The following is a 261,568-nucleotide window of genomic DNA, read 5'->3' on the forward strand; positions in this document are numbered from 1 at the left end:
TAGTTGCGGAGTCTCTAATTGTGCAGTCTCTAGTTTTGGAGTCTCTAGTTTTGGAGTTTCTGGTTGTGGAGTTTATAAATGTGGAATTTCTAGCTGTGGAGATTCTAGTTGCGGAGTTTCTAGTTGCAGAGTTTCTAATTGTAGAGTTTCTAGTTGTGGAGTTTTAGTTGTGGAGTTTAAAGTTTTGGAATTTATAGGTGTGGAGTTTCTAGTTGTGGAGTTTCTAGTTTTTGGGTTTCTAGTTACGGAGTTTCTAGTTGTGGAGTTTCTAGTTGTGGAGCTTTTAGTTGAGGAGTCTCTAGTTGTTGAGTTTCTAGTTGTGGAAGTTCTAGTTGTGGAGTTTCTAGTTTCGGAGTTTCTGGCTGTGGAGTTTCTAGTTGCGGAGTTTCTAGTTGTGGAGTTTCTAGTGGTGAGGTTCGTAGTTGTGGAGTTTCTAGTTGTCGAGTTTCTAGTTGTGGAGTCTCTAGTTGTGGAGTTTCTAGTTGTGGAGTTTCTAGTTGCGAAGTCTAAAGTTATGGAGTTTCTAGTTGTGGGGTTCGTAGTTGTGGGGTTCGTAGTTGTGGAGTTTCTAGTTGCGGAGTTTCTCGTTGTGAAGTCTCAAGTTGTGGAGTTTCTAGTTGTGGAGTTTCTAGTTGTGGAGCTTCTAGTTGTGGGGTTCGTAGTTGTGGGGTTCGTAGTTGTGGAGTTTTTAGTTGCGGAGTTTCTCGTTGTGAAGTTTGTAGTTAAGGAGTTTCTAGTTGTGGAGTTTCTAGTTGTGGAGCTTCTAGTTGTGGGGTTCGTAGTTGGGGGGTTCGTAGTTGTCCCGTTTCTAGTTGCGGAGTTTGAAGTTGTGGAGTTTCTAGCTGTAGAGTTTCTAGTTGCAGGGTTTCTAGTTGCGGAGTTTTCTAGTTGTGGAGTTTCTAGTTGCGGAGTTTCTAGTAGCGGAGTTTCAAGTTGTGGAGTTTCTGGTTGTGGAGTTTCAAGTTGTGGAATTTATAGGTGTGGAGTTTCTAGTTGTGGAGTTTCTGGTTTTCGGGTTTCTAGTTACGGAGTTTCTAGTAGTGGAGTTTCTAGTTGTGGAGCTTTTAGTTGAGGAGTCTCAAGTTGTAGAGTCTCTAGTTGTTGAGCCTCTAGTTGTGGAAGTTCTAGTTGTGGAGTTTCTTGTCGGAGTTTCTAGTTGCAGAGTTTCTAGTTGCGGAGTTTTCTAGTTGTGGAGATTCTAGTGGCGGAGTTTCTAGTTGCGGAGTTTCAAGTTGTGGAGTTTCTCGTTGTGGAGTTTCTAGTTGTGGAGCTTCTAGTTGCGAAGTCTCAAGTTGTGGAGTTTCTAGTTGTGGAGTTTTTTGTTGTGGAGCTTCTAGTTGTGGGGTTCGTAGTTGTGGGGCTCGTAGTTGTGGAGTTTCTAATTGCGGAGTTTCTCGTTGTGAAGTCTCAAGTTGTGGATTTTCTAGTTGTGGAGTTTCTAGGTGTGGAGCTTCTAGTTGTGGGGTTCGTAGTTGTGGGGTTCGTAGTTGTGGAGTTGCTAGTTCCGGAGTTTCTCATTGTGAAGTTTCTAGTTGTTGAGTTTCTAGTTGTGGAGTTTCTAGTAGTTGAGTTTCTAGTTGCCGAGTTTCTAGTTGCGAAGTCTCAAGTCGTGGAGTTTTTAGCTGTGGAGTTTCTAGTTGCAGAGCTTCTAGTTGCAGAGTTTCTAGTTGCGGAGTTTCTAGTTGTGGAATTTGTAGTTGTGGAGTATATAGTTGTGGTGTTTCAGGTTGTGGAGTTTCTAGTGGCGGAGTTTCTAGTTGCAGAGTTTCTAGTTGCGGAGTTTTCTAATTGTGGAGTTTCTAGTTATGGAGTTTCTAGTTGTGGAGCTTCAAGTTGTGGAGTTTCTAGTTGTGGAGTTTCTAGTTGTGGAGTTTGTAGTTGTGGAGTATCTAGTTGTGGGCTTTCAAGTTGTGGGGTTTCTAGTTGTGGAGTTTCTAGTTGCGGAGTTTTCTAGTTGCGGAGTCTGTAGTTGTGGAGTTTCTAGTTGTGGAATTTCTAGTTACGGAGTTTCTAGTTGTGGAGCTTTTAGTTGAGGAGTCTCTAGTTGTTGAGTCTCTAGTTGTGGAATTTCTAGTTGTGGAGTGTCTAGTTGCAGAGTTTCAAGTTGCGGAGTTTCTAGTTGCAGAGTTTCTAGTTGCGGAGTTTTCTAGTTGTGGAGATTCTAGTGGCGGAGTTTGTAGTTGCGGAGTTTCAAGTTGTGGAGTTTCTCGTTGTGGAGTTTCTAAATGTGGAGTTTCTAGTTGCGGAGTTTCTAGTTGTGGAGTTTCTAGTTGTAGAGTTTCTAGTAGTTGAGTTTCTAGTTGTCGAGTTTCTAGTTGCGAAGTCTAAAGTCGTGGAGTTTCTAGCTGTGGAGTTTCTAGTTGCGGAGCTTCTAGTTAGGGAGTTTCTAGTTGCGGAGTTTCTAGATGTGGATTTTGTAGTTGTGGGGTATATAGTTGTGGTGTTTCAAGTTGTGGAGTTTCTAGTTGCGGAGTTTCTAGTTGCAGAGTTTCTAGTTCCGGAGTTTTCTAGTTGTGGAGTTTCTAGTTGCGGAGTTTCTAGTCGTGGAGCTTCAAGTTGTGGAGTTTCTCGTTGTGGAGTTTCTAGTTGTGGAGTTTGTAGTTGTGGAGTATCTATTTGTGGACTTTCAAGTTGTGGAGTTTCTAGTTGTGGAGTTTCTAGTTGTGGAGTTTGTAGTTGTGGAGTATCTAGTTGTGGACTTTCAAGTTGTGGAGTTTCTAGTTGTGGAGTTTCTAGTTGTGGAATTTCTAGTTGTGGAGTCTCTAGTTGTGGAGTGAGTTTCTAGTTGCGGAGTTTCTGGTTGTGGAGTTTCTAGTTGCGGAGTCAGTAGTTGTGGGGTTTCTAGTTGTGGAGTTTCTAGTTGTGAATTTTCTAGCTGTGGAGTTTCTATTTGCGGAGTTTCTAGTTGCAGAGTTTCTAGTTGTGGATTTTCTAGCTGTGGAATTTCTGGTTGCAGAGTTTTTAGTTGCGGTGTTTCTAGTTGTGGAGTTTCTAGTTGTTGAGTTTCTAGTGGCCGAGTTCTTTAGTTGCGAAGTCTCAAGTTGTAGAGTTTCTAGTTGCGGAGTTTCTAGTTGCAGAGTTTCTAGTTGTAGAGTTTCTAGTTGTGGAGTTTTAGTTGTGGAGTTTAAAATTGTGGAATTTATAGGTGTGGAGTTTCTAGTTGTGGAGTTTCTAGTTTTCGGGTTTCTAGTTACGGAGTTTCTAGTTGTGGAGTGTCTACTTGTGGAGTTTCTAGTTGTGGAGTTTCTATTTGTAGTTTTTAGTTTTCGAGTTTGTAGTTGTAGATTTTCTAGTTGCAGAGTTCCTAGTTTTGGAGTATCTACTTGCGGAGTCTCAAATTGTGCAGTCTCTAGTTTTGGAGTCTCTAGTTGTGGAGTTTCTGGTTGTGGAGTTTATAAATGTGGAATTTCTAGCTGTGGAGATTCTAGTAGGGAGTTTCTAGTTGCAGAGTTTCTAGTTGCAGAGTTTCTAGTTGTAGAGCTTCTAGTAGTGGAGTTTCTAGTTGCGGAGTTTCTAGTTGTGGAGTTTCTAGTTGTGAGGTTCGTAGTTGTGGAGTTTCTAGTTGTCGAGTTTCTAGTTGTGGAGTCTCTAGTTGTGGAGTTTCTAGTTGTGGAGTTTCTAGTTGCGAAGTCTCAAGTTGTGGAGTTTCTAGTTGTGGAGTTTCTAGTTGTGGAGCTTCTAGTTGTGGGGTTCGTAGTTGTGGGGTTCGTAGTTGTGGAGTTTCTAGTTGCGGAGTTTCTCGTTGCGAAGTCTCAAGTTGTGGAGTTTCTAGTTGTGGAGTTTCTAGTTGTGGAGCTTCTAGTTGAAGGGTTCGTAGTTGTGGGGTTCGTAGTTGTGGAGTTTCTAGTTGCGGAGTTTCTCGTCGTGAAGTTTGTAGTTGCGGAGTCTGTAGTTGTGGAGTTTCTAGTTGTGGAATTTCTAGTTACGGAGTTTCTAGTTGTGGAGCTTTTAGTTGAGGAACCTCTAGTTGTTGAGTCTCTAGTTGTGGAATTTCTAGTTGTGAAGTGTCTAGTTGCAGAGTTTCAAGTTGTGGAGTTTCTAGTTGCGGAGTCTCTAATTGTGCAGTCTCTAGTTTTGGAGTCTCTAGTTTTGGAGTTTCTGGTTGTGGAGTTTATAAATGTGGAATTTCTAGCTGTGGAGATTCTAGTTGCGGAGTTTCTAGTTGCAGAGTTTCTAATTGTAGAGTTTCTAGTTGTGGAGTTTTAGTTGTGGAGTTTAAAGTTTTGGAATTTATAGGTGTGGAGTTTCTAGTTGTGGAGTTTCTAGTTTTTGGGTTTCTAGTTACGGAGTTTCTAGTTGTGGAGTTTCTAGTTGTGGAGCTTTTAGTTGAGGAGTCTCTAGTTGTTGAGTTTCTAGTTGTGGAAGTTCTAGTTGTGGAGTTTCTAGTTTCGGAGTTTCTGGCTGTGGAGTTTCTAGTTGCGGAGTTTCTAGTTGTGGAGTTTCTAGTGGTGAGGTTCGTAGTTGTGGAGTTTCTAGTTGTCGAGTTTCTAGTTGTGGAGTCTCTAGTTGTGGAGTTTCTAGTTGTGGAGTTTCTAGTTGCGAAGTCTAAAGTTATGGAGTTTCTAGTTGTGGGGTTCGTAGTTGTGGGGTTCGTAGTTGTGGAGTTTCTAGTTGCGGAGTTTCTCGTTGTGAAGTCTCAAGTTGTGGAGTTTCTAGTTGTGGAGTTTCTAGTTGTGGAGCTTCTAGTTGTGGGGTTCGTAGTTGTGGGGTTCGTAGTTGTGGAGTTTTTAGTTGCGGAGTTTCTCGTTGTGAAGTTTGTAGTTAAGGAGTTTCTAGTTGTGGAGTTTCTAGTTGTGGAGCTTCTAGTTGTGGGGTTCGTAGTTGGGGGGTTCGTAGTTGTCCCGTTTCTAGTTGCGGAGTTTGAAGTTGTGGAGTTTCTAGCTGTAGAGTTTCTAGTTGCAGGGTTTCTAGTTGCGGAGTTTTCTAGTTGTGGAGTTTCTAGTTGCGGAGTTTCTAGTAGCGGAGTTTCAAGTTGTGGAGTTTCTGGTTGTGGAGTTTCAAGTTGTGGAATTTATAGGTGTGGAGTTTCTAGTTGTGGAGTTTCTGGTTTTCGGGTTTCTAGTTACGGAGTTTCTAGTAGTGGAGTTTCTAGTTGTGGAGCTTTTAGTTGAGGAGTCTCAAGTTGTAGAGTCTCTAGTTGTTGAGCCTCTAGTTGTGGAAGTTCTAGTTGTGGAGTTTCTTGTTGCGGAGTTTCTAGTTGCAGAGTTTCTAGTTGCGGAGTTTTCTAGTTGTGGAGATTCTAGTGGCGGAGTTTCTAGTTGCGGAGTTTCAAGTTGTGGAGTTTCTCGTTGTGGAGTTTCTAGTTGTGGAGCTTCTAGTTGCGAAGTCTCAAGTTGTGGAGTTTCTAGTTGTGGAGTTTTTTGTTGTGGAGCTTCTAGTTGTGGGGTTCGTAGTTGTGGGGCTCGTAGTTGTGGAGTTTCTAATTGCGGAGTTTCTCGTTGTGAAGTCTCAAGTTGTGGATTTTCTAGTTGTGGAGTTTCTAGGTGTGGAGCTTCTAGTTGTGGGGTTCGTAGTTGTGGGGTTCGTAGTTGTGGAGTTGCTAGTTCCGGAGTTTCTCATTGTGAAGTTTCTAGTTGTTGAGTTTCTAGTTGTGGAGTTTCTAGTAGTTGAGTTTCTAGTTGCCGAGTTTCTAGTTGCGAAGTCTCAAGTCGTGGAGTTTTTAGCTGTGGAGTTTCTAGTTGCAGAGCTTCTAGTTGCAGAGTTTCTAGTTGCGGAGTTTCTAGTTGTGGAATTTGTAGTTGTGGAGTATATAGTTGTGGTGTTTCAGGTTGTGGAGTTTCTAGTGGCGGAGTTTCTAGTTGCAGAGTTTCTAGTTGCGGAGTTTTCTAATTGTGGAGTTTCTAGCTATGGAGTTTCTAGTTGTGGAGCTTCAAGTTGTGGAGTTTCTAGTTGTGGAGTTTCTAGTTGTGGAGTTTGTAGTTGTGGAGTATCTAGTTGTGGGCTTTCAAGTTGTGGGGTTTCTAGTTGTGGAGTTTCTAGTTGCGGAGTTTTCTAGTTGCGGAGTCTGTAGTTGTGGAGTTTCTAGTTGTGGAATTTCTAGTTACGGAGTTTCTAGTTGTGGAGCTTTTAGTTGAGGAGTCTCTAGTTGTTGAGTCTCTAGTTGTGGAATTTCTAGTTGTGGAGTGTCTAGTTGCAGAGTTTCAAGTTGCGGAGTTTCTAGTTGCAGAGTTTCTAGTTGCGGAGTTTTCTAGTTGTGGAGATTCTAGTGGCGGAGTTTGTAGTTGCGGAGTTTCAAGTTGTGGAGTTTCTCGTTGTGGAGTTTCTAGTTGTGGAGTTTCTAGTTGCGGAGTTTCTAGTTGTGGAGTTTCTAGTTGTAGAGTTTCTAGTAGTTGAGTTTCTAGTTGTCGAGTTTCTAGTTGCGAAGTCTAAAGTCGTGGAGTTTCTAGCTGTGGAGTTTCTAGTTGCGGAGCTTCTAGTTGTGGAGTTTCTAGTGGTGAGGTTCGTAGTTGTGGAGTTTCTAGTTGTCGAGTTTCTAGTTGTGGAGTCTCTAGTTGTGGAGTTTCTAGTTGTGGAGTTTCTAGTTGCGAAGTCTAAAGTTATGGAGTTTCTAGTTGTGGGGTTCGTAGTTGTGGGGTTCGTAGTTGTGGAGTTTCTAGTTGCGGAGTTTCTCGTTGTGAAGTCTCAAGTTGTGGAGTTTCTAGTTGTGGAGTTTCTAGTTGTGGAGCTTCTAGTTGTGGGGTTCGTAGTTGTGGGGTTCGTAGTTGTGGAGTTTTTAGTTGCGGAGTTTCTCGTTGTGAAGTTTGTAGTTAAGGAGTTTCTAGTTGTGGAGTTTCTAGTTGTGGAGCTTCTAGTTGTGGGGTTCGTAGTTGGGGGGTTCGTAGTTGTCCCGTTTCTAGTTGCGGAGTTTGAAGTTGTGGAGTTTCTAGCTGTAGAGTTTCTAGTTGCAGGGTTTCTAGTTGCGGAGTTTTCTAGTTGTGGAGTTTCTAGTTGCGGAGTTTCTAGTAGCGGAGTTTCAAGTTGTGGAGTTTCTGGTTGTGGAGTTTCAAGTTGTGGAATTTATAGGTGTGGAGTTTCTAGTTGTGGAGTTTCTGGTTTTCGGGTTTCTAGTTACGGAGTTTCTAGTAGTGGAGTTTCTAGTTGTGGAGCTTTTAGTTGAGGAGTCTCAAGTTGTAGAGTCTCTAGTTGTTGAGCCTCTAGTTGTGGAAGTTCTAGTTGTGGAGTTTCTTGTTGCGGAGTTTCTAGTTGCAGAGTTTCTAGTTGCGGAGTTTTCTAGTTGTGGAGATTCTAGTGGCGGAGTTTCTAGTTGCGGAGTTTCAAGTTGTGGAGTTTCTCGTTGTGGAGTTTCTAGTTGTGGAGCTTCTAGTTGCGAAGTCTCAAGTTGTGGAGTTTCTAGTTGTGGAGTTTTTTGTTGTGGAGCTTCTAGTTGTGGGGTTCGTAGTTGTGGGGCTCGTAGTTGTGGAGTTTCTAATTGCGGAGTTTCTCGTTGTGAAGTCTCAAGTTGTGGATTTTCTAGTTGTGGAGTTTCTAGGTGTGGAGCTTCTAGTTGTGGGGTTCGTAGTTGTGGGGTTCGTAGTTGTGGAGTTGCTAGTTCCGGAGTTTCTCATTGTGAAGTTTCTAGTTGTTGAGTTTCTAGTTGTGGAGTTTCTAGTAGTTGAGTTTCTAGTTGCCGAGTTTCTAGTTGCGAAGTCTCAAGTCGTGGAGTTTTTAGCTGTGGAGTTTCTAGTTGCAGAGCTTCTAGTTGCAGAGTTTCTAGTTGCGGAGTTTCTAGTTGTGGAATTTGTAGTTGTGGAGTATATAGTTGTGGTGTTTCAGGTTGTGGAGTTTCTAGTGGCGGAGTTTCTAGTTGCAGAGTTTCTAGTTGCGGAGTTTTCTAATTGTGGAGTTTCTAGCTATGGAGTTTCTAGTTGTGGAGCTTCAAGTTGTGGAGTTTCTAGTTGTGGAGTTTCTAGTTGTGGAGTTTGTAGTTGTGGAGTATCTAGTTGTGGGCTTTCAAGTTGTGGGGTTTCTAGTTGTGGAGTTTCTAGTTGCGGAGTTTTCTAGTTGCGGAGTCTGTAGTTGTGGAGTTTCTAGTTGTGGAATTTCTAGTTACGGAGTTTCTAGTTGTGGAGCTTTTAGTTGAGGAGTCTCTAGTTGTTGAGTCTCTAGTTGTGGAATTTCTAGTTGTGGAGTGTCTAGTTGCAGAGTTTCAAGTTGCGGAGTTTCTAGTTGCAGAGTTTCTAGTTGCGGAGTTTTCTAGTTGTGGAGATTCTAGTGGCGGAGTTTGTAGTTGCGGAGTTTCAAGTTGTGGAGTTTCTCGTTGTGGAGTTTCTAGTTGTGGAGTTTCTAGTTGCGGAGTTTCTAGTTGTGGAGTTTCTAGTTGTAGAGTTTCTAGTAGTTGAGTTTCTAGTTGTCGAGTTTCTAGTTGCGAAGTCTAAAGTCGTGGAGTTTCTAGCTGTGGAGTTTCTAGTTGCGGAGCTTCTAGTTAGGGAGTTTCTAGTTGCGGAGTTTCTAGATGTGGATTTTGTAGTTGTGGGGTATATAGTTGTGGTGTTTCAAGTTGTGGAGTTTCTAGTTGCGGAGTTTCTAGTTGCAGAGTTTCTAGTTCCGGAGTTTTCTAGTTGTGGAGTTTCTAGTTGCGGAGTTTCTAGTTGTGGAGCTTCAAGTTGTGGAGTTTCTCGTTGTGGAGTTTCTAGTTGTGGAGTTTGTAGTTGTGGAGTATCTATTTGTGGACTTTCAAGTTGTGGAGTTTCTAGTTGTGGAGTTTCTAGTTGTGGAGTTTGTAGTTGTGGAGTATCTAGTTGTGGACTTTCAAGTTGTGGAGTTTCTAGTTGTGGAGTTTCTAGTTGTGGAATTTCTAGTTGTGGAGTCTCTAGTTGTGGAGTGAGTTTCTAGTTGCGGAGTTTCTGGTTGTGGAGTTTCTAGTTGCGGAGTCAGTAGTTGTGGGGTTTCTAGTTGTGGAGTTTCTAGTTGTGAATTTTCTAGCTGTGGAGTTTCTATTTGCGGAGTTTCTAGTTGCAGAGTTTCTAGTTGTGGATTTTCTAGCTGTGGAATTTCTGGTTGCAGAGTTTTTAGTTGCGGTGTTTCTAGTTGTGGAGTTTCTAGTTGTTGAGTTTCTAGTGGCCGAGTTCTTTAGTTGCGAAGTCTCAAGTTGTAGAGTTTCTAGTTGCGGAGTTTCTAGTTGCAGAGTTTCTAGTTGAAGAGTTTCTAGTTGTGGAGTTTTAGTTGTGGAGTTTAAAGTTGTGGAATTTATAGGTGTGGAGTTTCTAGTTGTGGAGTTTCTAGTTTTCGGGTTTCTAGTTACGGAGTTTCTAGTTGTGGAGTGTCTACTTGTGGAGTTTCTAGTTGTGGAGTTTCTATTTGTAGTTTTTAGTTTTCGAGTTTGTAGTTGTAGATTTTCTAGTTGCAGAGTTCCTAGTTTTGGAGTATCTACTTGCGGAGTCTCAAATTGTGCAGTCTCTAGTTTTGGAGTCTCTAGTTGTGGAGTTTCTGGTTGTGGAGTTTATAAATGTGGAATTTCTAGCTGTGGAGATTCTAGTAGGGAGTTTCTAGTTGCAGAGTTTCTAGTTGCAGAGTTTCTAGTTGTGGAGCTTCTAGTAGTGGAGTTTCTAGTTGCGGAGTTTCTAGTTGTGGAGTTTCTAGTTGTGAGGTTCGTAGTTGTGGAGTTTCTAGTTGTCGAGTTTCTAGTTGTGGAGTCTCTAGTTGTGGAGTTTCTAGTTGTGGAGTTTCTAGTTGCGAAGTCTCAAGTTGTGGAGTTTCTAGTTGTGGAGTTTCTAGTTGTGGAGCTTCTAGTTGTGGGGTTCGTAGTTGTGGGGTTCGTAGTTGTGGAGTTTCTAGTTGCGGAGTTTCTCGTTGCGAAGTCTCAAGTTGTGGAGTTTCTAGTTGTGGAGTTTCTAGTTGTGGAGCTTCTAGTTGAAGGGTTCGTAGTTGTGGGGTTCGTAGTTGTGGAGTTTCTAGTTGCGGAGTTTCTCGTCGTGAAGTTTGTAGTTGCGGAGTCTGTAGTTGTGGAGTTTCTAGTTGTGGAATTTCTAGTTACGGAGTTTCTAGTTGTGGAGCTTTTAGTTGAGGAACCTCTAGTTGTTGAGTCTCCAGTTGTGGAATTTCTAGTTGTGAAGTGTCTAGTTGCAGAGTTTCAAGTTGTGGAGTTTCTAGTTGCGGAGTCTCTAATTGTGCAGTCTCTAGTTTTGGAGTCTCTAGTTTTGGAGTTTCTGGTTGTGGAGTTTATAAATGTGGAATTTCTAGCTGTGGAGATTCTAGTTGCGGAGTTTCTAGTTGCAGAGTTTCTAATTGTAGAGTTTCTAGTTGTGGAGTTTTAGTTGTGGAGTTTAAAGTTTTGGAATTTATAGGTGTGGAGTTTCTAGTTGTGGAGTTTCTAGTTTTTGGGTTTCTAGTTACGGAGTTTCTAGTTGTGGAGTTTCTAGTTGTGGAGCTTTTAGTTGAGGAGTCTCTAGTTGTTGAGTTTCTAGTTGTGGAAGTTCTAGTTGTGGAGTTTCTAGTTTCGGAGTTTCTGGCTGTGGAGTTTCTAGTTGCGGAGTTTCTAGTTGTGGAGTTTCTAGTGGTGAGGTTCGTAGTTGTGGAGTTTCTAGTTGTCGAGTTTCTAGTTGTGGAGTCTCTAGTTGTGGAGTTTCTAGTTGTGGAGTTTCTAGTTGCGAAGTCTAAAGTTATGGAGTTTCTAGTTGTGGGGTTCGTAGTTGTGGGGTTCGTAGTTGTGGAGTTTCTAGTTGCGGAGTTTCTCGTTGTGAAGTCTCAAGTTGTGGAGTTTCTAGTTGTGGAGTTTCTAGTTGTGGAGCTTCTAGTTGTGGGGTTCGTAGTTGTGGGGTTCGTAGTTGTGGAGTTTTTAGTTGCGGAGTTTCTCGTTGTGAAGTTTGTAGTTAAGGAGTTTCTAGTTGTGGAGTTTCTAGTTGTGGAGCTTCTAGTTGTGGGGTTCGTAGTTGGGGGGTTCGTAGTTGTCCCGTTTCTAGTTGCGGAGTTTGAAGTTGTGGAGTTTCTAGCTGTAGAGTTTCTAGTTGCAGGGTTTCTAGTTGCGGAGTTTTCTAGTTGTGGAGTTTCTAGTTGCGGAGTTTCTAGTAGCAGAGTTTCAAGTTGTGGAGTTTCTGGTTGTGGAGTTTCAAGTTGTGGAATTTATAGGTGTGGAGTTTCTAGTTGTGGAGTTTCTGGTTTTCGGGTTTCTAGTTACGGAGTTTCTAGTAGTGGAGTTTCTAGTTGTGGAGCTTTTAGTTGAGGAGTCTCAAGTTGTAGAGTCTCTAGTTGTTGAGCCTCTAGTTGTGGAAGTTCTAGTTGTGGAGTTTCTTGTTGCGGAGTTTCTAGTTGCAGAGTTTCTAGTTGCGGAGTTTTCTAGTTGTGGAGATTCTAGTGGCGGAGTTTCTAGTTGCGGAGTTTCAAGTTGTGGAGTTTCTCGTTGTGGAGTTTCTAGTTGTGGAGCTTCTAGTTGCGAAGTCTCAAGTTGTGGAGTTTCTAGTTGTGGAGTTTCTAGTTGTGGAGCTTCTAGTTGTGGGGTTCGTAGTTGTGGGGCTCGTAGTTGTGGAGTTTCTAATTGCGGAGTTTCTCGTTGTGAAGTCTCAAGTTGTGGATTTTCTAGTTGTGGAGTTTCTAGGTGTGGAGCTTCTAGTTGTGGGGTTCGTAGTTGTGGGGTTCGTAGTTGTGGAGTTGCTAGTTCCGGAGTTTCTCATTGTGAAGTTTCTAGTTGTTCAGTTTCTAGTTGTGGAGTTTCTAGTAGTTGTGTTTCTAGTTGCCGAGTTTCTAGTTGCGAAGTCTCAAGTCGTGGAGTTTTTAGCTGTGGAGTTTCTAGTTGCAGAGCTTCTAGTTGCAGAGTTTCTAGTTGCGGAGTTTCTAGTTGTGGAATTTGTAGTTGTGGAGTATATAGTTGTGGTGTTTCAGGTTGTGGAGTTTCTAGTGGCGGAGTTTCTAGTTGCAGAGTTTCTAGTTGCGGAGTTTTCTAATTGTGGAGTTTCTAGTTATGGAGTTTCTAGTTGTGGAGCTTCAAGTTGTGGAGTTTCTAGTTGTGGAGTTTCTAGTTGTGGAGTTTGTAGTTGTGGAGTATCTAGTTGTGGGCTTTCAAGTTGTGGGGTTTCTAGTTGTGGAGTTTCTAGTTGCGGAGTTTTCTAGTTGCGGAGTCTGTAGTTGTGGAGTTTCTAGTTGTGGAGCTTTTAGTTGAGGAGTCTCTAGTTGTTGAGTCTCTAGTTGTGGAATTTCTAGTTGTGGAGTGTCTAGTTGCAGAGTTTCAAGTTGTGGAGTTTCTAGTTGCGGAGTCTCTAGTTGTAGAGTTTCTAGTTGCGGAGTTTCTAGCTGTGGAGATTCTAGTGGCGGAGTCTCTAGTTGTGCAGTCTCTAGTTGTGGAGTCTGTAGTTGTGGAGTTTCTAGTTGCGGAGTTTGAAGTTGTGGAGTTTCTAGCTGTGGAGTTTCTAGTTGCAGGGTTTCTAGTTGCGGAGTTTTCTAGTTGTGGAGTTTCTAGTTGCGGAGTTTCTAGTTGCGGAGTTTCAAGTTGTGGAGTTTCTGGTTGTGAAGTTTCAAGTTGTGGAATTTATAGGTGTGGAGTTTCTAGTTGTGGAGTTTCTAGTTTTCGGGTTTCTAGTTACGGAGTTTCCAGTAGTGGAGTTTCTAGTTGTGGAGCTTTTAGTTGAGGAGTCTCTAGTTGTTGAGTCTCTAGTTGTTGAGTCTCTAGTTGTGGAAGTTCTAGTTGTGGAGTTTCTAGTTGCGGAGTTTCTAGTTGCAGAGTTTCTAGTTGCGGAGTTTTCTAGTTGTGGAGATTCTAGTGGCGGAGTTTGTAGTTGCGGAGTTTCAAGTTGTGGAGTTTCTCGTTGTGGAGTTTCTAGTTGTGGAGTTTCTAGTTGCGGAGTTTCTAGTTGTGGAGTTTCTAGTTGTAGAGTTTCTAGTAGTTGAGTTTCTAGTTGTCGAGTTTCTAGTTGCGAAGTCTAAAGTCGTGGAGTTTCTAGCTGTGGAGTTTCTAGTTGCGGAGCTTCTAGTTAGGGAGTTTCTAGTTGCGGAGTTTCTAGATGTGGATTTTGTAGTTGTGGGGTATATAGTTGTAGTGTTTCAAGTTGTGGAGTTTCTAGTTGCGGAGTTTCTAGTTGCAGAGTTTCTAGTTCCGGAGTTTTCTAGTTGTGGAGTTTCTAGTTGCGGAGTTTCTAGTTGTGGAGCTTCAAGTTGTGGAGTTTCTCGTTGTGGAGTTTCTAGTTGTGGAGTTTGTAGTTGTGGAGTATCTATTTGTGGACTTTCAAGTTGTGGAGTTTCTAGTTGTGGAGTTTCTAGTTGTGGAGTTTGTAGTTGTGGAGTATCTAGTTGTGGACTTTCAAGTTGTGGAGTTTCTAGTTGTGGAGTTTCTAGTTGTGGAATTTCTAGTTGTGGAGTCTCTAGTTGTGGAGTGAGTTTCTAGTTGCGGAGTTTCTGGTTGTGGAGTTTCTAGTTGCGGAGTCAGTAGTTGTGGGGTTTCTAGTTGTGGAGTTTCTAGTTGTGAATTTTCTAGCTGTGGAGTTTCTATTTGCGGAGTTTCTAGTTGCAGAGTTTCTAGTTGTGGATTTTCTAGCTGTGGAATTTCTGGTTGCAGAGTTTTTAGTTGCGGTGTTTCTAGTTGTGGAGTTTCTAGTTGTTGAGTTTCTAGTGGCCGAGTTCTTTAGTTGCGAAGTCTCAAGTTGTAGAGTTTCTAGCTGTGGAGTTTCTAGTTGCGGAGTTTCTAGTTGCGGAGTTTCTAGTTGTGGAGTTTTTAGTTGTGGAGTCTCTAGTTGAGGAGTTTCTAGTTGCGGAGTTTCTAGTTGCAGAGTTTCTAGTTGTAGAGTTTCTAGTTGTGGAGTTTTAGTTGTGGAGTTTAAAGTTGTGGAATTTATAGGTGTGGAGTTTCTAGTTGTGGAGTTTCTAGTTTTCGGGTTTCTAGTTACGGAGTTTCTAGTTGTGGAGTGTCTACTTGTGGAGTTTCTAGTTGTGGAGTTTCTATTTGTAGTTTTTAGTTTTCGAGTTTGTAGTTGTAGATTTTCTAGTTGCAGAGTTCCTAGTTTTGGAGTATTTAGTTGCGGAGTCTCTAATTGTGCAGTCTCTAGTTTTGGAGTCTCTAGTTGTGGAGTTTCTGTTTGTGGAGTTTATAAATGTGGAATTTCTAGCTGTGGAGATTCTAGTTGCGGAGTTTCTAGTTGCAGAGTTTCTAGTTGTAGAGCTTCTAGTAGTGGAGTTTCTAGTTGCGGAGTTTCAAGTTGTGGAGTTTCTAGTTGTGAGGTTCGTAGTTGTCGAGTTTCTAGTTGTCGAGTTTCTAGTTGTGGAGTCTCTAGTTGTGGAGTTTCTAGTTGTGGAGTTTCTAGTTGCGAAGTCTCAAGTTGTGGAGTTTCTAGTTGTGGAGTTTCTAGTTGTGGAGCTTCTAGTTGTGGGGTTCGTAGTTGTGGGGTTCGTAGTTGTGGAGTTTCTACTTGCGGAGTTTCTCGTTGCGAAGTCTCAAGTTGTGGAGTTTCTAGTTGTGGAGTTTCTAGTTGTGGAGCTTCTAGTTGAAGGGTTCGTAGTTGTGGGGTTCGTAGTTGTGGAGTTTCTAGTTGCGGAGTTTCTCGTCGTGAAGTTTGTAGTTGCGGAGTCTGTAGTTGTGGAGTTTCTAGTTGTGGAATTTCTAGTTACGGAGTTTCTAGTTGTGGAGCTTTTAGTTGAGGAGCCTCTAGTTGTTGAGTCTCTAGTTGTGGAATTTCTAGTTGTGAAGTGTCTAGTTGCAGAGTTTCAAGTTGTGGAGTTTCTAGTTGCGGAGTCTCTAATTGTGCAGTCTCTAGTTTTGGAGTCTCTAGTTTTGGAGTTTCTGGTTGTGGAGTTTATAAATGTGGAATTTCTAGCTGTGGAGATTCTAGTTGCGGAGTTTCTAGTTGCAGAGTTTCTAATTGTAGAGTTTCTAGTTGTGGAGTTTTAGTTGTGGAGTTTAAAGTTGTGGAATTTATAGGTGTGGAGTTTCTAGTTGTGGAGTTTCTAGTTTTTGGGTTTCTAGTTACGGAGTTTCTAGTTGTGGAGTTTCTAGTTGTGGAGCTTTTAGTTGAGGAGTCTCTAGTTGTTGAGTTTCTAGTTGTGGAAGTTCTAGTTGTGGAGTTTCTAGTTTCGGAGTTTCTGGCTGTGGAGTTTCTAGTTGCGGAGTTTCTAGTTGTGGAGTTTCTAGTGGTGAGGTTCGTAGTTGTGGAGTTTCTAGTTGTCGAGTTTCTAGTTGTGGAGTCTCTAGTTGTGGAGTTTCTAGTTGTGGAGTTTCTAGTTGCGAAGTCTCAAGTTCTGGAGTTTCTAGTTGTGGGGTTCGTAGTTGTGGGGTTCGTAGTTGTGGAGTTTCTAGTTGCGGAGTTTCTCGTTGTGAAGTCTCAAGTTGTGGAGTTTCTAGTTGTGGAGTTTCTAGTTGTGGAGCTTCTAGTTGTGGGGTTCGTAGTTGTGGGGTTCGTAGTTGTGGAGTTTTTAGTTGCGGAGTTTCTCGTTGTGAAGTTTGTAGTTGTGGAGTTTCTAGTTGTGGAGTTTCTAGTTGTGGAGCTTCTAGTTGTGGGGTTCGTAGTTGGGGGGTTCGTAGTTGTCCCGTTTCTAGTTGCGGAGTTTGAAGTTGTGGAGTTTCTAGCTGTAGAGTTTCTAGTTGCAGGGTTTCTAGTTGCGGAGTTTTCTAGTTGTGGAGTTTCTAGTTGCGGAGTTTCTAGTAGCGGAGTTTCAAGTTGTGGAGTTTCTGGTTGTGGAGTTTCAAGTTGTGGAATTTATAGGTGTGGAGTTTCTAGTAGTGGAGTTTCTAGTTGTGGAGCTTTTAGTTGAGGAGTCTCTAGTTGTAGAGTCTCTAGTTGTTGAGCCTCTAGTTGTGGAAGTTCTAGTTGTGGAGTTTCTTGTTGCGGAGTTTCTAGTTGCAGAGTTTCTAGTTGCGGAGTTTTCTAGTTGTGGAGATTCTAGTGGCGGAATTTCTAGTTGCGGAGTTTCAAGTTGTGGAGTTTCTCGTTGTGGAGTTTCTAGTTGTAGAGCTTCTAGTTGCGAAGTCTCAAGTTGTGGAGTTTCTAGTTGTGGAGCTTCTAGTTGTGGGGTTCGTAGTTGTGGGGTTCGTAGTTGTGGAGTTTCTAGTTGCGGAGTTTCTCGTTGTGAAGTCTCAAGTTGTGGATTTTCTAGTTGTGGAGTTTCTAGTTGTGGAGCTTCTAGTTGTGGGGTTTGTAGTCTTGGGGTTCGTAGTTGTGGAGTTGCTAGTTCCGGAGTTTCTCATTGTGAAGTTTCTAGTTGTTGAGTTTCTAGTTGTGGAGTTTCTAGTAGTTGAGTTTCTAGTTGCCGAGTTTCTAGTTCCGAAGTCTCAAGTCGTGGAGTTTTTAGCTGTGGAGTTTCTAGTTGCAGAGCTTCTAGTTGCAGAGTTTCTAGTTGCGGAGTTTCTAGTTGTGGAATTTGTAGTTGTGGAGTATATAGTTGTGGTGTTTCAGGTTGTGGAGTTTCTAGTGGCGGAGTTTCTAGTTGCAGAGTTTCTAGTTGCGGAGTTTTCTAATTGTGGAGTTTCTAGTTGTGGAGTTTCTAGTTGTGGAGCTTCAAGTTGTGGAGTTTCTAGTTGTGGAGTTTCTAGTTGTGGAGTTTGTAGTTGTGGAGTATCTAGTTGTGGGCTTTCAAGTTGTGGGGTTTCTAGTTGTGGAGTTTCTAGTTGCGGAGTTTTCTAGTTGCGGAGTCTGTAGTTGTGGAGTTTCTAGTTGTGGAATTTCTAGTTACGGAGTTTCTAGTTGTGGAGCTTTTAGTTGAGGAGTCTCTAGTTGTTGAGTCTCTAGTTGTGGAGTGTCTAGTTGCAGAGTTTCAAGTTGTGGAGTTTCTAGTTGCGGAGTCTCTAGTTGTAGAGTTTCTAGTTGCGGAGTTTCTAGCTGTGGAGATTCTAGTGGCGGAGTCTCTAGTTGTGCAGTTTCTAGTTGTGGAGTCTGTAGTTGTGGAGTTTCTAGTTGCGGAGTTTGAAGTTGTGGAGTTTCTAGCTGTGGAGTTTCTAGTTGCAGGGTTTCTAGTTGCGGAGTTTTCTAGTTGTGGAGTTTCTAGTTGCGGAGTTTCTAGTTGCGGAGTTTCAAGCTGTGGAGTTTCTGGTTGTGAAGTTTCAAGTTGTGGAATTTATAGGTGTGGAGTTTCTAGTTGTGGAGTTTCTAGTTTTCGGGTTTCTAGTTACGGAGTTTCCAGTAGTGGAGTTTCTAGTTGTGGAGCTTTTAGTTGAGGAGTCTCTAGTTGTTGAGTCTCTAGTTGTTGAGTCTCTAGTTGTGGAAGTTCTAGTTGTGGAGTTTCTAGTTGCGGAGTTTCTAGTTGCAGAGTTTCTAGTTGCGGAGTTTTCTAGTTGTGGAGATTCTAGTGGCGGAGTTTGTAGTTGCGGAGTTTCAAGTTGTGGAGTTTCTCGTTGTGGAGTTTCTAGTTGTGGAGTTTCTAGTTGCGGAGTTTCTAGTTGTGGAGTTTCTAGTTGTGGAGTTTCTAGTTTTTGAGTTTCTAGTTGCCGAGTTCTTTAGTTGCGAAGTCTCAAGTTGTAGAGTTTCTAGCTGTGGAGTTTCTAGTTGCGGAGTTTCTAGTTGCGGAGTTTCTAGTTGTGGAGTTTTTAGTTGTGGAGTCTCTAGTTGAGGAGTTTCTAGTTGCGGAGTTTCTAGTTGCAGAGTTTCTAGTTGTAGAGTTTCTAGTTGTGGAGTTTTAGTTGTGGAGTTTAAAGTTGTGGAATTTATAGGTGTGGAGTTTCTAGTTGTGGAGTTTCTAGTTTTCGGGTTTCTAGTTACGGAGTTTCTAGTTGTGGAGTGTCTACTTGTGGAGTTTCTAGTTGTGGAGTTTCTATTTGTAGTTTTTAGTTTTCGAGTTTGTAGTTGTAGATTTTCTAGTTGCAGAGTTCCTAGTTTTGGAGTATCTAGTTGCGGAGTCTCTAATTGTGCAGTCTCTAGTTTTGGAGTCTCTAGTTGTGGAGTTTCTGGTTGTGGAGTTTATAAATGTGGAATTTCTAGCTGTGGAGATTCTAGTTGCGGAGTTTCTAGTTGCAGAGTTTCTAGTTGTAGAGCTTCTAGTTGTGGAGTTTCTAGTTGCGGAGTTTCTAGTTGTGGAGTTTCTAGTTGTGAGGTTCGTAGTTGTGGAGTTTCTAGTTGTCGAGTTTCTAGTTGTGAAGTCTCTAGTTGTGGAGTTTCTAGTTGTGGAGTTTCTAGTTGCGAAGTCTCAAGTTGTGGAGTTTCTAGTTGTGGAGTTTCTAGTTGTGGAGCTTCTAGTTGTGGGGTTCGTAGTTGTGGGGTTCGTTGTTGTGGAGTTTCTAGTTGCGGAGTTTCTCGTTGTGAAGTCTCAAGTTGTGGAGTTTCTAGTTGTGGAGTTTCTAGTTGTGGAGCTTCTAGTTGAGGGGTTCGTAGTTGTGGGGTTCGTAGTTGTGGAGTTTCTAGTTGCGGAGTTTCTCGTCGTGAATTTTGTAGTTGTGGAGTTTCTAGTTGTGGAGTTTCTAGTAGTTGAGTTTCTAGTTGCCGAGTTTCTAGTTGCGACGTCTCAAGTCGTGGAGTTGTTAGCTGTGGAGTTTCTAGTTGCGGAGCTTCTAGTTGCGCAGTTTCTAGTTGAGGAGTTTCTAGTTGCGGAGTTTCTAGTTGTGGAGCTTCAAGTTGTGGAGTTTCTAGTTGTGGAGTTTCTAGTTGTGGAGTTTGTAGTTGTGGAGTATCTAGTTGTGGGCTTTCAAGTTGTGGAGTTTCTAGTTGTGGAGTTTCTAGTTGCGGAGTTTTCTAGTTGCGGAGTCTGAAGTTGTGGAGTTTCTAGTTGTGGAATTTCTAGTTACGGAGTTTCTAGTTGTGGAGCTTTTAGTTGAGGAGCCTCTAGTTGTTGAGTCTCTAGTTGTGGAATTTCTAGTTGTGGAGTGTCTAGTTGCAAAGTTCCAAGTTGTGGAGTTTCTAGTTGCGGAGTCTCTAGTTGTAGAGTTTCTAGTTGCGGAGTTTCTAGCTGTGGAGATTCTAGTGGCGGAGTCTCTAGTTGTGCAGTCTCTAGTTGTGGAGTCTGTAGTTGTCCCGTTTCTAGTTGCGGAGTTTGAAGTTGTGGAGTTTCTAGCTGTAGAGTTTCTAGTTTCAGGGTTTCTAGTTGCGGAGTTTTCTAGTTGTGGAGTTTCTAGTTGCGGAGTTTCTAGTTGCGGAGTTTCAAGCTGTGGAGTTTCTGGTTTTGGAGTTTCAAGTTGTGGAATTTATAGGTGTGGAGTTTCCAGTTGTGGAGTTTCTGGTTTTCGGGTTTCTAGTTGCGGAGTTTCTAGTAGTGGAGTTTCTAGTTGTGGAGCTTTTAGTTGAGGAGTCTCTAGTTGTAGAGTCTCTAGTTGTTGAGCCTCTAGTTGTGGAAGTTCTAGTGGTGGAGTTTCTAGTTGCGGAGTTTCTAGTTGCAGAGTTTCTAGTTGCGGAGTTTTCTAGTTGTGGAGATTCTAGTGGCGGAGTTCTAGTTGCGGAGTTTCAAGTTGTGGAGTTTCTCGTTGTGGAGTTTCTAGTTGTGGAGTTTCTAGTTGCGGAGGTTCTAGTTGTGGAGTTTCTAGTAGTTGAGTTTCTAGTTGTCGAGTTTCTAGTTGCGAAGTCTAAAGTCGTGGAGTTTCTAGCCGTGGAGTTTCTAGTTGCGGAGCTTCTAGTTAGGGAGTTTCTAGTTGCGGAGTTTCTAGTTGTGGATTTTGTAGTTGTGGGGTATATAGTTGTGGTGTTTCAAGTTGTGGAGTTTCTAGTTGTGGAGTGAGTTTCTAGTTGCGGAGTTTCTGGTTGTGGAGTTTCTAGTTGCGGAGTCAGTAGTTGTGGGGTTTCTAGTTGTGGATTTTCTAGCTGTGGAGTTTCTATTAGTGGAGTTTCTAGTTGCAGCGTTTCTAGTTGTGGATTTTCTAGCTGTGGAATTTTTGGTTGCAGAGTTTTTAGTTGCGGTGTTTCTAGTTGTGGAGTTTCTAGTTGTTGAGTTTCTAGTTTCCGAGTTCTTTAGTTGCGGAGTCTCAAGTTGTAGAGTTTCTAGCTGTGGAGTTTCTAGTTGCGGAGTTTCTAGTTGCGGAGTTTCTAGTTGTGGAGTTTTAGTTGTTGAGTCTCTAGTTGTGGAGTTTCTAGTTGTGGAGTGTCTACTTGTGGAGTTTCTAGTTGTGGAGTTTCTATTTGTAGTTTTTAGTTTTCGAGTTTGTAGTTGTAGATTTTCTAGTTGCAGAGTTCCTAGTTTTGGAGTATCTAGTTGCGGAGTCTCTAATTGTGCAGAAGAAGAATGGCGATTTGGGCTAGTTGGTTTGAATTCATAGTAATAAGGGCTGCAGCGCGAGCACGAATGTGCTAGAAGAAACAGACAAAGTCGAGGTACGGAAGGTAAAAGAGGACAACACAAGCGCTGTGTTGTCCTCTAATTGTGCAGTCTCTAGTTTTGGAGTCTCTAGTTTTGGAGTTTCTGGTTGTGGAGTTTATAAATGTGGAATTTCTAGCTGTGGAGATTCTAGTTGCGGAGTTTCTAGTTGCAGAGTTTCTAGTTGTAGAGTTTCTAGTTGTGGAGTTTTATTGTGGAGTTTAAAGTTGTGGAACTTATAGGTGTGGAGTTTCTAGTTGTGGAGTTTATAGTTTTTGGGTTTCTAGTTACGGAGTTTCTAGTTGTGGAGTTTCTAGTTGTGGAGTTTCTAGTTGTGGAGCTTTTAGTTGAGGAGTCTCTAGTTGTTGAGTTTCTGGTTGTGGAAGTTCTAGTTGTGGAGTTTCTAGTTTCGGAGTTTCTGGCTGTGGAGTTTCTAGTTGCGGAGTTTCTAGTTGTGGAGTTTCTAGTTGTGAGGTTCGTAGTTGTGGAGTTTCTAGTTGTCGAGTTTCTAGTTGTGGAGTCTCTAGTTGTGGAGTTTCTAGTTGTGGAGTTTCTAGTTGCGAAGTCTCAAGTTGTGGAGTTTCTAGTTGTGGAGTTACTAGTTGTGGAGCTTCTAGTTGTGGGGTTCGTAGTTGTGGGGTTCGTAGTTGTGGAGTTTCTAGTTGCGGAGTTTCTCGTTGTGAAGTCTCAAGTTGTGGAGTTTCTAGTTGTGGAGTTTCTAGTTGTGGAGCTTCTAGTTGAGGGGTTCGTAGTTGTGGGGTTCGTAGTTGTGGAGTTTCTAGTTGCGGAGTTTCTCGTCGTGAAGTTTGTAGTTGTGGAGTTTCTAGTTGTGGAGTTTCTAGTAGTTGAGTTTCTAGTTGCCGAGTTTCTAGTTGCGACGTCTCAAGTCGTGGAGTTTTTAGCTGTGGAGTTTCTAGTTGCGGAGCTTCTAGTTGCGCAGTTTCTAGTGGTGGAATTGGTAGTTGTGGAGTATATAGTTGTGGTGTTTCAGGTTGTGGAGTTTCTAGTGGCGGAGTTTCTAGTTGCAGACTTTCTAGTTGCGGAGTTTTCTAGTTGTGGAGTTTCTAGTTGCGGAGTTTCTAGTTGTGGAGCTTCAACTTGTGGAGTTTCTAGTTGTGGAGTTTCTAATTGTGGAGTTTGTAGTTGTGGAGTATCTAGTTGTGGGCTTTCAAGTTGTGGAGTTTCTAGTTGTGGAGTTTCTAGTTGCGGAGTTTTCTAGTTGCGGAGTCTGTAGTTGTGGAGTTTCTAGTTGTGGAATTTCTAGTTACGGAGTTTCTAGTTGTGGAGCTTTTAGTTGAGGAGCCTCTAGTTGTTGAGTCTCTAGTTGTGGAATTTCTAGTTGTGGAGTGTCTAGTTGCAGAGTTTCAAGTTGTGTAGTTTCTAGTTGCGGAGTCTCTAATTGTGCAGTCTGTAGTTTTGGAGTCTCTAGTTTTGGAGTTTCTGGTTGTGGAGTTTATAAATGTGGAATTTCTAGCTGTGGAGATTCTAGTTGCGGAGTTTCTAGTTGCAGAGTTTCTAGTTGTAGAGTTTCTAGTTGTGGAGTTTTAGTTGTGGAGTTTAAAGTTGTGGAATTTATAGGTGTGGAGTTTCTAGCTGTGGAGTTTCTAGTTTTTGGGTTTCTAGTTACGGAGTTTCTAGTTGTGGAGTTTTTAGTTGTGGAGTTTCTAGTTGTGGAGCTTTTAGTTGAGGAGTCTCTAGTTGTTGAGTTTCTAGTTGTGGAAGTTCTAGTTGTGGAGTTTCTAGTTTCGGAGTTTCTGGCTGTGGAGTTTCTAGTTGCGGAGTTTCTAGTTGTGGAGTTTCTAGTTGTGAGGTTCGTAGTTGTGGAGTTTCTAGTTAAGTAGTCTCTAGTTGTGGAGTTTCTAGTTGTGGAGTTTCTAGTTGCGAAGTCTCAAGTTGTGGAGTTTCTAGTTGTGGAGTTTCTAGTTGTGGAGCTTCTAGTTGTGGGGTTCGTAGTTGTGGGGTTCGTAGTTGTGGAGTTTCTAGTTGCGGAGTTTCTCGTTTTGAAGTCTCAAGTTGTGGAGTTTCTAGTTGTGGAGTTTCTAGTTGCGGAGTTTCTCGTTGTGAAGTTTGTAGTTGTGGAGTTTCTAGTTGTGGAGTTTCTAGTTGTGGAGTTTCTAGTAGTTGAGTTTCTAGTTGCCGAGTTTCTAGTTGCGACGTCTCAAGTCGTGGAGTTTTTAGCTGTGGAGCTTTTAGTTGAGGAGTCTCTAGTTGTAGAGTCTCTAGTTGTTGAGCCTCTAGTTGTGGAAGTTCTAGTTGTGGAGTTTCTAGTTGCGGAGTTTCTAGTTGCAGAGTTTCTAGTTGTGGAGTTTTCTAGTTGTGGAGATTCTAGTGGCGGAGTTTCTAGTTGCGGAGTTTCAAGTTGTGGAGTTTCTCGTTGTGGAGTTTCTAGTTGTGGAGTTTCTAGTTGCGGAGGTTCTAGTTGTGGAGTTTCTAGTAGTTGAGTTTCTAGTTGTCGAGTTTCTAGTTGCGAAGTCTAAAGTCGTGGAGTTTCTAGCCGTGGAGTTTCTAGTTGCGGAGCTTCTAGTTAGGGAGTTTCTAGTTGCGGAGTTTCTAGTTGTGGATTTTGTAGTTGTGGGGTATATAGTTGTGGTGTTTCAAGTTGTGGAGTTTCTAGTTGTGGAGTGAGTTTCTAGTTGCGGAGTTTCTGGTTGTGGAGTTTCTAGTTGCGGAGTCAGTAGTTGTGGGGTTTCTAGTTGTGGATTTTCTAGCTGTGGAGTTTCTATTAGTGGAGTTTCTAGTTGCAGCGTTTCTAGTTGTGGATTTTCTAGCTGTGGAATTTTTGGTTGCAGAGTTTTTAGTTGCGGTGTTTCTAGTTGTGGAGTTTCTAGTTGTTGAGTTTCTAGTTTCCGAGTTCTTTAGTTGCGGAGTCTCAAGTTGTAGAGTTTCTAGCTGTGGAGTTTCTAGTTGCGGAGTTTCTAGTTGCGGAGTTTCTAGTTGTGGAGTTTTAGTTGTTGAGTCTCTAGTTGTGGAGTTTCTAGTTGTGGAGTGTCTACTTGTGGAGTTTCTAGTTGTGGAATTTCTATTTGTAGTTTTTAGTTTTCGAGTTTGTAGTTGTAGATTTTCTAGTTGCAGAGTTCCTAGTTTTGGAGTATCTAGTTGCGGAGTCTCTAATTGTGCAGTCTCTAGTTTTGGAGTCTCTAGTTTTGGAGTTTCTGGTTGTGGAGTTTATAAATGTGGAATTTCTAGCTGTGGAGATTCTAGTTGCGGAGTTTCTAGTTGCAGAGTTTCTAGTTGTAGAGTTTCTAGTTGTGGAGTTTTAGTTGTGGAGTTTAAAGTTGTGGAACTTATAGGTGTGGAGTTTCTAGTTGTGGAGTTTATAGTTTTTGGGTTTCTAGTTACGGAGTTTCTAGTTGTGGAGTTTCTAGTTGTGGAGTTTCTAGTTGTGGAGCTTTTAGTTGAGGAGTCTCTAGTTGTTGAGTTTCTGGTTGTGGAAGTTCTAGTTGTGGAGTTTCTAGTTTCGGAGTTTCTGGCTGTGGAGTTTCTAGTTGCGGAGTTTCTAGTTGTGGAGTTTCTAGTTGTGAGGTTCGTAGTTGTGGAGTTTCTAGTTGTCGAGTTTCTAGTTGTGGAGTCTCTAGTTGTGGAGTTTCTAGTTGTGGAGTTTCTAGTTGCGAAGTCTCAAGTTGTGGAGTTTCTAGTTGTGGAGTTTCTAGTTGTGGAGCTTCTAGTTGTGGGGTTCGTAGTTGTGGGGTTCGTAGTTGTGGAGTTTCTAGTTGCGGAGTTTCTCGTTGTGAAGTCTCAAGTTGTGGAGTTTCTAGTTGTGGAGTTTCTAGTTGTGGAGCTTCTAGTTGAGGGGTTCGTAGTTGTGGGGTTCGTAGTTGTGGAGTTTCTAGTTGCGGAGTTTCTCGTCGTGAAGTTTGTAGTTGTGGAGTTTCTAGTTGTGGAGTTTCTAGTAGTTGAGTTTCTAGTTGCCGAGTTTCTAGTTGCGACGTCTCAAGTCGTGGAGTTTTTAGCTGTGGAGTTTCTAGTTGCGGAGCTTCTAGTTGCGCAGTTTCTAGTGGTGGAATTGGTAGTTGTGGAGTATATAGTTGTGGTGTTTCAGGTTGTGGAGTTTCTAGTGGCGGAGTTTCTAGTTGCAGACTTTCTAGTTGCGGAGTTTTCTAGTTGTGGAGTTTCTAGTTGCGGAGTTTCTAGTTGTGGAGCTTCAACTTGTGGAGTTTCTAGTTGTGGAGTTTCTAATTGTGGAGTTTGTAGTTGTGGAGTATCTAGTTGTGGGCTTTCAAGTTGTGGAGTTTCTAGTTGTGGAGTTTCTAGTTGCGGAGTTTTCTAGTTGCGGAGTCTGTAGTTGTGGAGTTTCTAGTTGTGGAATTTCTAGTTACGGAGTTTCTAGTTGTGGAGCTTTTAGTTGAGGAGCCTCTAGTTGTTGAGTCTCTAGTTGTGGAATTTCTAGTTGTGGAGTGTCTAGTTGCAGAGTTTCAAGTTGTGTAGTTTCTAGTTGCGGAGTCTCTAATTGTGCAGTCTCTAGTTTTGGAGTCTCTAGTTTTGGAGTTTCTGGTTGTGGAGTTTATAAATGTGGAATTTCTAGCTGTGGAGATTCTAGTTGCGGAGTTTCTAGTTGCAGAGTTTCTAGTTGTAGAGTTTCTAGTTGTGGAGTTTTAGTTGTGGAGTTTAAAGTTGTGGAATTTATAGGTGTGGAGTTTCTAGTTGTGGAGTTTCTAGTTTTTGGGTTTCTAGTTACGGAGTTTCTAGTTGTGGAGTTTTTAGTTGTGGAGTTTCTAGTTGTGGAGCTTTTAGTTGAGGAGTCTCTAGTTGTTGAGTTTCTAGTTGTGGAAGTTCTAGTTGTGGAGTTTCTAGTTTCGGAGTTTCTGGCTGTGGAGTTTCTAGTTGCGGAGTTTCTAGTTGTGGAGTTTCTAGTTGTGAGGTTCGTAGTTGTGGAGTTTCTAGTTAAGTAGTCTCTAGTTGTGGAGTTTCTAGTTGTGGAGTTTCTAGTTGCGAAGTCTCAAGTTGTGGAGTTTCTAGTTGTGGAGTTTCTAGTTGTGGAGCTTCTAGTTGTGGGGTTCGTAGTTGTGGGGTTCGTAGTTGTGGAGTTTCTAGTTGCGGAGTTTCTCGTTTTGAAGTCTCAAGTTGTGGAGTTTCTAGTTGCGGAGTTTCTAGTTGCGGAGTTTCTCGTTGTGAAGTTTGTAGTTGTGGAGTTTCTAGTTGTGGAGTTTCTAGTTGTGGAGTTTCTAGTAGTTGAGTTTCTAGTTGCCGAGTTTCTAGTTGCGACGTCTCAAGTCGTGGAGTTTTTAGCTGTGGAGTTTCTAGTTGCGGAGCTTCTAGTTGCGGAGTTTCTAGTTGCGGAGTTTCTAGTTGTGGAATTTGTAGTTGTGGAGTATATAGTTGTGGTGTTTCAGGTTGTGGAGTTTCTAGTGGCGGAGTTTCTAGTTGCAGAGTTTCTAGTTGCGGAGTTTTCTAATTGAGGAGTTTCTAGTTGCGGAGTTTCTAGTTGTGGAGCTTCAAGTTGTGGAGTTTCTAGTTGTGGAGTTTCTAGTTGTGGAGTTTGTAGTTGTGGAGTATCTAGTTGTGGGCTTTCAAGTTGTGGAGTTTCTAGTTGTGGAGTTTCTAGTTGCGGAGTTTTCTAGTTGCGGAGTCTGTAGTTGTGGAGTTTCTAGTTGTGGAATTTCTAGTTACAGAGTTTCTAGTTGTGGAGCTTTTAGTTGAGGAGCCTCTAGTTGTTGAGTCTCTAGTAGTTGAGTTTCTAGTTGTCGAGTTTCTAGTTGCGAAGTCTAAAGTCGTGGAGTTTCTAGCCGTGGAGTTTCTAGTTGCGGAGCTTCTAGTTAGGGAGTTTCTAGTTGCGGAGTTTTCTAGTTGCGGAGTCTGTAGTTGTGGAGTTTCTAGTTGTGGAATTTCTAGTTACGGAGTTTCTAGTTGTGGAGCTTTTAGTTGAGGAGCCTCTAGTTGTTGAGTCTCTAGTTGTGGAATTTCTAGTTGTGGAGTGTCTAGTTGCAGAGTTTCAAGTTGTGTAGTTTCTAGTTGCGGAGTCTCTAATTGTGCAGTCTGTAGTTTTGGAGTCTCTAGTTTTGGAGTTTCTGGTTGTGGAGTTTATAAATGTGGAATTTATAGGTGTGGAGTTTCTAGTTGTGGAGTTTCTAGTTTTTGGGTTTCTAGTTACGGAGTTTCTAGTTGTGGAGTTTTAGTTGTGGAGTTTAAAGTTGTGGAATTTATAGGTGTGGAGTTTCTAGCTGTGGAGTTTCTAGTTTTTGGGTTTCTAGTTACGGAGTTTCTAGTTGTGGAGTTTTTAGTTGTGGAGTTTCTAGTTGTGGAGCTTTTAGTTGAGGAGTCTCTAGTTGTTGAGTTTCTAGTTGTGGAAGTTCTAGTTGTGGAGTTTCTAGTTTCGGAGTTTCTAGTTGTGGAGTTTCTAGTTGCGAAGTCTCAAGTTGTGGAGTTTCTAGTTGTGGAGTTTCTAGTTGTGGAGCTTCTAGTTGTGGGGTTCGTAGTTGTGGGGTTCGTAGTTGTGGAGTTTCTAGTTGCGGAGTTTCTCGTTTTGAAGTCTCAAGTTGTGGAGTTTCTAGTTGTGGAGTTTCTAGTTGCGGAGTTTCTCGTTGTGAAGTTTGTAGTTGTGGAGTTTCTAGTTGTGGAGTTTCTAGTTGTGGAGTTTCTAGTAGTTGAGTTTCTAGTTGCCGAGTTTCTAGTTGCGACGTCTCAAGTCGTGGAGTTTTTAGCTGTGGAGCTTTTAGTTGAGGAGTCTCTAGTTGTAGAGTCTCTAGTTGTTGAGCCTCTAGTTGTGGAAGTTCTAGTTGTGGAGTTTCTAGTTGCGGAGTTTCTAGTTGCAGAGTTTCTAGTTGTGGAGTTTTCTAGTTGTGGAGATTCTAGTGGCGGAGTTTCTAGTTGCGGAGTTTCAAGTTGTGGAGTTTCTCGTTGTGGAGTTTCTAGTTGTGGAGTTTCTAGTTGCGGAGGTTCTAGTTGTGGAGTTTCTAGTAGTTGAGTTTCTAGTTGTCGAGTTTCTAGTTGCGAAGTCTAAAGTCGTGGAGTTTCTAGCCGTGGAGTTTCTAGTTGCGGAGCTTCTAGTTAGGGAGTTTCTAGTTGCGGAGTTTCTAGTTGTGGATTTTGTAGTTGTGGGGTATATAGTTGTGGTGTTTCAAGTTGTGGAGTTTCTAGTTGTGGAGTGAGTTTCTAGTTGCGGAGTTTCTGGTTGTGGAGTTTCTAGTTGCGGAGTCAGTAGTTGTGGGGTTTCTAGTTGTGGATTTTCTAGCTGTGGAGTTTCTATTAGTGGAGTTTCTAGTTGCAGCGTTTCTAGTTGTGAATTTTCTAGCTGTGGAATTTTTGGTTGCAGAGTTTTTAGTTGCGGTGTTTCTAGTTGTGGAGTTTTTAGTTGTTGAGTTTCTAGTTTCCGAGTTCTTTAGTTGCGGAGTCTCAAGTTGTAGAGTTTCTAGCTGTGGAGTTTCTAGTTGCGGAGTTTCTAGTTGCGGAGTTTCTAGTTGTGGAGTTTTAGTTGTTGAGTCTCTAGTTGTGGAGTTTCTAGTTGTGGAGTGTCTACTTGTGGAGTTTCTAGTTGTGGAATTTCTATTTGTAGTTTTTAGTTTTCGAGTTTGTAGTTGTAGATTTTCTAGTTGCAGAGTTCCTAGTTTTGGAGTATCTAGTTGCGGAGTCTCTAATTGTGCAGTCTCTAGTTTTGGAGTCTCTAGTTTTGGAGTTTCTGGTTGTGGAGTTTATAAATGTGGAATTTCTAGCTGTGGAGATTCTAGTTGCGGAGTTTCTAGTTGCAGAGTTTCTAGTTGTAGAGTTTCTAGTTGTGGAGTTTTAGTTGTGGAGTTTAAAGTTGTGGAACTTATAGGTGTGGAGTTTCTAGTTGTGGAGTTTATAGTTTTTGGGTTTCTAGTTACGGAGTTTCTAGTTGTGGAGTTTCTAGTTGTGGAGTTTCTAGTTGTGGAGCTTTTAGTTGAGGAGTCTCTAGTTGTTGAGTTTCTGGTTGTGGAAGTTCTAGTTGTGGAGTTTCTAGTTTCGGAGTTTCTGGCTGTGGAGTTTCTAGTTGCGGAGTTTCTAGTTGTGGAGTTTCTAGTTGTGAGGTTCGTAGTTGTGGAGTTTCTAGTTGTCAAGTTTCTAGTTGTGGAGTCTCTAGTTGTGGAGTTTCTAGTTGTGGAGTTTCTAGTTGCGAAGTCTCAAGTTGTGGAGTTTCTAGTTGTGGAGCTTCTAGTTGTGGGGTTCGTAGTTGTGGGGTTCGTAGTTGTGGAGTTTCTAGTTGCGGAGTTTCTCGTTGTGAAGTCTCAAGTTGTGGAGTTTCTAGTTGTGGAGTTTCTAGTTGTGGAGCTTCTAGTTGAGGGGTTCGTAGTTGTGGGGTTCGTAGTTGTGGAGTTTCTAGTTGCGGAGTTTCTCGTCGTGAAGTTTGTAGTTGTGGAGTTTCTAGTTGTGGAGTTTCTAGTAGTTGAGTTTCTAGTTGCCGAGTTTCTAGTTGCGACGTCTCAAGTCGTGGAGTTTTTAGCTGTGGAGTTTCTAGTTGCGGAGCTTCTAGTTGCGCAGTTTCTAGTGGTGGAATTGGTAGTTGTGGAGTATATAGTTGTGGTGTTTCAGGTTGTGGAGTTTCTAGTGGCGGAGTTTCTAGTTGCAGACTTTCTAGTTGCGGAGTTTTCTAGTTGTGGAGTTTCTAGTTGCGGAGTTTCTAGTTGTGGAGCTTCAACTTGTGGAGTTTCTAGTTGTGGAGTTTCTAATTGTGGAGTTTGTAGTTGTGGAGTATCTAGTTGTGGGCTTTCAAGTTGTGGAGTTTCTAGTTGTGGAGTTTCTAGTTGCGGAGTTTTCTAGTTGCGGAGTCTGTAGTTGTGGAGTTTCTAGTTGTGGAATTTCTAGTTACGGAGTTTCTAGTTGTGGAGCTTTTAGTTGAGGAGCCTCTAGTTGTTGAGTCTCTAGTTGTGGAATTTCTAGTTGTGGAGTGTCTAGTTGCAGAGTTTCAAGTTGTGTAGTTTCTAGTTGCGGAGTCTCTAATTGTGCAGTCTCTAGTTTTGGAGTCTCTAGTTTTGGAGTTTCTGGTTGTGGAGTTTATAAATGTGGAATTTCTAGCTGTGGAGATTCTAGTTGCGGAGTTTCTAGTTGCAGAGTTTCTAGTTGTAGAGTTTCTAGTTGTGGAGTTTTAGTTGTGGAATTTAAAGTTGTGGAATTTATAGGTGTGGAGTTTCTAGTTGTGGAGTTTCTAGTTTTTGGGTTTCTAGTTACGGAGTTTCTAGTTGTGGAGTTTTTAGTTGTGGAGTTTCTAGTTGTGGAGCTTTTAGTTGAGGAGTCTCTAGTTGTTGAGTTTCTAGTTGTGGAAGTTCTAGTTGTGGAGTTTCTAGTTTCGGAGTTTCTGGCTGTGGAGTTTCTAGTTGCGGAGTTTCTAGTTTTGGAGTTTCTAGTTGTGAGGTTCGTAGTTGTGGAGTTTCTAGTTAAGTAGTCTCTAGTTGTGGAGTTTCTAGTTGTGGAGTTTCTAGTTGCGAAGTCTCAAGTTGTGGAGTTTCTAGTTGTGGAGTTTCTAGTTGTGGAGCTTCTAGTTGTGGGGTTCGTAGTTGTGGGGTTCGTAGTTGTGGAGTTTCTAGTTGCGGAGTTTCTCGTTTTGAAGTCTCAAGTTGTGGAGTTTCTAGTTGCGGAGTTTCTAGTTGCGGAGTTTCTCGTTGTGAAGTTTGTAGTTGTGGAGTTTCTAGTTGTGGAGTTTGTAGTTGTGGAGTTTCTAGTAGTTGAGTTTCTAGTTGCCGAGTTTCTAGTTGCGACGTCTCAAGTCGTGGAGTTTTTAGCTGTGGAGTTTCTAGTTGCGGAGCTTCTAGTTGCGGAGTTTCTAGTTGCGGAGTTTCTAGTTGTGGAATTTGTAGTTGTGGAGTATATAGTTGTGGTGTTTCAGGTTGTGGAGTTTCTAGTGGCGGAGTTTCTAGTTGCAGAGTTTCTAGTTGCGGAGTTTTCTAATTGAGGAGTTTCTAGTTGCGGAGTTTCTAGTTGTGGAGCTTCAAGTTGTGGAGTTTCTAGTTGTGGAGTTTCTAGTTGTGGAGTTTGTAGTTGTGGAGTATCTAGTTGTGGGCTTTCAAGTTGTGGAGTTTCTAGTTGTGGAGTTTCTAGTTGCGGAGTTTTCTAGTTGCGGAGTCTGTAGTTGTGGAGTTTCTAGTTGTGGAATTTCTAGTTACGGAGTTTCTAGTTGTGGAGCTTTTAGTTGAGGAGCCTCTAGTTGTTGAGTCTCTAGTAGTTGAGTTTCTAGTTGTCGAGTTTCTAGTTGCGAAGTCTAAAGTCGTGGAGTTTCTAGCCGTGGAGTTTCTAGTTGCGGAGCTTCTAGTTAGGGAGTTTCTAGTTGCGGAGTTTCTAGTTGTGGATTTTGTAGTTGTGGGGTATATAGTTGTGGTGTTTCAAGTTGTGGAGTTTCTAGTTGTGGAGTGAGTTTCTAGTTGCGGAGTTTCTGGTTGTGGAGTTTCTAGTTGCGGAGTCAGTAGTTGTGGGGTTTCTAGTTGTGGATTTTCTAGCTGTGGAGTTTCTATTAGTGGAGTTTCTAGTTGCAGCGTTTCTAGTTGTGGATTTTCTAGCTGTGGAATTTTTGGTTGCAGAGTTTTTAGTTGCGGTGTTTCTAGTTGTGGAGTTTCTAGTTGTGGAGTGTCTACTTGTGGAGTTTCTAGTTGTGGAGTTTCTATTTGTAGTTTTTAGTTTTCGAGTTTGTAGTTGTAGATTTTCTAGTTGCAGAGTTCCTAGTTTTGGAGTATCTAGTTGCGGAGTCTCTAATTGTGCAGTCTCTAGTTTTGGAGTCTCTAGTTTTGGAGTTTCTGGTTGTGGAGTTTATAAATGTGGAATTTCTAGCTGTGGAGATTCTAGTTGCGGAGTTTCTAGTTGCAGAGTTTCTAGTTGTAGAGTTTCTAGTTGTGGAGTTTTAGTTGTGGAGTTTAAAGTTGTGGAACTTATAGGTGTGGAGTTTCTAGTTGTGGAGTTTATAGTTTTTGGGTTTCTAGTTACGGAGTTTCTAGTTGTGGAGTTTCTAGTTGTGGAGTTTCTAGTTGTGGAGCTTTTAGTTGAGGAGTCTCTAGTTGTTCAGTTTCTGGTTGTGGAAGTTCTAGTTGTGGAGTTTCTAGTTTCGGAGTTTCTGGCTGTGGAGTTTCTAGTTGCGGAGTTTCTAGTTGTGGAGTTTCTAGTTGTGAGGTTCGTAGTTGTGGAGTTTCTAGTTGTCGAGTTTCTAGTTGTGGAGTCTCTAGTTGTGGAGTTTCTAGTTGTGGAGTTTCTAGTTGCGAAGTCTCAAGTTGTGGAGTTTCTAGTTGTGGAGTTTCTAGTTGTGGAGCTTCTAGTTGTGGGGTTCGTAGTTGTGGGGTTCGTAGTTGTGGAGTTTCTAGTTGCGGAGTTTCTCGTTGTAAAGTCTCAAGTTGTGGAGTTTCTAGTTGTGGAGTTTCTAGTTGTGGAGCTTCTAGTTGAGGGGTTCGTAGTTGTGGGGTTCGTAGTTGTGGAGTTTCTAGTTGCGGAGTTTCTCGTCGTGAAGTTTGTAGTTGTGGAGTTTCTAGTTGTGGAGTTTCTAGTAGTTGAGTTTCTAGTTGCCGAGTTTCTAGTTGCGACGTCTCAAGTCGTGGAGTTTTTAGCTGTGGAGTTTCTAGTTGCGGAGCTTCTACTTGCGCAGTTTCTAGTGGTGGAATTTGTAGTTGTGGAGTATATAGTTGTGGTGTTTCAGGTTGTGGAGTTTCTAGTGGCGGAGTTTCTAGTTGCAGACTTTCTAGTTGCGGAGTTTTCTAGTTGTGGAGTTTCTAGTTGCGGAGTTTCTAGTTGTGGAGCTTCAACTTGTGGAGTTTCTAGTTGTGGAGTTTCTAATTGTGGAGTTTGTAGTTGTGGAGTATCTAGTTGTGGGCTTTCAAGTTGTGGAGTTTCTAGTTGTGGAGTTTCTAGTTGCGGAGTTTTCTAGTTGCGGAGTCTGTAGTTGTGGAGTTTCTAGTTGTGGAATTTCTAGTTACGGAGTTTCTAGTTGTGGAGCTTTTAGTTGAGGAGCCTCTAGTTGTTGAGTCTCTAGTTGTGGAATTTCTAGTTGTGGAGTGTCTAGTTGCAGAGTTTCAAGTTGTGTAGTTTCTAGTTGCGGAGTCTCTAATTGTGCAGTCTCTAGTTTTGGAGTCTCTAGTTTTGGAGTTTCTGGTTGTGGAGTTTATAAATGTGGAATTTCTAGCTGTGGAGATTCTAGTTGCGGAGTTTCTAGTTGCAGAGTTTCTAGTTGTAGAGTTTCTAGTTGTGGAGTTTTAGTTGTGGAGTTTAAAGTTGTGGAATTTATAGGTGTGGAGTTTCTAGTTGTGTAGTTTCTAGTTTTTGGGTTTCTAGTTACGGAGTTTCTAGTTGTGGAGTTTTTAGTTGTGGAGTTTCTAGTTGTGGAGCTTTTAGTTGAGGAGTCTCTAGTTGTTGAGTTTCTAGTTGTGGAAGTTCTAGTTGTGGAGTTTCTAGTTTCGGAGTTTCTGGCTGTGGAGTTTCTAGTTGCGGAGTTTCTAGTTGTGGAGTTTCTAGTTGTGAGGTTCGTAGTTGTGGAGTTTCTAGTTAAGGAGTCTCTAGTTGTGGAGTTTCTAGTTGTGGAGATTCTAGTTGCGAAGTCTCAAGTTGTGGAGTTTCTAGTTGTGGAGTTTCTAGTTGTGGAGCTTCTAGTTGTGGGGTTCGTAGTTGTGGGGTTCGTAGTTGTGGAGTTTCTAGTTGCGGAGTTTCTCGTTGTGAAGTCTCAAGTTGTGGAGTTTCTAGTTGTGGAGTTTCTAGTTGCGGAGTTTCTCGTTGTGAAGTTTGTAGTTGTGGAGTTTGTAGTTGTGGAGTTTCTAGTAGTTGAGTTTCTAGTTGCCGAGTTTCTAGTTGCGACGTCTCAAGTCGTGGAGTTTTTAGCTGTGGAGTTTCTAGTTGCGGAGTTTTCTAGTTGAGGAGTTTCTAGTTGCGGAGTTTCTAGTTGTGGAGCTTCAAGTTGTGGAGTTTCTAGTTGTGGAGTTTCTAGTTGTGGAGTTTGTAGTTGTGGAGTATCTAGTTGTGGGCTTTCAAGTTGTGGAGTTTCTAGTTGTGGAGTTTCTAGTTGCGGAGTTTTCTAGTTGCGGAGTCTGTAGTTGTGGAGTTTCTAGTTGTGGAATTTCTAGTTACGGAGTTTCTAGTTGTGGAGCTTTTAGTTGAGGAGCCTCTAGTTGTTGAGTCTCTAGTTGTGGAATTTCTAGTTGTGGAGTGTCTAGTTGCAAAGTTCCAAGTTGTGGAGTTTCTAGTTGCGGAGTCTCTAGTTGTAGAGTTTCTAGTTGCGGAGTTTCTAGCTGTGGAGATTCTAGTGGCGGTTTCTCTACTCGTGCAGTCTCTAGTTGTGGAGTCTGTAGTTGTCCCGTTTCTAGTTGCGGAGTTTGAAGTTGTGGAGTTTCTAGCTGTAGAGTTTCTAGTTGCAGGGTTTCTAGTTGCGGAGTTTTCTAGTTGTGGAGTTTCTAGTTGCGGAGTTTCTAGTTGCGGAGTTTCAAGTTGTGGAGTTTCTGGTTGTGGAGTTTCAAGTTGTGGAATTTATAGGTGTGGAGTTTCCAGTTGTGGAGTTTCTGGTTTTCGGGTTTCTAGTTGCGGAGTTTCTAGTAGTGGAGTTTCTAGTTGTGGAGCTTTTAGTTGAGGAGTCTCTAGTTGTAGAGTCTCTAGTTGTTGAGCCTCTAGTTGTGGAAGTTCTAGTTGTGGAGTTTCTAGTTGCGGAGTTTCTAGTTGCAGAGTTTCTAGTTGCGGAGTTTTCTTGTTGTGGAGATTCTAGTGGCGGAATTTCTAGTTGCGGAGTTTCAAGTTGTGGAGTTTCTCGTTGTGGAGTTTCTAGTTGTGGAGTTTCTAGTTGCGGAGGTTCTAGTTGTGGAGTTTCTAGTAGTTGAGTTTCTAGTTGTCGAGTTTCTAGTTGCGAAGTCTAAAGTCGTGGAGTTTCTAGCCGTGGAGTTTCTAGTTGCGGAGCTTCTAGTTAGGGAGTTTCTAGTTGCGGAGTTTCTAGTTGTGGATTTTGTAGTTGTGGGGTATATAGTTGTGGTGTTTCAAGTTGTGGAGTTTCTAGTTGTGGAGTGAGTTTCTAGTTGCGGAGTTTCTGGTTGTGGAGTTTCTAGTTGCGGAGTCAGTAGTTGTGGGGTTTTTAGTTGTGGATTTTCTAGCTGTGGAGTTTCTATTAGTGGAGTTTCTAGTTGCAGCGTTTCTAGTTGTGGATTTTCTAGCTGTGGAATTTTTGGTTGCAGAGTTTTTACTTGCGGTGTTTCTATAGTTGTGGAGTTTCTAGTTGTTGAGTTTCTAGTTGCCGAGTTCTTTAGTTGCGGAGTCTCAAGTTGTAGAGTTTCTAGCTGTGGAGTTTCTAGTTGCGGAGTTTCTAGTTGCGGAGTTTCTAGTTGTGGAGTTTTAGTTGTGGAGTCTCTAGTTGTGGAGTTTCTAGTTGTGGAGTGTCTACTTGTGGAGTTTCTAGTTGTGGAGTTTCTATTTGTAGTTTTTAGTTTTCGAGTTTGTAGTTGTAGATTTTCTAGTTGCAGAGTTCCTAGTTTTGGAGTATCTAGTTGCGGAGTCTCTAATTGTGCAGTCTCTAGTTTTGGAGTCTCTAGTTGTGGAGTTTCTGGTTATGGAGTTTATAAATGTGGAATTTCTAGCTGTGGAGATTCTAGTTGCGGAGTTTCTAGTTGCAGAGTTTCTAGTTGTGGAGTTTCTAGTTGTGGAGTTTTAGTTGTGGAGTTTAAAGTTGTGGAATTTATAGGTGTGGAGTTTCTAGTTGTGGAAGTTCTAGTTGTGGAGTTTCTAGTTGCGGAGTTTCTGGCTGTGGAGTTTCTAGTTGCGGAGTTTCTAGTTGTGGAGTTTCTAGTTGTGAGGTTCGTAGTTGTGGAGTTTCTAGTTGTCGAGTTTCTAGTTGTGGAGTCTCCAGTTGTGGAGTTTCTAGTTGTGGAGTTTCTAGTTGCGAAGTCTCAAGTTGTGGAGTTTCTAGTTGTGGAGTTTCTAGTTGTGGAGCTTCTAGTTGTGGGGTTCGTAGTTGTGGGGTTCGTAGTTGTGGAGTTTCTAGTTGCGGAGTTTCTCGTTGTGAAGTCTCAAGTTGTGGAGTTTCTCGTTGTGAAGTTTCTAGTTGTGGAGTTTCTAGTTGTGGAGTTTCTAGTAGTTGAGTTTCAAGTTGCCGAGTTTCCAGTTGCGAAGTCTCAAGTCGTGGAGGTTTTAGCTGTGGAGTTTCTAGTTGCGGAGCTTCTAGTTGTGGATTTTGTAGTTGTGGGGTATATAGTTGTGGTGTTTCAAGTTGCGGAGTTTCTAGTTGCGGAGTTTCTAGTTGCAGAGTTTCTAGTTCCGGAGTTTTCTAGTTGTGGAGTTTCTAGTTGCGGAGTTTCTAGTTGTGCAGCTTCAAGTTGTGGAGTTTCTCGTTGTGGAGTTTCTAGTTGTGGAGTTTGTAGTTGTGGAGTATCTAGTTGTGGACTTTCAAGTTGTGGAGTTTCTAGTTGTGGAGTGTCTACTTGTGGAGTTTCTAGTTGTGGAGTTTCTATTTGTAGTTTTTAGTTTTCGAGTTTGTAGTTGTAGATTTTCTAGTTGCAGAGTTCCTAGTTTTGGAGTATCTAGTTGCGGAGTCTCTAATTGTGCAGTCTCTAGTTTTGGAGTCTCTAGTTGTGGAGTTTCTGGTTGTGGAGTTTATAAATGTGGAATTTCTAGCTGTGGAGATTCTAGTTGCGGAGTTTCTAGTTGCAGAGTTTCTAGTTGTAGAGCTTCTAGTTGTGGAGTTTCTAGTTGCGGAGTTTCTAGTTGTGGAGTTTCTAGTTGTGAGGTTCGTAGTTGTGGAGTTTCTAGTTGTCGAGTTTCTAGTTGTGGAGTCTCTAGTTGTGGAGTTTCTAGTTGTGGAGTTTCTAGTTGCGAAGTCTCAAGTTGTGGAGTTTCTAGTTGTGGAGTTTCTAGTTGTGGAGCTTCTAGTTGTGGGGTTCGTAGTTGTGGGGTTCGTAGTTGTGGAGTTTCTAGTTGCGGAGTTTCTCGTTGTGAAGTCTCAAGTTGTGGAGTTTCTAGTTGTGGAGTTTCTAGTTGTGGAGCTTCTAGTTGAGGGGTTCGTAGTTGTGGGGTTCGTAGTTGTGGAGTTTCTAGTTGCGGAGTTTCTCGTCGTGAAGTTTGTAGTTGCGGAGTCTGTAGTTGTGGAGTTTCTAGTCGTGGAATTTCTAGTTACGGAGTTTCTAGTTGTGGAGCTTTTAGTTGAGGAGCCTCTAGTTGTTGAGTCTCTAGCTGTGGAATTTCTAGTTGTGGAGTGTCTAGTTGCAGAGTTTCAAGTTGTGGAGTTTCTAGTTGCGGAGTCTCTAATTGTGCAGTCTCTAGTTTTGGAGTGTCTAGTTTTGGAGTTTCTGGTTGTGGAGTTTATAAATGTGGAATTTCTAGCTGTGGAGATTCTAGTTGCGGAGTTTCTAGTTGCAGAGTTTCTAGTTGTAGAGTTTCTAGTTGTGGAGTTTTAGTTGTGGAGTTTAAAGTTGTGGAATTTATAGGTGTGGAGTTTCTAGTTGTGGAGTTTCTAGTTTTTGGGTTTCTAGTTACGGAGTTTCTAGTTGTGGAGTTTCTAGTTGTGGAGCTTTTAGTTGAGGAGTCTCTAGTTGTTGAGTTTCTAGTTGTAGAAGTTCTAGTTGTGGAGTTTCTAGTTTCGGAGTTTCTGGCTGTGGAGTTTCTAGTTGCGGAGTTTCTAGTTGTGGAGTTTCTAGTTGTGAGGTTCGTAGTTGTGGAGTTTCTAGTTGTCGAGTTTCTAGTTGTGGAGTCTCTAGTTGTGGAGTTTCTAGTTGTGGAGTTTCTAGTTGCGAAGTCTCAAGTTGTGGAGTTTTTAGAGTTGGGGTTCGTAGTTGTGGGGTTCGTAGTTGTGGAGTTTCTAGTTGCGGAGCTTCTCGTTATGAAGTCTCAAGTTGTGGAGTTTCTAGTTGTGGAGTTTCTAGTTGTGGAGCTTCTAGTTGTGGGGTTCGTAGTTGAGGGGTTCGTAATTGTGGAGTTTCTAGTTGCGGAGTTTGTCGTTGTGAAGTTTGTAGTTGTGGAGTTTCTAGTTGTGGAGTTTCTAGTTGTGGAGCTTCTAGTTGTGGGGTTCGTAGTTGTGGGGTTCGTAGTTGTGGAGTTTCTAGTTGCAGAGTTTCAAGTTGTGGAGTTTCTAGTTGCGGAGTCTCTAGTTGTAGAGTTTCTAGTTGCGGAGTTTCTAGCTGTGGAGATTCTAGTGGCGGAGTCTCTAGTTGTGAAGTCTCTAGTTGTGGAGTCTGTAGTTGTCCCGTTTCTAGTTGCGGAGTTTCTAGTTGCAGAGTTTCTAGTTGCGGAGTTTTCTAGTTGTGGAGATTCTAGTGGCGGAGTTTCTAGTTGCGGAGTTTCAAGTTGTGGAATTTCTCGTTGTGGAGTTTCTAGTTGTGGAGCTTCTAGTTGCGAAGTCTCAAGTTGTGGAGTTTCTAGTTGTGGAGTTTCTAGTTGTGGAGCTTCTAGTTGTGGGGTTCGTAGTTGTGGGGTTCGTAGTTGTGGAGTTTCTAGTTGCGGAGTTTCTCATTGTGAAGTTTCTAGTTGTTGAATTTCTAGTTGTGGAGTTTCTAGTAGTTGAGTTTCTAGTTGCCGAGTTTCTAGTTGCGAAGTCTCAAGTCGTGGAGTTTTTAGCTGTGGAGTTTCTAGTTGCAGAGCTTCTAGTTGCAGAGTTTCTAGTTGCGGAGTTTCTAGTTGTGGAATTTGTAGTTGTGGAGTATATAGTTGTGTTTCAGGTTGTGGAGTTTCTAGTGGCTGAGTTTCTAGTTGCAGAGTTTCTAGTTGCGGAGTTTTCTAATTGTGGAGTTTCTAGTTGTGGAGTTTCTAGTTGTGGAGCTTCAAGTTGTGGAGTTTCTAGTTGTGGAGTTTCTAGTTGTGGAGTTTGTAGTTGTGGAGTATCTAGTTGTGGGCTTTCAAGTTGTGGGGTTTCTAGTTGTGGAGTTTCTAGTTGCGGAGTTTTCTAGTTGCGGAGTCTGTAGTTGTGGAGTTTCTAGTTGTGGAATTTCTAGTTACGGAGTTTCTAGTTGTGGAGCTTTTAGTTGAGGAGTCTCTAGTTGTTGAGTCTCTAGTTGTGGAATTTCTAGTTGTGGAGTGTCTAGTTGCAGAGTTTCAAGTTGTGGAGTTTCTAGTTGCGGAGTCTCTAGTTGTAGAGTTTCTAGTTGCGGAGTTTCTAGCTGTGGAGATTCTAGTGGCGGGGTCTCTAGTTGTGCAATCTCTAGTTGTGGAGTCTGTAGTTGTGGAGTTTCTAGTTGCGGAGTTTGAAGTTGTGGAGTTTCTAGCTGTGGAGTTTCTAGTTGCAGGGTTTCTAGTTGCGGAGTTTTCTAGTTGTGGAGTTTCTAGTTGCAGAGTTTCTAGTTGCGGAGTTTCAAGTTGTGGAGTTTCTGGTTGTGAAGTTTCAAGTTGTGGAATTTATAGGTGTGGAGTTTCTAGTTGTGGAGTTTCTAGTTTTCGGGTTTCTAGTTACGGAGTTTCCAGTAGTGGAGTTTCTAGTTGTGGAGCTTTTAGTTGAGGATTCTCTAGTTGTTGAGTCTCTAGTTGTTGAGTCTCTAGTTGTTGAGTCTCTAGTTGTGGAAGTTCTAGTTGTGGAGTTTCTAGTTGCGGAGTTTCTAGTTGCAGAGTTTCTAGTTGCGGAGTTTTCTTGTTGTGGAGATTCTAGTGGCGGAATTTCTAGTTGCGGAGTTTCAAGTTGTGGAGTTTCTCGTTGTGGAGTTTCTAGTTGTGGAGTTTCTAGTTGCGGAGGTTCTAGTTGTGGAGTTTCTAGTAGTTGAGTTTCTAGTTGTCGAGTTTCTAGTTGCGAAGTCTAAAGTCGTGGAGTTTCTAGCCGTGGAGTTTCTAGTTGCGGAGCTTCTAGTTAGGGAGTTTCTAGTTGCGGAGTTTCTAGTTGTGGATTTTGTAGTTGTGGGGTATATAGTTGTGGTGTTTCAAGTTGTGGAGTTTCTAGTTGTGGAGTGAGTTTCTAGTTGCGGAGTTTCAAGTTGTGGAGTTTCTAGTTGCGGAGTCTCTAGTTGTAGAGTTTCTAGTGGCGGAGTTTCTAGCTGTGGAGATTCTAGTGGCGGAGTCTCTAGTTGTGCAATCTCTAGTTGTGGAGTCTGTAGTTGTGGAGTTTCTAGTTGCGGAGTTTGAAGTTGTGGAGTTTCTAGCTGTGGAGTTTCTAGTTGCAGGGTTTCTAGTTGCGGAGTTTTCTAGTTGTGGAGTTTCTAGTTGCGGAGTTTCTAGTTGTGGAGTTTCTAGTTGTGGAGTTTCTAGTAGTTGTGTTTCTAGTTGTCGAGTTTCTAGTTGCGAAGTCTAAAGTCGTGGAGTTTCTAGCTGTGGAGTTTCTAGTTGCGGAGCTTCTAGTTAGGGAGTTTCTAGTTGCGGAGTTTCTAGTTGTGGATTTTGTAGTTGTGGGGTATATAGTTGTGGTGTTTCAAGTTGTGGAGTTTCTAGTTGCGGAGTTTCTAGTTGCAGAGTTTCTAGTTCCGGAGTTTTCTAGTTGTGGAGTTTCTAGTTGCGGAGTTTCTAGTTGTGGAGCTTCAAGTTGTGGAGTTTCTCGTTGTGGAGTTTCTAGTTGTGGAGTTTGTAGTTGTGGAGTATCTAGTTGTAGACTTTCAAGTTGTGGAGTTTCTAGTTGTGGAGTTTCTAGTTGTGGAGTTTGTAGTTGTGGAGTATCTAGTTGTGGACTTTCAAGTTGTGGAGTTTCTAGTTGTGGAGTTTCTAGTTGTGGAATTTCTAGTTGTGGAGTCACTAGTTGTGGAGTGAGTTTCTAGTTGCGGAGTTTCTGGTTGTGGAGTTTCTAGTTGCGGAGTCAGTAGTTGTGGGGTTTCTAGTTGTGGAGTTTCTAGTTGTGAATTTTCTAGCTGTGGAGTTTCTATTTGCGGAGTTTCTAGTTGCAGAGTTTCTAGTTGTGGATTTTCTAGCTGTGGAATTTCTGGTTGCAGAGTTTTTAGTTGCGGTGTTTCTAGTTGTGGAGTTTCTAGTTGTTGAGTTTCTAGTTGCCGAGTTCTTTAGTTGCGAAGTCTCAAGTTGTAGAGTTTCTAGCAGTGGAGTTTCTAGTTGCGGAGTTTCTAGTTGCGGAGTTTCTAGTTGTGGAGTTTTTAGTTGTGGAGTCTCTAGTTGAGGAGTTTCTAGTTGCGGAGTTTCTAGTTGCAGAGTTTCTAGTTGTAGAGTTTCAAGTTGTGGAGTTTTAGTTGTGGAGTTTAAAGTTGTGGAATTTCGAGGTGTGGAGTTTCTAGTTGTGGAGTTTCTAGTTTTTGGGTTTCTAGTTACGAAGTTTCTAGTTGTGGAGTTTCTAGTTGTGGAGTTTCTAGTTGTGGAGCTTTTAGTTGAGGAGTCTCTAGTTGTTGAGTTTCTAGTTGTGGAAGTTCTAGTTGTGGAGTTTCTAGTTTCGGAGTTTCTGGCTGTGGAGTTTCTAGTTGCGGAGTTTCTAGTTGTGGAGTTTCTAGTTGTGAGGTTCGTAGTTGTGGAGTTTCTAGTTGTCGAGTTTCTAGTTGTGGAGTCTCTAATTGTGGAGTTTCTAGTTGTGGAGTTTCTAGTTGAGGGGTTCGTAGTTGTGGGGTTCGTAGTTGTGGAGTTTCCAGTTGCGGAGTTTCTCGTCGTGAAGTTTGTAGTTGTGGAGTTTCTAGTTGTGGAGTTTCTAGTAGTTGAGTTTCTAGTTGCCGAGTTTCTAGTTGCGACGTCTCAAGTCGTGGAGTTTTTAGCTGTGGAGTTTCTAGTTGCGGAGCTTCTAGTTGCTGAGTTTCGAGTTGCGGAGTTTCTAGTTGTGGAATTTGTAGTTGTGGAGTATATAGTTGTGGTGTTTCAGGTTGTGGAGTTTCTAGTGGCGGAGTTTCTAGTTGCAGAGTTTCTAGTTCCGGAGTTTTCTAGTTGTGGAGTTTCTAGTTGCGGAGTTTCTAGTTGTGGAGCTTCAAGTTGTGGAGTTTCTCGTTGTGGAGTTTCTAGATGTGGAGTTTATGGTTGTGGAGTATCTAGTTGTGGACTTTCAAGTTGTGGAGTTTCTAGTTGTGGAGTGTCTACTTGTGGAGTTTCTAGTTGTGGAGTTTATATTTGTAGTTCTTAGTTTTCGAGTTTGTAGTTGTAGATTTTCTAGTTGCAGAGTTCCTAGTTTTGGAGTATCTAGTTGCGGAGTCTCTAATTGTGCAGTCTCTAGTTTTGGAGTCTCTAGTTGTGGAGTTTCTGGTTGTAGAGTTTATAAATGTGGAATTTCTAGCTGTGGAGATTCTAGTTGCGGAGTTTCTAGTTGCAGAGTCTCTAGTTGTGGAGTTTCTAGTTGTGGAGTTTCTAGTTGCGAAGTCTCAAGTTGTGGAGTTTCTAGTTGTGGAGTTTCTAGTTGTGGAGCTTCTAGTTGTGGGGTTCGTAGTTTTGGGGTTCGTAGTTGTGGAGTTTCTAGTTGCGGAGTTTCTCGTTGTGAAGTCTCAAGTTGTGGAGTTTCTAGTTGTGGAGCTTCTAGTTGAGGGGTTCGTAGTTGTGGGGTTCGTAGTTGTGGAGTTTCTAGTTGCGGAGTTTCTCGTCGTGAAGTTTGTAGTTGCGGAGTCTGTAGTTGTGGAGTTTCTAGTTGTGGAATTTCTAGTTACGGAGTTTCTAGTTGTGGAGCTTTTAGTTGAGGAGCCTCTAGTTGTTGAGTCTCTAGCTGTGGAATTTCTAGTTGTTGAGTGTCTAGTTGCAGAGTTTCTAGTTGTGGAGTTTCTAGTTGTGGAGCTTTTAGTTGAGGAGTCTCTAGTTGTTGAGTTTCTAGTTGTGGAAGTTCTAGTTGTGGAGTTTCTAGTTTCGGAGTTTCTGGCTGTGGAGTTTCTAGTTGCGGAGTTTCTAGTTGTGGAGTTTCTAGTTGTGAGGTTCGTAGTTCTGGAGTTTCTAGTTGTCGAGTTTCTAGTTTTGGAGTCTCTAGTTGTGGAGTTTCTAGTTGTGGAGTTTCTAGTTGCGAAGTCTCAAGTTGTGGAGTTTCTAGTTGTGGGGTTCGTAGTTGTGGGGTTCGTAGTTGTGGAGTTTCTAGTTGCGAAGTTTCTCGTTGTGAAGTCTCAAGTTGTGGAGTTTCTAGTTGTGGAGTTTCTAGTTGTGGAGCTTCTAGTTGTGGGGTTCGTAGTTGTGGGGTTCGTAGTTGTGGAGTTTCTAGTTGCGGAGTTTCTCGTTGTGAAGTTTGTAGTTGTGGAGTTTCTAGTTGTGGAGTTTCTAGTTGTGGAGCTTCTAGTTGTGGGGTTCGTAGTTGTGGGGTTCGTAGTTGTGGAGTTTCTAGTTGCAGAGTTTCAAGTTGTGGAGTTTCTAGTTGCGGAATCTCTAGTTGTAGAGTTTCTAGTTGCGGAGTTTCTAGCTGTGGAGATTCTAGTGGCGGAGTCTCTAGTTGTGCAGTCTCTAGTTGTGGAGTCTGTAGTTGTCCCGTTTCTAGTTGCGGAGTTTGAAGTTGTGGAGTTTCTAGCTGTAGAGTTTCTAGTTGCAGGGTTTCTAGTTGCGGAGTTTTCTAGTTGTGGAGTTTCTAGTTGCGGAGTTTCTAGTTGCGGAGTTTCAAGTTGTGGAGTTTCTGGTTGTGGAGTTTCAAGTTGTGGAATTTATAGGTGTGGAGTTTCTAGTTGTGAAGTTTCTGGTTTTCGGGTTTCTAGTTACGGAGTTTCTAGTAGTGGAGTTTCTAGTTGTGGAGCTTTTAGTTGAGGAGTCTCTAGTTGTAGAGTGTCTAGTTGTTGAGCCTCTAGTTGTGGAAGTTCTAGTTGTGGAGTTTCTAGTTGCGGAGTTTCTAGTTGCAGAGTTTCTAGTTGCGGAGTTTTCTAGTTGTGGAGATTCTAGTGGCGGAGTTTCTAGTTGCGGAGTTTCAAGTTGTGGAGTTTCTAGTTGTGGAGCTTCTAGTTGCGAAGTCTCAAGTTGTGGAGTTTCTAGTTGTGGAGTTTCTAGTTGTGGAGCTTCTAGTTGTGGGGTTCGTAGTTGTGGGGTTCGTAGTTGTGGAGTTGCTAGTTCCGGAGTTTCTCATTGTGAAGTTTCTAGTTGTTGAGTTTCTAGTTGTGGAGTTTCTAGTAGTTGAGTTTCTAGTTGCCGAGTTTCTAGTTGCGAAGTCTCAAGTCGTGGAGTTTTTAGCTGTGGAGTTTCTAGTTGCAGAGCTTCTAGTTGCAGAGTTTCTAGTTGCGGAGTTTCTAGTTGTGGAATTTGTAGTTGTGGAGTATATAGTTGTGTTTCAGGTTGTGGAGTTTCTAGTGGCGTAGTTTCTAGTTGCAGAGTTTCTAGTTGCGGAGTTTTCTAATTGTGGAGTTTCTAGTTGTGGAGTTTCTAGTTGTGGAGCTTCAAGTTGTGGAGTTTCAAGTTGTGGAGTTTCAAGTTGTGGAGTTTGTAGTTGTGGAGTATCTAGTTGTGGGCTTTCATGTTGTGGGGTTTCTAGTTGTTGAGTTTCTAGTAGTTGAGTTTCTAGTTGCCGAGTTTCTAGTTGTGGAGCTTTTAGTTGAGGAGCCTCTAGTTGTTGAGTCTCTAGTTGTGGAATTTCTAGTTGTGGAGTGTCTAGTTGCAGAGTTTCAAGTTGTGGAGTTTCTAGTTGCGGAGTCTCTAATTGTGGAGTCTCTAGTTGTGGAGTTTCTAGTTGTGGAGTTTCTAGTTGCGAAGTCTTAAGTTGTGGAGTTTCTAGTTGTGGAGTTTCTAGTTGTGGAGCTTCTAGTTGTGGGGTTCGTAGTTGTGGGGTTCGTAGTTGCGGAGTTTCTAGTTGCGGAGTTTCTCGTTGTGAAGTCTCAAGTTGTGGAGTTTCTAGTTGTGGAGTTTCTAGTTGTGGAGCTTCCAGTTGAGGGTTTCGTAGTTGTGGGGTTCGTAGTTGTGGAGTTTCTAGTTGCGGAGTTTCTCGTCTTGAAGTTTGTAGTTGTGGAGTTTCTAGTTGTGGAGTTTCTAGTAGTTGAGTTTCTAGTTGTGGAGTTTTTAGTTGTGGAGTCTCTAGTTGAGGAATTTCTAGTTGCGGAGTTTCTACTTGCAGAGTTTCTAGTTGTAGAGTTTCTAGTTGTGGAGTTTTAGTTGTGGAGTTTAAAGTTGTGGAATTTATAGGTGTGGAGTTTCTAGTTGTGGAGTTTCTAGTTTTCGGGTTTCTAGTTACGGAGTTTTAGTTGTGGAGTGTCTACTTGTGGAGTTTCTAGTTGTGGAGTTTCTATTTGTAGTTTTTAGTTTTCGAGTTTGTAGTTGTAGATTTTCTAGTTGCAGAGTTCCTAGTTTTGGAGTATCTAGTTGCGGAGTCTCTAATTGTGCAGTCTCTAGTTTTGGAGTCTCTAGTTGTGGAGTTTCTGGTTGTGGAGTTTATAAATGTGGAATTTCTAGCTGTGGAGATTCTAGTTGTGGAGTTTCTAGTTGTGAGGTTCGTAGTTGTGCAGTTTCTAGTTGTCGAGTTTCTACTTGTGGAGTCTCTAGTTGTGGAGTTTCTAGTTGTGGAGTTTCTAGTTGCGAAGTCTCAATTTGTGGAGTTTCTAGTTGTGGAGTTTCTAGTTGTGGAGCTTCTAGTTGTGGGGTTCGTAGTTGTGGGGTTCGTAGTTGTGGAGTTTCTAGTTGCGGAGTTTCTCGTTGTGAAGTCTCAAGTTGTGGAGTTTCTAGTTGTGGAGTTTCTAGTTGTGGAGCTTCTAGTTGTGGGGTTCGTAGTTGTGGGGTTCGTAGTTGTGGAGTTTCTAGTTGCGGAGTTTCTCGTTGTGAAGTTTCTAGTTGTGGAGTTTCTAGTTGTGGAGTTTCTAGTAGTTGAGTTTCAAGTTGCCGAGTTTCTAGATGCGAAGTCTCAAGTCGTGGAGTTTTTAGCTGTGGAGTTTCTAGTTGCGGAGCTTCTAGTTAGGGAGTTTCTAGTTGCGGAGTTTCTAGTTGTGGATTTTGTAGTTGTGGGGTATATAGTTGTGGTGTTTCAAGTTGCGGAGTTTCTAGTTGCGGAGTTTCTAGTTGCAGAGTTTCTAGTTCCGGAGTTTTCTAGTTGTGGAGTTTCTAGTTGCGGAGTTTTTAGTTGTGGAGCTTCAAGTTGTGGAGTTTCTCGTTGTGGAGTTTCTAGTTGTGGAGTTTGTAGTTGTGGAGTATCTAGTTGTGGACTTTCAAGTTGTGGAGTTTCTAGTTGTGGAGTGTCTACTTGTGGAGTTTCTAGTTGTGGAGTTTCTATTTGTAGTTTTTAGTTTTCGAGTTTGTAGTTGTAGATTTTCTAGTTGCAGAGTTCCTAGTTTTGGAGTATCTAGTTGCGGAGTCTCTAATTGTGCAGTCTCTAGTTTTGGAGTCTCTAGTTGTGGAGTTTCTGGTTGTGGAGTTTATAAATGTGGAATTTCTAGCTGTGGAGATTCTAGTTGCGGAGTTTCTAGTTGCAGAGTTTCTAGTTGTGGAGTTTCTAGTTGTGGAGTTTTAGTTGTGGAGTTTAAAGTTGTGGAATTTATAGGTGTGGAGTTTCTAGTTGTGGAAGTTCTAGTTGTGGAGTTTCTAGTTGTGAATTTTCTAGCTGTGGAGTTTCTATTTGCGGAGTTTCTAGTTGCAGAGTTTCTAGTTGTGGATTTTCTAGCTGTGGAATTTCTGGTTGCAGAGTTTTTAGTTGCGGTGTTTCTAGTTGTGGAGTTTCTAGTTGTTGAGTTTCTAGTTGCCGAGTTCTTTAGTTGCGAAGTCTCAAGTTGTAGAGTTTCTAGCTGTGGAGTTTCTAGTTGCGGAGTTTCTAGTTGCGGAGTTTCTAGTTGTGGAGTTTTTAGTTGTGGAGTCTCTAGTTGAGGAATTTCTAGTTGCGGAGTTTCTACTTGCAGAGTTTCTAGTTGTAGAGTTTCTAGTTGTGGAGTTTTAGTTGTGGAGTTTAAAGTTGTGGAATTTATAGGTGTGGAGTTTCTAGTTGTGGAGTTTCTAGTTTTCGGGTTTCTAGTTACGGAGTTTCTAGTTGTGGAGTGTCTACTTGTGGAGTTTCTAGTTGTGGAGTTTCTATTTGTAGTTTTTAGTTTTCGAGTTTGTAGTTGTAGATTTTCTAGTTGCAGAGTTCCTAGTTTTGGAGTATCTAGTTGCGGAGTCTCTAATTGTGCAGTCTCTAGTTTTGGAGTCTCTAGTTGTGGAGTTTCTGGTTGTGGAGTTTCTAGTTGTGAATTTTCTAGCTGTGGAGTTTCTATTTGCGGAGTTTCTAGTTGCAGAGTTTCTAGTTGTGGATTTTCTAGCTGTGGAATTTCTGGTTGCAGAGTTTTTAGTTGCGGTGTTTCTAGTTGTGGAGTTTCTAGTTGTTGAGTTTCTAGTTGCCGAGTTCTTTAGTTGCGAAGTCTCAAGTTGTAGAGTTTCTAGCTGTGGAGTTTCTAGTTGCGGAGTTTCTAGTTGCGGAGTTTCTAGTTGTGGAGTTTTTAGTTGTGGAGTCTCTAGTTGAGGAATTTCTAGTTGCGGAGTTTCTACTTGCAGAGTTTCTAGTTGTAGAGTTTCTAGTTGTGGAGTTTTAGTTGTGGAGTTTAAAGTTGTGGAATTTATAGGTGTGGAGTTTCTAGTTGTGGAGTTTCTAGTTTTCGGGTTTCTAGTTACGGAGTTTCTAGTTGTGGAGTGTCTACTTGTGGAGTTTCTAGTTGTGGAGTTTCTATTTGTAGTTTTTAGTTTTCGAGTTTGTAGTTGTAGATTTTCTAGTTGCAGAGTTCCTAGTTTTGGAGTATCTAGTTGCGGAGTCTCTAATTGTGCAGTCTCTAGTTTTGGAGTCTCTAGTTGTGGAGTTTCTGGTTGTGGAGTTTATAAATGTGGAATTTCTAGCTGTGGAGATTCTAGTTGCGGAGTTTCTAGTTGCAGAGTTTCTAGTTGTAGAGCTTCTAGTTGTGGAGTTTCTAGTTGCGGAGTTTCTAGTTGTGGAGTTTCTAGTTGTGAGGTTCGTAGTTGTGGAGTTTCTAGTTGTCGAGTTTCTAGTTGTGGAGTCTCCAGTTGTGGAGTTTCTAGTTGTGGAGTTTCTAGTTGCGAAGTCTTAAGTTGTGGAGTTTCTAGTTGTGGAGTTTCTAGTTGTGGAGCTTCTAGTTGTGGGGTTCGTAGTTGTGGGGTTCGTAGTTGCGGAGTTTCTAGTTGCGGAGTTTCTCGTTGTGAAGTCTCAAGTTGCGGAGTTTCTAGTTGTGGAGTTTCTAGTTGTGGAGCTTCCAGTTGAGGGTTTCGTAGTTGTGGGGTTCGTAGTTGTGGAGTTTCTAGTTGCGGAGTTTCTCGTCGTGAAGTTTGTAGTTGTGGAGTTTCTAGTTGTGAAGTTTCTAGTAGTTGAGTTTCTAGTTGCCGAGTTTCTAGTTGTGGAGCTTTTAGTTGAGGAGGCTCTAGTTGTTGAGTCTCAAGTTGTGGAGTTTCTAGTTGTGGAGTTTCTAGTTGTGGAGCTTCTAGTTGAGGGGTTCGTAGTTGTGGGGTTCGTAGTTGTGGAGTTTCTAGTTGCGGAGTTTCTCGTCGTGAAGTTTGTAGTTGCGGAGTCTGTAGTTGTGGAGTTTCTAGTTGTGGAATTTCTAGTTACGGAGTTTCTAGTTGTGGAGCTTTTAGTTGAGGAGCCTCTAGTTGTTGAGTCTCTAGCTGTGGAATTTCTAGTTGTGGAGTGTCTAGTTGCAGAGTTTCAAGTTGTGGAGTTTCTAGTTGCGGAGTCTCTAATTGTGCAGTCTCTAGTTTTGGAGCCTCTAGTTTTGGAGTTTCTGGTTGTGGAGTTTATAAATGTGGAATTTCTAGCTGTGGAGATTCTAGTTGCGGAGTTTCTAGTTGCAGAGTTTCTAGTTGTAGAGTTTCTAGTTGTGGAGTTTTAGTTGTGGAGTTTAAAGTTGTGGAATTTATAGGTGTGGAGTTTCTAGTTGTGGAGTTTCTAGTTTTTGGGTCTCTAGTTACGGAGTTTCTAGTTGTGGAGTTTCTAGTTGTGGAGCTTTTAGTTGAGGAGTCTCTAGTTGTTGAGTTTTTAGTTGTGGAAGTTCTAGTTGTGGAGTTTCTAGCTTCGGAGTTTCTGGCTGTGGAGTTTCTAGTTGCGGAGTTTCTAGTTGTGGAGTTTCTAGTTGTGAGGTTCGTAGTTGTGGAGTTTCTAGTTGTCGAGTTTCTAGTTGTGGAGTCTCTAGTTGTGGAGTTTCTAGTTGTGGAGTTTCTAGTTGCGAAGTCTCAAGTTGTGGAGTTTCTAGTTGTGGGGTTCGTAGTTGTGGGGTTCGTAGTTGTGGAGTTTCTAGTTGCGAAGTTTCTCGTTGTGAAGTCTCAAGTTGTGGAGTTTCTAGTTGTGGAGTTTCTAGTTGTGGAGCTTCTAGTTGTGGGGTTCGTAGTTGTGGGGTTCATAGTTGTGGAGTTTCTTGTTGCAGAGTTTCAAGTTGTGGAGTTTCTAGTTGCGGAGTCTCTAGTTGTAGAGTTTCTAGTTGCGGAGTTTCTAGCTGTGGAGATTCTAGTGGCGGAGTCTCTAGTTGTGCAGTCTCTAGTTGTGGAGTCTGTAGTTGTCCCGTTTCTAGTTGCGGAGTTTGAAGTTGTGGAGTTTCTAGCTGTAGAGTTTCTAGTTGCAGGGTTTCTAGTTGCGGAGTTTTCTAGTTGTGGAGTTTCTAGTTGCGGAGTTTCAAGTTGTGGAGTTTCTGGTTGTGGAGTTTCAAGTTGTGGAATTTATAGGTGTGGAGTTTCTAGTTGTGGAGTTTCTGGTTTTCGGGTTTCTAGTTACGGAGTTTCTAGTTGTGGAGTTTCTAGTTGTGGAGCTTTTTAGTTGAGGAGTCTCTAGTTGTAGAGTCTCTAGTTGTTGAGCCTCTAGTTGTGGAAGTTCTAGTTGTGGAGTTTCTAGTTGCGGAGTTTCTAGTTGCAGAGTTTCTAGTTGCGGAGTTTTCTAGTTGTGGAGATTCTAGTGGCGGAGTTTCTAGTTGCGGAGTTTCAAGTTGTGGAGTTTCTCGTTGTTGAGTTTCTAGTTGTGGAGCTTCTAGTTGCGAAGTCTCAAGTTGTGGAGTTTCTAGTTGTGGAGTTTCTAGTTGTGGAGCTTCTAGTTGTGGGGTTCGTAGTTGTGGGGTTCGTAGTTGTGGAGTTTCTAGTTGCGGAGTTTCTCGTTGTGAAGTCTCTAGTTGTGGATTTTCTAGTTGTGGAGTTTCTAGTTGTGGAGCTTCTAGTTGTGGGGTTCGTAGTTGTGGGGTTCGTAGTTGTGGAGTTGCTAGTTCCGGAGTTTCTCATTGTGAAGTTTCTAGTTGTAGAGTTTCTAGTTGTGGAGTTTCTAGTAGTTGAGTTTCTAGTTGCCGAGTTTCTAGTTGCGAAGTCTCAAGTCGTGGAGTTTTTAGCTGTGGAGTTTCTAGTTGCAGAGCTTCTAGTTGCAGAGTTTCTAGTTGCGGAGTTTCTAGTTGTGGAATTTGTAGTTGTGGAGTATATAGTTGTGTTTCAGGTTGTGGAGTTTCTAGTGGCGGAGTTTCTAGTTGCAGAGTTTCTAGTTGCGGAGTTTTCTAATTGTGGAGTTTCTAGTTGTGGAGTTTCTAGTTGTGGGCTTTCATGTTGTGGGGTTTCTAGTTGTGGAGTTTCTAGTAGTTGAGTTTCTAGTTGCCGAGTTTCTAGTTGTGGAGCTTTTAGTTGAGGAGCCTCTAGTTGTTGAGTCTCTAGTTGTGGAATTTCTAGTTGTGGAGTGTCTAGTTGCAGAGTTTCAAGTTGTGGAGTTTCTAGTTGCGGAGTCTCTAATTGTGGAGTCTCTAGTTGTGGAGTTTCTAGTTGTGGAGTTTCTAGTTGCGAAGTCTCAAGTTGTGGAGTTTCTAGTTGAGGAGTTTCTAGTTGTGGAGCTTCTAGTTGTGGGGTTCGTAGTTGTGGGGTTCGTAGTTGTGGAGTTTCTAGTTGCGGAGTTTCTCGTTGTGAAGTCTCAAGTTGTGGAGTTTCTAGTTGTGGAGTTTCTAGTTGCGGAGTTTCTCGTTGTGAAGTTCGTAGTTGTGGAGTTTCTAGTTGTGGAGTTTCTAGTAGTTTAGTTTCTAGTTGCCGAGTTTCTAGTTGCGACGTCTCAAGTCGTGGAGTTTTTAGCTGTGGAGTTTCTAGTTGCGGAGCTTCTAGTTGCGGAGTTTCGAGTTGCGGAGTTTCTAGTTGTGGAATTTGTAGTTGTGGAGTATATAGTTGTGGTGTTTCAGGTTGTGGAGTTTCTAGTGGCGGAGTTTCTAGTTGCAGAGTTTCTAGTTGCGGAGTTTTCTAGTTGAGGAGTTTCTAGTTGCGGAGCTTCAAGTTGTGGAGTTTCGAGTTGTGGAGTTTCTAGTTGTGGAGTTTGTAGTTGGGGAGTATCTAGTTGTGGGCTTTCAAGTTGTGGAGTTTCTTGTTGTGGAGTTTCTAGTTGCAGAGTTTTCTAGTTGCGGAGTCTGTAGTTGTGGAGTTTCTAGTTGTGGAATTTCTAGTTACGGAGTTTCTAGTTGTGGAGCTTTTAGTTGAGGAGTCTCTAGTTGTTGAGTCTCTAGTTGTGGAATTTCTAGTTGTGGAGTGTCTAGTTGCAGAGTTTCAAGTTGTGGAGTTTCTAGTTGCGGAGTCTCTAGTTGTAGAGTTTCTAGTTGCGGAGGTTCTAGCTGTGGAGATTCTAGTGGCGGAGTCTCTAGTTGTGCAATCTCTAGTTGTGGAGTCTGTTGTTTTGGAGTTTCTAGTTGCGGAGTTTGAAGTTGTGGAGTTTCTAGCTGTGGAGTTTCTAGTTGCAGGGTTTCTACTTGCGGAGTTTTCTAGTTGTGGAGTTTCTAGTTGTGGAGTTTCTAGTTGCGGAGTTTCAAGTTGTGGAGTTTCTGGTTGTGAAGTTTCAAGTTGTGGAGTTTATAGGTGTGGAGTTTCTAGTTGTGGAGTTTCTAGTTTTCGGGTTTCTAGTTACGGAGTTTTCAGTAGTGGAGTTTCTAGTTGTGGAGCTTTTAGTTGAGCAGTCTCTAGTTGTTGAGTCTCTAGTTGTTGAGTCTCTAGTTGTGGAAGTTCTAGTTGTGGAGTTTCTAGTTGCGGAGTTTCTAGTTGCAGAGTTTCTAGTTGCGGAGTTTTCTAGTTGTGGAGATTCTAGTGGCGGAGTTTGTAGTTGCGGAGTTTCAAGTTGCGGAGTTTCTCGTTGTGGAGTTTCTAGTTGTGGAGTTTCTAGTTGCGGAGTTTCTAGTTGTGGAGTTGCTAGTTGTGGTGTTTCTAGTAGTTGAGTTTCTAGTTGTCGAGTTTCTAGTTGCGAAGTCTAAAGTCGTGGAGTTTCTAACTGTGGAGTTTCTAGTTGCGGAGCTTCTAGTTAGGGAGTTTCTAGTTGCGGAGTTTCTAGTTGTGGATTTTGTAGTTGTGGGGTATATAGTTGTGGTGTTTCAAGTTGTGGAGTTTCTAGTTGCGGAGTTTCTAGTTGCAGAGTTTCTAGTTCCGGAGTTTTCTAGTTGTGGAGTTTCTAGTTGCGGAGTTTCTAGTTGTGGAGCTTCAAGTTGTGGAGTTTCTCGTTGTGGAGTTTCTAGTTGTGGAGTTTGTAGTTGTGGAGTATCTAGTTGTAGACTTTCAAGTTGTGGAGTTTCTAGTTGTGGAGTTTGTAGTTGTGGAGTATCTAGTTGTGGACTTTCAAGTTGTGGAGTTTCTAGTCGTGGAGTTTCTAGTTGTGGAATTTCTAGTTGTGGAGTCTCTAGTTGTGGAGTGAGTTTCTAGTTGCGGAGTTTCTGGTTGTGGAGTTTCTAGTTGCGGAGTCAGTAGTTGTGGGGTTTCTAGTTGTGGAGTTTCTAGTTGTGAATTTTCTAGCTGTGGAGTTTCTATTTGCGGAGTTTCTAGTTGCAGAGGTTCTAGTTGTGGATTTTCTAGCTGTGGAATTTCTGGTTGCAGAGTTTTTAGTTGCGGTGTTTCTAGTTGTGGAGTTTCTAGTTGTTGAGTTTCTAGTTGCCGAGTTCTTTAGTTGCGAAGTCTCAAGTTGTAGAGTTTCTAGCTGTGGAGTTTCTAGTTGCGGAGTTTCTAGTTGCGGAGTTTCTAGTTGTGGAGTTTTTAGTTGTGGAGTCTCTAGTTGAGGAGTTTCTAGTTGCGGAGTTTCTAGTTGCAGAGTTTCTAGTTGTAGAGTTTCTAGTTGTGGAGTTTTAGTTGTGGAATTTAAAGTTGTGGAATTTATAGGTGTGGAGTTTCTAGTTGTGGAGTTTCTAGTTTTCGGGTTTCTAGTTACGGAGTTTCTAGTTTTGGAGTGTCTACTTGTGGAGTTTCTAGTTGTGGAGTTTCTATTTGTAGTTTTTAGTTTTCGAGTTTGTAGTTGTAGATTTTCTAGTTGCAGAGTTCCTAGTTTTGGAGTATCTAGCTGCGCAGTCTCTAATTGTGCAGTCTCTAGTTTTGGAGTCTCTAGTTGTGGAGTTTCTGGTTGTGGAGTTTATAAATGTGGTATTTCTAGCTGTGGAGATTCTAGTTGCGGAGTTTCTAGTTGCAGAGTTTCTAGTTGTAGAGCTTCTAGTTGTGGAGTTTCTAGTTGCGGAGTTTCTAGTTGTGGAGTTTCTAGTTGTGAGGTTCGTAGTTGTGGAGTTTCTAGTTGTCGAGTTTCTAGTTGTGGAGTCTCTAGTTGTGGAGTTTCTAGTTGTGGAGTTTCTAGTTGCGAAGTCTCAAGTTGTGGAGTTTCTAGTTGTGGAGTTTCTAGTTGTGGAGCTTCTAGTTGTGGGGTTCGTAGTTGTGGGGTTCGTAGTTGTGGAGTTTCTAGTTGCGGAGTTTCTCGTTGTGAAGTCTCAAGCTGTGGAGTTTCTAGTTGTGGAGTTTCTAGTTTTGGAGCTTCTAGTTGAGGGGTTCGTAGTTGTGGGGTTCGTAGTTGTGGAGTTTCTAGTTGCGGAGTTTCTCGTCGTGAAGTTTGTAGTTGTGGAGTTTCTAGTTGTGGAGTTTCTAGTAGTTGAGTTTCTAGTTGCCGAGTTTCTAGTTGTGGAGCTTTTAGTTGAGGAGCCTCTAGTTGTTGAGTCTCTAGTTGTGGAATTTCAAGTTGTGGAGTGTCTAGTTGCAGAGTTTCAAGTTGTGGAGTTTCTAGTTGCGGAGTCTCTAATTGTGCAGTCTCTAGTTTTGGAGTCTCTAGTTTTGGAGTTTCTGGGTGTGGAGTTTATAAATGTGGAATTTCTAGCTGTGGAGATTCTAGTTGCGGAGTTTCCAGTTGCAGAGTTTCTAGTTGTAGAGTTTCTAGTGGTGGAGTTTTAGTTGTGGAGTTTAAAGTTGTGGAATTTCTAGGTGTGGAGTTTCTAGTTGTGGAGTTTCTAGTTTTTGGGTTTCTAGTTACGGAGTTTCTAGTTGTGGAGCTTTTAGTTGAGGAGTCTCTAGTTGTTGAGTTTCTAGTTGTGGAAGTTCTAGTTGTGGAGTTTCTAGTTTCGGAGTTTCTGGCTGTGGAGTTTCTAGTTGCGGAGTTTCTAGTTGTGGAGTTTCTAGTTGTGAGGTTCGTAGTTGTGGAGTTTCTAGTTGTCGAGTTTCTAGTTGTGGAGTCTCTAGTTGTGGAGTTTCTAGTTGTGGAGTTTCTAGTTGCGAAGTCTCAAGTTGTGGAGTTTCTAGTTGTGGAGTTTCTAGTTGTGGAGCTTCTAGTTGTGGGGTTCGTAGTTGTGGGGTTCCTAGTTGTGGAGTTTCTAGTTGCGGAGTTTCTCGTTGTGAAGTCTCAAGTTGTGGAGTTTCTAGTTGTGGAGTTTCTAGTTGTGGAGCTTCTAGTTGAGGGGTTCGTAGTTGTGGGGTTCGTAGTTGTGGAGTTTCTAGTTGCGGAGTTTCTCGTTGTGAAGTTCGTAGTTGTGGAGTTTCTAGTTGTGGAGTTTCTAGTAGTTGAGTTTCTAGTTGCCGAGTTTCTAGTTGCGACGTCTCAAGTCGTGGAGTTTTTAGCTGTGGAGTTTCTAGTTGCGGAGCTTCTAGTTGCGGAGTTTCTAGTTTTGGAGTATCTAGTTGCGGAGTCTCTAATTGTGCAGTCTCTAGTTTTGGAGTCTCTAGTTGTGGAGTTTCTGGTTATGGAGTTTATAAATGTGGAATTTCTAGCTGTGGAGATTCTAGTTGCGGAGTTTCTAGTTGCAGAGTTTCTAGTTGTGGAGTTTCTAGTTGTGGAGTTTTAGTTGTGGAGTTTAAAGTTGTGGAATTTATAGGTGTGGAGTTTCTAGTTGTGGAAGTTCTAGTTGTGGAGTTTCTAGTTGCGGAGTTTCTGGCTGTGGAGTTTCTAGTTGCGGAGTTTCTAGTTGTGGAGTTTCTAGTTGTGAGGTTCGTAGTTGTGGAGTTTCTAGTTGTCGAGTTTCTAGTTGTGGAGTCTCTAGTTGTGGAGTTTCTAGTTGTGGAGTTTCTAGTTGCGAAGTCTCAAGTTGTGGAGTTTCTAGTTGTGGAGTTTCTAGTTGTGGAGCTTCTAGTTGTGGGGTTCGTAGTTGTGGAGTTTCTAGTTGCGGAGTTTCTCGTTGTGAAGTCTCAAGTTGTGGAGTTTCTAGTTGTGGAGTTTCTAGTCGTGGAGCTTCTAGTTGTGGGGTTCGTAGTTGTGGGGTTCGTAGTTGTGGAGTTTTTAGTTGCGGAGTTTCTCGTTGTGAAGTTTCTAGTTGTGGAGTTTCTAGTTGTGGAGTTTCTAGTAGTTGAGTTTCAAGTTGCCGAGTTTCTAGTTGCGAAGTCTCAAGTCGTGGAGTTTTTAGCTGTGGAGTTTCTAGTTGCGGAGCTTCTAGTTAGGGAGTTTCTAGTTGCGGAGTTTCTAGTTGTGGATTTTGTAGTTGTGGGGTATATAGTTGTGGTGTTTCAAGTTGCGGAGTTTCTAGTTGCGGAGTTTCTAGTTGCAGAGTTTCTAGTTCCGGAGTTTTCTAGTTGTGGAGTTTCTAGTTGCGGAGTTTCTAGTTGTGGAGCTTCAAGTTGTGGAGTTTCTCGTTGTGGAGTTTCTAGTTGTGGAGTTTGTAGTTGTGGAGTATCTAGTTGTGGACTTTCAAGTTGTGGAGTTTCTAGTTGTGGAGTGTCTACTTGTGGAGTTTCTAGTTGTGGAGTTTCTATTTGTAGTTTTTAGTTTTCGAGTTTGTAGTTGTAGATTTTCTAGTTGCAGAGTTCCTAGTTTTGGAGTATCTAGTTGCGGAGTCTCTAATTGTGCAGTCTCTAGTTTTGGAGTCTCTAGTTGTGGAGTTTCTGGTTGTGGAGTTTATAAATGTGGAATTTCTAGCTGTGGAGATTCTAGTTGCGGAGTTTCTAGTTGCAGAGTCTCTAGTTGTGGAGTTTCTAGTTGTGGAGTTTCTAGTTGCGAAGTCTCAAGTTGTGGAGTTTCTAGTTGTGGAGTTTCTAGTTGTGGAGCTTCTAGTTGTGGGGTTCGTAGTTGTGGGGTTCGTAGTTGTGGAGTTTCTAGTTGCGGAGTTTCTCGTTGTGAAGTCTCAAGTTGTGGAGTTTCTAGTTGGGGAGTTTCTAGTTTTGGAGCTTCTAGTTGAGGGGTTCGTAGTTGTGGGGTTCGTAGTTGTGGAGTTTCTAGTTGCGGAGTTTCTCGTCGTGAAGTTTGTAGTTGTGGAGTTTCTAGTTGTGGAGTTTCTAGTAGTTGAGTTTCTAGTTGCCGAATTTCTAGTTGTGGAGCTTTTAGTTGAGGAGCCTCTAGTTGTTGAGTCTCTAGTTGTGGAATTTCAAGTTGTGGAGTGTCTAGTTGCAGAGTTTCAAGTTGTGGAGTTTCTAGTTGCGGAGTCTCTAATTGTGCAGTCTCTAGTTTTGGAGTCTCTAGTTTTGGAGTTTCTGGGTGTGGAGTTTATAAATGTGGATTTTCTAGCTGTGGAGATTCTAGTTGCGGAGTTTCCAGTTGCAGAGTTTCTAGTTGTAGAGTTTCTGGTGGTGGAGTTTTATATGTGGAGTTTAAAGTTGTGGAATTTCTAGGTGTGGAGTTTCTAGTTGTGGAGTTTCTAGTTTTTGGGTTTCTAGTTACGGAGTTTCTAGTTGTGGAGATTCTAGTTGTGGACTTTCTAGTTGTGGAGCTTTTAGTTGAGGAGTCTCTAGTTGTTGAGTTTCTAGTTGTGGAAGTTCTAGTTGTGGAGTTTCTAGTTTCGGAGTTTCTGGCTGTGGAGTTTCTAGTTGCGGAGTTTCTAGTTGTGGAGTTTCTAGTTGTGAGGTTCGTAGTTGTGGAGCTTCTAGTTGCGGAGTTTCTAGTTGCGGAGTTTCTAGTTGTGGAATTTGTAGTTGTGAAGTATATAGTTGTGGTGTTTCAGGTTGTGGAGTTTCTAGTGGCGGAGTTTCTAGTTGCAGAGTTTCTAGTTGCCGAGTTTCTAGTTGTGGAGCTTTTAGTTGAGGAGCCTCTAGTTGTTGAGTCTCTAGTTGTGGAATTTCAAGTTGTGGAGTGTCTAGTTGCAGAGTTTCAAGTTGTGGAGTTTCTAGTTGCGGAGTCTCTAATTGTGCAGTCTCTAGTTTTGGAGTCTCTAGTTTTGGAGTTTCTGGGTGTGGAGTTTATAAATGTGGAATTTCTAGCTGTGGAGATTCTAGTTGCGGAGTTTCCAGTTGCAGAGTTTCTAGTTGTAGAGTTTCTAGTGGTGGAGTTTTAGTTGTGGAGTTTAAAGTTGTGGAATTTCTAGGTGTGGAGTTTCTAGTTGTGGAGTTTCTAGTTTTTGGGTTTCTAGTTACGGAGTTTCTAGTTGTGGAGCTTTTAGTTGAGGAGTCTCTAGTTGTTGAGTTTCTAGTTGTGGAAGTTCTAGTTGTGGAGTTTCTAGTTTCGGAGTTTCTGGCTGTGGAGTTTCTAGTTGCGGAGTTTCTAGTTGTGGAGTTTCTAGTTGTGAGGTTCGTAGTTGTGGAGTTTCTAGTTGTCGAGTTTCTAGTTGTGGAGTCTCTAGTTGTGGAGTTTCTAGTTGTGGAGTTTCTAGTTGCGAAGTCTCAAGTTGTGGAGTTTCTAGTTGTGGAGTTTCTAGTTGTGGAGCTTCTAGTTGTGGGGTTCGTAGTTGTGGGGTTCCTAGTTGTGGAGTTTCTAGTTGCGGAGTTTCTCGTTGTGAAGTCTCAAGTTGTGGAGTTTCTAGTTGTGGAGTTTCTAGTTGTGGAGCTTCTAGTTGAGGGGTTCGTAGTTGTGGGGTTCGTAGTTGTGGAGTTTCTAGTTGCGGAGTTTCTCGTTGTGAAGTTCGTAGTTGTGGAGTTTCTAGTTGTGGAGTTTCTAGTAGTTGAGTTTCTAGTTGCCGAGTTTCTAGTTGCGACGTCTCAAGTCGTGGAGTTTTTAGCTGTGGAGTTTCTAGTTGCGGAGCTTCTAGTTGCGGAGTTTCTAGTTTTGGAGTATCTAGTTGCGGAGTCTCTAATTGTGCAGTCTCTAGTTTTGGAGTCTCTAGTTGTGGAGTTTCTGGTTATGGAGTTTATAAATGTGGAATTTCTAGCTGTGGAGATTCTAGTTGCGGAGTTTCTAGTTGCAGAGTTTCTAGTTGTGGAGTTTCTAGTTGTGGAGTTTTAGTTGTGGAGTTTAAAGTTGTGGAATTTATAGGTGTGGAGTTTCTAGTTGTGGAAGTTCTAGTTGTGGAGTTTCTAGTTGCGGAGTTTCTGGCTGTGGAGTTTCTAGTTGCGGAGTTTCTAGTTGTGGAGTTTCTAGTTGTGAGGTTCGTAGTTGTGGAGTTTCTAGTTGTCGAGTTTCTAGTTGTGGAGTCTCTAGTTGTGGAGTTTCTAGTTGTGGAGTTTCTAGTTGCGAAGTCTCAAGTTGTGGAGTTTCTAGTTGTGGAGTTTCTAGTTGTGGAGCTTCTAGTTGTGGGGTTCGTAGTTGTGGAGTTTCTAGTTGCGGAGTTTCTCGTTGTGAAGTCTCAAGTTGTGGAGTTTCTAGTTGTGGAGTTTCTAGTCGTGGAGCTTCTAGTTGTGGGGTTCGTAGTTGTGGGGTTCGTAGTTGTGGAGTTTTTAGTTGCGGAGTTTCTCGTTGTGAAGTTTCTAGTTGTGGAGTTTCTAGTTGTGGAGTTTCTAGTAGTTGAGTTTCAAGTTGCCGAGTTTCTAGTTGCGAAGTCTCAAGTCGTGGAGTTTTTAGCTGTGGAGTTTCTAGTTGCGGAGCTTCTAGTTAGGGAGTTTCTAGTTGCGGAGTTTCTAGTTGTGGATTTTGTAGTTGTGGGGTATATAGTTGTGGTGTTTCAAGTTGCGGAGTTTCTAGTTGCGGAGTTTCTAGTTGCAGAGTTTCTAGTTCCGGAGTTTTCTAGTTGTGGAGTTTCTAGTTGCGGAGTTTCTAGTTGTGGAGCTTCAAGTTGTGGAGTTTCTCGTTGTGGAGTTTCTAGTTGTGGAGTTTGTAGTTGTGGAGTATCTAGTTGTGGACTTTCAAGTTGTGGAGTTTCTAGTTGTGGAGTGTCTACTTGTGGAGTTTCTAGTTGTGGAGTTTCTATTTGTAGTTTTTAGTTTTCGAGTTTGTAGTTGTAGATTTTCTAGTTGCAGAGTTCCTAGTTTTGGAGTATCTAGTTGCGGAGTCTCTAATTGTGCAGTCTCTAGTTTTGGAGTCTCTAGTTGTGGAGTTTCTGGTTGTGGAGTTTATAAATGTGGAATTTCTAGCTGTGGAGATTCTAGTTGCGGAGTTTCTAGTTGCAGAGTCTCTAGTTGTGGAGTTTCTAGTTGTGGAGTTTCTAGTTGCGAAGTCTCAAGTTGTGGAGTTTCTAGTTGTGGAGTTTCTAGTTGTGGAGCTTCTAGTTGTGGGGTTCGTAGTTGTGGGGTTCGTAGTTGTGGAGTTTCTAGTTGCGGAGTTTCTCGTTGTGAAGTCTCAAGTTGTGGAGTTTCTAGTTGGGGAGTTTCTAGTTTTGGAGCTTCTAGTTGAGGGGTTCGTAGTTGTGGGGTTCGTAGTTGTGGAGTTTCTAGTTGCGGAGTTTCTCGTCGTGAAGTTTGTAGTTGTGGAGTTTCTAGTTGTGGAGTTTCTAGTAGTTGAGTTTCTAGTTGCCGAATTTCTAGTTGTGGAGCTTTTAGTTGAGGAGCCTCTAGTTGTTGAGTCTCTAGTTGTGGAATTTCAAGTTGTGGAGTGTCTAGTTGCAGAGTTTCAAGTTGTGGAGTTTCTAGTTGCGGAGTCTCTAATTGTGCAGTCTCTAGTTTTGGAGTCTCTAGTTTTGGAGTTTCTGGGTGTGGAGTTTATAAATGTGGATTTTCTAGCTGTGGAGATTCTAGTTGCGGAGTTTCCAGTTGCAGAGTTTCTAGTTGTAGAGTTTCTGGTGGTGGAGTTTTATATGTGGAGTTTAAAGTTGTGGAATTTCTAGGTGTGGAGTTTCTAGTTGTGGAGTTTCTAGTTTTTGGGTTTCTAGTTACGGAGTTTCTAGTTGTGGAGATTCTAGTTGTGGACTTTCTAGTTGTGGAGCTTTTAGTTGAGGAGTCTCTAGTTGTTGAGTTTCTAGTTGTGGAAGTTCTAGTTGTGGAGTTTCTAGTTTCGGAGTTTCTGGCTGTGGAGTTTCTAGTTGCGGAGTTTCTAGTTGTGGAGTTTCTAGTTGTGAGGTTCGTAGTTGTGGAGCTTCTAGTTGCGGAGTTTCTAGTTGCGGAGTTTCTAGTTGTGGAATTTGTAGTTGTGAAGTATATAGTTGTGGTGTTTCAGGTTGTGGAGTTTCTAGTGGCGGAGTTTCTAGTTGCAGAGTTTCTAGTTGCGGAGTTTTCTAGTTGTGGAGTTTCTAGTTGCGGAGTTTCTAGTTGTGGAGCTTCATGTTGTGGAGTTCCTAGTTGTGGAGTTTCTAGTTGTGGAGTTTGTAGTTGTGGAGTATCTAGTTGTGGGCTTTCAAGTTGTGGAGTTTCTAGTTGTGGAGTTTCTAGTTGCGGAGTTTTCTAGTTGCGGAATCTGTAGTTGTGGAGTTTCTAGTTGTGGAAGTTCTAGTTACGGAGTTTCTAGTTGTGGAGCTTTTAGTTGAGGAGCCTCTAGTTGTTGAGTCTCTAGTTGTGGAATTTCTAGTTGTGGAGTGTCTAGTTGCAGAGTTTCAAGTTGTGGAGTTTCTAGTTGCGGAGTCTCTAATTGTGCAGTCTCTAGTTTTGGAGTTTCTAGTTGTGGAGTTTCTGGTTGTGGAGTTTATAAATGTGGAATTTCTAGCTGTGGAGATTCTAGTTGGGGAGTTTCTAGTTGCAGAGTTTCTAGTTGTAGAGTTTCTAGTTGTGGAGTTTTAGTTGTGGAGTTTAAAGTTGTGGAATTTATAGGTGTGGAGTTTCTAGTTGTGGAGTTTCTAGTTTTTGGGTTTCTAGTTACGGAGTTTCTAGTTGTGGAGTTTCTAGTTGTGGAATTTCTAGTTGTGGAGCTTTTAGTTGAGGAGTCTCTAGTTGTTGAGTTTCTAGTTGTGGAAGTTCTAGTTGTGGAGTTTCTAGTTGCGGAGTTTCTGGCTGTGGAGTTTCTAGTTGCGGAGTTTCTAGTTGTGGAGTTTCTAGTTGTGAGGTTCGTAGTTGTGGAGTTTCTAGTTGTCGAGTTTCTAGTTGTGAAGTCTCTAGTTGTGGAGTTTCTAGTTGTGGAGTTTCTAGTTGCGAAGTCTCAAGTTGTGGAGTTTCTAGTTGTGGAGTTTCTAGTTGTGGAGCTTCTAGTTGTGGGGTTCGTAGTTGTGGGGTTCGTAGTTGTGGAGTTTCTAGTTGCGGAGTTTCTCGTTGTGAAGTCTCAAGTTGTGGAGTTTCTAGTTGTGGAGTTTCTAGTTGCGGAGTTTCTCGTTGTGAAGTTTGTAGTTGTGGAGTTTCTAGTTGTGGAGTTTCTAGTAGTTGAGTTTCTAGTTGCCGAGTTTCTAGTTGCGACGTCTCAAGTCGTGGAGTTTTTAGCTGTGGAGTTTCTAGTTGCGGAGCTTCTAGTTGCGGAGTTTCTAGTTGCGGAGTTTCTAGTTGTGGAATTTGTAGTTGTGGACTATATAGTTGTGGTGTTTCAGGTTGTGGAGTTTCTAGACGCGGAGTTTCTAGTTGCAGAGTTTCTAGTTGCGGAGTTTTCTAGTTGAGGAGTTTCTAGTTGCGGAGTTTCTAGTTGTGGAGCTTCAAGTTGTGGAGTTTCTAGTTGTGGAGTTTCTAGTTGTGGAGTTTGTAGTTGTGGAGTATCTAGTTGTGGGCTTTCAAGTTGTGGAGTTTCTAGTAGTTGAGTTTCAAGTTGCCGAGTTTCTAGTTGCGAAGTCTCAAGTCGTGGAGTTTTTAGCTGTGGAGTTTCTAGTTGCGGAGCTTCTAGTTAGGGAGTTTCTAGTTGCGGAGTTTCTAGTTGTGGATTTTGTAGTTGTGGGGTATATAGTTGTGGTGTTTCAAGTTGCGGAGTTTCTAGTTGCGGAGTTTCTAGTTGCAGAGTTTCTAGTTCCGGAGTTTTCTAGTTGTGGAGTTTCTAGTTGCGGAGTTTCTAGTTGTGGAGCTTCAAGTTGTGGAGTTTCTCGTTGTGGAGTTTCTAGTTGTGGAGTTTGTAGTTGTGGAGTATCTAGTTGTGGACTTTCAAGTTGTGGAGTTTCTAGTTGTGGAGTGTCTACTTGTGGAGTTTCTAGTTGTGGAGTTTCTATTTGTAGTTTTTAGTTTTCGAGTTTGTAGTTGTAGATTTTCTAGTTGCAGAGTTCCTAGTTTTGGAGTATCTAGTTGCGGAGTCTCTAATTGTGCAGTCTCTAGTTTTGGAGTCTCTAGTTGTGGAGTTTCTGGTTGTGGAGTTTATAAATGTGGAATTTCTAGCTGTGGAGATTCTAGTTGCGGAGTTTCTAGTTGCAGAGTCTCTAGTTGTGGAGTTTCTAGTTGTGGAGTTTCTAGTTGCGAAGTCTCAAGTTGTGGAGTTTCTAGTTGTGGAGTTTCTAGTTGTGGAGCTTCTAGTTGTGGGGTTCGTAGTTGTGGGGTTCGTAGTTGTGGAGTTTCTAGTTGCGGAGTTTCTCGTTGTGAAGTCTCAAGTTGTGGAGTTTCTAGTTGGGGAGTTTCTAGTTTTGGAGCTTCTAGTTGAGGGGTTCGTAGTTGTGGGGTTCGTAGTTGTGGAGTTTCTAGTTGCGGAGTTTCTCGTCGTGAAGTTTGTAGTTGTGGAGTTTCTAGTTGTGGAGTTTCTAGTAGTTGAGTTTCTAGTTGCCGAATTTCTAGTTGTGGAGCTTTTAGTTGAGGAGCCTCTAGTTGTTGAGTCTCTAGTTGTGGAATTTCAAGTTGTGGAGTGTCTAGTTGCAGAGTTTCAAGTTGTGGAGTTTCTAGTTGCGGAGTCTCTAATTGTGCAGTCTCTAGTTTTGGAGTCTCTAGTTTTGGAGTTTCTGGGTGTGGAGTTTATAAATGTGGATTTTCTAGCTGTGGAGATTCTAGTTGCGGAGTTTCCAGTTGCAGAGTTTCTAGTTGTAGAGTTTCTGGTGGTGGAGTTTTATATGTGGAGTTTAAAGTTGTGGAATTTCTAGGTGTGGAGTTTCTAGTTGTGGAGTTTCTAGTTTTTGGGTTTCTAGTTACGGAGTTTCTAGTTGTGGAGATTCTAGTTGTGGACTTTCTAGTTGTGGAGCTTTTAGTTGAGGAGTCTCTAGTTGTTGAGTTTCTAGTTGTGGAAGTTCTAGTTGTGGAGTTTCTAGTTTCGGAGTTTCTGGCTGTGGAGTTTCTAGTTGCGGAGTTTCTAGTTGTGGAGTTTCTAGTTGTGAGGTTCGTAGTTGTGGAGCTTCTAGTTGCGGAGTTTCTAGTTGCGGAGTTTCTAGTTGTGGAATTTGTAGTTGTGAAGTATATAGTTGTGGTGTTTCAGGTTGTGGAGTTTCTAGTGGCGGAGTTTCTAGTTGCAGAGTTTCTAGTTGCGGAGTTTTCTAGTTGTGGAGTTTCTAGTTGCGGAGTTTCTAGTTGTGGAGCTTCATGTTGTGGAGTTCCTAGTTGTGGAGTTTCTAGTTGTGGAGTTTGTAGTTGTGGAGTATCTAGTTGTGGGCTTTCAAGTTGTGGAGTTTCTAGTTGTGGAGTTTCTAGTTGCGGAGTTTTCTAGTTGCGGAATCTGTAGTTGTGGAGTTTCTAGTTGTGGAAGTTCTAGTTACGGAGTTTCTAGTTGTGGAGCTTTTAGTTGAGGAGCCTCTAGTTGTTGAGTCTCTAGTTGTGGAATTTCTAGTTGTGGAGTGTCTAGTTGCAGAGTTTCAAGTTGTGGAGTTTCTAGTTGCGGAGTCTCTAATTGTGCAGTCTCTAGTTTTGGAGTTTCTGGTTGTGGAGTTTATAAATGTGGAATTTCTAGCTGTGGAGATTCTAGTTGGGGAGTTTCTAGTTGCAGAGTTTCTAGTTGTAGAGTTTCTAGTTGTGGAGTTTTAGTTGTGGAGTTTAAAGTTGTGGAATTTATAGGTGTGGAGTTTCTAGTTGTGGAGTTTCTAGTTTTTGGGTTTCTAGTTACGGAGTTTCTAGTTGTGGAGTTTCTAGTTGTGGAATTTCTAGTTGTGGAGCTTTTAGTTGAGGAGTCTCTAGTTGTTGAGTTTCTAGTTGTGGAAGTTCTAGTTGTGGAGTTTCTAGTTGCGGAGTTTCTGGCTGTGGAGTTTCTAGTTGCGGAGTTTCTAGTTGTGGAGTTTCTAGTTGTGAGGTTCGTAGTTGTGGAGTTTCTAGTTGTCGAGTTTCTAGTTGTGAAGTCTCTAGTTGTGGAGTTTCTAGTTGTGGAGTTTCTAGTTGCGAAGTCTCAAGTTGTGGAGTTTCTAGTTGTGGAGTTTCTAGTTGTGGAGCTTCTAGTTGTGGGGTTCGTAGTTGTGGGGTTCGTAGTTGTGGAGTTTCTAGTTGCGGAGTTTCTCGTTGTGAAGTCTCAAGTTGTGGAGTTTCTAGTTGTGGAGTTTCTAGTTGCGGAGTTTCTCGTTGTGAAGTTTGTAGTTGTGGAGTTTCTAGTTGTGGAGTTTCTAGTAGTTGAGTTTCTAGTTGCCGAGTTTCTAGTTGCGACGTCTCAAGTCGTGGAGTTTTTAGCTGTGGAGTTTCTAGTTGCGGAGCTTCTAGTTGCGGAGTTTCTAGTTGCGGAGTTTCTAGTTGTGGAATTTGTAGTTGTGGACTATATAGTTGTGGTGTTTCAGGTTGTGGAGTTTCTAGACGCGGAGTTTCTAGTTGCAGAGTTTCTAGTTGCGGAGTTTTCTAGTTGAGGAGTTTCTAGTTGCGGAGTTTCTAGTTGTGGAGCTTCAAGTTGTGGAGTTTCTAGTTGTGGAGTTTCTAGTTGTGGAGTTTGTAGTTGTGGAGTATCTAGTTGTGGGCTTTCAAGTTGTGGAGTTTCTAGTTGTGGAGTTTCTAGTTGCGGAGTTTTCTAGTTGCGGAGTCTGTAGTTGTGGAGTTTCTAGTTGTGGAATTTCTAGTTACGGAGTTTCTAGTTGTGGAGCTTTTAGTTGAGGAGCCTCTAGTTGTTGAGTCTCTAGTTGTGGAATTTCTAGTTGTGGAGTGTCTAGTTGCAAAGTTCCAAGTTGTGGAGTTTCTAGTTGCGGAGTCTCTAGTTGAGGAGTCTCTAGTTGTTGAGTTTCTAGTTGTGGAGTTTCTAGTTGTCGAGTTTCTAGTTGTTGAGTCTCCAGTTGTGGAGTTTCTAGTTGTGGAGTTTCTAGTTGCGAAGTCTCAAGTTGTGGAGTTTCTAGTTGTGGAGTTTCTAGTTGTGGAGCTTCTAGTTGTGGGGTTCGTAGTTGTGGAGTTTCTAGTTGTGGAGTTTCTAGTTGCGAAGTCTCAAGTTGTGGAGTTTCTAGTTGTGGAGTTTCTAGTTGTGGAGCTTCTAGTTGTGGGGTTCGTAGTTGTGGGGTTCCTAGTTGTGGAGTTTCTAGTTGCGGAGTTTCTCGTTGTGAAGTCTCAAGTTGTGGAGTTTCTAGTTGTGGAGTTTCTAGTTGTGGAGCTTCTAGTTGAGGGGTTCGTAGTTGTGGGGTTCGTAGTTGTGGAGTTTCTAGTTGCGGAGTTTCTCGTCGTGAAGTTTGTAGTTGTGGAGTTTCTAGTTGTGGAGTTTCTAGTAGTTGAGTTTCTAGTTGCCGAGTTTCTAGTTGTGGAGCTTTTAGTTGAGGAACCTCTAGTTGTTGAGTCTCTAGTTGTGGAATTTCTAGTTGTGGAGTGTCTAGTTGCAGAGTTTCAAGTTGTGGAGTTTCTAGTTGCGGAGTCTCTAATTGTGCAGTCTCTACTTTTGGAGTCTCTAGTTTTGGAGTTTCTGGGTGTGGAGTTTATAAATGTGGAATTTCTAGCTGTGGAGATTCTAGTTGCGGAGTTTCCAGTTGCAGAGTTTCTAGTTGTAGAGTTTCTAGTGGTGGAGTTTTAGTTGTGGAGTTTAAAGTTGTGGAATTTCTAGGTGTGGAGTTTCTAGTTGTGGAGTTTCTAGTTTTTGGGTTTCTAGTTACGGAGTTTCTAGTTGTGGAGTTTCTAGTTGTGGAGTTTCTAGTTGTGGAGCTTTTAGTTGAGGAGTCTCTAGTTGTTGAGTTTCTAGTTGTGGAAGTTCTAGTTGTGGAGTTTCTAGTTTCGGAGTTTCTGGCTGTGGAGTTTCTAGTTGCGGAGTTTCTAGTTGTGGAGTTTCTAGTTGTGAGGTTCGTAGTTGTGGAGTTTCTAGTTGTCGAGTTTCTAGTTGTGGAGTCTCTAATTGTGGAGTTTCTAGTTGTGGAGTTTCTAGTTGCGAAGTCTCAAGTTGTGGAGTTTCTAGTTGTGGAGTTTCTAGTTGTGGAGCTTCTAGTTGTGGGGTTCGTAGTTGTGGGGTTCCTAGTTGTGGAGTTTCTAGTTGCGGAGTTTCTCGTTGTGAAGTCTCAAGTTGTGGAGTTTCTAGTTGTGGAGTTTCTAGTTGTGGAGCTTCTAGTTGAGGGGTTCGTAGTTGTGGGGTTCGTAGTTGTGGAGTTTCTAGTTGCGGAGTTTCTCGTCGTGAAGTTTGTAGTTGTGGAGTTTCTAGTTGTGGAGTTTCTAGTAGTTGAGTTTCTAGTTGCCGAGTTTCTAGTTGCGACGTCTCAAGTCGTGGAGTTTTTAGCTGTGGAGTTTCTAGTTGCGGAGCTTCTAGTTGCGGAGTTTCTAGTTGCGGAGTTTCTAGTTGTGGAATTTGTAGTTGTGGACTATATAGTTGTGGTGTTTCAGGTTGTGGAGTTTCTAGACGCGGAGTTTCTAGTTGCAGAGTTTCTAGTTGCGGAGTTTTCTAGTTGAGGAGTTTCTAGTTGCGGAGTTTCTAGTTGTGGAGCTTCAAGTTGTGGAGTTTCTAGTTGTGGAGTTTCTAGTTGTGGAGTATCTAGTTGTGGGCTTTCAAGTTGTGGAGTTTCTAGTTGTGGAGTTTCTAGTTGCGGAGTTTTCTAGTTGCGGAGTCTGTAGTTGTGGAGTTTCTAGTTGTGGAATTTCTAGTTACGGAGTTTCTAGTTGTGGAGCTTTTAGTTGAGGAGCCTCTAGTTGTTGAGTCTCTAGTTGTGGAATTTCTAGTTGTGGAGTGTCTAGTTGCAAAGTTCCAAGTTGTGGAGTTTCTAGTTGCGGAGTCTCTAGTTGAGGAGTCTCTAGTTGTTGAGTTTCTAGTTGTGGAGTTTCTAGTTGTCGAGTTTCTAGTTGTTGAGTCTCCAGTTGTGGAGTTTCTAGTTGTGGAGTTTCTAGTTGCGAAGTCTCAAGTTGTGGAGTTTCTAGTTGTGGAGTTTCTAGTTGTGGAGCTTCTAGTTGTGGGGTTCGTAGTTGTGGAGTTTCTAGTTGTGGAGTTTCTAGTTGCGAAGTCTCAAGTTGTGGAGTTTCTAGTTGTGGAGTTTCTAGTTGTGGAGCTTCTAGTTGTGGGGTTCGTAGTTGTGGGGTTCCTAGTTGTGGAGTTTCTAGTTGCGGAGTTTCTCGTTGTGAAGTCTCAAGTTGTGGAGTTTCTACTTGTGGAGTTTCTAGTTGTGGAGCTTCTAGTTGAGGGGTTCGTAGTTGTGGGGTTCGTAGTTGTGGAGTTTCTAGTTGCGGAGTTTCTCGTCGTGAAGTTTGTAGTTGTGGAGTTTCTAGTTGTGGAGTTTCTAGTAGTTGAGTTTCTAGTTGCCGAGTTTCTAGTTGTGGAGCTTTTAGTTGAGGAACCTCTAGTTGTTGAGTCTCTAGTTGTGGAATTTCTAGTTGTGGAGTGTCTAGTTGCAGAGTTTCAAGTTGTGGAGTTTCTAGTTGCGGAGTCTCTAATTGTGCAGTCTCCACTTTTGGAGTCTCTAGTTTTGGAGTTTCTGGGTGTGGAGTTTATAAATGTGGAATTTCTAGCTGTGGAGATTCTAGTTGCGGAGTTTCCAGTTGCAGAGTTTCTAGTTGTAGAGTTTCTAGTGGTGGAGTTTTAGTTGTGGAGTTTAAAGTTGTGGAATTTCTAGGTGTGGAGTTTCTAGTTGTGGAGTTTCTAGTTTTTGGGTTTCTAGTTACGGAGTTTCTAGTTGTGGAGTTTCTAGTTGTGGAGTTTCTAGTTGTGGAGCTTTTAGTTGAGGAGTCTCTAGTTGTTGAGTTTCTAGTTGCGGAAGTTCTAGTTGTGGAGTTTCTAGTTTCGGAGTTTCTGGCTGTGGAGTTTCTAGTTGCGGAGTTTCTAGTTGTGGAGTTTCTAGTTGTGAGGTTCGTAGTTGTGGAGTTTCTAGTTCTCGAGTTTCTAGTTGTGGAGTCTCTAGTTGTGGAGTTTCTAGTTGTGGAGTTTCTAGTTGCGAAGTCTCAAGTTGTGGAGTTTCTAGTTGTGGAGTTTCTAGTTGTGGAGCTTCTAGTTGTGGGGTTCGTAGTTGTGGGGTTCCTAGTTGTGGAGTTTCTAGTTGCGGAGTTTCTCGTTGTGAAGTCTCAAGTTGTGGAGTTTCTAGTTGTGGAGTTTCTAGTTGTGGAGCTTCTAGTTGAGGGGTTCGTAGTTGTGGGGTTCATAGTTGTGGAGTTTCTAGTTGCGGAGTTTCTCGTCGTGAAGTTTGTAGTTGTGGAGTTTCTAGTTGTGGAGTTTCTAGTAGTTGAGTTTCTAGTTGCCGAGTTTCTAGTTGCGACGTCTCAAGTCGTGGAGTTTTTAGCTGTGGAGTTTCTAGTTGCGGAGCTTCTAGTTGCGCAGTTTCTAGTTGTGGAATTTGTAGTTGTGGAGTATATAGTTGTGGTGTTTCAGGTTGTGGAGTTTCTAGTGGCGGAGTTTCTAGTTGCAGACTTTCTAGTTGCAGAGTTTCAAGTTGTGGAGTTTCTAGTTGCGGAGTCTCTAATTGTGCAGTCTCTAGTTTTGGAGTCTCTAGTTTTGGAGTTTCTGGGTGTGGAGTTTATAAATGTGGAATTTCTAGCTGTGGAGATTCTAGTTGCGGAGTTTCCAGTTGCAGAGTTTCTAGTTGTAGAGTTTCTAGTGGTGGAGTTTTAGTTGTGGAGTTTAAAGTTGTGGAATTTCTAGGTGTGGAGTTTCTAGTTGTGGAGTTTCTAGTTTTTGGGTTTCTAGTTACGGAGTTTCTAGTTGTGGAGTTTCTAGTTGTGGAGTTTCTAGTTGTGGAGCTTTTAGTTGAGGAGTCTCTAGTTGTTGAGTTTCTAGTTGTGGAAGTTCTAGTTGTGGAGTTTCTAGTTTCGGAGTTTCTGGCTGTGGAGTTTCTAGTTGCGGAGTTTCTAGTTTTGGAGTTTCTAGTTGTGAGGTTCGTAGTTGTGGAGTTTCTAGTTGCCGAGTTTCTAGTTGTGGAGCTTTTAGTTGAGGAGCCTCTAGTTGTTGAGTCTCTAGTTGTGGAATTTCAAGTTGTGGAGTGTCTAGTTGCAGAGTTTCAAGTTGTGGAGTTTCTAGTTGCGGAGTCTCTACTTGTGCAGTCTCTAGTTTTGGAGTCTCTAGTTTTGGAGTTTCTGGGTGTGGAGTTTATAAATGTGGAATTTCTAGCTGTGGAGATTCTAGTTGCGGAGTTTCCAGTTGCAGAGTTTCTAGTTGTAGAGTTTCTAGTGGTGGAGTTTTAGTTGTGGAGTTTAAAGTTGTGGAATTTCTAGGTGTGGAGTTTCTAGTTGTGGAGTTTCTAGTTTTTGGGTTTCTAGTTACGGAGTTTCTAGTTGTGGAGATTCTAGTTGTGGACTTTCTAGTTGTGGAGCTTTTAGTTGAGGAGTCTCTAGTTGTTGAGTTTCTAGTTGTGGAAGTTCTAGTTGTGGAGTTTCTAGTTTCGGAGTTTCTGGCTGTGGAGTTTCTAGTTGCGGAGTTTCTAGTTGTGGAGTTTCTAGTTGTCAGGTTCGTAGTTGTGGAGCTTCTAGTTGCGGAGTTTCTAGTTGCGGAGTTTCTAGTTGTGGAATTTGTAGTTGTGAAGTATATAGTTGTGGTGTTTCAGGTTGTGGAGTTTCTAGTGGCGGAGTTTCTAGTTGCAGAGTTTCTAGTTGCGGAGTTTTCTAGTTGTGGAGTTTCTAGTTGCGGAGTTTCTAGTTGTGGAGCTTCATGTTGTGGAGTTCCTAGTTGTGGAGTTTCTAGTTGTGGAGTTTGTAGTTGTGGAGTATCTAGTTGTGGGCTTTCAAGTTGTGGAGTTTCTAGTTGTGGAGTTTCTAGTTGCGGAGTTTTCTAGTTGCGTAGTCTGTAGTTGTGGAGTTTCTAGTTGTGGAAGTTCTAGTTACGGAGTTTCTAGTTGTGGAGCTTTTAGTTGAGGAGCCTCTAGTTGTTGAGTCTCTAGTTGTGGAATTTCTAGTTGTGGAGTGTCTAGTTGCAGAGTTTCAAGTTGTGGAGTTTCTAGTTGCGGAGTCTCTAATTGTGCAGTCTCTAGTTTTGGAGTTTCTAGTTGTGGAGTTTCTGGTTGTGGAGTTTATAAATGTGGAATTTCTAGCTGTGGAGATTCTAGTTGCGGAGTTTCTAGTTGCAGAGTTTCTAGTTGTAGAGTTTCTAGTTGTGGAGTTTTAGTTGTGGAGTTTAAAGTTGTGGAATTTATAGGTGTGGAGTTTCTAGTTGTGGAGTTTCTAGTTTTTGGGTTTCTAGTTACGGAGTTTCTAGTTGTGGAGTTTCTAGTTGTGGAGTTTCTAGTTGTGGAGCTTTTAGTTGAGGAGTCTCTAGTTGTTGAGTTTCTAGTTGTGGAAGTTCTAGTTGTGGAGTTTCTAGTTGCGGAGTTTCTGGCTGTGGAGTTTCTAGTTGCGGAGTTTCTAGTTGTGGAGTTTCTAGTTGTGAGGTTCGTAGTTGTGGAGTTTCTAGTTGACGAGTTTCTAGTTGTGAAGTCTCTAGTTGTGGAGTTTCTAGTTGTGGAGTTTCTAGTTGCGAAGTCTCAAGTTGTGGAGTTTCTAGTTGTGGAGTTTCTAGTTGTGGAGCTTCTAGTTGTGGGGTTCGTAGTTGTGGGGTTCGTAGTTGTGGAGTTTCTAGTTGCGGAGTTTCTCGTTGTGAAGTCTCAAGTTGTGGAGTTTCTAGTTGTGGAGTTTCTAGTTGCGGAGTTTCTCGTTGTGAAGTTTGTAGTTGTGGAGTTTCTAGTTGTGGAGTTTCTAGTAGTTGAGTTTCTAGTTGCCGAGTTTCTAGTTGCGACGTCTCAAGTCGTGGAGTTTTTAGCTGTGGAGTTTCTAGTTGCGGAGCTTCTAGTTGCGGAGTTTCTAGTTGCGGAGTTTCTAGTTGTGGAATTTGTAGTTGTGGACTATATAGTTGTGGTGTTTCAGGTTGTGGAGTTTCTAGACGCGGAGTTTCTAGTTGCAGAGTTTCTAGTTCCGGAGTTTTCTAGTTGAGGAGTTTCTAGTTGCGGAGTTTCTAGTTGTGGAGCTTCAAGTTGTGGAGTTTCTAGTTGTGGAGTTTCTAGTTGTGGAGTTTGTAGTTGTGGAGTATCTAGTTGTGGGCTTTCAAGTTGTGGAGTTTCTAGTTGTGGTGTTTCTAGTTGCGGAGTTTTCTAGTTGCGGAGTCTGTAGTTGTGGAGTTTCTAGTTGTGGAATTTCTAGTTACGGAGTTTCTAGTTGTGGAGCTTTTAGTTGAGGAGCCTCTAGTTGTTGAGTCTCTAGTTGTGGAATTTCTAGTTGTGGAGTGTCTAGTTGCAAAGTTCCAAGTTGTGGAGTTTCTAGTTGCGGAGTCTCTAGTTGAGGAGTCTCTAGTTGTTGAGTTTCTAGTTGTGGAGTTTCTAGTTGTCGAGTTTCTAGTTGTTGAGTCTCCAGTTGTGGAGTTTCTAGTTGTGGAGTTTCTAGTTGCGAAGTCTCAAGTTGTGGAGTTTCTAGTTGTGGAGTTTCTAGTTGTGGAGCTTCTAGTTGTGGGGTTCGTAGTTGTGGAGTTTCTAGTTGTGGAGTTTCTAGTTGCGAAGTCTCAAGTTGTGGAGTTTCTAGTTGTGGAGTTTCTAGTTGTGGAGCTTCTAGTTGTGGGGTTCGTAGTTGTGGGGTTGCTAGTTGTGGAGTTTCTAGTTGCGGAGTTTCTCGTTGTGAAGTCTCAAGTTGTGGAGTTTCTAGTTGTGGAGTTTCTAGTTGTGGAGCTTCTAGTTGAGGGGTTCGTAGTTGTGGGGTTCGTAGTTGTGGAGTTTCTAGTTGCGGAGTTTCTCGTCGTGAAGTTTGTAGTTGTGGAGTTTCTAGTTGTGGAGTTTCTAGTAGTTGAGTTTCTAGTTGCCGAGTTTCTAGTTGTGGAGCTTTTAGTTGAGGAACCTCTAGTTGTTGAGTCTCTAGTTGTGGAATTTCTAGTTGTGGAGTGTCTAGTTGCAGAGTTTCAAGTTGTGGAGTTTCTAGTTGCGGAGTCTCTAATTGTGCAGTCTCTACTTTTGGAGTCTCTAGTTTTGGAGTTTCTGGGTGTGGAGTTTATAAATGTGGAATTTCTAGCTGTGGAGATTCTAGTTGCGGAGTTTCCAGTTGCAGAGTTTCTAGTTGTAGAGTTTCTAGTGGTGGAGTTTTTGTTGTGGAGTTTAAAGTTGTGGAATTTCTAGGTGTGGAGTTTCTAGTTGTGGAGTTTCTAGTTTTTGGGTTTCTAGTTACGGAGTTTCTAGTTGTGGAGTTTCTAGTTGTGGAGTTTCTAGTTGTGGAGCTTTTAGTTGAGGAGTCTCTAGTTGTTGAGTTTCTAGTTGTGGAAGTTCTAGTTGTGGAGTTTCTAGTTTCGGAGTTTCTGGCTGTGGAGTTTCTAGTTGCGGAGTTTCTAGTTGTGGAGTTTCTAGTTGTGAGGTTCGTAGTTGTGGAGTTTCTAGTTGTCGAGTTTCTAGTTGTGGAGTCTCTAGTTGTGGAGTTTCTAGTTGTGGAGTTTCTAGTTGCGAAGTCTCAAGTTGTGGAGTTTCTAGTTGTGGAGTTTCTAGTTGTGGAGCTTCTAGTTGTGGGGTTCGTAGTTGTGGGGTTCCTAGTTGTGGAGTTTCTAGTTGCGGAGTTTCTCGTTGTGAAGTCTCAAGTTGTGGAGTTTCTAGTTGTGGAGTTTCTAGTTGTGGAGCTTCTAGTTGAGGGGTTCGTAGTTGTGGGGTTCGTAGTTGTGGAGTTTCTAGTTGCGGAGTTTCTCGTCGTGAAGTTTGTAGTTGTGGAGTTTCTAGTTGTGGAGTTTCTAGTAGTTGAGTTTCTAGTTGCCGAGTTTCTAGTTGCGACGTCTCAAGTCGTGGAGTTTTTAGCTGTGGAGTTTCTAGTTGCGGAGCTTCTAGTTGCGGAGTTTCTAGTTGCGGAGTTTCTAGTTGTGGAATTTGTAGTTGTGGACTATATAGTTGTGGTGTTTCAGGTTGTGGAGTTTCTAGACGCGGAGTTTCTAGTTGCAGAGTTTCTAGTTGCGGAGTTTTCTAGTTGAGGAGTTTCTAGTTGCGGAGTTTCTAGTTGTGGAGCTTCAAGTTGTGGAGTTTCTAGTTGTGGAGTTTCTAGTTGTGGAGTTTGTAGTTGTGGAGTATCTAGTTGTGGGCTTTCAAGTTGTGGAGTTTCTAGTTGTGGAGTTTCTAGTTGCGGAGTTTTCTAGTTGCGGAGTCTGTAGTTGTGGAGTTTCTAGTTGTGGAATTTCTAGTTACGGAGTTTCTAGTTGTGGAGCTTTTAGTTGAGGAGCCTCTAGTTGTTGAGTCTCTAGTTGTGGAATTTCTAGTTGTGGAGTGTCTAGTTGCAAAGTTCCAAGTTGTGGAGTTTCTAGTTGCGGAGTCTCTAGTTGAGGAGTCTCTAGTTGTTGAGTTTCTAGTTGTGGAGATTCTAGTTGTCGAGTTTCTAGTTGTTGAGTCTCCAGTTGTGGAGTTTCTAGTTGTGGAGTTTCTAGTTGCGAAGTCTCAAGTTGTGAAGTTTCTAGTTGTGGAGTTTCTAGTTGTGGAGCTTCTAGTTGTGGGGTTCGTAGTTGTGGAGTTTCTAGTTGTGGAGTTTCTAGTTGCGAAGTCTCAAGTTGTGGAGTTTCTAGTTGTGGAGTTTCTAGTTGTGGAGCTTCTAGTTGTGGGGTTCGTAGTTGTGGGGTTCCTAGTTGTGGAGTTTCTAGTTGCGGAGTTTCTCGTTGTGAAGTCTCAAGTTGTGGAGTTTCTAGTTGTGGAGTTTCTAGTTGTGGAGCTTCTAGTTGAGGGGTTCGTAGTTGTGGGGTTCGTAGTTGTGGAGTTTCTAGTTGCGGAGTTTCTCGTCGTGAAGTTTGTAGTTGTGGAGTTTCTAGTTGTGGAGTTTCTAGTAGTTGAGTTTCTAGTTGCCGAGTTTCTGGTTGTGGAGCTTTTAGTTGAGGAACCTCTAGTTGTTGAGTCTCTAGTTGTGGAATTTCTAGTTGTGGAGTGTCTAGTTGCAGAGTTTCAAGTTGTGGAGTTTCTAGTTGCGGAGTCTCTAATTGTGCAGTCTCTACTTTTGGAGTCTCTAGTTTTGGAGTTTCTGGGTGTGGAGTTTATAAATGTGGAATTTCTAGCTGTGGAGATTCTAGTTGCGGAGTTTCCAGTTGCAGAGTTTCTAGTTGTAGAGTTTCTAGTGGTGGAGTTTTAGTTGTGGAGTTTAAAGTTGTGGAATTTCTAGGTGTGGAGTTTCTAGTTGTGGAGTTTCTAGTTTTTGGGTTTCTAGTTACGGAGTTTCTAGTTGTGGAGTTTCTAGTTGTGGAGTTTCTAGTTGTGGAGCTTTTAGTTGAGGAGTCTCTAGTTGTTGAGTTTCTAGTTGCGGAAGTTCTAGTTGTGGAGTTTCTAGTTTCGGAGTTTCTGGCTGTGGAGTTTCTAGTTGCGGAGTTTCTAGTTGTGGAGTTTCTAGTTGTGAGGTTCGTAGTTGTGGAGTTTCTAGTTGTCGAGTTTCTAGTTGTGGAGTCTCTAGTTGTGGAGTTTCTAGTTGTGGAGTTTCTAGTTGCGAAGTCTCAAGTTGTGGAGTTTCTAGTTGTGGGGTTCGTAGTTGTGGGGTTCCTAGTTGTGGAGTTTCTAGTTGCGGAGTTTCTCGTTGTGAAGTCTCAAGTTGTGGAGTTTCTAGTTGTGGAGTTTCTAGTTGTGGAGCTTCTAGTTGAGGGGTTCGTAGTTGTGGGGTTCGTAGTTGTGGAGTTTCTAGTTGCGGAGTTTCTCGTCGTGAAGTTTGTAGTTGTGGAGTTTCTAGTTGTGGAGTTTCTAGTAGTTGAGTTTCTAGTTGCCGAGTTTCTAGTTGCGACGTCTCAAGTCGTGGAGTTTTTAGCTGTGGAGTTTCTAGTTGCGGAGCTTCTAGTTGCGCAGTTTCTAGTTGTGGAATTTGTAGTTGTGGAGTATATAGTTGTGGTGTTTCAGGTTGTGGAGTTTCTAGTGGCGGAGTTTCTAGTTGCAGACTTTCTAGTTGCGGAGTTTTCTAGTTGTGGAGTTTCTAGTTGCGGAGTTTCTAGTTGTGGAGCTTCAACTTGTGGAGTTTCTAGTTGTGGAGTTTCTAATTGTGGAGTTTGTAGTTGTGGAGTATCTAGTTGTGGGCTTTCAAGTTGTGGAGTTTCTAGTTGTGGAGTTTCTAGTTGCGGAGTCTGTAGTTGTGGAGTTTCTAGTTGTGGAATTTCTAGTTACGGAGTTTCTAGTTGTGGAGCTTTTAGTTGAGGAGCCTCTAGTTGTTGAGTCTCTAGTTGTGGAATTTCTAGTTGTGGAGTGTCTAGTTGCAGAGTTTCAAGTTGTGGAGTTTCTAGTTGCGGAGTCTCTAATTGTGCTGTCTCTAGTTTTGGAGTCTCTAGTTTTGGAGTTTCTGGTTGTGGAGCTTATAAATGTGGAATTTCTAGCTGTGGAGATTCTAGTTGCGGAGTTTCTAGTTGCAGAGTTTCTAGTTGTAGAGTTTCTAGTAGTGGAGTTTTAGTTGTGGAGTTTAAAGTTGTGGAATTTATAGGTGTGGAGTTTCTAGTTGTGGAGTTTCTAGTTTTTGGGTTTCTAGTTACGGAGTTTCTAGTTGTGGAGTTTCTAGTTGTGGAGTTTCTAGTTGTGGAGCTTTTAGTTGAGGAGTCTCTAGTTGTTGAGTTTCTAGTTGTGGAAGTTCTAGTTGTGGAGTTTCTAGTTTCGGAGTTTCTGGCTGTGGAGTTTCTAGTTGCGGAGTTTCTAGTTGTGGAGTTTCTAGTTGTGAGGTTCGTAGTTGTGGAGTTTCTAGTTGTCGAGTTTCTAGTTGTGGAGTCTCTAGTTGTGAAGTCTCAAGTTGTGGAGTTTCTAGTTGTGGAGTTTCTAGTTGTGGAGCTTCTAGTTGTGGGGTTCGTAGTTGTGGGGTTCGTAGTTGTGGAGTTTCTAGTTGCGGAGTTTCTCTTTGTGAAGATTGTAGTTGTGGAGTTTCTAGTTGTGGAGTTTCTAGTAGTTGAGTTTCAAGTTGCCGAGTTTCTAGTTGCGAAGTCTCAAGTCGTGGAGTTTTTAGCTGTGGAGTTTCTAGTTGCGGAGTTTCTAGTTGCGGAGTTTCTAGTGTTGGAATTTGTAGTTGTGGAGTATATAGTTGTGGTGTTTCAGGTTGTGGAGTTTCTAGTGGCGGAGTTTCTAGTTGCAGAGTTTCTAGTTGCGGAGTTTTCTAGTTGTGGAGTTTCTAGTTGCGGAGTTTCTAGTTGTGGAGCTTCATGTTGTGGAGTTTCTAGTTGTGGAGTTTCTAGTTGTGGAGTTTGTAGTTGTGGAGTATCTAGTTGTGGGCTTTCAAGTTGTGGAGTTTCTAGTTGTGGAGTTTCTAGTTGCGGAGTTTTCTAGTTGCGGAGTCTGTAGTTGTGGAGTTTCTAGTTGTGGAAGTTCTAGTTACGGAGTTTCTAGTTGTGGAGCTTTTAGTTGAGGAGCCTCTAGTTGTTGAGTCTCTAGTTGTGGAATTTCTAGTTGTGGAGTGTCTAGTTGCAGAGTTTCAAGTTGTGGAGTTTCTAGTTGCGGAGTCTCTAATTGTGCAGTCTCTAGTTTTGGAGTTTCTAGTTGTGGAGTTTCTGGTTGTGGAGTTTATAAATGTGGAATTTCTAGCTGTGGAGATTCTAGTTTGGGAGTTTCTAGTTGCAGAGTTTCTAGTTGTAGAGTTTCTAGTTGTGGAGTTTTAGTTGTGGAGTTTAAAGTTGTGGAATTTATAGGTGTGGAGTTTCTAGTTGTGGAGTTTCTAGTTTTTGGGTTTCTAGTTACAGAGTTTCTAGCTGTGGAGTTTCTAGTTGTGGAGTTTCTAGTTGTGAAGCTTTTAGTTGAGGAGTCTCTAGTTGTTGAGTTTCTAGTTGTGGAAGTTCTAGTTGTGGGGTTTCTAGTTGCGGAGTTTCTGGCTGTGGAGCTTCTAGTTGCGGAGTTTCTAGTTGTGGAGTTTCTAGTTGTGAGGTTCGTAGTTGTGGAGTTTCTAGTTGTCGAGTTTCTAGTTGTGGAGTCTCTAGTTGTGGAGTTTCTAGTTGTGGAGTTTCTAGTTGCGAAGTCTCAAGTTGTGGAGTTTCTAGTTGTGGAGTTTCTAGTTGTGGAGCTTCTAGTTGTGGGGTTCGTAGTTGTGTGGTTCGTAGTTGTGGAGTTTCTAGTTGCGGAGTTTCTCGTTGTGAAGTCTCAAGTTGTGGAGTTTCTAGTTGTGGAGTTTCTAGTTGCGGAGTTTCTCGTTGTGAAGTTTGTAGTTGTGGAGTTTCTAGTTGTGGAGTTTTTAGTAGTTGAGTTTCTAGTTGCCGAGTTTCTAGTTGCGACGTCTCAAGTCGTGGAGTTTTTAGCTGTGGAGTTTCTAGTTGCGGAGCTTCTAGTTGCGGAGTTTCTAGTTGCGGAGTTTCTAGTTGTGGAATTTGTAGTTGTGGAGTATATAGTTGTGGTGTTTCAGGTTGTGGAGTTTCTAGTGGTGGAGTTTCTAGTTGCAGAGTTTCTAGTTGCGGAGTTTCTAGTTGTGGAGCTTCAAGTTGTTGAGTTTCTAGTTGTGGAGTTTCTAGTTGTGGAGTTTGTAGTTGTGGAGTATCTAGTTGTGGGCTTTCAAGTGGTGGAGTTTCTAGTTGCAGAGTTTCTAGTTGCGGAGTTTTCTAGTTGAGGAGTTTCTAGTTGCGGAGTTTCTAGTTGTGGAGCTTCAAGTTGTTGAGTTTCTAGTTGTGGAGTTTCTAGTTGTGGAGTTTGTAGTTGTGGAGTATCTAGTTGTGGGCTTTCAAGTTGTGGAGTTTCTAGTTGCGGAGTTTTCTAGTTGCGGAGTCTGTAGTTGTGGAGTTTCTAGTTGTGGAATTTCTAGTTACGGAGTTTCTAGTTGTGGAGCTTTTAGTTGAGGAGCCTCTAGTTGTTGAGTCTCTAGTTGTGGAATTTCTAGTTGTGGAGTGTCTAGTTGCAAAGTTCCAAGTTGTGGAGTTTCTAGTTGCGGAGTCTCTAGTTGTAGAGTTTCTAGTTGCGGAGTTTCTAGCTGTGGAGATTCTAGTGGCGGAGTCTCTAGTTGTGCAGTCTCTAGTTGTGGAGTCTGTAGTTGTCGCGTTTCTAGTTGCGGAGTTTGAAGTTGTGGAGTTTCTAGCTGTAGAGTTTCTAGTTGCAGGGTTTCTAGTTGCGGAGTTTTCTAGTTGTGGAGTTTCTAGTTGCGGAGTTTCTAGTTGCGGAGTTTCAAGTTGTGGAGTTTCTGGTTGTGGAGTTTCAAGTTGTGGAATTTATAGGTGTGGAGTTTCCAGTTGTGGAGTTTCTGGTTTTCGGGTTTCTAGTTACGGAGATTCTAGTAGTGGAGTTTCTAGTTGTGGAGCTTTTAGTTGAGGAGTCTCTAGTTGTAGAGTCTCTAGTTGTTGAGCCTCTAGTTGTGGAAGTTCTAGTTGTGGAGTTTCTAGCTGCGGAGTTTCTAGTTGCAGAGTTTCTAGTTGCGGAGTTTTCTAGTTGTGGAGATTCTAGGGGCGGAGTTTCTAGTTGCGGAGTTTCAAGTTGTGGAGTTTCTCGTTGTGGAGTTTCTAGTTGTGGAGTTTCTAGTTGCGGAGGTTCTAGTTGTGGAGTTTCTAGTAGTTGAGTTTCTAGTTGTCGAGTTTCTAGTTGCGAAGTCTAAAGTCGTGGAGTTTCTAGTTGCGGAGCTTCTAGTTAGGGAGTTTCTAGTTGCGGAGTTTTTTGTAGTTGTGGGGTATATAGTTGTGGTGTTTCAAGTTGTGGAGTTTCTAGTTGTGGAGTGAGTTTCTAGTTGCGGAGTTTCTGGTTGTGGAGTTTCTAGTTGCGGAGTCAGTAGTTGTGGGGTTTCTAGTTGTGGAGTTTCTAGTTGTGGATTTTCTAGCTGTGGAGTTTCTATTACCGGAGTTTCTAGTTGCAGCGTTTCGAGTTGTGGATTTTCTAGCTGTGGAATTTTTGGTTGCAGAGTTTTTAGTTGCGGTGTTTCTAGTTGTGGAGTTTCTAGTTGTTGAGTTTCTAGTTGCCGAGTTCTTTAGTTGCGGAGTCTCAAGTTGTAGAGTTTCTAGCTGTGGAGTTTCTAGTTGCGGAGTTTCTAGTTGCGGAGTTTCTAGTTGTGGAGTGTCTACTTGTGGAGTTTCTAGTTGTGGAGTTTCTATTTGTAGTTTTTAGTTTTCGAGTTTGTAGTTGTAGATTTTCTAGTTGCAGAGTTCCTAGTTTTGGAGTATGTAGTTGCAGAGTCTCTAATTGTGCAGTCTCTAGTTTTGGAGTCTCTAGTTGTGGAGTTTCTGGTTATGGAGTTTATAAATGTGGAATTTCTAGCTGTGGAGATTCTAGTTGCGGAGTTTCTAGTTGCAGAGTTTCTAGTTGTGGAGTTTCTAGTTGTGGAGTTTTAGTTGTGGAGTTTAAAGTTGTGGAATTTATAGGTGTGGAGTATGTAGTTGTGGAAGTTCTAGTTGTGGAGTTTCTAGTTGCGGAGTTTCTGGCTGTGGAGTTTCTAGTTGCGGAGTTTCTAGTTGTGGAGTTTCTAGTTGTGAGGTTCGTAGTTGTGGAGTTTCTAGTTATCGAGTTTCTAGTTGTGGAGTCTCTAGTTGTGGAGTTTCTAGTTGTGGAGTTTCTAGTTGCGAAGTCTCAAGATGTGGAGTTTCTAGTTGTGGAGTTTCTAGTTGTGGAGCTTCTAGTTGTGGGGTTTGTAGTTGTGGGGTTCGTAGTTGTGGAGTTTCTAGTTGCGGAGTTTCTCGTTGTGAAGTCTCAAGTTGTGGAGTTTCTAGTTTTGGAGTTTCTAGTTGTGGAGCTTCTAGTTGTGGGGTTCGTAGTTGTGGGGTTCGTAGTTGTGGAGTTTCTAGTTGCGGAGTTTCTCGTTGTGAAGTTTCTAGTTGTGGAGTTTCTAGTTGTGGAGTTTCTAGTAGTTGAGTTTCAAGTTGCCGAGTTTCTAGTTGCGAAGTCTCAAGTCGTGGAGTTTTTAGCTGTGGAGTTTCTAGTTGCGGAGCTTCTAGTTGCGGAGTTTGTAGTTGCGTATTTTCTAGTTGTGGAATTTGTAGTTGTGGAGTATATAGTTGTGGTGTTTCAGGTTGTGGAGTTTCTAGTGGCGGAGTTTCTAGTTGCAGAGTTTCTAGTTGCGGAGTTTTCTAGTTGTGGAGTTTCTAGTTGCGGAGTTTCTAGTTGTGGAGCTTCAGGTTGTGGAGTTTCTAGTTGTGGAGTTTCTAGTTGTGGAGTGTCTAGTTGTGGGCTTTCAAGTTGTGGAGTTTCTAGTTGTGGAGTTTCTAGTTGCGGAGTTTTCTAGTTGCGGAGTCTGTAGTTGTGGAGTTTCTAGTTGTGGAATTTCTAGTTACGGAGTTTCTAGTTGTGGGGTTCGTAGTTGTGGGGTTCGTAGTTGTGGAGTTTCTAGTTGCGGAGTTTTTCGTTGTGAAGTTTCTAGTTGTGGAGTTTCTAGTTGTGGAGTTTCGAGTAGTTGACTTTCTAGTTGCCGAGTTTCTAGTTGCGAAGTCTCAAGTCGTGGAGTTTCAGCTGTGGAGTTTCTAGTTGCGGAGCTTCTAGTTGCGGAGTTTCTAGTTGCGGAGTTTCTAGTTGTGGAATTTGTAGTTGTGGAGTATATAGTTGTGGTGTTTCAGGTTGTGGAGTTTCTAGTGGCGAAGTTTCTAGTTGCAGAGTTTCTAGTTGCGGAGTTTTCTAGTTGTGGAGTTTCTAGTTGCGGAGTTTCTAGTTGTGGAGCTTCAAGTTGTGGAGTTTCTAGTTGCGGAGTTTCTCGTTGTGAAGTTTCTAGTTGTGGAGTTTCTAGTTGTGGAGTTTCTAGTAGTTGAGTTTCCAGTTGCCGAGTTTCTAGTTGCGAAGTCTCAAGTCGTGGAGTTTTTAGCTGTGGAGTTTCTAGTTGCGGAGCTTCTAGTTGCGGAGTTTCTAGTTGCGTAGTTTCTAGTTGTGGAATTTGTAGTTGTGGAGTATATAGTTGTGGTGTTTCAGGTTGTGGAGTTTCTAGTGGCGGAGTTTCTAGTTGCAGAGTTTCTAGTTGCGGAGTTTTCTAGTTGTGGAGTTTCTAGTTGCGGAGTTTCTAGTTGTGGAGCTTCAAGTTGTGGAGTTTCTAGTTGTGGAGTTTCTAGTTGTGGAGTTTCTAGTTGTGGAGTGTCTAGTTGTGGGCTTTCAAGTTGTGGAGTTTCTAGTTGTGGAGTTTCTAGTTGCGGAGTTTTCTAGTTGCGGAGTCTGTAGTTGTGGAGTTTCTAGTTGTGGAATTTCTAGTTACGAAGTTTCTAGTTGTGGGGTTCGTAGTTGTGGGGTTCGTAGTTGTGGAGTTTCTATTTGCGGAGTTTCTCGTTGTGAAGTTTCGAGTTGTGGAGTTTCTAGTTGTGGAGTTTCGAGTAGTTGAGTTTCTAGTTGCCGAGTTTCTAGTTGCGAAGTCTCAAGTCGTGGAGTTTTAGCTGTGGAGTTTCTAGTTGCGGAGCTTCTAGTTGCGGAGTTTCTAGTTGTGGAGTTTCTAGTTGTGGAGTTTGTAGTTGTGGAGTATCTAGTTGTGGGCTTTCAAGTTGTGGAGTTTCTAGTTGTGGAGTTTCTAGTTGCGGAGTTTTCTAGTTGCGGAGTCTGTAGTTGTGGAGTTTCTAGTTGTGGAATTTCTAGTTACGGAGTTTCTAGTTGTGGAGCTTTTAGTTGAGGAGTCTCTAGTTGTTGAGTTTCTAGTTGTGGAAGTTCTAGTTGTGGAGTTTCTAGTTGCGGAGTTTCTGGCTGTGGAGTTTCTAGTTGCGGAGTTTCTAGTTGTGGATTTTTTAGTTGTGAGGTTCGTAGTTGTGGAGTTTCTAGTGGTCGAGTTTCTAGTTGTAGAGTCTCTAGTTGTGGAGTTTCTAGTTGTGGAGTTTCTAGTTGCAAAGTCTCAAGTTGTGGAGTTTCTAGTTGTGGAGTTTCTAGTTGTGGAGCTTCTAGTTGTGGGGTTCGTAGTTGTGGGGTTCGTAGTTGTGGAGTTTCTAGTTGCGGAGTTTCTCGTTGTGAAGTCTCAAGTTGTGGATATCTAGTTGTGGAGTTTCTAGTTGTGGAGCTTCTAGTTGTGGGGTTCGTAGTGTTGGGGTTCGTAGTTGTGGAGTTTCTAGTTGCGGAGTTTCTCGTTGTGAAGTTTGTAGTTGTGGAGTTTCTAGTTGTGGAGTTTCTAGTAGTTGAGTTTCTAGTTGCCGAGTTTCTAGTTGCGACGTCTCAAGTCGTGGAGTTTTTAGCTGTGGTGTTTCAGGTTGTGGAGTTTCTAGTGGCGGAGTTTCTAGTTGCAGAGTTTCTAGTTGCGGAGTTTTCTATTTGGGGAGTTTCTAGTGGCGGAGTTTCTAGTTGTGGAGCTTCAAGTTGTGGAGTTTCTAGTTGTGGAGTTTCTAGTTGTGGAGTTTGTAGTTGTGGAGTATCTAGTTGTGGGCTTTCAAGTTGTGGAGTTTCTAGTTGTGGAGTTTCTAGTTGCGGAGTTTTCTAGTTGCGGAGTCTGTAGTTGTGGAGTTTCTAGTTGTGGAATTTCTAGTTACGGAGTTTCTAGTTGTGGAGCTTTTAGTTGAGGAGCCTCTAGTTGTTGAGTCTCTAGTTGTGGAATTTCTAGTTGTGGAGTGTCTAGTTGCAGAGATTCAAGTTGTGGAGTTTCTAGTTGCGGAGTCTCTAGTTGTAGATTTTCTAGTTGCGGAGTTTCTAGCTGTGGAGATTCTAGTGGTGGAGTCTCTAGTTGTGCAGTCTCTAGTTGTGGAGTCTGTAGTTGTCCCGTTTCTAGTTGCGGAGTTTGAAGTTGTGGAGTTTCTAGCTGTAGAGTTTCTAGTTGCAGGGTTTCTAGTTGCGGAGTTTTCTAGTTGTGGAGTTTCTAGTTGCGGAGTTTCTAGTTGCGGAGTTTCAAGTTGTGGAGTTTCTGGTTGTGGAGTTTCAAGTTGTGGAATTTATAGGTGTGGAGTTTCTAGTTGTGGAGTTTCTGGTTTTCGGGTTTCTAGTTACGCAGTTTCAAGTAGTGGAGTTTCTAGTTGTGGAGCTTTTAGTTGAGGAGTCTCTAGTTGTAGAGTCTCTAGTTGTTGAGCCTCTAGTTGTGGAAGTTCTAGTTGTGGAGTTTCTAGTTGCGGAGGTTCTAGTTGGAGAGTTTCTAGTTGCGGAGTTTTCTAGTTGTGGAGATTCTAGTGGCGGAGTTTCTAGTTGCGGAGTTTCAAGTTGTGGAGTTTCTCGTTGTGGAGTTTCTAGTTGTGGAGTTTCTAGTTGCGGAGTTTTAGTTGTGGAGTTTCTAGTTGTGGAGTTTCTAGTAGTTTAGTTTCTAGTTGTCGAGTTTCTAGTTGCGAAGTCTAAAGTCGTGGAGTTTCTAGCTGTGGAGTTTCTAGTTGCGGAGCTTCTAGTTAGGGAGCTTCTAAATGCGGAGTTTCTAGTTGTGGATTTTGTAGTTGTGGGGTATATAGTTGTGGTGTTTCAAGTTGTGGAGTTTCTAGTTGCAGAGATTCTAGTTCCGGAGTTTTCTAGTTGTGGAGTTTCTAGTTTCGGAGTTTCTAGTTGTGGAGCTTCAAGTTGTGGAGTTTCTCGTTGTGGAGTTTCTAGTTGTGGAGTTTGTAGTTGTGGAGTAACTAGTTGTGGACTTTCAAGTTGTGGAGTTTCTAGTTGTGGAGTTTCTAGATGTGGAGTTTCTAGTTGCGGAGCTTCTAGTTGCGGAGTTTCTAGTTGCGGAGTTTCTAGTTGTGGAATTTGTAGTTGTGGAGTATATAGTTGTGGTGTTTCAGGTTGTGGAGTTTCTAGTGGCGGAGTTTCTAGTTGCAGAGTTTCTAGTTGCGGAGTTTTCTAGTTGTGGAGTTTCTAGTTGCTGAGTTTCTAGTTGTGGAGCTTCAAGTTGTGGAGTTTCTAGTTGTGGAGTTTCTAGTTGTGGAGCTTGTAGTTGTGGAGTATCTAGTTGTGGGCTTTCAAGTTGTGGAGTTTCTAGTTGTGGAGTTTCTAGTTGCGGAGTTTTCTAGTTGCGGAGTCTGTAGTTGTGGAGTTTCTAGTTGTGGAATTTCTAGTTACGGAATTTCTAGTTGTGGAGCTTTTAGTTGAGGAGCTTCTAGTTGTTGAGTCTCTAGTTGTGGAATTTCTAGTTGTGGAGTGTCTAGTTTCAGAGTTTCAAGTTGTGGAGTTTCTAGTTGCGGAGTCTCTAGTTGTAGAGTTTCTAGTTGCGGAGTTTCTAGCTGTGGAGATTCTAGTGGCGGAGTCTCTAGTTGTGGAGTCTGTAGTTGTGCCGTTTCTAGTTGCGGAGTTTGAAGTTGTGGAGTTTCTAGCTGTAGAGTTTCTAGTGGCAGGGTTTCTAGTTGCGAATTTTTCTAGTTGTGGAGTTTCTAGTTGCGGAGTTTCAAGTTGTGGAATTTATAGGTGTGGAGTTTCTAGTTGTGGAGTTTCTGGTTTTCGGGTTTCTAGTTACGGAGTTTCTAGCAGTGGAGTTTCTAGTTGTGGAGCTTTTAGTTGAGGAGTCTCCAGTTGTAGAGTCTCTAGTTGTTGAGCCTCTAGTTGTGGAAGTTCTAGTTGTGGAGTTTCTAGTTGCGGAGTTTCTAGTTGCAGAGTTTCTAGTTGCGGAATTTTCTAGTTGTGGAGATTCTAGTGGCGGAGTTTCTAGTTGCGGAGTTTCAAGTTGTGGAGTTTCTCGTTGTGGAGTTTCTAGTTGTGGAGTTTCTAGTTGCGGAGTTTCTAGTTGCGGAGTTTCTAGTTGTGGAGTTTCTAGTAGTTGAGTTTCTAGTTGTCAAGTTTCTAGTTGTGGAGTGAGTTTCTAGTTGCGGAGTTTCTGGTTGTGGAGTTTCTAGTTGCGGAGTCAGTAGTTGTGGGGTTTCTAGTTGCAGCGTTTCTAGTTGTGGATTTTCTAGCTGTGGAATTTTTGGTTGCAGAGTTTAGAGTTGTGGAATTTATAGGTGTGGAGTTTCTAGTGTTGGAGTTTCTAGTTTTCGGGTTTCTAGTTACGGAGTTTCTAGTTGTGGAGTTTCTAGTTGTGGAGCTTTTAGTTGAGGAATCTCTAGTTGTTGAGTTTCTAGTTGTGGAAGTTCTAGTTGTGGAGTTTCTAGTTGCGGAGTTTCTGGCTGTGGAGTTTCTAGTTGCGGAGTTTCTAGTAGTGGAGTCTCTAGTTGTGGAGTTTCTAGTTGAGGAGTTTCTAGTTGCGAAGTCTCAAGTTGTGGAGTTTCTAGTTGTGAGGTTCGTAGTTGTGGAGTTTCTAGTTGCCGAGTTTCTAGTAGTGGAGTCTCTAGTTGTGGAGTTTCTAGTTGAGGAGTTTCTAGTTGCGAAGTCTCAAGTTGTGGATTTTCTAGTTGTGGAGTTTCTAGTTCTGGAGCTTCTAGTTGTGGGGTTCGTAGTTGTGGGGTTCATAGTTGTGGAGTTTCTAGTTGCGGAGTTTCTCGTTGTGAAGTCTCAAGTTGTGGAGTTTCTAGTTGTGGAGCTTCTAGTTGTGGGGTTCGTAGTTGTGGGGTTCGTAGTTGTGGAGTTTCTAGTTGCGGAGTTTCTCGTTGTGAAGTTTCTTGTTGTGGAGTTTCTAGTTGTGGAGTTTCTAGTTACGGAGTTTCTGGCTCTTGAGTTTCTAGTTGCGGAGTTTCTAGTTGTGGACTTTCTAGTTGTGAGGTTCGTAGTTGTGGAGTTTCTAGTTGTCGAGTTTCTAGTTGTGGAGTCTCTAGTTGTGAAGTCTCAAGTTGTGGAGTTTCTAGTTGTGGAGTTTCTAGTTGTGGAGCTTCTAGTTGTGGGGTTCGTAGTTGGGGTTCGTAGTTGTGGAGTTTCTAGTTGCGGAGTTTCTCGTTGTGAAGTTTGTAGTTGTGGAGTTTCTAGTTGTGGAGTTTCTAGTAGTTGAGTTTCAAGTTGCCGAGTTTCTAGTTGCGAAGTCTCAAGTCGTGGAGTTTTTAGCTGTGGAGTTTCTAGTTGCGGAGCTTCTAGTTGCGGAGTTTCTAGTTGCGGAGTTTCTAGTTGTGGAATTTGTAGTTGTGGAGTATATAGTTGTGGTGTTTCAGGTTGTGGAGTTTCTAGTGGCGGAGTTTCTAGTTGCAGAGTTTCTAGTTGCGGAGTTTTCTAGTTGTGGAGTTTCTAGTTGCGGAGTTTCTAGTTGTGTAGCTTCATGTTGTGGAGTTTCTAGTTGTGGAGTTTCTAGTTGTGGAGTTTCTAGTTGTGGAGTGTCTAGTTGTGGGCTTTCAAGTTGTGGAGTTTCTAGTTGTGGAGTTTCTAGTTGCGGAGTTTTCTAGTTGCGGAGTCTGTAGTTGTGGAGTTTCTAGTTGTGGAATTTCTAGTTACGAAGTTTCTAGTTGTGGGGTTCGTAGTTGTGGGGTTCGTAGTTGTGGAGTTTCTATTTGCGGAGTTTCTCGTTGTGAAGTTTCGAGTTGTGGAGTTTCTAGTTGTGGAGTTTCGAGTAGTTGAGTTTCTAGTTGCCGAGTTTCTAGTTGCGAAGTCTCAAGTCGTGGAGTTTTAGCTGTGGAGTTTCTAGTTGCGGAGCTTCTAGTTGCGGAGTTTCTAGTTGTGGAGTTTCTAGTTGTGGAGTTTGTAGTTGTGGAGTATCTAGTTGTGGGCTTTCAAGTTGTGGAGTTTCTAGTTGTGGAGTTTCTAGTTGCGGAGTTTTCTAGTTGCGGAGTCTGTAGTTGTGGAGTTTCTAGTTGTGGAATTTCTAGTTACGGAGTTTCTAGTTGTGGAGCTTTTAGTTGAGGAGTCTCTAGTTGTTGAGTTTCTAGTTGTGGAAGTTCTAGTTGTGGAGTTTCTAGTTGCGGAGTTTCTGGCTGTGGAGTTTCTAGTTGCGGAGTTTCTAGTTGTGGATTTTTTAGTTGTGAGGTTCGTAGTTGTGGAGTTTCTAGTGGTCGAGTTTCTAGTTGTAGAGTCTCTAGTTGTGGAGTTTCTAGTTGTGGAGTTTCTAGTTGCAAAGTCTCAAGTTGTGGAGTTTCTAGTTGTGGAGTTTCTAGTTGTGGAGCTTCTAGTTGTGGGGTTCGTAGTTGTGGGGTTCGTAGTTGTGGAGTTTCTAGTTGCGGAGTTTCTCGTTGTGAAGTCTCAAGTTGTGGATATCTAGTTGTGGAGTTTCTAGTTGTGGAGCTTCTAGTTGTGGGGTTCGTAGTGTTGGGGTTCGTAGTTGTGGAGTTTCTAGTTGCGGAGTTTCTCGTTGTGAAGTTTGTAGTTGTGGAGTTTCTAGTTGTGGAGTTTCTAGTAGTTGAGTTTCTAGTTGCCGAGTTTCTAGTTGCGACGTCTCAAGTCGTGGAGTTTTTAGCTGTGGTGTTTCAGGTTGTGGAGTTTCTAGTGGCGGAGTTTCTAGTTGCAGAGTTTCTAGTTGCGGAGTTTTCTATTTGGGGAGTTTCTAGTGGCGGAGTTTCTAGTTGTGGAGCTTCAAGTTGTGGAGTTTCTAGTTGTGGAGTTTCTAGTTGTGGAGTTTGTAGTTGTGGAGTATCTAGTTGTGGGCTTTCAAGTTGTGGAGTTTCTAGTTGTGGAGTTTCTAGTTGCGGAGTTTTCTAGTTGCGGAGTCTGTAGTTGTGGAGTTTCTAGTTGTGGAATTTCTAGTTACGGAGTTTCTAGTTGTGGAGCTTTTAGTTGAGGAGCCTCTAGTTGTTGAGTCTCTAGTTGTGGAATTTCTAGTTGTGGAGTGTCTAGTTGCAGAGATTCAAGTTGTGGAGTTTCTAGTTGCGGAGTCTCTAGTTGTAGATTTTCTAGTTGCGGAGTTTCTAGCTGTGGAGATTCTAGTGGTGGAGTCTCTAGTTGTGCAGTCTCTAGTTGTGGAGTCTGTAGTTGTCCCGTTTCTAGTTGCGGAGTTTGAAGTTGTGGAGTTTCTAGCTGTAGAGTTTCTAGTTGCAGGGTTTCTAGTTGCGGAGTTTTCTAGTTGTGGAGTTTCTAGTTGCGGAGTTTCTAGTTGCGGAGTTTCAAGTTGTGGAGTTTCTGGTTGTGGAGTTTCAAGTTGTGGAATTTATAGGTGTGGAGTTTCTAGTTGTGGAGTTTCTGGTTTTCGGGTTTCTAGTTACGCAGTTTCAAGTAGTGGAGTTTCTAGTTGTGGAGCTTTTAGTTGAGGAGTCTCTAGTTGTAGAGTCTCTAGTTGTTGAGCCTCTAGTTGTGGAAGTTCTAGTTGTGGAGTTTCTAGTTGCGGAGGTTCTAGTTGGAGAGTTTCTAGTTGCGGAGTTTTCTAGTTGTGGAGATTCTAGTGGCGGAGTTTCTAGTTGCGGAGTTTCAAGTTGTGGAGTTTCTCGTTGTGGAGTTTCTAGTTGTGGAGTTTCTAGTTGCGGAGTTTTAGTTGTGGAGTTTCTAGTTGTGGAGTTTCTAGTAGTTTAGTTTCTAGTTGTCGAGTTTCTAGTTGCGAAGTCTAAAGTCGTGGAGTTTCTAGCTGTGGAGTTTCTAGTTGCGGAGCTTCTAGTTAGGGAGCTTCTAAATGCGGAGTTTCTAGTTGTGGATTTTGTAGTTGTGGGGTATATAGTTGTGGTGTTTCAAGTTGTGGAGTTTCTAGTTGCAGAGATTCTAGTTCCGGAGTTTTCTAGTTGTGGAGTTTCTAGTTTCGGAGTTTCTAGTTGTGGAGCTTCAAGTTGTGGAGTTTCTCGTTGTGGAGTTTCTAGTTGTGGAGTTTGTAGTTGTGGAGTAACTAGTTGTGGACTTTCAAGTTGTGGAGTTTCTAGTTGTGGAGTTTCTAGATGTGGAGTTTCTAGTTGCGGAGCTTCTAGTTGCGGAGTTTCTAGTTGCGGAGTTTCTAGTTGTGGAATTTGTAGTTGTGGAGTATATAGTTGTGGTGTTTCAGGTTGTGGAGTTTCTAGTGGCGGAGTTTCTAGTTGCAGAGTTTCTAGTTGCGGAGTTTTCTAGTTGTGGAGTTTCTAGTTGCTGAGTTTCTAGTTGTGGAGCTTCAAGTTGTGGAGTTTCTAGTTGTGGAGTTTCTAGTTGTGGAGCTTGTAGTTGTGGAGTATCTAGTTGTGGGCTTTCAAGTTGTGGAGTTTCTAGTTGTGGAGTTTCTAGTTGCGGAGTTTTCTAGTTGCGGAGTCTGTAGTTGTGGAGTTTCTAGTTGTGGAATTTCTAGTTACGGAATTTCTAGTTGTGGAGCTTTTAGTTGAGGAGCTTCTAGTTGTTGAGTCTCTAGTTGTGGAATTTCTAGTTGTGGAGTGTCTAGTTTCAGAGTTTCAAGTTGTGGAGTTTCTAGTTGCGGAGTCTCTAGTTGTAGAGTTTCTAGTTGCGGAGTTTCTAGCTGTGGAGATTCTAGTGGCGGAGTCTCTAGTTGTGGAGTCTGTAGTTGTGCCGTTTCTAGTTGCGGAGTTTGAAGTTGTGGAGTTTCTAGCTGTAGAGTTTCTAGTGGCAGGGTTTCTAGTTGCGAATTTTTCTAGTTGTGGAGTTTCTAGTTGCGGAGTTTCAAGTTGTGGAATTTATAGGTGTGGAGTTTCTAGTTGTGGAGTTTCTGGTTTTCGGGTTTCTAGTTACGGAGTTTCTAGCAGTGGAGTTTCTAGTTGTGGAGCTTTTAGTTGAGGAGTCTCCAGTTGTAGAGTCTCTAGTTGTTGAGCCTCTAGTTGTGGAAGTTCTAGTTGTGGAGTTTCTAGTTGCGGAGTTTCTAGTTGCAGAGTTTCTAGTTGCGGAATTTTCTAGTTGTGGAGATTCTAGTGGCGGAGTTTCTAGTTGCGGAGTTTCAAGTTGTGGAGTTTCTCGTTGTGGAGTTTCTAGTTGTGGAGTTTCTAGTTGCGGAGTTTCTAGTTGCGGAGTTTCTAGTTGTGGAGTTTCTAGTAGTTGAGTTTCTAGTTGTCAAGTTTCTAGTTGTGGAGTGAGTTTCTAGTTGCGGAGTTTCTGGTTGTGGAGTTTCTAGTTGCGGAGTCAGTAGTTGTGGGGTTTCTAGTTGCAGCGTTTCTAGTTGTGGATTTTCTAGCTGTGGAATTTTTGGTTGCAGAGTTTAGAGTTGTGGAATTTATAGGTGTGGAGTTTCTAGTGTTGGAGTTTCTAGTTTTCGGGTTTCTAGTTACGGAGTTTCTAGTTGTGGAGTTTCTAGTTGTGGAGCTTTTAGTTGAGGAATCTCTAGTTGTTGAGTTTCTAGTTGTGGAAGTTCTAGTTGTGGAGTTTCTAGTTGCGGAGTTTCTGGCTGTGGAGTTTCTAGTTGCGGAGTTTCTAGTAGTGGAGTCTCTAGTTGTGGAGTTTCTAGTTGAGGAGTTTCTAGTTGCGAAGTCTCAAGTTGTGGAGTTTCTAGTTGTGAGGTTCGTAGTTGTGGAGTTTCTAGTTGCCGAGTTTCTAGTAGTGGAGTCTCTAGTTGTGGAGTTTCTAGTTGAGGAGTTTCTAGTTGCGAAGTCTCAAGTTGTGGATTTTCTAGTTGTGGAGTTTCTAGTTCTGGAGCTTCTAGTTGTGGGGTTCGTAGTTGTGGGGTTCATAGTTGTGGAGTTTCTAGTTGCGGAGTTTCTCGTTGTGAAGTCTCAAGTTGTGGAGTTTCTAGTTGTGGAGCTTCTAGTTGTGGGGTTCGTAGTTGTGGGGTTCGTAGTTGTGGAGTTTCTAGTTGCGGAGTTTCTCGTTGTGAAGTTTCTTGTTGTGGAGTTTCTAGTTGTGGAGTTTCTAGTTACGGAGTTTCTGGCTCTTGAGTTTCTAGTTGCGGAGTTTCTAGTTGTGGACTTTCTAGTTGTGAGGTTCGTAGTTGTGGAGTTTCTAGTTGTCGAGTTTCTAGTTGTGGAGTCTCTAGTTGTGAAGTCTCAAGTTGTGGAGTTTCTAGTTGTGGAGTTTCTAGTTGTGGAGCTTCTAGTTGTGGGGTTCGTAGTTGGGGTTCGTAGTTGTGGAGTTTCTAGTTGCGGAGTTTCTCGTTGTGAAGTTTGTAGTTGTGGAGTTTCTAGTTGTGGAGTTTCTAGTAGTTGAGTTTCAAGTTGCCGAGTTTCTAGTTGCGAAGTCTCAAGTCGTGGAGTTTTTAGCTGTGGAGTTTCTAGTTGCGGAGCTTCTAGTTGCGGAGTTTCTAGTTGCGGAGTTTCTAGTTGTGGAATTTGTAGTTGTGGAGTATATAGTTGTGGTGTTTCAGGTTGTGGAGTTTCTAGTGGCGGAGTTTCTAGTTGCAGAGTTTCTAGTTGCGGAGTTTTCTAGTTGTGGAGTTTCTAGTTGCGGAGTTTCTAGTTGTGTAGCTTCATGTTGTGGAGTTTCTAGTTGTGGAGTTTCTAGTTGTGGAGTTTCTAGTTGTGGAGTATCTAGTTGTGGGCTTTCAAGTTGTGGAGTTTCTAGTTGTGGAGTTTCTAGTTGCGGAGTTTTCTAGTTGCGGAGTCTGTAGTTGTGGAGTTTCTAGTTGTGGAAGTTCTAGTTACGAAGTTTCTAGTTGTGGAGCTTTTAGTTGAGGAGCCTCTAGTTGTTGAGTCTCTAGTGTTGGAATTTCTAGTTGTGGAGTGTCTAGTTGCAGAGTTTCAAGTAGTGGAGTTTCTAGTTGCGGAGTCTCTAATTGTGCAGTCTCTAGTTTTGGAGTTTCTAGTTGTGGAGTTTCTGGTTGTGGAGTTTATAAATGTGGAATTTCTAGCTGTGGAGATTCTAGTTGCGGAGTTTCTAGTTGCAGAGTTTCTAGTTGTAGAGTTTCTAGTTGTGGAGTTTTAGTTGTGGAGTTTAAAGTTGTGGAATTTATAGGTGTGGAGTTTCTAGTTGTGGAGTTTCTAGTTTTTGGGTTTCTAGTTACGGAGTTTCTAGTTGTGGAGTTTCTAGTTGTGGAGTTTCTAGTTGTGGAGCTTTTAGTTGAGGAGTCTCTAGTTGTTGAGTTTCTAGTTGTGGAAGTTCTAGTTGTGGAGTTTCTAGTTGCGGAGTTTCTGGCTGTGGAGTTTCTAGTTGCGGAGTTTCTAGTTGTGGAGTTTCTAGTTGTGAGGTTCGTAGTTGTGGAGTTTCTAGTTGTCGAGTTTCTAGTTGTGGAGTCTCTAGTTGTGGAGTTTCTAGTTGTGGAGTTTCTAGTTGCGAAGTCTCAAGTTGTGGAGTTTCTAGTTGTGGAGCTTCTAGTTGTGGGGTTCGTAGTTGTGGGGTTCGTAGTTGTGGAGTTTCTAGTTGCGGAGTTTCTCGTTGTGAAGTCTCAAGTTGTGGAGTTTCTAGTTGTGGAGTTTCTAGTTGCGGAGTTTCTCGTTGTGAAGTTTGTAGTTGTGGAGTTTCTAGTTGTGGAGTTTCTAGTAGTTGAGTTTCTAGTTGCCGAGTTTCTAGTTGCGACGTCTCAAGTCGTGGAGTTTTTAGCTGTGGAGTTTCTAGTTGCGGAGCTTCTAGTTGCGGAGTTTCTAGTTGCGGAGTTTCTAGTTGTGGAATTTGTAGTTGTGGAGTATATAGTTGTGGTGTTTCAGGTTGTGGAGTTTCTAGTGGCGGAGTTTCAGGTTGCAGAGTTTCTAGTTGCGGAGTTTTCTAGTTGAGGAGTTTCTAGTTGCGGAGTTTCTAGTTGTGGAGCTTCAAGTTGTTGAGTTTCTAGTTGTGGAGTTTCTAGTTGTGGAGTTTGTAGTTGTGGAGTATCTAGTTGTGGGCTTTCAAGTTGTGGAGTTTCTAGTTGTGGAGTTTCTAGTTGCGGAGTTTTCTAGTTGCGGAGTCTGTAGTTGTGGAGTTTCTAGTTGTGGAATTTCTAGTTACGGAGTTTCTAGTTGTGGAGCTTTTAGTTGAGGAGCCTCTAGTTGTTGAGTCTCTAGTTGTGGAATTTCTAGTTGTGGAGTGTCTAGTTGCAAAGTTCCAAGTTGTGGAGTTTCTAGTTGCGGAGTCTCTAGTTGTAGAGTTTCTAGTTGCAGAGTTTCTAGTTGTGGAGATTCTAGTGGCGGAGTCTCTAGTTGTGCAGTCTCTAGTTGTGGAGTCTGTAGTTGTCCCGTTTCTAGTTGCGGAGTTTGAAGTTGTGGAGTTTCTAGCTGTAGAGTTTCTAGTTGCAGGGTTTCTAGTTGCGGAGTTTTCTAGTTGTGGAGTTTCTAGTTGCGGAGTTTCTAGTTGCGGAGTTTCAAGTTGTGGAGTTTCTGGTTGTGGAGTTTCAAGTTGTGGAATTTATAGGTGTGGAGTTTCCAGTTGTGGAGTTTCTGGTTTTCGGGTTTCTAGTTACGGACTTTCTAGTAGTGGAGTTTCTAGTTGTGGAGCTTTTAGTTGAGGAGTCTCTAGTTGTAGAGTCTCTAGTTGTTGAGCCTCTAGTTGTGGAAGTTCTAGTTGTGGAGTTTCTAGCTGCGGAGTTTCTAGTTGCAGAGTTTCTAGTTGCGGAGTTTTCTAGTTGTGGAGGTTCTAGTGGCGGAGTTTCTAGTTGCGGAGTTTCAAGTTGTGGAGTTTCTCGTTGTGGAGTTTCTAGTTGTGGAGTTTCTAGTTGCGGAGGTTCTAGTGGTGGAGTTTCTAGTTGTGGATTTTGTAGTTGTGGGGTATATAGTTGTGGTGTTTCAAGTTGTGGAGTTTCTAGTTGTGGAGTGAGTTTCTAGTTGCGGAGTTTCTGGTTGTGGAGTTTCTAGTTGCGGAGTCAGTAGTTGTGGGATTTCTAGTTGTGGAGTTTCTAGTTGTGGATTTTCTAGCTGTGGAGTTTCTATTAGCGGAGTTTCTAGTTGCAGCGTTTCTAGTTGTGGATTTTCTAGCTGTGGAATTTTTGGTTGCAGAGTTTTTAGTTGCGGAGTCTCAAGTTGTAGAGTTTCTAGCTGTGGAGTTTCTAGTTGCGGAGTTTCTAGTTGCGGAGTTTCTAGTTGTGGAGTTTTTAGTTGCGGAGTCTCTAGTTGTGGAGTTTCTAGTTGTGGAGTGTCTACTTGTGGAGTTTCTAGTTGTGGAGTTTCTATTTGTAGTTTTTAGTTTTCGAGTTTGTAGTTGTAGATTTTCTAGTTGCAGAGTTCCTAGTTTTGAAGTATCTAGTTGCGGATTCTCTAATTGTGCAGTCTCTAGTTTTGGAGTCTCTAGTTGTGGAGTTTCTGGTTATGGAGTTTATAAATGTGGAATTTCTAGCTGTGGAGATTCTAGTTGCGGAGTTTCTATTTGCAGAGTTTCTAGTTGTGGAGTTTCTAGTTGTGGAGTTTTAGTTGTGGAGTTTAAAGTTGTGGAATTAATAGGTGTGGAGTTTCTAGCTGTGGAAGTTCTAGTTGTGGAGTTTCTAGTTGCGGAGTTTCTGGCTGTGGAGTTTCTAGTTGCGGAGTTTCTAGTTGTGGAGTTTCTAGTTGTGAGGTTCGTAGTTGTGGAGTTTCTAGTTGTCGAGTTTCTAGTTGTGGAGTCTCTAGTTGTGGAGTTTCTAGTTGTGGAGTTTCTAGTTGCGAAGTCTCAAGTTGTGGAGTTTCTAGTTGTGGAGTTTCTAGTTGTGGAGCTTCTAGTTGTGGGGTTTGTAGTTGTGGGGTTCGTAGTTGTGGAGTTTCTAGTTGCGGAGTTTCTCGTTGTGAAGTCTCAAGTTGTGGAGTTTCTAGTTGTGGAGTTTCTAGTTGTGGAGCTTCTAGTTGTGGGGTTCGTAGTTGTGGAGTTTCTAGTTGCGGAGTTTCTCGTTGTGAAGTTTCTAGTTGTGGAGTTTCTAGTTGTGGAGTTTCTAGTTGTGGATTTTCTAGTTGTGGAGTGTCTAGTTGTGGGCTTTCAAGTTGTGGAGTTTCTAGTTGTGGAGTTTCTAGTTGCGGAGTTTTCTAGTTGCGGAGTCTGTAGTTGTGGAGTTTCTAGTTGTGGAATTTCTAGTTACGGAGTTTCTAGTTGTGGGGTTCGTAGTTGTGGGGTTCGTAGTTGTGGAGTTTCTAGTTGCGGAGTTTCTCGTTGTGAAGTTTCTAGCTGTGGAGTTTCTAGTTGTGGAGTTTCGAGTAGTTGAGTTTCTAGTTGCCGAGTTTCTAGTTGCGAAGTCTCAAGTCGTGGAGTTCTAGCTGTGGAGTTTCAGGTTGTGGAGTTTCTAGTGGCGGAGTTTCTAGTTGCAGGGTTTCTAGTTGCGGAGTTTTCTAGTTGTGGAGTTTCTAGTTGCGGAGTTTCTAGTTGCGGAGTTTCTAGTTGCGGAGTTTCAAGTTGTGGAGTTTCTGGTTGTGGAGTTTCAAGTTGTGGAATTTATAGGTGTGGAGTTTCTAGTTGTGGAGTTTCTGGTTTTCGGGTTTCTAGTTACGGAGTTTCTAGTAGTGGAATTTCTAGTTGTGGAGCTTTTAGTTGAGGAGTCTCTAGTTGTAGAGTCTCTAGTTGTTGAGCCTCTAGTTGTGGAAGTTCTAGTTGTGGAGTTTCTAGTTGCGGAGTTTCTAGTTGCAGAGTTTCTAGTTGCGGAGTTTTCTAGTTGTGGAGATTCTAGTGGCGGAGTTTCTAGTTGCGGAGTTTCAAGTTGTGGAGTTTCTCGTTGTGGAGTTTCTAGTTGTGGAGTTTCTAGTTGCGGAGTTTTTAGTTGCGGAGTTTCTAGTTGTGGAGTTTCTAGTTGTGGAGTTTCTAGTTGTCGAGTTTCTAGTTGCGAAGTCTAAAGTCGTGGAGTTTCTGGCTGTGGAGTTTCTAGTTGCGGAGCTTCTAGTTAGGGAGCTTCTAAATGCGGAGTTTCTAGTTGTGGATTTTGTAGTTGTGGGGTATACAGTTGTGGTGTTTCAAGTTGTGGAGTTTCTAGTTGCGGAGTTTCTAGTTGCAGAGATTCTAGTTCCGGAGTTTTCTAGTTGTGGAGTTTCTAGTTGCGGAGTTTCTAGTTGTGGAGCTTCAAGTTGTGGAGTTTCTCGTTGTGGAGTTTCTAGTTGTGGAGTTTGTAGTTGTGGAGTAACTAGTTGTGGACTTTCAAGTTGTGGAGTTTCTAGTTGTGGAGTTTCTAGATGCGGAGTATCTAGTTGCGGAGCTTCTAGTTGCGGAGTTTCTAGTTGCGGAGTTTCTAGTTGTGGAATTTGTAGTTGTGGAGTATATAGTTGTGGTGTTTCAGGTTGTGGAGTTTCTAGTGGCGGAGTTTCTAGTTGCAGAGTTTCTAGTTGCGGAGTTTTCTAGTTGTGGAGATTCTAGTTGCTGAGTTTCTAGTTGTGGAGCTTCAAGTTGTGGAGTTTCTAGTTGTGGAGTTTCTAGTTGTGGAGCTTGTAGTTGTGGAGTATCTAGTTGTGGGCTTTCAAGTTGTGGAGTTTGTAGTTGTGGAGTTTCTAGTTGCGGAGTTTTCTAGTTGCGGAGTCTGTAGTTGTGGAGTTTCTAGTTGTGGAATTTCTAGTTACGGGATTTCTAGCTGTGGAGCTTTTAGTTGAGGAGCTTCTAGTTGTTGAGTCTCTAGTTGTGGAATTTCTAGTTGTGGAGTGTCTAGTTGCAGAGTTTCAAGTTGTGGAGTTTCTAGTTGCGGAGTCTCTAGTTGTAGAGTTTCTAGTTGCGGAGTTTCTAGCTGTGGAGATTCTAGTGGCGGAGTCTCTAGTTGTGGAGTCTGTAGTTGTCCCGTTTCTAGTTGCGGAGTTTGAAGTTGTGGAGTTTCTAGCTGTAGAGTTTCTAGTTGCAGGGTTTCTAGTTGCGGATTTTTCTAGTTGTGGAGTTTCTAGTTGCGGAGTTTCAAGTTGTGGAATTTATAGGTGTGGAGTTTCTAGTTGTGGAGTTTCTGGTTTTCGGGTTTCTAGTTACGGAGTTTCTAGCAGTGGAGTTTCTAGTTGTGGAGCTTTTAGTTGAGGAGTCTCTAGTTGTAGAGTCTCTAGTTGTTGAGCCTCTAGTTGTGGAAGTTCTAGTTGTGGAGTTTCTAGTTGCGGAGTTTCTAGTTGCAGAGTTTCTAGTTGCGGAATTTTCTAGTTGTGGAGATTCTAGTGGCGGAGTTTCTAGTTGCGGAGTTTCAAGTTGTGGAGTTTCTCGTTGTGGAGTTTCTAGTTGTGGAGTTTCTAGTTGCGGAGTTTCTAGTTGCGGAGTTTCTAGTTGTGGAGTTTCTAGTAGTTGAGTTTCTAGTTGCCAAGTTTCTAGTTGCGAAGTCTAAAGTCGTGGAGTTTCTAGCTGTGGAGTTTCTAGTTGCGGAGCTTCTAGTTAGGGAGTTTCTAGTTGCAAGTTTCTAGTTGTGGATTTTGTAGTTTTGGGGTATATAGTTGTGGTGTTTCAAGTTGTGGAGTTTCTAGTTGCGGAGTTTCTAGTTGCAGAGATTCTAGTTCCGGAGTTTTCTAGTTGTGGAGTTTCTAGTGGCGGAGTTTCTAGTTGTGGAGCTTCAAGTTGTGGAGTTTCTCGTTGTGGAGTTTCTAGTTTTGGAGTTTGTAGTTGTGGAGTATCTAGTTGTGGACTTTCAAGTTGTGGAGTTTCTAGTTGTGGAGTTTCTAGATGCGGAGTTTTCTAGTTGGGGAGTCTGTAGTTGTAGAGTTTCTAGTTGTGGAATTTCTAGTTGCGGAGTCTCTAGTTGTGGAGTGAGTTTCTAGTTGCGGAGTTTCTGGTTGTGGAGTTTCTAGTTGCGGAGTCAGTAGTTGTGGGGTTTCTAGTTGTGGAGTTTCTAGTTGTGGATTTTCTAGCTGTGGAGTTTCTATTTGCGGAGTTTCTAGTTGCAGCGTTTCTAGTTGTGGATTTTCTAGCTGTGGAATTTTTGGTTGCAGAGTTTAGAGTTGTGGAATTTATAGGTGTGGAGTTTCTAGTGTTGGAGTTTCTAGTTTTCGGGTTTCTAGTTACGGAGTTTCTAGTTGTGGAGTTTCTAGTTGTGGAGTTTCTAGTTGTGGAGCTTTTAGTTGAGGAATCTCTAGTTGTTGAGTTTCTAGTTGTGGAAGTTCTAGTTGTGGAGTTTCTAGTTGCGGAGTTTCTGGCTGTGGAGTTTCTAGTTGCGGAGTTTCTAGTTGTGGAGTTTCTAGTTGTGAGGTTCGTAGTTGTGAAGTTTCTAGTTGCCGAGTTTCTAGTTGCGGAGTTTCTCGTTGTGAAGTTTCTAGTTGTGGAGTTTCTAGTTGTGGAGTTTCGAGTAGTTGAGTTTCTAGTTGCCGAGTTTCTAGTTGCGAAGTCTCAAGTCGTGGAGTTTTTAGCTGTGGAGTTTCTAGTTGCGGAGCTTCTAGTTGCGGAGTTTCTAGTTGCGTAGTTTCTAGTTGTGGAATTTGTAGTTGTGGAGTATATAGTTGTGGTGTTTCAGGTTGTGGAGTTTCTAGTGGCGGAGTTTCTAGTTGCAGAGTTTCTAGTTGCGGAGTTTTCTAGTTGCGGAGTCTGTAGTTGTGGAGTTTGTAGTTGTGAAATTTCTAGTTACGGAGTTTCTAGTTGTGGAGCTTTGTGTTGAGGAGTCTCTAGTTGTTGAGTCTCTAGTTGTGGAATTTCTAGTAGTGGAGTGTCTAGTTGCAGAGTTTCAAGTTGTGGAGTTTCTAGTTGCAGAGTCTCTAGTTGTAGAGTTTCTAGTTGCGGAGTTTCTAGCTGTGGAGATTCCAGTGGCGGAGTCTCTAGTTGTGCAGTCTCTAGTTGTGGAGTCTGTAGTTGTGGAGTTTCTAGTTGCGGAGTTTGAAGTTGTGGAGTTTCTAGCTGTGGAGTTTCTAGTTGCAGGGTTTCTAGTTGCGGAGTTTTCTAGTTGTGGAGTTTCTAGTTGCGGAGTTTCTAGTTGCGGAGTTTCAAGTTGTGGGGTTTCTGGTTGTGGAGTTTCAAGTTGTGGAATTTAGAGGTGTGGAGTGTCTAGTGTTAGAGTTTCTAGTTTTCGGGTTTCTAGTTACGGAGTTTCAAGTTATGGAGTTTCTAGTTGTGGAGTTTCTAGTTGTGAAGCTTTTAATTGAGGAATCTCTAGTTGTTGAGTTTCTAGTTGTGGAAGTTCTAGTTGTGGAGTTTCTAGTTGCGGAGTTTCTGGCTGTGGAGTTTCTAGTTGCAGGGTTTCTAGTTGCGGAGTTTTCTAGTTGTGGAGTTTCTAGTTGCGGAGTTTCTAGTTGCGGAGTTTCAAGTTGTGGGGTTTCTGGTTGTGGAGTTTCAAGTTGTGGAATTTATAGGTGTGGAGTTTCTAGTGTTAGAGTTTCTAGTTTTCGGGTTTCTAGTTACGGAGTTTCTAGTTATGGAGTTTCTAGTTGTGGAGTTTCTAGTTGTGGAGCTTTTAGTTGTGGAGTTTCTAGTTGTCGAGTTTCTAGTTGTGGAGTCTCTAGTTGTGGAGTTTCTAGTTGTGGAGTTTCTAGTTGCGAAGTCTCAAGTTGTGGAGTTACTAGTTGTGGAGCTTCTAGTTCTGGGGTTCGTAGTTGTGGGGTTCGTAGTTGTGGAGTTTCTAGTTGCGGAGTTTCTCGTTGTGAAGTCTCAAGTTGTGGAGTTTCTAATTGTGGAGTTTCTAGTTGTGGAGCTTCTAGTTGTGGGGTTCGTAGTTGTGGGGTTCGTAGTTGCGGAGTTTCTAGTTGCGGAGTTTCTTGTTGTGAAGTTTCTAGTTGTGGAGTTTCTAGTTGTGGAGTTTCTAGTAGTTGAGTTTCAAGTTGCCGTGTTTCTAGTTGCGAAGTCTCAAGTCGTGGAGTTTTTAGCTGTGGAGTTTGTAGTTGCGGAGCTTCTAGTTGCGGAGTTTCTAGTTGCGGAGTTTCTAGTTGTGAAATTTGTAGTTGTGGAGTATATAGTTGTGGTGTTTCTAGTTGTGGAGCTTCAAGTTGTGGAGTTTCTAGTTGTGGAGTTCCTAGTTGTGGAGTTTGTAGTTGTGGAGTGTCTAGTTGTGGGCTTTCAAGTTGTGGAGTTTCTAGTTGTGGAGTTTCTAGTTGCGGAGTTTTCTAGTTGCGGAGTCTGTAGTTGTGGAGTTTCTAGTTGTGGAATTTCAAGTTACGGAGTTTCCAGTTGTGGAGCTTTTAGTTGAGGAGTCTCTAGTTGTTGAGTCTCTAGTTGTGGAATTTCTAGTTGTGGATTGTTTAGTTGCAGAGTTTCCAGTTGTGGAGTTTCTAGTTGCGGAGTCTCTAGTTGTAGAGTTTCTAGTTACGGAGTTTCTAGCTGTGGAGATTCTAGTGGCGGAGTCTCTAGTTGTGCAGTCTCTAGTTGTGGAGTCTGTAGTTGTGGAGTTTCTAGTTGCGGAGTTTGAAGTTGTGGAGTTTCTAGCTGTGGAGTTTCTAGTTGCAGGGTTTCTAGTTGCGGAGTTTTCTAGTTGTGGTGTTTCTAGTTGTGGAGTTTCTAGTTGCGGAGTTTCAAGTTGTGGAGTTTCTGGTTGTGGAGTTTCAAGTTGTGGAATTTATAGGTGTGGAGTTTCTAGTTGTGGAGTTTCTGGTTTCCGAGTTTCTAGTTACGGAGATTCTAGTAGTGGAGTTTCTAGTTGTGGAGCTTTTAGTTGAGGAGTCTCTAGTTGTTGAGTCTCTAGTTGTTGAGTCTCTAGTTGTGGAAGTTCTAGTTGTGGAGTTTCTAGTTGCGGAGCTTCTAGTTGCGGAGTTTCTAGTTGCGTAGTTTCTAGTTGTGGAATTTGTAGTTGTGGAGTATATAGTTGTGGTGTTTCAGGTTGTGGAGTTTCTAGTGGCGGAGTTTCTAGTTGCAGAGTTTCTAGTTGCGGAGTTTTCTAGTTGTGGAGTTTCTAGTGGCAGAGTTTCTAGTTGTGGAGCTTCAAGTTGTGGAGTTTCTAGTTGTGGAGTTTCTAGCTGTGGAGTTTGTAGTTGTGGAGTGTCTAGTTGTGGGCTTTCAAGTTGTGGAGTTTCTAGTTGTGGAGTTTCTAGTTGCGGAGCTTTCTAGTTGCGGAGTCTGTAGTTGTGGAGTTTCTAGTTGTGGAATTTCTAGTTACGGAGTTTCTAGTTGTAGGGTTCGTAGTTGTGGGGTTCGTAGTTGTGGAGTTTCTAGTTGCGGAGTTTCTCGTTGTGAAGTTTCTAGTTGTGGAGTTTCTAGTTGTGGAGTTTCGAGTAGTTGAGTTTCTAGTTGCCGAGTTTCTAGTTGCGAAGTCTCAAGTCGTGGAGTTTTAGCTGTGGAGTTTCTAGTAGCGGAGCTTCTAGTTGCCGAGTTTCTAGTTGCAGAGTTTCTAGTTGTGGAATTTGTAGTTGTGGAGTATATAGTTGTGGTGTTTCAGGTTTGGGAGTTTCTAGCGGCGGATTTTCTAGTTGCAGAGTTTCTAGTTGCGGAGTTTTCTAGTTGTGGAGTTTCTAGTTGCGGAGTTTCCAGTTGTGGAGCTTCAAGTTGTGGAGTTTCTAGTTGTGGAGTTTCTAGTTGTGGAGTTTGTAGTTGTGGAGTATCTAGTTGTGGGCTTTCAAGTTGTGGAGTTTCTAGTTGTGGAGTTTCTAGTTGCGGAGTTTTCTAGTTGCGGAGTCTGTAGTTGTGGAGTTTGTAGTTGTGAAATTTCTAGTTACGGAGTTTCTAGTTGTGGAGCTTTGTGTTGAGGAGTCTCTAGTTGTTGAGTCTCTAGTTGTGGAATTTCTAGTTGTGGAGTGTCTAGTTGCAGAGTTTCAAGTTGTGGAGTTTCTAGTTGCAGAGTCTCTAGTTGTAGAGTTTCTAGTTGCGGAGTTTCTAGCTGTGGAGATTCCAGTGGCGGAGTCTCTAGTTGTGCAGTCTCTAGTTGTGGAGTCTGTAGTTGTGGAGTTTCTAGTTGCGGAGTTTGAAGTTGTGGAGTTTCTAGCTGTGGAGTTTCTAGTTGCAGGGTTTCTAGTTGCGGAGTTTTCTAGTTGTGGAGTTTCTAGTTGCGGAGTTTCTAGTTGCGGAGTTTCAAGTTGTGGGGTTTCTGGTTGTGGAGTTTCAAGTTGTGGAATTTAGAGGTGTGGAGTTTCTAGTGTTAGAGTTTCTAGTTTTCGGGTTTCTAGTTACGGAGTTTCAAGTTATGGAGTTTCTAGTTGTGGAGTTTCTAGTTGTGAAGCTTTTAATTGAGGAATCTCTAGTTGTTGAGTTTCTAGTTGTGGAAGTTCTAGTTGTGGAGTTTCTAGTTGCGGAGTTTCTGGCTGTGGAGTTTCTAGTTGCAGGGTTTCTAGTTGCGGAGTTTTCTAGTTGTGGAGTTTCTAGTTGCGGAGTTTCTAGTTGCGGAGTTTCAAGTTGTGGGGTTTCTGGTTGTGGAGTTTCAAGTTGTGGAATTTATAGGTGTGGAGTTTCTAGTGTTAGAGTTTCTAGTTTTCGGGTTTCTAGTTACGGAGTTTCTAGTTATGGAGTTTCTAGTTGTGGAGTTTCTAGTTGTGGAGCTTTTAGTTGTGGAGTTTCTAGTTGTCGAGTTTCTAGTTGTGGAGTCTCTAGTTGTGGAGTTTCTAGTTGTGGAGTTTCTAGTTGCGAAGTCTCAAGTTGTGGAGTTTCTAGTTGTGGAGCTTCTAGTTCTGGGGTTCGTAGTTGTGGGGTTCGTAGTTGTGGAGTTTCTAGTTGCGGAGTTTCTCGTTGTGAAGTCTCAAGTTGTGGAGTTTCTAATTGTGGAGTTTCTAGTTGTGGAGCTTCTAGTTGTGGGGTTCGTAGTTGTGGGGTTCGTAGTTGCGGAGTTTCTAGTTGCGGAGTTTCTTGTTGTGAAGTTTCTAGTTGTGGAGTTTCTAGTTGTGGAGTTTCTAGTAGTTGAGTTTCAAGTTGCCGTGTTTCTAGTTGCGAAGTCTCAAGTCGTGGAGTTTTTAGCTGTGGAGTTTCTAGTTGCGGAGCTTCTAGTTGCGGAGTTTCTAGTTGCGGAGTTTCTAGTTGTGGAATTTGTAGTTGTGGAGTATATAGTTGTGGTGTTTCAGGTTGTGGAGTTTCTAGTGGCGGAGTTTCTAGTTGCAGAGTTTCTAGTTGCGGAGTTTTCTAGTTGTGGAGTTTCTAGTTGCGGAGTTTCTAGTTGTGGAGCTTCAAGTTGTGGAGTTTCTAGTTGTGGAGTTTCTAGTTGTGGAGTTTGTAGTTGTGGAGTGTCTAGTTGTGGGCTCTCAAGTTGTGGAGTTTCTAGTTGTGGAGTTTCTAGTTGCGGAGTTTTCTAGTTGCGGAGTCTGTAGTTGTGGAGTTTCTAGTTGTGGAATTTCTAGTTACGGAGTTTCTAGTTGTGGAGCTTTTAGTTGTTGAGTCTCTAGTTGTGGAATTTCTAGTTGTGGAGTGTTTAGTTGCAGAGTTTCCAGTTGTGGAGTTTCTAGTTGCGGAGTCTCTAGTTGTAGAGTTTCTAGTTACGGAGTTTCTAGCTGTGGAGATTCTAGTGGCGGAGTCTCTAGTTGTGCAGTCTCTAGTTGTGGAGTCTGTAGTTGTGGAGTTTCTAGTTGCGGAGTTTGAAGTTGTGGAGTTTCTAGCTGTGGAGTTTCTAGTTGCAGGGTTTCTAGTTGCGGAGTTTTCTAGTTGTGGAGTTTCTAGTTGTGGAGTTTCTAGTTGCGGAGTTTCAAGTTGTGGAGTTTCTGGTTGTGGAGTTTCAAGTTGTGGAATTTATAGGTGTGGAGTTTCTAGTTGTGGAGTTTCTGGTTTCCGAGTTTCTAGTTACGGAGTTTCTAGTAGTGGAGTTTCTAGTTGTGGAGCTTTTAGTTGAGGAGTCTCTAGTTGTTGAGTCTCTAGTTGTTGAGTCTCTAGTTGTGGAAGTTCTAGTTGTGGAGTTTCTAGTTCCGGAGTTTCTAGTTGCAGAGTTTCTAGTTGCGGAGTTTTCTAGTTGTGGAGATTCTAGTGGCGGAGTTTCTAGTTGCGGAAATTAAGTTGTTGAGTTTCTCGTTGTGGAGTTTCTAGTTGTGGAGTTTCTAGTTGCGGAGTTTTTAGTTGTGGAGTTTCTAGTTGTGGAGTTTCTAGTAGTTGAGTTTCTAGTTGTCGAGTTTCTAGTTGCGAAGTCTGAAGTCGTGGAGTTTCTAGCTGTGGAGTTTGTAGTTGCGGAGCTTCTAGTTAGGGAGTTTCTAGTTGCGGAGTTTCTAGTTGTGGATTTTGTTGTTGTGGGGTATATAGTTGTGGTGTTTCAAGTTGTGGAGTTTCTAGTTGCGGAGTTTCTAGTTGCAGAGTTTCTAGTTCCGGAGTTTTCTAGTTGTGGAGTTTCTAGTTGTGGAATTTGTAGTTGTGGAGTATCTAGTTGTGGACTTTCAAGTTGTACAGTTTCTAGTTGTGAAGCTTCTAGTTGCGGAGTTTTCTAGTTGCGGAGTCTGTAGTTGTGGAGTTTCTAGTTGTGGAATTTCAAGTTGTGGAGTCTCTAGTGGCGGAGTGAGTTTCTAGTTGCGGAGTTTCTGGTTGTGGAGTTTCTAGTTGCGGAGCCGGTAGTTGTGGAGTTTTTAGTTGTGGAGTTTCTAGTTGTGGAGGTTTTGTGTTTGAATTTCTAGTTGCCGAGTTCTTTAGTTGCGAAGTCTCAAGTTGTGGAAATTCTAGGTGTGAAGTTTCAAGTTGCGGAGTTTCTAGTTGCGGAGTTTCTAGTTGTGGAGTTTTTAGTTGAGGAGTCTCTAGTTGTGAAGTCTCTAGTTGTGGAGTTCCTAGTTGTGGAGTGTCTACTTGTGGAGTTTCTAGTTGTGGAGTTTCTAGTTGCAGAGTTTCTAGTTGCGGAGTTTCTTGTTGCAGTTTCTAGTTGTGGAGTTTCTAGTTGTGAAGTTTTAGTTGTGGAGTTTCAAGTTGTGGAATTCATAGGTGTGGTGTTTCTAGTTGTGGAGTTTCTAGTTTTCGAGTTTCTAGTTACGGAGTTTCTAGTTGTGGAGTTTTTAGTTGTGGAGCTTTTAGTTGAGGAGTCTCTAGTTGTTGAGTCTCTAGTTGTGGAAGTTCTAGTTGTGGAGTTTCTAGTTGCGGAGTTTCTTGTTGCGGAGTTTCTAGATGTGGAGTTTCTAGTTGTGGAGTTTCTGGCTGTGGAGTTTATAGTTGCGGAGTTTCTAGTATCGGAGTTTCTAGTTGTGGAGTTTCTAGTTGTGGAGTTTCTAGTTGTAGAGTTTCTAGTTGCGAAGCCTCAAGTTGTGGAGTTTCTAATTGTGGAGTTTCTAGTTGTGGAGTTTCTAGTTGTGGGGTTTGTAGTTGTGGGGTTCGTAGTTGTGCATTCTAGTTGTGGAGTCTCTAGTTGAGGAGTTTCCATTTGTGTTGTTTCTAGCTGTGGAGTTTCTAGTTGCGGAGTTTCTAGATGCAGAGTTTCTAGTTGCGGAGTTTACTAGTTGTGGAGATTGTAGTGGTGGAGTTTCCAGTTGCGGGGTTCCAAGTTGTGGAGTTTCTAGTTGTGGAGCTTCTAGTTCTGGGGTTCGTAGTTGTCGGATTCGTAGTTGTGCAGTTTCTAGTTTTGGAGTCTCTAGTTGTGGAGTTTCCAGTTGTGGAATTTCTAGCTGTGGAGTTTCTAGTTGCGGAGTTTCGAGTTGCAGAGTTTCTAGTTGTGGAGTTTTCTAGTTGTGGAGATTCTAGTGGCGAAGTTTCTAGTTGCGGAGTTTCAAGTTGTGGAGTTTCTCGTTGTGGAGTTTCTAGTTGTGGATTTTCTAGCTGTGGAGTTTCTAGTTGCGAAGTTTTTAGTTGCGGAGTTTCTGGTTGTGGAGTCTGTAGTTGTGGAGTATCTATTTGTTGGGTTTCAAGTTGTGGAGTTTCTAGTTGTGGAGTTTCTAGTTGTTGAGTTTCTAGTAGTTAAGTTTCTAGTTGCCGAGTTTCTAGTTGCGAAATCTCAAGTCGTGGAGTTTCTAGCTGTGGAGTTTCTAGTTGCGGAGCTTCTAGTTGCGGAGTTTCTAGTTGTGGAGCTTCTAGTTCTGGGGTTCGTTGTTGTGGGATTCGTAGTTGTGCAGTTTCTAGTTTTGGAGTCTCTAGTTGTGGAGTTTCCAGTTGCGGAGTTTCTAGTTGCAGAGTTTCTAGTTGTGGATTTTGTAGTTGTGGAGTATATAGTTGTGGTGTTTCAAGTTGTGGAGTTTCTAGTTGCGGAGTTTCTAGTTGCAGAGTTTCTAGTTCCGGAGTTTTCTAGTTGTAGAGTTTCTAGTTGCGAAGTTTCTAGTTGTGGAGCTTCAAGTTGTGGAGTTTCTAGTTGTGGAGTTTCTAGTTGTGGAGTTTGTAGTTGTGGAGTATCTAGTTGTGGACTTTCAAGTTGTGAAGTTTCTAGTTGTGGAGTTTCTAGTTGCGGAGTTTTCTAGTTGCGGAGTCTGTAGTTGTGGAGTTTCTAGTTGTGGAGTTTCTAGTTGTGGATTTTCTAGCTGTGGAGTTTCTAGTTGCGGAGTTTCTAGTTGTGGGGTTCGTAGTTGTGGAGTTCGTAGTTGTGGAGTTTCTAGTTGTGGAGTCTCTAGTTGGGGAGTTTCCAGTTGTGGAGTTTCTAGTTGTGGGGTTTGTAGTTGTGGAGTTTCTAGTTGTGGAGTCTCTAGTTGGGGAGTTTCCAGTTGTGGAGTTTCTAGCTGTGGAGTTTTTCGTCGCGGAGTTTCTAGTTGCAGAGTTTCTAGTAGCGGAGTTTTCTAGTTGTGGAGGTTCCAGTGGCGGAGTTTCTAGTGGCGGAGTTTCAAGTTGTGGAGTTTCTAGTTGCGGAGTTTTCAGTTGCGGAGTTTCTGGTTGTGGAGTTTCTAGTTCTGGAGTCTGTAGTTGTTTAGTATCTATTTGTTGGGTTTCAAGTTGTGGAGTTTCTAGTTGTGGAGTTTCTAGTTGCCGAGTTTCTAGTTGCGAAATCTCAAGTCGTGGAGTTTCTAGCTGTGGAGTTTCTAGTTGCGGAGTTTCTAGTTGCGGAGTTTCTAGTTGCGGAGTTTCTAGTTGTGGATTTTGTAGTTGTGGAGTATATAGTTGTGGTGTTTCAAGTTGGGGAGTTTCTAGTTGCAGAGTTTCTAGTTGCAGAGTTTCTAGTTCCGGAGTTTTCTAGTTGTGGAGTTTCTAGTGACGGATTTCCTAGCTGTGGAGTTTCTCGTTGTGGAGTTTCTAGTTGTGGAGTTTGTAGTTGTGGAGTATCTAGTTGTGGACTTTCAAGTTGTGGAGTTTCTAGTTGTGGAGTTTCTAGTTGTTAATTTTCTAGCTGTGGAGTTTCTATTTGCGGAGTTTATAGTTGCAGAGTTTATAGTTGTGGATTTTCTAGCTGTGGAATTTCTGCTTGCAGAGTTTTTAGTTGCGGTGTTTCTAGTTGTGGAGTTTCTAGTTGTTGAGTTTCTAGTTGCCGAGTTCTTTAGTTGCGAAGTCTCAAGTTGTAGAGTTTCTAGCTGTGGAGTTTCTAGTTGCGGAGTTTCTAGTTGCGGAGTTTCTAGTTGTGGATTTTTTAGTTGTGGAGTCTCTAGTTGTGGAGTTTCTAGTTGTGGAGTGTCTACTTGTGGAGTTTCTAGTTGTGGAGTTTCTATTTGTAGTTTTTAGTTTTCGAGTTTGTAGTTGTAGATTTTCTAGTTGCAAAGTTCCTAGTTTTGGAGTATCTAGTTGCGGAGTCTCTAATTGTGCAGTCTCTAGTTTTGGAGTCTCTAGTTGTGGAGTTTCTGGTTGTGGAGTTTATAGTTGTGGAATTTCTAACTGTGGAGATTCTAGTTGCGGAGTTTCTAGTTGCAGAGTTTCTAGTTGTGGAGTTTCTAGTTGTGGAGTTTTAGTTGTGGAGTTTAAAGTTGTGGAATTTATAGGTGTGGAGTTTCTAGTGTTGGAGTTTCTAGTTTTCGGGTTTCTAGTTACGGAGTTTCTAGTTGTGGAGTTTCTAGTTTTGGAGCTTTTAGTTGAGGAATCTCTAGTTGTTGAGTTTCTAGTTGTGGAAGTTCTAGTTGTGGAGTTTCTAGTTGCGTAGTTTCTGGCTGTGGAGTTTCCAGTTGCGGAGTTTCTAGTTTTCAAGCTGTGGAGTTTCTAGTTGCGGAGTTTCTAGTTGTGGGGTTCGTAGTTGTGGAGTTCGTAGTTGTGGAGTTTCTAGTTGTGGAGTCTCTAGTTGGGGAGTTTCCAGTTGTGGAGTTTCTAGTTGTGGGGTGCGTAGTTGTGGAGTTTCTAGTTGTGGAGTCTCTAGTTGGGGAGTTTCCAGTTGTGGAGTTTCTAGCTGTGGAGTTTTTCGTCGCGGAGTTTCTAGTAGCGGAGTTTTCTAGTTGTGGAGGTTCTAGTGGCGGAGTTTCTAGTCTCGGAGTTTCAAGTTGTGGAGTTTCTAGTTGTGGATTTTCTAGCTGTGGAGTTTCTATTTGCGGAGTTTATAGTTGCAGAGTTTCTAGTTGTGGATTTTCTAGCTGTGGAATTTCTGCTTGCAGAGTTTTTAGTTGCGGTGTTTCTAGTTGTGGAGTTTCTAGTTGTTGAGTTTCTAGTTGCCGAGTTCTTTAGTTGCGAAGTCTCAAGTTGTAGAGTTTCTAGCTGTGGAGTTTCTAGTTGCGGAGTTTCTAGTTGCGGAGTTTCTAGTTGTGGATTTTTTAGTTGTGGAGTCTCTAGTTGTGGAGTTTCTAGTTGTGGAGTGTCTACTTGTGGAGTTTCTAGTTGTGGAGTTTCTATTTGTAGTTTTTAGTTTTCGAGTTTGTAGTTGTAGATTTTCTAGTTGCAAAGTTCCTAGTTTTGGAGTATCTAGTTGCGGAGTCTCTAATTGTGCAGTCTCTAGTTTTGGAGTCTCTAGTTGTGGAGTTTCTGGTTGTGGAGTTTATAGTTGTGGAATTTCTAACTGTGGAGATTCTAGTTGCGGAGTTTCTAGTTGCAGAGTTTCTAGTTGTGGAGTTTCTAGTTGTGCAGTTTTAGTTGTGGAGTTTAAAGTTGTGGAATTTATAGGTGTGGAGTTTCTAGTGTTGGAGTTTCTAGTTTTCGGGTTTCTAGTTACGGAGTTTCAAGTTGTGGAGTTTCTAGTTGTGGAGTTTCTAGTTGTGGAGCTTTTAGTTGAGGAATCTTTAGTTGTTGAGTTTCTAGTTGTGGAAGTTCTAGTTGTGGAGTTTCTAGTTGCGGAGTTTCTGGCTGTGGAGTTTCTAGTTGCGGAGTTTCTAGTTTTAGAGTTTCTAGTTGTGAGGTTCGTAGTTGTGGAGTTTCTAGTTGTCGAGTTTCTAGTTGTGGAGTCTCTAGTTGTGGAGTTTCTAGTTGTGGAGTTTCTAGTTGCGAAGTCTCAAGTTGTGGAGTTTCTAGTTGTGGAGTTTATAGTTGTGGAGCTTCTAGTTGTGGGGTTCGTAGTTGTGGGGTTCGTAGTTGCGGAGTTTCTAGTTGCGGAGTTTCTCGTTGTGAAGTTTCTAGTTGTGGAGTTTCTAGTTGTGGAGTTTCTAGTAGTTGAGTTTCAAGTTGCCGAGTTTCTAGTTGCGAAGTCTCAAGTCGTGGAGTTTTTAGCTGTGGAGTTTCTAGTCGCGGAGCTTCTAGTTGCGGAGTTTCTAGTTGTGGAATTTGTAGTTGTGGAGTATATAGTTGTGGTGTTTCAGGTTGTGGAGTTTCTAGTGGCGGAGTTTCTAGTTGCAGAGTTTCTAGTTGCGGAGTTTTCTAGTTGTGGAGTTTCTAGTTGCGGAGTTTCTAGTTGTGGAGCTTCAAGTTGTGGAGTTTCTAGTTGTGGAGTTTCTAGTTGTGGAGTTTGTAGTTGTGGAGTGTCTAGTTGTGGGCTTGCAAGTTGTGGAGTTTCTAGTTGTGGAGTTTCTAGTTGCGGAGTTTTCTAGTTGCGGAGTCTGTAGTTGTGGAGTTTCTAGTTGTGGAATTTCTAGTTACGGAGTTTCTAGTTGTGGAGCTTTTAGTTGAGGAGTCTCTAGTTGTTGAGTCTCTAGTTGTGGAATTTCTAGTTGTGGAGTGTTTAGTTGCAGAGTTTCCAGTTGTGGAGTTTCTAGTTGCGGAGTCTCTAGTTGTAGAGTTTCTATTTACGGAGTTTCTAGCTGTGGAGATTCTAGTGGCGGAGTCTCTAGTTGTGCAGTCTCTAGTTGTGGAGTCTGTAGTTGTGGAGTTTCTAGTTGCGGAGTTTGAAGTTGTGGAGTTTCTAGCTGTGGAGTTTCTAGTTGCAGGGTTTCTAGTTGCGGAGTTTTCTAGTTGTGGAGTTTCTAGTTGCGGAGTTTCTAGTTGCGGAGTTGCCAGTTGTGGAGTTTCTGGTTGTGGAGTTTCAAGTTGTGGAATTTATAGGTGTGGAGTTTCTAGTTGTGGAGTTTCTGGTTTCAGGGTTTCTAGTTACGGAGTTTCTAGTAGTGGAGTTTCTAGTTGTGGAGCTTTTAGTTGAGGAGTCTCTAGTTTTTGAGTCTCTGGTTGTTGAGTCTCTAGTTGTGGAAGTTCTAGTTGTGAAGTTTCTAGTTCCGGAGTTTCTAGTTGCAGAGTTTCTAGTTGCGGAGTTTTCTAGTTGTGGAGATTCTAGTGGCGGAGTTTCTAGTTGCGGAAATTAAGTTGTGGAGTTTCTCGTTGTGGAGTTTCTAGTTGTGGAGTTTCTAGTGGCGGAGTTTCTAGTTGTGGAGTTTCTAGTTCTGGAGTTTCTAGTAGTTGAGTTTCTAGTTGTCGAGTTTCTAGTTGCGAAGTCTAAAGTCGTGGAATTTCTAGCTGTGGAGTTTCTAGTTGCAGAGCTTCTAGTTAGGGAGTTTCTAGTTGCGGAGTTTCTAGTTGTGGATTTTGTAGTTGTGGGGTATATAGTTGTGGTGTTTCAAGTTGTGGAGTTTCTAGTTGCGGAGTTTTCTAGTTGTGGATTTTCTAGCTGTGGAGTTTCTAGTTGCGGAGTTTCTAGTTGTGGGGTTCGTAGTTGTGGAGTTCGTAGTTGTGGAGTTTCTAGTTGTGGAGTCTCTAGTTGGGGAGTTTCCAGTTGTGGAGTTTCTAGTTGTGGGGTTCGTAGTTGTGGAGTTTCTAGTTGTGGAGTCTCTAGTTGGGGAGTTTCCAGTTGTGGAGTTTCTAGCTGTGGAGTTTTTCGTCGCGGAGTTTCTAGTTGCAGAGTTTCTAGTAGCGGAGTTTTCTAGTTGTGGAGGTTCTAGTGGCGGAGTTTCTAGTTGCGGAGTTTCAAGTTGTGGAGTTTCTAGTTGTGGATTTTCTAGCTGTGGAGTTTCTAGTTGCGGAGTTTTTAGTTGCGGAGTTTCTGGTTGTGGAGTTTCTAGTTCTGGAGTCTGTAGTTGTTTAGTATCTATTTGTTGGGTTTAAAGTTGTGGAGTTTCTAGTTGAGGAGTTTCTAGTTGTTGAGTTTCTAGTTGTTGAGTTTCTAGTAGTTGAGTTTCTAGTTGCGAAATCTCAAGTCGTGGAGTTTCTAGCTGTGGAGTTTCTAGTTGCGGAGTTTCTAGTTGCGGAGTTTCTAGTTGTGGATTTTGTAGTTGTGGAGTATATAGTTGTGGTGTTTCAAGTTGGGGAGTTTCTAGTTGCGGAGTTTCTAGTTGCGGAGTTTCTAGTTCCGGAGTTTTCTAGTTGTGGAGTTTCTAGTGGCGGAGTTCCTAGCTGTGGAGTTTCTCGTTGTGGAGTTTCTAGTTGTGGAGTTTGTAGTTGTGGAGTATCTAGTTGTGGACTTTTAAGTTGTGGAGTTTCTAGTTGTTAATTTTCTAGCTGTGGAGTTTCTATTTGCGGAGTTTATAGTTGCAGAGTTTCTAGTTGTGGATTTTCTAGCTGTGGAATTTCTGCTTGCAGAGTTTTTAGTTGCGGTGTTTCTAGTTGTGGAGTTTCTAGTTGTTGAGTTTCTAGTTGCCGAGTTCTTTAGTTGCGAAGTCTCAAGTTGTAGAGTTTCTAGCTGTGGAGTTTCTAGTTGCGGAGTTTCTAGTTGCGGAGTTTCTAGTTGTGGATTTTTTAGTTGTGGAGTCTCTAGTTGTGGAGTTTCTAGTTGTGGAGTGTCTACTTGTGGAGTTTCTAGTTGTGAAGTTTCTATTTGTAGTTTTTAGTTTTCGAGTTTGTAGTTGTAGATTTTCTAGTTGCAAAGTTCCTAGTTTTGGAGTATCTAGTTGCGGAGTCTCTAATTGTGCAGCCTCTAGTTTTGGAGTCTCTAGTTGTGGAGTTTCTGGTTGTGGAGTTTATAGTTGTGGAATTTCTAACTGTGGAGATTCTAGTTGCGGAGTTTCTAGTTGCAGAGTTTCTAGTTGTGGAGTTTCTAGTTGTGGAGTTTTAGTTGTGGAGTTTAAAGTTGTGGAATTTATAGGTGTGGAGTTTCTAGTGTTGGAGTTTCTAGTTTTCGGGTTTCTAGTTACGGAGTTTCTAGTTGTGGAGTTTCTAGTTGTGGAGCTTTTAGTTGAGGAATCTCTAGTTGTTGAGTTTCTAGTTGTGGAAGTTCTAGTTGTGGAGTTTCTAGTTGCGGAGTTTCTGGCTGTGGAGTTTCCAGTTGCGGAGTTTCTAGTTTTCTAGCTGTGGAGTTTCTAGTTGCGGAGTTTCTAGTTGTGGGGTTCGTAGTTGTGGAGTTCGTAGTTGTGGAGTTTCTAGTTGTGGAGCCTCTAGTTGGGGAGTTTCCAGTTGTGGAGTTTCTAGTTGTGGGGTTCGTAGTTGTGGAGTTTCTAGTTGTGGAGTCTCTAGTTGGGGAGTTTCCAGTTGTGGAGTTTCTAGCTGTGGAGTTTTTCGTCGCGGAGTTTCTAGTAGCGGAGTTTTCTAGTTGTGGAGGTTCTAGTGGCGGAGTTTCTAGTTGCGGAGTTTCAAGTTGTGGAGTTTCTAGTTGTGGATTTTCTAGCTGTGGAGTTTCTAGTTGCGGAGTTTTTAGTTGCGGAGTTTCTGGTTGTGGAGTTTCTAGTTCTGGAGTCTGTAGTTGTTTAGTATCTATTTGTTGGGTTTCAAGTTGTGGAGTTTCTAGTTGTGGAGTTTCTAGTTGTTGAGTTTCTAGTAGTTGAGTTTCTAGTTGCCGAGTTTCTAGTTGCGAAATCTCAATTCGTGGAGTTTCTAGCTGTGGAGTTTCTAGTTGCCGAGTTTCTAGTTGCGGAGTTTCTAGTGGCGGAGTTTCTAGTTGTGGATTTTGTAGTTGTGGAGTATATAGTTGTGGTGTTTCAAGTTGGGGAGTTACTAGTTGCGGAGTTTCTAGTTGCAGAGTTTCTAGTTCCGGAGTTTTCTAGTTGTGGAGTTTCTAGTGGCGGAGTTCCTAGCTGTGGAGCTTCAAGTTGTGGAGTTTCTCGTTGTGGAGTTTCTAGTTGTGGAGTTTGTAGTTGTGGAGTATCTAGTTGTGGACTTTCAAGTTGTGGAGTTTCTAGTTGTGGAGTTTCTAGTTGTTAATTTTCTAGCTGTGGCGTTTCTATTTGCGGAGTTTATAGTTGCAGAGTTTCTAGTTGTGGATTTTCTAGCTGTGGAATTTCTGCTTGCAGAGTTTTTAGTTGCGGTGTTTCTAGTTGTGGAGTTTCTAGTTGTTGAGTTTCTAGTTGCCGAGTTCTTTAGTTGCGAAGTCTCAAGTTGTAGAGTTTCTAGCTGTGGAGTTTCTAGTTTCGGAGTTTCTAGTTGCGGAGTTTCTAGTTGTGGATTTTTTAGTTGTGGAGTCTCTAGTTGTAGAGTTTCTAGTTGTGGAGTGTCTACTCGTGGAGTTTCTAGTTGTGGAGTTTCTATTTGTAGTTTTTAGTTTTCGAGTTTGTAGTTGTAGATTTTCTAGTTGCAAAGTTCCTAGTTTTGGAGTATCTAGTTGCGGAGTCTCTAATTGTGCAGTCTCTAGTTTTGGAGTCTCTAGTTGTGGAGTTTCTGGTTGTGGAGTTTATAGTTGTGGAATTTCTAACTGTGGAGATTCTAGTTGCGGAGTTTCTAGTTGCAGAGTTTCTAGTTGTGGAGTTTCTAGTTGTGGAGTTTTAGTTGTGGAGTTTAAAGTTGTGGAATTTATAGGTGTGGAGTTTCTAGTGTCGGAGTTTCTAGTTTTCGGGTTTCTAGTTACGGAGTTTCTAGTTGTGGAGTTTCTAGTTGTGGAGTTTCTAGTTGTGGAGCTTTTAGTTGAGGAATCTTCAGTTGTTGAGTTTCTAGTTGTGGAAGTTCTAGTTGTAGAGTTTCTAGTTGCGGAGTTTCTGGCTGTGGAGTTTCTAGTTGCGGAGTTTCTAGTTTTAGAGTTTCTAGTTGTGAGGTTCGTAGTTGTGGAGTTTCTAGTTGTCGAGTTTCTAGTTGTGGAGTGACTAGTTGTGGAGTTTCTAGTTGTGGAGTTTCTAGTTGCGAAGTCTCAAGTTGTGGAGTTTCTAGTTGTGGAGTTTCTAGTTGTGGAGCTTCTAGTTGTGGGGTTCGTAGTTGTGGGGTTCGTAGTTGTTGAGTTTCTAGTTGCGGAGTTTCTCGTTGTGAAGTCTCAAGTTGTGGAGTTTCTAGTTGTGGAGTTTATAGTTGTGGAGCTTCTAGTTGTGGGGTTAGTAGTTGTGGGGTTCGTAGTTGCGGAGTTTCTAGTTGCGGAGTTTCTCGTTGTGAAGTTTCTAGTTGTGGAGTTTCTAGTTGTGGAGTTTCTAGTAGTTGAGTTTCAAGTTGCCGAGTTTCTAGTTGCGAAGTCTCAAGTCGTGGAGTTTTTAGCTGTGGAGTTTCTAGTTGCGGAGCTTCTAGTTGCGGAGTTTCTAGTTGCGGAGTTTCTAGTTGTGGAATTTGTAGTTGTGGAGTATATAGTTGTGGTGTTTCAGGTTGTGGAGTTTCTAGTGGCGGAGTTTCTAGTTGCAGAGTTTCTAGTTGCGGAGTTTTCTAGTTGTGGAGTTTCTAGTTGCGGAGTTTCTAGTTGTGGAGCTTCAAGTTGTGGAGTTTCTAGTTGTGGAGTTTCTAGTTGTGGAGTTTGTAGTTGTGGAGTGTCTAGTTGTGCGCTTGCAAGTTGTGGAGTTTCTAGTTGTGGAGTTTCTAGTTGCGGAGTTTTCTAGTTGCGGAGTCTGTAGTTGTGGAGTTTCTAGTTGTGGAATTTCTAGTTACGGAGTTTCTAGTTGTGGAGCTTTTAGTTGAGGAGTCTCTAGTTGTTGAGTCTCTAGTTGTGGAATTTCTAGTTGTGGAGTGTTTAGTTGCAGAGTTTCCAGTTGTGGAGTTTCTAGTTGCGGAGTCTCTAGTTGTAGAGTTTCTAGTTACGGAATTTCTAGCTGTGGAGATTCTAGTGGCGGAGTCTCTAGTTGTGCAGTCTCTAGTTGTGGAGTCTGTAGTTGTGGAGTTTCTAGTTGCGGAGTTTGAAGTTGTGGAGTTTCTAGCTGTGGAGTTTCTAGTTGCAGGGTTTCTAGTGCGGAGTTTTCTAGTTGTGGAGTTTCTAGTTGCGGAGTTTCTAGTTGCGGAGTTTCAAGTTGTGGAGTTTCTGGTTGTGGAGTTTCAAGTTGTGGAATTTATAGGTGTGGAGTTTCTAGTTGTGGAGTTTCTGGTTTCCGGGTTTCTAGTTACGAAGTTTCTAGTAGTGGAGTTTCTAGTTGTGGAGCTTTTAGTTGAGGAGTCTCTAGTTGTTGAGTCTCTAGTTGTTGAGTCTCTAGTTGTGGAAGTTCTAGTTGTGAAGTTTCTAGTTCCGGAGTTTCTAGTTGCAGAGTTTCTAGTTGCGGAGTTTTCTAGTTGTGGAGATTCTAGTGGCGGAGTTTCTAGTTGCGGAAATTAAGTTGTGGAGTTTCTCGTTGTGGAGTTTCTAGTTGTGGAGTTTCTAGTGGCGGAGTTTCTAGTTGTGGAGTTTCTAGTTGTGGAGTTTCTAGTAGTTGAGTTTCTAGTTGTCGAGTTTCTAGTTGCGAAGTCTAAAGTCGTGGAGTTTCTAGCTATGGAGTTTCTAGTTGCAGAGCTTCTAGTTAGGGAGTTTCTAGTTGTGGATTTTGTAGTTGTGGGGTATATAGTTGTGGTGTTTCAAGTTGTGGAGTTTCTAGTTGCGGAGTTTTCTAGTTGCGGAGTCTGTAGTTGTGGAGTTTCTAGTTGTGGAGTTTCTAGTTGTGGATTTTCTAGCTGTGGAGTTTCTAGTTGCGGATTTTCTAGTTGTGGGGTTCGTAGTTGTGGAGTTCGTAGTTGTGGAGTTTCTAGTTGTGGAGTCTCTAGTTGGGGAGTTTCCAGTTGTGGAGTTTCTAGCTGTGGAGTTTTTCGTCGCGGAGTTTCTAGTTGCAGAGTTTCTAGTAGCGGAGTTTTCTAGTTGTGGAGGTTCTAGTGGCGAAGTTTCTAGTTGCAGAGTTTCAAGTTGTGGAGCTTCTAGTTGTGGATTTTCTAGCTGTGGAGTTTCTAGTTGCGGAGTTTTTAGTTGCGGAGTTTCTGTTTGTGGAGTTTCTAGTTCTGGAGTCTGTAGTTGTTTAGTATCTATTTGTTGGGTTTCAAGTTGTGGAGTTTCTAGTTGTGGAGTTTCTAGTTGTTGAGTTTCTAGTAGTTGAGTTTGTAGTTGCCGAGTTTCTAGTTGCGAAATCTCATGTCGTGGAGTTTCTAGCTGTGGAGTTTCTAGTTGCGGCGTTTCTAGTTGCGGAGTTTCTAGTTGTGGATTTTGTAGTTGTGGAGTATATAGTTGTGGTGTTTCAAGTTGAGGAGTTTCTAGTTGCGGAGTTTCTAGTTGCAGAGTTTCTAGTTCCGGAGTTTTCTAGTTGTGGAGTTTCTAGTGGCGGAGTTTCTAGCTGTGGAGCTTCAAGTTGTGGAGTTTCTCGTTGTGGAGTTTCTAGTTGTGGAGTTTGTAGTTGTGGAGTGTCTAGTTGTGGACTTTCAAGTTGTGGAGTTTCTAGTTGTGGAGTTTCTAGTTGTTAATTTTCTAGCTGTGGAGTTTCTATTTGCGGAGTTTATAGTTGCAGAGTTTCTAGTTGTGGATTTTCTAGCTGTGGAATTTCTGCTTGCAGAGTTTTTAGATGCGGTGTTTCTAGTTGTGGAGTTTCTAGTTGTTGAGTTTCTAGTTGCCGAGTTCTTTAGTTGCGAAGTCTCAAGTTGTAGAGTTTCTAGCTGTGGAGTTTCTAGTTGCGGAGTTTCTAGTTGCGGAGTTTCTAGTTGTGGATTTTTAGTTGTGGAGTCTCTAGTTGTGGAGTTTCTAGTTGTGGAGTGTCTACTTGTGGAGTTTCTAGTTGTGGAGTTTCTATTTGTAGTTTTTAGTTTTCGAGTTTGTAGTTGTAGATTTTCTAGTTGCAAAGTTCCTAGTTTTGGAGTATCTAGTTGCGGAGTCTCTAATTGTGCAGTCTCTAGTTTTGGAGTCTCTAGTTGTGGAGTTTCTGGTTGTGGAGTTTATAGTTGTGGAATTTCTAACTGTGGAGATTCTAGTTGCGGAGTTTCTAGTTGCAGAGTTTCTAGTTGTGGAGTTTCTAGTTGTGGAGTTTTAGTTGTGAAGTTTAAAGTTGTGGAATTTATAGGTGTGGAGTTTCTAGTGTTGGAGTTTCTAGTTTTCGGGTTTCTAGTTACGGAGTTTCTAGTTGTGGAGTTTCTAGTTGTGGAGTTTCTAGTTGTGGAGCTTTTAGTTGAGGAATCTCTAGTTGTTGAGTTTCTAGTTGTGGAAGTTCTAGTTGTGGAGTTTCTAGTTGCGGAGTTTCTGGCTGTGGAGTTTCTAGTTGCGGAGTTTCTAGTTTTAGAGTTTCTAGGTGTGAGGTTCGTAGTTGTGGAGTTTCTAGTTGTCGAGTTTCTAGTTGTGGAGTCTCTAGTTGTGGAGTTTCTAGTTGTGGAGTTTCTAGTTGCGAAGTCTCAAGTTGTGGAGTTTCTAGTTGTGGAGTTTCTAGTTGTGGAGCTTCTAGTTGTGGTGTTCGCAGTTGTGGGGTTCGTAGTTGTTGAGTTTCTAGTTGCGGAGTTTCTCGTTGTGAAGTCTCAAGTTGTGGAGTTTCTAGTTGTGGAGTTTATAGTTGTGGAGCTTCTAGTTGTGGGGTTCGTAGTTGTGGGGTTCGTAGTTGCGGAGTTTCTAGTTGCGCAGTTTCTCGTTGTGAAGTTTCTAGTTGTGGAGTTTCTAGTTGTGGAGTTTCTAGTAGTTGAGTTTCAAGTTGCCGAGTTTCTAGTTGCGAAGTCTCAAGTCGTGGAGTTTTTAGCTGTGGAGTTTCTAGTTGCGGAGCTTCTAGTTGCGGAGTTTCTAGTTGCGGAGTTTCTAGTTGTGGAATTTGTAGTTGTGGAGTATATAGTTGTGGTGTTTCAGGTTGCGGAGTTTCTAGTGGCGGAGTTTCTAGTTGCAGAGTTTCTAGTTGCGGAGTTTTCTAGTTGTGGAGTTTCTAGTTGCGGAGTTTCTAGTTGTGGAGCTTCAAGTTGTGGAGTTTCTAGTTGTGGAGTTTCTAGTTGTGGAGTTTGTAGTTGTGGAGTGTCTAGCTGTGGGCTTGTAAGTTGTGGAGTTTCTAGTTGTGGAGTTTCTAGTTGCGGAGTTTTCTAGTTGCGGAGTCTGTAGTTGTGGAGTTTCTAGTTGTGGAATTTCTAGTTACGGAGTTTCTAGTTGTGGAGCTTTTAGTTGAGCAGTCTCTAGTTGTTGAGTCTCTAGTTGTGGAATTTCTAGTTGTGGAGTGTTTAGTTGCAGAGTTTCCAGTTGTGGAGTTTCTAGTTGCGGAGTCTCTAGTTGTAGAGTTTCTAGTTACGGAGTTTCTAGCTGTGGAGATTCTAGTGGCGGAGTCTCTAGTTGTGCAGTCTCTAGTTGTGGAGTCTGTAGTTGTGGAGTTTCTAGTTGCGGAGTTTGAAGTTGTTGTGTATAGCAGTGGTTGTGTATAGGCCACCTCTTGGAAAGGAAGTAAACTTTCTTCATTTTTTCGAGACGCTACTGTGTGATAATTCTTTCACTTTGGGTTCATTTGTTATTATGGGTGACATAAACATTGATCTGAAATCATCACACACGTACTCTAGGGAATTCACTACCATGTTGGACACGTATGCCTGTAAAAATTACGTAGATATACCCACTAGAATCACAACACACAGTGCCACGTTACTGGACGTCTGCATTACAAACCTTTGCACAGACTACATAAAAACGGGCGTTTTCTCTTCCGATATTAGTGACCACCTGCCGGTATTTTTACTGGCCACCTTATATGAAAATAAGCCTCAAGAGCAAATGTGTTCTCGACGTAACCTAAATGACATCTCGCGCGAAGTATTTAGAAACTTAGTCCAAGGACTTGACTGGAGCATTATATTAGACCAGGCAGACGCCAACACTGCCTATGACATGTTTTTCGAGATGATCCATAAATGTTTTGACAATGCATTTCCGCTCAAGAAAATCATGGTGCAGCGAAACAAAAAATATAGGAAACCATGGATAAACAAAGGTCTATATCAACGCATAAAGGCTAAGAATAAATTATACCACGAATTCATTAGTTGTCGGGACCCTGAAGTGTTTTGTAGATACAAAAAAATTCGAAATACTCTGAATGCTGATTTAAGAAAAGCCAAGAAAAATTACTACACAGCAAAGTTTGAGAGCATTTACGATAACCCAAAGAAGGTATGGCAAATGGTAAATGCTCTAACTAATAGAATGGAACAGTGCAGTGATATAAAAGAAATGACTATAAACGGTACAACTATATGTGGTGAAGATTTGGCTAACTCAATAAATGCACATTTCATAAATGCCGGTTGTTATGAAGAGCCAAATGACATTGACCGTGATACTAATATCCCGGATACACCTATGATAGAACACACAATATTCTTACAACCAACATCTCCTGCTGAAGTGGAGGCATCAATAAGGCTACTGAAAAGTAATGTCGCACCAGGCATTGATGAGATTGGTGCGAAAGAATTAAAACAAGTATCCCACCTTATTTCGGAGGCAGTTGCTCACATTGTTAATCTCATGTTGTCAACTGGTGTTTTTCCACAAAAACTCAAAGTAGCACGGGTGACAGCTATATTTAAAGGTGGCCTTAGAAATAATTTATCAAATTACCGACCGATATCGGTCCTCCCCATTATGTCGAAAATATTTGAAAGTGTGATTAACCAAAGACTGGTTTCTTTCTTTGACAAACACAAAATTCTTTCTAATAGCCAATATGGTTTTCGGAAAAACAGATCAACTGAAAAAGCATTGTGCTACATCAAAGATAGTATACTTACGAACATAGATAGCAAAAATTTCACACTTGGTTTATTTCTAGATTTGAAGAAAGCTTTCGATTCCATAAAATATAATATTTTATACGACAAACTATCTAGGTATGGGGTGCGGGGAGTAGCATTAGAGCTCATTAAAAACTATCTGAGTCACCGTTCTCAAATTGTGCAAATACAAAACGCAAAATCATCGAAACTAAAGCTAACACAAGGAGTTCCTCAGGGGTCCATACTGGGGCCATTTTTATTTCTTGTTTATATTAACGATATTGTAACTATAGCAAACTCTCCTGAAATTATTATGTATGCCGATGACACTAATGTTTTTTTTAAATCCACAGACTTAACTGATTTGGAAACTAAGGCCAACGAGTACCTTGCGTTGCTCTCGACTTGGCTAGGCCAAAATAGACTGCAGCTTAATATAGCAAAGACAAACTATGTCATATTTCGTGCTCTGAACAAACAACTTAGCCGGGAAATAGTTCTAACTTTCCAAGGGCATGAGTTAACCAGGGTTAAAGAGCAAAAGTTTCTTGGTGTCTGGTTCCAAGAGCATCTTTCGTGGAACGTTCATGTTAATAATTTAGTTGTTGAACTCTCCCGAGCTGTTGGCTGCTTGTATAAAATTGCATCCTTGATACCTATCTGGTTGAAGCAAAACCTATATAATTCATTGTTCTACTCTAGACTATGCTACGGAATACTGGTCTGGGGTACCACTACAAAAACCAACTACAATAGGATTATTCGTCTACAAAAAATGATATTACGCATTTATGAAAGTTATCAGGGGCCATGGTACCAATTAAGCACGTCACCGTTATTTTTAAAATATCAAATGCTTCAAGCAAACAAAGTTTATGACTTCAAACTACTGCAGTATATACATTCCAATGCACTATATCTAGACGACAGCAGCAGTAATGAAGTCCCATACGACATGAGACTGAAGAGAAGACGAACATTAAAAACCAGGACTAACTATGGTACACAAACAACCAGCCACCAAGTACTAATGATCCTGAATAAGCTAGAAGGTCATATTGAATTCTTCACGACTAGAAATGCATTTAAAAATAAGGTGAAGGAACTGTTACTTGCACAGGCTTTGAGAGAATGACTATTGCAACACATGTGTGTGTGGGTATATGTGTGTGTATGTGTGTATATATGTGTATGTGTATATATGTGTATGTATGTGTGTGTATATATATGTGTGTATACATGTGTGTGTAGGCGTATATATGTGTGTATATATGTGTGTGTATGTGTGTGTGTATGTATATATATGTGTGTATGTATATATGTGTGTATGTGTATATATGTGTGTATGTATATATGTATGTATATATATATATGTATATATATATGGATGTATGTGTATGTATCTATGTATACTATTGCATTCCATGCGTTTGATTGAGCTTGATTGTGTGCTGATATCAATACTCCTTTTGTTATCTTATACCTCTGTCTATTAAAAGGAAAAAATAGCACAGTAACTATGTGGACGTACGAATGCGAAAGACTTTGTATTCCTAACGCATTGTATATCAAATGTGTAACGATTTTTTTTTATATTTTTGTTTACTGCCAATGAACTACTATTATGCCATGTAATATGATGTTGTAACATGTTACGGGTACCGGGGCCCCTGTCAGGCGTTGCTCGCCTTTAGCTCCTGTACCTTTCTTGAAGTTGTCAAGATCAAATAAAATCTTATTATTTATTATTTATAAGTTGTGGAGTTTCTAGCTGTGGAGTTTCTAGTTGCAGGGTTTCTAGTTGCGGAGTTTTCTAGTTGTGGAGTTTCTAGTTGCGGACTTTCTAGTTGCGGAGTTTCGAGTTGTGGAGTTTCTGGTTGTGGAGTTTCAAGTTGTGGAATTTATAGGTGTGGAGTTTCTAGTTGTGGAGTTTCTGGTTTCCGGGTTTCTAGTTACGGAGTTTCTAGTAGTGGAGTTTCTAGTTGTGGAGCTTTTAGTTGAGGAGTCTCTAGTTGTTGAGTCTCTAGTTGTTTAGTCTCTAGTTGTGGAAGTTCTAGTTGTGAAGTTTCTAGTTCCGGAGTTTCTAGTTGCAGAGTTTCTAGTTGCGGAGTTTTCTAGTTGTGGAGATTCTAGTGGCGGAGTTTCTAGTTGCGGAAATTAAGTTGTGGAGTTTCTCGTTGTGGAGTTTCTAGTTGTGGAGTTTCTAGTGGCGGAGTTTCTAGTTGTGGAGTTTCTAGTTGTGGAGTTTCTAGTAGTTGAGTTTCTAGTTGTCGAGTTTCTAGTTGCGAAGTCTAAAGTCGTGGAGTTTCTAGCTGTGGAGTTTCTAGTTGCAGAGCTTCTAGTTAGAGAGTTTCTAGTTGCGGAGTTTCTAGTTGTGGATTTTGTAGTTGTGGGGTATATAGTTGTGGTGTTTCAAGTTGTGGAGTTTCTAGTTGCGGAGTTTTCTAGTTGCGGAGTCTGTAGTTGTGGAGTTTCTAGTTGTGGAGTTTCTAGTTGTGGATTTTCTAGCTGTGGAGTTTCTAGTTGCGGATTTTCTAGTTGTGGGGTTCGTAGTTGTGGAGTTCGTAGTTGTGGAGTTTCTAGTTGTGGAGTCTCTAGTTGGGGAGTTTCCAGTTGTGGAGTTTCTAGCTGTGGAGTTTTTCGTCGCGGAGTTTCTAGTTGCAGAGTTTCTAGTAGCGGAGTTTTCTAGTTGTGGAGGTTCTAGTGGCGGAGTTTCTAGTTGCAGAGTTTCAAGTTGTGGAGCTTCTAGTTGTGGATTTTCTAGCTGTGGAGTTTCTAGTTGCGGAGTTTTTAGTTGCGGAGTTTCTGGTTGTGGAGTTTCTAGTTCTGGAGTCTGTAGTTGTTTAGTATCTATTTGTTGGGTTTCAAGTTGTGGAGTTTCTAGTTGTGGAGTTTCTAGTTGTTGAGTTTCTAGTAGTTGAGTTTGTAGTTGCCGAGTTTCTAGTTGCGAAATCTCATGTCGTGGAGTTTCTAGCTGTGGAGTTTCTAGTTGCGGCGTTTCTAGTTGCGGAGTTTCTAGTTGTGGATTTTGTAGTTGTGGAGTATATAGTTGTGGTGTTTCAAGTTGAGGAGTTTCTAGTTGCGGAGTTTCTAGTTGCAGAGTTTCTAGTTCCAGAGTTTTCTAGTTGTGGAGTTTCTAGTGGCGGAGTTTCTAGCTGTGGAGCTTCAAGTTGTGGAGTTTCTCGTTGTGGAGTTTCTAGTTGTGGAGTTTGTAGTTGTGGAGTGTCTAGTTGTGGACTTTCAAGTTGTGGAGTTTCTAGTTGTGGAGTTTCTATTTGTAATTTTCTAGCTGTGGAGTTTCTATTTGCGGAGTTTATAGTTGCAGAGTTTCTAGTTGTGGATTTTCTAGCTGTGGAATTTCTGCTTGCAGAGTTTTTAGTTGCGGTGTTTCTAGTTGTGGAGTTTCTAGTTGTTGAGTTTCTAGTTGCCGAGTTCTTTAGTTGCGAAGTCTCAAGTTGTAGAGTTTCTAGCTGTGGAGTTTCTAGTTGCGGAGTTTCTAGTTGTGGAGTTTCTAGTTGTGGATTTTTAGTTGTGGAGTCTCTAGTTGTGGAGTTTCTAGTTGTGGAGTGTCTACTTGTGGAGTTTCTAGTTGTGGAGTTTCTATTTGTAGTTTTTAGTTTTCGAGTTTGTAGTTGTAGATTTTCTAGTTGCAAAGTTCCTAGTTTTGGAGTATCTAGTTGCGAAGTCTCTAATTGTGCAGTCTCTAGTTTTGGAGTCTCTAGTTGTGGAGTTTCTGGTTGTGGAGTTTATAGTTGTGGAATTTCTAACTGTGGAGATTCTAGTTGCGGAGTTTCTAGTTGCAGAGTTTCTAGTTGTGGAGTTTCTAGTTGTGGAGTTTTAGTTGTGAAGTTTAAAGTTGTGGAATTTATAGGTGTGGAGTTTCTAGTGTTGGAGTTTCTAGTTTTCGGGTTTCTAGTTACGGAGTTTCTAGTTGTGGAGTTTCTAGTTGTGGAGTTTCTAGTTGTGGAGCTTTTAGTTGAGGAATCTCTAGTTGTTGAGTTTCTAGTTGTGGAAGTTCTAGTTGTGGAGTTTCTAGTTGCGGAGTTTCTGGCTGTGGAGTTTCTAGTTGCGGAGTTTCTAGTTTTAGAGTTTCTAGTTGTGAGGTTCGTAGTTGTGGAGTTTCTAGTTGTCGAGTTTCTAGTTGTGGAGTCTCTAGTTGTGGAGTTTCTAGTTGTGGAGTTTCTAGTTGCGAAGTCTCAAGTTGTGGAGTTTCTAGTTGTGGAGTTTCTAGTTGTGGAGCTTCTAGTTGTGGTGTTCGTAGTTGTGGGGTTCGTAGTTGTTGAGTTTCTAGTTGCGGAGTTTCTCGTTGTGAAGTCTCAAGTTGTGGAGTTTCTAGTTGTGGAGTTTATAGTTGTGGAGCTTCTAGTTGTGGGGTTCGTAGTTGTGGGGTTCGTAGTTGCGGAGTTTCTAGTTGCGGAGTTTCTCGTTGTGAAGTTTCTAGTTGTGGAGTTTCTAGTTGTGGAGTTTCTAGTAGTTGAGTTTCAAGTTGCCGAGTTTCTAGTTGCGAAGTCTCAAGTCGTGGAGTTTTTAGCTGTGGAGTTTCTAGTTGCGGAGCTTCTAGTTGCGGAGTTTCTAGTTGCGGAGTTTCTAGTTGTGGAATTTGTAGTTGTGGAGTATATAGTTGTGGTGTTTCAGGTTGTGGAGTTTCTAGTGGCGGAGTTTCTAGTTGCAGAGTTTCTAGTTGCGGAGTTTTCTAGTTGTGGAGTTTCTAGTTGCGGAGTTTCTAGTTGTGGAGCTTCAAGTTGTGGAGTTTCTAGTTGTGGAGTTTCTAGTTGTGGAGTTTGTAGTTGTGGAGTGTCTAGCTGTGGGCTTGCAAGTTGTGGAGTTTCTAGTTGTGGAGTTTCTAGTTGCGGAGTTTTCTAGTTGCGGAGTCTGTAGTTGTGGAGTTTCTAGTTGTGGAATTTCTAGTTACGGAGTTTCTAGTTGTGGAGCTTTTAGTTGAGCAGTCTCTAGTTGTTGAGTCTCTAGTTGTGGAATTTCTAGTTGTGGAGTGTTTAGTTGCAGAGTTTCCAGTTGTGGAGTTTCTAGTTGCGGAGTCTCTAGTTGTAGAGTTTCTAGTTACGGAGTTTCTAGCTGTGGAGATTCTAGTGGCGGAGTCTCTAGTTGTGCAGTCTCTAGTTGTGGAGTCTGTAGTTGTGGAGTTTCTAGTAGCGGAGTTTGAAGTTGTGGAGTTTCTAGCTGTGGAGTTTCTAGTTGCAGGGTTTCTAGTTGCGGAGTTTTCTAGTTGTGGAGTTTCTAGTTGCGGAGTTTCTAGTTGCGGAGTTTCAAGTTGTGGAGTTTCTGGTTGTGGAGTTTCAAGTTGTGGAATTTATAGGTGTGGAGTTTCTAGTTGTGGAGTTTCTGGTTTCCGGGTTTCTAGTTACGGAGTTTCTAGTAGTGGAGTTTCTAGTTGTGGAGCTTTTAGTTGAGGAGTCTCTAGTTGTTGAGTCTCTAGTTGTTGAGTCTCTAGTTGTGGAAGTTCTAGTTGTGAAGTTTCTAGTTCCGGAGTTTCTAGTTGCAGAGTTTCTAGTTGCGGAGTTTTCTAGTTGTGGAGATTCTAGTGGCGGAGTTTCTAGTTGCGGAAATTAAGTTGTGGAGTTTCTCGTTGTGGAGTTTCTAGTTGTGGAGTTTCTAGTGGCGGAGTTTCTAGTTGTGGAGTTTCTAGTTGTGGAGTTTCTAGTAGTTGAGTTTCTAGTTGTCGAGTTTCTAGTTGCGAAGTCTAAAGTCGTGGAGTTTCTAGCTGTGGGGTTTCTAGTTGCAGAGCTTCTAGTTAGGGAGTTTCTAGTTGCGGAGTTTCTAGTTGTGGATTTTGTAGTTGTGGGGTATATAGTTGTGGTGTTTCAAGTTGTGGAGTTTCTAGTTGCGGAGTTTTCTAGTTGCGGAGTCTGTAGTTGTGGAGTTTCTAGTTGTGGAGTTTCTAGTTGTGGATTTTCTAGCTGTGGAGTTTCTAGTTGCGGATTTTCTAGTTGTGGGGTTCGTAGTTGTGGAGTTCGTAGTTGTGGAGTTCCTAGTTGTGGAGTCTCTAGTTGGGGAATTTCCAGTTGTGGAGTTTCTAGCTGTGGAGTTTTTCGTCGCGGAGTTTTTAGTTGCAGAGTTTCTAGTAGCGGAGTTTTCTAGTTGTGGAGGTTCTAGTGGCGGAGTTTCTAGTTGCAGAGTTTCAAGTTGTGGAGCTTCTAGTTGTGGATTTTCTAGCTGTGGAGTTTCTAGTTGCGGAGTTTTTAGTTGCGGAGTTTCTGGTTGTGGAGTTTCTAGTTCTGGAGTCTGTAGTTGTTTAGTATCTATTTGTTGGGTTTCAAGTTGTGGAGTTTCTAGTTGTGGAGTTTCTAGTTGTTGATTTTCTAGTAGTTGAGTTTGTAGTTGCCGAGTTTCTAGTTGCGAAATCTCAAGTCGTGGAGTTTCTAGCTGTGGAGTTTCTAGTTGCGGAGTTTCTAGTTGCGGAGTTTCTAGTTGCGGAGTTTCTAGTTGTGGATTTTGTAGTTGTGGAGTATATAGTTGTGGTGTTTCAAGTTGTGGAGTTTCTAGTTGCGGAGTTTCTAGTTGCAGAGTTTCTAGTTAAGGAGTTTTCTAGTTGTGGAGTTTCTAGTGGCGGAGTTTTTAGCTGTGGAGCTTCAAGTTGTGGAGTTTCTCGTTGTGGAGTTTCTAGTTGTGGAGTTTGTAGTTGTGGAGTATCTAGTTGTGGACTTTCAAGTTGTGGAGTTTCTAGTTGTGGAGTTTCTAGTTGTTAATTTTCTAGCAGTGGAGTTTCTATTTGCGGAGTTTATAGTTGCAGAGTTTCTAGTTGTGGATTTTCTAGCTGTGGAATTTCTGCTTGCAGAGTTTTTAGTTGCGGTGTTTCTAGTTGTGGAGTTTCTAGTTGTTGAGTTTCTAGTTGCCGAGTTCTTTAGTTGCGAAGTCTCAAGTTGTAGAGTGTCTAGCTGTGGAGTTTCTAGTTGCTGAGTTTCTAGTTGCGGAGTTTCTAGTTGTGGATTTTTAGTTGTGGAGTCTCTAGTTGTGGAGTTTCTAGTTGTGGAGTGTCTACTTGTGGAGTTTCTAGTTGTGGAGTTTCTATTTGTAGTTTTTAGTTTTCGAGTTTGTAGTTGTAGATTTTCTAGTTGCAAAGTTCCTAGTTTTGGAGTATCTAGTTGCGGAGTCTCTAATTGTGCAGTCTCTAGTTTTGGAGTCTCTAGTTGTGGAGTTTCTGGTTGTGGAGTTTATAGTTGTGGAATTTCTAACTGTGGAGATTCTAGTTGCGGAGTTTCTAGTTGCAGAGTTTCTAGTTGTGGAGTTTCTAGTTGTGGAGTTTTAGTTGTGGAGTTTAAAGTTGTGGAATTTATAGGTGTGGAGTTTCTAGTTGTGGAAGTTCTAGTTGTGGAGTTTCTAGTTGCGGAGTTTCTAGTTGTGGAGTTTCTAGTTGTGGAGCTTTTAGTTGAGGAATCTTCAGTTGTTGAGTTTCTAGTTGTGGAAGTTCTAGTTGTAGAGTTTCTAGTTGCGGAGTTTCTGGCTGTGGAGTTTCTAGTTGCGGAGTTTCTAGTTTTAGAGTTTCTAGTTGTGAGGTTCGTAGTTGTGGAGTTTCTAGTTGTCGAGTTTCTAGTTGTGGAGTGACTAGTTGTGGAGTTTCTAGTTGTGGAGTTTCTAGTTGCGAAGTCTCAAGTTGTGGAGTTTCTAGTTGTGGAGTTTCTAGTTGTGGAGCTTCTAGTTGTGGGGTTCGTAGTTGTGGGGTTCGTAGTTGTTGAGTTTCTAGTTGCGGAGTTTCTCGTTGTGAAGTCTCAAGTTGTGGAGTTTCTAGTTGTGGAGTTTATAGTTGTGGAGCTTCTAGTTGTGGGGTTAGTAGTTGTGGGGTTCGTAGTTGCGGAGTTTCTAGTTGCGGAGTTTCTCGTTGTGAAGTTTCTAGTTGTGGAGTTTCTAGTTGTGGAGTTTCTAGTAGTTGAGTTTCAAGTTGCCGAGTTTCTAGTTGCGAAGTCTCAAGTCGTGGAGTTTTTAGCTGTGGAGTTTCTAGTTGCGGAGCTTCTAGTTGCGGAGTTTCTAGTTGCGGAGTTTCTAGTTGTGGAATTTGTAGTTGTGGAGTATATAGTTGTGGTGTTTCAGGTTGTGGAGTTTCTAGTGGCGGAGTTTCTAGTTGCAGAGTTTCTAGTTGCGGAGTTTTCTAGTTGTGGAGTTTCTAGTTGCGGAGTTTCTAGTTGTGGAGCTTCAAGTTGTGGAGTTTCTAGTTGTGGAGTTTCTAGTTGTGGAGTTTGTAGTTGTGGAGTGTCTAGTTGTGCGCTTGCAAATTGTGGAGTTTCTAGTTGTGGAGTTTCTAGTTGCGGAGTTTTCTAGTTGCGGAGTCTGTAGTTGTGGAGTTTCTAGTTGTGGAATTTCTAGTTACGGAGTTTCTAGTTGTGGAGCTTTTAGTTGAGGAGTCTCTAGTTGTTGAGTCTCTAGTTGTGGAATTTCTAGTTGTGGAGTGTTTAGTTGCAGAGTTTCCAGTTGTGGAGTTTCTAGTTGCGGAGTCTCTAGTTGTAGAGTTTCTAGTTACGGAATTTCTAGCTGTGGAGATTCTAGTGGCGGAGTCTCTAGTTGTGCAGTCTCTAGTTGTGGAGTCTGTAGTTGTGGAGTTTCTAGTTGCGGAGTTTGAAGTTGTGGAGTTTCTAGCTGTGGAGTTTCTAGTTGCAGGGTTTCTAGTTGCGGAGTTTTCTAGTTGTGGAGTTTCTAGTTGCGGAGTTTCTAGTTGCGGAGTTTCAAGTTGTGGAGTTTCTGGTTGTGGAGTTTCAAGTTGTGGAATTTATAGGTGTGGAGTTTCTAGTTGTGGAGTTTCTGGTTTCCGGGTTTCTAGTTACGAAGTTTCTAGTAGTGGAGTTTCTAGTTGTGGAGCTTTTAGTTGAGGAGTCTCTAGTTGTTGAGTCTCTAGTTGTTGAGTCTCTAGTTGTGGAAGTTCTAGTTGTGAAGTTTCTAGTTCCGGAGTTTCTAGTTGCAGAGTTTCTAGTTGCGGAGTTTTCTAGTTGTGGAGATTCTAGTGGCGGAGTTTCTAGTTGCGGAAATTAAGTTGTGGAGTTTCTCGTTGTGGAGTTTCTAGTTGTGGAGTTTCTAGTGGCGGAGTTTCTAGTTGTGGAGTTTCTAGTTGTGGAGTTTCTAGTAGTTGAGTTTCTAGTTGTCGAGTTTCTAGTTGCGAAGTCTAAAGTCGTGGAGTTTCTAGCTGTGGAGTTTCTAGTTGCAGAGCTTCTAGTTAGGGAGTTTCTAGTTGTGGATTTTGTAGTTGTGGGGTATATAGTTGTGGTGTTTCAAGTTGTGGAGTTTCTAGTTGCGGAGTTTTCTAGTTGCGGAGTCTGTAGTTGTGGAGTTTCTAGTTGTGGAGTTTCTAGTTGTGGATTTTCTAGCTGTGGAGTTTCTAGTTGCGGATTTTCTAGTTGTGGGGTTCGTAGTTGTGGAGTTCGTAGTTGTGGAGTTTCTAGTTGTGGAGTCTCTAGTTGGGGAGTTTCCAGTTGTGGAGTTTCTAGCTGTGGAGTTTTTCGTCGCGGAGTTTCTAGTTGCAGAGTTTCTAGTAGCGGAGTTTTCTAGTTGTGGAGGTTCTAGTGGCGAAGTTTCTAGTTGCAGAGTTTCAAGTTGTGGAGCTTCTAGTTGTGGATTTTCTAGCTGTGGAGTTTCTAGTTGCGGAGTTTTTAGTTGCGGAGTTTCTGGTTGTGGAGTTTCTAGTTCTGGAGTCTGTAGTTGTTTAGTATCTATTTGTTGGGTTTCAAGTTGTGGAGTTTCTAGTTGTGGAGTTTCTAGTTGTTGAGTTTCTAGTAGTTGAGTTTGTAGTTGCCGAGTTTCTAGTTGCGAAATCTCATGTCGTGGAGTTTCTAGCTGTGGAGTTTCTAGTTGCGGCGTTTCTAGTTGCGGAGTTTCTAGTTGTGGATTTTGTAGTTGTGGAGTATATAGTTGTGGTGTTTCAAGTTGAGGAGTTTCTAGTTGCGGAGTTTCTAGTTGCAGAGTTTCTAGTTCCGGAGTTTTCTAGTTGTGGAGTTTCTAGTGGCGGAGTTTCTAGCTGTGGAGCTTCAAGTTGTGGAGTTTCTCGTTGTGGAGTTTCTAGTTGTGGAGTTTGTAGTTGTGGAGTGTCTAGTTGTGGACTTTCAAGTTGTGGAGTTTCTAGTTGTGGAGTTTCTAGTTGTTAATTTTCTAGCTGTGGAGTTTCTATTTGCGGAGTTTATAGTTGCAGAGTTTCTAGTTGTGGATTTTCTAGCTGTGGAATTTCTGCTTGCAGAGTTTTTAGTTGCGGTGTTTCTAGTTGTGGAGTTTCTAGTTGTTGAGTTTCTAGTTGCCGAGTTCTTTAGTTGCGAAGTCTCAAGTTGTAGAGTTTCTAGCTGTGGAGTTTCTAGTTGCGGAGTTTCTAGTTGCGGAGTTTCTAGTTGTGGATTTTTAGTGGTGGAGTCTCTAGTTGTGGAGTTTCTAGTTGTGGAGTGTCTACTTGTGGAGTTTCTAGTTGTGGAGTTTCTATTTGTAGTTTTTAGTTTTCGAGTTTGTAGTTGTAGATTTTCTAGTTGCAAAGTTCCTAGTTTTGGAGTATCTAGTTGCGGAGTCTCTAATTGTGCAGTCTCTAGTTTTGGAGTCTCTAGTTGTGGAGTTTCTGGTTGTGGAGTTTATAGTTGTGGAATTTCTAACTGTGGAGATTCTAGTTGCGGAGTTTCTAGTTGCAGAGTTTCTAGTTGTGGAGTTTCTAGTTGTGGAGTTTTAGTTGTGAAGTTTAAAGTTGTGGAATTTATAGGTGTGGAGTTTCTAGTGTTGGAGTTTCTAGTTTTCGGGTTTCTAGTTACGGAGTTTCTAGTTGTGGAGTTTCTAGTTGTGGAGTTTCTAGTTGTGGAGCTTTTAGTTGAGGAATCTCTAGTTGTTGAGTTTCTAGTTGTGGAAGTTCTAGTTGTGGAGTTTCTAGTTGCGGAGTTTCTGGCTGTGGAGTTTCTAGTTGCGGAGTTTCTAGTTTTAGAGTTTCTAGTTGTGAGGTTCGTAGTTGTGGAGTTTCTAGTTGTCGAGTTTCTAGTTGTGGAGTCTCTAGTTGTGGAGTTTCTAGTTGTGGAGTTTCTAGTTGCGAAGTCTCAAGTTGTGTAGTTTCTAGTTGTGGAGTTTCTAGTTGTGGAGCTTCTAGTTGTGGTGTTCGTAGTTGTGGGGTTCGTAGTTGTTGAGTTTCTAGTTGCGGAGTTTCTCGTTGTGAAGTCTCAAGTTGTGGAGTTTCTAGTTGTGGAGTTTATAGTTGTGGAGCTTCTGGTTGTGGGGTTCGTAGTTGTGGGGTTCGTAGTTGCGGAGTTTCTAGTTGCGGAGTTTCTCGTTGTGAAGTTTCTAGTTGTGGAGTTTCTAGTTGTGGAGTTTCTAGTAGTTGAGTTTCAAGTTGCCGAGTTTCTAGTTGCGAAGTCTCAAGTCGTGGAGTTTTTAGCTGTGGAGTTTCTAGTTGCGGAGCTTCTAGTTGCGGAGTTTCTAGTTGCGGAGTTTCTAGTTGTGGAATTTGTAGTTGTGGAGTATATAGTTGTGGTGTTTCAGGTTGTGGAGTTTCTAGTGGCGGAGTTTCTAGTTGCAGAGTTTCTAGTTGCGGAGTTTTCTAGTTGTGGAGTTTCTAGTTGCGGAGTTTCTAGTTGTGGAGCTTCAAGTTGTGGAGTTTCTAGTTGTGGAGTTTCTAGTTGTGGAGTTTGTAGTTGTGGAGTGTCTAGCTGTGGGCTTGCAAGTTGTGGAGTTTCTAGTTGTGGAGTTTCTAGTTGCGGAGTTTTCTAGTTGCGGAGTCTGTAGTTGTGGAGTTTCTAGTTGTGGAATTTCTAGTTACGGAGTTTCTAGTTGTGGAGCTTTTAGTTGAGCAGTCTCTAGTTGTTGAGTCTCTAGTTGTGGAATTTCTAGTTGTGGAGTGTTTAGTTGCAGAGTTTCCAGTTGTGGAGTTTCTAGTTGCGGAGTCTCTAGTTGTAGAGTTTCTAGTTACGGAGTTTCTAGCTGTGGAGATTCTAGTGGCGGAGTCTCTAGTTGTGCAGTCTCTAGTTGTGGAGTCTGTAGTTGTGGAGTTTCTAGTAGCGGAGTTTGAAGTTGTGGAGTTTCTAGCTGTGGAGTTTCTAGTTGCAGGGTTTCTAGTTGCGGAGTTTTCTAGTTGTGGAGTTTCTAGTTGCGGAGTTTCTAGTTGCGGAGTTTCAAGTTGTGGAGTTTCTGGTTGTGGAGTTTCAAGTTGTGGAATTTATAGGTGTGGAGTTTCTAGTTGTGGAGTTTCTGGTTTCCGGGTTTCTAGTTACGGAGTTTCTAGTAGTGGAGTTTCTAGTTGTGGAGCTTTTAGTTGAGGAGTCTCTAGTTGTTGAGTCTCTAGTTGTTGAGTCTCTAGTTGTGGAAGTTCTAGTTGTGAAGTTTCTAGTTCCGGAGTTTCTAGTTGCAGAGTTTCTAGTTGCGGAGTTTTCTAGTTGTGGAGATTCTAGTGGCGGAGTTTCTAGTTGCGGAAATTAAGTTGTGGAGTTTCTCGTTGTGGAGTTTCTAGTTGTGGAGTTTCTAGTGGCGGAGTTTCTAGTTGTGGAGTTTCTAGTTGTGGAGTTTCTAGTAGTTGAGTTTCTAGTTGTCGAGTTTCTAGTTGCGAAGTCTAAAGTCGTGGAGTTTCTAGCTGTGGGGTTTCTAGTTGCAGAGCTTCTAGTTAGGGAGTTTCTAGTTGCGGAGTTTCTAGTTGTGGATTTTGTAGTTGTGGGGTATATAGTTGTGGTGTTTCAAGTTGTGGAGTTTCTAGTTGCGGAGTTTTCTAGTTGCGGAGTCTGTAGTTGTGGAGTTTCTAGTTGTGGAGTTTCTAGTTGTGGATTTTCTAGCTGTGGAGTTTCTAGTTGCGGATTTTCTAGTTGTGGGGTTCGTAGTTGTGGAGTTCGTAGTTGTGGAGTTCCTAGTTGTGGAGTCTCTAGTTGGGGAATTTCCAGTTGTGGAGTTTCTAGCTGTGGAGTTTTTCGTCGCGGAGTTTTTAGTTGCAGAGTTTCTAGTAGCGGAGTTTTCTAGTTGTGGAGGTTCTAGTGGCGGAGTTTCTAGTTGCAGAGTTTCAAGTTGTGGAGCTTCTAGTTGTGGATTTTCTAGCTGTGGAGTTTCTAGTTGCGGAGTTTTTAGTTGCGGAGTTTCTGGTTGTGGAGTTTCTAGTTCTGGAGTCTGTAGTTGTTTAGTATCTATTTGTTGGGTTTCAAGTTGTGGAGTTTCTAGTTGTGGAGTTTCTAGTTGTTGATTTTCTAGTAGTTGAGTTTGTAGTTGCCGAGTTTCTAGTTGCGAAATCTCAAGTCGTGGAGTTTCTAGCTGTGGAGTTTCTAGTTGCGGAGTTTCTAGTTGCGGAGTTTCTAGTTGCGGAGTTTCTAGTTGTGGATTTTGTAGTTGTGGAGTATATAGTTGTGGTGTTTCAAGTTGTGGAGTTTCTAGTTGTGGAGTTTCTAGTTGCAGAGTTTCTAGTTAAGGAGTTTTCTAGTTGTGGAGTTTCTAGTGGCGGAGTTTTTAGCTGTGGAGCTTCAAGTTGTGGACTTTCTCGTTGTGGAGTTTCTAGTTGTGGAGTTTGTAGTTGTGGAGTATCTAGTTGTGGACTTTCAAGTTGTGGAGTTTCTAGTTGTGGAGTTTCTAGTTGTTAATTTTCTAGCAGTGGAGTTTCTATTTGCGGAGTTTATAGTTGCAGAGTTTCTAGTTGTGGATTTTCTAGCTGTGGAATTTCTGCTTGCAGAGTTTTTAGTTGCGGTGTTTCTAGTTGTGGAGTTTCTAGTTGTTGAGTTTCTAGTTGCCGAGTTCTTTAGTTGCGAAGTCTCAAGTTGTAGAGTGTCTAGCTGTGGAGTTTCTAGTTGCTGAGTTTCTAGTTGCGGAGTTTCTAGTTGTGGATTTTTAGTTGTGGAGTCTCTAGTTGTGGAGTTTCTAGTTGTGGAGTGTCTACTTGTGGAGTTTCTAGTTGTGGAGTTTCTATTTGTAGTTTTTAGTTTTCGAGTTTGTAGTTGTAGATTTTCTAGTTGCAAAGTTCCTAGTTTTGGAGTATCTAGTTGCGGAGTCTCTAATTGTGCAGTCTCTAGTTTTGGAGTCTCTAGTTGTGGAGGTTCTGGTTGTGGAGTTTATAGTTGTGGAATTTCTAACTGTGGAGATTCTAGTTGCGGAGTTTCTAGTTGCAGAGTTTCTAGTTGTGGAGTTTCTAGTTGTGGAGTTTTAGTTGTGAAGTTTAAAGTTGTGGAATTTATAGGTGTGGAGTTTCTAGTGTTGGAGTTTCTAGTTTTCGGGTTTCTAGTTACGGAGTTTCTAGTTGTGGAGTTTCTAGTTGTGGAGCTTTTAGTTGAGGAATCTCTAGTTGTTGAGTTTCTAGTTGTGGAAGTTCTAGTTGTGGAGTTTCTAGTTGTGGATTTTGTAGTTGTGGAGTATATAGTTGTGGTGTTTCAAGTTGTGGAGTTTCTAGTTGCGGAGTTTCTAGTTGCAGAGTTTCTAGTTCCGGAGTTTTCTAGTTGTGGAGTTTCTAGTGGCGGAGTTCCTAGCTGTGGAGCTTCAAGTTGTGGAGTTTCTCGTTGTGGAGTTTCTAGTTGTGGAGTTTGTAGTTGTGGAGTATCTAGTTGTGGACTTTCAAGTTGTGGAGTTTCTAGTTGTGGAGTTTCTAGTTGTTAATTTTCTAGCTGTGGCGTTTCTATTTGCGGAGTTTATAGTTGCAGAGTTTCTAGTTGTGGATTTTCTAGCTGTGGAATTTCTGCTTGCAGAGTTTTTAGTTGCGGTGTTTCTAGTTGTGGAGTTTCTAGTTGTTGAGTTTCTAGTTGCCGAGTTCTTTAGTTGCGAAGTCTCAAGTTGTAGAGTTTCTAGCTGTGGAGTTTCTAGTTTCGGAGTTTCTAGTTGCGGAGTTTCTAGTTGTGGATTTTTTAGTTGTGGAGTCTCTAGTTGTAGAGTTTCTAGTTGTGGAGTGTCTACTCGTGGAGTTTCTAGTTGTGGAGTTTCTATTTGTAGTTTTTAGTTTTCGAGTTTGTAGTTGTAGATTTTCTAGTTGCAAAGTTCCTAGTTTTGGAGTATCTAGTTGCGGAGTCTCTAATTGTGCAGTCTCTAGTTTTGGAGTCTCTAGTTGTGGAGTTTCTGGTTGTGGAGTTTATAGTTGTGGAATTTCTAACTGTGGAGATTCTAGTTGCGGAGTTTCTAGTTGCAGAGTTTCTAGTTGTGGAGTTTCTAGTTGTGGAGTTTTAGTTGTGGAGTTTAAAGTTGTGGAATTTATAGGTGTGGAGTTTCTAGTGTCGGAGTTTCTAGTTTTCGGGTTTCTAGTTACGGAGTTTCTAGTTGTGGAGTTTCTAGTTGTGGAGTTTCTAGTTGTGGAGCTTTTAGTTGAGGAATCTTCAGTTGTTGAGTTTCTAGTTGTGGAAGTTCTAGTTGTAGAGTTTCTAGTTGCGGAGTTTCTGGCTGTGGAGTTTCTAGTTGCGGAGTTTCTAGTTTTAGAGTTTCTAGTTGTGAGGTTCGTAGTTGTGGAGTTTCTAGTTGTCGAGTTTCTAGTTGTGGAGTGACTAGTTGTGGAGTTTCTAGTTGTGGAGTTTCTAGTTGCGAAGTCTCAAGTTGTGGAGTTTCTAGTTGTGGAGTTTCTAGTTGTGGAGCTTCTAGTTGTGGGGTTCGTAGTTGTGGGGTTCGTAGTTGTTGAGTTTCTAGTTGCGGAGTTTCTCGTTGTGAAGTCTCAAGTTGTGGAGTTTCTAGTTGTGGAGTTTATAGTTGTGGAGCTTCTAGTTGTGGGGTTAGTAGTTGTGGGGTTCGTAGTTGCGGAGTTTCTAGTTGCGGAGTCTCAAGTCGTGGAGTTTTTAGCTGTGGAGTTTCTAGTTGCGGAGCTTCTAGTTGCGGAGTTTCTAGTTGCGGAGTTTCTAGTTGTGGAATTTGTAGTTGTGGAGTATATAGTTGTGGTGTTTCAGGTTGTGGAGTTTCTAGTGGCGGAGTTTCTAGTTGCAGAGTTTCTAGTTGCGGAGTTTTCTAGTTGTGGAGTTTCTAGTTGCGGAGTTTCTAGTTGTGGAGCTTCAAGTTGTGGAGTTTCTAGTTGTGGAGTTTCTAGTTGTGGAGTTTGTAGTTGTGGAGTGTCTAGTTGTGCGCTTGCAAGTTGTGGAGTTTCTAGTTGTGGAGTTTCTAGTTGCGGAGTTTTCTAGTTGCGGAGTCTGTAGTTGTGGAGTTTCTAGTTGTGGAATTTCTAGTTACGGAGTTTCTAGTTGTGGAGCTTTTAGTTGAGGAGTCTCTAGTTGTTGAGTCTCTAGTTGTGGAATTTCTAGTTGTGGAGTGTTTAGTTGCAGAGTTTCCAGTTGTGGAGTTTCTAGTTGCGGAGTCTCTAGTTGTAGAGTTTCTAGTTACGGAATTTCTAGCTGTGGAGATTCTAGTGGCGGAGTCTCTAGTTGTGCAGTTTCTAGTAGTGGAGTTTCTAGTTGTGGAGCTTTTAGTTGAGGAGTCTCTAGTTGTTGAGTCTCTAGTTGTTGAGTCTCTAGTTGTGGAAGTTCTAGTTGTGAAGTTTCTAGTTCCGGAGTTTCTAGTTGCAGAGTTTCTAGTTGCGGAGTTTTCTAGTTGTGGAGATTCTAGTGGCGGAGTTTCTAGTTGCGGAAATTAAGTTGTGGAGTTTCTCGTTGTGGAGTTTCTAGTTGTGGAGTTTCTAGTGGCGGAGTTTCTAGTTGTGGAGTTTCTAGTTGTGGAGTTTCTAGTAGTTGAGTTTCTAGTTGTCGAGTTTCTAGTTGCGAAGTCTAAAGTCGTGGAGTTTCTAGCTGTGGAGTTTCTAGTTGCAGAGCTTCTAGTTAGGGAGTTTCTAGTTGTGGATTTTGTAGTTGTGGGGTATATAGTTGTGGTGTTTCAAGTTGTGGAGTTTCTAGTTGCGGAGTTTTCTAGTTGCGGAGTCTGTAGTTGTGGAGTTTCTAGTTGTGGAGTTTCTAGTTGTGGATTTTCTAGCTGTGGAGTTTCTAGTTGCGGATTTTCTAGTTGTGGGGTTCGTAGTTGTGGAGTTCGTAGTTGTGGAGTTTCTAGTTGTGGAGTCTCTAGTTGGGGAGTTTCCAGTTGTGGAGTTTCTAGCTGTGGAGTTTTTCGTCGCGGAGTTTCTAGTTGCAGAGTTTCTAGTAGCGGAGTTTTCTAGTTGTGGAGGTTCTAGTGGCGAAGTTTCTAGTTGCAGAGTTTCAAGTTGTGGAGCTTCTAGTTGTGGATTTTCTAGCTGTGGAGTTTCTAGTTGCGGAGTTTTTAGTTGCGGAGTTTCTGGTTGTGGAGTTTCTAGTTCTGGAGTCTGTAGTTGTTTAGTATCTATTTGTTGGGTTTCAAGTTGTGGAGTTTCTAGTTGTGGAGTTTCTAGTTGTTGAGTTTCTAGTAGTTGAGTTTGTAGTTGCCGAGTTTCTAGTTGCGAAATCTCATGTCGTGGAGTTTCTAGCTGTGGAGTTTCTAGTTGCGGCGTTTCTAGTTGCGGAGTTTCTAGTTGTGGATTTTGTAGTTGTGGAGTATATAGTTGTGGTGTTTCAAGTTGAGGAGTTTCTAGTTGCGGAGTTTCTAGTTGCAGAGTTTCTAGTTCCGGAGTTTTCTAGTTGTGGAGTTTCTAGTGGCGGAGTTTCTAGCTGTGGAGCTTCAAGTTGTGGAGTTTCTCGTTGTGGAGTTTCTAGTTGTGGAGTTTGTAGTTGTGGAGTGTCTAGTTGTGGACTTTCAAGTTGTGGAGTTTCTAGTTGTGGAGTTTCTAGTTGTTAATTTTCTAGCTGTGGAGTTTCTATTTGCGGAGTTTATAGTTGCAGAGTTTCTAGTTGTGGATTTTCTAGCTGTGGAATTTCTGCTTGCAGAGTTTTTAGTTGCGGTGTTTCTAGTTGTGGAGTTTCTAGTTGTTGAGTTTCTAGTTGCCGAGTTCTTTAGTTGCGAAGTCTCAAGTTGTAGAGTTTCTAGCTGTGGAGTTTCTAGTTGCGGAGTTTCTAGTTGCGGAGTTTCTAGTTGTGGATTTTTAGTTGTGGAGTCTCTAGTTGTGGAGTTTCTAGTTGTGGAGTGTCTACTTGTGGAGTTTCTAGTTGTGGAGTTTCTATTTGTAGTTTTTAGTTTTCGAGTTTGTAGTTGTAGATTTTCTAGTTGCAAAGTTCCTAGTTTTGGAGTATCTAGTTGCGGAGTCTCTAATTGTGCAGTCTCTAGTTTTGGAGTCTCTAGTTGTGGAGTTTCTGGTTGTGGAGTTTATAGTTGTGGAATTTCTAACTGTGGAGATTCTAGTTGCGGAGTTTCTAGTTGCAGAGTTTCTAGTTGTGGAGTTTCTAGTTGTGGAGTTTTAGTTGTGAAGTTTAAAGTTGTGGAATTTATAGGTGTGGAGTTTCTAGTGTTGGAGTTTCTAGTTTTCGGGTTTCTAGTTACGGAGTTTCTAGTTGTGGAGTTTCTAGTTGTGGAGTTTCTAGTTGTGGAGCTTTTAGTTGAGGAATCTCTAGTTGTTGAGTTTCTAGTTGTGGAAGTTCTAGTTGTGGAGTTTCTAGTTGCGGAGTTTCTGGCTGTGGAGTTTCTAGTTGCGGAGTTTCTAGTTTTAGAGTTTCTAGGTGTGAGGTTCGTAGTTGTGGAGTTTCTAGTTGTCGAGTTTCTAGTTGTGGAGTCTCTAGTTGTGGAGTTTCTAGTTGTGGAGTTTCTAGTTGCGAAGTCTCAAGTTGTGGAGTTTCTAGTTGTGGAGTTTCTAGTTGTGGAGCTTCTAGTTGTGGTGTTCGCAGTTGTGGGGTTCGTAGTTGTTGAGTTTCTAGTTGCGGAGTTTCTCGTTGTGAAGTCTCAAGTTGTGGAGTTTCTAGTTGTGGAGTTTATAGTTGTGGAGCTTCTAGTTGTGGGGTTCGTAGTTGTGGGGTTCGTAGTTGCGGAGTTTCTAGTTGCGCAGTTTCTCGTTGTGAAGTTTCTAGTTGTGGAGTTTCTAGTTGTGGAGTTTCTAGTAGTTGAGTTTCAAGTTGCCGAGTTTCTAGTTGCGAAGTCTCAAGTCGTGGAGTTTTTAGCTGTGGAGTTTCTAGTTGCGGAGCTTCTAGTTGCGGAGTTTCTAGTTGCGGAGTTTCTAGTTGTGGAATTTGTAGTTGTGGAGTATATAGTTGTGGTGTTTCAGGTTGTGGAGTTTCTAGTGGCGGAGTTTCTAGTTGCAGAGTTTCTAGTTGCGGAGTTTTCTAGTTGTGGAGTTTCTAGTTGCGGAGTTTCTAGTTGTGGAGCTTCAAGTTGTGGAGTTTCTAGTTGTGGAGTTTCTAGTTGTGGAGTTTGTAGTTGTGGAGTGTCTAGCTGTGGGCTTGCAAGTTGTGGAGTTTCTAGTTGTGGAGTTTCTAGTTGCGGAGTTTTCTAGTTGCGGAGTCTGTAGTTGTGGAGTTTCTAGTTGTGGAATTTCTAGTTACGGAGTTTCTAGTTGTGGAGCTTTTAGTTGAGCAGTCTCTAGTTGTTGAGTCTCTAGTTGTGGAATTTCTAGTTGTGGAGTGTTTAGTTGCAGAGTTTCTAGTTACGGAGTTTCTAGCTGTGGAGATTCTAGTGGCGGAGTCTCTAGTTGTGCAGTCTCTAGTTGTGGAGTCTGTAGTTGTGGAGTTTCTAGTTGCGGAGTTTGAAGTTGTGGAGTTTCTAGCTGTGGAGTTTCTAGTTGCAGGGTTTCTAGTTGCGGAGTTTTCTAGTTGTGGAGTTTCTAGTTGCGGACTTTCTAGTTGCGGAGTTTCAAGTTGTGGAGTTTCTGGTTGTGGAGTTTCAAGTTGTGGAATTTATAGGTGTGGAGTTTCTAGTTGTGGAGTTTCTGGTTTCCGGGTTTCTAGTTACGGAGTTTCTAGTAGTGGAGTTTCTAGTTGTGGAGCTTTTAGTTGAGGAGTCTCTAGTTGTTGAGTCTCTAGTTGTTTAGTCTCTAGTTGTGGAAGTTCTAGTTGTGAAGTTTCTAGTTCCGGAGTTTCTAGTTGCAGAGTTTCTAGTTGCGGAGTTTTCTAGTTGTGGAGATTCTAGTGGCGGAGTTTCTAGTTGCGGAAATTAAGTTGTGGAGTTTCTCGTTGTGGAGTTTCTAGTTGTGGAGTTTCTAGTGGCGGAGTTTCTAGTTGTGGAGTTTCTAGTTGTGGAGTTTCTAGTAGTTGAGTTTCTAGTTGTCGAGTTTCTAGTTGCGAAGTCTAAAGTCGTGGAGTTTCTAGCTGTGGAGTTTCTAGTTGCAGAGCTTCTAGTTAGAGAGTTTCTAGTTGCGGAGTTTCTAGTTGTGGATTTTGTAGTTGTGGGGTATATAGTTGTGGTGTTTCAAGTTGTGGAGTTTCTAGTTGCGGAGTTTTCTAGTTGCGGAGTCTGTAGTTGTGGAGTTTCTAGTTGTGGAGTTTCTAGTTGTGGATTTTCTAGCTGTGGAGTTTCTAGTTGCGGATTTTCTAGTTGTGGGGTTCGTAGTTGTGGAGTTCGTAGTTGTGGAGTTTCTAGTTGTGGAGTCTCTAGTTGGGGAGTTTCCAGTTGTGGAGTTTCTAGCTGTGGAGTTTTTCGTCGCGGAGTTTCTAGTTGCAGAGTTTCTAGTAGCGGAGTTTTCTAGTTGTGGAGGTTCTAGTGGCGGAGTTTCTAGTTGCAGAGTTTCAAGTTGTGGAGCTTCTAGTTGTGGATTTTCTAGCTGTGGAGTTTCTAGTTGCGGAGTTTTTAGTTGCGGAGTTTCTGGTTGTGGAGTTTCTAGTTCTGGAGTCTGTAGTTGTTTAGTATCTATTTGTTGGGTTTCAAGTTGTGGAGTTTCTAGTTGTGGAGTTTCTAGTTGTTGATTTTCTAGTAGTTGAGTTTGTAGTTGCCGAGTTTCTAGTTGCGAAATCTCAAGTCGTGGAGTTTCTAGCTGTGGAGTTTCTAGTTGCGGAGTTTCTAGTTGCGGAGTTTCTAGTTGCGGAGTTTCTAGTTGTGGATTTTGTAGTTGTGGAGTATATAGTTGTGGTGTTTCAAGTTGTGGAGTTTCTAGTTGCGGAGTTTCTAGTTGCAGAGTTTCTAGTTAAGGAGTTTTCTAGTTGTGGAGTTTCTAGTGGCGGAGTTTTTAGCTGTGGAGCTTCAAGTTGTGGAGTTTCTCGTTGTGGAGTTTCTAGTTGTGGAGTTTGTAGTTGTGGAGTATCTAGTTGTGGACTTTCAAGTTGTGGAGTTTCTAGTTGTGGAGTTTCTAGTTGTTAATTTTCTAGCAGTGGAGTTTCTATTTGCGGAGTTTATAGTTGCAGAGTTTCTAGTTGTGGATTTTCTAGCTGTGGAATTTCTGCTTGCAGAGTTTTTAGTTGCGGTGTTTCTAGTTGTGGAGTTTCTAGTTGTTGAGTTTCTAGTTGCCGAGTTCTTTAGTTGCGAAGTCTCAAGTTGTAGAGTGTCTAGCTGTGGAGTTTCTAGTTGCTGAGTTTCTAGTTGCGGAGTTTCTAGTTGTGGATTTTTAGTTGTGGAGTCTCTAGTTGTGGAGTTTCTAGTTGTGGAGTGTCTACTTGTGGAGTTTCTAGTTGTGGAGTTTCTATTTGTAGTTTTTAGTTTTCGAGTTTGTAGTTGTAGATTTTCTAGTTGCAAAGTTCCTAGTTTTGGAGTATCTAGTTGCGGAGTCTCTAATTGTGCAGTCTCTAGTTTTGGAGTCTCTAGTTGTGGAGGTTCTGGTTGTGGAGTTTATAGTTGTGGAATTTCTAACTGTGGAGATTCTAGTTGCGGAGTTTCTAGTTGCAGAGTTTCTAGTTGTGGAGTTTCTAGTTGTGGAGTTTTAGTTGTGAAGTTTAAAGTTGTGGAATTTATAGGTGTGGAGTTTCTAGTGTTGGAGTTTCTAGTTTTCGGGTTTCTAGTTACGGAGTTTCTAGTTGTGGAGTTTCTAGTTGTGGAGCTTTTAGTTGAGGAATCTCTAGTTGTTGAGTTTCTAGTTGTGGAAGTTCTAGTTGTGGAGTTTCTAGTTGTGGATTTTGTAGTTGTGGAGTATATAGTTGTGGTGTTTCAAGTTGTGGAGTTTCTAGTTGCGGAGTTTCTAGTTGCAGAGTTTCTAGTTCCGGAGTTTTCTAGTTGTGGAGTTTCTAGTGGCGGAGTTTCTAGCTGTGGAGCTTCAAGTTGTGGAGTTTCTCGTTGTGGAGTTTCTAGTTGTGGAGTTTGTAGTTGTGGAGTATCTAGTTGTGGACTTTCAAGTTGTGGAGTTTCTAGTTGTGGAGTTTCTAGTTGTTAATTTTCTAGCTGTGGAGTTTCTATTTGCAGAGTTTATAGTTGCAGAGTTTCTAGTTGTGGATTTTCTAGCTGTGGAATTTCTGCTTGCAGAGTTTTTAGTTGCGGTGTTTCTAGTTGTGGAGTTTCTAGTTGTTGAGTTTCTAGTTGCCGAGTTCTTTAGTTGCGAAGTCTCAAGTTGTAGAGTTTCTAGCTGTGGAGTTTCTAGTTGCGGAGTTTCTAGTTGCGGAGTTTCTAGTTGTGGATTTTTAGTTGTGGAGTCTCTAGTTGGGGAGTTTCTAGTTGTGGAGTGTCTACTTGTGGAGTTCCTAGTTGTGGAGTTTCTATTTGTAGTTTTTAGTTTTCGAGTTTGTAGTTGTAGATTTTCTAGTTGCAAAGTTCCTAGTTTTGGAGTATCTAGTTGCGGAGTCTCTAATTGTGCAGTCTCTAGTTTTGGAGTCTCTAGTTGTGGAGTTTCTGGTTGTGGAGTTTATAGTTGTGGAATTTCTAACTGTGGAGATTCTAGTTGCGGAGTTTCTAGTTGCAGAGTTTCTAGTTGTGGAGTTTCTAGTTGTGGAGTTTTAGTTGTGAAGTTTAAAGTTGTGGAATTTATAGGTGTGGAGTTTCTAGTGTTGGAGTTTCTAGTTTTCGGGTTTCTAGTTACGGAGTTTCTAGTTGTGGAGTTTCTAGTTGTGGAGTTTCTAGTATTGGAGCTTTTAGTTGAGGAATCTCTAGTTGTTGAGTTTCTAGTTGTGGAAGTTCTAGTTGTGGAGTTTCTAGTTGCGGAGTTTCTGGCTGTGGAGTTTCTAGTTGCGGAGTTTCTAGTTTTAGAGTTTCTAGTTGTGAGGTTCGTAGTTGTGGAGTTTCTAGTTGTCGAGTTTCTAGTTGTGGAGTCTCTAGTTGTGGAGTTTCTAGTTGTGGAGTTTCTAGTTGCGAAGCCTCAAGTTGTGGAGTTTCTAGTTGTGGAGTTTCTAGTTGTGGAGCTTCTAGTTGTGGGGTTCGTAGTTGTGGGGTTCGTAGTTGTACAGTTTCTAGTTGTGGAGCTTCGATTTGCGGAGTTTTCTAGTTGCGGAGTCTGTAGTTGTGGAGTTTATAGTTGTGGAATTTCAAGTTGTGGAGTCTCTAGTGGCGGAGTGAGTTTCTAGTTGCGGAGTTTCTGGTTGTGGAGTTTCTAGTTGCGGAGCCGGTAGTTGTGGAGTTTTTAGTTGTGGAGTTTCTAGTTGTGGAGTTTCTAGTGTTTGAATTTCTAGTTGCCGAGTTCTTTAGTTGCGAAGTCTCAAGTTGTGGAAAGTCTAGGTGTGAAGTTTCAAGTTGCGGAGTTTCTAGTTGTGGGGTTCGTAGTTGTGGAGTTCGTAGTTGTGGAGTTTCTAGTTGTGGAGTCTCTAGTTGGGGAGTTTCCAGTTGTGGAGTTTCTAGCTGTGGAGTTTTTCGTCGCGGAGTTTCTAGTTGCAGAGTTTCTAGTAGCGGAGTTTTCTAGTTGTGGAGGTTCTAGTGGCGGAGTTTCTAGTTGCAGAGTTTCAAGTTGTGGAGTTTCTAGTTGTGGATTTTCTAGCTGTGGAGTGTCTAGTTGCGGAGTTTTTAGTTGCGGAGTTTCTGGTTGTGGAGTTTCTAGTTCTGGAGTCTGTAGTTGTTTAGTATCTATTTGTTGGGTTTCAAGTTGTGGAGTTTCTAGTTGTGGAGTTTCTAGTTGTTGAGTTTCTAGTAGTTGAGTTTGTAGTTGCCGAGTTTCTAGTTGCGAAATCTCAAGTCGTGGAGTTTCTAGCTGTGGAGTTTCTAGTTGCGGAGTTTCTAGTTGCGGAGTTTCTAGTTGCGGAGTTTCTAGTTGTGGATTTTGTAGTTGTGGAGTATATAGTTGTGGTGTTTCAAGTTGTGGAGTTTCTAGTTGCGGAGTTTCTAGTTGCAGAGTTTCTAGTTCCGGAGTTTTCTAGTTGTGGAGTTTCTAGTGGCGGAGTTTCTAGCTGTGGAGCTTCAAGTTGTGGAGTTTCTCGTTGTGGAATTTCTAGTTGTGGAGTTTGTAGTTGTGGAGTATCTAGTTGTGGACTTTCAAGTTGTGGAGTTTCTAGTTGTGGAGTTTCTAGTTGTTAATTTTCTAGCTGTGGAGTTTCTATTTGCGGAGTTTATAGTTGCAGAGTTTCTAGTTGTGGATTTTCTAGCTGTGGAATTTCTGCTTGCAGAGTTTTTAGTTGCGGTGTTTCTAGTTGTGGAGTTTCTAGTTGTTGAATTTCTAGTTGCCGAGTTCTTTAGTTGCGAAGTCTCAAGTTGTAGAGTTTCTAGCTGTGGAGTTTCTAGTTGCGGAGTTTCTAGTTGCGGAGTTTCTAGTTGTGGATTTTTTAGTTGTTGAGTCTCTAGTTGTGGAGTTTCTAGTTGTGGAGTGTCTACTTGTGGAGTTTCTAGTTGTGGAGTTTCTATTTGTAGTTTTTAGTTTTCGAGTTTGTAGTTGTAGATTTTCTAGTTGCAGAGTTCCTAGTTTTGGAGCATCTAGTTGCGGAGTCTCTAATTGTGCAGTCTCTAGTTTTGGAGTCTCTAGGGTTGGAGTTTCTGGTTGTGAAGTTTATAGTTGTGGAATTTCTAACTGTGGAGATTCTAGTTGCGGAGTTTCTAGTTGCAGAGTTTCTAGTTGTGGAGTTTCTAGTTGTGCAGTTTTAGTTGTGGAGTTTAAAGTTGTGGAATTTATAGGTGTGGAGTTTCTAGTGTTGGAGTTTCTAGTTGTGGAGTTTCTAGTTGTGGAGTTTCTAGTTGTGGAGCTTTTAGTTGAGGAATCTCTAGTTGTTGAGTTTCTAGTTGTGGAATTTATAGGTGTGGAGTTTCTAGTGTTGGAGTTCCTAGTTTTCGGGTTTCTAGTTACGGAGTTTCTAGTTGTGGAGTTTCTAGTTGTGGAGTTTCTAGTTGTGGAGCTTTTAGTTGAGGAATCTCTAGTTGTTGAGTTTCTAGTTGTGGAGTTTCTAGTTGCGAAGTCTCAAGTTGTGGAGTTTCTAGTTGTGGAGTTTCTAGTTGTGGAGCTTCTAGTTGTGGGGTTCGTAGTTGTGCGGTTCGTAGTTGTGGAGTTTCTAGTTGCGGAGTTTCTCGTTGTGAAGTCTCAAGTTGTGGAGTTTCTAGTAGCGGAGTTTCTGGCTGTGGAGTTTCTAGTTGGGGAGTTTCTAGTTTTGCAGTTTCTAGTTGTGAGGTTCGTAGTTGTGGAGTTTCTAGTTGTCGAGTTTCTAGTTGTGGAGTCTCTAGTTGTGGAGTTTCTAGTTGTGGAGTTTCTAGTTGCGAAGTCTCAAGTTGTGGAGTTTCTAGTTGTGGAGTTTCTAGTTGTGGAGCTTCTAGTTGTGGGGTTCGTAGTTGTGCGGTTCGTAGTTGTGGAGTTTCTAGTTGCGGAGTTTCTCGTTGTGAAGTCTCAAGTTGTGGAGTTTCTAGTTGTGGAGTTTCTAGTTGTGGAGCTTCTAGTTGTGGGGTTCGTAGTTGTGGGGTTCGTAGTGTCGGAGTTTCTAGTTGCGGAGTTTCTCGTTGTGAAGTTTCTAGTTGTGGAGTTTCTAGTTGTGGAGTTTCTAGTAGTTGAGTTTCAAGTTGCCGAGTTTCTAGTTGCGAAGTCTCAAGACGTGGAGTTTTTAGCTGTGGAGGTTCTAGTTGCGGAGCTTCTAGTTGCGGAGTTTCTAGTTGCGGAGTTTCTAGTTGTGGAATTGGTAGTTGTGGAGTATATAGTTGTGGTGTTTCTGGTTGCGGAGTTTCTAGTGGCAGAGTTTCTAGTTGCAGAGTTTCTAGTTGCGGAGTTTTCTAGTTGTGGAGTTTCAAGTTGCAGAGTTTCTAGTTGTGGAGCTTCAAGTTGTGGAGTTTCTAGTTGTGGAGTTTCTAGTTGTGGAGTTTGTAGTTGTGAAGTGTCTAGTTGTGGGCTTTCAAGTTGTGGAGTTTCTAGTTGTGGAGTTTCTAGTTGCGGAGTTTTCTAGTTGCGGAGTCTGTAGTTGTGGAGTTTCTAGTTGTGGAATTTCTAGTTACGGAGTTTCTAGTTGTGGAGCTTTTAGTTGAAGAGTCTCTAGTTGTTGAGTCTCTAGTTGTGGAATTTCTAGTTGTGGAGTGTTTAGTTGCAGAGTTTCCAGTTGTGGAGTTTCTAGTTGCGGAGTCTCTAGTTGTAGAGTTTCTAGTTACGGAGTTTCTAGCTGTGGAGATTGAAGTTGTGGAGTTTCTAGCTGTGGAGTTTCTAGTTTCAGGGTTTCTAGTTGCGGAGTTTTCTAGTTGTGGAGTTTCTAGTTGCGGAGTTTATAGTTGCGGAGTTTCAAGTTGTGGAGTTTCTGGTTGTGGAGTTTCAAGTTGTGGAATTTATAGGTGTGGAGTTTCTAGTTGTGGAGTTTCTGGTTTCCGGGTTTCTAGTTACGGAGTTTCTAGTAGTGGAGTTTCTAGTTGTGGAGCTTTTAGTTGAGGAGTCTCTAGTTGTTGAGTCTCTAGTTGTGGAAGTTCTAGTTGTGGAGTTTCTAGTTGCGGAGTTTCTAGTTGCAGAGTTTCTAGTTGCGGAGTTTTCTAGTTGTGGAGATTCTAGTGGCGGAGTTTCTAGTTGCGGAAATTAAGTTGTGGAGTTTCTCGTTGTGGAGTTTCTAGTTGTGGAGTTTCTAGTGGCGGAGTTTCTAGTTGTCGAGTTTCTAGTTGCGAAGTCTAAAGTCGTGGAGTTTCTAGCTGTGGAGTTTCTAGTTGCGGAACTTCTAGTTAGGGAGTTTCTAGTTGCGGAGTTTCTAGTTGTGGATTTTGTTGTTGTGGGGTATATAGTTGTGGTGTTTCAAGTTGTGGAGTTTCTAGTTGCGGCGTTTCTAGTTGCAGAGTTTCTAGTTCCGGAGTTATCTAGTTGTGGAGTTTCTAGTTGTGGAATTTGTAGTTGTGGAGTATCTAGTTGTGGACTTTCAAGTTGTACAGTTTCTAGTTGTGGAGCTTCTAGTTGCGGAGTTTTCTAGTTGCGGAGTCTGTAGTTGTGGAGTTTCTAGTTGTGGAATTTCAAGTTGTGGAGTCTGTAGTGGCGGAGTGAGTTTCTAGTTGCGGAGTTTCTGGTTGTGGAGTTTCTAGTTGCGGAGCCGGTAGTTGTGGAGTTTTTAGTTGTGGAGTTTCTAGTTGTGGAGTTTCTAGTGTTTGAATTTCTAGTTGCCGAGTTCTCTAGTTGCGAAGTCTCAAGTTGTGGAAATTCTAGGTGTGAAGTTTCAAGTTGCGGAGTATCTAGTTGCGGAGTTTCTAGTTGTGGAGTTTTTAGTTGAGGAGTCTCTAGTTGTGAATTTTTAGTTGTGGAGTTTCAAGTTGAGGAGTCTCTAGTTGTTGAGTCTCCAGTTGTGGAAGTTCTAGTTGTGGAGTTTCTAGTTGCAGAGTTTCTTGTTGCGGAGTTTCTAGATGTGGAGTTTCTAGTTGTGGAGTTTCTAGTTGTGGAGTTTCTAGTTGTAGAGTTTCTAGTTGCGAAGCCTCAAGTTGAGGAGTTTCCATTTGTGTTGTTTCTAGCTGTGGAGTTTCTAGTTGCGGAGTTTCTAGATGCAGAGTTTCTAGTTGCGGAGTTTACTAGTCGTGGAGTCTCTAGTTGTGGAGTTTCCAGTTGTGGAGTTTCTAGCTGTGGAGTTTCTAGTTGCGGAGTTTCTAGTTGCAGAGTTTCTAGTTCCGGAGTTTTCTAGTTGTGGAGTTTCTAGTTGCGAAGTTTCTAGTTGTGGAGCTTCAAGTTGTGGAGTATCTAGTTGTGGACTTTCAAGTTGTGAAGTTTCTAGTTGTGGAGTTTCTAGTTGCGGAGTTTTCTAGTTGCGGAGTCTGTTGTTTTGGAGTTTCTAGTTGTGGAGTTTCTAGTTGTGGATTTTCTAGCTGTGGAGTTTCTAGTGTCGGAGTTTCTAGTTGTGGGGTTCGTAGTTGTGGAGTTCGTAGTTGTGGAGTTTCTAGTTGTGGAGTCTCTAGTTGGGGAGTTTCCAGTTGTGGAGTTTTTCGTCGCGGAGTTTCTAGTTGCAGAGTTTCTAGTAGCGGAGTTTTCTAGTTGTGGAGGTTCTAGTGGCGGAGTTTCTAGTTGCGGAGTTTCAAGTTGTGGAGTTTCTAGTTGTGGATTTTCTAGCTGTGGAGTTTCCAGTTGCGGAGTTTTTAGTTGCGGAGTTTCTGGTTGTGGAGTTTCTAGTTCTGGAGTCTGCAGTTGTTTAGTATCTATTTGTTGGGTTTCAAGTTGTGGAGTTTCTAGTTGTGGAGTTTCTAGTTGTTGAGTTTCTAGTAGTTGAGTTTCTAGTTGCCGAGTTTCTAGTTGCGAAATCTCAAGTCGTGGAGTTTCTAGATGTGGAGTTTCTAGTTGCGGAGTTTCTAGTTGCGGAGTATCTAGTTGTGGATTTTGTAGTTGTGGAGTATATAGTTGTGGTGTTTCAAGTTTTGGAGTTTCTAGTTGCGGAGTTTCTAGTTGCAGAGTTTCTAGTTCTGGAGTTTTCTAGTTGTGGAGTTTCTAGTGGCGGAGTTTCTAGCTGTGGAGCTTCAAGTTGTGGAGTTTCTCGTTGTGGAGTTTCCAGTTGTGGAGTTTGTAGTTGTGGAGTATCTAGTTGTGGACTTTCAAGTTGTGGAGTTTCTAGTTGTGGAGTTTCTAGTTGTTAATTTTCTAGCTGTGGAGTTTCTATTTGCGGAGTTTCTAGTTGCAGAGTTTCTAGTTGTGGATTTTCTAGCTGTGGAATTTCTGCTTGCAGAGTTTTTAGTTGCGGTGTTTCTAGTTGTGGAGTTTCTAGTTGTTGAGTTTCTAGTTGCCGAGTTCTTTAGTTGCGAAGTCTCAAGTTGTAGAGTTTCTAGCTGTGGAGTTTCTAGTTGCGGAGTTTCTAGTTGCGGAGTTTCTAGTTGTGGATTTTTTAGTTGTGGAGTCTCTACTTGTGGAGTTTCTAGTTGTGGAGTGTCTACTTGTGGAGTTTCTAGTTGTGGAGTTTCTATTTGTAGTTTTTAGTTTTCCAGTTTGTAGTTGTAGATTTTCTAGTTGCAGAGTTCCTAGTTTTGGAGTATCTAGTTGCGGAGTCTCTAATTGTGCAGTCTCTAGTTGTGGAGTTTCTAGTTGTGGAGTTTCTAGTTGTGGAGCTTCTAGTTGTGGGGTTCGTAGTTGTGCGGTTCGTAGTTGTGGAGTTTCTAGTTGCGGAGTTTCTCGTTGTGAAGTCTCAAGTTGTGGAGTTTCTAGTTGTGGAGTTTCTAGTTGTGGAGCTTCTAGTTGTGGAGCTTCTAGTTGTGGGGTTCGTAGTTGTGGGGTTCGTAGTGTCGGAGTTTCTAGTTGCGGAGTTTCTCGTTGTGAAGTTTCTAGTTGTGGAGTTTCTAGTTGTGGAGTTTCTAGTAGTTGAGTTTCAAGTTGCCGAGTTTCTAGTTGCGAAGTCTCAAGACGTGGAGTTTTTAGCTGTGGAGGTTCTAGTTGCGGAGCTTCTAGTTGCGGAGTTTCTAGTTGCGGAGTTTCTAGTTGTGGAATTGGTAGTTGTGGAGTATATAGTTGTGGTGTTTCTGGTTGCGGAGTTTCTAGTGGCAGAGTTTCTAGTTGCAGAGTTTCTAGTTGCGGAGTTTTCTAGTTGTGGAGTTTCAAGTTGCAGAGTTTCTAGTTGTGGAGCTTCAAGTTGTGGAGTTTCTAGTTGTGGAGTTTCTAGTTGTGGAGTTTGTAGTTGTGAAGTGTCTAGTTGTGGGCTTTCAAGTTGTGGAGTTTCTAGTTGTGGAGTTTCTAGTTGCGGAGTTTTCTAGTTGCGGAGTCTGTAGTTGTGGAGTTTCTAGTTGTGGAATTTCTAGTTACGGAGTTTCTAGTTGTGGAGCTTTTAGTTGAAGAGTCTCTAGTTGTTGAGTCTCTAGTTGTGGAATTTCTAGTTGTGGAGTGTTTAGTTGCAGAGTTTCCAGTTGTGGAGTTTCTAGTTGCGGAGTCTCTAGTTGTAGAGTTTCTAGTTACGGAGTTTCTAGCTGTGGAGATTGAAGTTGTGGAGTTTCTAGCTGTGGAGTTTCTAGTTTCAGGGTTTCTAGTTGCGGAGTTTTCTAGTTGTGGAGTTTCTAGTTGCGGAGTTTATAGTTGCGGAGTTTCAAGTTGTGGAGTTTCTGGTTGTGGAGTTTCAAGTTGTGGAATTTATAGGTGTGGAGTTTCTAGTTGTGGAGTTTCTGGTTTCCGGGTTTCTAGTTACGGAGTTTCTAGTAGTGGAGTTTCTAGTTGTGGAGCTTTTAGTTGAGGAGTCTCTAGTTGTTGAGTCTCTAGTTGTGGAAGTTCTAGTTGTGGAGTTTCTAGTTGCGGAGTTTCTAGTTGCAGAGTTTCTAGTTGCGGAGTTTTCTAGTTGTGGAGATTCTAGTGGCGGAGTTTCTAGTTGCGGAAATTAAGTTGTGGAGTTTCTCGTTGTGGAGTTTCTAGTTGTGGAGTTTCTAGTGGCGGAGTTTCTAGTTGTCGAGTTTCTAGTTGCGAAGTCTAAAGTCGTGGAGTTTCTAGCTGTGGAGTTTCTAGTTGCGGAACTTCTAGTTAGGGAGTTTCTAGTTGCGGAGTTTCTAGTTGTGGATTTTGTTGTTGTGGGGTATATAGTTGTGGTGTTTCAAGTTGTGGAGTTTCTAGTTGCGGCGTTTCTAGTTGCAGAGTTTCTAGTTCCGGAGTTATCTAGTTGTGGAGTTTCTAGTTGTGGAATTTGTAGTTGTGGAGTATCTAGTTGTGGACTTTCAAGTTGTACAGTTTCTAGTTGTGGAGCTTCTAGTTGCGGAGTTTTCTAGTTGCGGAGTCTGTAGTTGTGGAGTTTCTAGTTGTGGAATTTCAAGTTGTGGAGTCTGTAGTGGCGGAGTGAGTTTCTAGTTGCGGAGTTTCTGGTTGTGGAGTTTCTAGTTGCGGAGCCGGTAGTTGTGGAGTTTTTAGTTGTGGAGTTTCTAGTTGTGGAGTTTCTAGTGTTTGAATTTCTAGTTGCCGAGTTCTCTAGTTGCGAAGTCTCAAGTTGTGGAAATTCTAGGTGTGAAGTTTCAAGTTGCGGAGTATCTAGTTGCGGAGTTTCTAGTTGTGGAGTTTTTAGTTGAGGAGTCTCTAGTTGTGAATTTTTAGTTGTGGAGTTTCAAGTTGTGGAATTCTTAGGTGTGGTGTTTCTAGTTGTGGAGTTTCTAGTTTTCGAGTTTCTAGTTACGGAGTTTCTAGTTGTGGAGTTTTTAGTTGTGGAGCTTTTAGTTGAGGAGTCTCTAGTTGTTGAGTCTCCAGTTGTGGAAGTTCTAGTTGTGGAGTTTCTAGTTGCAGAGTTTCTTGTTGCGGAGTTTCTAGATGTGGAGTTTCTAGTTGTGGAGTTTCTAGTTGTGGAGTTTCTAGTTGTAGAGTTTCTAGTTGCGAAGCCTCAAGTTGAGGAGTTTCCATTTGTGTTGTTTCTAGCTGTGGAGTTTCTAGTTGCGGAGTTTCTAGATGCAGAGTTTCTAGTTGCGGAGTTTACTAGTCGTGGAGTCTCTAGTTGTGGAGTTTCCAGTTGTGGAGTTTCTAGCTGTGGAGTTTCTAGTTGCGGAGTTTCTAGTTGCAGAGTTTCTAGTTCCGGAGTTTTCTAGTTGTGGAGTTTCTAGTTGCGAAGTTTCTAGTTGTGGAGCTTCAAGTTGTGGAGTATCTAGTTGTGGACTTTCAAGTTGTGAAGTTTCTAGTTGTGGAGTTTCTAGTTGCGGAGTTTTCTAGTTGCGGAGTCTGTTGTTTTGGAGTTTCTAGTTGTGGAGTTTCTAGTTGTGGATTTTCTAGCTGTGGAGTTTCTAGTGTCGGAGTTTCTAGTTGTGGGGTTCGTAGTTGTGGAGTTCGTAGTTGTGGAGTTTCTAGTTGTGGAGTCTCTAGTTGGGGAGTTTCCAGTTGTGGAGTTTTTCGTCGCGGAGTTTCTAGTTGCAGAGTTTCTAGTAGCGGAGTTTTCTAGTTGTGGAGGTTCTAGTGGCGGAGTTTCTAGTTGCGGAGTTTCAAGTTGTGGAGTTTCTAGTTGTGGATTTTCTAGCTGTGGAGTTTCCAGTTGCGGAGTTTTTAGTTGCGGAGTTTCTGGTTGTGGAGTTTCTAGTTCTGGAGTCTGCAGTTGTTTAGTATCTATTTGTTGGGTTTCAAGTTGTGGAGTTTCTAGTTGTGGAGTTTCTAGTTGTTGAGTTTCTAGTAGTTGAGTTTCTAGTTGCCGAGTTTCTAGTTGCGAAATCTCAAGTCGTGGAGTTTCTAGATGTGGAGTTTCTAGTTGCGGAGTTTCTAGTTGCGGAGTATCTAGTTGTGGATTTTGTAGTTGTGGAGTATATAGTTGTGGTGTTTCAAGTTTTGGAGTTTCTAGTTGCGGAGTTTCTAGTTGCAGAGTTTCTAGTTCTGGAGTTTTCTAGTTGTGGAGTTTCTAGTGGCGGAGTTTCTAGCTGTGGAGCTTCAAGTTGTGGAGTTTCTCGTTGTGGAGTTTCCAGTTGTGGAGTTTGTAGTTGTGGAGTATCTAGTTGTGGACTTTCAAGTTGTGGAGTTTCTAGTTGTGGAGTTTCTAGTTGTTAATTTTCTAGCTGTGGAGTTTCTATTTGCGGAGTTTCTAGTTGCAGAGTTTCTAGTTGTGGATTTTCTAGCTGTGGAATTTCTGCTTGCAGAGTTTTTAGTTGCGGTGTTTCTAGTTGTGGAGTTTCTAGTTGTTGAGTTTCTAGTTGCCGAGTTCTTTAGTTGCGAAGTCTCAAGTTGTAGAGTTTCTAGCTGTGGAGTTTCTAGTTGCGGAGTTTCTAGTTGCGGAGTTTCTAGTTGTGGATTTTTTAGTTGTGGAGTCTCTACTTGTGGAGTTTCTAGTTGTGGAGTGTCTACTTGTGGAGTTTCTAGTTGTGGAGTTTCTATTTGTAGTTTTTAGTTTTCCAGTTTGTAGTTGTAGATTTTCTAGTTGCAGAGTTCCTAGTTTTGGAGTATCTAGTTGCGGAGTCTCTAATTGTGCAGTCTCTAGTTGTGGAGTTTCTAGTTGTGGAGTTTCTAGTTGTGGAGCTTCTAGTTGTGGGGTTCGTAGTTGTGCGGTTCGTAGTTGTGGAGTTTCTAGTTGCGGAGTTTCTCGTTGTGAAGTCTCAAGTTGTGGAGTTTCTAGTTGTGGAGTTTCTAGTTGTGGAGCTTCTAGTTGTGGGGTTCGTAGTTGTGGGGTTCGTAGTTGTGGGGTTCGTAGTGTCGGAGTTTCTAGTTGCGGAGTTTCTCGTTGTGAAGTTTCTAGTTGTGGAGTTTCTAGTTGTGGAGTTTCTAGTAGTTGAGTTTCAAGTTGCCGAGTTTCTAGTTGCGAAGTCTCAAGACGTGGAGTTTTTAGCTGTGGAGGTTCTAGTTGCGGAGCTCCTAGTTGCGGAGTTTCTAGTTGCGGAGTTTCTAGTTGTGGAATTGGTAGTTGGGGAGTATATAGTTGTGGTGTTTCTGGTTGCGGAGTTTCTAGTGGCAGAGTTTCTAGTTGCAGAGTTTCTAGTTGCGGAGTTTTCTAGTTGTGGAGTTTCAAGTTGCAGAGTTTCTAGTTGTGGAGCTTCAAGTTGTGGAGTTTCTAGTTGTGGAGTTTCTAGTTGTGGAGTTTGTAGTTGTGAAGTGTCTAGTTGTGGGCTTTCAAGTTGTGGAGTTCCTAGTTGTGGAGTTTCTAGTTGCGGAGTTTTCTAGTTGCGGAGTCTGTAGTTGTGGAGTTTCTAGTTGTGGAATTTCTAGTTACGGAGTTTCTAGTTGTGGAGCTTTTAGTTGAAGAGTCTCTAGTTGTTGAGTCTCTAGTTGTGGAATTTCTAGTTGTGGAGTGTTTAGTTGCAGAGTTTCCAGTTGTGGAGTTTCTAGTTGCGGAGTCTCTAGTTGTAGAGTTTCTAGTTACGGAGTTTCTAGCTGTGGAGATTGAAGTTGTGGAGTTTCTAGCTGTGGAGTTTCTAGTTTCAGGGTTTCTAGTTGCGGAGTTTTCTAGTTGTGGAGTTTCTAGTTGCGGAGTTTCTAGTTGCGGAGTTTCAAGTTGTGGAGTTTCTGGTTGTGGAGTTTCAAGTTGTGGAATTTATAGGTGTGGAGTTTCTAGTTGTGGAGTTTCTGGTTTCCGGGTTTCTAGTTACGGAGTTTCTAGTAGTGGAGTTTCTAGTTGTGGAGCTTTTAGTTGAGGAGTCTCTAGTTGTTGAGTCTCTAGTTGTGGAAGTTCTAGTTGTGGAGTTTCTAGTTGCGGAGTTTCTAGTTGCAGAGTTTCTAGTTGCGGAGTTTTCTAGTTGTGGAGATTCTAGTGGCGGAGTTTCTAGTTGCGGAAATTAAGTTGTGGAGTTTCTCGTTCTGGAGTTTCTAGTTGTGGAGTTTCTAGTGGCGGAGTTTCTAGTTGTCGAGTTTCTAGTTGCGAAGTCTAAAGTCGTGGAGTTTCTAGCTGTGGAGTTTCTAGTTGCGGAACTTCTAGTTAGGGAGTTTCTAGTTGCGGAGTTTCTAGTTGTGGATTTTGTTGTTGTGGGGTATATAGTTGTGGTGTTTCAAGTTGTGGAGTTTCTAGTTGCGGAGTTTCTAGTTGCAGAGTTTCTAGTTCCGGAGTTATCTAGTTGTGGAGTTTCTAGTTGTGGAATTTGTAGTTGTGGAGTATCTAGTTGTGGACTTTCAAGTTGTACAGTTTCTAGTTGTGGAGCTTCTAGTTGCGGAGTTTTCTAGTTGCGGAGTCTGTAGTTGTGGAGTTTCTAGTTGTGGAATTTCAAGTTGTGGAGTCTCTAGTGGCGGAGTGAGTTTCTAGTTGCGGAGTTTCTGGTTGTGGAGTTTCTAGTTGCGGAGCCGGTAGTTGTGGAGTTTTTAGTTGTGGAGTTTCTAGTTGTGGAGTTTCTAGTGTTTGAATTTCTAGTTGCCGAGTTCTCTAGTTGCGAAGTCTCAAGTTGTGGAAATTCTAGGTGTGAAGTTTCAAGTTGCGGAGTTTCTAGTTGCGGAGTTTCTAATTGTGGAGTTTTTAGTTGAGGAGTCTCTAGTTGTGAATTTTTAGTTGTGGAGTTTCAAGTTGTGGAATTCTTAGGTGTGGTGTTTCTAGTTGTGGAGTTTCTAGTTTTCGAGTTTCTAGTTACGGAGTTTCTAGTTGTGGAGTTTTTAGTTGTGGAGCTTTTAGTTGAGGAGTCTCTAGTTGTTGAGTCTCCAGTTGTGGAAGTTCTAGTTGTGGAGTTTCTAGTTGCAGAGTTTCTTGTTGCGGAGTTTCTAGATGTGGAGTTTCTAGTTGTGGAGTTTCTGGCTGTGGAGTTTATAGTTGCGGAGTTTCTAGTATCGGAGTTTCCAGTTGTGGAGTTTCTAGTTGTGGAGTTTCTAGTTGTAGAGTTTCTAGTTGCGAAGCCTCAAGTTGAGGAGTTTCCATTTGTGTTGTTTCTAGCTGTGGAGTTTCTAGTTGCGGAGTTTCTAGATGCAGAGTTTCTAGTTGCGGAGTTTACTAGTCGTGGAGTCTCTAGTTGTGGAGTTTCCAGTTGTGGAGTTTCTAGCTGTGGAGTTTCTAGTTGCGGAGTTTCTAGTTGCAGAGTTTCTAGTTCCGGAGTTTTCTAGTTGTGGAGTTTCTAGTTGCGAAGTTTCTAGTTGTGGAGCTTCAAGTTGTGGAGTATCTAGTTGTGGACTTTCAAGTTGTGAAGTTTGTAGTTGTGGAGTTTCTAGTTGCGGAGTTTTCTAGTTGCGGATTCTGTAGTTTTGGAGTTTCTAGTTGTGGAGTTTCTAGTTGTGGATTTTCTAGCTGTGGAGTTTCTAGTGTCGGAGTTTCTAGTTGTGGGGTTCGTAGTTGTGGAGTTCGTAGTTGTGGAGTTTCTAGTTGTGGAGTCTCTAGTTGGGGAGTTTCCAGTTGTGGAGTTTTTCGTCGCGGAGTTTCTAGTTGCAGAGTTTCTAGTAGCGGAGTTTTCTAGTTGTGGAGGTTCTAGTGGCGGAGTTTCTAGTTGCGGAGTTTCAAGTTGTGGAGTTTCTAGTTGTGGATTTTCTAGCTGTGGAGTTTCCAGTTGCGGAGTATTTAGTTGCGGAGTTTCTGGTTGTGGAGTTTCTAGTTCTGGAGTCTGCAGTTGTTTAGTATCTATTTGTTGGGTTTCAAGTTGTGGAGTTTCTAGTTGTGGAGTTTCTAGTTGTTGAGTTTCTAGTTGTGGATTTTGTAGTTTTAGAGTTTCTAGTGGCGGAGTTTCTAGCTGTGGAGCTTCAAGTTGTGAAGTTTCTCGTTGTGGAATTTCTAGTTGTGGAGTTTGTAGTTGTGGAGTATCCAGTTGTGGACTTTCAAGTTGTGGAGTTTCTAGTTGTGGAGTTTCTAGTTGTTAATTTTCTAGCGGTGGAGTTTCTATTTGCGGAGTTTATAGTTGCAGAGTTTCTAGTTGTGGATTTTCTAGCTGTGGAAATTTTCCTTGCAGAGTTTTTAGTTGCGGTGTTTCTAGTTGTGGAGTTTCTAGTTGTTGAGTTTCTAGTTGCCGAGTTCTTTAGTTGCGAAGTCTCAAGTTGTAGAGTTTCTAGCTGTGGAGTTTCTAGTTGCGGAGTTTCTAGTTGCGGAGTTTCTAGTTGTGGATTTTTTAGTTGTGGAGTCTCTAGTTGTGGAGTTTCTAGTTGTGGAGTGTCTACTTGTGGAGTTTCTAGTTGTGGAGTTTCTATTTGTAGTTTTTAGTTTTCGAGTTTGTAGTTGTAGATTTTCTAGTTGCAGAGTTCCTAGTTTTGGAGCATCTAGTTGCGGAGTCTCTAATTGTGCAGTCTCTAGTTTTGGAGTCTCTAGTTGTGGAGTTTCTGGTTGTGGAGTTTATAGTTGTGGAATTTCTAACTGTGGAGATTCTAGTTGCGGAGTTTCTAGTTGCAGAGTTTCTAGTTGTGGAGTTTCTAGTTGTGCAGTTTTAGTTGTGGAGTTTAAAGTTGTGGAATTTATAGGTGTGGAGTTTCTAGTGTTGGAGTTTCTAGTTGTGGAGTTTCTAGTTGTGGAGCTTTTAGTTGAGGAATCTCTAGTTGTTGAGTTTCTAGTTGTGGAATTTATAGGTGTGGAGTTTCTAGTGTTGGAGTTCCTAGTTTTCGGGTTTCTAGTTACGGAGTTTCTAGTTGTGGAGTTTCTAGTTGTGGAGTTTCTAGTTGTGGAGCTTTTAGTTGAGGAATCTCTAGTTGTTGAGTTTCTAGTTGTGGAAGTTCTAGTTGTGGAGTTTCTAGTAGCGGAGTTTCTGGCTGTGGAGTTTCTAGTTGGGGAGTTTCTAGTTGTGGAGTTTCTAGTTGTGGAGCTTCTAGTTGTGGGGTTCGTAGTTGTGCGGTTCGTAGTTGTGGAGTTTCTAGTTGCGGAGTTTCTCTTTGTGAAGTCTCAAGTTGTGGAGTTTCTAGTTGTGGAGTTTCTAGTTGTGGAGCTTCTGGTTGTGGGGTTCGTAGTTGTGGGGTTCGTAGTGTCGGAGTTTCTAGTTGCGGAGTTTCTCGTTGTGAAGTTTCTAGTTGTGGAGTTTCTAGTTGTGGAGTTTCTAGTAGTTGAGTTTCAAGTTGCCGAGTTTCTAGTTGCGAAGTCTCAAGACGTGGAGTTTTTAGCTGTGGAGGTTCTAGTTGCGGAGCTTCTAGTTACAGAGTTTCTAGTTGCGGAGTTTCTAGTTGTGGAATTGGTAGTTGTGGAGTATATAGTTGTGGTGTTTCTGGTTGCGGAGTTTCTAGTGGCAGAGTTTCTAGTTGCCGAGTTTCTAGTTGCGGAGTTTTCTAGTTGTGGAGTTTCAAGTTGCAGAGTTTCTAGTTGTGGAGCTTCAAGTTGTGGAGTTTCTAGTTGTGGAGTTTCTAGTTGTGGAGTTTGTAGTTGTGAAGTGTCTAGTTGTGGGCTTTCAAGTTGTGGAGTTTCTAGTTGTGGAGTTTCTAGTTGCGGAGTTTTCTAGTTGCGGAGTCTGTAGTTGTGGAGTTTCTAGTTGTGGAATTTCTAGTTACGGAGTTTCTAGTTGTGGAGCTTTTAGTTGAAGAGTCTCTAGTTGTTGAGTCTCTAGTTGTGGAATTTCTAGTTGTGGAGTGTTTAGTTGCAGAGTTTCCAGTTGTGGAGTTTCTAGTTGCGGAGTCTCTAGTTGTAGAGTTTCTAGTTACGGAGTTTCTAGCTGTGGAGATTCTAGTGGCGGAGTCTCTAGTTGTGCAGTCTCTAGTTGTGGAGTCTGTAGTTGTGGAATTTCTAGTTGCGGAGTTTGAAGTTGTGGAGTTTCTAGCTGTGGAGTTTCTAGTTTCAGGGTTTCTAGTTGCGGAGTTTTCTAGTTGTGGAGTTTCTAGTTGCGGAGTTTCTAGTTGCGGAGTTTCAAGTTGTGGAGTTTCTGGTTGTGGAGTTTCAAGTTGTGGAATTTATAGGTTTGGAGTTTCTAGTTGTGGAGTTTCTGGTTTCCGGGTTTCTAGTTACGGAGTTTCTAGTAGTGGAGTTTCTAGTTGTGGAGCTTTTAGTTGAGGAGTCTCTAGTTGTTGAGTCTCTAGTTGTGGAAGTTCTAGTTGTGGAGTTTCTAGTTGCGGAGTTTCTAGTTGCAGAGTTTCTAGTTGCGGAGTTTTCTAGTTGTGGAGATTCTAGTGGCGGAGTTTCTAGTTGCGGAAATTAAGTTGTGGAGTTTCTCGTTGTGGAGTTTCTAGTTGTGGAGTTTCTAGTGGCGGAGTTTCTAGTTGTCGAGTTTCTAGTTGCGAAGTCTAAAGTCGTGGAGTTTCTAGCTGTGGAGTTTCTAGTTGCGGAACTTCTAGTTAGGGAGTTTCTAGTTGCGGAGTTTCTAGTTTTGGATTTTGTTGTTGTGGGGTATATAGTTGTGGTGTTTCAAGTTGTGGAGTTTCTAGTTGCGAAGTTTCTAGTTGCAGAGTTTCTAGTTCCGGAGTTATCTAGTTGTGGAGTTTCTAGTTGTGGAATTTGTAGTTGTGGAGTATCTAGTTGTGGACTTTCAAGTTGTACAGTTTCTAGTTGTGGAGCTTCTAGTTGCGGAGTTTTCTAGTTGCGGAGTCTGTAGTTGTGGAGTTTCTAGTTGTGGAATTTCAAGTTGTGGAGTCTCTAGTGGTGGAGTGAGTTTCTAGTTGCGGAGTTTCTGGTTGTGGAGTTTCTAGTTGCGGAGCCGGTAGTTGTGGAGTTTTTAGTTGTGGAGTTTCTAGTTGTGGAGTTTCTAGTGTTTGAATTTCTAGTTGCCGAGTTCTCTAGTTGCGAAGTCTCAAGTTGTGGAAATTCTAGGTGTGAAGTTTCAAGTTGCGGAGTTTCTAGTTGCGGAGTTTCTAGTTGTGGAGTTTTTAGTTGAGGAGTGTCTAGTTGTGGAGTCTCTAGTTGTGGAGTTTCTAGTTGTGGAGTGTCTACTTGTGGAATTTCTAGTTGTGGAGTTTCTAGTTGCAGAGTTTCTAGTTGCCGAGTTTCTTGTTGCAGAGTTTCTAGTTGTGGAGTTTCTAGTTGTGAATTTTTAGTTGTGGAGTTTCAAGTTGTGGAATTCATAGGTGTGGTGTTTCTAGTTGTGGAGTTTGTAGTTTTCGAGTTTCTAGTTACGGAGTTTCTAGTTGTGGAGTTTTTAGTTGTGGAGCTTTTAGTTGAGGAGTCTCTAGTTGTTGAGTCTCCAGTTGTGGAAGTTCTAGTTGTGGAGTTTCTAGTTGCAGAGTTTCTTGTTGCGGAGTTTCTAGATGTGGAGTTTCTAGTTGTGGAGTTTCTGGCTGTGGAGTTTATAGTTGCGGAGTTTCTAGTATCGGAGTTTCTAGTTGTGGAGTTTCTAGTTGTGGAGTTTCTAGTTGTAGAGTTTCTAGTTGCGAAGCCTCAAGTTGAGGAGTTTCCATTTGTGTTGTTTCTAGCTGTGGAGTTTCTAGTTGCGGAGTTTCTAGATGCAGAGTTTCTAGTTGCGGAGTTTACTAGTCGTGGAGTTTCTAGCTGTGGAGTTTCTAGTTGCGGAGCTTCTAGTTGCGGAGTTTCTAGTTGTGGAGCTTCTAGTTCTGGGGTTCGTTGTTGTGGGATTCGTAGTTGTGCAGTTTCTAGTTTTGGAGTCTCTAGTTGTGGAGTTTCCAGTTGTGGTGTTTCTAGCTGTGGAGTTTCTAGTTGCGGAGTTTCTAGTTGCAGAGTTTCTAGTTGTGGAGTTTTCTAGTTGTGGAGTTTCTAGTTGCGAAGTTTCTAGTTGTGGAGCTTCAAGTTGTGGAGTATCTAGTTGTGGACTTTCAAGTTGTGAAGTTACTAGTTGTGGAGTTTCTAGTTGCGGAGTTTTCTAGTTGCGGAGTCTGTAGTTTTGGAGTTTCTAGTTGTGGAGTTTCTAGTTGTGGATTTTCTAGCTGTGGAGTTTTTAGTGTCGGAGTTTCTAGTTGTGGGGTTCGTAGTTGTGGAGTTCGTAGTTGTGGAGTTTCTAGTTGTGGAGTCTCTAGTTGGGGAGTTTCCAGTTGTGGAGTTTTTCGTCGCGGAGTTTCTAGTTGCAGAGTTTCTAGTAGCGGAGTTTTCTAGTTGTGGAGGTTCTAGTGGCGGAGTTTCTAGTTGCGGAGTTTCAAGTTGTGGAGTTTCTAGTTGTGGATTTTCTAGCTGTGGAGTTTCCAGTTGCGGAGTTTTTAGTTGCGGAGTTTCTGGTTGTGGAGTTTCTAGTTCTGGAGTCTGCAGTTGTTTAGTATCTATTTGTTGGGTTTCAAGTTGTGGAGTTTCTAGTTGTGGAGTTTCTAGTTGTTGAGTTTCTAGTAGTTGAGTTTCTAGTTGCCGAGTTTCTAGTTGCGAAATCTCAAGTCGTGGAGTTTCTAGCTGTGGAGTTTCTAGTTGCGGAGTTTCTAGTTGCGGAGTATCTAGTTGTGGATTTTGTAGTTGTGGAGTATATAGTTGTGGTGTTTCAAGTTTTGGAGTTTCTAGTTGCGGAGTTTCTAGTTGCAGAGTTTCTAGTTCTGGAGTTTTCTAGTTGTGGAGTTTCTAGTGGCGGAGTTTCTAGCTGTGGAGCTTCAAGTTGTGGAGTTTCTCGTTGTGGAGTTTCTAGTTGTGGAGTTTGTAGTTGTGGAGTATCTAGTTGTGGACTTTCAAGTTGTGGAGTTTCTAGTTGTGGAGTTTCTAGTTGTTAATTTTCTAGCTGTGGAGTTTCTAGTTGCAGAGCTTCTAGTTAGGGAGTTTCTAGTTGCGGAGTTTCTAGTTGTGGATTTTGTTGTTGTGGGGTATATAGTTGTGGTGTTTCAAGTTGTGGACTTTCTAGTTGCGGAGTTTCTAGTTGCAGAGTTTCTAGTTTCGGAGTTTTCTAGTTGTGGAGTTTCTAGTTGTGGAATTTGTAGTTGTGGAGTATCTAGTTGTGGACTTTCAAGTTGTACAGTTTCTAGTTGTGGAGCTTCGATTTGCGGAGTTTTCTAGTTGCGGAGTCTGTAGTTGTGGAGTTTATAGTTGTGGAATTTCAAGTTGTGGAGTCTCTAGTGGCGGAGTGAGTTTCTAGTTGCGGAGTTTCTGGTTGTGGAGTTTCTAGTTGCGGAGCCGGTAGTTGTGGAGTTTTTAGTTGTGGAGTTTCTAGTTGTGGAGTTTCTAGTGTTTGAATTTCTAGTTGCCGAGTTCTTTAGTTGCGAAGTCTCAAGTTGTGGAAAGTCTAGGTGTGAAGTTTCAAGTTGCGGAGTTTCTAGTTGTGGGGTTCGTAGTTGTGGAGTTCGTAGTTGTGGAGTTTCTAGTTGTGGAGTCTCTAGTTGGGGAGTTTCCAGTTGTGGAGTTTCTAGCTGTGGAGTTTTTCGTCGCGGTGTTTCTAGTTGCAGAGTTTCTAGTAGCGGAGTTTTCTAGTTGTGGAGGTTCTAGTGGCGGAGTTTCTAGTTGCAGAGTTTCAAGTTGTGGAGTTTCTAGTTGTGGATTTTCTAGCTGTGGAGTTTCTAGTTGCGGAGTTTTTAGTTGCGGAGTTTCTGGTCGTGGAGTTTCTAGTTCTTGAGTCTGTAGTTGTTTAGTATCTATTTGTTGGGTTTCAAGTTGTGGAGTTTCTAGTTGTGGAGTTTCTAGTTGTTGAGTTTCTAGTAGTTGAGTTTGTAGTTGCCGAGTTTCTAGTTGCGAAATCTCAAGTCGTGGAGTTTCTAGCTGTGGAGTTTCTAGCTGCGGAGTTTCTAGTTGCGGAGTTTCTAGTTGCGGAGTTTCTAGTTGTGGATTTTGTAGTTGTGGAGTATATAGTTGTGGTGTTTCAAGTTGTGGAGTTTCTAGTTGCGGAGTTTCTAGTTGCAGAGTTTCCGGAGTTTTCTCATTGTGGAGTTTCTAGTGGCGGAGTTTCTAGCTGTGGAGCTTCAAGTTGTGAAGTTTCTCGTTGTGGAATTTCTAGTTGTGGAGTTTGTAGTTGTGGAGTATCTAGTTGTGGACTTTCAAGTTGTGGAGTTTCTAGTTGTGGAGTTTCTAGTTGTTAATTTTCTAGCGGTGGAGTTTCTATTTGCGGAGTTTATAGTTGCAGAGTTTCTAGTTGTGGATTTTCTAGCTGTGGAATTTCTGCTTGCAGAGTTTTTAGTTGCGGTGTTTCTAGTTGTGGAGTTTCTAGTTGTTGAGTTTCTAGTTGCCGAGTTCTTTAGTTGCGAAGTCTCAAGTTGTAGAGTTTCTAGCTGTGGAGTTTCTAGTTGCGGAGTTTCCAGTTGCGGAGTTTCTAGTTGTGGATTTTTTAGTTGTGGAGTCTCTAGTTGTGGAGTTTCTAGTTGCGGAGTGTCTACTTGTGGAGTTTCTAGTTGTGGAGTTTCTAGTTGCAGAGTTTCTAGTTGCGGAGTTTTCTAGTTGTGGAGATTCTAGTGGCGGAGTTTCTAGTTGCGGAAATTAAGTTGTGGAGTTTCTCGTTGTGGAGTTTCTAGTTGTGGAGTTTCTAGTGGCGGAGTTTCTAGTTGTCGAGTTTCTAGTTGCGAAGTCTAAAGTCGTGGAGTTTCTAGCTGTGGAGTTTCTAGTTGCGGAACTTCTAGTTAGGGAGTTTCTAGTTGCGGAGTTTCTAGTTTTGGATTTTGTTGTTGTGGGGTATATAGTTGTGGTGTTTCAAGTTGTGGAGTTTCTAGTTGCGAAGTTTCTAGTTGCAGAGTTTCTAGTTCCGGAGTTATCTAGTTGTGGAGTTTCTAGTTGTGGAATTTGTAGTTGTGGAGTATCTAGTTGTGGACTTTCAAGTTGTACAGTTTCTAGTTGTGGAGCTTCTAGTTGCGGAGTTTTCTAGTTGTGGAGTCTGTAGTTGTGGAGTTTCTAGTTGTGGAATTTCAAGTTGTGGAGTCTCTAGTGGTGGAGTGAGTTTCTAGTTGCGGAGTTTCTGGTTGTGGAGTTTCTAGTTGCGGAGCCGGTAGTTGTGGAGTTTTTAGTTGTGGAGTTTCTAGTTGTGGAGTTTCTAGTGTTTGAATTTCTAGTTGCCGAGTTCTCTAGTTGCGAAGTCTCAAGTTGTGGAAATTCTAGGTGTGAAGTTTCAAGTTGCGGAGTTTCTAGTTGCGGAGTTTCTAGTTGTGGAGTTTTTAGTTGAGGAGTGTCTAGTTGTGGAGTCTCTAGTTGTGGAGTTTCTAGTTGTGGAGTGTCTACTTGTGGAATTTCTAGTTGTGGAGTTTCTAGTTGCAGAGTTTCTAGTTGCCGAGTTTCTTGTTGCAGAGTTTCTAGTTGTGGAGTTTCTAGTTGTGAATTTTTAGTTGTGGAGTTTCAAGTTGTGGAATTCATAGGTGTGGTGTTTCTAGTTGTGGAGTTTGTAGTTTTCGAGTTTCTAGTTACGGAGTTTCTAGTTGTGGAGTTTTTAGTTGTGGAGCTTTTAGTTGAGGAGTCTCTAGTTGTTGAGTCTCCAGTTGTGGAAGTTCTAGTTGTGGAGTTTCTAGTTGCAGAGTTTCTTGTTGCGGAGTTTCTAGATGTGGAGTTTCTAGTTGTGGAGTTTCTGGCTGTGGAGTTTATAGTTGCGGAGTTTCTAGTATCGGAGTTTCTAGTTGTGGAGTTTCTAGTTGTGGAGTTTCTAGTTGTAGAGTTTCTAGTTGCGAAGCCTCAAGTTGAGGAGTTTCCATTTGTGTTGTTTCTAGCTGTGGAGTTTCTAGTTGCGGAGTTTCTAGATGCAGAGTTTCTAGTTGCGGAGTTTACTAGTCGTGGAGTTTCTAGCTGTGGAGTTTCTAGTTGCGGAGCTTCTAGTTGCGGAGTTTCTAGTTGTGGAGCTTCTAGTTCTGGGGTTCGTTGTTGTGGGATTCGTAGTTGTGCAGTTTCTAGTTTTGGAGTCTCTAGTTGTGGAGTTTCCAGTTGTGGTGTTTCTAGCTGTGGAGTTTCTAGTTGCGGAGTTTCTAGTTGCAGAGTTTCTAGTTGTGGAGTTTTCTAGTTGTGGAGTTTCTAGTTGCGAAGTTTCTAGTTGTGGAGCTTCAAGTTGTGGAGTATCTAGTTGTGGACTTTCAAGTTGTGAAGTTTCTAGTTGTGGAGTTTCTAGTTGCGGAGTTTTCTAGTTGCGGAGTCTGTAGTTTTGGAGTTTCTAGTTGTGGAGTTTCTAGTTGTGGATTTTCTAGCTGTGGAGTTTTTAGTGTCGGAGTTTCTAGTTGTGGGGTTCGTAGTTGTGGAGTTCGTAGTTGTGGAGTTTCTAGTTGTGGAGTCTCTAGTTGGGGAGTTTCCAGTTGTGGAGTTTTTCGTCGCGGAGTTTCTAGTTGCAGAGTTTCTAGTAGCGGAGTTTTCTAGTTGTGGAGGTTCTAGTGGCGGAGTTTCTAGTTGCGGAGTTTCAAGTTGTGGAGTTTCTAGTTGTGGATTTTCTAGCTGTGGAGTTTCCAGTTGCGGAGTTTTTAGTTGCGGAGTTTCTGGTTGTGGAGTTTCTAGTTCTGGAGTCTGCAGTTGTTTAGTATCTATTTGTTGGGTTTCAAGTTGTGGAGTTTCTAGTTGTGGAGTTTCTAGTTGTTGAGTTTCTAGTAGTTGAGTTTCTAGTTGCCGAGTTTCTAGTTGCGAAATCTCAAGTCGTGGAGTTTCTAGCTGTGGAGTTTCTAGTTGCGGAGTTTCTAGTTGCGGAGTATCTAGTTGTGGATTTTGTAGTTGTGGAGTATATAGTTGTGGTGTTTCAAGTTTTGGAGTTTCTAGTTGCGGAGTTTCTAGTTGCAGAGTTTCTAGTTCTGGAGTTTTCTAGTTGTGGAGTTTCTAGTGGCGGAGTTTCTAGCTGTGGAGCTTCAAGTTGTGGAGTTTCTCGTTGTGGAGTTTCTAGTTGTGGAGTTTGTAGTTGTGGAGTATCTAGTTGTGGACTTTCAAGTTGTGGAGTTTCTAGTTGTGGAGTTTCTAGTTGTTAATTTTCTAGCTGTGGAGTTTCTAGTTGCAGAGCTTCTAGTTAGGGAGTTTCTAGTTGCGGAGTTTCTAGTTGTGGATTTTGTTGTTGTGGGGTATATAGTTGTGGTGTTTCAAGTTGTGGACTTTCTAGTTGCGGAGTTTCTAGTTGCAGAGTTTCTAGTTTCGGAGTTTTCTAGTTGTGGAGTTTCTAGTTGTGGAATTTGTAGTTGTGGAGTATCTAGTTGTGGACTTTCAAGTTGTACAGTTTCTAGTTGTGGAGCTTCGATTTGCGGAGTTTTCTAGTTGCGGAGTCTGTAGTTGTGGAGTTTATAGTTGTGGAATTTCAAGTTGTGGAGTCTCTAGTGGCGGAGTGAGTTTCTAGTTGCGGAGTTTCTGGTTGTGGAGTTTCTAGTTGCGGAGCCGGTAGTTGTGGAGTTTTTAGTTGTGGAGTTTCTAGTTGTGGAGTTTCTAGTGTTTGAATTTCTAGTTGCCGAGTTCTTTAGTTGCGAAGTCTCAAGTTGTGGAAAGTCTAGGTGTGAAGTTTCAAGTTGCGGAGTTTCTAGTTGTGGGGTTCGTAGTTGTGGAGTTCGTAGTTGTGGAGTTTCTAGTTGTGGAGTCTCTAGTTGGGGAGTTTCCAGTTGTGGAGTTTCTAGCTGTGGAGTTTTTCGTCGCGGTGTTTCTAGTTGCAGAGTTTCTAGTAGCGGAGTTTTCTAGTTGTGGAGGTTCTAGTGGCGGAGTTTCTAGTTGCAGAGTTTCAAGTTGTGGAGTTTCTAGTTGTGGATTTTCTAGCTGTGGAGTTTCTAGTTGCGGAGTTTTTAGTTGCGGAGTTTCTGGTCGTGGAGTTTCTAGTTCTTGAGTCTGTAGTTGTTTAGTATCTATTTGTTGGGTTTCAAGTTGTGGAGTTTCTAGTTGTGGAGTTTCTAGTTGTTGAGTTTCTAGTAGTTGAGTTTGTAGTTGCCGAGTTTCTAGTTGCGAAATCTCAAGTCGTGGAGTTTCTAGCTGTGGAGTTTCTAGCTGCGGAGTTTCTAGTTGCGGAGTTTCTAGTTGCGGAGTTTCTAGTTGTGGATTTTGTAGTTGTGGAGTATATAGTTGTGGTGTTTCAAGTTGTGGAGTTTCTAGTTGCGGAGTTTCTAGTTGCAGAGTTTCCGGAGTTTTCTCATTGTGGAGTTTCTAGTGGCGGAGTTTCTAGCTGTGGAGCTTCAAGTTGTGAAGTTTCTCGTTGTGGAATTTCTAGTTGTGGAGTTTGTAGTTGTGGAGTATCTAGTTGTGGACTTTCAAGTTGTGGAGTTTCTAGTTGTGGAGTTTCTAGTTGTTAATTTTCTAGCGGTGGAGTTTCTATTTGCGGAGTTTATAGTTGCAGAGTTTCTAGTTGTGGATTTTCTAGCTGTGGAATTTCTGCTTGCAGAGTTTTTAGTTGCGGTGTTTCTAGTTGTGGAGTTTCTAGTTGTTGAGTTTCTAGTTGCCGAGTTCTTTAGTTGCGAAGTCTCAAGTTGTAGAGTTTCTAGCTGTGGAGTTTCTAGTTGCGGAGTTTCCAGTTGCGGAGTTTCTAGTTGTGGATTTTTTAGTTGTGGAGTCTCTAGTTGTGGAGTTTCTAGTTGCGGAGTGTCTACTTGTGGAGTTTCTAGTTGTGGAGTTTCTAGTTGCAGAGTTTCTAGTTGCGGAGTTTTCTAGTTGTGGAGATTCTAGTGGCGGAGTTTCTAGTTGCGGAAATTAAGTTGTGGAGTTTCTCGTTGTGGAGTTTCTAGTTGTGGAGTTTCTAGTGGCGGAGTTTCTAGTTGTCGAGTTTCTAGTTGCGAAGTCTAAAGTCGTGGAGTTTCTAGCTGTGGAGTTTCTAGTTGCGGAACTTCTAGTTAGGGAGTTTCTAGTTGCGGAGTTTCTAGTTTTGGATTTTGTTGTTGTGGGGTATATAGTTGTGGTGTTTCAAGTTGTGGAGTTTCTAGTTGCGAAGTTTCTAGTTGCAGAGTTTCTAGTTCCGGAGTTATCTAGTTGTGGAGTTTCTAGTTGTGGAATTTGTAGTTGTGGAGTATCTAGTTGTGGACTTTCAAGTTGTACAGTTTCTAGTTGTGGAGCTTCTAGTTGCGGAGTTTTCTAGTTGTGGAGTCTGTAGTTGTGGAGTTTCTAGTTGTGGAATTTCAAGTTGTGGAGTCTCTAGTGGTGGAGTGAGTTTCTAGTTGCGGAGTTTCTGGTTGTGGAGTTTCTAGTTGCGGAGCCGGTAGTTGTGGAGTTTTTAGTTGTGGAGTTTCTAGTTGTGGAGTTTCTAGTGTTTGAATTTCTAGTTGCCGAGTTCTCTAGTTGCGAAGTCTCAAGTTGTGGAAATTCTAGGTGTGAAGTTTCAAGTTGCGGAGTTTCTAGTTGCGGAGTTTCTAGTTGTGGAGTTTTTAGTTGAGGAGTGTCTAGTTGTGGAGTCTCTAGTTGTGGAGTTTCTAGTTGTGGAGTGTCTACTTGTGGAATTTCTAGTTGTGGAGTTTCTAGTTGCAGAGTTTCTAGTTGCCGAGTTTCTTGTTGCAGAGTTTCTAGTTGTGGAGTTTCTAGTTGTGAATTTTTAGTTGTGGAGTTTCAAGTTGTGGAATTCATAGGTGTGGTGTTTCTAGTTGTGGAGTTTGTAGTTTTCGAGTTTCTAGTTACGGAGTTTCTAGTTGTGGAGTTTTTAGTTGTGGAGCTTTTAGTTGAGGAGTCTCTAGTTGTTGAGTCTCCAGTTGTGGAAGTTCTAGTTGTGGAGTTTCTAGTTGCAGAGTTTCTTGTTGCGGAGTTTCTAGATGTGGAGTTTCTAGTTGTGGAGTTTCTGGCTGTGGAGTTTATAGTTGCGGAGTTTCTAGTATCGGAGTTTCTAGTTGTGGAGTTTCTAGTTGTGGAGTTTCTAGTTGTAGAGTTTCTAGTTGCGAAGCCTCAAGTTGAGGAGTTTCCATTTGTGTTGTTTCTAGCTGTGGAGTTTCTAGTTGCGGAGTTTCTAGATGCAGAGTTTCTAGTTGCGGAGTTTACTAGTCGTGGAGTTTCTAGCTGTGGAGTTTCTAGTTGCGGAGCTTCTAGTTGCGGAGTTTCTAGTTGTGGAGCTTCTAGTTCTGGGGTTCGTTGTTGTGGGATTCGTAGTTGTGCAGTTTCTAGTTTTGGAGTCTCTAGTTGTGGAGTTTCCAGTTGTGGTGTTTCTAGCTGTGGAGTTTCTAGTTGCGGAGTTTCTAGTTGCAGAGTTTCTAGTTGTGGAGTTTTCTAGTTGTGGAGTTTCTAGTTGCGAAGTTTCTAGTTGTGGAGCTTCAAGTTGTGGAGTATCTAGTTGTGGACTTTCAAGTTGTGAAGTTTCTAGTTGTGGAGTTTCTAGTTGCGGAGTTTTCTAGTTGCGGAGTCTGTAGTTTTGGAGTTTCTAGTTGTGGAGTTTCTAGTTGTGGATTTTCTAGCTGTGGAGTTTTTAGTGTCGGAGTTTCTAGTTGTGGGGTTCGTAGTTGTGGAGTTCGTAGTTGTGGAGTTTCTAGTTGTGGAGTCTCTAGTTGGGGAGTTTCCAGTTGTGGAGTTTTTCGTCGCGGAGTTTCTAGTTGCAGAGTTTCTAGTAGCGGAGTTTTCTAGTTGTGGAGGTTCTAGTGGCGGAGTTTCTAGTTGCGGAGTTTCAAGTTGTGGAGTTTCTAGTTGTGGATTTTCTAGCTGTGGAGTTTCCAGTTGCGGAGTTTTTAGTTGCGGAGTTTCTGGTTGTGGAGTTTCTAGTTCTGGAGTCTGCAGTTGTTTAGTATCTATTTGTTGGGTTTCAAGTTGTGGAGTTTCTAGTTGTGGAGTTTCTAGTTGTTGAGTTTCTAGTAGTTGAGTTTCTAGTTGCCGAGTTTCTAGTTGCGAAATCTCAAGTCGTGGAGTTTCTAGCTGTGGAGTTTCTAGTTGCGGAGTTTCTAGTTGCGGAGTATCTAGTTGTGGATTTTGTAGTTGTGGAGTATATAGTTGTGGTGTTTCAAGTTTTGGAGTTTCTAGTTGCGGAGTTTCTAGTTGCAGAGTTTCTAGTTCTGGAGTTTTCTAGTTGTGGAGTTTCTAGTGGCGGAGTTTCTAGCTGTGGAGCTTCAAGTTGTGGAGTTTCTCGTTGTGGAGTTTCTAGTTGTGGAGTTTGTAGTTGTGGAGTATCTAGTTGTGGACTTTCAAGTTGTGGAGTTTCTAGTTGTGGAGTTTCTAGTTGTTAATTTTCTAGCTGTGGAGTTTCTAGTTGCAGAGCTTCTAGTTAGGGAGTTTCTAGTTGCGGAGTTTCTAGTTGTGGATTTTGTTGTTGTGGGGTATATAGTTGTGGTGTTTCAAGTTGTGGACTTTCTAGTTGCGGAGTTTCTAGTTGCAGAGTTTCTAGTTTCGGAGTTTTCTAGTTGTGGAGTTTCTAGTTGTGGAATTTGTAGTTGTGGAGTATCTAGTTGCGGACTTTCAAGTTGTACAGTTTCTAGTTGTGGAGCTTCGATTTGCGGAGTTTTCTAGTTGCGGAGTCTGTAGTTGTGGAGTTTATAGTTGTGGAATTTCAAGTTGTGGAGTCTCTAGTGGCGGAGTGAGTTTCTAGTTGCGGAGTTTCTGGTTGTGGAGTTTCTAGTTGCGGAGCCGGTAGTTGTGGAGTTTTTAGTTGTGGAGTTTCTAGTTGTGGAGTTTCTAGTGTTTGAATTTCTAGTTGCCGAGTTCTTTAGTTGCGAAGTCTCAAGTTGTGGAAAGTCTAGGTGTGAAGTTTCAAGTTGCGGAGTTTCTAGTTGTGGGGTTCGTAGTTGTGGAGTTCGTAGTTGTGGAGTTTCTAGTTGTGGAGTCTCTAGTTGGGGAGTTTCCAGTTGTGGAGTTTCTAGCTGTGGAGTTTTTCGTCGCGGAGTTTCTAGTTGCAGAGTTTCTAGTAGCGGAGTTTTCTAGTTGTGGAGGTTCTAGTGGCGGAGTTTCTAGTTGCAGAGTTTCAAGTTGTGGAGTTTCTAGTTGTGGATTTTCTAGCTGTGGAGTTTTTAGTTGCGGAGTTTTTAGTTGCGGAGTTTCTGGTCGTGGAGTTTCTAGTTCTTGAGTCTGTAGTTGTTTAGTATCTATTTGTTGGGTTTCAAGTTGTGGAGTTTCTAGTTGTGGAGTTTCTAGTTGTTGAGTTTCTAGTAGTTGAGTTTGTAGTTGCCGAGTTTCTAGTTGCGAAATCTCAAGTCGTGGAGTTTCTAGCTGTGGAGTTTCTAGCTGCGGAGTTTCTAGTTGCGGAGTTTCTAGTTGCGGAGTTTCTAGTTGTGGATTTTGTAGTTGTGGAGTATATAGTTGTGGTGTTTCAAGTTGTGGAGTTTCTAGTTGCGGAGTTTCTAGTTGCAGAGTTTCCGGAGTTTTCTCATTGTGGAGTTTCTAGTGGCGGAGTTTCTAGCTGTGGAGCTTCAAGTTGTGAAGTTTCTCGTTGTGGAATTTCTAGTTGTGGAGTTTGTAGTTGTGGAGTATCTAGTTGTGGACTTTCAAGTTGTGGAGTTTCTAGTTGTGGAGTTTCTAGTTGTTAATTTTCTAGCGGTGGAGTTTCTATTTGCGGAGTTTATAGTTGCAGAGTTTCTAGTTGTGGATTTTCTAGCTGTGGAATTTCTGCTTGCAGAGTTTTTAGTTGCGGTGTTTCTAGTTGTGGAGTTTCTAGTTGTTGAGTTTCTAGTTGCCGAGTTCTTTAGTTGCGAAGTCTCAAGTTGTAGAGTTTCTAGCTGTGGAGTTTCTAGTTGCGGAGTTTCCAGTTGCGGAGTTTCTAGTTGTGGATTTTTTAGTTGTGGAGTCTCTAGTTGTGGAGTTTCTAGTTGTGGAGTGTCTACTTGTGGAGTTTCTAGTTGTGGAGTTTCTATTTGTAGTTTTTAGTTTTCGAGTTTGTAGTTGTAGATTTTCTAGTTGCAGAGTTCCTAGTTTTGGAGCATCTAGTTGCGGAGTCTCTAATTGTGCAGTCTCTAGTTTTGGAGTCTCTAGTTGTGGAGTTTCTGGTTGTGGAGTTTATAGTTGTGGAATTTCTAACTGTGGAGATTCTAGTTGCGGAGTTTCTAGTTGCAGAGTTTCTAGTTGTGGAGTTTCTAGTTGTGCAGTTTTAGTTGTGGAGTTTAAAGTTGTGGAATTTATAGGTGTGGAGTTTCTAGTGTTGGAGTTTCTAGTTGTGGAGTTTCTAGTTGTGGAGTTTCTAGTTGTGGAGCTTTTAGTTGAGGAATCTCTAGTTGTTGAGTTTCTAGTTGTGGAATTTATAGGTGTGGAGTTTCTAGTGTTGGAGTTCCTAGTTTTCGGGTTTCTAGTTACGGAGTTTCTAGTTGTGGAGTTTCTAGTTGTGGAGTTTCTAGTTGTGGAGCTTTTAGTTGAGGAATCTCTAGTTGTTGAGTTTCTAGTTGTGGAAGTTCTAGTTGTGGAGTTTCTAGTAGCGGAGTTTCTGGCTGTGGAGTTTCTAGTTGGGGAGTTTCTAGTTTTGGAGTTTCTAGTTGTGAGGTTCGTAGTTGTGGAGTTTCTAGTTGTCGAGTTTCTAGTTGTGGAGTCTCTAGTTGTGGAGTTTCTAGTTGTGGAGTTTCTAGTTGCGAAGTCTCAAGTTGTGGAGTTTCTAGTTGTGGAGTTTCTAGTTGTGGAGCTTCTAGTTGTGGGGTTCGTAGTTGTGCGGTTCGTAGTTGTGGAGTTTCTAGTTGCGGAGTTTCTCGTTGTGAAGTCTCAAGTTGTGGAGTTTCTAGTTGTGGAGTTTCTAGTTGTGGAGCTTCTGGTTGTGGGGTTCGTAGTTGTGGGGTTCGTAGTGTCGGAGTTTCTAGTTGCGGAGTTTCTCGTTGTGAAGTTTCTAGTTGTGGAGTTTCTAGTAGTTGAGTTTCAAGTTGCCGAGTTTCTAGTTGCGAAGTCTCAAGACGTGGAGTTTTTAGCTGTGGAGGTTCTAGTTGCGGAGCTTCTAGTTACAGAGTTTCTAGTTGCGGAGTTTCTAGTTGTGGAATTGGTAGTTGTGGAGTATATAGTTGTGGTGTTTCTGGTTGCGGAGTTTCTAGTGGCAGAGTTTCTAGTTGCAGAGTTTCTAGTTGCGGAGTTTTCTAGTTGTGGAGTTTCAAGTTGCAGAGTTTCTAGTTGTGGAGCTTCAAGTTGTGGAGTTTCTAGTTGTGGAGTTTCTAGTTGTGGAGTTTGTAGTTGTGAAGTGTCTAGTTGTGGGCTTTCAAGTTGTGGAGTTTCTAGTTGTGGAGTTTCTAGTTGCGGAGTTTTCTAGTTGCGGAGTCTGTAGTTGTGGAGTTTCTAGTTGTGGAATTTCTAGTTACGGAGTTTCTAGTTGTGGAGCTTTTAGTTGAAGAGTCTCTAGTTGTTGAGTCTCTAGTTGTGGAATTTCTAGTTGTGGAGTGTTTAGTTGCAGAGTTTCCAGTTGTGGAGTTTCTAGTTGCGGAGTCTCTAGTTGTAGAGTTTCTAGTTACGGAGTTTCTAGCTGTGGAGATTCTAGTGGCGGAGTCTCTAGTTGTGCAGTCTCTAGTTGTGGAGTCTGTAGTTGTGGAATTTCTAGTTGCGGAGTTTGAAGTTGTGGAGTTTCTAGCTGTGGAGTTTCTAGTTTCAGGGTTTCTAGTTGCGGAGTTTTCTAGTTGTGGAGTTTCTAGTTGCGGAGTTTCTAGTTGCGGAGTTTCAAGTTGTGGAGTTTCTGGTTGTGGAGTTTCAAGTTGTGGAATTTATAGGTGTGGAGTTTCTAGTTGTGGAGTTTCTGGTTTCCGGGTTTCTAGTTACGGAGTTTCTAGTAGAGGAGTTACTAGTTGTGGAGCTTTTAGTTGAGGAGTCTCTAGTTGTTGAGTCTCTAGTTGTGGAAGTTCTAGTTGTGGAGTTTCTAGTTGCGGAGTTTCTAGTTGCAGAGTTTCTAGTTGCGGAGTTTTCTAGTTGTGGAGATTCTAGTGGCGGAGTTTCTAGTTGCGGAAATTAAGTTGTGGAGTTTCTCGTTGTGGAGTTTCTAGTTGTGGAGTTTCTAGTGGCGGAGTTTCTAGTTGTCGAGTTTCTAGTTGCGAAGTCTAAAGTCGTGGAGTTTCTAGCTGTGGAGTTTCTAGTTGCGGAACTTCTAGTTAGGGAGTTTCTAGTTGCGGAGTTTCTAGTTGTGGATTTTGTTGTTGTGGGGTATATAGTTGTGGTGTTTCAAGTTGTGGAGTTTCTAGTTGCGAAGTTTCTAGTTGCAGAGTTTCTAGTTCCGGAGTTATCTAGTTGTGGAGTTTCTAGTTGTGGAATTTGTAGTTGTGGAGTATCTAGTTGTGGACTTTCAAGTTGTACAGTTTCTAGTTGTGGAGCTTCTAGTTGCGGAGCTTTCTAGTTGCGGAGTCTGTAGTTGTGGAGTTTCTAGTTGTGGAATTTCAAGTTGTGGAGTCTCTAGTGGCGGAGTGAGTTTCTAGTTGCGGAGTTTCTGGTTGTGGAGTTTCTAGTTGCGGAGCCGGTAGTTGTGGAGTTTTTAGTTGTGGAGTTTCTAGTTGTGGAGTTTCTAGTGTTTGAATTTCTAGTTGCCGAGTTCTCTAGTTGCGAAGTCTCAAGTTGTGGAAATTCTAGGTGTGAAGTTTCATGTTGCGGAGTTTCTAGTTGCGGAGTTTCTAGTTGTGGAGTTTTTAGTTGAGGAGTCTCTAGTTGTGGAGTCTCTAGTTGTGGAGTTTCTAGTTGTGGAGTGTCTACTTGTGGAATTTCTAGTTGTGGAGTTTCTAGTTGCAGAGTTTCTAGTTGCGGAGTTTCTTGTTGCAGAGTTTCTAGTTGTGGAGTTTCTAGTTGTGAATTCTTAGTTGTGGAGTTTCAAGTTGTGGAATTCATAGGTGTGGTGTTTCTAGTTGTGGAGTTTCTAGTTTTCGAGTTTCTAGTTACGGAGTTTCTAGTTGTGGAGTTTTTAGTTGTGGAGCTTTTAGTTGAGGAGTCTCTAGTTGTTGAGTCTCCAGTTGTGGAAGTTCTAGTTGTGGAGTTTCTAGTTGCAGAGTTTCTTGTTGCGGAGTTTCTAGATGTGGAGTTTCTAGTTGTGGAGTTTCTGGCTGTGGAGTTTATAGTTGCGGAGTTTCTAGTATCGGAGTTTCTAGTTGTGGAGTTTCTAGTTGTGGAGTTTCTAGTTGTAGAGTTTCTAGTTGCGAAGCCTCAAGTTGAGGAGTTTCCATTTGTGTTGTTTCTAGCTGTGGAGTTTCTAGTTGCGGAGTTTCTAGATGCAGAGTTTCTAGTTGCGGAGTTTACTAGTCGTGGAGTTTCTAGCTGTGGAGTTTCTAGTTGCGGAGCTTCTAGTTGCGGAGTTTCTAGTTGTGGAGCTTCTAGTTCTGGGGTTCGTTGTTGTGGGATTCGTAGTTGTGCAGTTTCTAGTTTTGGAGTCTCTAGTTGTGGAGTTTCCAGTTGTGGAGTTTCTAGCTGTGGAGTTTCTAGTTGCGGAGTTTCTAGTTGCAGAGTTTCTAGTTGCGGAGTTTTCTAGTTGTGGAGTTTCTAGTTGCGAAGTTTCTAGTTGTGGAGCTTCAAGTTGTGGAGTATCTAGTTGTGGACTTTCAAGTTGTGAAGTTTCTAGTTGTGGAGTTTCTAGTTGCGGAGTTTTCTAGTTGCGGAGTCTGTAGTTTTGGAGTTTCTAGTTGTGGAGTTTCTAGTTGTGGATTTTCTAGCTGTGGAGTTTTTAGTGTCGGAGTTTCTAGTTGTGGGGTTCGTAGTTGTGGAGTTCGTAGTTGTGGAGTTTCTAGTTGTGGAGTCTCTAGTTGGGGAGTTTCCAGTTGTGGAGTTTTTCGTCGCGGAGTTTCTAGTTGCAGAGTTTCTAGTAGCGGAGTTTTCTAGTTGTGGAGGTTCTAGTGGCGGAGTTTCTAGTTGCGGAGTTTCAAGTTGTGGAGTTTCTAGTTGTGGATTTTCTAGCTGTGGAGTTTCCAGTTGCGGAGTTTTTAGTTGCGGAGTTTCTGGTTGTGGAGTTTCTAGTTCTGGAGTCTGCAGTTGTTTAGTATCTATTTGTTGGGTTTCAAGTTGTGGAGTTTCTAGTTGTGGAGTTTCTAGTTGTTGAGTTTCTAGTAGTTGAGTTTCTAGTTGCCGAGTTTCTAGTTGCGAAATCTCAAGTCGTGGAGTTTCTAGCTGTGGAGTTTCTAGTTGCGGAGTTTCTAGTTGCGGAGTATCTAGTTGTGGATTTTGTAGTTGTGGAGTATATAGTTGTGGTGTTTCAAGTTTTGGAGTTTCTAGTTGCGGAGTTTCTAGTTGCAGAGTTTCTAGTTCTGGAGTTTTCTAGTTGTGGAGTTTCTAGTGGCGGAGTTTCTAGCTGTGGAGCTTCAAGTTGTGGAGTTTCTCGTTGTGGAGTTTCTAGTTGTGGAGTTTGTAGTTGTGGAGTATCTAGTTGTGGACTTTCAAGTTGTGGAGTTTCTAGTTGTGGAGTTTCTAGTTGTTAATTTTCTAGCTGTGAAGTTTCTATTTGCGGAGTTTCTAGTTGCAGAGTTTCTAGTTATGGATTTTCTAGCTGTGGAATTTCTGCTTGCAGAGTTTTTAGTTGCGGTGTTTCTAGTTGTGGAGTTTTTAGTTGTTGAGTTTCTAGTTGCCGAGTTCTTTAGTTGCGAAGTCTCAAGTTGTAGAGTTTCTAGCTGTGGAGTTTCTAGTTGCGGAGTTTCTAGTTGCGGAGTTTCTAGTTGTGGATTTTTTAGTTGTGGAGTCTCTAGTTGTGGAGTTTCTAGTTGTGGAGTGTCTACTTGTGGAGTTTCTAGTTGTGGAGTTTCTATTTGTAGTTTTTAGTTTTCGAGTTTGTAGTTGTAGATTTTCTAGTTGCAGAGTTCCTAGTTTTGAAGTATCTAGTTGCGGGGTCTCTAATTGTGCAGTCTCTAGTTTTGGAGTCTCTAGTTGTGGAGTTTCTGGTTGTGGAGTTTATAGTTGTGGAATTTCTAACTGTGGAAATTCTAGTTGCGGAGTTTCTGGTTGCAGAGTTTCTAGTTGGGGAGTTTCTAGTTGTGGAGTTTTAGTTGTGGAGTTTAAAGTTGTGGAATTTATAGGTGTGGAGTTTCTAGTGTTGGAGTTTCTAGTTGTGGAGTTTCTAGTTGTGGAGTTTCTAGTTGTGGAGCTTTTAGTTGAGGAATCTCTAGTTGTTGAGTTTCTAGTTGTGGAATTTATAGGTGTGGAATTTCTAGTGTTGGAGTTCCTAGTTTTCGGGTTTCTAGTTACGGAGTTTCTAGTTGTGGAGTTTCTAGTTGTGGAGTTTCTAGTTGTGGAGCTTTTAGTTGAGGAATCTCTAGTTGTTGAGTTTCTAGTTGTGGAAGTTCTAGTTGTGGAGTTTCTAGTAGCGGAGTTTCTGGCTGTGGAGTTTCTAGTTGGGGAGTTTCTAGTTTTGGAGTTTCTAGTTGTGAGGTTCGTAGTTGTGGAGTTTCTAGTTGTCGAGTTTCTAGTTGTGGAGTCTCTAGTTGTGGAGTTTCTAGTTGTGGAGTTTCTAGTTGCGAAGTCTCAAGTTGTGGAGTTTCTAGTTGTGGAGTTTCTAGTTGTGGGGTTCGTAGTTGTGCGGTTCGTAGTTGTGGAGTTTCTAGTTTCGGAGTTTCTCGTTGTGAAGTCTCAAGTTGTGGAGTTTCTAGTTGTGGAGTTTCTAGTTGTGGAGCTTCTAGTTGTGGGGTTCGTAGTTGTGGGGTTCGTAGTGTCGGAGTTTCTAGTTGCGGAGTTTCTCGTTGTGAAGTTTCTAGTTGTGGAGTTTCTAGTTGTGGAGTTTCTAGTAGTTGAGTTTCAAGTTGCCGAGTTTCTAGTTGCGAAGTCTCAAGACGTGGAGTTTTTAGCTGTGGAGGTTCTAGTTGCGGAGCTTCTAGTTGCGGAGTTTCTAGTTGCGGAGTTTCTAGTGGCAGAGTTTCTAGTTGCAGAGTTTCTAGTTGCAGAGTTTTCTAGTTGTGGAGTTTCAAGTTGCAGAGTTTCTAGTTGTGGAGCTTCAAGTTGTGGAGTTTCTAGTTGTGGAGTTTCTAGTTGTGGAGTTTGTAGTTGTGAAGTGTCTAGTTGTGGGCTTTCAAGTTGTGGAGTTTCTAGTTGTGGAGTTTCTAGTTGCGGAGTTTTCTAGTTGCGGAGTCTGTAGTTGTGGAGTTTCTAGTTGTGGAATTTCTAGTTACGGAGTTTCTAGTTGTGGAGCTTTTAGTTGAATAGTCTCTAGTTGTTGAGTCTCTAGTTGTGGAATTTCTAGTTGTGGAGTGTTTAGTTGCAGAGTTTCCAGTTGTGGAGTTTCTAGTTGCGGAGTCTCTAGTTGTAGAGTTTCTAGTTACGGAGTTTCTAGCTGTGGAGATTCTAGTGGCGGAGTCTCTAGTTGTGCAGTCTCTAGTTGTGGAGTCTGTAGTTGTGGAATTTCTAGTTGCGGAGTTTGAAGTTGTGGAGTTTCTAGCTGTGGAGTTTCTGGTTTCAGGGTTTCTAGTTGCGGAGTTTTCTAGTTGTGGAGTTTCTAGTTGCGGAGTTTCTAGTTGCGGAGTTTCAAGTTGTGGAGTTTCTGGTTGTGGAGTTTCAAGTTGTGGAATTTATAGGTGTGGAGTTTCTAGTTGTGGAGTTTCTGGTTTCCGGGTTTCTAGTTACGGAGTTTCTAGTAGTGGAGTTTCTAGTTTTGGAGCTTTTAGTTGAGGAGTCTCTAGTTGTTTAGTCTCTAGTTGTGGAAGTTCTAGTTGTGGGGTTTCTAGTTGCGGAGTTTCTAGTTGCAGAGTTTCTAGTTGCGGAGTTTTCTAGTTGTAGAGATTCTAGTGGCGGAGTTTCTAGTTGCGGAAATTAAGTTGTGGAGTTTCTCGTTGAGGAGTTTCTAGTTGTGGAGTTTCTAGTGGCGGAGTTTCTAGTTGTCGAGTTTCTAGTTGCGAAGTCTAAAGTCGTCGAGTTTCTAGCTGTGGAGTTTCTAGTTGCGGAACTTCTTGTTAGGGAGTTTCTAGTTACGGAGTTTCTAGTTGTGGATTTTGTTGTTGTGGGGTATATAGTTGTGGTGTTTCAAGTTGTGGAGTTTCTAGTTGCGGAGTTTCTAGTTGCAGAGTTTCTAGTTCCGGAGTTATCTAGTTGTGGAGTTTCTAGTTGTGGAATTTGTAGTTGTGGAGTATCTAGTTGTGGACTTTCAAGTTGTACAGTTTCTAGTTGTGGAGCTTCTAGTTGCGGAGTTTTCTAGTTGCGGAGTCTGTAGTTGTGGAGTTTCTAGTTGTGGAATTTCAAGTTGTGGAGTCTCTAGTGGCGGAGTGAGTTTCTAGTTGCGGAGTTTCTGGTTGCGGAGTTTCTAGTTGCGGAGCCGGTAGTTGTGGAGTTTTTAGTTGTGGAGTTTCTAGTTGTGGAGTTTCTAGTGTTTGAATTTCTAGTTGCCGAGTTCTCTAGTTGCGAAGTCTCAAGTTGTGGAAATTCTAGGTGTGAAGTTTCAAGTTGCGGAGTTTCTAGTTGCGGAGTTTCTAGTTGTGGAGTTTTTAGTTGAGGAGTCTCTAGTTGTGAATTTTTAGTTGTGGAGTTTCAAGTTGTGGAATTCATAGGTGTGGTGTTTCTAGTTGTGGAGTTTCTAGTTTTCGAGTTTCTAGTTACGGAGTTTCTAGTTGTGGAGTTTTTAGTTGTGGAGCTTTTAGTTGAGGAGTCTCTAGTTGTTGAGTCTCCAGTTGTGGAAGTTCTAGTTGTGGAGTTTCTAGTTGCAGAGTTTCTTGTTGCGGAGTTTCTAGATGTGGAGTTTCTAGTTGTGGAGTTTCTGGCTGTGGAGTCTATAGGTGCGGAGTTTCTAGTATCGGAGTTTCCAGTTGTGGAGTTTCTAGTTGTGGAGTTTCTAGTTGTAGAGTTTCTAGTTGCGAAGCCTCAAGTTGAGGAGTTTCCATTTGTGTTGTTTCTAGCTGTGGAGTTTCTAGTTGCGGAGTTTCTAGATGCAGAGTTTCTAGTTGCGGAGTTTACTAGTCGTGGAGTCTCTAGTTGTGGAGTTTCCAGTTGTGGAGTTTCTAGCTGTGGAGTTTCTAGTTGCGGAGTTTCTAGTTGCAGAGTTTCTAGTTCCGGAGTTTTCTAGTTGTGGAGTTTCTAGTTGCGAAGTTTCTAGTTGTGGAGCTTCAAGTTGTGGAGTATCTAGTTGTGGACTTTCAAGTTGTGAAGTTTCTAGTTGTGGAGTTTCTAGTTGCGGAATTTTCTAGTTGCGGAGTCTGTAGTTTTGGAGTTTCTAGTTGTGGAGTTTCTAGTTGTGGATTTTCTAGCTGTGGAGTTTCTAGTGTCGGAGTTTCTAGTTGTGGGGTTCGTAGTTGTGGAGTTCGTAGTTGTGGAGTTTCTAGTTGTGGAGTCTCTAGTTGGGGAGTTTCCAGTTGTGGAGTTTTTCGTCGCGGAGTTTCTAGTTGCAGAGTTTCTAGTAGCGGAGTTTTCTAGTTGTGGAGGTTCTAGTGGCGGAGTTTTTAGTTGCGGAGTTTCTGGTTGTGGAGTTTCTAGTTCTGGAGTCTGCAGTTGTTTAGTATCTATTTGTTGGGTTTCAAGTCGTGGAGTTTCTAGCTGTGGAGTTTCTAGTTGCGGAGTTTCTAGTTGCGGAGTATCTAGTTGTGGATTTTGTAGTTGTGGAGTATATAGTTGTGGTGTTTCAAGTTTTGAAGTTTCTAGTTGCGGAGTTTCTAGTTGCAGAGTTTCTAGTTCTGGAGTTTTCTAGTTGTGGAGTTTCTAGTGGCGGAGTTTCTAGCTGTGGAGCTTCAAGTTGTGGAGTTTCTCGTTGTGGAGTTTCTAGTTGTGGAGTTTGTAGTTGTGGAGTATCTAGTTGTGGACTTTCAAGTTGTGGAGTTTCTATTTGTGGAGTTTCTAGTTGTTAATTTTCTAGCTGTGGAGTTTCTATTTGCAGAGTTTCTAGTTGCAGAGTTTCTAGTTGTGGATTTTCTAGCTTTGGAATTTCTGCTTGCAGAGTTTTTAGTTGCGGTGTTTCTAGTTTTGGAGTTTCTAGTTGTTGAGTTTCTAGTTGCCGAGTTCTTTAGTTGCGAAGTCTCAAGTTGTAGAGTTTCTAGCTGTGGAGTTTCTAGTTGCGGAGTTTCTAGTTGCGGAGTTTCTAGTTGTGGATTTTTTAGTTGTGGAGTCTCTACTTGTGGAGTTTCTAGTTGTGGAGTGTCTACTTGTGGAGTTTCTAGTTGTGGAGTTTCTATTTGTAGTTTTTAGTTTTCGAGTTTGTAGGTTAGATTTTCTAGTTGCAGAGTTCCTAGTTTTGGAGTATCTAGTTGCGGAGTCTCTATTTGTGCAGTCTCTAGTTTTGGAGTCTCTAGTTGTGGAGTTTCTGGTTGTGGAGTTTATAGTTGTGGAATTTCTAACTGTGGAGATTCTAGTTGCGGAGTTTCTAGTTGCAGAGTTTCTAGTTGGGGAGTTTCTAGTTGTGGAGTTTTAGTTGTGGAGTTTAAAGTTGTGGAATTTATAGGTGTGGAGTTTCTAGTGTTGGAGTTTCTAGTTTTCGGGTTTCTAGTTACGGAGTTTCTAGTTGTGGAGTTTCTAGTTGTGGAGTTTCTAGTTGTGGAGCTTTTAGTTGAGGAATCTCCAGTTGTTGAGTTTCTAGTTGTGGAAGTTCTAGTTGTGGAGTTTCTAGTTGCGGAGTTTCTAGTTTTGGAGTTTCTAGTTGTGAGGTTCGTAGTTGTGGAGTTTCTAGTTGTCGAGTTTCTAGTTGTGGAGTCTTTAGTTGTGGAGTTTCTAGTTGTGGAGTTTCTAGCTGCGAAGTCTCAAGTTATGGAGTTTCTAGTTGTGGAGTTTCTAGTTGTGGAGCTTCTAGTTGTGGGGTTCGTAGTTGTGGGGTTCGTAGTTGTGGAGTTTCTAGTTGCGGAGTTTCTCGTTGTGAAGTCTGAAGTTGTGGAGTTTCTAGTTGTGGAGTTTCTAGTTGTGGAGCTTCTAGTTGTGGGGTTCGTAGTTGTGGGGTTCGTAGTTGCGGAGTTTCTAGTTGCGGAGTTTCTCGTTGTGAAGTTTCTAGTTGTGGAGTTTCTAGTAGTTGAGTTTCAAGTTGCCGAGTTTCTAGTTGCGAAGTCTCAAGTACTGGAGTTTTTAGCTGTGGAGTTTCTAGTTGCGGAGCTTCTAGTTGCGGAGTTTCTAGTTGCGGAGTTTCTAGTTGTGGAATTTGTAGTTGTGGAGTATATAGTTGTGGTGTTTCAGGTTGTGGAGTTTTAGTGGCGGAGTTTCTAGTTGCAGAGTTTCTAGTTGCGGAGTTTTCTAGTTGTGGAGTTTCTAGTTGCGGAGTTTCTAGTTGTGGAGCTTCAAGTTGTGGAGTTTCTAGTTGTGGAGTTTCTAGTTGTGGAGTTTGTAGTTGTGGAGTGTCTAGTTGTGGGCTTTCAAGTTGTGGAGTTTATAGTTGTGGAGTTTCTAGTTGCGGAGTTTTCTAGTTGCGGAGTCTGTAGTTGTGGAGTTTCTAGTTGTGGAATTTGTAGTTATGGAGTTTCTAGTTGTGGAGCTTTTAGTTGAGGAGTCTCTAGTTGTTGAGTCTCTAGTTGTAGAATTTCTAGTTGTGGAGTGTTTAGTTGCAGAGTTTCCAGTTGTGGAGTTTCTAGTTGCGGTGTCTCTAGTTGTAGAGTTGCTAGTTACGGAGTTTCTAGCTGTGGAGATTCTAGTGGCGGAGTCTCTAGTTGTGCAGTCTCTAGTTGTGGAGTCTGTAGTTGTGGATTTTCTAGTTGCGGAGTTTGAAGTTGTGGAGTTTCTAGCTGTGGAGTTTCTAGTTGCAGGGTTTCTAGTTGCGGAGTTTTCTAGTTGTGGAGTTTCTAGTTGCGGAGTTTCTACTTGCGGAGTTTCAAGTTGTGGAGTTTCTGGTTGTGGAGTTTCAAGTTGTGGAATTTATAGGTGTGGAGTTTCTAGTTGTGGAGTTTCTGGTTTCCGGGTTTCTAGTTACGGAGTTTCTAGTAGTGGAGTTTCTAGTTGTGGAGCTTTTAGTTGAGAAGTCTCTAGTTGTTGAGTCTCTAGTTGTGGAAGTTCTAGTTGTGGAGTTTCTAGTTCCGGAGTTTCTAGTTGCAGAGTTTCTAGTTGCGGAGTTTTCTAGTTGTGGAGATTCTAGTGGCGGAGTTTCTAGTTGCGGAAATTAAGTTGTGGAGTTTCTCGTTGTGGAGTTTCTAGTTGTGGAGTTTCTAGTTGCGGAGTTTCTAGTTGTGGAGTTTCTAGTTGTGGAGTTTCTAGTAGTTGAGTTTCTAGTTGTCAAGTTTCTAGTTGCGAAGTCTAAAGTCGTGGAGTTTCTAGCTGTGGAGTTTCTAGTTGTGGTGCTTCTAGTTAGGGAGTTTCTAGTTGCGCAGTTTCTAGTTGTGGATTTTGTTGTTGTGGGGTATATAGTTGTGGTGTTTCAAGTTGTGGAGTTTCTAGTTGCGGAGTTTCTAGTTGCAGAGTTTCTAGTTCCGGAGTTTTCTAGTTGTGGAGTTTCTAGTTGTGGAATTTGTAGTTGTGGAGTATCTAGTTGTGGACTTTCAAGTTGTACAGTTTCTAGTTGTGGAGCTTCTAGTTGCGGAGTTTTCTAGTTGCGGAGTCTGTAGTTGTGGAGTTTCTAGTTGTGGAATTTCAAGTTGTGGAGTCTCTAGTGGCGGAGTGAGTTTCTAGTTGCGGAGTTTCTGGTTGTGGAGTTTCTAGTTGCGGAGCCGGTAGTTGTGGAGTTTTTAGTTGTGGAGTTTCTAGTTGTGGAGTTTCTAGTGTTTGAATTTCTAGTTGCCGAGTTCTTTAGTTGCGAAGTCTCAAGTTGTGGAAATTCTAGGTGTGAAGTTTCAAGTTGCGGAGTTTCTAGTTGCGGAGTTTCTAGTTGTGGAGTTTTTAGTTGAGGAGTCTCTATTTGTGGAGTCTCTAGTTGTGGAGTTTCTAGTTGTGGAGTGTCTACTTGTGGAGTTTCTAGTTGTGGAGTTTCTAGTTGCAGAGTTTCTATTTGCGAAGTTTCTTGTTGCAGAGTTTCTAGTTGTGGAGTTTCTAGTTGTGAAGTTTTAGTTGTGGAGTTTCAAGTTGTGGAATTCATAGGTGTGGTGTTTCTAGTTGTGGAGTTTCTAGTTTTCGAGTTTCTAGTTACGGAGTTTCTAGTTGTGGAGTTTTTAGTTGTGGAGCTTTTAGTTGAGGAGTCTCTAGTTGTTGAGTCTCTAGTTGTGGAAGTTCTAGTTGTGGAGTTTCTAGTTGCGGAGTTTCTTGTTGCGGAGTTTCTAGATGTGGAGTTTCTAGTTGTGGAGTTTCTGGCTGTGGAGTTTATAGTTGCGGAGTTTCTAGTATCGGAGTTTCTAGTTGTGGAGTTTCTAGTTGTGGAGTTTCTAGTTGTAGAGTTTCTAGTTGCGAAGCCTCAAGTTGTGGAGTTTCTAGTTGTCGAGTTTCTAGTTGTGGAGTTTCTAGTTGTGGGGTTTGTAGTTAAAGGGGTTCGTAGTTGTGCAGTTCTAGTTGTGGAGTCTCTAGTTGAGGAGTTTCCATTTGTGTTGTTTCCAGCTGTGGAGTTTCTAGTTGCGGAGTTTCTAGATGCAGAGTTTCTAGTTGCGGAGTTTACTAGTTGTGGAGATTGTAGTGGTGGAGTTTCTAGTTGCGGGGTTCCAAGTTGTGAAGTTTCTAGTTGTGGAGCTTCTAGTTCTGGGGTTCGTAGTTGTCGGATTCGTAGTTGTGCAGTTTCTAGTTTTGGAGTCTCTAGTTGTGGAGTTTCCAGTTGTGGAGTTTCTAGCTGTGGAGTTTCTAGTTGCGGAGCTTCTAGTTGTGGAGTTTTCTAGTTGTGGAGATTCTAGTGGCGGAGTTTCTAGTTGCGGAGTTTCATGTTGTGGAGTTTCTCGTTGTGGAGTTTCTAGTTGTGGATTTTCTAGCTGTGGAGTTTCTAGTTGCGAAGTTTTTAGTTGCGGAGTTTCTGGTTGTGGAGTTTCTAGTTGTGGAGTCTGTAGTTGTGGAGTATCTATTTGTTGGGTTTCAAGTTGTGGAGTTTCTAGTTGTGGAGTTTCTAGTTGTTGAGTTTCTAGTAGTTGAGTTTCTAGTTGCCGAGTTTCAAGTTGCGAAATCTCAAGTCGTGGAGTTTCTAGCTGTGGAGTTTCTAGTTGCGGAGCTTCTAGTTGCGGAGTTTCTAGTTGTGGAGCTTCTAGTTCTGGGGTTCGTTGTTGTGGGATTCGTAGTTGTGCAGTTTCTAGCTTTGGAGTCTCTAGTTGTGGAGTTTCCAGTTGTGGAGTTTCTAGCTGTGGAGTTTCTAGTTGCGGAGTTTCTAGTTGCAGAGTTTCTAGTTGTGGATTTTGTAGTTGTGGAGTATATAGTTGTGGTGTTTCAAGTTGTGGAGTTTCTAGTTGCGGAGTTTCTAGTTGCAGAGTTTCTAGTTCCGGAGTTTTCTAGTTACGGAGTTTCTAGTAGTGGAGTTTCTAGTTGTGGAGCTTTTAGTTGAGGAGTCTCTAGTTGTTGAGTCTCTAGTTGTTGAGTCTCTAGTTGTGGAAGTTCTAGTTGTGGAGTTTCTAGTTCCGGAGTTTCTAGTTGCAGAGTTTCTAGTTGCGGAGTTTTCTAGTTGTGGAGATTCCAGTGGCGGAGTTTCTAGTTACGGAAATTAAGTTGTGGAGTTTCTCGTTGTGGAGTTTCTAGTTGTGGATTTTGTTGTTGTGGGGTATATAGTTGTGGTGTTTCAAGTTGTGGAGTTTCTAGTTGCGGAGTTTCTAGTTGCAGAGTTTCTAGTTCCGGAGTTTTCTAGTTGTGGAGTTTCTAGTTGTGGAATTTGTAGTTGTGGAGTATCTAGTTGTGGACTTTCAAGTTGTACAGTTTCTAGTTGTGGAGCTTGTAGTTGAGGAGTTTTCTAGTTGCGGAGTCTGTAGTTGTGGAGTTTCTAGTTGTGGAATTTCAAGTTGTGGAGTCTCTAGTGGCGGAGTGAGTTTCTAGTTGCGGAGTTTCTGGTTGTGGAGTTTCTAGTTGCGGAGCCGGTAGTTGTGGAGTTTTTAGTTGTGGAGTTTCTAGTTGTGGAGTTTCTAGTGTTTGAATTTCTAGTTGCCGAGTTCTTTAGTTGCGAAGTCTCAAGTTGTGGAAATTCTAGGTGTGAAGTTTCAAGTTGCGGAGTTTCTAGTTGCGGAGTTTCTAGTTGTGGAGTTTTTAGTTGAGGAGTCTCTATTTGTGGAGTCTCTAGTTGTGGAGTTTCTAGTTGTGGAGTGTCTACTTGTGGAGTTTCTAGTTGTGGAGTTTCTAGTTGCAGAGTTTCTAGTTGCGGAGTTTCTTGTTGCAGAGTTTCTAGTTGTGGAGTTTCTAGTTGTGAAGTTTTAGTTGTGGAGTTTCAAGTTGTGGAATTCATAGGTGTGGTGTTTCTAGTTGTGGAGTTTCTAGTTTTCGAGTTTCTAGTTACGGAGTTTCTAGTTGTGGAGTTTTTAGTTGTGGAGCTTTTAGTTGAGGAGTCTCTAGTTGTTGAGTCTCTAGTTGTGGAAGTTCTAGTTGTGGAGTTTCTAGTTGCGGAGTTTCTTGTTGCGGAGTTTCTAGATGTGGAGTTTCTAGTTGCGGAGTTTCTAGATGCAGAGTTTCTAGTTGCGGAGTTTACTAGTTGTGGAGATTGTAGTGGTGGAGTTTCTAGTTGCGGGGTTCCAAGTTGTGGAGTTTCTAGTTGTGGAGCTTCTAGTTCTGGGGTTCGTAGTTGTCGGATTCGTAGTTGTGCAGTTTCTAGTTTTGGAGTCTCTAGTTGTGGAGTTTCCAGTTGTGGAGTTTCTAGCTGTGGAGTTTCTAGTTGTGGAGTGTCTACTTGTGGAGTTTCTAGTTGTGGAGTTTCTATTTGTAGTTTTTAGTCTTCGAGTTTGTAGTTGTAGATTTTCTAGTTGCAGAGTTCCTAGTTTTGGAGTATCTAGTTGCGGAGTCTCTAATTGTGCAGTCTCTTGTTTTGGAGTCTCTAGTTGTGGAGTTTCTGGTTGTGGAGTTTATAGTTGTGGAATTTCTAACTGTGGAGATTCTAGTTGCGGAGTTTCTAGTTGCAGAGTTTCTAGTTGTGGAGTTTCTGGTTGTGGAGTTTTAGTTGTGAAGTTTAAAGTTGTGGAATTTATAGGTGTGGAGTTTCTAGTTGTGGAGTTTCTAGTTTTCGGGTTTCTAGTTACGGAGTTTCTAGTTGTTGAGTTTCTAGTTGTGGAGTTTCTAGTTGTGGAGCTTTTAGTTGAGGAGTCTCTAGTTGTTGAGTCTCTAGTTGTGGAAGTTCTAGTTGTGGAGTTTCTTGTTGCGGAGTTTCTAGTTGTGGAGTTTCTAGTTGTGGAGTTTCTGGCTGTGGAGTTTCTAGTTGCGAAGTTTCTAGTTGTGGAGTTTCTAGTTGTGAGGTTCGTAGTTGTGGAGTTTCTAATTGTCGAGTTTCTAGTTGTGGAGTCTCTAGTTGTGGGGTTCGTAGTTGTGGGGTTCGTAGTTGTGGGGTTCGTAGTTGTGGAGTTTCTAGTTGCGGAGTTTCAAGTCGTGGAGTTTCTCGTTGTGGAGTTTCTAGTTGTGGATTGTCTAGCTGTGGAGTTTCTAGTTGCGGAGTTTTTAGTTGCGGAGTTTCTTGTTGTGAAGTTTCTAGTTGTGGAGTTTCCAGTTGTGGAGTTTGTAGTTGTGGAGTATCTATTTGTTGGGTTTCAAGTTGTGGAGTTTCTAGTTGTGGAGTTTCTAGTTGTGGATTTTCTAGTTGTTGAGTTTCTAGTTGCCGAGTTTCTAGTTGCGAAGTCTCAAGTCGAGGAGTTTTTAGCTGTGGAGTTTCTAGTTGCGGAGCTTCTATTTAAGGAGTTTCTAGTTGCGGAGCTTCTAGTTGTGGAATTTGTAGTTGTGGAATATATAGTTGTGGTGTTTCAAGTTGTGGAGTTTCTAGTGGCGGAGTTTCTAGTTGCAGAGTTTCTAGTTGCGGAGTTTTCTAGTTGTGGAGTTTTTAGTTGCGGAGTTTCTAGTTGTGGAGCTTCAAGTTGTGGAGTTTCTAGTTGCGGAGTTTCTAGTTGTGGAGTTTGTAGTTGTGGAGTATCTAGTTGTGGGCTTTCAAGTTGTGAAGTTTCTAGTTGTGGAGTTTCTAGTTGCGGAGTTTTCTAGTTGCGGAGTCTGTAGTTGTGGAGTTCTAGTTGTGGAGTTTGTAGTTGTGGAGTATCTAGTTGTGGACTTTCAAGTTGTGAAGTTTCTAGTTGTGGAGTTTCTAGTTGCGGAGTTTTCTAGTTGCGGAGTCTGTAGTTGTGGAGTTTCTAGTTGTGGATTTTCTAGCTGTGGAGTTTCTAGTTGCGGAGTTTCTAGTTGTGGGGTTCATAGTTGTGGATTTCGTAGTTGTGGAGTTTCTAGTTGTGGAGTCTCTAGTTGGGGAGTTTCTAGTTGTGGAGTTTCTAGTTGTGGAGCTTTTAGTTGAGGAATCTCTAGTTGTTGAGTTTCTACTTGTGGAAGTTCTAGTTGTGGAGTTTCTAGTTGCGGAGTTTCTGGCTGTGGAGTTTCTAGTTGCGGAGTTTCTAGTTTTGGAGTTTCTAGTTGTGAGGTTCGTAGTTGTGGAGTTTCTAGTTGTCGAGTTTCTAGTTGTGGAGTCTTTAGTTGTGGAGTTTCTAGTTGTGGAGTTTCTAGTTGCGAAGTCTCAAGTTGTGGAGTTTCTAGTTGTGGAGTTTCTAGTTGTGGAGCTTCTAGTTGTGGGGTTCGTAGTTGTGGGGTTCGTAGTTGTGGAGTTTCTAGTTGCAGAGTTTCTCGTTGTGAAGTCTGAAGTTGTGGAGTTTCTAGTTGTGGAGTTTCTAGTTGTGGAGCTTCTAGTTGTGGGGTTCGTAGTTGTGGGGTTCGTAGTTGCGGAGTTGCTAGTTGCGGAGTTTCTAGTTGTGGAATTTGTAGTTGTGGAGTATATAGTTGTGGTGTTTCAGGTTGTGGAGTTTTAGTGGCGGAGTTTCTAGTTGCAGAGTTTCTAGTTGCGGAGTTTTCTAGTTGTGGAGTTTCTAGTTGCGGAGTTTCTAGTTGTGGAGCTTCAAGTTGTGGAGTTTCTAGTTGTGGAGTTTCTAGTTGTGGAGTTTGTAGTTGTGGAGTGTCTAGTTGTGGGCTTTCAAGTTGTGGAGTTTATAGTTGTGGAGTTTCTAGTTGCGGAGTTTTCTAGTTGCGGAGTCTGTAGTTGTGGAGTTTCTAGTTGTGGAATTTCTAGTTACGGAGTTTCTAGTTGTGGAACTTTTAGTTGAGGAGTCTCTAGTTGTTGAGTCTCTAGTTGTGGAATTTCTAGTTGTGGAGTGTTTAGTTGCAGAGTTTCCAGTAGTGGAGTTTCTAGTTGCGGAGTCTCTAGTTGTAGAGTTTCTAGTTACGGAGTTTCTAGCTGTGGAGATTCTAGTGGCGGAGTCTCTAGTTGTGCAGTCTCTAGTTGTGGAGTCTTAGTTGTGGAGTTTCTAGTTGCGGAGTTTGAAGTTGTGGAGTTTCTAGGTGTGGAGTTTCTAGTTGCAGGGTTTCTAGTTGCGGAGTTTTCTAATTGTGGAGTTTGTAGTTGCGGAGTTTCTACTTGCGGAGTTTCAAGTTGTGGAGTTTCTGGTTGTGGAGTTTCAAGTTGTGGAATTTATAGGTGTGGAGTTTCTAGTTGTGGAGTTTCTGGTTTCCGGGTTTCTAGTTACGGAGTTTCTAGTAGTGGAGTTTCTAGTTGTGGAGCTTTTAGTTGAGGAGTCTCTAGTTGTTGAGTCTCTAGTTGTTGAGTCTCTAGTTGTGGAAGTTCTAGTTGTGGAGTTTCTAGTTCCGGAGTTTCTAGTTGCAGAGTTTCTAGTTGCGGAGTTTTCTAGTTGTGGAGATTCTAGTGGCGGAGTTTCTAGTTGCGGAAATGAAGTTGTGGAGTTTCTCGTTGTGGAGTTTCTAGTTGCGGAGTTTCTAGTTGTGGAGTTTCTAGTAGTTGAGTTTCTAGTTGTGGAGCTTCTAGTTGTGGGGTTCGTAGTTGTGGGGTTCGTAGTTGTGGAGTTTCTAGTTGCGGAGTTTCTCGTTGTGAGGTCTGAAGTTGTGGAATTTCTAGTTGTGGAGTTTCTAGTTGTGGAGCTTCTAGTTGTGGGGTTCGTAGTTGTGGGGTTCGTAGTGGCGGAGTTTCTAGTTGCGGAGTTTCTCGTTGTGAAGTTTCGAGTTGTGGAGTTTCTAGTTGTGGAGTTTCTAGTAGTTGAGTTTCAAGTTGCCGAGTTTCTAGTTGCGAAGTCTCAAGTACTGGAGTTTTTAGCTGTGGAGTTTCTAGTTGCGGAGCTTCTATTTGCGGAGTTTCTAGTTGCGGAGTTTCTAGTTGTGGAATTTGTAGTTGTGGAGTATATTGTCACGAGGTTGTGAAACACGCAGCACTTGAGAGGAAGCACGCAGGAGTCAGGGCGGTGTCAGGCGAACTGTTTATTGGGCGAACTTGTGCCCAGCAAAACGGGCCCAAACACAACTCATAGCAACAGCGGCGTGAACAGTCGTCGGCCGACGGAAAAAAAAGAAAAGACGCCCAGTGGCGCACTGCGCCGGCTTTTTATACACGCGTCGTAACGCGTTCCAAAGTGGCATACAAGATAAACCCGGCCTGCGTTGCGCTTAACAGAAAGTGATAGCGTCTTCCTTCGCAAACGAAAAGAACCGCACGTGTCAGTTTTTTATACACGCGTCGTAACGCGTTCCAGAGTGGCATACAAGATAAACGCGGCCTGCGTTGCGCTTAACAGAAAGTGATAGCGTCTTCCTTCGTAAACCAAAAGAACCGCACGTGTCACTACCCCCCTCTGAAAAAGCATCGTCCCGATGCTAAAGACAGAACATAAGAGAGAGTACATGCAATAAATTACATTAACAATGCGTCACAGCTAATCAGCGCGCGTAATAAGGTTTAAGTCGCACCACGTGTACGACTTCGGGTCGTGCACGGCGTCGTTGGGATGACGTTAAGCCATCGGGCACGACCTCATAGTCCAGTTCACCACGACGTCGGACTACCTTGTAGGGTCCAAAGTAGCGTCGCAGGAGCTTCTCAGACAATCCCCGTCGTCGTATCGGCGTCCAGACCCAGACAAGGTCACCTGGTTGGTATTCGGTGTGGTGTCGTCGAAGGTTGTAGTGGCGCCTGTCGACCGTCTGTTGGCTCTTGATACGCAGGCGGGCTAGCTGTCGAGCTTCTTCAGCGCGATCCAGGTAGCTGGCGACGTCGAGGTCTTCTTCGTCGGTGCCGACCGGTAGCATGGCGTCAAGCGTCGTTGTTGGGCTCCGTCCGTAGACGAGCTTGTATGGAGCAAACTGCGTCGTTTCCTGCACGGCCGTGTTGTACGCGAAGGTTACATACGGGAGTATGGCGTCCCACGTCTTGTGCTCGACGTCCACGTACATGGCCAGCATGTCGGCGATGGTCTTATTTAGACGCTCGGTGAGGCCATTCGTCTGTGGGTGGTACGCGGTGGTTCGGCGGTGGCTTGTCTGACAGTACCTCAAGATCGCTTGCGTTAGGTCAGCCGTAAAGGCCGTACCTCTATCGGTGATGAGGACCTCGGGGGCTCCGTGGCGGAGGACGATGTTCTCAATGAAGAACATGGCGACCTCGGCGGCAGTGCCCTTGGGCAAGGCCCTTGTTTCGGCATAGCGGGTGAGGTAGTCAGTCGCTACGACAATCCATTTGTTGCCAGAAGTTGACGTCGGGAACGGCCCCAGTAAGTCCATGCCGATTTGTTGGAATGGCCGTTGAGGTGGTTCGACGGGTTGCAGAAGTCCGGCTGGCCTAGTTGTCGGCGTCTTGCGTCGCTGACAGTCTCTGCATGTTTTTACGTAGTGGGCGACGTCGGCAGCGAGGCGAGGCCAATAGTACTTCTCTTGTATTCGTGACAGTGTGCGGGAAACACCAAGATGTCCGGCTGTCGGGTCGTCGTGTAAAGCTTCCAGAACCTCTGAACGTAACGCTGAAGGTACCACGAGGAGGTGGTCGGCGCGGAGCGGCGAGAAGTTTTTCTTCAGGAGGACGTTGTTTCGCAGGAAAAACGAAGCCAGTCCTCGACGGAATACTTTCGGCACGTCGGCGGTCTTGCCTTGCAGGTAGTCCATGAGGATCTTGAGCTCCGGGTCAGCTCGTTGGCGTTCCGCGTAGTCGTCGGTACTTATGGGTCCCAGGAAAGAGTCGTCGTCCTGGTCATCCTGGGGCGGCGGATCGACAGGGGCGCGAGACAAGCAGTCGGCGTCGGAGTGCTTTCGTCCGCTCTTGTAGACGATGGTGATGTCAAATTCTTGTAGTCTGAGACTCCACCGTGCGAGGCGCCCTGATGGATCCTTCAAGTCAGCTAGCCAACACAAGGCGTGGTGGTCACTCACGACTTTGAAAGGCCTGCCGTACAGGTAGGGGCGGAACTTTGATGTAGCCCAGATGATGGCAAGGCATTCCTTTTCTGTCGTGGAATAATTGGCTTCTGCCTTCGAAAGTGACCGGCTAGCGTAACTGATGACCCTTTCAAGTCCGTCGGTCCTCTGCACGATCACGGCGCCGAGCCCTGTGCTGCTTGCGTCCGTGTGAATTTCGGTGTCAGCTTCTTCGTCGAAGTGCGCCAGTATTGGCGGCGTTTGCAGGCGTCGGTTTAATTCTTGAAATGCCTCGACTTGCGGCGTTTCCCATTTGAAGTCGACGTCGGCCTTCGTGAGGTACGTCAGTGGCTCGGCGATCCGCGATAAGTTCTTCACGAAGCGCCTGTAATAAGCGCAGAGGCCAAGAAATCGGCGTACTGCTTTCTTGTCGGTGGGTGCAGGAAAGTCGGCTATCGCAGCTGTTTTCTGTGGATCAGGGAGCACTCCCGACTTGCTGATAACGTGGCCAAGGAACAATAGTTCCTCGTAGGCGAAGCGGCACTTTTCTGGCTTCAGGGTAAGTCCCGAGGCTTTGATTACCCGAAGAACAGCTTCAAGGCGCCGGAGGTGCTCGTCGAAGTTGGAAGAAAATACGACTACGTCGTCCAAGTAGACGAGGCAAGTCTGCCACTTCAAGCCTGCGAGTACTGTGTCCATAAGCCGTTGGAACGTCGCAGGCGCCGAGCAAAGACCAAAGGGCATGACCTTAAACTCGAATAGGCCGTCTGGTGTTGTGAAGGCAGTCTTCTCTCGGTCTCTCTCGTCTACTTCGATTTGCCAGTAGCCGGTTTTGAGATCCATCGACGAAAAATACTTGGCGTTGTAGAGTCTGTCCAGAGCATCGTCTATCCGTGGGAGGGGATACACGTCTTTCTTCGTGATGTTGTTCAGGCGACGATAATCGACGCAAAAACGTAGGGTTCCGTCCTTCTTTTTCACCAACACCACGGGTGATGCCCACGGACTCGTAGACGGCTGAATGATGTCGTCACGCAGCATTTCGTCGACTTGTTGCTTGATGGCCTCGCGTTCCCGTGCAGAAACTCGGTAGGGGCTCTGACGGAGCGGACGGGCATATTCGTCGGTTATGACGCGATGTTTCGCGAGAGGGGTCTGACGAAGCCTCGACGACGACGAGAAGCAGTCCTTGTATTGGTGGAGTAAGGCTTTGAGCTCCTTTTGTTGCTGCCTGGAAAGGCTTTGATTGACGTCGAAGGTGGGCGCGGACACTGCTGTCGACGTTGCGGCTCCCTGAGAATCAGTGAGGGCGAAGGCATTGCTCGCTTCCACAAATTCGCTTAGATGTGCTACCGTCGTGCCCCTATTTAAGTGCCTATATTCGTTGCTGAAGTTCGTCACCATTACCTTGGCTTCGCCGTTATGAAGCTTGGCTATGCCTCTTGCGACGCACATCTGACGGTTTAGGAGCAGGTGCTGGTCGCCTTCGATGACACCTTGTAAGTTGGTAGACGCTTTGGTGCCGACGGAAATGATGACGCTCGACAGTGGCGGGATGGTTACCTGCTCTTCTGTCACATTCAAGGCATTGTGAGCGACGTTGCAGTCTGACGCCGTTGCATTATCCGTGGACAGCGTGATTGACCTTGATCTTAGGTCAATTACTGCGCCTTGCTGGTCCAGGAAATCCATGCCTAAAATGACGTCTCGCGAGCATTGCTGCAGGACCACAAAATTCACAGAATACGTCTGGCTGTGAATCGTGACTCTTGCCGTGCAGGTTCCAGTCGGTGTTATAAGGTGGCCCCCTGCTGTTCGGATATCGGGTCCTTCCCATGCAGTCTTTACCTTCTTGAGCTTAGCGGCGAAGAGACCACTGATGATAGAGTAGTCGGCGCCGGTATCAACTAGGGCGGTGACGCTGTGGCCGTCGATGATCACGTCGGGGTCGGTGGTTCGTCGTCTGGCGTTCTGGTTAGGTCGGGGCGTCGGATCACGGCTGCGTCGGCTTGGTCCGGTGCTGCTATGTCGCGTAGGCGGCGAGGCTTTGTCGTAAAGACTCTGCTCAGGCGGCGTACTGCGACTACGTCGGGAAAGTTCGTGCGTCGTGGTCGTCGTCATCGGCAGCGGCGGCGGCGGTGGAGGAGGATCTTCGGCATTGCGTCGTGCAGCAACCGCACCTCCATCGGTTGCTGCCTTTAGTTTCCCGGGTAGGGGCTTGGGGATCGGCCCCGGTTAGGGCCGGTGTACTGGCGGCGATCCGCGGAGACGTAGCGGCCAGGCGAAGGTGAACGGGATGGTCGTCGTTGTTGCCACTGCGATCCGGCGATGTAGTCGGCGATGTCGCGAGGTCGCTCACCTGGGCGCGGACGCGGCGCGTTCACGTCGAAGCCACGCAGTCCCATCTCACGGTACTGGCAGTAGCGGTAGGTGTGCCCGGCTTCGCCGCAGTGGTAGCATAGTGGGCGGTGGTTCGGGGTGCGCCAAACGTCAGTTTTCCTCGGCGAGCGCTGGATTACTGGCGAGCGGGAAGGCGTCGGGGGTGGCGGCGGTGGCTGGCGACGAAACTGCGGAGACGTTGGGTCCTGGTGTTGGCGAGGAGCGGCGACAGGTCGTCGTGCAGTAGCGGCGTAGGTCATCGCCTCCGGTTGGGGCTGTGGCCGTTCAGGAACGCTCAGTGAGCGCTGTAGTTCCTCGCGGACTACGTCTTCGAGAGAGGCGACTTGGGGCTGAGACGATGGCAACATGCGGCGCAGTTCTTCACGAACAATAGCACGTATGGTCTCGCGCAGGTCGTCGGGGCAGAGTCCTCGGACTTCTGCGACGTCTGGCGACATGCGCCGATCGTATTGGCTGGTCCGCATTTCAAGAGTCTTCTCGATGGTGGTAGCCTCGGAGAGGAACTCTTGTACCGTCTTTGGCGGGGTTCTGATCAGTCCGGCGAAGAGCTCCTGCTTCACTCCTCGCATAAGCAGGCGAACCTTCTTGTCCTCAGACATGTCGGCGTCGGCGTGGCGGAAAAGTCGCGTCATCTCCTCCGTAAAGATCGTTACGTTTTCGTTGGGGAGCTGCACCCGAGTTTCAAGCAGTGCTGCGGCTCTTTCCTTTCGCACGACGCTTGCAAAGGTGCGCAGAAAAGCAACGCGGAAGTCGTCCCAGGTTCGAAGCATTGACTCGCGGTTCTCGAACCAAGTCCTTGCGGCGTCTTCCAGGTAAAAATACACATGACGCAGCTTGTCGTCCGGGTCCCACTTATTGAGGGCTGCGACGCGGTCGTAAATGTCAAGCCAGCTTTCCGGGTCTTCGTAGGTCGATCCGCGGAAGGTAGGCGGCTCTTTGGGCTGGTTGACGACCACGGTTGCCGAAGAACTAGCTTCCGTCATCGTGGATGCCGGCTTCGTAGCAGCCTTTGTTTTCTTGTCCTTGTCGGGGAGCGGCAGGTATTCGGGCGGTAGTCCTTGTTGTCTTCGGCTCACTCGAACGACCGGGTCGGTGTCGTCCTCTTGCCGGCTTGGGCTTGGCTCACGGCTGGACGGGGGCGTACGGTACATGGACCGAGAAGCACCTCCACCAGATGTCACGAGGTTGTGAAACACGCAGCACTTGAGAGGAAGCACGCAGGAGTCAGGGCGGTGTCAGGCGAACTGTTTATTGGGCGAACTTGTGCCCAGCAAAACGGGCCCAAACACAACTCATAGCAACAGCGGCGTGAACAGTCGTCGGCCGACGGAAAAAAAAGAAAAGACGCCCAGTGGCGCACTGCGCCGGCTTTTTATACACGCGTCGTAACGCGTTCCAAAGTGGCATACAAGATAAACGTGGCCTGCGTTGCGCTTAACAGAAAGTGATAGCGTCTTCCTTCGCAAACGAAAAGAACCGCACGTGTCAGTTTTTTATACACGCGTCGTAACGCGTTCCAGAGTGGCATACAAGATAAACGCGGCCTGCGTTGCGCTTAACAGAAAGTGATAGCGTCTTCCTTCGTAAACCAAAAGAACCGCACGTGTCAATATAGTTGTGGTGTTTCAGGTTGTGGAGTTTTAGTGGCGGAGTTTCTAGTTGCAGAGTTTTTAGTTGCGGAGTTTTCTAGTTGTGGAGTTTCTAGTTGCGGAGTTTCTAGTTGTGGAGCTTCAAGTTGTGGAGTTTCTAGTTGTGGAGTTTCTAGTTGTGGAGTTTGTAGTTGTGGAGTGTCTAGTTGTGGGCTTTCAAGTTGTGGAGTTTATAGTTGTGGAGTTTCTAGTTGCGGAGTTTTCTAGTTGCGGAGTCTGTAGTTGTGGAGTTTCTAGTTGTGGAATTTCTAGTTACGGAGTTTCTAGTTGTGGAGCTTTTAGTTGAGGAGTCTCTAGTTGTTGAGTCTCTAGTTGTGGAATTTCTAGTTGTGGAGTGTTTAGTTGCAGAGTTTCCAGTTGTGGAGTTTCTAGTTGCGCAGTCTCTAGTTGTAGAGTTTCTAGTTACGGAGTTTCTAGCTGTGGAGATTCTAGTGGCGGAGTCTCTAGTTGTGCAGTCTCTAGTTGTGGAGTCTGTAGTTTTGGAGTCTCTAGTTGTGGAGTATATAGTTGTGGTGTTTCAAGTTGTGGAGTTTCTAGTTGCAGGGTTTCTAGTTGCGGAGTTTTCTAGTTCCGGAGTTTTCTAGTTGTGGAGTTTCTAGTTGCGAAGTTTCTAGTTGTGGAGCTTCAAGTTGTGGAGTTTCTAGTTGTGGAGTTTCTAGTTGTGGATTTTCTAGCTGTGGAGTTTCTAGTTGCGGAGTTTCTAGTTGTGGGGTTCGTAGTTGTGGATTTCGTAGTTGTGGAGTTTCTAGTTGTGGAGTCTCTAGTTGGGGAGTTTCTAGTTGTGGAGTTTCTAGTTGTGGAGCTTTTAGTTGAGGAATCTCTAGTTGTTGAGTTTCTAGTTGTGGAAGTTCTAGTTGGGGAGTTTCTAGTTGCGGAGTTTCTGGCTGTGGAGTTTCTAGTTGCGGAGTTTCTAGTTTTGGAGTTTCTAGTTGTGAGGTTCGTAGTTGTGGAGTTTCTAGTTGTCGAGTTTCTAGTTGTGGAGTCTTTAGTTGTGGAGTTTCTAGTTGTGGAGTTTCTAGTCGCGAAGTCTCAAGTTGTGGAGTTTCTAGTTGTGGAGTTTCTAGTTGTGGAGCTTCTAGTTGTGGGGTTCGTAGTTGTGGGGTTCGTAGTTGTGGAGTTTCTAGTTGCGGAGTTTCTCGTTGTGAAGTCTGAAGTTGTGGAGTTTCTAGTTGTGGAGTTTCTAGTTGTGGAGCTTCTAGTTGTGGGGTTCGTAGTTGTGGGGTTCGTAGTTGCGGAGTTTCTAGTTGCGGAGTTTCTCGTTGTGAAGTTTCTAGTTGTGGAGTTTCTAGTAGTTGAGTTTCAAGTTGCCGAGTTTCTAGTTGCGAAGTCTCAAGTACTGGAGTTTTTAGCTGTGGAGTTTCTAGTTGCGGAGCTTCTAGTTGCGGAGTTTCTAGTTGCGGAGTTTCTAGTTGGTAAATTTGTAGTTGTGGAGTATATAGTTGTGGTGTTTCAGGTTGTGTAGTTTTAGTGGCGGAGTTTCTAGTTGCAGAGTTTCTAGTTGCGGAGTTTTCTAGTTGTGGAGTTTCTAGTTGCGGAGTTTCTAGTTGTGGAGCTTCAAGTTGTGGAGTTTCTAATTGTGGAGTTTCTAGTTGTGGAGTTTGTAGTTGTGGAGTGTCTAGTTGTGGGCTTTCAAGTTGTGGAGTTTATAGTTGTGGAGTTTCTAGTTGCGGAGTTTTCCAGTTGCGGAGTCTGTAGTTGTGGAGTTTCTAGTTGTGGAATTTCTAGTTACGGAGTTTCTAGTTGTGGAGCTTTTAGTTGAGGAGTCTCTAGTTGTTGAGTCTCTAGTTGTGGAATTTCTAGCTGTGGAGTGTTTAGTTGCAGAGTTTCCAGTTGTGCAGTTTCTAGTTGCGGAGTCTCTAGTTGTAGAGTTTCTAGTTACGGAGTTTCTAGCTGTGGAGATTCTAGTGGCGGAGTCTCTAGTTGTGGAGTCTGTAGTTGTGGAGTTTCTAGTTGCGGAGTTTGAAGTTGTGGAGTTTCTAGCTGTGGAGTTTCTAGTTGGAGGGTTTCTAGTTGCGGAGTTTTCTAGTTGTGGAGTTTCTAGTTGCGGAGTTTCTACTTGCGGAGTTTCAAGTTGTGGAGTTTCTGGTTGTGGAGTTTCAAGTTGTGGAATTTATAGGTGTGGAGTTTCTAGTTGTGGAGTTTCTGGTTTCCGGGTTTCTAGTTACGGAGTTTCTAGTAGTGGAGTTTCTAGTTGTGGAGCTTTTAGTTGAGGAGTCTCTAGTTGTTGAGTCTCTAATTGTTGAGTCTCTAGTTGTGGAAGTTCTAGTTGTGGAGTTTCTAGTTCCGGAGTTTTAAGTTGCAGAGTTTCTAGTTGTGGGGTTCGTAGTTGTGGGGTTCGTAGTTGTGGGGTTCGTAGTTGTGGGGTTCGTAGTTGTGGAGTTTCTAGTTGCGGAGTTTCACGTTGTGAAGTCTGAAGTTGTGGAATTTCTAGTTGTGGAGTTTCTAGTTTTGGAGTTTCTAGTTGTGGAGTTTGTAGTTGTGGAGTGTCTAGTTGTGGGCTTTCAAGTTGTGGAGTTTATAGTTGTGGAGTTTCTAGTTGCGGAGTTTTCTAGTTGCGGAGTCTGTAGTTGTGGTGTTTCTAGTTGTGGAATTTCTAGTTACGGAGTTTCTAGTTGTGGAGCTTTTAGTTGAGGAGTCTCTAGTTGTTGAGTCTCTAGTTGTGGAATTTCTAGTTGTGGAGTGTTTAGTTGCAGAGTTTCCAGTTGTGGAGTTTCTAGTTGCGGAGTCTCTAGTTGTAGAGTTTCTAGTTACGGAGTTTCTAGCTGTGGAGATTCTAGTGGCGGAGTCTCTAGTTGTGCAGTCTCTAGTTGTGGAGTCTGTAGTTGTGGAGTTTCTAGTTGCGGAGTTTGAAGTTGTGGAGTTTCTAGCTGGGGAGTTTCTAGTTGCAGGATTTCTAGTTGCGGAGTTTTCTTGTTGTGGAGTTTCTAGTTGCGGAGTTTCTAGTTGCGGAGTTTCTAGTTGTGGAATTTGTAGTTGTGGAGTATATAGTTGTGGTGTTTCAGGTTGTGGAGTTTTAGTGGCGGAGTTTCTAGTTGCAGAGTTTCTAGTTGCGGAGTTTTCTAGTTGTGGAGTTTCTAGTTGCGGAGTTTCTAGTTGTGGAGCTTCAAGTTGTGGAGTGTCTAGTTGTGGAGTTTCTAGTTGTGGAGTTTGTAGTTGTGGAGTGTCTAGTTTTGGGCTTTCAAGTGGTGGAGTTTATAGTTGTGGAGTTTCTAGTTGCGGAGTTTCTAGTTGTGGAGTTTCTAGTTGTGGAGTTTCTAGTAGTTGAGTTTCTAGTTGTCGAGTTTCTAGTTGCGAAGTCTAAAGTCGTGGAGTTTCTAGCTGTGGAGTTTCTAGTTGTGGAGCTTCTAGGTAGGGAGTTTCTAGTTGCGGAGTTTCTAGTTGTGGATTTTGTTGTTGTGGGGTATATAGTTGTGGTGTTTCAAGTTGTGGAGTTTCTAGTTGCGGAGTTTCTAGTTGCAGAGTTTCTAGTTCCGGAGTTTTCTAGTTGTGGAGTTTCTAGTTGTGGAATTTGTAGTTGTGGAGTATCTAGTTGTGGACTTTCAAGTTGTACAGTTTCTAGTTGTGGAGCTTCTAGTTGCGGAGTTTTCTAGTTGCGGAGTCTGTAGTTGTGGAGTTCCTAGTTGTGGAATTTCAAGTTGTGGAGTCTCTAGTGGCGGAGTGAGTTTATAGTTGCGGAGTTTTCTTGTTGTGGAGTTTCTAGTTGCGGAGTTTCTAGTTGCGGAGTTTCTAGTTGTGGAATTTGTAGTTGTGGAGTATATAGTTGTGGTGTTTCAGGTTGTGGAGTTTTAGTGGCGGAGTTTCTAGTTGCAGAGTTTCTAGATGCGGAGTTTTGTAGTTGTGGAGTTTCTAGTTGCGGAGTTTTTAGTTGTGGAGCTTCAAGTTGTGGAGTTTCTAGTTGTGGAGTTTCTAGTTGTGGAGTTTGTAGTTGTGGAGTGTCTAGTTGTGGGCTTTCAAGTTGTGGAGTTTATAGTTGTGGAGTTTCTAGTTGCGGAGTTTCTAGTTGTGGAGTTTCTAGTTGTGGAGTTTCTAGTAGTTGAGTTTCTAGTTGTCGAGTTTCTAGTTGCGAAGTCTAAAGTCGTGGAGTTTCTAGCTGTGGAGTTTCTAGTTGTGGAGCTTCTAGTTAGGGAGTTTCTAGTTGCGGAGTTTCTAGTTGTGGATTTTGTTGTTGTGGGGTATATAGTTGTGGTGTTTCAAGTTGTGGAGTTTCTAGTTGCGGAGTTTCTAGTTGCAGAGTTTCTAGTTCCGGAGTTTTCTAGTTGTGGAGTTTCTAGTTGTGGAATTTGTAGTTGTGGAGTATCTAGTTGTGGACTTTCAAGTTGTACAGTTTCTAGTTGTGGAGCTTCTAGTTGCGGAGTTTTCTAGTTGCGGAGTCTGTAGTTGTGGAGTTCCTAGTTGTGGAATTTCAAGTTGTGGAGTCTCTAGTGGCGGAGTGAGTTTCTAGTTGCGGAGTTTCTGGTTGTGGAGTTTCTAGTTGCGGAGCCGGTAGTTGTGGAGTTTTTAGTTGTGGAGTTTCTAGTTGTGGAGTTTCTAGTGTTTGAATTTCTAGTTGCCGAGTTCTTTAGTTGCGAAGTCTCAAGTTGTGGAAATTCTAGGTGTGAAGTTTCAAGTTGCGGAGTTTCTAGTTGCGGAGTTTCTAGTTGCGGAGTTTCTAGTTGTGGAGTTTCTAGTTGCAGAGTTTCTAGTTGCGGAGTTTCTTGTTGCAGAGTTTCTAGTTGTGGAGTTTCTAGTTGTGAAGTTTTAGTTGTGGAGTTTCAAGTTGTGGAATTCATAGGTGTGGTGTTTCTAGTTGTGGAGTTTCTAGTTTTCGAGTTTCTAGTTGCGGAGCTTCTAGTTGCGGAGTTTCTAGTTGTGGAGCTTCCAGTTCTGGGGTTCGTTGTTGTGGGATTCGTAGTTGTGCAGTTTCTAGTTTTGGAGTCTCTAGTTGTGGAGTATATAGTTGTGGTGTTTCAAGTTGTGGAGTTTCTAGTTGCGGAGTTTCTAGTTGCAGAGTTTCTAGTTCCGGAGTTTTCTAGTTGTGGAGTTTCTAGTTGCGAAGTTTCTAGTTGTGGAGCTTCAAGTTGTGGAGTTTCTAGTTGTGGAGTTTCTAGTTGTGGAGTTTGTAGTTGTGGAGTATCTAGTTGTGGACTTTCAAGTTGTGAAGTTTCTAGTTGTGGAGTTTCTAGTTGCGGAGTTTTCTAGTTGCGGAGTCTGTAGTTGTGGAGTTTCTAGTTGTGGAGTTTCTTGTTGTGGATTTTCTAGCTGTGGAGTTTCTAGTTGCGGAGTTTTTAGTTGTGGGGTTCGTAGTTGTGGAGTTCGTAGTTGTGGAGTTTCTAGTTGTGGAGTCTCTAGTTGGGGAGTTTCCAGTTGTGGAGTTTCTAGCTGTGGAGTTTTTCGTCGCGGAGTTTCTAGTTGCAGAGTTTCTAGTAGCGGAGTTTTCTAGTTGTGGAGGTTCTAGTGGCGGAGTTTCTAGCCGTGGAGGTTCTAGTTGTGGAGTTTTTAGTTGCGGAGTTTCTGGTTGTGGAGTTTCTAGTTCTGGAGTCTGTAGTTGTTTAGTATCTATTTGTTGGGTTTCAAGTTGTGGAGTTTCTAGTTGTGGAGTTTCTAGTTGTTGAGTTTCTAGTAGTTGAGTTTCTAGTTGCCGAGTTTCTAGTTGCGAAATCTCAAGTCGTGGAGTTTCTAGCTGTGGAGTTTCTAGTTGCGGAGTTTCTAGTTGCGGAGTTTCTAGTTGCGGAGTTTCTAGTTGTGGATTTTGTAGTTGTGGAGTATATAGTTGTGGTGTTTCAAGGTTTGGAGTTTCTAGTTGCGGTGTTTCTAGTTGCAGAGTTTCTAGTTCCGGAGTTTTCTAGTTGTGGAGTTTCTAGTGGCGGAGTTTCTAGCTGTGGAGCTTCAAGTTGTGGAGTTTCTCGTTGTGGAGTTTCTAGTTGTGGAGTTTGTAGTTGTGGAGTATCTAGTTGTGGACTTTCAAGTTGTGGAGTTTCTAGTTGTGGAGTTTCTAGTTGTTAATTTTCTAGCTGTGGAGTTTCTATTAGCGGAGTTTCTAGTTGCAGAGTTTCTAGTTGTGGATTTTCTAGCTGTGGAATTTCTGCTTGCAGAGTTTTTAGTTGCGGTGTTTCTAGTTGTGGAGTTTCTAGTTGTTGAGTTTCTAGTTGCCGAGTTCTTTAGTTGCGAAGTCTCAAGTTGTAGAGTTTCTAGCTGTGGAGTTTCTAGTTGCGGAGTTTCTAGTTGCGGAGTTTCTAGTTGTGGATTTTTTAGTTGTGGAGTCTCTAGTTGTGGAGTTTCTAGTTGTGGAGTGTCTACTTGTGGAGTTTCTAGTTGTGGAGTTTCTATTTGTAGTTTTTAGTTTTCGAGTTTGTAGTTGTAGATTTTCTAGTTGCAGAGTTCCTAGTTTTGGAGTATCTAGTTGCGGAGTCTCTAATTGTGCAGTCTCTAGTTTTGGAGTCTCTAGTTGTGGAGTTTCTGGTTGTGGAGTTTATAGTTGTGGAATTTCTAACTGTGGAGATTCTAGTTGCGTAGTTTCTAGTTGCAGAGTTTCTAGTTGTGGAGTTTCTAGTTGTGGAGTTTTAGTTGTGGAGTTTAAAGTTGTGGAATTTATAGGTGTGGAGTTTCTAGTTGTGGAGTTTCTAGTTTTCGGGTTTCTAGTTACGGAGTTTCTAGTTGTGGAGTTTCTAGTTGTGGAGTTTCTAGTTGTGGAGCTTTTAGTTGAGGAGTCTCTAGTTGTTGAGTCTCTAGTTGTGGAAGTTCTAAATGTGGAGTTTCTTGTTGCGGAGTTTCTTGTTGCGGAGTTTCTAGTTGTGGAATTTCTAGTTGTGGAGTTTCTGGCTGTGGAGTTTCTAGTTGCGAAGTTTCTAGTTGTGGAGTTTCTAGTTGTGAGGTTCGTAGTTGTGGAGTTTCTAATTGTCGAGTTTCTAGTTGTGGAGTCTCTAGTTGTGGAGTTTCTAGTTGTGGGGTTCGTAGTTGTGGGGTTTGTAGTTGTGGAGTATCTAGTTGTGGACTTTCAAGTTGTGAAGTTTCTAGTTGTGGAGTTTCTAGTTGCGGAGTTTTCTAGTTGCGGAGTCTGTAGTTGTGGAGTTTCTAGTTGTGGAGTTTCTAGTTGTGGATTTTCTAGCTGTGGAGTTTCTAGTTGCGGAGTTTCTAGTTGTGGGGTTCGTAGTTGTGGAGTTCGTAGTTGTGGAGTTTCTAGTTGTGGAGTCTCTAGTTGGGGAGTTTCTAGTTGTGGAGTTTCTAGTTGTGGAGCTTTTAGTTGAGGAATCTCTAGTTGTTGAGTTTCTAGTTGTGGAAGTTCTAGTTGTGGAGTTTCTAGTTGCGGAGTTTCTGGCTGTGGAGTTTCTAGTTGCGGAGTTTCTAGTTTTGGAGTTTCTAGTTGTGAGGTTCGTAGTTGTGGAGTTTCTAGTTGTCGAGTTTCTAGTTGTGGAGTCTTTAGTTGTGGAGTTTCTAGTTGTGGAGTTTCTAGTTGCGAAGTCTCAAGTTGTGGAGTTTCTAGTTGTGGAGTTTCTAGTTGTGGAGCTTCTAGTTGTGGGGTTCGTAGTTGTGGGGTTCGTAGTTGTGGAGTTTCTAGTTGCGGAGTTTCTCGTTGTGAAGTCTGAAGTTGTGGAGTTTCTAGTTGTGGAGTTTATAGTTGTGGAGCTTCTAGTTGTGGGGTTCATAGTTGTGGGGTTCGTAGTTGCGGAGTTTCTAGTTGCGGAGTTTCTCGTTGTGAAGTTTCTAGTTGTGGAGTTTCTAGTAGTTGAGTTTCAAGTTGCCGAGTTTCTAGTTGCGAAGTCTCAAGTACTGGAATTTTTAGCTGTGGAGTTTCTAGTTTCGGAGCTTCTAGTTACGGAGTTTCTAGTTGCGGAGTTTCTAGTTGTGGAATTTGTAGTTGTGGAGTATATAGTTGTGGTGTTTCAGGTTGTGGAGTTTTAGTGGCGGAGTTTCTAGTTGCAGAGTTTCTAGTTGCGGAGTTTTCTAGTTGCGGAGTTTTCTAGTTGCGGAGTCTGTAGTTGTGGAGTTTCTAGTTGTGGAATTTCTAGTTACGGAGTTTCTAGTTGTGGAGCTTTTAGTTGAGGAGTCTCTAGTTGTTGAGTCTCTAGTTGTGGAATTACTAGTTGTGGAGTGTTTAGTTGCAGAGTTTCCAGTTGTGGAGTTTCTAGTTGCGGAGTCTCTAGTTGTAGAGTTTCTAGTTACGGAGTTTCTAGCTGTGGAGATTCTAGTGGCGGAGTCTCTAGTTGTGCAGTCTCTAGTTGTGGAGTCTGTAGTTGTGGAGTTTCTAGTTGCGGAGTTTGAAGTTGTGGAGTTTCTAGCTGTGGAGTTTCTAGTTGCAGGGTTTCTAGTTGCGGAGTTTTCTAGTTGTGGAGTTTCTAGTTGCGGAGTTTCTACTTGCGGAGTTTCAAGTTGTGGAGTTTCTGGTTGTGGAGTTTCAAGTTGTGGAATTTATAGGTGTGGAGTTTCTAGTTGTGGAGTTTCTGGTTTCGAGGTTTCTAGTTACGGAGTTTCTAGTAGTGGAGTTTCTAGTTGTGGAGCTTTTAGTTGAGGAGTCTCTAGTTGTTGAGTCTCTAGTTGTTGAGTCACTAGTTGTGGAAGTTCTAGTTGTGGAGTTTCTAGTTCCGGAGTTTCTAGTTGCAGAGTTTCAAGTTGCGGAGTTTTCTAGTTGTGGAGATTCTAGTGGCGGAGTTTCTAGTTTCAGAAATTAAGTTGTGGAGTTTCTCGTTGTGGAGTTTCTAGTTGTGGAGTTTCTAGTTGCGGAGTTTCTAGTTGTGGAGTTTCTAGTAGTTGAGTTTCTAGTTGTGGAGCTTCTAGTTGTGGGGTTCGTAGTTGTGGGGTTCGTAGTTGTGGAGTTTCTAGTTGCGGAGTTTCTCGTTGTGAAGTCTGAAGTTGTGGAGTTTCTAGTTGTGGAGTTTCTAGTTGTGGAGCTTCTAGTTGTGGGGTTCGTAGTTGTGGGGTTCGTAGTTGCGGAGTTTTTAGCTGTGGAGTTTCTAGTTGCGGAGCTTCTAGTTGCGGAGTTTCTAGTTGCGGAGTTTCTAGTTGTGGAATTTGTAGTTGTGGAGTATATAGTTGTGGTGTTTCAGGTTGTGGAGTTTTAGTGGCGGAGTTTCTAGTTGCAGAGTTTCTAGTTGCGGAGTTTTCTAGTTGTGGAGTTTCTAGTTGCGGAGTTTCTAGTTGGGGAGCTTCAACTTGTGGAGTTTCTAGTTGTGGAGTTTCTAGTTGTGGAGTTTGTAGTTGTGGAGTGTCTAGTTGTGGACTTTCAAGTTGTACAGTTTCTAGTTGTGGAGCTTCTAGTTGCGGAGTTTTCTAGTTGCGGAGTCTGTAGTTGTGGAGTTCCTAGTTGTGGAATTTCAAGTTGTGGAGTCTCTAGTGGCGGAGTGAGTTTCTAGTTGCGGAGTTTCTGGTTGTGGAGTTTCTAGTTGCGGAGCCGGTAGTTGTGGAGTTTTTAGTTGTGGAGTTTCTAGTTGTGGAGTTTCTAGTGTTTGAATTTCTAGTTGCCGAGTTCTTTAGTTGCGAAGTCTCAAGTTGTGGAAATTCTAGGTGTGAAGTTTCAAGTTGCGGAGTTTCTAGTTGCGGAGTTTCTAGTTGCGGAGTTTCTAGTTGTGGAGTTTCTAGTTGCAGAGTTTCTAGTTGCGGAGTTTCTTGTTGCAGAGTTTCTAGTTGTGCAGTTTCTAGTTGTGAAGTTTTAGTTGTTGAGGTTCAAGTTGTGGAATTCATAGGTGTGGTGTTTCTAGTTGTGGAGTTTCTAGTTTTCGAGTTTCTAGTTGCGGAGCTTCTAGTTGCGGAGTTTCTAGTTGTGGAGCTTCCAGTTCTGGGGTTCGTTGTTGTGGGATTCGTAGTTGTGCAGTTTCTAGTTTTGGAGTCTCTAGTTGTGGAGTATATAGTTGTGGTGTTTCAAGTTGTGGAGTTTCTAGTTGCGGAGTTTCTAGTTGCAGAGTTTCTAGTTCCGGAGTTTTCTAGTTGTGGAGTTTCTAGTTGCGAAGTTTCTAGTTGTGGAGCTTCAAGTTGTGGAGTTTCTAGTTGTGGAGTTTCTAGTTGTGGAGTTTGTAGTTGTGGAGTATCTAGTTGTGGACTTTCAAGTTGTGAAGTTTCTAGTTGTGGAGTTTCTAGTTGCGGAGTTTTCTAGTTGCGGAGTCTGTAGTTGTGGAGTTTCTAGTTGTGGAGTTTCTAGTTGTGGATTTTCTAGCTGTGGAGTTTCTAGTTGCGGAGTTTTTAGTTGTGGGGTTCGTAGTTGTGGAGTTCGTAGTTGTGGAGTTTCTAGTTGTGGAGTCTCTAGTTGGGGAGTTTCCAGTTGTGGAGTTTCTAGCTGTGGAGTTTTTCGTCGCGGAGTTTCTAGTTGCAGAGTTTCTAGTAGCGGAGTTTTCTAGTTGTGGAGGTTCTAGTGGCGGAGTTTCTAGCTGAGGAGGTTCTAGTTGTGGAGTTTTTAGTTGCGGAGTTTCTGGTTGTGGAGTTTCTAGTTCTGGAGTCTGTAGTTGTTTAGTATCTATTTGTTGGGTTTCAAGTTGTGGAGTTTCTAGTTGTGGAGTTTCTAGTTGTTGAGTTTCTAGTAGTTGAGTTTCTAGTTGCCGAGTTTCTAGTTGCGAAATCTCAAGTCGTGGAGTTTCTAGCTGTGGAGTTTCTAGTTGCGGAGTTTCTAGTTGCGGAGTTTCTAGTTGTGGATTTTGTAGTTGTGGAGTATATAGTTGTGGTGTTTCAAGGTTTGGAGTTTCTAGTTGCGGTGTTTCTAGTTGCAGAGTTTCTAGTTCCGGAGTTTTCTAGTTGTGGAGTTTCTAGTGGCGGAGTTTCTAGCTGTGGAGCTTCAAGTTGTGGAGTTTCTCGTTGTGGAGTTTCTAGTTGTGGAGTTTGTAGTTGTGGAGTATTTAGTTGTGGACTTTCAAGTTGTGGAGTTTCTAGTTGTGGAGTTTCTAGTTGTTAATTTTCTAGCTGTGGAGTTTCTATTAGCGGAGTTTCTAGTTGCAGAGTTTCTAGTTGTGGATTTTCTAGCTGTGGAATTTCTGCTTGCAGAGTTTTTAGTTGCGGTGTTTCTAGTTGTGGAGTTTCTAGTTGTTGAGTTTCTAGTTGCCGAGTTCTTTAGTTGCGAAGTCTCAAGTTGTAGAGTTTCTAGCTGTGGAGTTTCTAGTTGCGGAGTTTCTAGTTGCGGAGTTTCTAGTTGTGGATTTTTTAGTTGTGGAGTCTCTAGTTGTGGAGTTTCTAGTTGTGGAGTGTCTACTTGTGGAGTTTCTAGTTGTGGAGTTTCTATTTGTAGTTTTTAGTTTTCGAGTTTGTAGTTGTAGATTTTCTAGTTGCAGAGTTCCTAGTTTTGGAGTATCTAGTTGCGGAGTCTCTAATTGTGCAGTCTCTAGTTTTGGAGTCTCTAGTTGTGGAGTTTCTGGTTGTGGAGTTTATAGTTGTGGAATTTCTAACTGTGGAGATTCTAGTTGCGGAGTTTCTAGTTGCAGAGTTTCTAGTTGTGGAGTTTCTAGTTGTGAAGTTTTAGTTGTGGAGTTTAAAGTTGTGGAATTTATAGGTGTGGAGTTTCTAGTTGTGGAGTTTCTAGTTTTCGGGTTTCTAGTTACGGAGTTTCTAGTTGTGGAGTTTCTAGTTGTGGAGTTTCTAGTTGTGGAGCTTTTAGTTGAGGAGTCTCTAGTTGTTGAGTCTCTAGTTGTGGAAGTTCTAAATGTGGAGTTTCTTGTTGCGGAGTTTCTTGTTGCGGAGTTTCTAGTTGTGGAATTTCTAGTTGTGGAGTTTCTGGCTGTGGAATTTCTAGTTGCGAAGTTTCTAGTTGTGGAGTTTCTAGTTGTGAGGTTCGTAGTTGTGGAGTTTCTAATTGTCGAGTTTCTAGTTGTGGAGTCTCTAGTTGTGGAGTTTCTAGTTGTGGGGTTCGTAGTTGTGGGGTTTGTAGTTGTGGAGTATCTAGTTGTGGACTTTCAAGTTGTGAAGTTTCTAGTTGTGGAGTTTCTAGTTGCAGAGTTTTCTAGTTGCGGAGTCTGTAGTTGTGGAGTTTCTAGTTGTGGAGTTTCTAGTTGTGGATTTTCTAGCTGTGGAGTTTCTAGTTGCGGAGTTTCTAGTTGTGGGGTTCGTAGTTGTGGAGTTCGTAGTTGTGGAGTTTCTAGTTGTGGAGTCTCTAGTTGGGGAGTTTCTAGTTGTGGAGTTTCTAGTTGTGGAGCTTTTAGTTGAGGAATCTCTAGTTGTTGAGTTTCTAGTTGCGGAAGTTCTAGTTGTGGAGTTTCTAGTTGCGGAGTTTCTGGCTGTGGAGTTTCTAGTTGCGGAGTTTCTAGTTTTGGAGTTTCTAGTTGTGAGGTTCGTAGTTGTGGAGTTTCTAGTTGTCGAGTTTCTAGTTGTGGAGTCTTTAGTTGTGGAGTTTCTAGTTGTGGAGTTTCTAGTTGCGAAGTCTCAAGTTGTGGAGTTTCTAGTTGTGGAGTTTCTAGTTGTGGAGCTTCTAGTTGTGGGGTTCGTAGTTGTGGGGTTCGTAGTTGTGGAGTTTCTAGTTGCGGAGTTTCTCGTTGTGAAGTCTGAAGTTGTGGAGTTTCTAGTTGTGGAGTTTCTAGTTGTGGAGCTTCTAGTTGTGGGGTTCGTAGTTGTGGGGTTCGTAGTTGCGGAGTTTCTAGTTGCGGAGTTTCTCGTTGTGAAGTTTCTAGTTGTGGAGTTTCTAGTAGTTGAGTTTCAAGTTGCCGAGTTTCTAGTTGCGAAGTCTCAAGTACTGGAGTTTTTAGCTGTGGAGTTTCTAGTTGCGGAGCTTCTAGTTGCGGAGTTTCTAGTTGCGGAGTTTCTAGTTGTGGAATTTGTAGTTGTGGAGTATATAGTTGTGGTGTTTCAGGTTGTGGAGTTTTAGTGGCGGAGTTTCTAGTTGCAGAGTTTCTAGTTCGGAGTTTTCTAGTTGCGGAGTCTGTAGTTGTGGAGTTTCTAGTTGTGGAATTTCTAGTTACGGAGTTTCTAGTTGTGGAGCTTTTAGTTGAGGAGTCTCTAGTTGTTGAGTCTCTAGTTGTGGAATTACTAGTTGTGGAGTGTTTAGTTGCAGAGTTTCCAGTTGTGGAGTTTCTAGTTGCGGAGTCTCTAGTTGTAGAGTTTCTAGCTACGGAGTTTCTAGCTTTGGAGATTCTAGTGGCGGAGTCTCTAGTTGTGCAGTCTCTAGTTGTGGAGTCTGTAGTTGTGGAGTTTCTAGTTGCGGAGTTTGAAGTTGTGAAGTTTCTAGCTGTGGAGTTTCTAGTTGCAGGGTTTCTAGTTGCGGAGTTTTCTAGTTGTGGAGTTTCTAGTTGCGGAGTTTCTACTTGCGGAGTTTCAAGTTGTGGAGTTTCTGGTTGTGGAGTTTCAAGTTGTGGAATTTATAGGTGTGGAGTTTCTAGTTGTGGAGTTTCTGGTTTCCAGGTTTCTAGTTACGGAGTTTCTAGTAGTGGAGTTTCTAGTTGTGGAGCTTTTAGTTGAGGAGTCTCTAGTTGTTGAGACTCTAGTTGTTGAGTCACTAGTTGTGGAATTTCTAGTTGTGGAGTTTCTAGTTCCGGAGTTTCTAGTTGCAGAGTTTCAAGTTGCGGAGTTTTCTAGTTGTGTAGATTCTAGTGGCGGAGTTTCTAGTTGCGGAAATTAAGTTGTGGAGTTTCTCGTTGTGGAGTTTCTAGTTGTGGAGTTTCTAGTTGCGGAGTTTCTAGTTGTGGAGTTTCTAGTAGTTGAGTTTCTAGTTGTGGAGCTTCTAGTTGTGGGGTTCGTAGTTGTGGGGTTCGTAGTTGTGGAGTTTCTAGTTGCGGAGTTTCTCGTTGTGAAGTCTGAAGTTGTGGAGTTTCTAGTTGTGGAGTTTCTAGTTGTGGAGCTTCTAGTTGTGGGGTTCGTAGTTGTGGGGTTCGTAGTTGCGGAGTTTCTAGTTGCGGAGTTTCTCGTTGTGAAGTTTCTAGTTGTGGAGTTTCTAGTTGTGGAGTTTCTAGTAGTTGAGTTTCAAGTTGCCGAGTTTCTAGTTGCGAAGTCTCAAGTACTGGAGTTTTTAGCTGTGGAGTTTCTAGTTGCGGAGCTTCTAGTTGCGGAGTTTCTAGTTGCGGAGTTTCTAGTTGTGGAATTTGTAGTTGTGGAGTATATAGTTGTGGTGTTTCAGGTTGTGGAGTTTTAGTGGCGGAGTTTCTAGTTTCAGAGTTTCTAGTTGCGGAGTTTTCTAGTTGTGGAGTTTCTAGTTGCGGAGTTTCTAGTTGGGGAGCTTCAACTTGTGGAGTTTCTAGTTGTGGAGTTTCTAGTTGTGGAGTTTGTAGTTGTGGAGTGTCTAGTGTTGGGCTTTCAAGTTGTGGAGTTTATAATTGTTAAGTTTCTAGTTGCGGAGTTTTCTAGTTGCGGAGTCTGTAGTTGTGGAGTTTCTAGTTGTGGAATTTCTAGTTACGGAGTTTCTAGTTGTGGAGCTTTTAGTTGAGGAGTCTCTAGTTGTTGAGTCTCTAGTTGTGGAATTTCTAGTTGTGGAGTGTTTAGTTGCAGAGTTTCCAGTTGTGGAGTTTCTAGTTGCGGAGTCTCTAGTTGTAGAGTTTCTAGTTACGGAGTTTCTAGCTGTGGAGATTCTAGTGGCGGAGTCTCTAGTTGTGCAGTCTCTAGTTGTGGAGTCTGTAGTTGTGGAGTTTCTAGTTGCGGAGTTTGAAGTTGTGGAGTTTCTAGCTGGGGAGTTTCTAGTTGCAGGATTTCTAGTTGCGGAGTTTTCTTGTTGTGGAGTTTCTAGTTGCGGAGTTTCTAGTTGCGGAGTTTCTAGTTGTGGAATTTGTAGTTGTGGAGTATATAGTTGTGGTGTTTCAGGTTGTGGAGTTTTAGTGGCGGAGTTTCTAGTTGCAGAGTTTCTAGTTGCGGAGTTTTCTAGTTGTGGAGTTTCTAGTTGCGGAGTTTCTAGTTGTGGAGCTTCAAGTTGTGGAGTGTCTAGTTGTGGAGTTTCTAGTTGTGGAGTTTGTAGTTGTGGAGTGTCTAGTTTTGGGCTTTCAAGTGGTGGAGTTTATAGTTGTGGAGTTTCTAGTTGCGGAGTTTCTAGTTGTGGAGTTTCTAGTTGTGGAGTTTCTAGTAGTTGAGTTTCTAGTTGTCGAGTTTCTAGTTGCGAAGTCTAAAGTCGTGGAGTTTCTAGCTGTGGAGTTTCTAGTTGTGGAGCTTCTAGGTAGGGAGTTTCTAGTTGCGGAGTTTCTAGTTGTGGATTTTGTTGTTGTGGGGTATATAGTTGTGGTGTTTCAAGTTGTGGAGTTTCTAGTTGCGGAGTTTCTAGTTGCAGAGTTTCTAGTTCCGGAGTTTTCTAGTTGTGGAGTTTCTAGTTGTGGAATTTGTAGTTGTGGAGTATCTAGTTGTGGACTTTCAAGTTGTACAGTTTCTAGTTGTGGAGCTTCTAGTTGCGGAGTTTTCTAGTTGCGGAGTCTGTAGTTGTGGAGTTCCTAGTTGTGGAATTTCAAGTTGTGGAGTCTCTAGTGGCGGAGTGAGTTTATAGTTGCGGAGTTTCTGGTTGTGGAGTTTCTAGTTGCGGAGCCGGTAGTTGTGGAGTTTTTAGTTGTGGAGTTTCTAGTTGTGGAGTTTCTAGTGTTTGAATTTCTAGTTGCCGAGTTCTTTAGTTGCGAAGTCTCAAGTTGTGGAAATTCTAGGTGTGAAGTTTCAAGTTGCGGAGTTTCTAGTTGCGGAGTTTCTAGTTGCGGAGTTTCAAGTTGTGGAGTTTTTAGTTGAGGAGTCTCTAGTTGTGGAGTCTCTAGTTGTGGAGTTTCTAGTTGTGGAGTGTCTACTTGTGGAGTTTCTAGTTGTGGAGTTTCTAGTTGCAGAGTTTCTAGTTGCGGAGTTTCTTGTTGCAGAGTTTCTAGTTGTGGAGTTTCTAGTTGTGAAGTTTTAGTTGTGGAGTTTCAAGTTGTGGAATTCATAGGTGTGGTGTTTCTAGTTGTGGAGTTTCTAGTTTTCGAGTTTCTAGTTACGGAGTTTCTAGTTGTGGAGTTTTTAGTTGTGGAGCTTTTAGTTGAGGAGTCTCTAGTTGTTGAGTCTCTAGTTGTGGAAGTTCTAGTTGTGGAGTTTCTAGTTGCGGAGTTTCTTGTTGCGGAGTTTCTAGATGTGGAGTTTCTAGTTGTGGAGTTTCTGGCTGTGGAGTTTAGAGTTGCGGAGTTTCTAGTATCGGAGTTTCTAGTTGTGGAGTTTCTAGTTGTGGAGTTTCTAGTTGTAGAGTTTCTAGTTGCGAAGCCTCAAGTTGTGGAGTTTCTAGTTGTCGAGTTTCTAGTTGTGGGGTTTGTAGTTAAAGGGGTTCGTAGGTGTGCAGCTCTAGTTGTGGAGTCTCTAGTTGAGGAGTTTCCATTTGTGTTGTTTCTAGCTGTGGAGTTTCTAGTTGCGGAGTTTCTAGATGCAGAGTTTCTAGTTGCGGAGTTTACTAGTTGTGGAGATTGTAGTGGTGGAGTTTCTAGTTGCGGGGTTCCAAGTTGTGGAGTTTCTAGTTGTGGAGCTTCTTGTTCTGGGGCTCGTAGTTGTCGGATTCGTAGTTGTGCAGTTTCTAGTTTTGGAGTCTCTAGTTGTGGAGTTTCCAGTTGTGGAGTTTCTAGCTGTGGAGTTTCTAGTTGCGGAGTTTCTAGTTGCAGAGTTTCTAGTTGTGGAGTTTTCTAGTTGTGGAGATTCTAGTGGCGGAGTTTCTAGTTGCGGAGTTTCAAGTTGTGGAGTTTCTCGTTGTGGAGTTTCTAGTTGTGGATTTTCTAGCTGTGGAGTTTCTAGTTGCGAAGTTTTTAGTTGCGAAGTTTCTGGTTGTGGAGTTTCTAGTTGTGGAGTCTGTAGTTGTGGAGTATCTATTTGTTGGGTTTCAAGTTGTGGAGTTTCTAGTTGTGGAGTTTCTAGTTGTTGAGTTTCTAGTAGTTGAGTTTCTAGTTGCCGAGTTTCTAGTTGCGAAATCTCAAGTCGTGGAGTTTCTAGCTGTGGAGTTTCTAGTTGCGGAGCTTCTAGTTGCGGAGTTTCTAGTTGTGGAGCTTCTAGTTCTGGGGTTCTTTGTTGTGGGATTCGTAGTTGTGCAGTTTCTAGTTTTGGAGTCTCTAGTTGTGGAGTTTCCAGTTGTGGAGTTTCTAGCTGTGGAGTTTCTAGTTGCGGAGTTTCTAGTTGCAGAGTTTCTAGTTGTGGATTTTGTAGTTGTGGAGTATATAGTTGTGGTGTTTCAAGTTGTGGAGTTTTTAGTTGCGGAGTTTCTAGTTGCAGAGTTTCTAGTTCCGGAGTTTTCTAGTTACGGAGTTTCTAATAGTGGAGTTTCTAGTTGTGGAGCATTTAGTTGAGGAGTCTCTAGTTGTTGAGTCTCTAGTTGTTGAGTCTCTAGTTGTGGAAGTTCTAGTTGTGGAGTTTCTAGTTCCGGAGTTTCTAGTTGCGGAGTTTTCTAGTTGTGGAGATTCTAGTGGCGGAGTTTCTAGTTGCGGAAATTAAGTTGTGGAGTTTCTCGTTGTGGAGTTTCTAGTTGTGGAGTTTCTAGTTGCGGAGTTTCTAGTTGTGGAGTTTCTAGTTGTGGAGTTTCTAGTAGTTGAGTTTCTAGTTGTCGAGTTTCTAGTTGCGAAGTCTAAAGTCGTGGCGTTTCTAGCTGTGGAGTTTCTAGTTGTGGAGCTTCTAGTTAGGGAGTTTCTAGTTGCGGAGTTTCTAGTCGTGGATTTTGTTGTTGTGGGGTATATAGTTGTGGTGTTTCAAGTTGTGGAGTTTCTAGTTGCGGAGTTTCTAGTTGCAGAGTTTCTAGTTCCGGAGTTTTCTAGTTGTGGAGTTTCTAGTTGTGGAATTTGTAGTTGTGGAGTATCTAGTTGTGGACTTTTCAAGTTGTACAGTTTCTAGTTGTGGAGCTTCTAGTTGCGGAGTTTTCTAGTTGCGGAGTCTGTAGTTGTGGAGTTTCTAGTTGTGGAATTTCAAGTTGTGGAGTCTCTAGTGGCGGAGTGAGTTTCTAGTTGCGAAGTTTCTGGTTGTGGAGTTTCTAGTTGCGGAGCCGGTAGTTGTGGATTTTTTAGTTGTGGAGTTTCTAGTTGTGGAGTTTCTAGTGTTTGAATTTCTAGTTGCCGAGTTCTTTAGTTGCGAAGTCTCAAGTTGTGGAAATTATAGGTGTGAAGATTCAAGTTGCGGAGTTTCTAGTTGCGGAGTTTCTAGTTGTGGAGTTTTTAGTTGAGGAGTCTCTAGTTGTGGAGTCTCTAGTTGTGGAGTTTCTAGTTGTGGAGTGTCTACTTGTGGAGTTTCTAGTTGTGGAGTTTCTAGTTGCAGAGTTTCTAGTTGCGGAGTTTCTTGTTGCAGAGTTTCTAGTTGTGGAGTTTCTAGTTGTGAAGTTTTAGTTGTGGAGTTTCAAGTTGTGGAATTCATAGGTGTGGTGTATCTAGTTGTGGAGTTTCTAGTTTTCGAGTTTCTAGTTACGGAGTTTCTAGTTGTGGAGTTTTTAGTTGTGGAGCTTTTAGTTGAGGAGTCTCTAGTTGTTGAGTCTCTAGTTGTGGAAGTTCTAGTTGTGGAGTTTCTAGTTGCGGAGTTTCTTGTTGCGGAGTTTCTAGATGTGGAGTTTCTAGTTGTAGAGTTTCTGGCTGTGGAGTTTATAGTTGCGGTGTTTCTAGTATCGGAGTATCTAGTTGTGGAGTTTCTAGTTGTGGAGTTTCTGGTTGTAGAGTTTCTAGTTGCGAAGCCTCAAGTTGTGGAGTTTCTAGTTGTCGAGTTTCTAGTTGAGGAGCTTCTAGTTGTGGGGTTTGTAGTTAAAGGGGTTCGTAGTTGTGCAGTTCTAGTTGTGGAGTCTCTAGTTGAGGAGTTTCCATTTGTGTTGTTTCTAGCTGTGGAGTTTCTAGTTGCGGAGTTTCTAGATGCAGAGTTTCTAGTTGCGGAGTTTACTAGTTGTGGAGATTGTAGTGGTGGAGTTTCTAGTTGCGGAGTTTCAAGTTGTGGAGTTTCTCGTTGTGGAGTTTCTAGTTGTGGATTTTCTAGCTGTGGAGTTTCTAGTTGCGAAGTTTTTAGTTGCGGAGTTTCTGGTTGTGGAGTTTCTAGTTGTGGAGTCTGTAGTTGTGGAGTATCTATTTGTTGGGTTTCAAGTTGTGGAGTTTCTAGTTGTGGAGTTTCTAGTTGTTGAGTTTCTAGTAGTTGAGTTTCTAGTTGCCGAGTTTCTAGTTGCGAAATCTCAAGTCGTGGAGTTTCCAGCTGTAGAGTTTCTAGTTGCGGAGCTTCTAGTTGCGGAGTTTCTAGTTGTGGAGCTTCTAGCTGTGGAGTTTCTAGTTGCGGAGTTTCTAGTTGCAGAGTCTCTAGTTGTGGATTTTGTAGTTGTGGAGTATAAAGTTGTGGTGTTTCAAGTTGTGGAGTTTCTAGTTGCGGAGTTTCTAGTTGCAGAGTTTCTAGTTCCGGAGTTTTCTAGTGGTGGAGTTTCTAGTTGCGAAGTTTCTAGTTGTGGAGCTTCAAGTTGTGGAGTTTCTAGTTGTGGAGTTTCTAGTTGTGGAGTTTGTAGTTGTGGAGTATCTAGTTGTGGACTTTCAAGTTGTGGAGTTTCTAGTTGTGGAGTTTCTAGTTGCGGAGTTTTCTAGTTGCGGAGTCTGTTGTTGTGGAGTTTCTAGTTGTGGAGTTTCTAGTTGTGGATTTTCTAGCTGTGGAGTTTCTAGTTGCGGAGTTTCTAGTTGTGGGGTTCGTAGTTGTGGAGTTCGTAGTTGTGGAGTTTCCAGTTGTGGAGCCTCTAGTTGGGGAGTTTCCAGTTGTGGAGTTTCTAGCTGTGGAGTTTTCGTCGCGGAGTTTCTAGTTGCAGAGTTTCTAGTAGCGGAGTTTTCTAGTTGTGGAGGTTCTAGTGGCGGAGTTTCTAGCTGTGGAGGTTCCAGTTGTGGAGTTTTTAGTTGCGGAGTTTCTGGTTGTGGAGTTTGTAGTTCTGGAGTGTGTAGTTGTTTAGTATCTATTTGTTGGGTTTCAAGTTGTGGAGTTTCTAGTTGTGGAGTTTCTAGTTGTTGAGTTTCTAGTAGTTGAGTTTCTAGTTGCCGAGTGTCTAGTTGCGAAATCTCAAGTCGTGGAGTTTCTAGCTGTGGAGTTTCTAGTTGCGGAGTTTCTAGTTGTGGAGTTTCTAGTTGCGGAGTTTCTAGTTGTGGATTTTGTAGTTGTGGAGTATATAGTTGTGGTGTTTCAAGTTGTGGAGTTTCTAGTTGCGGTGTTTCTAGTTGCAGAGTTTCTAGTTCCGGAGTTTTCTAGTTGTGGAGTTTCTAGTGGCGGAGTTTCTAGCTGTGGAGCTTCAAGTTGTGGAGTTTCTCGTTGTGGAGTTTCTAGTTGTGGAGTTTGTAGTTGTGGAGTATGTGGTTGTGGACTTTCAAGTTGTGGAGTTTCTAGTTGTGGAGTTTCTAGTTGTTAATTTTCTAGCTGTGGAGTTTCTATTTGCGGAGTTTCTAGTTGCGGAGTTTCTAGTTGTGGATTTTCTAGCTGTGGAATTTCTGCTTGCAGAGTTTTTAGTTGCGGTGTTTCTAGTTGTGTAGTTGTGGAGTTTCTAGTTGTTGAGTTTCTAGTTGCCGAGTTCTTTAGTTGCGAAGTCTCAAGTTGTAGAGTTTCTAGCTGTGGAGTTTCTAGTTGCGGAGTTTCTAGTTGCGGAGTTTCTAGTTGGGGATTTTTTAGTTGTGGAGTCTCTAGTTGTGGAGTTTCTAGTTGTGGAGTGTCTACTTGTGGAGTTTCTAGTTGTGGAGTTTCTATTTGTAGTTTATAGTTTTCGAGTTTGTAGTTGTAGATTTTCTAGTTGCAGAGTTCCTAGTTTTGGAGTATCTAGTTGCGGAGTCTCTAATTGTGCAGTCTCAAGTTTTGGAGTCTCTAGTTGTGGAGTTTCTGGTTGTGGAGTTTATAGTTGTGGAATTTCTAACTGTGGAGATTCTAGTTGCGGAGTTTCTATTTGCAGAGTTTCTAGTTGTGGAGTTTCTAGTTGTGGAGTTTTAGTTGTGGAGTTTAAAGTTGTGGAATTTATATGTGTGGAGTTTCTAGTTGTGGAGTTTCTAGTTTTCGGGTTTCTAGTTACGGAGTTTCTAGTTGTGGAGTTTCTAGTTGTGGAGTTTCTAGTTGTGGAGCTTTTAGTTGAGGAGTCTCTAGTTGTTGAGTCTCTAGTTGTGGAAGTTCTAGTTGTGGAGTTTCTTGTTGCGGAGTTTCTTGTTGCGGAGTTTCTAGTTGTGGAGTTTCTAGTTGTGGAGTTTCTGGCTGTGGAGTTTCTAGTTGCGAAGTTTCTAGCTGTGGAGTTTCTAGTTGCGGAGTTTTTAGTTGCGGAGTTTCTTGTTGTGAAGTTTCTAGTTGTGGAGTTTCCAGTTGTGGAGTTTGTAGTTGTGGAGTATCTATTTGTTGGTTTCAAGTAGTAGAGTTTCTAGTTGTGGAGTTTCTAGTTGTGGAGTTTCTAGTTGTGAATTTTCTAGTTGTTGAGTTTCTAGTTGCCGAGTTTCTAGTTGCGAAGTCTCAAGTCGAGGGGTTTTTAGCTGTGGAGTTTCTAGTTGCGGAGCTTCTATTTGCGGAGTTTCTAGTTGCGGAGCTTCTAGTTGTGGAATTTGTAGTTGTGGAATATATAGTTGTGGTGTTTCAAGTTGTGGAGTTTCTAGTGGCGGAGTTTCTAGTTTCAGAGTTTCTAGTTGCGGAGTTTTCTAGTTGTGGAGTTTTTAGTTGCGGAGTTTCTAGTTGTGGAGCTTCAAGTTGTGGAGTTTCTAGTTGTGGAGTTTCTAGTTGTGGAGTTTGTAGTTGTGGAGTATCTAGTTGTGGGCTTTCAAGTTGTGGAGTTTGTAGTTGTGGAGTTTGTAGTTGCGGAGTTTTCTAGTTGCGGAGTCTGTAGTTGTGGAGTTTCTAGTTGTGGAGTTTGTAGTTGTGGAGTATCTAGTTGTGGACTTTCAAGTTGTGAAGTTTCCTGTTGTGGAGTTTCTAGTTGCGGAGTTTTCTAGTTGCGGAGTCTGTAGTTGTGGAGTTTCTAGTTGTGGAGTTTCTAGTTGTGGATTTTCTAGCTGTGGAGTTTCTAGTTGCGGAGTTTCTAGTTGTGGGGTTCGTAGTTGTGGAGTTCGTAGTTGTGGAGTTTCTGGTTGTGGAGTCTCTAGTTGGGGAGTATCCAGTTGTGGAGTTTCTAGCTGTGGAGTTTTTCGTCGCGGAGTTTCTAGTTGCTGAGTTTCTCATTGTCGAGTTTCTAGTTGTGGAGTCTCTAGTTGTGGAGTTTCTAGTTGTGGGGTTCGTAGTTGTGGGGTTCGTAGTTGTGGAGTTTCTAGTTGCGGAGTTTCAAGTCGTGGAGTTTCTCGTTGTGGAGTTTCTAGTTGTGGATTGTCTAGCTGTGGAGTTTCTAGTTGCGGAGTTTTTAGTTGCGGAGTTTCTTGTTGTGAAGTTTCTAGTTGTGGAGTTTCCAGTTGTGGAGTTTGTAGTTGTGGAGTATCTATTTGTTGGGTTTCAAGTTGTGGAGTTTCTAGTTGTGGAGTTTCTAGTTGTGGATTTTCTAGTTGTTGAGTTTCTAGTTGCCGAGTTTCTAGTTGCGAAGTCTCAAGTCGAGGAGTTTTTAGCTGTTGAGTTTCTAGTTGCGGAGCTTCTATTTGCGGAGTTTCTAGTTTAGGAGCTTCTAGTTGTGGAATTTGTAGTTGTGGAATATATAGTTGTGGTGTTTCAAGTTGTGGAGTTTCTAGTGGCAGAGTTTCTAGTTGCAGAGTTTCTAGTTGCGGAGTTTTCTAGTTGTGGAGTTTTTAGTTGCGGAGTTTCTAGTTGTGGAGCTTCAAGTTGGGGAGTTTCTAGTTGTGGAGTTTCTAGTTGTGGAGTTTGTAGTTGTGGAGTATCTAGTTGTGGGCTTTCAAGTTGTGGAGTTTCTAGTTGTGGAGTTTCTAGTTGCGGAGTTTTCTAGTTGCGGAGTCTGTAGTTGTGGAGTTTCCAGTTGTGGAGTTTGTAGTTGTGGAGTATCTAGTTGTGGACTTTCAAGTTGTGAAGTTTCTAGTTGTGCAGTTTCTAGTTGCGGAGTTTTCTAGTTGCGGAGTCTGTAGTTGTGGAGTTTCTAGTTGTGGAGTTTCTAGTTGTGGATTTTCTAGCTGTGGAGTTTCTAGTTGCGAAGTTTTTAGTTGCGGAGTTTCTGGTTGTGGAGTTTCTAGTTGTGGAGTCTGTAGTTGTGGAGTATCTATTTGTTGGGTTTCAAGTTGTGGAGTTTCTAGTTGTGGAGTTTCTAGTTGTTGAGTTTCTAGTAGTTGAGTTTCTAGTTGCCGAGTTTCTAGTTGCGAAATCTCAAGTCGTGGAGTTTCCAGCTGTAGAGTTTCTAGTTGCGGAGCTTCTAGTTGCGGAGTTTCTAGTTGTGGAGCTTCTAGCTGTGGAGTTTCTAGTTGCGGAGTTTCTAGTTGCAGAGTCTCTAGTTGTGGATTTTGTAGTTGTGGAGTATAAAGTTGTGGTGTTTCAAGTTGTGGAGTTTCTAGTTGCGGAGTTTCTAGTTGCAGAGTTTCTAGTTCCGGAGTTTTCTAGTGGTGGAGTTTCTAGTTGCGAAGTTTCTAGTTGTGGAGCTTCAAGTTGTGGAGTTTCTAGTTGTGGAGTTTCTAGTTGTGGAGTTTGTAGTTGTGGAGTATCTAGTTGTGGACTTTCAAGTTGTGGAGTTTCTAGTTGTGGAGTTTCTAGTTGCGGAGTTTTCTAGTTGCGGAGTCTGTTGTTGTGGAGTTTCTAGTTGTGGAGTTTCTAGTTGTGGATTTTCTAGCTGTGGAGTTTCTAGTTGCGGAGTTTCTAGTTGTGGGGTTCGTAGTTGTGGAGTTCGTAGTTGTGGAGTTTCCAGTTGTGGAGCCTCTAGTTGGGGAGTTTCCAGTTGTGGAGTTTCTAGCTGTGGAGTTTTCGTCGCGGAGTTTCTAGTTGCAGAGTTTCTAGTAGCGGAGTTTTCTAGTTGTGGAGGTTCTAGTGGCGGAGTTTCTAGCTGTGGAGGTTCCAGTTGTGGAGTTTTTAGTTGCGGAGTTTCTGGTTGTGGAGTTTGTAGTTCTGGAGTGTGTAGTTGTTTAGTATCTATTTGTTGGGTTTCAAGTTGTGGAGTTTCTAGTTGTGGAGTTTCTAGTTGTTGAGTTTCTAGTAGTTGAGTTTCTAGTTGCCGAGTTTCTAGTTGCGAAATCTCAAGTCGTGGAGTTTCTAGCTGTGGAGTTTCTAGTTGCGGAGTTTCTAGTTGTGGAGTTTCTAGTTGCGGAGTTTCTAGTTGTGGATTTTGTAGTTGTGGAGTATATAGTTGTGGTGTTTCAAGTTGTGGAGTTTCTAGTTGCGGTGTTTCTAGTTGCAGAGTTTCTAGTTCCGGAGTTTTCTAGTTGTGGAGTTTCTAGTGGCGGAGTTTCTAGCTGTGGAGCTTCAAGTTGTGGAGTTTCTCGTTGTGGAGTTTCTAGTTGTGGAGTTTGTAGTTGTGGAGTATCTGGTTGTGGACTTTCAAGTTGTGGAGTTTCTAGTTGTGGAGTTTCTAGTTGTTAATTTTCTAGCTGTGGAGTTTCTATTTGCGGAGTTTCTAGTTGCGGAGTTTCTAGTTGTGGATTTTCTAGCTGTGGAATTTCTGCTTGCAGAGTTTTTAGTTGCGGTGTTTCTAGTTGTGTAGTTGTGGAGTTTCTAGTTGTTGAGTTTCTAGTTGCCGAGTTCTTTAGTTGCGAAGTCTCAAGTTGTAGAGTTTCTAGCTGTGGAGTTTCTAGTTGCGGAGTTTCTAGTTGCGGAGTTTCTAGTTGGGGATTTTTTAGTTGTGGAGTCTCTAGTTGTGGAGTTTCTAGTTGTGGAGTGTCTACTTGTGGAGTTTCTAGTTGTGGAGTTTCTATTTGTAGTTTATAGTTTTCGAGTTTGTAGTTGTAGATTTTCTAGTTGCAGAGTTCCTAGTTTTGGAGTATCTAGTTGCGGAGTCTCTAATTGTGCAGTCTCTAGTTTTGGAGTCTCTAGTTGTAGAGTTTCTGGTTGTGGAGTTTATAGTTGTGGAATTTCTAACTGTGGAGATTCTAGTTGCGGAGTTTCTATTTGCAGAGTTTCTAGTTGTGGAGTTTCTAGTTGTGGAGTTTTAGTTGTGGAGTTTAAAGTTGTGGAATTTATATGTGTGGAGTTTCTAGTTGTGGAGTTTCTAGTTTTCGGGTTTCTAGTTACGGAGTTTCTAGTTGTGGAGTTTCTAGTTGTGGAGTTTCTAGTTGTGGAGCTTTTAGTTGAGGAGTCTCTAGTTGTTGAGTCTCTAGTTGTGGAAGTTCTAGTTGTGGAGTTTCTTGTTGCGGAGTTTCTTGTTGCGGAGTTTCTAGTTGTGGAGTTTCTAGTTGTGGAGTTTCTGGCTGTGGAGTTTCTAGTTGCGAAGTTTCTAGTTGTGGAGTTTCTAGTTGTGAGGTTCGTAGTTGTGGAGTTTCTAATTGTCGAGTTTCTAGTTGTGGAGTCTCTAGTTGTGGAGTTTCTAGTTGTGGGGTTCGTAGTTGTGGGGTTCGTAGTTGTGGAGTTTCTAGTTGCGGAGTTTCAAGTCGTGGAGTTTCTCGTTGTGGAGTTTCTAGTTGTGGATTGTCTAGCTGTGGAGTTTCTAGTTGCGGAGTTTTTAGTTGCGGAGTTTCTTGTTGTGAAGTTTCTAGTTGTGGAGTTTCCAGTTGTGGAGTTTGTAGTTGTGGAGTATCTATTTGTTGGTTTCAAGTTGTAGAGTTTCTAGTTGTGGAGTTTCTAGTTGTGGAGTTTCTAGTTGTGAATTTTCTAGTTGTTGAGTTTCTAGTTGCCGAGTTTCTAGTTGCGAAGTCTCAAGTCGAGGGGTTTTTAGCTGTGGAGTTTCTAGTTGCGGAGCTTCTATTTGCGGAGTTTCTAGTTGCGGAGCTTCTAGTTGTGGAATTTGTAGTTGTGGAATATATAGTTGTGGTGTTTCAAGTTGTGGAGTTTCTAGTGGCGGAGTTTCTAGTTTCAGAGTTTCTAGTTGCGGAGTTTTCTAGTTGTGGAGTTTTTAGTTGCGGAGTTTCTAGTTGTGGAGCTTCAAGTTGTGGAGTTTCTAGTTGTGGAGTTTGTAGTTGTGGAGTATCTAGTTGTGGGCTTTCAAGTTGTGGAGTTTGTAGTTGTGGAGTTTGTAGTTGCGGAGTTTTCTAGTTGCGGAGTCTGTAGTTGTGGAGTTTCTAGTTGTGGAGTTTGTAGTTGTGGAGTATCTAGTTGTGGACTTTCAAGTTGTGAAGTTTCCTGTTGTGGAGTTTCTAGTTGCGGAGTTTTCTAGTTGCGGAGTCTGTAGTTGTGGAGTTTCTAGTTGTGGAGTTTCTAGTTGTGGATTTTCTAGCTGTGGAGTTTCTAGTTGCGGAGTTTCTAGTTGTGGGGTTCGTAGTTGTGGAGTTCGTAGTTGTGGAGTTTCTGGTTGTGGAGTCTCTAGTTGGGGAGTATCCAGTTGTGGAGTTTCTAGCTGTGGAGTTTTTCGTCGCGGAGTTTCTAGTTGCTGAGTTTCTAATTGTCGAGTTTCTAGTTGTGGAGTCTCTAGTTGTGGAGTTTCTAGTTGTGGGGTTCGTAGTTGTGGGGTTCGTAGTTGTGGAGTTTCTAGTTGCGGAGTTTCAAGTCGTGGAGTTTCTCGTTGTGGAGTTTCTAGTTGTGGATTGTCTAGCTGTGGAGTTTCTAGTTGCGGAGTTTTTAGTTGCGGAGTTTCTTGTTGTGAAGTTTCTAGTTGTGGAGTTTCCAGTTGTGGAGTTTGTAGTTGTGGAGTATCTATTTGTTGGGTTTCAAGTTGTGGAGTTTCTAGTTGTGGAGTTTCTAGTTGTGGATTTTCTAGTTGTTGAGTTTCTAGTTGCCGAGTTTCTAGTTGCGAAGTCTCAAGTCGAGGAGTTTTTAGCTGTTGAGTTTCTAGTTGCGGAGCTTCTATTTGCGGAGTTTCTAGTTTAGGAGCTTCTAGTTGTGGAATTTGTAGTTGTGGAATATATAGTTGTGGTGTTTCAAGTTGTGGAGTTTCTAGTGGCAGAGTTTCTAGTTGCAGAGTTTCTAGTTGCGGAGTTTTCTAGTTGTGGAGTTTTTAGTTGCGGAGTTTCTAGTTGTGGAGCTTCAAGTTGGGGAGTTTCTAGTTGTGGAGTTTCTAGTTGCGGAGTCTGTAGTTGTGGAGTTTCTAGTTGTGGAGTTTCTAGTTGTGGATTTTCTAGCTGTGGAGCTTCTAGTTGCGGAGTTTCTAGTTGTGGGGTTCGTAGTTGTGGAGTTCGTAGTTGTGGAGTTTCTAGTTGTGGAGTCTCTAGTTGGGAGTTTCCAGTTGTGGAGTTTCTAGCTGTGGAGTTTTTCGTCGCGGAGTTTCTAGTTGCTGAGTTTCTAGTAGCGGAGTTTTCTAGTTGTGGAGATTCTAGTTGCGGAGTTTCTAGTTGCGGAGTTTCAAGTTGTGGAGTTTCTAGTTGTGGATTTTCTAGCTGTGGAGTTTCTAGTTGCGGAGTTTTTAGTTGCGGAGTTTCTGGTTGTGGAGTTTCTAGTTCTGGAGTCTGTAGTTGTGAGTATCTATTTGTTGGGTTTCAAGTTGTGGAGTTTCTAGTTGTGGAGTTTCTAGTTGTTGAGTTTCTAGTAGTTGAGTTTCTAGTTGCCGAGTTTCTAGTTGCGAAATCTCAAGTCGTGGAGTTTCTAGCTGTGGAGTTTCTAGTTGCGGAGTTTCTAGTTGCGGAGTTTCTAGTTGTGGATTTTGTAATTGTGGAGTATATAGTTGTGGTGTTTCAAGTTGTGGAGTTTTTAGTTGCAGAGTTTCTAGTTCCGGAGTTTTCTAGTTGCGAAGTTTCTAGTTGTGGAGCTTCAAGTTGTGGAGTTTCAAGTTGTGGAGTTTCTAGTTGTGGAGTTTCTAGTTGTGGATTTTCTAGCTGTGGAGTTTCTAGTTGCGAAGTTTTTAGTTGCGGAGTTCTGGTTGTGGAGTTTCTAGTTGTGGAGTCTGTAGTTGTGGAGTATCTATTTGTTGGGTTTCAAGTTGTGGAGTTTCTAGTTGTGGAGTTTCTAGTTGTTGAGTTTCTAGTAGTTGAGTTTCTAGTTGCCGAGTTTCTAGTTGCGAAATCTCAAGTCGTGGAGTTTCTAGCTGTGGAGTTTCTAGTTGTGGAGCTTCTAGTTGCGGAGTTTCTAGTTGTGGAGCTTCTAGTTCTGGGGTTCGTTGTTGTGGGGTTCGTAGTTGTGCAGTTTCTAGTTTTGGAGTCTCAAGTTGTGGAGTTTCCAGTTGTGGAGTTTCTAGCTGTGGAGTTTCTAGTTGCGGAGTTTCTAGTTGCAGAGTTTCTAGTTGTGGATTTTGTAGTTGTGGAGTATATAGTTGTGGTGTTTCTAGCTGTGGAGTTTCTAGTTGTGGAGTTTCTAGATGCAGAGTTTCTAGTTGCGGAGTTTTCTAGTTGTGGAGATTCTAGTGGCGGAGTTTCTAGTTGCGGAGCTTCAAGTTGTGGAGTTTCTAGTTGTGGAGTTTCTAGTTGTGGAGTTTCTAGTTGTGGGGTTTGTAGTTGTGGGGTTCGTAGTTGTGCAGTTCTAGTTGTGGAGTCTCTAGTTGAGAAGTTTCCATTTGTGTTGTTTCTAGCTGTGGAGTTTCTAGTTGCGGAGTTTCTAGATGCAGAGATTCTAGTTGCGGAGTTTTCTAGTTGTGGAGTTTCTAGTTGCGGAGTTTCTAGTTGTGAAGCTTCAAGTTGTGGAGTTTCTCGTTGTGGAGTTTCTAGTTGTGGAGTTTGTAGTTGTGGAGTATCTAGTTGTGGACTTTCAAGGTGTGGAGTTTCTAGTTGTGGAGTTCCTAGTTGTTAATTTTCTAGCTGTGGAGTTTCTATTTGCGGAGTTTCTAGTTGCAGAGTTTCTAGTTGTGGATTTTCTAGCTGTGGAATTTCTGGTTGCAGAGTTTTTAGTGGCGGTGTTTCTAGTTGTGGAGTTTCTAGTTGTTGAGTTTCTAGTTGCCGAGTTTTTTAGTTGCGAAGTCTCAAGTTGTAGAGTTTCTAGCTGTGGAGTTTCTAGTTGCGGAGTTTCTAGTTGCGGAGTTTCTAGTTGTGGAGTTTTTAGTTGTGGAGTCTCTAGTTGTGGAGTTTCTTGTTGTTAATTTTCTATCTGTGGAGTTTCTATTTGCGGAGTTTCTAGTTGCAGAGTTTCTAGTTGTGGATTTTCTAGCTGTGGAATTTCTGCTTGCAGAGTTTTTAGTTGCGGTGTTTCTAGTTGTGGAGTTTCTAGTTGCCGAGTTCTTTAGTTGCGAAGTCTCAAGTTGTAGAGTTTCTAGCTGTGGAGTTTCTAGTTGCGGAGTTTCTAGTTGCGGAGTTTCTAGTTGTGGATTTTTTAGTTGTGGAGTCTCTAGTTGTGGAGTTTCTAGTTGTGGAGTGTCTACTTGTGGAGTTTCTAGTTGTGGAGTTTCTATTTGTAGTTTTTAGTTTTCGAGTTTGTAGTTGTAGATTTTCTAGTTGCAGAGTTCCTAGTTTTGGAGTATCTAGTTGCGGAGTTTCTAATTGTGCAGTCTCTAGTTTTGGAGTCTCTAGTTGTGGAGTTTATAGTTGTGGAATTTCTAACTGTGGAGATTCTAGTTGCGGAGTTTCTAGTTGTGGAGTTTCTAGTTGTGGAGTTTTAGTTGTGGAGTTTAAAGTTGTGGAATTTATAGTTGTGGAGTTTCTAGTTGTGGAGTTTCTAGTTTTCGGGTTTCTAGTTACGGAGTTTCTAGTTGTGGAGTTTCTAGTTGTGGAGTTTCTAGTTGTGGAGCTTTTAGTTGAGGAGTCTCTAGTTGTTGAGTATCTAGTTGTGGAAGTTCTAGTTGTGCAGTTTCTTGTTGCAGAGTTTCTTGTTGCGGAGTTTCTAGTTGTGGAGTTTCTAGTTGTGGAGTTTCTGGCTGTGGAGTTTCTAGTTGCGGAGTTTTTAGTTGCGGAGTTTCTTGTTCTGAAGTTTCTAGTTTGGAGTTTCCAGTTGTGGAGTTTGTAGTTGTGGAGTATCTATTTGTTGGGTTTCAAGTTGAGGAGTTTCTAGTTGTGGAGTTTCTAGTTGTGGATTTTCTAGTTGTTGAGTTTTTAGTTGCCGAGTTTCTAGTTGCAAAGTCTCAAGTCGAGGAGTTTTTAGCTGTGGAGTTTCTAGTTGCGGAGCTTCTATTTGCGGAGTTTCTAGTTGCGGAGCTTCTAGTTGTGGAATTTGTAGTTGTGGAATATATAGTTGTGGTGTTTCAAGTTGTGGAGTTTCTAGTGGCGGAGTTTCTAGTTGCAGAGTTTCTAGTTGCGGAGTTTTCTAGTTGTGGAGTTTCTAGTTGCGGAGTTTCTAGTTGTGGAGCTTCAAGTTGTGGAGTTTCTAGTTGTGGAGTTTCTAGTTGTGGAGTTTGTAGTGGTGGAGTGTCTAGTTGTAGGCTTTCAAGTTGTGGAGTTTCTAGTTGTGGAATTTCTAGTTACGGAGTTTCTAGTTGTGGAGCTTTTAGTTGAGGACTCTCTAGTTATTGAGTCTCTAGTTGTGGAATTTCTAGTTGTGGAGTTTCTAGTTGTGGAGCTTTTAGTTGAGTTGTGGAGCTCTAGTTGTGGAGTTTCTAGTTGTGGAGTGTCTACTTGTGGAGTTTCTAGTTGTGGAGTTTCTAGCTGTGGAGTTTCTAGTTGCAGGGTTTCTAGTTTCGGAGTTTTCTAGTTGTGGAGTTTCTAGTTGCGGAGTTTCTAGTTGCGGAGTTTCAAGTTGTGGAGTTTCTAGTTGTGGAGTTTCTAGTTGTGGAGTTTTTAGTTGTGGAGTTTCTAATTGTGGAGCTTCTTGATGGGGAGTTTCTAGTTGTGAAGTTTCTAGTTGTGGATTTTCGAGTTGTGGAGTTTTTAGTTGCGAAGTTTCTAGTTGGGGAGTTTCTACTTGAGTTTATAGTTGCGGATTTTCTAGTTGCAGAGTTTTAAGTTGTCGAGGTTCTAGCTGCGGAGTCTCTAGTTGTGGAGTTTCTAGTTGTGGAGTTTCTAGCTGTGAAGTTTCAAGTTGCGGAGTCTCTAGTTGTGCAGTCTCTAGCTGTGGAGTCTCTGGCTGTGGAGTTTCTAGTTGTGGAGTTTCTAGTTGTGGAGTTTCTATTTGCTGAGTTTCTTGTTGCGGAGTTTCTAGTTGTGGATTTTCTGGCTGTGGAGTTTCTAGTTGCGGAGTTTCTAGTTGTGGAGTTTCTAGTTGTTGAGTTTCTAGTTTTGGAGTTTCTAGTTGTGGAGTCTCTAGTTGTGGAGTTTCTAGTTGTGGAGTTTCTAGTTGCGAAGTTTCAAGTTGTTGAGTTTCTAGTTGTGGAGTTTCTAGTTGCGGGGTTCGTAGTTGTGGGGTTCGTAGTTGTGCAGTTTCTAGTTGTGGAGTATGTACTTGTGGAGTTTCCATTTGTGGTGTTTCTAGCTGTGGAGTTTCTAGTTGCGGAGTTTCTAGATGCAGAGTTTCTAGTTGCGGAGTTTTCTAGTTGTGGAGATTCTAGTGGCGGAGTTTCTAGTTGCAGAGTTCCAAATTTTGGAGTTTCTAGTTGTGGAGTTTCTAGTTGTGGAATTTGTAGTTGTGGAGTATATAGTTGTGGTGTTTCAAGTTGTGGAGTTTCTAGTGGCGGAGTTTCTAGTTGCGGAGTTTTCTAGTTGCGGAGTTTTCTAGTTGTGGAGTTTCTAGTTTCGGAGTTTCTAGTTGCGGAGCTTCAAGTTGTGGAGTTTCTAGTTGTGGAGTTTCTAGTTGTGGAGTTTGTAGTTGTGGAGTATCTAGTTGTGGGCTTTCAAGTTGTGGAGTTTCTAGTTGTGGAGTTTCTAGTTGCGGAGTTTTCTAGTTGCGGAGTCTGTAGTTGTGGAGTTTCTAGTTGTGGAATTTCTAGTTACGGAGTTTCTAGTTGTGGAGCTTTTAGCTGAGGAGTCTCTAGTTGTTGAGTCTCTAGTTGTGGAATTTCTAGTTGTGGAGTTTCTAGTTGTGGAGTTTCTAGTTGTGTAATTTCAAGTTGTGGAGTCTCTAGTGGCGGAGTGAGTTTCTAGTTGCGGAGTTTCTGGTTGTGGAGTTTCTAGTTGCGGAGCCAGTAGTTGTGGAGTTTCTAGTTGTGGAGTTTCTAGTTGTGGAGTTTCTAGTGTTTGAATTTCTAGTTGCCGAGTTCTTTAGTTGCGAAGTCTAAAGTTGTGGAGTTTCTAGCTGTGAAGTTTCTAGTTGCGGAGTTTCTAGTTGCGGAGTTTCTAGTTGTGGAGTTTTTAGTTGAGGAGTCTCTAGTTGTGGAGTCTCTAGTTGTGGAGTTTCTAGTTGTGGAGTGTCTACTTGTGGAGTTTCTAGTTGTGGAGTTTCTAGTTGTGGAGTTTCTAGTCGTGGAGTCTGTAGTTGTGGAGTAGCTATTTGTTGGGTTTCAAGTTATGGAGTTTCTGGCTGTGGAGTTTCTAGTTGTGGAGTTTCTAGTTGTTGAGTTTCTAGTTGCCGAGTTTCTAGTTGCGAAGTCTCAAGTCGTGGAGTTTCTAGCTGCGGAGTTTCTAGTTGCGGAGCTTCTAGTTGTGGATTTTCTAGCTGTGGAGTTTCCGCTTGCAGAGTTTTTAGTTGCGGTGTTTCTAGTTGTGGAGTTTTTAGTTGTTGAGTTTCTAGTTGCCGAGTTCTTTAGTTGCGAAGTCTCAAGTTGTAGAGTTTCTAGCTGTGGAGTTCCTAGTTTTGGAGTATCTAGTTGCGGAGTCTCTAATTGTGCAGTCTCTAGTTTTGGATTCTCTAGTTGTGGAGTTTCTGGTTGTGGAGTTTATAATTGTGGAATTTCTAACTGTGGAGATTCTAGTTGCGGAGTTTCTAGTTGCAGAGTTTCTAGTTGTGGAGTTTCTAGTTGTGATGCTTTAGTTGTGGAGTTTAAAGTTGTGGAATTTATAGGTGTGGAGTTTCTAGTTGTGGAGTTTCTAGTTTTCGGGTTTCTAGTTACGGAGTTTCTAGTTGTGGAGTTTCTAGTTGTGGAGTTTCTAGTTGTGGAGCTTTTAGTTGAGTTGTGGAGCTCTAGTTGTGGAGTTTCTAGTTGTGGAGTGTCTACTTGTGGAGTTTCTAGTTGTGGAGATTCTAGCTGTGCAGTTTCTAGTTGTGGAGTTTCTAGTTGTGGAGTTTCTATTTGTTGAGTTTCTAGTTGCCGAGTTTCTAGTTGCGAAGTCTCAAGTCGTGGAGTTTCTAGCTGCGGAGTTTCTAGTTGCGAAGCTTCTAGGGGCGGAGCTTCTAGTTGTGGAATTTGTAGTTGTGGAGTATCTAGTTTTGGTGTTTCAAGTTGTGGAGTTTCTACCTGTGGAGTTTCTAGTTGCGGAGTCTCAAGTTGTGGAGTTTCTAGCTGTGGAATTTCTAGTTGTTGAGTTTCTAGTTGCAGAGTTTCTAGTTGTGGAGTTTTTAGCTGTGGAGTCTCTAGTTGTGGAGTCTCTAGTTGTGGAGTTTCTAGTTGTGGTGTGTCTACTTGTGGAGTTTCTAGTTGTGGAGTTTCTAGATGTAGAGTTTCTATTTGTAGTTTTTATTTTTCGAGTTTGTAGTTGTAGATTTTCTAGGTGCAGAGTTCCTAGTTGTGGAGTTCCTAGTTGTGGAGTTTCTTGTTGGGGTGTTTCTAGTTGTGAAGTTTCTAATTGTGGATTTTCTAGTTGCGGAATTTCTAGTTGCGACGTTTCTAGTTGGGGAGTTTCTACTTGAGTTTATAGTTGTGGATTTTCTAGTCACAGTTTCGAGTTGCAAAGTTTCAAGTTGTCGAGTTTGTAGTTGCGGAGTCGCTAGTTGTGGAGTTTCTAGTTGCGGAGTTGCTAGCTGTGGAGTTTCTAGTTGCGGAGTCTCTAATTGTGCAGTCTCTAGTTTTGGAGTCTCTAGTTGTGGAGTTTCTAGTTGTGGAGTTTATAGTTGTGGAGTTTCTAGCTGTGAAGTTTTAGTTGTGGAGTTTCAAGTTGTGGAATTCATAGGTGTGGAGTTTCTAGTTGTGGAGTTTCTAGTTTTCGAGTTTCTAGTTACAGAGTTTCTAGTTGTGGAGTTTTTAGTTGTGGAGCTTTTAGTTGAGGAGTCTCTAGTTGTTGAGTCTCTAGTTGTGGAAGTTCTAGGTGTGGAGTTTCTAGTTGCGGAGTTTCTTGTTGCGGAGTTTCTAGATGTGGAGTTTCTAGTTGTGGAGTTTCTGGCTGTGGAGTTTATAGTTGCGGAGTTTCTAGTATCGAAGTTTCTAGTTGTGGAGTTTCTAGTTGTAATTTCTAGTTGTAGAGTTTCTAGTTGCGAAGTCTCAAGTTGTGGAGTTTCTAGTTGTGGAGTTTCTAGTGGCGGAGTTTCTAGTTGCAGAGTTTCTAGTTGCGGAGTTTTCTAGTTGTGGAGTTTCTGGTTGCGGAGTTTCTAGTTGTAAAGTTTCTAGTTGTGGAGTTTGTAGTTGTGGAGTATCTAGTTGTGGGCTTTCAAGTTGTGGAGTTTCTAGTTGTGGAGTTTCTAGTTGCGGAGTTTTCTAGTCGCGGAGTTTGTAGTTATGGAGTTTCTAGTTGTGGAATTTCTAGTTACGGAGTTTCTAGTTGTGGAGCTTTTAGTTGAGGAGTCTCTAGTTGTTGAGTCTCTAGTTGTGGAATTTCTAGTTGTGGAGTTTCTAGCTGTGGAGTTTCTATTTGTGGAATTTCAAGTTGTGGAGTCTCTAGTGGCGGAGTGAGTTTCTAGTGGCGGAGTTTCTGGTTGTGGAGTTTCTAGTTGCGGAGCCAGTAGTTGTGGAGTTTCTAGTTGTGGAGTTTCTAGTGTTTGAATTTCAAGTTGCCGAGTTCTTTAGTTGCGAAGTCTCAAGTTGTGGAGTTTCTAGCTGTGAAGTTTCTAGTTGCGGAGTTTCTAGTTGCGGAGTTTCTAGTTGTGGAGTTTTTAGTTGAGGAGTCTCTAGTTGTGGAGTCCCTAGTTGCGGAGTTTCTAGTTGTGGAGTGTCTACTTGTGGAGTTTCTAGTTTTCGAGTTTCTAGTTACGGAGTTTCTAGTTGTGGAGTTTTTAGTTGTGGAGCTTTTAGTTGAGGAGTCTCTAGTTGTTGAGTCTCTAGTTGTGGAAGTTCTAGTTGTGGAGTTTCTAGTTGCGGAGTTTCTAGATGTGGAGTTTCTAGTTGTGGAGTTTCTGGCTGTGGAGTTTAGAGTTGCGGAGTTTCTAGTATCGGAGTTTCTAGTTGTGGAGTTTCTAGTTGTGGAGTTTCTAGTTGTAGAGTTTCTAGTTGCGAAGTCTCAAGTTGTGGAGTTTCTAGTTGTGGAGTTTCTAGTTGTGGGGTTCGTAGTTGTGGGGTTCGTAGTTGTGGGGTTTGTAGTTGTGCAGTTCTAGTTGTGGAGTCTCTAGTTGAGGAGTTTCCATTTGTTTTGTTTCTAGCTGTGGAGTTTCTAGTTGCGAAGTTTCTAGATGCAGAGTTTCTAGTTGCGGAGTTTTCTAGTTGTGGAGATTGTAGTGGCGGAGTTTCTAGTTGCGGAGTTCCAAGTTGTGGAGTTTCTAGTTGTGGAGCTTCTAGTTCTGGGGTTCGTAGTTGTGGGATTCGTAGTTGTGCAGTTTCTAGTTTTGCAGTCCCTAGTTGTGGAGTTTCCAGTTGTGGAGTTTCTAGCTGTGGAGTTTCTAGTTGCGGAGTTTCTAGTTGCAGAGTTTCTAGTTGTGAAGTTTTCTAGTTGTGGAGATTCTAGTGGCGGAGTTTCTAGTTGCGGAGTTTCAAGTTGTGGAGTTTCTCGTTGTGGAGTTTCTAGTTGTGGATTTTCTAGCTGTGGAGTTTCTAGTTGCGAAGTTTTTAGTTGCGGAGTTTCTGGTTGTGGAGTTTCTAGTTGTGGAGTCTGTAGTTGTGGAGTATCTATTTGTTGGGTTTCAAGTTGTGGAGTTTCTAGTTGTAGAGTTTCTAGTTGTTGAATTTCTAGTAGTTGAGTTTCTAGTTGCCGAGTTTCTAGTTGCGAAATCTCAAGTCGTGGAGTTTCTAGCTGTGGAGTTTCTAGTTGTGGAGCTTCTAGTTGCGGAGTTTCTAGTTGTGGAGCTTCTAGTTCTGGGGTTCGTTGTTGTGGGGTTCGTAGTTGTGCAGTTTCTAGTTTTGGAGTCTCTAGTTGTGGAGTTTCCAGTTGTGGAGTTTCTAGCTGTGGAGTTTCTAGTTGCGGAGTTTCTAGTTGCAGAGTTTCTAGTTGTGGATTTTGTAGTTGTGGAGTATATAGTTGTGGTGTTTCAAGTTGTGGAGTTTCTAGTTGCGGAGTTTCTAGTTGCAGAGTTTCTAGTTCCGGAGTTTTCTAGTTGTGGAGTTCGTAGTTGTGGAGTTTCTAGTTGTGAAGTCTCTAGTTGGGGAGTTTCCAGTTGTGGAATTTCTAGCTGTGGAGTTTTCTAGTTGTGGAGATTCTAGTGGCGGAGTTTCTAGTTGCGGAGTTTCAAGTTGTGGAGTTTCTAGTTGTGGATTTTCTAGCTGTGGAGTTTCTAGTTGCGGAGTTTTTAGTTGCGGAGTTTCTGGTTATTGAGTTTCTAGTTCTGGAGTCTGTAGTTGTGGAGTATTTATTTGTTGGGTTTCAAGTTGTGGAGTTTCTAGTTGTTGAGTTTCTAGTAGTTGAGTTTCCAGTTGCCGAGTTTCTAGTTGCAAAATCTCAAGTCGTGGAGTTTCTAGCTGTGGAGTTTCTAGTTGCGGAGTTTCTAGTTGCGGAGTTTCTAGTTGTAGATTTTGTAGTTGTGGAGTATATAGTTGTGGGGTTTCAAGTTCCGGAGTTTTCTAGTTGTGGAGTTTCTAGTGGCGGAGTTTCTAGCTGTGTAGCTTCATGTTGTGGAGTTTCTCGTTGTGGAGTTTCTAGTTGTGGAGTTTGTAGTTGTGGAGTATCTAGTTGTGGACTTTCAAGTTGTGGAGTTTCTAGTTGTGGAGTTTCTAGTTGTGGAGTTTCTAGTTGTTAATTTTCTAGCTGTGGAGTTTCTATTTGCGGAGTTTCTAGTTGCAGAGTTTCTAGTTGCGGATTTTCTAGCTGTGGAATTTCTGCTTGCAGAGTTTTTAGTTGCGGTGTTTCTAGTTGTGGAGTTTCTAGTTGTTGAGTTTCTAGTTGCCGAGTTCTTTAGTTGCGAAGTCTCAAGTTGTAGAGTTTCTAGCTGTGGAGTTTCTAGTTGCGGAGTTTCTAGTTGCGGAGTTTCTAGTCGTGGATTTTTAGTTGTGGAGTCTCTAGTTGTGGAGTTTCTAGTTGTGGAGTTTCTACTTGTGGAGTTTCTAGTTGTGGAGTTTCTATTTGTAGTTTTTAGTTTTCGAGTTTGTAGTTGTAGATTTTCTAGTTGCAGAGTTCCTAGTTTTGGAGTATCTAGTTGCGGAGTCTCTAATTGTGAAGTCTCTAGTTTTGGAGTCTCTAGTTGTGGAGTTTCTGGTTGTGGAGTTTATAGTTGTGGAATTTCTAACTGTGGAGATTCTAGTTGCGGAGTTTCTAGTTGCAGAGTTTCTAGTTGTGGAGTTTCTAGTTGTGGAGTTTTAGTTGTGGAGTTTAAGGTTGTGGAATTTATAGGTGTGGAGTTTCTAGTTGTGGAGTTTCTAGTTTTCGGGTTTCTAGTTACGGAGTTTCTAGTTGTGGAGTTTCTAGTTGTGCAGTTTCTAGTTTTGGAGCTTTTAGTTGAGGAGTCTCTAGTTGTTGAGTATCTAGTTGTGGAAGTTCTAGTTGTGGAGTTTCTTGTTGCAGAGTTTCTTGTTGCGGAGTTTCTAGTTGTGGAGTTTCTAGTTGTGGAGTTTCTGGCTGTGGAGTTTCTAGTTGCAGAGTTTCTAGTTGTGGAGTTTCTAGTTGTGAGGTTCGTAGTTGTGGAGTTTCTAATTGTCGAGTTTCTAGTTGTGGAGTCTCTAGTTGTGGAGTTTCTAGTTGTGGGGTTCGTAGTTGTGGGGTTCGTAGTTGTGGAGTTTCTAGTTGCGGAGTTTCAAGTCGTGGAGTTTCTCGTTGTTGAGTTTCTAGTTGTGGATTGTCTAGCTGTGGAGTTTCTAGTTGCGGAGTTTTTAGTTGCGGAGTTTCTTGTTGTGAAGTTTCTAGTTGTGGAGTTTCCAGTTGTGGAGTTTGTAGTTGTGGAGTATCTATTTGTTGGGTTTCAAGTTGTGGAGTTTCTAGTTGTGGAGTTTCTAGTTGTGGATTTTCTAGTTGTTGAGTTTCTAGTTGCCGAGTTTCTAGTTGCGAAGTCTCAAGTCGAGGAGTTTTTAGCTGTGGAATTTCTAGTTGCGGAGCTTCTATTTGCGGAGTGTCTAGTTGCGGAGCTTCTAGTTGTGGAATTTGTAGTTGTGGAATATATAGTTGTGGTGTTTCAAGTTGTGGAGTTTCTAGTGGCGGAGTTTCTAGTTGCAGAGTTTCTAGTTGCGGAGTATCTAGTTGTGGGCTTTCAAGTTGTGGAGTTTCTAGTTGTGGAGTTTGTAGTTGCGGAGTTTTCTAGTTGCGGAGTCTGTAGTTGTGGAGTTTCTAGTTGTGGAGTTTGTAGTTGTGGAGTATCTAGTTGTGGACTTTCAAGTTGTGAAGTTGCTAGTTGTGGAGTTCGTAGTTGTGGAGTTTCTAGTTGTGGAGTCTCTAGTTGGGGAGTTTCGAGTTGTGGAGTTTCTAGCTGTGGAGTTTGTAGTTGTGGAGTATCTAGTTGTGGGCTTTCAAGTTGTGGAGTTTCTAGTTGTGGAGTTTCTAGTTGCGGAGTTTTCTAGTCACGGAGTCTGTAGTTGTGGAGTTTCTAGTTGTGGAATTTCTAGTTACGGAGTTTCTAGTTGTGGAGCTTTTAGTTGAGGAGTCTCTAGTTGTTGAGTCTCTAGTTGTGGAAATTCTAGTTGTGGAGTTTCTAGCTGTGGAGTTTCTATTTGTGGAATTTCAAGTTGTGGAGTCTCTAGTGGCGGAGTGAGTTTCTAGTGGCGGAGTTTCTGGTTGTGGAGTTTCTAGTTGCGGAGCCAGTAGTTGTGAAGTTTCTAGTGTTTGAATTTCAAGTTCCCGAGTTCTTTAGTTGCGAAGTCTCAAGTTGTGGAGTTTCTAGCTGTGAAGTTTCTAGTTGCGGAGTTTCTAGTTGCGGAGTTTCTAGTTGTGGAGTTTTTAGTTGAGGAGTCTCTAGTTGTGGAGTCTCTAGTTGTGGAGTTTCTAGTTGTGGAGTGTCTACTTGTGGAGTTTCTAGTTTTCGAGTTTCTAGTTACGGAGTTTCTAGTTGTGGAGTTTTTAGTTGTGGAGCTTTTAGTTGAGGAGTCTCTAGTTGTTGAGTCTCTAGTTGTGGAAGTTCAAGTTGTGGAGTTTCTAGTTGCCGAGTTTCTAGATGTGGAGTTTCTAGTTGTGGAGTTTCTGGCTGTGGAGTTTAGAGTTGCGGAGTTTCTAGTATCGGAGTTTCTAGTTGTGGAGTTTCTAGTTGTGGAGTTTCTAGTTGTAGAGTTTCTAGTTGCGAAGTCTCAAGTTGTGGAGTTTCTAGTTGTGGAGTTTCTAGTTGTGGGGTTCGTAGTTGTGGGGTTCGTAGTTGTGGGGTTCGTAGTTGTGCAGTTCTAGTTGTGGAGTCTCTAGTTGAGGAGTTTCCATTTGTGTTGTTTCTAGCTGTGGAGTTTCTAGTTGCGAAGTTTCTAGATGCAGAGTTTCTAGTTGCGGAGTTTTCTGGTTGTGGAGATTGTAGTGGCGGAGTTTCTAGTTGCGGAGTTCCAAGTTGTGGAGTTTCTAGTTGTGGAGCTTCTAGTTCTGGGGTTCGTAGTTGTGGGATTCGTAGTTGTGCAGTTTCTAGTTTTGCAGTCTCTAGTTGTGGAGTTTCCAGTTGTGGAGTTTCTAGCTGTGGAGTTTCTAGTTGCGGAGGTTCTAGTTGCAGAGTTTCTAGTTGTGAAGTTTTCTAGTTGTGGAGATTGTAGTGGCGGAGTTTCTAGTTGCGGAGTTTCAAGTTGTGGAGTTTCTCGTTCTGGAGTTTCTAGTTGTGGATTTTCTAGCTGTGGAGTTTCTAGTTGTGGAGTATCTAGTTGCGGAGTCACTAATTGTGCAGTCTCTAGTTTTGGAGTCTCTAGTTGTGGAGTTTCTGGTTGTGGAGTTTTTAGTTGTGGAATTTCTAGCTGTGGAGATTCTAGTTGCGGAGTTTCTAGTTGCAGAGTTTCTAGTTGTGGAGTTTCTAGTTGTGGAGTATTAGTTGTGGAGTTTAAAGTTGTGGAATTTATAGGTGTGGAGTTTCTAGTTGTGGAGTTTCTAGTTGCAGGTTCGTAGTTGTGGAGTTTCTAGTTGTCGAGTTTCTAGTTGTGGAGTTTCTAGTTGTGGAGTTTCTAGTTGCGAAGTCTCAAGTTGTGGAGTTTCTAGTTGTGGAGTTTCAAGTTGTGGAGCTTCTAGTTGCGGGGTTCGTAGTTGTGGGGTTCGTAGTTGTGGAGTTTCTAGTTGCGGAGTTTTTAGTTGCGGAGTTTCTAGTTGTGGAGTTTCTAGTTGTGGAGTTTCTAGTTGTGGAGTGTCTACTTGTGGAGTTTCTAGTTGTGGAGTATCTAGTTGCGGAGTCACTAATTGTGCAGTCTCTAGTTTTGGAGTCTCTAGTTGTGGAGTTTCTGGTTGTGGAGTTTTTATTTGTGGAATTTCTAGCTGTGGAGATTCTAGTTGCGGAGTTTCTAGTTGCAGAGTTTCTAGTTGTGGAGTTTCTTGTTGTGGAGTATTAGTTGTGGAGTGTAAAGTTGTGGTGTGGAGTTTCTAGTTGTGGAGTTTCTAGTTGCAGGTTCGTAGTTGTGGAGTTTCTAGTTGTCGAGTTTCTAGTTGTGGAGTTTCTAGTTGTGGAGTTTCTAGTTGCGAAGTCTCAAGTTGTGGAGTTTCTAGTTGTGGAGTTTCAAGTTGTGGAGCTTCTAGTAGCGGGGCTCGTAGTTGTGGGGTTCGTAGTTGTGGAGTTTCTAGTAGCGGAGTTTTTAGTTGCGGAGTTTCTAGTTGTGGAGTTTCTAGTTGTGGAGTTTCTAGTGTTGTAATTTCTAGTTGCCGAGTTCTTTAGTTGCGAAGTCTCAAGTTGTTAGAGTTTCTAGCTGTGAAGTTTCTAGTTGTCGAGTTTCTAGTTGTGGAGTTACTAGTTGTGGAGTTTCTAGTTGCGAAGTCTCAAGTTATGGAGTTTCTAGTTGTGGAGCTTCTAGTTGCGGGGTTCGTAGTTGTGGGGTTCGTAGTTGCGGAGTCAGTAGTTGTGGAGTTTCTAGTTGTGGATTTTCTAGCTGTGGAGTTTCTAGTTGCGGAGTTTCTAGTTGCAGAGTTTCTAGTTGTGGATTTTGTAGCTGTGGAATTTCTGGTTGCAGAGTTTTTAGTTGCGGTGTTTCTAGTTGTGGAGTTTCTACTTGTTGAGTTTCTAGTTGCCGAGTTCTTAATTGCGAAGTCTCAGGTTGTAGAGTTTCTAGCTGTGGAGTTTCTAGTTGCGGAGTTTCTAGTTGCGGAGTTTCTAGTTGTGGAGTTCTTAGTTGTGGAGTCTCTAGTTGTGGAGTTTCTAGTTGTGGAGTGTCTACTTGTGGAGTTTCTAGTTGTGGAGTATCTAGTTGCGGAGTCACTAATTGTGCAGTCTCTAGTTTTGGAGTCTCTAGTTGTGGAGTTTCTGGTTGTGGAGTTTCTGGTTGTGGAATTTCTAGCTGTGGAGATTCTAGTTGCGGAGTTTCTAGTTGCGGAGTTTCTAGTTGTGGAGTTTCTAGTTGTGGAGTATTAGTTGTGGAGTTTAAAGTTGTGGAATTTATAGGTGTGGAGTTTCTAGTTGTTGAGTTTCTAGTTTTCGGGTTTCTAGTTACGGAGTTTCCAGTTGTGGATTTTCTAGTTGTGGAGTTTCTAGTTGCAGGTTCGTAGTTGTGGAGTTTCTAGTTGTCTAGTTTCTAGTTGTGGAGTTTCTAGTTGTGGAGTTTCTAGTTGCGAAGTCTCAAGTTGTGGAGTTTCTAGTTGTGGAGTTTCAAGTTGTGGAGCTTCTAGTTGCGGGGTTCGTAGTTGTGGGGTTCGTAGTTGTGGAGTTTCTAGTTGCGGAGTTTTTAGTTGCGGAGTTTCTAGTTGTGAAGTTTCTAGTTGTGGAGTTTCTAGTGTTTGAATTTCTAGTTGCCGAGTTCTTTAGTTGCGAAGTCTCAAGTTGTTAGAGTTTCTAGCTGTGAAGTTTCTAGTTGCGGAGTTTTTAGTTGCGAAGTTTCTAGTTGTGGAATTTTAGTTGAGGAGGCTCTAGTTGTGGAGTCTCTAGTTGTGGAGTTTCTAGTTGTGGAGTGTCTACTTGTGGAGTTTCTAGTTGTGGAGTTTCTAGTTGTGGAGTTTCTAGTCGTGGAGTCTGTAGTTGTGGAGTAGCTATTTGTTGGGTTTCAAGTTATGGAGTTTCTGGCTGTGGAGTTTCTAGTTGTGGAGTTTCTAGTCGTTGAGTTTCTAGTTGTCGAGTTTCTAGTTGCGAAGTCTAAAGTCGTGGAGTTTTTAGCTGTGGAGTTTCTAGTTGCGGAGCTTCTAGTTAGGGAGTTTCTAGTTGGGGAGTTTCTAGTTGTGGATTTTGTAGTTGTGGGGTATATAGTTGTGGTGTTGCAAGTTGTGGAGTTTCTAGTTGCGGAGTTTCTAGTTGCAGAGTTTCTAGTTCCGGTGTTTTCTAGTTGTGGAGTTTCTAGTTGCGGAGTTTCTAGTTGTGGAGCTTCAAGTTGTGGAGTTTCTCGTTGTGGAGTTTCTAGTTGTGGAGTTTGTAGTTGTGGAGTATCTAGTTGTGGACTTTCAAGTTGTGGAGTTTCTAGTTGTAGAGTTTCTAGTTGCGGAGTTTTCTAGTTGGGGAGTCTGTAGTTGTGGAGTTTCTAGTTGTGGAATTTCTAGTTGTGGAGTCCCTAGTTACGGAGTGAGTTTCTAGTTGCGGAGTTTCTGGTTGTGGAGTTTCTAGTTGCGGAGTCAGTAGTTGTGGGGTTTCTAGTTGTGGAGTTTCTAGTTGTGGATTTTCTAGCTGTGGAGTTTCTTTTTGCGGAGTTTCTAGTTGCAGAGTTTCTAGTTGTGGATTTTCTAGCTGTGGAATTTCTGGTTGCAGAGTTTTTAGTTGCGGTGTTTTTAGTTGTGGAGTTTCTAGTTGTTGAGTTTCTAGTTGCCGAGTTCTTTAGTTGCGAAGTCTCAAGTTGTAGAGTTTCTAGCTGTGGAGTTTCTAGTTGCGGAGTTTCTAGTTGTGGAGTTTTTAGTTGTGGAGTCTCTAGTTGTGGAGTTTCTAGTTGTGGAGTGTCTACTTGTGGAGTTTCTAGTTGTGGAGTTTCTATTTGTAGTTTTTAGTTTTCGAGTTTGTAGTTGTGGATTTTCTAGTTGCAGAGTTCCTAGTTTTGGAGTATCTAGTTGCGGAGTCTCTAATTGTGCAGTCTCTAGTTTTGGAGTCTCTAGTTGTGGAGTTTCTGGTTGTGGAGTTTATAAATGTGGAATTCCTAGCTGTGGAGATTCTAGTTGCGGAGAGTCTGGTGGCGGAGTTTCTAGTTCTGGAGCTTCTAGTTGTGGAGTCTGTAGTTGTGGAATTTGTAGTTGCATAGTTTCTAGTTGTGGAGTTTCTAGTTGTGGAGTTTTAGTTGCGGAGTTTAAAGTTGTGGAATTTATAGGTGTGGAGTTTCTAGTTGTGGAGTTTCTAGTTGTGAGGTTCGTAGTTGTGGAGTTTCTAGTTGTGGAGTTTCTAGTTGTGAGGTTCGTAGTTGTGGAGTTTCTAGTTGTCGAGTTTCTAGTTGTGGAGTCTCTAGTTGTGGAGTTTCTAGTTGTGGAGTTTCTAGTTGCGAAGTCTCAAGTTGTGAAGTTTCTAGTTGTGGAGTTTCTAGTTGTGGAGCTTCTAGTTGTGGGGTTCCTAGTTGTGGGGTTCGTAGTTGTGGAGTTTCTAGTTGCGGAGTTTCTCGTTGTGAATTCTCAAGTTGTGGAGTTTCTAGTTGTGGAGTTTCTAGTTGTGGAGCGTGTAGTTGTGGAGTTTCTAGTTGCGGAATTTGTAGTTGTTGAATATATAGTTGTGGTGTTTCAAGTTGTAGAGTTTCTAGTGGCGGAGTTTCTAGTTGCAGAGTTTCTAGTTGCGGAGTTTCTAGTTGTGGAGCTTCAAGTTGTGCAGTTCCTAGTTGTGGAGTTTCTAGTTGTGGAGTTTGTAGTTGTGGAGTATCTAGTTGTGGGCTTTCAAGTTGTGGAGTTTCTAGTTGTGGAGTTTCTAGTTGCGGAGTTTTCTAGTTGCGGAGTCTCTAGTTGTAGAGTTTCTAGTTGCGGAGCTTCTAGCTGTGGAGATTCTAGTGGCGGAGTCTCTAGTTGTGCAGTCTCTAGTTGTGGAGTCTGTAGTTGTCCCGTTTCTATTTGCGGAGTTTGAAGTTGTGGAGTTTCTAGCTGTAGAGTTTCAAGTTGCAGGGTTTCTAGTTGCGGAGTTTTCTAGCTGTGGAGTTTCTAGTTGCGGAGTTTCTAGTTGCGGAGTTTCAAGTTGTGGAGTTTCTGGTTGTGGAGTTTCAAGTTGTGGAATTTATAGGTGTGGAGTTTCTAGTTGTGGAGTTTCTGGTTTTCGGGTTTCTAGTTACGGAGTTTCTAGTAGTGGAGTTTCTAGTTGTGGAGCTTTTAGTTGAGGAGTCTCTAGTTGTAGAGTCTCTAGTTGTTGAGCCTCTAGTTGTGGAAGTTCTAGTTGTGGAGTTTCTAGTGGCGGAGTTTCTAGTTGCAGAGTTTCTAGTTGCGGAGTTTTCTAGTTGTGGAGATTCTAGTGGCGGAGTTTCTAGTTGCGGAGTTTCAAGTTGTGGAGTTTCTCGTTGTGGAGTTTCTAGTTGTGGAGTTTCTAGTTGTGGAGTTTCTAGTTGTGGAGTTTCTAGTTGTGGAGTTTCTAATAGTTGAGTTTCTAGTTGTCGAGTTTCTAGTTGCGAAGTCTAAAGTCGTGGAGTGTCTAGTTGCGGAATTTCTAGTTGCGGAGTTTTCTATTTGCGGAGTCTGTAGTTGTGGAGTTGGTAGTTGTGGGATTTCTAGTTGTGGAGTCTAGTTGCGGAGTGAGTTTCTAGTTGCGGAGTTTCTGGTTGTGGAGTTTCTAGTTGCGGAGTCAGTAGTTGTGGAGTTTATAGTTGTGGATTTTCTAGCTGTGGAGTTTCTAGTTGCGGAGTTTCTAGCTGCAGAGTTTCTAGTTGTGGATTTTCTAGCTGTGGAATTTCTGGTTGCAGAGTTTTTAGTTGCGGTGTTTCTAGTTGTGGAGTTTCTACTTGTTGAGTTTCTAGTTGCCGAGTTCTTAATTGCGAAGTCTCAAGTTGTAGAGTTTCTAGCTGTGGAGTTTCTAGTTGCGGAGTTTCTAGTTGCGGAGTTTCTAGTTGTGGAGTTCTTAGTTGTGGAGTCTCTAGTTGTGGAGTTTCTAGTTGTGGAGTGTCTACTTGCGGAGTTTCTAGTTGTGGAGTATCTAGTTGCGGAGTCACTAATTGTGCAGTCTCTAGTTTTGGAGTCTCTAGTTGTGGAGTTTCTGGTTGTGGAGTTTTTAGTTGTGGAATTTCTAGCTGTGGAGATTCTAGTTGCGGAGTTTCTAGTTGCAGAGTTTCTAGTTGGGGAGTTTCTAGTTGTGGAGTATTAGTTGTGGAGTTTAAAGTTGTGGAATTTATAGGTGTGGAGTTTCTAGTTGTGGAGTTTCTAGTTGCAGGTTCGTAGTTGTGGAGTTTCTAGTTGTGGAGTTTCTAGTTGTGGAGTTTCTAGTTGCGAAGTCTCAAGTTGTGGAGTTTCTAGTTGTGGAGTTTCAAGTTGTGGAGCTTCTAGTTGCGGGGTTCGTAGTTGTGGGGTTCGTAGTTGTGGAGTTTCTAGTTGCGGAGTTTCTAGTTGTAGAGTTTCTAGTTGCGGAGTTTTCTAGTTGGGGAGTCTGTAGTTGTGGAGTTTCTAGTTGTGGAATTTCTAGTTGTGGAGTCCCTAGTTACGGAGTGAGTTTCTAGTTGCGGAGTTTCTAGTTGTGGAGCTTTTAGTTGAGGAGTCTCTAGTTGTAGAGTCTCTAGTTGTTGAGCCTCTAGTTGTGGAAGTTCTAGTTGTGGAGTTTCTAGTGGCGGAGTTTCTAGTTGCAGAGTTTCTAGTTGCGGAGTTTTCTAGTTGTGGAGATTCTAGTGGCGGAGTTTCTAGTTGCGGAGTTTCAAGTTGTGGAGTTTCTCGTTGTGGAGTTTCTAGTTGTGGAGTTTCTAGTTGCGGAGTCAGTAGTTGTGGGGTTTCTAGTTGTGGAGTTTCTAGTTGTGGATTTTCTAGCTGTGGAGTTTCTTTTTGCGGAGTTTCTAGTTGCAGAGTTTCTAGTTGTGGATTTTCTAGCTGTGGAATTTCTGGTTGCAGAGTTTTTAGTTGCGGTGTTTCTAGTTGTGGAGTTTCTAGTGGTTGAGTTTCTAGTTGCCGAGTTCTTAATTGCGAAGTCTCAAGTTGTAGAGTTTCTAGCTGTGGAGTTTCTAGTTGCGGAGTTTCTAGTTGCGGAGTTTCTAGTTGTGGAGTTCTTAGTTGTGGAGTCTCTAGTTGTGGAGTTTCTAGTTGTGGAGTGTCTACTTGTGGAGTTTCTAGTTGTGGAGTATCTAGTTGCGGAGTCACTAATTGTGCAGTCTCTAGTTTTGGAGTCTCTAGTTGTGGAGTTTCTGGTTGTGGAGTTTCTGGTTGTGGAATTTCTAGCTGTGGAGATTCTAGTTGCGGAGTTTCTAGTTGCAGAGTTTCTAGTTGTGGAGTTTCTAGTTGTGGAGTATTAGTTGCGGAGTTTAAAGTTGTGGAATTTATAGGTGTGGAGTTTCTAGTTGTGGAGTTTCTAGTTTTCGGGTTTCTAGTTACGGAGTTTCTAGTTGTGGATTTTCTAGTTGTGGAGTTTCTAGTTGCAGGTTCGTAGTTGTGGAGTTTCTAGTTGTCGAGTTTCTAGTTGTGGAGTTTCTAGTTGTGGAGTTTCTAGTTGCGAAGTCTCAAGTTGTGGAGTTTCTAGTTGTGGAGTTTCAAGTTGTGGAGCTTCTAGTTGCGGGGTTCGTAGTTGTGGGGTTCGTAGTTGTGGAGTTTCTAGTTGCGGAGTTTTTAGTTGCGGAGTTTCTAGTTGTGGAGTTTCTAGTTGTGGAGTTTCTAGTGTTTGAATTTCTAGTTGCCGAGTTCTTTAGTTGCGAAGTCTCAAGTTGTTAGAGTTTCTAGCTGTGAAGTTTCTAGTGGCGGAGTTTTTAGTTGCGGAGTTTCTAGTTGTGGAGTTTTTAGTTGAGGAGGCTCTAGTTGTGGAGTCTCTAGTTGTGGAGTTTCTAGTTGTGGAGTGTCTACTTGTGGAGTTTCTAGTTGTGGAGTTTCTAGGTGTGGAGTTTCTAGTCGTGGAGTCTGTAGTTGTGGAGTAGCTATTTGTTGGGTTTCAAGTTATGGAGTTTCTGGCTGTGGAGTTTCTAGTTGTGGAGTTTCTAGTCGTTGAGTTTCTAGTTGTCGAGTTTCTAGTTGCGAAGTCTAAAGTCGTGGAGTTTCTAGCTGTGGAGTGTCTAGTTGCGGAGCTTCTAGTTAGGGAGTTTCTAGTTGGGGAGTTTCTAGTTGTGGATTTTGTAGTTGTGGGGTATATAGTTGTGGTGTTGCAAGTTGTGGAGTTTCTAGTTGCGCAGTTTCTAGTTGCAGAGTTTCTAGTTCCGGTGTTTTCTAGTTGTGGAGTTTCTAGTTGCGGAGTTTCTAGTTGTGGAGCTTCAAGTTGTGGAGTTTCTCGTTGTGGAGTTTCTAGTTGTGGAGTTTGTAGTTGTGGAGTATCTAGTTGTGGACTTTCAAGTTGTGGAGTTTCTAGTTGCGGAGTTTTCTAGTTGGGGAGTCTGTAGTTGTGGAGTTTCTAGTTGTGGAATTTCTAGTTGTGGAGTCTCTAGTTACGGAGTGAGTTTCTAGTTGCGGAGTTTCTGGTTGTGGAGTTTCTAGTTGCAGAGTCAGTAGTTGTGGGGTTTCTAGTTGTGGAGTTTCTAGTTGTGGATTTTCTAGCTGTGGAGTTTCTATTTGCGGAGTTTCTAGTTGCAGAGTTTCTAGTTGTGGATTTTCTAGCTGTGGAATTTCTGGTTGCAGAGTTTTTAGTTGCGGTGTTTCTAGTTGTGGAGTTTCTAGTTGTTGAGTTTCTAGTTGCCGAGTTCTTTAGTTGCGAAGTCTCAAGTTGTAGAGTTTCTAGCTGTGGAGTTTCTAGTTGCGGAGTTTCTAGTTGTGGAGTTTTTAGTTGTGGAGTTCCTAGTTTTGGAGTATCTAGTTGCGGAGTCTCTAATTGTGCAGTCTCTAGTTTTGGAGTCTCTAGTTGTGGAGTTTCTGGTTGTGGAGTTTATAAATGTGGAATTCCTAGCTGTGGAGATTCTAGTTGCGGAGAGTCTGGTGGCGGAGTTTCTAGTTCTGGAGCTTCTAGTTGTGGAGTCTGTAGTTGTGGAATTTGTAGTTGCATAGTTTCTAGTTGTGGAGTTTCTAGTTGTGGAGTTTCAGTTGCGGAGTTTAAAGTTGTGGAATTTATAGGTGTGGAGTTTCTAGTTGTGGAGTTTCTAGTTTTCGGGTTTCTAGTTACGGAGTTTCTAGTTGTGGAGTTTCTAGTTGTGGAGTTTCTAGTTGTGGAGCTTTTAGTTGAGGAGTCTCTAGTTGTTGAGCTTCTAGTTGTGGAAGTTCTAGTTGTGGAGTTTCTAGTTGCGGAGTTTCTGGCTGTGGAGTTTCTAGTTGCGGAGTTTCTAGTTGTGGAGTTTTTAGTTGTGAGGTTCGTAGTTGTGGAGTTTCTAGTTGTCGAGTTTCTGGTTGTGGAGTCTCTAGTTGTGGAGTTTCTAGTTGTGGAGTTTCTAGTTGCGAAGTCTCAAATTGTGGAGTTTCTAGTTGTGGAGTTTCTTGTTGTGGAGCTTCTAGTTGTGGAGCTTCTAGTAGTGGGGTTCGTAGATGTGGGGTTCGTAGTTGTGGAGTTTCTAGTTGCGGAGTTTCTCGTTGTGAAGTCTCAAGTTGTGGAGTTTCTAGTTGTGGAGTTTCTAGTTGTGGAGCTTCTAGTTGTGGGGTTCGTAGTTGTGGGGTTCGTAGTTGTGGAGTTTCTAGTTGCGGAGTTTCTCGTTGTGAAGTTTCTAGTTGTGGAGTTTCTAGTTGTGGAGTTTCTAGTAGTTGAGTTTCTAGTTGCCGAGTTTCTAGTTGCGACGTCTCAAGTCGTGGAGTTTTTAGCTGTGGAGTTTCTAGTTGCGGAGCTTCTAGTTGCGGAGTTTTTAGTTGCGGAGTTTCAAGTTGTGTAGTTTCTAGTTGGGGAGTTTCTACTTAAGTTTATAGTTGTGGATTTTCTTGTTGCAGAGTTTCGAGTTGCAGAGTTTCAAGTTGTGGAGTTTCTAGTTGTGGAGACTCTAGTTGTGGAGTTTCTAGTTGTGGAGTTTCTAGCTTTTGAGTTTCTAGTTGGAAGTTTCTAGTTGCGGAGTTTCTAGTTGCGGAATCTGTCCTGGCAGAGCCTCAAGTTGTGAAGTGTCTTATCGTGGAGTTTCTAGTTGCGGAGTTTTCTTTTTGTGGAGTCTCCAGTTGTGAGATTTCTAGTTGTAGAGTTTCTAGTAGCGGAGTTTCTAGTTGCAGAGTGTCTGGTGGTGGAGTTTCTAGTTCTGGAGTTTCTAGTTGTGGAGTCTGTAGTTGTGGAATTTGTAGTTGTGGAGTATCTGGTTGTGGTGTTTCAAGTTGCGGAGTTTCTATTTGTGGAGTTTCTAGTTGTGGAGTTTCTAGTTGTTGAGTTTCTAGTTGCCGAGTTTCTAGTTGCAAAGTCTCAAGTTGTGGAGTTTCTAGTTGTGGAGTTTCTAGTTGCGGAGTTTCTAGTTGCGGAGTTTCTAGCTGTGGAGTTTCTAGTTGCACAGTCTCTAGTTGGCAGTCTCTAGTTGTGGAGTTTCTAGTTGTGGAGTTTATAGCTGTGGAGTTTCTACTTGCGTAGGTTCTAGTTGCAGAGTTTCTAGTTGCGGAGCCTGTCGTTGCGGAGTCTCAAGTTGTGGAGCGTCTAGTCGTGGAGTTTCTAGTTGCGAAGTTTTCTAGTTGTGGAGTCTCTAGTTGTGGAGTTTCTAGTTGTGGAGTTTCTAGTTGTGGAATTGCTAGTTGCAGAGTTTCTAGTTGCGGAGACTTTCGTAGCGGAGGTTCAAGTTGTAGAGTGTCTAGTCGTGGAATTTCGAGTTGCAGAATTTTCTAGTTGTGGATTCTGTAGTTGTGTAGTTTCTAGTTGCGAAGTGTCTAGTTATGGAGTTTCTAGTTGTAAAGTTTCGAGTAGTGGAGTTTCTAGTTGCAAGTTTCTAGCTGTGGAATTTCTAGATGCGGAGTTTCTATTTGCAGAGTTTCTAGTTGCGGAGCCTGTCGTTGCGGAGTCTCAAGTTGTGGATTGTCTAGTCGTGGAGTTTCTAGTTGCGGAGTTTTCTAGTTGTGGAGTCTCTAGTTGTGGAGTTTCTAGTTGTGGAGCTTCTTGTTGCGGAGTTTCTAGTTGCAGAGTTTCTAGTTGCGGACGTTCTAGCTGTGAAATTTCGAATTGCAGAGTTTCTAGTTGCATAGTTTCTAGTTGTAGAGTTTCTAGTTGTGGAGTTTTTAGTTGCGGAGTTTCTAGTTGTGAAGATTCTAGTGTTGAGCTTCTAGTTGTGGAGTTTATAGTTGTTGAGTTTTTAGTTGCAGAGTTTCTAGTTGTGGAGTCTCTAATTGTTGAGTCTCTTGTTGTGGAATTTCTAGTTGTGGAGTTTCTAGTTGTGGAGTTTCTAGTTGCGGATTTTCTAGTTGCGGAGTTTCTGGTGTTGGAGTTTCTAGTTGTGGAGTTTGTAGTTGTGGAGTCTGTAGTTGTGGAGTTTCTAGTTGTGGAGTTCCTAGTTATAGAGTCTCAAGTTGTGGAGTTTCTAGTTGCAGAGTTTCTAGTTGCAGAGTTTTCTAGCTGTGGAGTCTCTAGTTGTGGAGTTTCTAGTTGCGAAGTGTCTAGTTATGGAGTTTCTAGTTGTAAAGTTTCTAGTCGTGGAGTTTCTAGTTGCGGAGTTTTCTAGTTGTGGAGTGTCTAGTCGTGGAGTTTCTAGTTTCGAAGTTTTCTAGTTGTGGAGTTTCTAATTGTGGAGTTTCAAGTTGTGCAGTTTCTTGTTGTAGAGTTTCTAGTTTTGAAGTTTCTAGTTGTGGATTTTCTAGTTGCGGAGTTTCTAGTTGCGGAGTTTCAAGTTGTGTAGTTTCTAGTTGGGGAGTTTCTACTTGAGCTTATAGTTGTGGATTTTCTTGTTGCAGAGTTTCGAGTTGCAGAGTTTCAAGTTGTGGAGTTTCTAGTTGCGGAGTCTCTAGTTGTGGAGTTTCTAGTTGCGGAGTTTCTAGCTGTGGAGTTTCTAGTTGCGGAGTCTCTAGTTGTGCAGTCTCTAGTTGTGGAGTTTCTTGTTGTGGAGTTTCTAGTTGCGGAGTTTCTAGTTGTAGAGACTCTAGTTGTGGAGTTTCTAATTGTGGAGTTTCTAGCTTTTTCAAGTTCTAGTTGCGGAGTTTCTAGTTGCAAGTTTCTAGCTGTGGAGTTTATAGTAGCGGAGTTTCTAGTTGCAGAGTTTCTAGTTGTGGAATCTGTCGTTGCGGAGTCTCAAATGGTGAAGTGTCTAGTCGTGAAGATTCTAGTTGTGGGGTTTTCTTTTTGTGGAGTCTCCAGTTGTGGAATTTCTAGTTGTAGAGTTTCTAGTTCTGGAGTTTCTAGTTGTGGAGTCTGTAGTTGTGGAGTATCTGATTGTGGTGTTTCAAGTTGTCGAGTTTCTAGTTGTGGAGTTTCTAGTTGCGGAGTTTCTAGTTGTTGAGTTTCTAGTTGACGAGTTTCAAGTTGCAAAGTCTCAAGTTCTGGAGTTTCTAGTTGTGGAGGTTCTAGTTGTGGAGTTTCTAGTTTCGGAGTTTCTAGCTGTGGAGTTTCTAGTTTCAGAGTCTCTAGTTGGCAGTCTCTAGTTGTGGAGTTTCTAGTTGCGGAGTTTCTAGTTGCAGAGTCTCTAGTTGTGCAGTCTCTAGTTGTGGAGTTTCTAGTTGTGGAGTTTATAGTTGTGGAGGCTCTAGTTGTGGAGTTTCTAGTTACGGAGTTTCTAGTTGCAGAGTTTCTAGTTGTGGAGTTTCCAGTTTTGGAGTTTCTAGTTGCAGAGTTTCTAGTTGCGGAGTCTTTCGTTGCGGAGTCTCAAGTTGTAGAGTGTCTAGTGGTGGAGTTTCTAGTTGCAGAATTTTCTAGTTGTGGAGTCTCTAGTTGTGGAGTTTCTAGTTATAAAGTTTCTAGTTGTGGAATTTCTAGTTGCGGAGTTTCTAGTTGTTGAGCTTCTAGTGGCGGAGTCTCTAGATGTGCAGTCTCTAGTTGTGGAGTCTCTTGCTGTGGAGTTCCTAGTTGTGGAGCTTCTAGTTGGGAAGTTTCTAGCTGTGGAGTTTCAAGTTGCGGAGTTTCTAGTTGCAAAGTTTCTAGTTGCGGACGTTCTAGCTGTGGAGTTTCTAGTTGCAGAGTTTCCAGTTGCGGGCGCTCTAGCTGTGCAGTTTCTAGTTGCAGAGTTTCTAGTGGCGTAGTTTCTAGTTGTGGAGTTTCTAGTTGTGGAGTTTTTAGTTGCGCAGTTTCTAGTTGTGGAGTTTCAAGTTGTGGAATTTATATGTGTGGAGTTTTTAGTTGTGGAGTTCAAAGCTGTCGAGTTTCCAGTTGCAGAGTTTCCATTAGTGGAGTTTCTAGTTGTGCAGTTTTTAGTTGTGGAGTCTCTAGTTGTTGAGTCTCTTGTTGTGGAATTTCAAGTTGTGGAGTTTCTAGTTGCGGAGTTTGTAGTTGCGGAGCGTCTAGTGCTGGAGTTTCTAGTTGTGGAGTTTCTAGTTGCGGAGTTTCTAGCTGTGGAGTTTCTAGTTGCGGAGTCTCTAGATGTGGAGTCTCTAGTTGTGGAGTTTCTAGTACTGGAGTTTCTAGTTGCAGAGTTTCTAGTTGCGAAGTCTGTCGTTGCGGAGTCTCCAGTTGCAGAGTGTCTAGTCGTGGAGTTTCTAGTTGCGGAGTTTTCTAGTTGTGGAGTCTCTAGTTGTGGAGTTTCTAGTTGCAGAGTTTCTAGTTGCGGAGCCTGTCGTTACGGAGTCTCAAGTTGTGGAGTGTCTAGTCGTGGAGTTTCTAGTTGCGAAGTTTTCTAGTTGTGGAGTTTCTAGTTGTGGAGTTTCTAGTTGCAGAGTTTCTAGTTGCGGAGTCTTTCATTGCGGAGTCTCAAGTTGTAGAGCGTCTAGTCGTGGAGTTTCTAGTTGCCGAGTTTTCTAGTTGAGGAGTCTCTAGTTGTGGAGTTTTTAGTTGCGAAGTGTCTAGTTTTGGAGTTTCTAGTTGTAAAGTTTCTAGTCGTGGAGTTTCTAGTTGCGGAGTTTTCTAGTTGTGGAGCTTCTAGTTGGGAAGTTTCTAGCTGTGGAGTTTCAAGTTGCGGAGTTTCTAGTTGCAGAGTTTCTAGTTGCGGACGTTCTAGCTGTGGAGTTTCTAGTTGCAGAGTTTCTAGTTGCATAGTTTCTAGTTGTAGAGTTTCTAGTTGTGGAGTTTTAGTTGCGGAGTTTCTAGTTGTGAAGATTCTAGTTGTGGAGTTTCTAGTTGTGGAGTTTCTAGTTGTGGAGTTTTTAGTTGCAGAGTTTCTAGTTGTGGAGTCTCTAATTGTTGAGTTTCTGGTTGTGGAGTTTCTAGTTGTGGAGTTTGTAGTTGTAGAGTCTGTAGTTGTAGAGTTTCTAGTTGTGGAGTTCCAAGTTATGGAGTCTCGAGTTGTGGAGTTTCTAGTTGCGGAGTTTCTAAATGTGGAGTTTCTAGTTGTGGAATTTGTAGTTGTGGAGTATCTAGTTGCGGTATTTGAAGTTGTGGAGTTTGTAGTTGGAGTTTCTAGGTGTGGAGTTTCTAGTTGCTGAGTTTCTAGTGGCCGAGTTTCTTGTTGCGAAGTCTCAAGTTGTGCAGTCTCTAGTTTTGAAGTTTCTAGTTGTGGATTTTCTAGTTGCGGAGTTTTTAGTTGCGGAGTTTCAAGTTGTGTAGTTTCTAGTTGGGGAGTTTCTACTTAAGTTTATAGTTGTGGATTTTCTTGTTGCAGAGTTTCGAGTTGCAGAGTTTCAAGTTGTGGAGATTCTAGTTGCGGAGTCTCTAGTTGTGGAGTTTCTAGTTGCGGAGTTTCTAGCTGTGGAGTTTCTAGTTGCGGAGTCTCTAGTTGTGCAGTCTCTAGCTGTGGAGTTTCTAGTTGCGGAGTTTCTAGTTGTGGAGTTTCTAGTTGTGGAGACTCTAGTTGTGGAGTTTCTAGTTGTGGAGTTTCTAGCTTTTGAGTTTCTAGTTGGAAGTTTCTAGTTGCGGAGTTTCTAGTTGCGGAATCTGTCGTGGCAGAGCCTCAAGTTGTGAAGTGTCTAATCGTGGAGTTTCTAGTTGCGGAGTTTTCTTTTTGTGGAGTCTCCAGTTGTGAGATTTCTAGTTGTAGAGTTTCTAGTTGCGGAGTTTCTAGTTGCAGAGTGTCTGGTGGTGGAGTTTCTAGTTCTGGAGTTTCTAGTTGTGGAGTCTGTAGTTGTGGAATTTGTAGTTGTGGAGTATCTGGTTGTGGTGTTTGAAGTTGCGGAGTTTCTATTTGTGGAGTTTCTAGTTGTGGAGTTTCTAGTTGTTGAGTTTCTAGTTGCCGAGTTTCTAGTTGCAAAGTCTCAAGTTGTGGAGTTTCTAGTTGTGGAGTTTCTAGTTGTGGATTTTCTAGCTGTGGAGTTTCTAGTTGCGGAGTTTCTAGTTGCAGAGTTTCTAGTTGTGGATTTTCTAGCTGTGGAATTTCTGGTTGCAGAGTTTTTAGTTGCGGTGTTTCTAGTTGTGGAGTTTCTACTTGTTGAGTTTCTAGTTGCCGAGTTCTTAATTGCGAAGTCTCAAGTTGTAGAGTTTCTAGCTGTGGAGTTTCTAGTTGCGGAGTTTCTAGTTGCGGAGTTTCTAGTTGTGGAGTTCTTAGTTGTGGAGTCTCTAGTTGTGGAGTTTCTAGTTGTGGAGTGTCTACTTGTGGAGTTTCTAGTTGTGGAGTATCTAGTTGCGGAGTCACTAATTGTGCAGTCTCTAGTTTTGGAGTCTCTAGTTGTGGAGTTTCTGGTTGTGGAGTTTTTAGTTGTGGAATTTCTAGCTGTGGAGATTCTAGTTGCGGAGTTTCTAGTTGCAGAGTTTCTAGTTGTGGAGTTTCTAGTTGTGGAGTATTAGTTGTGGAGTTTAAAGTTGTGGAATTTATAGGTGTGGAGTTTCTAGTTGTGGAGTTTCTAGTTGCAGGTTCGTAGTTGTGGAGTTTCTAGTTGTGGAGTTTCTAGTTGCGAAGTCTCAAGTTGTGGAGTTTCTAGTTGTGGAGTTTCAAGTTGTGGAGCTTCTAGTTGCGGGGTTCGTAGTTGTGGGGTTCGTAGTTGTGGAGTTTCTAGTTGCGGAGTTTCTAGTTGTAGAGTTTCTAGTTGCGGAGTTTTCTAGTTGGGGAGTCTGTAGTTGTGGAGTTTCTAGTTGTGGAATTTCTAGTTGTGGAGTCCCTAGTTACGGAGTGAGTTTCTAGTTGCGGAGTTTCTGGTTGTGGAGTTTCTAGTTGCGGAGTCAGTAGTTGTGGGGTTTCTAGTTGTGGAGTTTCTAGTTGTGGATTTTCTAGCTGTGGAGTTTCTTTTTGCGGAGTTTCTAGTTGCAGAGTTTCTAGTTGTGGATTTTCTAGCTGTGGAATTTCTGGTTGCAGAGTTTTTAGTTGCGGTGTTTCTAGTTGTGGAGTTTCTAGTGGTTGAGTTTCTAGTTGCCGAGTTCTTAATTGCGAAGTCTCAAGTTGTAGAGTTTCTAGCTGTGGAGTTTCTAGTTGCGGAGTTTCTAGTTGCGGAGTTTCTAGTTGTGGAGTTCTTAGTTGTGGAGTCTCTAGTTGTGGAGTTTCTAGTTGTGGAGTGTCTACTTGTGGAGTTTCTAGTTGTGGAGTATCTAGTTGCGGAGTCACTAATTGTGCAGTCTCTAGTTTTGGAGTCTCTAGTTGTGGAGTTTCTGGTTGTGGAGTTTCTGGTTGTGGAATTTCTAGCTGTGGAGATTCTAGTTGCGGAGTTTCTAGTTGCAGAGTTTCTAGTTGTGGAGTTTCTAGTTGTGGAGTATTAGTTGTGGAGTTTAAAGTTGTGGAATTTATAGGTGTGGAGTTTCTAGTTGTGGAGTTTCTAGTTTTCGGGTTTCTAGTTACGGAGTTTCTAGTTGTGGATTTTCTAGTTGTGGAGTTTCTAGTTGCAGGTTCGTAGTTGTGGAGTTTCTAGTTGTCGAGTTTCTAGTTGTGGAGTTTCTAGTTGTGGAGTTTCTAGTTGCGAAGTCTCAAGTTGTGGAGTTTCTAGTTGTGGAGTTTCAAGTTGTGGAGCTTCTAGTTGCGGGGTTCGTAGTTGTGGGGTTCGTAGTTGTGGAGTTTCTAGTTGCGGAGTTTTAGTTGCGGAGTTTCTAGTTGTGGAGTTTCTAGTTGTGGAGTTTCTAGTGTTTGAATTTCTAGTTGCCGAGTTCTTTAGTTGCGAAGTCTCAAGTTGTTAGAGTTTCTAGCTGTGAAGTTTCTAGTGGCGGAGTTTTTAGTTGCGGAGTTTCTAGTTGTGGAGTTTTTAGTTGAGGAGGCTCTAGTTGTGGAGTCTCTAGTTGTGGAGTTTCTAGTTGTGGAGTGTCTACTTGTGGAGTTTCTAGTTGTGGAGTTTCTAGGTGTGGAGTTTCTAGTCGTGGAGTCTGTAGTTGTGGAGTAGCTATTTGTTGGGTTTCAAGTTATGGAGTTTCTGGCTGTGGAGTTTCTAGTTGTGGAGTTTCTAGTCGTTGAGTTTCTAGTTGTCGAGTTTCTAGTTGCGAAGTCTAAAGTCGTGGAGTTTCTAGCTGTGGAGTGTCTAGTTGCGGAGCTTCTAGTTAGGGAGTTTCTAGTTGGGGAGTTTCTAGTTGTGGATTTTGTAGTTGTGGGGTATATAGTTGTGGTGTTGCAAGTTGTGGAGTTTCTAGTTGCGCAGTTTCTAGTTGCAGAGTTTCTAGTTCCGGTGTTTTCTAGTTGTGGAGTTTCTAGTTGCGGAGTTTCTAGTTGTGGAGCTTCAAGTTGTGGAGTTTCTCGTTGTGGAGTTTCTAGTTGTGGAGTTTGTAGTTGTGGAGTATCTAGTTGTGGACTTTCAAGTTGTGGAGTTTCTAGTTGCGGAGTTTTCTAGTTGGGGAGTCTGTAGTTGTGGAGTTTCTAGTTGTGGAATTTCTAGTTGTGGAGTCTCTAGTTACGGAGTGAGTTTCTAGTTGCGGAGTTTCTAGTTGTGGAGTTTCTAGTTGCAGAGTCAGTAGTTGTGGGGTTTCTAGTTGTGGAGTTTCTAGTTGTGGATTTTCTAGCTGTGGAGTTTCTATTTGCGGAGTTTCTAGTTGCAGAGTTTCTAGTTGTGGATTTTCTAGCTGTGGAATTTCTGGTTGCAGAGTTTTTAGTTGCGGTGTTTCTAGTTGTGGAGTTTCTAGTTGTTGAGTTTCTAGTTGCCGAGTTCTTTAGTTGCGAAGTCTCAAGTTGTAGAGTTTCTAGCTGTGGAGTTTCTAGTTGCGGAGTTTCTAGTTGTGGAGTTTTTAGTTGTGGAGTTCCTAGTTTTGGAGTATCTAGTTGCGGAGTCTCTAATTGTGCAGTCTCTAGTTTTGGAGTCTCTAGTTGTGGAGTTTCTGGTTGTGGAGTTTATAAATGTGGAATTCCTAGCTGTGGAGATTCTAGTTGCGGAGAGTCTGGTGGCGGAGTTTCTAGTTCTGGAGCTTCTAGTTGTGGAGTCTGTAGTTGTGGAATTTGTAGTTGCATAGTTTCTAGTTGTGGAGTTTCTAGTTGTGGAGTTTCAGTTGCGGAGTTTAAAGTTGTGGAATTTATAGGTGTGGAGTTTCTAGTTGTGGAGTTTCTAGTTTTCGGGTTTCTAGTTACGGAGTTTCTAGTTGTGGAGTTTCTAGTTGTGGAGTTTCTAGTTGTGGAGCTTTTAGTTGAGGAGTCTCTAGTTGTTGAGCTTCTAGTTGTGGAAGTTCTAGTTGTGGAGTTTCTAGTTGCGGAGTTTCTGGCTGTGGAGTTTCTAGTTGCGGAGTTTCTAGTTGTGGAGTTTTTAGTTGTGAGGTTCGTAGTTGTGGAGTTTCTAGTTGTCGAGTTTCTGGTTGTGGAGTCTCTAGTTGTGGAGTTTCTAGTTGTGAGGTTCGTAGTTGTGGAGTTTCTAGTTGTCGAGTTTCTGGTTGTGGAGTCTCTAGTTGTGGAGTTTCTAGTTGTGGAGCTTCTAGTAGTGGGGTTCGTAGTTGTGGGGTTCGTAGTTGTGGAGTTTCTAGTTGCGGAGTTTCTCGTTGTGAAGTCTCAAGTTGTGGAGTTTCTAGTTGTGGAGTTTCTAGTTGTGGAGCTTCTAGTTGTGGGGTTCGTAGTTGTGGGGTTCGTAGTTGTGGAGTTTCTAGTTGCGGAGTTTCTCGTTGTGAAGTTTCTAGTTGTGGAGTTTCTAGTTGTGGAGTTTCTAGTAGTTGAGTTTCTAGTTGCCGAGTTTCTAGTTGCGACGTCTCAAGTCGTGGAGTTTTTAGCTGTGGAGTTTCTAGTTGCGGAGCTTCTAGTTGCGGAGTTTTTAGTTGCGGAGTTTCAAGTTGTGTAGTTTCTAGTTGGGGAGTTTCTACTTAAGTTTATAGTTGTGGATTTTCTTGTTGCAGAGTTTCGAGTTGCAGAGTTTCAAGTTGTGGAGATTCTAGTTGCGGAGTCTCTAGTTGTGGAGTTTCTAGTTGCGGAGTTTCTAGCTGTGGAGTTTCTAGTTGCGGAGTCTCTAGTTGTGCAGTCTCTAGCTGTGGAGTTTCTAGTTGCGGAGTTTCTAGTTGTGGAGTTTCTAGTTGTGGAGACTCTAGTTGTGGAGTTTCTAGTTGTGGAGTTTCTAGCTTTTGAGTTTCTAGTTGGAAGTTTCTAGTTGCGGAGTTTCTAGTTGCGGAATCTGTCGTGGCAGAGCCTCAAGTTGTGAAGTGTCTTATCGTGGAGTTTCTAGTTGCGGAGTTTTCTTTTTGTGGAGTCTCCAGTTGTGAGATTTCTAGTTGTAGAGTTTCTAGTAGCGGAGTTTCTAGTTGCAGAGTGTCTGGTGGTGGAGTTTCTAGTTCTGGAGTTTCTAGTTGTGGAGTCTGTAGTTGTGGAATTTGTAGTTGTGGAGTATCTGGTTGTGGTGTTTCAAGTTGCGGAGTTTCTATTTGTGGAGTTTCTAGTTGTGGAGTTTCTAGTTGTTGAGTTTCTAGTTGCCGAGTTTCTAGTTGCAAAGTCTCAAGTTGTGGAGTTTCTAGTTGTGGAGTTTCTAGTTGCGGAGTTTCTAGTTGCGGAGTTTCTAGCTGTGGAGTTTCTAGTTGCACAGTCTCTAGTTGGCAGTCTCTAGTTGTGGAGTTTCTAGTTGTGGAGTTTATAGCTGTGGAGTTTCTACTTGCGTAGGTTCTAGTTGCAGAGTTTCTAGTTGCGGAGCCTGTCGTTGCGGAGTCTCAAGTTGTGGAGCGTCTAGTCGTGGAGTTTCTAGTTGCGAAGTTTTCTAGTTGTGGAGTCTCTAGTTGTGGAGTTCTTAGTTGTGGAGTCTCTAGTTGTGGAGTTTCTAGTTGTGGAGTGTCTACTTGTGGAGTTTCTAGTTGTGGAGTATCTAGTTGCGGAGTCACTAATTGTGCAGTCTCTAGTTTTGGAGTCTCTAGTTGTGGAGTTTCTGGTTGTGGAGTTTTTAGTTGTGGAATTTCTAGCTGTGGAGATTCTAGTTGCGGAGTTTCTAGTTGCAGAGTTTCTAGTTGTGGAGTTTCTAGTTGTGGAGTATTAGTTGTGGAGTTTAAAGTTGTGGAATTTATAGGTGTGGAGTTTCTAGTTGTGGAGTTTCTAGTTGCAGGTTCGTAGTTGTGGAGTTTCTAGTTGTGGAGTTTCTAGTTGCGAAGTCTCAAGTTGTGGAGTTTCTAGTTGTGGAGTTTCAAGTTGTGGAGCTTCTAGTTGCGGGGTTCGTAGTTGTGGGGTTCGTAGTTGTGGAGTTTCTAGTTGCGGAGTTTCTAGTTGTAGAGTTTCTAGTTGCGGAGTTTTCTAGTTGGGGAGTCTGTAGTTGTGGAGTTTCTAGTTGTGGAATTTCTAGTTGTGGAGTCCCTAGTTACGGAGTGAGTTTCTAGTTGCGGAGTTTCTGGTTGTGGAGTTTCTAGTTGCGGAGTCAGTAGTTGTGGGGTTTCTAGTTGTGGAGTTTCTAGTTGTGGATTTTCTAGCTGTGGAGTTTCTTTTTGCGGAGTTTCTAGTTGCAGAGTTTCTAGTTGTGGATTTTCTAGCTGTGGAATTTCTGGTTGCAGAGTTTTTAGTTGCGGTGTTTCTAGTTGTGGAGTTTCTAGTGGTTGAGTTTCTAGTTGCCGAGTTCTTAATTGCGAAGTCTCAAGTTGTAGAGTTTCTAGCTGTGGAGTTTCTAGTTGCGGAGTTTCTAGTTGTGGAGTTCTTAGTTGTGGAGTCTCTAGTTGTGGAGTTTCTAGTTGTGGAGTGTCTACTTGTGGAGTTTCTAGTTGTGGAGTATCTAGTTGCGGAGTCACTAATTGTGCAGTCTCTAGTTTTGGAGTCTCTAGTTGTGGAGTTTCTGGTTGTGGAGTTTCTGGTTGTGGAATTTCTAGCTGTGGAGATTCTAGTTGCGGAGTTTCTAGTTGCAGAGTTTCTAGTTGTGGAGTTTCTAGTTGTGGAGTATTAGTTGTGGAGTTTAAAGTTGTGGAATTTATAGGTGTGGAGTTTCTAGTTGTGGAGTTTCTAGTTTTCGGGTTTCTAGTTACGGAGTTTCTAGTTGTGGATTTTCTAGTTGTGGAGTTTCTAGTTGCAGGTTCGTAGTTGTGGAGTTTCTAGTTGTCGAGTTTCTAGTTGTGGAGTTTCTAGTTGTGGAGTTTCTAGTTGCGAAGTCTCAAGTTGTGGAGTTTCTAGTTGTGGAGTTTCAAGTTGTGGAGCTTCTAGTTGCGGGGTTCGTAGTTGTGGGGTTCGTAGTTGTGGAGTTTCTAGTTGCGGAGTTTTAGTTGCGGAGTTTCTAGTTGTGGAGTTTCTAGTTGTGGAGTTTCTAGTGTTTGAATTTCTAGTTGCCGAGTTCTTTAGTTGCGAAGTCTCAAGTTGTTAGAGTTTCTAGCTGTGAAGTTTCTAGTGGCGGAGTTTTTAGTTGCGGAGTTTCTAGTTGTGGAGTTTTTAGTTGAGGAGGCTCTAGTTGTGGAGTCTCTAGTTGTGGAGTTTCTAGTTGTGGAGTGTCTACTTGTGGAGTTTCTAGTTGTGGAGTTTCTAGGTGTGGAGTTTCTAGTCGTGGAGTCTGTAGTTGTGGAGTAGCTATTTGTTGGGTTTCAAGTTATGGAGTTTCTGGCTGTGGAGTTTCTAGTTGTGGAGTTTCTAGTCGTTGAGTTTCTAGTTGTCGAGTTTCTAGTTGCGAAGTCTAAAGTCGTGGAGTTTCTAGCTGTGGAGTGTCTAGTTGCGGAGCTTCTAGTTAGGGAGTTTCTAGTTGGGGAGTTTCTAGTTGTGGATTTTGTAGTTGTGGGGTATATAGTTGTGGTGTTGCAAGTTGTGGAGTTTCTAGTTGCGCAGTTTCTAGTTGCAGAGTTTCTAGTTCCGGTGTTTTCTAGTTGTGGAGTTTCTAGTTGCGGAGTTTCTAGTTGTGGAGCTTCAAGTTGTGGAGTTTCTCGTTGTGGAGTTTCTAGTTGTGGAGTTTGTAGTTGTGGAGTATCTAGTTGTGGACTTTCAAGTTGTGGAGTTTCTAGTTGCGGAGTTTTCTAGTTGGGGAGTCTGTAGTTGTGGAGTTTCTAGTTGTGGAATTTCTAGTTGTGGAGTCTCTAGTTACGGAGTGAGTTTCTAGTTGCGGAGTTTCTGGTTGTGGAGTTTCTAGTTGCAGAGTCAGTAGTTGTGGGGTTTCTAGTTGTGGAGTTTCTAGTTGTGGATTTTCTAGCTGTGGAGTTTCTATTTGCGGAGTTTCTAGTTGCAGAGTTTCTAGTTGTGGATTTTCTAGCTGTGGAATTTCTGGTTGCAGAGTTTTTAGTTGCGGTGTTTCTAGTTGTGGAGTTTCTAGTTGTTGAGTTTCTAGTTGCCGAGTTCTTTAGTTGCGAAGTCTCAAGTTGTAGAGTTTCTAGCTGTGGAGTTTCTAGTTGCGGAGTTTCTAGTTGTGGAGTTTTTAGTTGTGGAGTTCCTAGTTTTGGAGTATCTAGTTGCGGAGTCTCTAATTGTGCAGTCTCTAGTTTTGGAGTCTCTAGTTGTGGAGTTTCTGGTTGTGGAGTTTATAAATGTGGAATTCCTAGCTGTGGAGATTCTAGTTGCGGAGAGTCTGGTGGCGGAGTTTCTAGTTCTGGAGCTTCTAGTTGTGGAGTCTGTAGTTGTGGAATTTGTAGTTGCATAGTTTCTAGTTGTGGAGTTTCTAGTTGTGGAGTTTCAGTTGCGGAGTTTAAAGTTGTGGAATTTATAGGTGTGGAGTTTCTAGTTGTGGAGTTTCTAGTTTTCGGGTTTCTAGTTACGGAGTTTCTAGTTGTGGAGTTTCTAGTTGTGGAGTTTCTAGTTGTGGAGCTTTTAGTTGAGGAGTCTCTAGTTGTTGAGCTTCTAGTTGTGGAAGTTCTAGTTGTGGAGTTTCTAGTTGCGGAGTTTCTGGCTGTGGAGTTTCTAGTTGCGGAGTTTCTAGTTGTGGAGTTTTTAGTTGTGAGGTTCGTAGTTGTGGAGTTTCTAGTTGTCGAGTTTCTGGTTGTGGAGTCTCTAGTTGTGGAGTTTCTAGTTGTGGAGTTTCTAGTTGCGAAGTCTCAAATTGTGGAGTTTCTAGTTGCGGAGTTTCTAGTTGTGGAGCTTCTAGTTGTGGAGCTTCTAGTAGTGGGGTTCGTAGTTGTGGGGTTCGTAGTTGTGGAGTTTCTAGTTGCGGAGTTTCTCGTTGTGAAGTCTCAAGTTGTGGAGTTTCTAGTTGTGGAGTTTCTAGTTGTGGAGCTTCTAGTTGTGGGGTTCGTAGTTGTGGGGTTCGTAGTTGTGGAGTTTCTAGTTGCGGAGTTTCTCGTTGTGAAGTTTCTAGTTGTGGAGTTTCTAGTTGTGGAGTTTCTAGTAGTTGAGTTTCTAGTTGCCGAGTTTCTAGTTGCGACGTCTCAAGTCGTGGAGTTTTTAGCTGTGGAGTTTCTAGTTGCGGAGCTTCTAGTTGCGGAGTTTTTAGTTGCGGAGTTTCAAGTTGTGTAGTTTCTAGTTGGGGAGTTTCTACTTAAGTTTATAGTTGTGGATTTTCTTGTTGCAGAGTTTCGAGTTGCAGAGTTTCAAGTTGTGGAGATTCTAGTTGCGGAGTCTCTAGTTGTGGAGTTTCTAGTTGCGGAGTTTCTAGCTGTGGAGTTTCTAGTTGCGGAGTCTCTAGTTGTGCAGTCTCTAGCTGTGGAGTTTCTAGTTGCGGAGTTTCTAGTTGTGGAGTTTCTAGGTGTGGAGACTCTAGTTGTGGAGTTTCTAGTTGTGGAGTTTCTAGCTTTTGAGTTTCTAGTTGGAAGTTTCTAGTTGCGGAGTTTCTAGTTGCGGAATCTGTCGTGGCAGAGCCTCAAGTTGTGAAGTGTCTTATCGTGGAGTTTCTAGTTGCGGAGTTTTCTTTTTGTGGAGTCTCCAGTTGTGAGATTTCTAGTTGTAGAGTTTCTAGTAGCGGAGTTTCTAGTTGCAGAGTGTCTGGTGGTGGAGTTTCTAGTTCTGGAGTTTCTAGTTGTGGAGTCTGTAGTTGTGGAATTTGTAGTTGTGGAGTATCTGGTTGTGGTGTTTCAAGTTGCGGAGTTTCTATTTGTGGAGTTTCTAGTTGTGGAGTTTCTAGTTGTTGAGTTTCTAGTTGCCGAGTTTCTAGTTGCAAAGTCTCAAGTTGTGGAGTTTCTAGTTGTGGAGTTTCTAGTTGCGGAGTTTCTAGTTGCGGAGTTTCTAGCTGTGGAGTTTCTAGTTGCACAGTCTCTAGTTGGCAGTCTCTAGTTGTGGAGTTTCTAGTTGTGGAGTTTATAGCTGTGGAGTTTCTACTTGCGTAGGTTCTAGTTGCAGAGTTTCTAGTTGCGGAGCCTGTCGTTGCGGAGTCTCAAGTTGTGGAGCGTCTAGTCGTGGAGTTTCTAGTTGCGAAGTTTTCTAGTTGTGGAGTCTCTAGTTGTGGAGTTTCTAGTTGTGGAGTTTCTAGTTGTGGAATTGCTAGTTGCAGAGTTTCTAGTTGCGGAGACTTTCGTAGCGGAGGTTCAAGTTGTAGAGTGTCTAGTCGTGGAATTTCGAGTTGCAGAATTTTCTAGTTGTGGATTCTGTAGTTGTGTAGTTTCTAGTTGCGAAGTGTCTAGTTATGGAGTTTCTAGTTGTAAAGTTTCGAGTAGTGGAGTTTCTAGTTGCAAGTTTCTAGCTGTGGAATTTCTAGATGCGGAGTTTCTATTTGCAGAGTTTCTAGTTGCGGAGCCTGTCGTTGCGGAGTCTCAAGTTGTGGATTGTCTAGTCGTGGAGTTTCTAGTTGCGGAGTTTTCTTGTTGTGGAGTCTCTAGTTGTGGAGTTTCTAGTTGTGGAGCTTCTTGTTGCGGAGTTTCTAGTTGCAGAGTTTCTAGTTGCGGACGTTCTAGCTGTGAAATTTCGAATTGCAGAGTTTCTAGTTGCATAGTTTCTAGTTGTAGAGTTTCTAGTTGTGGAGTTTTTAGTTGCGGAGTTTCTAGTTGTGAAGATTCTAGTGTTGAGCTTCTAGTTGTGGAGTTTATAGTTGTTGAGTTTTTAGTTGCAGAGTTTCTAGTTGTGGAGTCTCTAATTGTTGAGTCTCTTGTTGTGGAATTTCTAGTTGTGGAGTTTCTAGTTGTGGAGTTTCTAGTTGCGGATTTTCTAGTTGCGGAGTTTCTGGTGTTGGAGTTTCTAGTTGTGGAGTTTGTAGTTGTGGAGTCTGTAGTAGTGGAGTTTCTAGTTGTGGAGTTCCTAGTTATAGAGTCTCAAGTTGTGGAGTTTCTAGTTGCAGAGTTTCTAGTTGCAGAGTTTTCTAGCTGTGGAGTCTCTAGTTGTGGAGTTTCTAGTTGCGAAGTGTCTAGTTATGGAGTTTCTAGTTGTAAAGTTTCTAGTCGTGGAGTTTCTAGTTGCGGAGTTTTCTAGTTGTGGAGTGTCTAGTCGTGGAGTTTCTAGTTTCGAAGTTTTCTAGTTGTGGAGTTTCTAATTGTGGAGTTTCAAGTTGTGCAGTTTCTTGTTGTAGAGTTTCTAGTTTTGAAGTTTCTAGTTGTGGATTTTCTAGTTGCGGAGTTTCTAGTTGCGGAGTTTCAAGTTGTGTAGTTTCTAGTTGGGGAGTTTCTACTTGAGCTTATAGTTGTGGATTTTCTTGTTGCAGAGTTTCGAGTTGCAGAGTTTCAAGTTGTGGAGTTTCTAGTTGCGGAGTCTCTAGTTGTGGAGTTTCTAGTTGCGGAGTTTCTAGCTGTGGAGTTTCTAGTTGCGGAGTCTCTAGTTGTGCAGTCTCTAGTTGTGGAGTTTCTTGTTGTGGAGTTTCTAGTTGCGGAGTTTCTAGTTGTAGAGACTCTAGTTGTGGAGTTTCTAATTGTGGAGTTTCTAGCTTTTTCAAGTTCTAGTTGCGGAGTTTCTAGTTGCAAGTTTCTAGCTGTGGAGTTTATAGTAGCGGAGTTTCTAGTTGCAGAGTTTCTAGTTGTGGAATCTGTCGTTGCGGAGTCTCAAATGGTGAAGTGTCTAGTCGTGAAGATTCTAGTTGTGGGGTTTTCTTTTTGTGGAGTCTCCAGTTGTGGAATTTCTAGTTGTAGAGTTTCTAGTTCTGGAGTTTCTAGTTGTGGAGTCTGTAGTTGTGGAGTATCTGGTTGTGGTGTTTCAAGTTGTCGAGTTTCTAGTTGTGGAGTTTCTAGTTGCGGAGTTTCTAGTTGTTGAGTTTCTAGTTGACGAGTTTCAAGTTGCAAAGTCTCAAGTTCTGGAGTTTCTAGTTGTGGAGGTTCTAGTTGTGGAGTTTCTAGTTTCGGAGTTTCTAGCTGTGGAGTTTCTAGTTTCAGAGTCTCTAGTTGGCAGTCTCTAGTTGTGGAGTTTCTAGTTGCGGAGTTTCTAGTTGCAGAGTCTCTAGTTGTGCAGTCTCTAGTTGTGGAGTTTCTAGTTGTGGAGTTTATAGTTGTGGAGACTCTAGTTGTGGAGTTTCTAGTTACGGAGTTTCTAGTTGCAGAGTTTCTAGTTGTGGAGTTTCCAGTTTTGGAGTTTCTAGTTGCAGAGTTTCTAGTTGCGGAGTCTTTCGTTGCGGAGTCTCAAGTTGTAGAGTGTCTAGTGGTGGAGTTTCTAGTTGCAGAATTTTCTAGTTGTGGAGTCTCTAGTTGTGGAGTTTCTAGTTATAAAGTTTCTAGTTGTGGAATTTCTAGTTGCGGAGTTTCTAGTTGTTGAGCTTCTAGTGGCGGAGTCTCTAGATGTGCAGTCTCTAGTTGTGGAGTCTCTTGCTGTGGAGTTCCTAGTTGTGGAGCTTCTAGTTGGGAAGTTTCTAGCTGTGGAGTTTCAAGTTGCGGAGTTTCTAGTTGCAAAGTTTCTAGTTGCGGACGTTCTAGCTGTGGAGTTTCTAGTTGCAGAGTTTCCAGTTGCGGGCGCTCTAGCTGTGCAGTTTCTAGTTGCAGAGTTTCTAGTTGCGAAGTCTGTCGTTGCGGAGTCTCCAGTTGCAGAGTGTCTAGTCGTGGAGTTTCTAGTTGCGGAGTTTTCTAGTTGTGGAGTCTCTAGTTGTGGAGTTTCTAGTTGCAGAGTTTCTAGTTGCGGAGCCTGTCGTTACGGAGTCTCAAGTTGTGGAGTGTCTAGTCGTGGAGTTTCTAGTTGCGAAGTTTTCTAGTTGTGGAGTTTCTAGTTGTGGAGTTTCTAGTTGCAGAGTTTCTAGTTGCGGAGTCTTTCATTGCGGAGTCTCAAGTTGTAGAGTGTCTAGTCGTGGAGTTTCTAGTTGCCGAGTTTTCTAGTTGAGGAGTCTCTAGTTGTGGAGTTTTTAGTTGCGAAGTGTCTAGTTTTGGAGTTTCTAGTTGTAAAGTTTCTAGTCGTGGAGTTTCTAGTTGCGGAGTTTTCTAGTTGTGGAGCTTCTAGTTGGGAAGTTTCTAGCTGTGGAGTTTCAAGTTGCGGAGTTTCTAGTTGCAAAGTTTCTAGTTGCGGACGTTCTAGCTGTGGAGTTTCTAGTTGTGAAGATTCTAGTTGTAGAGTTTCTAGTTGTGGAGTTTCTAGTTGTGGAGTTTTTAGTTGCAGAGTTTCTAGTTGTGGAGTCTCTAATTGTTGAGTTTCTGGTTGTGGAGTTTCTAGTTGTGGAGTTTGTAGTTGTAGAGTCTGTAGTTGTAGAGTTTCTAGTTGTGGAGTTCCAAGTTATGGAGTCTCGAGTTGTGGAGTTTCTAGTTGCGGAGTTTCTAAATGTGGAGTTTCTAGTTGTGGAATTTGTAGTTGTGGAGTATCTAGTTGTGGTATTTGAAGTTGTGGAGTTTGTAGTTGGAGTTTCTAGGTGTGGAGTTTCTAGTTGCTGAGTTTCTAGTGGCCGAGTTTCTTGTTGCGAAGTCTCAAGTTGTGCAGTCTCTAGTTTTGAAGTTTCTAGTTGTGGATTTTCTAGTTGCGGAGTTTTTAGTTGCGGAGTTTCAAGTTGTGTAGTTTCTAGTTGGGGAGTTTCTACTTAAGTTTATAGTTGTGGATTTTCTTGTTGCAGAGTTTCGAGTTGCAGAGTTTCAAGTTGTGGAGATTCTAGTTGCGGAGTCTCTAGTTGTGGAGTTTCTAGTTGCGGAGTTTCTAGCTGTGGAGTTTCTAGTTGCGGAGTCTCTAGTTGTGCAGTCTCTAGCTGTGGAGTTTCTAGTTGCGGAGTTTCTAGTTGTGGAGTTTCTAGTTGTGGAGACTCTAGTTGTGGAGTTTCTAGTTGTGGAGTTTCTAGCTTTTGAGTTTCTAGTTGGAAGTTTCTAGTTGCGGAGTTTCTAGTTGCGGAATCTGTCGTGGCAGAGCCTCAAGTTGTGAAGTGTCTAATCGTGGAGTTTCTAGTTGCGGAGTTTTCTTTTTGTGGAGTCTCCAGTTGTGAGATTTCTAGTTGTAGAGTTTCTAGTTGCGGAGTTTCTAGTTGCAGAGTGTCTGGTGGTGGAGTTTCTAGTTCTGGAGTTTCTAGTTGTGGAGTCTGTAGTTGTGGAATTTGTAGTTGTGGAGTATCTGGTTGTGGTGTTTCAAGTTGCGGAGTTTCTATTTGTGGAGTTTCTAGTTGTGGAGTTTCTAGTTGTTGAGTTTCTAGTTGCCGAGTTTCTAGTTGCAAAGTCTCAAGTTGTGGAGTTTCTAGTTGTGGAGTTTCTAGTTGCGGAGTTTCTAGTTGCGGAGTTTCTAGCTGTGGAGTTTCTAGTTGCACAGTCTCTAGTTGGCAGTCTCTAGTTGTGGAGTTTCTAGTTGTTGAGTTTATAGCTGTGGAGTTTCTACTTGCGTAGGTTCTAGTTGCAGAGTTTCTAGTTGCGGAGCCTGTCGTTGCGGAGTCTCAAGTTGTGGAGCGTCTAGTCGTGGAGTTTCTAGTTGCGAAGTTTTCTAGTTGTGGAGTCTCTAGTTGTGGAGTTTCTAGTTGTGGAGTTTCTAGTTGTGGAATTGCTAGTTGCAGAGTTTCTAGTTGCGGAGACTTTCGTAGCGGAGGTTCAAGTTGTAGAGTGTCTAGTCGTGGAATTTCGAGTTGCAGAATTTTCTAGTTGTGGAGTCTGTAGTTGTGTAGTTTCTAGTTGCGAAGTGTCTAGTTATGGAGTTTCTAGTTGTAAAGTTTCGAGTAGTGGAGTTTCTAGTTGCAAGTTTCTAGCTGTGGAATTTCTAGATGCGGAGTTTCTATTTGCAGAGTTTCTAGTTGCGGAGCCTGTCGTTGCGGAGTCTCAAGTTGTGGATTGTCTAGTCGTGGAGTTTCTAGTTGCGGAGTTTTCTAGTTGTGGAGTCTCTAGTTGTGGAGTTTCTAGTTGTGGAGTTTCTTGTTGCGGAGTTTCTAGTTGCAGAGTTTCTAGTTGCGGACGTTCTAGCTGTGAAATTTCGAATTGCAGAGTTTCTAGTTGCATAGTTTCTAGTTGTAGAGTTTCTAGTTGTGGAGTTTTTAGTTGCGGAGTTTCTAGTTGTGAAGATTCTAGTGTTGAGCTTCTAGTTGTGGAGTTTATAGTTGTTGAGTTTTTAGTTGCAGAGTTTCTAGTTGTGGAGTCTCTAATTGTTGAGTCTCTTGTTGTGGAATTTCTAGTTGTGGAGTTTCTAGTTGTGGAGTTTCTAGTTGCGGATTTTCTAGTTGCGGAGTTTCTGGTGTTGGAGTTTCTAGTTGTGGAGTTTGTAGTTGTGGAGTCTGTAGTTGTGGAGTTTCTAGTTGTGGAGTTCCTAGTTATAGAGTCTCAAGTTGTGGAGTTTCTAGTTGCAGAGTTTCTAGTTGCAGAGTTTTCTAGTTGTGGAGTCTCTAGTTGTGGAGTTTCTAGTTGCGAAGTGTCTAGTTATGGAGTTTCTAGTTGTAAAGTTTCTAGTCGTGGAGTTTTTAGTTGCGGAGTTTTCTAGTTGTGGAGTGTCTAGTCGTGGAGTTTCTAGTTTCGGAGTTTTCTAGTTGTGGAGTTTCTAATTGTGGAGTTTCAAGTTGTGCAGTTTCTTGTTGTAGAGTTTCTAGTTTTGAAGTTTCTAGTTGTGGATTTTCTAGTTGCGGAGTTTCTAGTTGCGGAGTTTCTAGTTGCAAAGTCTCAAGTTGTGGAGTTTCTAGTTGTGGAGTTTCTAGTTGTGGAGTTTCTAGTTGCGGAGTTTCTAGTTGCGGAGTTTCTAGCTGTGGAGTTTCTAGTTGCACAGTCTCTAGTTGGCAGTCTCTAGTTGTGGAGTTTCTAGTTGTGGAGTTTCTAGCTGTGGAGTTTCTACTTGCGTAGGTTCTAGTTGCAGAGTTTCTAGTTGCGGAGCCTGTCGTTGCGGAGTCTCAAGTTGTGGAGTGTCTAGTCGTGGAGTTTCTAGTTGCGAAGTTTTCTAGTTGTGGAGTCTCTAGTTGTGGAGTTT

This window comes from Rhipicephalus microplus, unplaced genomic scaffold (assembly GCF_043290135.1).
Source record: "Rhipicephalus microplus isolate Deutch F79 unplaced genomic scaffold, USDA_Rmic scaffold_12, whole genome shotgun sequence".
Taxonomy (NCBI): domain Eukaryota; kingdom Metazoa; phylum Arthropoda; class Arachnida; order Ixodida; family Ixodidae; genus Rhipicephalus; species Rhipicephalus microplus.